The sequence below is a fragment of the Lutra lutra genome, chromosome 2 (genome assembly GCF_902655055.1).
Source record: "Lutra lutra chromosome 2, mLutLut1.2, whole genome shotgun sequence".
NCBI classification, from domain to species: domain Eukaryota; kingdom Metazoa; phylum Chordata; class Mammalia; order Carnivora; family Mustelidae; genus Lutra; species Lutra lutra.
In genome coordinates, this window is record NC_062279.1 from 28,099,605 (window position 1) to 28,387,962 (window position 288,358).

Consider the following 288,358-nt stretch of genomic DNA (forward strand, 5'->3'; position numbering starts at 1 on the left):
ATATTGAATAACAGTCATATTTTGTTTTTTGTTTAAATTCAGTTAGCCAACTTATAGTACATCATTAGTGTCAGGTGGAGTGTTCAGTAACTTATTAGTTCTGTATAACACCCAGTGCCCACGACATCATGTGCCCTCCATAATGCCCATCACCCAGTTACCCCATCCCCCATCCACCGTTCTTCCTGCAACCCTCAGTTTCTGTAGTTAATAGTCTTTCATGGTTTTTCTCCCTCTCTGATGACTTCCCATTCTGTTTTCCCTCACTTCCCCTACGGTCCTCCATGTTGTTGTTTTTTTTTTTATGTTCCACATAGTAATGAGACCATATAAACCATATAACAACTCTCTTTCTCTGGTTGACTTATTTAAATCAGCATAATATCCTCCAGTTCCATCCATATCAATGTAAATGGTAGGTATTCATCCTTTATGATGGCTGAGTAATATTCCACCGTATATATGGATCACATTTTCTTTATCCATTCATTTGTTGATGGACATCTAGGCTCTGTCCATAGTTTGGCTATTGTGAACATTGCTGCTATGAACATTGGGGTGCAGGTACCCCTTTGGTTTACTATATTTGTGTCTTTGGGGTAAATACCTAGTAGTGCAATTGCTGGATCATAGGATAGCTCTATTTTTAACTTCTTGAGGAACCTCCATGCTGTTTTCCAGAGTGGCTGCACCAGCTTGCATTCCCACCAATAGTGTAAGAGGGTTCCCCTTTCTCTGCATCCTCGCCAATATTTGTTATTTCCTGTCTTGTTAATTTTATCCATTCTGACTGGTGTGAGGTGGTATCATATTGTAGTTTTCATTTAACATTCATATTTTTAAATGAACCTTTGGCTAATTTTTACTACCCTTTCAGCTAATGTTTGGAATGTCTTTCTTAAATAGAAATATAAAGTTGCAGGGGGGCCTGGGTGGCTCAGCTGTTTATGTGCCTGACTTAATTTCAGCTCAGGTCATGATCTCGGGTTCTGGGATTGAGCCCCACATCAGGCTCTGCCCTCAGCAGGGAGTCTGCTTGGTGGGATTCTCCCTCTCTTTCTCCCTCTGCCCCTTCCCCCCGCTCACACGCTCTTACGCTCTCATGCTCTCTCTCTCTAAAATAGATAAATCTTAAAATATATACATATAAAGCTGAAGATGTTATAATCCAGTTGCCTTACTTCATAGAAGAAAAGGCAGAACTAGACCTCAGGGCTTCTTTCTTCCATTCCATAACTTAACACAGTAATAACTGCCTCAGGTTTTAAAACTTAGTTCTATATATTGTTATGTGATTTATGGTAACTAGACACAGAGCTTAAAATGTGTTTGAAAAAAAAATTGAAAGACAACATTTGCCAGTACCTAGACTATGTAAAATTATTGTAAATTCATTTCAAAATTTGCTTTTCCTTATTGCTTTCTTTTAAGTATTATCTATGGATAAAAATTAAGGTGAATATGAAATTATATGTGACTTAACTCTAGTAATAAAATAACTTTAAAATGATTTAAAATATAGGTTTTATATAATGCTTTCTTTGATTCTCTATGGACTTTTAAGTGTTTGACAAATTATAAATTCGTATTGAATAATGTATGATTTTTTATATCATACACTTTGGTATATTTTGTGATGGTAAATAAAACTGATAGAAACAATTCATTCAATCATTCAAAGATATTTATTGCCTTTCATGTGTAAGGCATAGTGGTATATAACAAAATAATCTTTTTATACTTTTTGATACCTTGGATAGTAGCCCCCTTCTACCTGTCATATTTAGGAGTTACTTTTCATATTTAAAAATAACATTCTTGGGGCACCTGGGTGGTGCAGGTGATTAAGTCTCCAGCTCTTGGTTTCAGCTCAGGTTATGATCTTAGGATCGTGAGATAGAGCCCCATGTTCAGCTCCAGGCTCAGTGAAGTCTCAAGTCGGCTTGAGATTCTATCTTTCCTGGTCCCTTTGCCCCTCCCACCTCATGCTCTCTAAATGAATAAATAAGTCTTTAAAAAAAGAAAATAACATTTCTTTATCCAGTCTTTATAAACTCATTCTACCTTTAGTCCTTTTCCATAACTAGCATTTGGCAAAACTACACATTGTGTCTATTCCATTGTACATTACACCCAACAGCTAGGTGGAGAAAAGATCTAATATCAGCTTAATGGGATGTTTGGGACTAAAAATCCCCATTTATCTTGGTTAGATGGTGAGATTTACCAAGTGATCTTCTAATAAAAACTGTAGAGAAAAATATATCCTCAACTCATTTTAAACCACAACTCAAAACCAAACTTTGTGATGCAGTCCTCAAACTCTGCTTTAGTCGTATTCAAACAATTATTTAGAAATTGGGAAAAGATATTAAAAACATCTCTTAATGTTGTAGCTTGAGACCCCATCCAGCCTTAAGCAGCATCATTTGTAAATCACACCCTGAAATGAGATGAGAACCACAAGACGAAACAGATCCAGTAGTCTCCTTTTCTTGGATTTTGACCCAAGTGGTGACTGTCTTCAGGGTAAACATAAAAGTTCTAAAGCCATGATGTATTAGAGGTGTAGTGAGGGTAGATGTTAGATAAAAGATAATGGTCAGGTAGAAACTTGACAGGTGATGACTCATCACCTAGTTGATGTGAAAAATCATCTGTCATATTCTTGAAAGCATTTCTAAAATCTGTTGCTAAGTGTGTTCCCTTTCAGAGAAATACGGACACAACAGATTGTGTCTATAGTAAGTTGCCAACTTTAAACTTCATAAATTGATAAACTTTCAAATATAAATATAAATTTGGGGATTAACATAGCATCACCAATCTTTAAAACTTTTGCCCAGTAAGAATTTTTTTTCCTTTCAAAAGGAAAAATCGAGGCACCTGGGTCCCTCAGTCGATTAAGCATTTGACTTTTGATTTCAGCTCATGTCATGATCTCAGGGTCATGAGATAGAGCCCCAGGTTGGGCTCCACATTGGACATAGACACTGCTTAAGATTTTCTCTATCCCTCCGCCCACCCCGAGCCCCCTGCATGCTCTCTCTTTCTCTCTCTCTCTCTCAAAAAAAAAAAAATCATTAGAACAGCAACCATATTTCAAAAGAATGTTCTAATATCAAAATAGCGGGAAGGGCACAATTTCAGAATAAAGAACAGTATTTCAAAAAGAAAAAATGATAACCTTATTTTAAATCTACCATATTATACTAATTCTTCTCACTTCAGAATGGATTGGTGATGTCTTTACCTCATTTAGTAATTAGGAGAGAGGAAGGGAGGGAAGACCAAAGAATTCAAGGAAAACTTAATAAGAGTACAAAAGTGGGCAAAGAATATCTTATTTTTAAAAAGGCTTATTCCCTAGAATTAAGAGTTAGTTTCTTATTTACATGTCTCTCCATTGCTCCAGGCTAGATAGCTAACACAGCCAACTCACTAAGCTTTCATAAAACCCTCACACTTAGCTTAAAGTTCAGAAGACTTGCAAAAATTTCTGAGCATATTGTAATATTTATTTTAGAATGTTGCTCATATTCTTGGCAAATAATAAAACAGACCTAATGTCTTTGGGGCTTAATAATGCTATAGCCTTCTTTGAGAGACTCCTAATAAAGATTTTTAAATGGCCTTTCTTAAATACATTCAGGAGGAAAAGTGCTGGTACTACATAATACTTGATTCTAGAACATCAATGATCTTGTTTTCAGGTGAACCCAAGTCTACCTACAGCTGATATTCTTTCAAAACCTACCATGTCACATGACAGCAAGGGCCAGGTCCTATGCATTGTGAATACCACGGTGAGTCCTGACCTACAATGACTTCAAACCAGTACTCACACTGAAACAATAGAGACTCAGAGCAATGTTTTAGAAAGAAAGAAGAAAGAAAGAAAGAAAGAAAGAAAGAAAGAAAGAAAGAAAGAAAATAAGACAAGACAAGAAAAGAAAAGAAAGGAAAAGAAAAGAAAAAGAAAAGCATGATTATGAATATCTTTAAACAACACTGCCAGGGAGTTCAGAAATTTTCCCTTAGCATTTAAGTCCAAAAACTACTTTAATATTGGTCATTGCTGCAATGTTTCTAAGCCATCATATTAGTTGATCATAAAAACAATTATTGGGAGGGTGCCTGGGTGGCTCAGTGAGTTCAAGCCTCTGCATTCGGCTCAGGTCATGCTCCCAGGGTCCTGAGATCAAGTCCCACATTGGGCTCTCTGCTCAGCAGGGATCCTGCTTCCCCTCTCTCTCTGCCTGCCTCTCTGCCTACTTGTGATCTCTCTGTCAAATAAATAAATAAAATCTTTTTTAAAAATTGAAAAAAAAATTATTACCCTATATGAACAACATGCCAAAAGGGAAAACAAAACAAAACATTGGTGGTATGATTGAAAAACATTGGGAATCTTATCAAACTCAACACCCAAAGAACAAATAATCCAATCAAGAAATGGGCAGAAGACATGAACAGACATTTCTACAAAGAAGACATCCAAATGGCCAACAGACATGTGAGAAAGTGCTTAACATCACTTGGCATCGGGGAAATACAAATCAAAACCATAGTGAGATACCACCTTGCACCAGTCAGAATGGCTAAAATTAACAAGTCAGGAAAGGACTGGTGTTGGTGAGGAGTGGAGAAAGGGGAACCCTCCTACACTGTTGGTGGGAATGCAAGCTGGTATAGCCACTCTAGAAAACAGTATGGGGATTCCTCAAAAAGTTGAAAATAGAGCTACCCTACGACCCAACAATTGCACTACTGGGTATTTACTCTAAAGATACAAATGTGGTGACCCAAAGGGGCACATGCACTACAATGTTTATAGCAGCAATGTCCGAAATAGCCAAACCATGAATAGAGCTTAGATGTCCACCAACAGATGAATGTATAAAGAAAATGCGGTGTATATATATACAATGGGATATTATGCAGCCATCAAGAAAATGAAATCTTGCCATTTAGATGTGGATTGAACTAGAGGGTATTAGGCTAAGCAAAATAAGTCAGTCAGAGAAAGACAATTATCATATGATCTCACTGATAAGAGGAATTTGAGAAACAAGACAAAGGATCATCGGGGAAGGGAAAGAAAAATGAAACAGGATGAAACCTGAGAGGGAGACAAAGCATCGGAGACTCTTAACCTCAGGAAACAAACTGAGGGTTGCTGAAGGGGAGGCAGGCCGGAGAAATGGGGTTGCAGAGTGATGGACATTGGGAAGGGTATGTGCTATGGTAAGTGCTGTGAATTCTCTAAGACTGATGAATCACAGACCTGTACCCCTGAAACCAATAATACGTTATATGTTAAATATACATATATGTATATGTATATGTATAAAATATGTATATGTATATATACACACACACATGTGGGGCTGTGTGGGTGGCACAGTTAGTTAAGCAACTGACTCAACTGACTCTTGGTTTCGGCTCAGAGCCTGATCTCAGGGTCATAAGATCAAGCCCCATCTTAGCTCCATGCTCAGGGCAGAGTCTGCTTAAGATTCTCTCTCCCTCTCCCTGTGCCCCTCCCCTGCTCTCTCTAAAATAAATAAATAAATCTTTTTTAAAAATGCAAAAAAAGAATGAGGAGAAAAACACTGGGAATCTATAGATAAGACTCTTCTTGCACTGGGTTTTCCTAATGTCTTTCATTATACCAGTATTGAGTAATAGACAGGATTAGAAAAGCAGTTCAGTCTGTATGGAGCCTTTCAAGATGTTAAAATAAGGACAGTGAGCATAGCCCAATGACCTCAAAGAAAAAGAGGACCAAAGAAACACTAAAAATTTACAAGTCATGTGCTCAAGGTCATGTATCACATATGAAAGAGAAAATCTAAAACGCTATTTTTATATTGTTAAACATTATTGTTTACTAACACTATTGTTTGTAAACTGTGGATATGGAATTCAATAAAGAATTCTGAATTTTGGAGAAGGAGCATGGTGTAAATGTTAAGTCTGTACTAGGAGAGGTCTACCTTCACATCAAAGCTCTTCTGAGTTAATGATCGTAGCTATTACATTCCATATATAATGTCAATGTCTCAAGAACACTTTGGCAGAAATAGTACCATTTAACTTAGCCCACTTTTTGTCCTTCACACATCCTCTGTTAAGAAATAAATTATTGTGCTAAAGAAAGAAGTTTGTGATATTAAATTAACAGATATAAGCTAAGCAGTTCGCCTGGAAATGCCACTGTTGGGGTTATAGCCTTTATAAATTGTTATTGGAAGTTCTGAAAAATCAATTTTAACCTTGTACAGGAACTAAAAGCAAAATAATCATGAAGTGTGTGGAGGCAGAAAGGAACCATAAGCCAAAGAATAGAAAAATGTGGACTTTAGGGGATAAAAACAATAAATCCTAGATCCATTGGTACAATTTCAATAGTAAATCGCTTTGGATTATTTTATACTCTGTACCTTTTTCTACCATTATTAAAACAATAAATAACATCTGAGAAACAAAATTGTGACTAAAAAAAAATCCAATTAAAAGGAAATAAAATCTTATGTTTTGAAAATGCAGGCAAGTATTTGGCCTAAATGAGAATATACGGTGTTTGATGTTTGGTGCTTGTAATTCACTTGGTCCTCAAAGGAGAATTTAGTTATTATATAAGACAAATTAGTGCCCCATTGGTCTTCCCTTATTTTCCTGCGACAGACACCTGTTGAAGTCAAATCTCAAGGTAAAGACTGAACCTAGTCAGGCAAATCTGTACTCACATCTTGAAACCTCAGTTTCTTCACCCAGTTCCTTAGGACAATGATCATCATCTTCTTCATAGGGATGATCAGAAGATTAAATGAGAAAAGTACTTGAATACTGTCAAACATTAAGCATTCAAAAGAATCAGTAGTAGTCACAGTAGGAAAAGTTGTAATATTAAAGTACATGAATCAGAACAAGGGAAAGTAACTGAATTAAATATTTCATGGCATTAGGCATGATAATCTGATTCATCATTCTTACAAGTAGGATGGTGTTGCCAATGGAATTCAAATAGTCTGTACAGAAGGACATTTTGCAACTTGTTCTATTAGGAATGTCCTTATGATTAGCATAGAAATAGTTGAAGTACTTTCTCCTTCTGAGAGTGGCCGTGGCTCTGCCATCATCTGCTTGTTCAACTTTCATTTTTCTAGGCTTCCCATCGTGCCCAGCCTCTCTTGGGTCATATCCTTGCTACTCTTCCCTTAGATATGCTAACACCCTTACCTAGTGACAGTCTTACAGACCCCAAAGTCACTGTCCCTTCTCCTATGATGCAAGATGATCAGTTAAGGAATTGATCTTACAGCTTAACTTTCTGGAGGGCAAACTTTACCTAAAATTTCAAGTTGAAGGGGACACCACCAGGAATAATCTAACAAGACTTTTTGCAAAATGTAGTCATTTTTATCTTAGTGCGTATGAAATCCAGTTTGAACCTGAGTTCTGTTAAACCTAATATTGGACATGTCCGGGCATATCTGGAAGACTAGTCAGGTCAACCTGGCAGGGCTCTATTTAAATAACAGGCAGGGAGATTCCTTGAAATATATTCATCTTTTTTTTTAAATTTTATTTATTTATTTGACAGAGATCACAAGTAGGCAGAGAGGCAGGCAGAGAGAGAGGGGGAAGCAGGCTCCCCACTGAGCAGAGAGCCCGATGCGGGGCTCAATCCCAGGACCCTGGAATCATGACCTGAGCTGAAGGCAGAGGCTTTAACCCACTGAGCCACCCAAGCGCTCTGAAATATATTCATCTTAAGGGGGACATTAGGATACACATGTTTAGTGAAAGAACAGCAGAGTGCATTGTAGAGGTGATTTTGAGCACAAGATGGTTTCTGTCTCTTACATGTTCTTGAGTACAGGGGTACCAGGCTTATATTCTAGGAAGAGGAGCTGCAAGAAAACTGAATGAAATCCACAAAAGCCATAAATTACAATCCCTTTAAGAACAAAATCACTACTAGACAATACTATTTTAATCATTTTTGTGAGTGTGGCTCATCTTAGAGTGATAGAATTGAGAACTCAGTGAACTGAAGGAGGCAGCTGGCCCCACCAGCGCCAGGAAATCCAGGAGAAGCTTTTTAGTCAGAGACCCTTAGAAAAGACCACTCAGGCATACCCCCTTAGCAGAATTAATCACAACAAAGAGGAAGAATCGTCCAGAAAAAAAAATTAGGGCAAATCATGGTATTTCACCAAAACATCCTCAAAGGAATCTCAAAACTATTTGGGGGTAGAATTTGAGCTGGTTGGGATTTCCATGGAGGAAGGCTAGGGTGTCAGTGAAACTCTATTTTGCTTCTACTGCGGTAACCTTGTTTTTACTTCTAGGCAACTGTGAAAGAGGAATTGTGTAAATAGATTATATTAACATATTATTTCAAACAGTTTCAGCTAACCAACTCAGCTTTTTTTTTTTAAACTTTATATTTTTATGTATTTGAGAGAGAGAGAGACAGAGTACAAGAGAGCAGGGGCTGGGTGGGGTGGGGTGGGGTGGACAGAGGGAGAGAGAGAAGCAAGCTCTCCACTAAGCAGGGAGCCCAATGTGGGACTCAATCCCAGGACCTTGGGATCATTACCTGAGCCAAAAGCAGATGCTTAATTGACTGAGCCACACAGGTGTCTGCCAACTCAGCTTTTTAAAATCATTATCTCTGGTCCTTCATGACAAGCCATACATTGGACATAGAGAAGGAATTTTGTCATTTGTTCTGATAAGGAGGAATATTTTACAGTCCACCCAACAAGCCAAATTAAAAGATTAGAATAGTTGTCCCTTCTTTCAAACTACCATTTTAATATACATCATTAAACCAGGCAATAGTTGTTAAGAGCATGGACAGTGGAAATAAATCGCATGAGTTCTAATGCCAGCTGAAACACTTACAGCTCTGTAACCCTGAACATGTTCTCTAAATTCATGGGTCACTCTGTCCTTATTTGTAAAATGAAGACAATAGTTGTAACTACCTCATGGTTTTGTTGTGAGAATTGGAAGAGTTAATATGTCTAAAGTACTTAGAACAATGCCAGGTACTTACTTAAGTTTAGCTGACTAAGACTTAGTTAATAAATGACTAAATACACATTCATCCTGCAAATATTTATTGAGTGCACATGAAAGCATAATGAGCACTTCTGACTGCAGATATGGGAAAGAACAAAACACACAAAATTACCTTCCTCAAGGAACTTCTATTCGAAGCATTCTCTAAACCATAAGCAAGAGCTAAGTACTCCAGGGTACCATATTAAAAATGTTTCGATGCCATCAGGAGGACATTCAGGCCTCATGATGTCTCATGTTCCATATAGAACTACTAAAAATCAAAATTTTCCCCACATTTTGAATAGAATGAATATCCCAAAGTAGAAATACTAGGTCAAAAGTTTTCAACCTTATATTTTAAAGAAGGTATGCCTGATTCTTCAGAATAATCGTGCTTAAACCACTTTGGAAATTAACTAAAATGGTGACTGCCAGCACTCTAATTCTGACTGTGTTAATAACAAATTTAGGCTTTGGAAAAAAATATAAATAACCTTAGACCTATGCCTAGATAATATACTTCTGTTGTATTGTCCCTAAGAATAGCTCTGCATGGTAAGGTCTTTTTTGGAGGGATTCCGTACAGAAGTTACAAGCTTGTTGTGATTAGAGAAAAGGCTGTGAATTTTCAACACTCAGGTACATCTAAAAGCTTTAAGAGTTAATATGTTTTGAAGCATGAATGGCCCATATTAAGATATAATTTTCAGTGTCTTACTCAATAACCAAGAAGAGCTTAGATTGTGAAATGCTATACGTTCATGCATCAGAAAACCGATAGTATTAAATCATGTAGAAATTGAGTCATTGGGATCATTATTTCCCACTTGCAGTAGCTTGTCACCCCATTTTCTCAAACTTTTAGAAGACAATTTTGACAAGTATGGTTTTATTAAAAAATGCATCTCTTTTGCATCACATATGAAAACTACTCCTTTGAAGATTTTTTGTTACAACACTGTTGCCTGAAGCTATCCTCCATTGTTTTATCTAGTATCCTTTGTTTTTACTTTTTTTTAATGATTCATTTATTTGACAGAGCATGAGTGTGCATGCACATGCAGGGGAGGGGCAGAGGGAGAGGGAGAGAGAAACTCCAGCAGACTCTAAGCACAGAGCCCCACACAGGGCTCGATCTGACAACTCGATCAGGGCCTGAGACAAAAACCAAGAGTAGGACCCTTAACCCACTGTGCCACCAAAGGACACTTATGTCATAGGCTTTATTTTAGAGCCAGAAAGCTTGCTCTCCAGAAAAACCTGTGTGCTTCCATTTGGGAAGGCCAATGGGAACTACAGAACATTTTATGTTTCCTTTGTCAAGAACTCAGCTAAATTTAGAACTTGGCTTCTATCATAACCCTACACCTACTATATTTATTTCCTCTTTTCCTTTAACTAAAATTAGTCCTTTTGTTTTCTTTTGAATTCTCCTATTTATTATGTACTCAAAAATTCAAAACACTATCAAATCCGTGTGGGGAGAAATTGAGCTCAGAAGTCATATGTAAATAGATTATAGTAAAACCAATCACCATTCTTCAATTAAAGTCACATAATCAGTGACAGGCACATCACCATCACTCCCAGTCCCACCATGGCACTTAGTTCAACTAAACATGGCCTCAAAAAGGGTCTGAGAACCATTTTACCACCAAGTATTTGAAGACTAGCATCTGGCCTTCTAGGGCAACTGCACAGTAGGAAATATGAGGGGGAGGAATTAGTCTCTGTATATGAGTATAACTTGAATTCTAGAACTACTATTAAAAAAAATAGTTCATTCCTTAAACCAGTAATTGTTCCCACTGAACTGGCAATTTAAATAGAAAAGTAATATCCAAAGCTGACTAGGGTATAGGAAATAGGAATTCTCATACACTTCTGGTGTGAGTGTCCATTAGCACAACCTTTCAAAAGGCAGCATTGCCTAATGGTGAGCAACAAGAGTTGTTGACTTAGGAAGACCTAAGTCCCAGTTCTGGTTTTCTTACTTCCTGCATATGTGAAATTGGCCAATTTTTTTAGTCCTTTAGGCCTCATTTTTTAAAAACCATCTTTAAAATGGATATGATGGTAAAATTAAATCTTAATGTCATAGTAAAGATTCAAACGCAGCACCTAGCACATTGTAAGCATTCATATGTTTGATTTCAGGATGATGATTACTTCTTCATATTCTGATCTGGCTATACATACAAAGCCTTTAGATTAAACATTTAAATTAAACATCTCTGATCCAGAAATTCCACTTTCAGGAACTCAGCCTCAGTAAATAATTAAGGGCACCTACTGCCGAGACGTTGTGGAATTTCAGAGACAGAATTCCGAACATCGCTTGTGTGTGTTGGGTTTGGAGCTAGAGCAAAAAGGCACAAACTGAATCTACAGAAACTTCAGGTCTCGCCTGTTGGTAATTAACCTTTCTAAAATTGTTTCAAAGTGAAATAAAGAACTTAAATGTTTGACTGTTCTATGAGAATAATACTCTCTGGGATGGTGGTCTTGAAATTTGGGGTCAAAACAATACTCAAGAAAATAATTGTCAATTTGCAATTTTCCCTGAAGCTTTAAGTTTGGGTTTTGTTTCTCATCTCTAGTGAAGAAATGTTTTTAGTTGACAATAACTAATTAATAACAAGCTTAGCCCTAGGGCAGTGTTTACTTGGTGGGATTCCCTAAACCCCCTGTATGAAAATTCACTGATTTGTTTGTTAAACATGCAGCTTCCTGTGTTCATCTCAGATCTGTGAAATCAGAATGCTGGACAGGGAGTCAGAAATCTGCACATTCTGAAAGCACCAGAGGTTCAACAGGCCGAAACTTTGGTTCTGGGCCCCATGGGAATGAAGAGAAGCAGCCTGTCCAGGAGAGAAGTTGCAGATCTCAGGTTGAGAGATTCAAGGTCAGGACCTGTCACGGCATTATTTGAAAAGACAAACATAGAAATAAATGACTTTTGAAAGGAAAATGGGAGAAGGTGGGGTGATTTTGCACCCTGCTGGCTTGTGAAGCTATATTAGGTCATAGGTCCTCCTCATCTGTTTCTACATACATATATTTATAGGATTCTACCAGTAGGTTTTTCCATAGGACTTTCTTCTGTAAAGATTGTACATAGAAGCTTTCCATTCCTTAAGGGGCACTTTCTTTAAACTCTAATATCCCTAACAAAAAAATAACAGCTGCCCAGCCTACCTCTGGCAAAGGGTTTCATTTTTCTCTCTCTACTCTCTTTGTTGGTGTAAGCCTGAAATTTATCATCACAGATGAATGCCGTTGAAAGACTGGCTTTCGGAAAAAGTAAAGGTGGTCCCCTCCATGGCCACCATTCTGTAGAAGAGAAGGAAATTCCTCTGCATTCCTTCTACATTGTCAATTATTTCTCATTTAGGTTGTTTGAGGTGACAACAAGGAATTTTATTATATTGGTTTTCAAGCAACTTTGTTTAAAAAAAAGTGAGAGCAGCATTTTAATAATGCAACTCTATGATTATGGACCTGTTACCAGGGTGTAGAATATTTGCTCTGGAGCCTTCCATATATAATGCCACAAAAGTCAGCTATTTAAAAATGATGTGGCTCAAGGAAATTGCTGATGAAATAAAGAGAAGGGGACAGCTGATACAGAATTTCTTAACTGGCCAAAGATGTATATATGCATGTGTATTCAATTCATATATGTCAAATATGCTTACATATCCTTGTCTATACAATAGGTTATGCCTTCTTCTTATACTATATAATTATTAGGCATAAAAAGGGTTCACATTAATGACAAAAATTAAAATTTAACATGAACCAGAGTTTTAGGCATTTCCCCCCATATTCCAATGTCTGAAATCTGAGTCTAATATGTAAAATCTGAAACCATGTATTTTTTTTATTTAGCTTGGTCAACCTGGCACCAGCCAGTCCCATTCACCCCATCCTAACTCCCATTTTCCCCACTCACACACATACACACACAAGTTATCCACATGTAAATAGGCAAAATCTTCCAATGTAATTTCTCAGTAACTGAAATTACAACTCTCTGCGTGGGGTGTCATATCTAAATGCCCCCCCCAACCCGGCTGAGATTCTTTGTGTTTTATAAAGGGCTATAAGTCCCCATCCAATGTCTCTCTCTCTGTCACACACAACTGACACACCCTCTGGGCAGTAGTCCAGTCTCCCAGCTTGGAGGGTGTGAAATCCTGGCCAATGGCCAGCAGGGTAGAAAGAGGAGAAGGACCCCAAGAGAATGGTCTCTTGGCATCAGGGAATCTTGAGGCAGAGGGATAGAGACAGGGTGGTAAGACCAGAGTGGAGAAGCAAGAAGGGAACAGTCTATAGTGATAGCTTAAAAATATAGCCAAGGCTGGCAGACATGTCCCAAGCCCTTAGCACTAAAACCCCAGGACCTGTATGCAGAGATCATACTCTTTAGGCAAGTGGGGAGACTGAGGAAGGGGAGGGAACATTTATCAAATGTTCTTACCTGATCGCCTGAGCATTCTTTGAAAGATGGTTTTCTAAGCTTCCACTGTCCCAATAATCTGAAGTTCTCATTTACAGATTTAAAATAAAATGGATCTTATTGTTCAATTAGAATTTAAGGGGTTTTTTTTAAGCCTAGAAAATAACATGTTGGCATAAACACACTTTCTACAAAGAGTAAATAACTGTAATTAGAGCCTGTCTTATTTTAATTGAGAGAAATTTCTGTAGCTAAACACAAAATAGGAGCTGGAAGGGGAGCAGGGAGGCCACCAGAGCTAAGGAAAGAGGAAGAGCAGACCAAAGGCATGAGACATGGTCTTTGCTCAAGTCCTTCATAGCTTCCCTGAGGACCCACCTCTCTCCTTAGTGATGGAACTTGGAGATATGTAAATGCACTTGCTGTCTTCAGTGTTCTACTTGGATGAGCACAAAGTGTGTTGGCCTGAATGCTGCCTGAGTTAGCCCTGGCGCGGCAGATTTCTCTACTTGGCTTGGTCCATAGTGCTGGCTGATTCCTGAAACTCCTGAAGCATCAGAACAAGATGCTGTTACATTATCCATTTGGAAACTCTCTCACACCTCTGTCCTCCTTTTGGAGTTGCCTTTTCAACTTACCATAGTCCCTCCCGCCACCTTCTTTAATGTTTCCTCCATCCAAACTCCAAGGAGTTCTGTCTTGAGCTTCTCACTCAACCCACTCTTCTAGAACAATCTCATCCGTTCCCATGGCTTCAGTTATAATCTTTATATTCAAAATATTCTAACCCGAGTTTGGAGCTCTGTCTTGAATTCTAGACTGTAACATCCATCTGTACATTAAAGAACTCCCCTTGAATACTCAGCGGATACCTCAAGCACCAGCGTTTAAGATGGAACTCATAGTTGTCTACTCTCCCCCAAAGGCTGCATTCCCCAGCTCAGCACACATCACCATCACTCTGTTGCTGGGTCAACAACCTAAGCATTGTCCTGGGCTCTTCATTCTTTCTCACAAGTCCCCTCTATCTGTTACATACCATACCAAAACAGTCACCAAGTCATATCATTCTAAAGGATTCTACCACTCTCCATTTCCCTGCTTCTAGCTTAGTCCAGGCTAACACCAGCTCTTTCCTCTGTTAAGGAAAACTGGTGCTTCATATTCCCTTCTGTCCTCATTAGTCACCATTGGAAAAATCCAAAGTGTTCTGAAAAATGCAAAACTCATGAAGCCAATTCTTCATTAAAGTACATTAGTACTTTCCAGGGCTCACAGATTCAACTCTAAAAGTTCTGATGCTGCTTAAAAGGAGACCTTTGTTTCTCCTACTAGTCTTCATAGAGAGTTATGCTCCTCTCTTGCCGCTAGCATTATTTTCAATGTGTTTTTCTTTACACTCTTTGAGGTACCAAGCTCCAAGCCATCCTAGTACTTAACCTTCATTCCATATTGTTCTTTCAGCTTGAACTTCACTCTTGCTTTGGTCTGGCCACTTCTTCATGTAGTATTTGTGATACTACTACTTGTAAGACCAGCCTTTCCAAGCTCTCAAGCTGGTTAGATTCCTGTGGTAACATGGCTACTTTCTTATGTGGATGGAATTCACTCTCCCCATATTTCATAACAATAGAAACTAGACGGTGTTCATGCAGCAAGGTGACTAGCCCAAATTCTCACCTTCTGTGCAGCAGAGGTCATGTGGTTTAGTTCTGGTCCTAAGAGGCCATTGAAAGTCTCCTAGGACTTGCAAAAATGATTTTTTAAAGAGAAAGACTCAATTGGCATGTACCTTTGCCTTTTGCCCTCTGCCTTTGTCTTTCCCTTTCCTTTCTCCTTGGACCCATGATGTCTGAATGGAAGACATCCCAACATTTTAGGATCATGAGGAAGAAACTCACATTGTGATGGTAGAACAGGAGGGTAAAAAGAGCTTGAGTTCTCAATGATACCTCTGGCCTCTGACATATGAGGGAGGAAAAAACCTCACTTTTTTGAGCTTATTGCCTTATTCATTGCTCTATAACTCATAAAGTACTAGACACAAAGTAGAAGCAAAAGCTCTGGGGTGAATAAATGTGAGTGAATAAGACTGCCACACTCTAGGCTGTGGCAGTCCCTAGAAACAGTAGGAAGGAGTTTCTTCCAATGCTGAATTACTTATTCCTTTTAAAGTTTTAAAGATCCTGCAAATACTTAAATAGGAATATCTAGATAAGTTTGTCTGATATTCTCTTATTGATCATTCCTCTGATTTGAAACCCTGAATCAAGGCAGATATTGTGGGGCACTTCGGGGCCTCAGTTGGTTAAGCATCATACTCTTGGTTTCCACTCAAGTGGTGACCGCAGGGTTATGAACTCAGAGTTGTGGGATTAAATCCAGGGTTGTGGGATTGAGCCCTGCATCAGGCTCCACGCTCAGCAGTGAATCTGCTTAAAGATTCTCTCTGCCCCTCCCTACAAATGCACACACGCTCTCTCTCTTTTTCTCTTGCTCTCAAATAAATAAATCTTTTTTCTTTAAGATTTCATTTATTTATTTGACAGAGAGAGATCACAAGCAGGCAGAGAGGCAGGCAGAGAGAGAAAGAGGGGGAAGCAGGCTCCCCGCTGAGCAGAGAACCTGACGTGGGGCTTGATCCCAGGACCCTGAGATCATGACCTGAGCCGATGGCAGACGCTTAACCTACTGAGCCACCCAAGGGCCCCTAAATCTTTTTTTTTTTAAAGGCAGACATTATATGGGAAACAAGCTGAGTCATTAATATTAACAATGAAGTTAGTTTATCAAGTAATCTAGTCATAATGTGCTTACATGGAGCTTCAGAGAATAGGACAGGACCCCAGACAAATATTCATGAGGAAGGGGAAGCAAACTGGAGATAATGAGAGAGAAGGGGGTGTCAAAATCCAGTCTGAAATGAGGAAGCATTCTATCCCAGAATCTGTGTTGACCATAAACAGAGCTATTTCCTTCCTTTCACACAAAACAGCTCTCTGAGGATCTTTAAATATAATTTTTCATCTCCTTTACCTTCAAAACATTTGCCATACTGGCACCGTCGGCGGAGGAGTGATATCATTTTTACTAACTGAAACACAGCTATGTAACTACATTGAAACCTGCTACCGGAAAGCAATTCAGAGTTGTGGCTGGAAGTGTTGGTGGAAATGGAAATACTCTCTTTGTGACAGTTGCTAACCTCTGGCAGCATCCATGGAAGTAATAGGAACTGACCTCCAACTAGCCGCTTTGTGTATCACCACATGTAATGTGTATCATAGTAAGTAGAAGGAGGAAAAGGTAAAAACAACACAATAGTGTCTCCTGCAGTTTGTTTCTTAGCAGGTTACTGTAATTACTATATCAAAACCTAATGATGTGCTGTATGGTGACTAACATAACACAATTTTAAAAATGCAGATAAAAAAAGACCAAAATTAATTATCATTACAGAGTTAATCCTGAGCATCTAAGAAAGGAAATTAAGTGCCCATTGAACTTCCTTTGAAACATGTCACTGAAACGGTGGACAGACAACAAAGTGATGGAATACAGAGAGGAAAGAAATGGATACAGAGTTTTCTAGTATTTTGATGCTAAGTCTACCTTGAAAATTTTCAAAATATGTAAGGAGTAAAAGATATTTTGAGCCAGGGGCACCTGGGTGGCTCAGTGGGTTAAGCCTCTGCCTTTGGCTCAGGTCATGATCTCAGGGTCCTGGGATCGAGCCCCACATCAGGCTCTCTGCTCAGTGGGGAGCCTGCTTCCTCCTTTCTCTCTGCCTGCCTCTCTTCCTACTTGTGATCTCTGTAAATAAATAAAATCTTTTAAAAAAAAAAGATATTTTGAGCCAATAACTAAAAAGCACCAAGACAATGCAAAATAGATCAGCAAGTTGACAGCCAACCCATTCTGACTTGAGATGTCATACATGAGCCTAAGGAAATCAAATACAGGTTCATGGAAACAACAGTTTTTTGAAAGGCCTTCTGTTTGGCTTTGGTAAGTGAACAATCTCTGTGTTCAGATAATTAAATGAAAATGATATGCTGTTCCTTTTTTATGTGCTCTTTTAATGAAAGGAATTTCACTAATGTTCTCCATTTCCTGCATAGCGACAGCAATGATCTTCCCGAGTTAAATACTGCGGTCTGTGACTCAAAAAAGACATGTAGGAACGCAAACCTCTTGTAACAATTGAGGTACTGTGAGCAGGAAGAGGGACAGGCTTCAACAAGACCAACAGGGAATGGCATTTCTCTTCTATTGGGGGGAAAATAAACAATTTGGAATGATCGAGGAAAGATTGAAAATGTATTGAATGACAAATGGAAGGCTAAAAAAAAGAAAAAAAAAGATAAACATTTGTCCTCTGTAGGGGAAAACAAACCTTTTAATCTTCCAGAGGGAAAAAAATCCCAGCAAGCTAGGAAAGGTGTTAAAATTGCCGAGAAGCAAACGCAAGAAAAATTCATCCCTGTGCTTTGCCCCGGAAATCACTTAAGAGAGTGAGTAAAAAGCCCTGGGGCCTGGCTAGCAGATGTGTGACCACATTCTGATCAGAAGGGAGACGAGAGAAGAGTCTTTCTAGAATTTGTTTGCAAAATGATATTTCCATCTTACCATCCGAAATATGGGTGGTTTATGCTAACATCAAAGGGGGATCTCTTCAGCAAAAGATAATACTGATGGATTGAATCCTTCAGGATTCACCAATGGATAGATTGCCTTTCGTGTGCATTGCAGTGTCTGAGGCCTCGTGTAAGGTATATCTGGATAGGCAGAATATTTTGAAAAGACTACTTCAGGAAACATCAGAGCCTAAGAAATGCTAAAACAACAACAACAACAACAAAAACAAAAAACAAACAAAAAGAAACCCAAAAAACCCAGAGACTCCCATAAAAGATGAATGATGCCTATTTGCAAGTTTCTAATTCCACCAAGAGGACAACCCACCTGTTGTCACTCTGAGGCAGTCACCTGAGAGAGACAGCAGACATGCAACCAAGTCCTAAAGGGAGTAATAAAGGATTTACCAGGTGAACGTTCTCTGCCTTCAAGGAACATGTTATCTTCTCTGCTTCCTCAGATGTTTCCCCAGGACAACCCTTGGCACATGGGGAGGGATCCAGGATCCCCACACTGAACCCTGGGCCTCATCTCCAACCACCTCCCCAGGCATAAAATTTCTCCTCTGTAGGACATGTCATCAGAAAGTTTACAAAAATAAGTCAGGGCTGCTGTCCTGGGGCAGAAAGATAGCTGAAATAATTTCTACTTCCTTCCCTTCATCATCTTCCCCAAGGAGAGCCACGAGCAAGTAAAAAGAATAGGTCATATAGTTTTAGATTTGGTATAAATCTTAAACAATGGTACAAAGTACAGCAGAAGCATCATAATTATGAGGCTAGTCTCTGAGGCATTTCCTGCTTCCTTGAGACACAGTCCCTGGTAATTATTGCCTCAGGACTTTATATCTACTTTATTGCAACACTTAATGAGTTGAGGTAAAATTAATTATTTACATGTCCATCTCTTTGCTCTCTTAAGTTCTGTTAAGTTATGAGTCCCCCACAGCACAGCTAATGTCTTATAGACCACGGCTTCTCACTCCAAGGCCAACCCCCTTGTCCCCAAACCTGCAAGGGTCTATTATTTGCCCCTTACTAGGCAGTAGAAAAACACACACTTGTTGAACAAAGAAATGAATGACTGACAGATCCGAGCCAGTACATTAAGTGGAGAAAAGTTTCCAAATGGGACATCAAAAATGACCCTGCCACATTTTTTTATCCCCCAAGTATTGCAATATATTAACTTCAAAGCCAGAAAATAAAGAAGCTTGTATTAAAATATATGAAATGTTTCAGGAGTCTGTGTGTACCTATGTATGCATTTTTCTCCAAGTAGAATGTTATTTTGAGTCTAAATGTGCCAAAAGCATTCTTCTGAATGACATGAAATACTGTATTTCTGTTTGTGAACGAAGTTTCCACCAAATATTGGAGCAGAGGCATAAACGACCAAATGAGTGTGTGACAGGAGGTCCGAACCCCGAGGCAGCCTTGCATGGGATCTGGGATAAGACGTGCACTAAGGGAGCTCACAACATCATCAAGCCAAAAAAGAAAGAAAGAAAGAAAAAGAAGTCTTCAAACAAGTCTAGGAAGGGAAAGGAGAAGGACACACTGGTTGTTTAAGGCCAAATCACGCTCACCAGCACAGCGTGTGCCCACTGAGCATTTAGGTTTGTCATTTGCTCGGAACCTGGAGAATTACATTCAGTATTGCTTAAGGAAACTGACACTTCTCACCTCAGCCCTTCCGAACATAAGGTATAGCCAGACATCAGAGGACTGGGCGCCTAGAGACACACGATAGAAAGGTAGAGTTGCTCAGAGAGCAAGTGAGAATCTAACAGCAGAGTAATGTGCACAGGTGGGGGAGTGAGCCCTCGCTGGCTCCCTCGTGCCCAGGGAGGGGTGGGTGAGATGCACCTACATTAGCAGTCTGCATATATAAAAAGATAACAATCAAAACTCCTTTCTATGCAGATTCCAGAGTCATGTTCACATTTTTTCTTCTAACCTCCTTTCACTGTATTTTGAACAATGGTTATGTCAGCGTATGTCAACATTTTGCCTTGAAAATCTGTTGCAGGGCACCTCTTTTGAAACCACTGGGGAAGGTCCAGCTGCTCTTTCTCTTCTGTGTTTTTGGTGCTGCTAATCTGGAGGATAAAATTAGAGAAACACCCAGGGGAATAATGCAGGGACCTTGTTAACAGCAGTTCACAGAAGCGATTCCAGAGAATTCCAAGCCTGGTACAGAACACCAGAAGAACGTTTAAGGAGTACAGGGGGCCCTGCACATTGGAGCAACCTCACCCAGACCCAAGGAGCAGGTGAGGTTTTCATAAACAACATTCCTGATGGGTGCACAAAGGGGAGTCTGTGGGTGTCTGCTTTGACCATCTTTTGTCCATCGGGGAAGGAAGACTGAGGGGTAGGGGTGAGCAAGAAGTGTGGGAGAATGCCAATCTTACCGCCATTTGAAAGACTTACGTATAAATCAATAGTCATCCATGTAGCCTCAGTTTCAAGTGTTAGACACAGTTCTTTTTGTTAGAAAAATATAGTGAAAGTTCTAAGTTGCTTATAATAATATATGCTCATGTGGACAAAAATATTTTTTTTCTCATTTGAGGATATATGAACCTATTCATTGTTTTCTTTGAAATAAATCTATTGGTAAGACAGTTATACACAAAGCACTCCATCTCCAATAAGATGGTTCTGGCTCTTAATTTGAAGCCCTTTAGCAGAGATCAGAATGCCTTGTTTCTTCTAGTTTGTCTAACTCTTTTTCATCCCCAGAGAATGCTAATGACTATGTTTTTATATGTTATGGGCCTCCTGCTGAAAATTATCTTCTAATCCTCTTTAAAAATTTTCTTTTTCTAATCAACCTCCAGAGGAATTTATTGTCTGAACAGAGATTTTCTTGTTTTGATTTATACAAATCACTGTGTGATATCAACAAATGCTTGCCTGATGATTTCACTTGCACGGATTTGCCTGCAAATAAATATGAATGCCATCCACTTAATATTCTAAAGAAATTGGCATGTTCATTTGTGGCATTTCTACCTACATTAAATCTTTGGGGGTTTTTTTTTGTGTTTGTTTTTTGTTTTGTTTTGTTTTGTTTAGAGATGAGGAAAATCATTCTAAAGTATTCAGGGGTATTTTAATATTTGAAAAATACACTTGTGTCTACTTATTTTCCTTATTCTGCAGCCTAATGTGTATAGTCCTTTTGAATCTTAAGCAATATAAATAACATGACTTGTCAAATAAAAAACTTTGTGTCATCACGATCAGGTGTAGAATTTTTATTATATAGGCAAACCATTTGAATGTTTTACATTAATTTCAGTTCTCCTTTTAATTCTAGGTTTGTTTTTATTGTTGTTGCTGTTCAACAAATAACCTATTAAGCAAATTCTATGTACAAGTTCACCCTGACAATTATATCAGGGGAGAAGAAAGAGGCGACACATTAATCCTATTTCTGAGAAGCTTAAAAATATTTGGAGAAGTTAGATTTTAATAATAGATAATCATAATATTAACAAGTAATGTTTATAAGGTTTTAATAATTTGCCGAATTCTATCCCATACATGGTCTAATATGATCCTCTGAGAAATCCTGAAGTAGAATAGATATTTTTATCTGCCTTTCATAGATGGGAAAATGGACTCGGGAAGTAAAATAACCTGCTCGCCCAGTGGATGAGCTGAAACTGAAGCTATTGTCACACTTCATTTATCCTCTTATTTCTCCTGCCCCAAATGACAAGAGCTCCACCAGCATCAAAGGGTGACATGAGAATGGTTTCCTATAGTGTTTAGACAAGGGTACTATTTCCTCTGTTGATAGAGGTAGCATTAAAGCTGAGCCTGAAGATGGAGTAAGAATTTGTCCAATGTAGACAAGGCCAGTAGCATTCCAGGAAAGAGAATTACATAAGGAAAGCCACAGAGGTGGGAAAGGGCAGGACATATCAGGGAGAGATCGAGAGATCAGTTTGTCTGGCTTATGGGTTACATCTTGGACAAAATAGGATTAGAAGGCGCCTTAAAATCAGAAGGCAAAGGATCTTGTAATGCAACAAAAATCTTCATTTAATAATACATTTAATATGTTAATTAAGTTGTTAAATAAAAAATAAGCAATGGGGAGCTAGTAGAGATTTTTTTTTATTGAGAAAAATGATATGCTGAGTTTTGCACACCAGAAAAATTACTGTGACAGTGGCATATGAATGAGACAGAAGGACAACAGGTTTAGAGATGAGGAGAATATTGCAAAAGCCTAGGAAAAATAAGAATTTGAACTTGTATTAGGGTATTACTGGGGGCAGGTCAACAAAAGAATGAACAGGAAGATTATTTCAAAAGTAGAAACAAAAAGACAAGACAAAAGACATAGCAGATAGCTAAATGTTGGGAATGGAAAGGGAAAGACTTGTTAAAAATGCATTGTGAAATTTCAAGACTGAGTATGGGATAGGCAATGTAACCATGAGCAGAAATGTAGACATCAGGAGTAAGAGGTGATCTGTGTGAGAGGAAGGTGATTACTCTTTGGGGAATGTTGAGCTTGAGTTGCTGGTAAGTCATCCACATAAATGTACAAAACCAATACATAATAGATGGAGGTTCACCCCCATAAGACAATCCATGCTGGTAGATGATAATCAAGAGGGAGAAAGAGAAGTTAAAGGACAGGTTTTGGGAGTTACAGACACTTGCTGAACCAGGTAGAGATGAGACAAAGTAGAAATTTCAGAGGAATGGTCAAAGAAGTAGAATAAAAAGATAATATCAGACAGTATTGTACGCGTCCTTAGAAAGAATAACATTAACAAAGAGAAAATTGGATTCATGTGTAGTGAGTAAAGAAAGAAGTTTTTGTATAAGAATGTAATGGAAAACTAGTCATATGAAACTGGGGCACAAAGGATTATATATTCCTTAAAGAATTTTGAGAAAGACTTAATGGGACAAAAGGAGAAAGTAGAGGAACAGAAAAAGATAAGGTGATAACTTGAAATAGAGTAACAACTAAAAGAAAATGCCTTATAGTATATGGAAGACCCAAGTAAATCTCAGTGCATAGAGGAAAAGACCAAAGGAAAAAAAATATGATAAAAAATATGATAACCAAGACAGAGGGAGAAAACCATATAAGCCAGTGCTTGAAGGGCATTAGATAAAGATTTTCAGTGAAAAGAATATCGAAAGAGGGCATATATAAAGAGAGACATCTTAAAAAAAAAAAAGATTTTATTTATTTACTTGACAGAGAAAGACACAGCGAGAGAGGGAACACAAGCAGGGGGAGTGAGAGAGGGAGAAGCAGGCCTCCCACGGAGCAAGGAGCCTGATGCGGGACTCGATCCCAGGAGCCCTGGATCATGACCCGAGCTGAAGGCAGACGCCCAATGACTGAGCCACCCAGGAGCTCCAAAAGAGAAATCTTGAAGTGGAGAGAATTTGAAGATGTATGAAGAATGGCTCCAAGGATGCTTGGGTGACTCAGTCAGTTAAGTGTTCGACTCCTGATCTCAGCTCAGGTCTTGATCTCGTGGTTGTGAGTTGAAGACCACCTTGGAGCCTATTAAAAAAAAAAAAAAAAAGAAGGGCTCCAATTTTTATTCTTGCCCCTCCCAAAACAATCGACACCAAACAGTGAAAATCACCAAGATCCAATTCTATTTCACGTGTTGCACAGAAGCAGAATTAGACTGATTAGAGCTTACAAAGTATAGCTAAGGATTAGAAAAAATTTAAAATCCATCTGATTCTGTTTAATTTCTTCAGCAGTGCATTAGCAAGGGGCTTAAGTGACAAAGAAGCTTGTTTCTCTTTCTCGTTAGTGTGAGGTGAGTGTTCTTTGTCAGAGAGAGTTTCCGCACAGTCGTTCAGGGACCCAAGGTGTCCACAGACTCACCATCTTTAACACATGGTTTCCAAGGTGGCATCAACAGCTGTCCAGGAACAAAAATTTCCTCTTTAGGAAATTAGTTGGTGGTAAAGACCTCACTTCCATTCACATTCCTTTGCTACATCCTATGGTCCCATGGACACACCTCATTGTTGGGGGCTTAGAAAATGATGTCCCTTACTGGGCAGTTACAAGCTAGCTATGATTCTATCTCTAAGGAAAAAGAAGAGCTCAGATGTTGGTGGCAAACAAAAATTCCTTGCCTCTTTTATGTTTAGAAAGAAACACTTAGTTGTAGCTTGTGCTTTAGAAAATGCTCTTCTAAACAAGATTATGGAAATGGCTTTGCTTCTGAGGAAATTTCTCCAAGTTGTAAAGAAATAAGCCTAGAGAAGAGAGTTAACTGATGAGTTTATTTCTTACTGGCTGCACTGTAGCTAACTTTCCCCTTTGGAAGGACAGATAAAAGCCCAATAGATCATAGATGCTTATTAATTATTGACATAAGTAACACTTACTATCCCACACTTATGTGATCTGAAAATTCTCTGGGTGAAATTAATTAGAAATGAGATCAAAGCTACATACTCCTTTTGATGTCCTATTTATATAATTTATTTCTGTCAGAAGAAAATAATCATAATGCCATGTACCGTGTGAATATAGGCAAGCTCTTTCTGACGTTGTTGTTTTGAATATCTTAGCTTTTTCTCACAAAGTTATGTTCTGTGATGTGACATCTTGTCTACTCTCACTGCTTCCTTTTATATATACAGACTTGGTGGTCTTTCTAACTATTTCAGTCTTCTAGCTTATTTTTACTTTATTGATGTAACTTTTTGGGGTTTCATGTTATTCACTTAAAGCTTCTGGACCTCAAGTCTTTTCTTAGGTAAACAACACAATTGAGGATACTGTGCTAATATTTGTTACTGTGCTTAAATTGTTATTCTAATGGTTATTACCTATATTCACTGCCTATGGAATTTTGATAAGATGGGGTTCCACATTTAAAAAGCTATTTGGAAACCAGCTATTTCTAATTCAAACAGTTACCGTTAATAACCTACCAAATATTCTGAAAATACCCAATTGTATGTTATCAACAAAACGGTGCTCTTTTAGTACATCTGCATAAAATTGGTTTTTGGATGGCTCTGCCGTGAGATACTTCTGTCCTTTGACTCAAGTCTCTTACGTTTTCTGTATTCCTATTCTATCCTCACTTGCCACGTGTTAATAACATCTTCCCAACCTGCCTTATCAGGTGATTAGAAATTAAAAAAAAAATCAAGATACTTTCAGAGGCAAAATTATAAGCATCATTATTTTAATTTCTCAAAATGACTTTAGTTTGCTGATAGTTCCAAAGAATAGCAAGAATGAACGAAAAGTTCAACAGCAAGTAATCATACCAATAATTGCTGGTAAAAGTTCTCATCTCATTCTAAGGATTAGGAAAATCATATTAAAGACTTTTTTTTTCCCTCTAAAGCTGAGAAAATAATGTCTCAGTATTAGCAAGAAACAGATTTTAATAGGGAAAGGATAAATTTTTCTAAAACTATCTCTCATTTTATTTGGGCCATTTTTTAAATTAAAGATCAGATGAAAATTAAAAATCCTTGTGAAATCAATTATAATTGGTTTTTAAATGGGATTTTGCACTTAGAAGAAAACAAGGAAAACTTTAGTTATTGAAGTATCAGCTGGATTGCTGTTACTCAGAGACCGCAAATGCAGTAATTTAACTAAGATAGTTTATCTCTTACACAAATAGCAATCCAGAGATGGGCCGATAGTCCAGGCTGGCAAGCCAACTGAGCTTACACATTCATTCAGGGATTCATATTTCTTCCATCTTGGTGCTCTGCCATTTCTTAGCACAACAATTCCCCAAATTTTTGTCCTCAGAATGCTTTACACTTTTGGAAAATTTCTGGGACTCCAAAGAACTTTTGTTTGTATGCATCATATCTATCAGTATTTAGCACCTGTGAAATGAAAACTAAGAAATGTTTTAAGTATTTATTTAATTCTTTGAAAAATAACATTATATTCTTTTCCTATTTCTGCTGTAACAAATTACGGCAAAGTAGGGACTTAAAACAGTACATTTACTTTCTTATAGTTCTAGAAGCCATGAGTGAAATGGACATCTTGGCTGGGCAGCATTACTTCTGGAAGCTTCCAAGGAGAATCCATCCCCTTGCCTTTTGCAGCATCAGAGGCTGCCTGCATCACGTGGATGATGGCTTTTCCTCCATTTACAAGGTACATCACTGCAATCTCCAATTCCTTCATTACGTCTCCTTTCCTTGCTCCTGGCCCTCCTGTCTCCCTCATGTAAGTACCCTAGTGATTATGTGGTGCCCATCCATATAACCACAGCCTCTCCCAATCTCAAGATCCTTAATTCAATCACATCTGTAAACTCAGCTCTATAAGGAACCTACGTACAGGTTCCAGCGATTACAGTGTAGCTATCTTCAGGCGGCCATTATTCAGCTTACCACAGACAATGAAATCATCATTTTTAACATAAATAAGATAGATTTTAATGAAAAATAAGTGTATTTTCCAAAACTCAAAGTAAAGTTGAGTGAGAAGAATAACATTATTTTACATTTTGCCAATCTCTTCGATGAGAGATCTGCTTAGCAGAAACCTATTGGATTCTCATATCTTCTTTGGCACTCTGTCTGTTGTAATGTGTTATGTTGGCTGAAGTCTGTGAAAAAAATCCATTTTCATAGTCCTATAACTGTAAAAAGGAGGAGCATTTTAAAAGACCTCTCAAATAATTATGGGTAGGTTTATTTAATACTACACCACAACTTGACAAGTGGTATTTTATTAAAGGTTGGCTGCCATGTGGAGCCCAAAACAGTATTAATGTAGTTTTCATACTCTTGTCACATGAGAATCCACTGTTCCAGCTTTCACTTCGATATTTTTCCACATGAATTATTTCATAACATCATAAATTCATCATTTGGTAAATATCAGTTCACTGAACTGTGTGTATCTTTTGACTATTAGAACACTTTATTACACAACATTAAACAACATTTATGAACATCACGACCAAATCTCATTAGAAAATTCTTTAAACATTAGGAAGCTATCACAGAGGCAGATATAACTTTTCCAATTCTCTCTCTTTTTTTTTTTTCCTTTAAAACTTGAATCTTATCTCTGGCAACAAACACTGTCAGTTGTTTTTTCTTGAAGCCATAGGCTTCCTTCATTCATTTTCAAGAAAATGTCTGCCAAGTACCCAAGTCTGAATAACCATGGTTTGTCTGCCAGTTGTTTTTCCAAGTAAAAATGGTGTGACATTAGAAAAAAAAGTGAATGGTTCGGTTCTTAACTCAACAGTTGCAGAAGATATTTGCTTCAAGACGATCCTACCCCAGCAAGCACAGGTGTGTTAGGCATACTTTTCATTTCCTCACACATACCATTAAACTTATGAACTCAAGGTCCTTGATTTAACAATATTCATTGCTATGTGTGACTGCTTCATCAAGGATGTTTTTTAGTGAAACTGTCATTTTTCTTCTGTGGATCAGTGGATAAGGCAAATAAAATCCTAGTATTATTACTGAAAGAGTTTTGGCAGTGTGGACCCACTGAAAATGTCTCAGGGATCCCTAGAGGTCTGAAGACAGCAGATTGAGAACAGCTGCCTCAGGGCATTACCTCGCCTGCCTTTGAATCAATGCCACACCCACAATCCAGCGTTCAGGAAAGAAGAAGAGCAGAAATGGAGGGCAAGTGATTCCTTTTTGGAGAAGGGATAGAGCAGTGGTCCATATGACTTCCACTCAAGTTCCATCAGTGAGAACTTAGTCACATGACCAAACCTAGTTGCCATGAGGACGTGACATGGGGCCTCCAGCTTCGCAACCCTGCATGTAGGAAAACTGGATTATTATTAAGGAGAGAACAAATGTTTAGGAAACGAGGAACTTTCTGCTACATGAATCCCATTAAACAGTATTGTTTAAGTTGCCATTTAACTAACTTCCCACCTACTTATTTTAGGGTGTGCACTTCTTTAAAAGGACCATAGGTTTTCCAAGTAGTTCATTTTAGGAGTCAGGTTCTGTGGACAAACATCCATTAAAATGGTACAAATCTGAGATTGAAAATAGTAATATTAACTCAACAGAGACATTGTTAGAGCTAGGATGAGCTCCAAGCCATGGCTCTGCAGTGGTAAGGAGGAACCTAATGCGGGTAGCAAAGCACATTGTCCTGTAGGTGGAACCAAACTGAAATAAGCAGTGGGATAATTTTAAAGAAAAAAACTAAATGTCTGTGGATCTCTTTCTTATGCTGTCCTCCCATTTCAAGACAGGAGTGTTTGCAGTAATGGAAGAAGCATGGCTTTATGCGAGACGAAGTTTAAGTTGTCTTCTCAGGTGCCACATTTGAAAACGGTGATAAATAATATCCATCTCATAATAATATTGGGATTGACTCAATGAGATAACCTATGTTAATACACTTCCCACAGGCTCCTTAACAAAAACAACAAAACCATGGTAGAAATCATGAGGCAATGAGTAATTTTTCTGGTTAGGGGCCGAAGCTAAAGGTATTGAATCATCTCTGGTTGTCTACTTTTAATCATGCCATTTAATGGTCAAAGTCAATTCACGGTAGGACTAGTCTTTAAAATATCCCAAAACAGGAGCACTGGGTGGTTCAGTCAGTTAATTGGCTGCCTTTGGCTCAGGTCATGATCCCGGATCCTGGGATCGAGCCCCACATCTGAGGGTCCTGAGATAGAGCCCCACATCTGGCTTCCCACGTAGGGGAGTAGTCTGCTTCAGCTCCTCCCCCTACTTGTGCACACATACTCTCTCTCTTTCTCTCAAATAATAAAATCTTAATAATAAAATATCCCCAAATAATTAGGTGAACAATAGGACAATTTCCAAGGTCAAAATTCCCTATATCACAGAGTGTACTACACCCTTGATTTTTCTGAATCCAGTGCTTTTATAGATATGTTTTAATAGCTTCTTCCCATCTAGATGAAAGGATCTATTTAGATCATATCAGTTAGTGCACTCCACAGTCTCTCCCCACAGGGGTGGGGGCAGGAATGAGAATCAAGATGGTAACCAGTTAAAAACAGATAAGGGATCTTAACCAAGAGCTCCTAACATGATCTGGTCCCTGAGAAGGTAAACGCTAGTATCCCCATCATTTACAGATCAAGGGTCTGTGTGCTTTCTGGCTTCTCTTCAGCCAGAGGGGGGGCCCGGGGTGGCCTTAACATATCCTTATCCTCTGCCATCCCCAACCCTAAGTAGGTGCTCTGCCTTTTGTTAGTGCGAGTGTCTACCACCTGTTCAGTAGTTTCCAAACACTGTGAACCTTTGAGAACAAAGACGAATTTTTTTTTCTCAATCGCTTGGTTGGTCTGTAGATTGATCAATGAGAGACTGAATGCCTTGCTTACATAAGAGAAACAAAGCTTTCAATGAACTTGAATGCAGGGATTTGAGGCCACTTCCCATTAGGACTCGGGTAGGGGCAAAGAGAGCGAGGGCACACAGAGGGCGCAAATGAAGGCCTGTCATTCCGCAGGGCGCAGGGACGCTGAGCGTGAAGGGAAGGAGTGCGGTCCTGAGCCTCACAGCCCGCGCCACAAGCACGCCCAAGTACATCAAAAAGAAGACGGAACAGGAGAGGACAAAGGGCCGACCAGACCGTGATGGTGCAGAAAACAAACATGATTAAGCTGAGTTAACCCTGACGGTTTCAGAATGAAAAAACAGGCCATGGAGTTCTGTCAATCATGTAGTGATTCATCCTAATCATTAGTAGCAGGATGAAATGACTGCATCTAATGTGCTACATTTTTTAGAACAAATCTGCTTCAGCTACATAAAAGCTCAAAAATAGTTTCTCCTTCTTAAAAGGAAAAAACAAAAAACAAACAAGCAAAAAAAAAAAAAAAACAAAACAAAACAAAACAAAAAAAAAAAACCCATACCAGAGAGTGGAAATGGCTAGCCATCTTAATTTATATGTGATGACATGGGCTGGAACTCAGATATGCATCAACACCACGCAGCACAACCCTCCTTCACAGACTTCTTTTCTGGAGGCCCCAACCCCACTCCTTGGGTGGGATGGAGGTTTGAGGCAAAGCTGCGGCCAGACCAGCTCCACACAAATTCACAGAGTTGACAGAGGCAACAATTACCACCAACCCCTGCTAAAAAGCCCTCAGGAATCCACACATGTTAGGAGCCGGGCATGCTCGGGGCTGTTAAAGTCCTAGGTAGTAACAGGATGCTTAACACTTCCAACTTTATCCCCTGAGCCTTTCTTAAAAATGTTGAAGCGTGCCCTGGTCACCAACAGAGAGCTTAGAAGAGTCTAAGTCACTTGTGCAATGATGATAGTGCTCATTATCCCATAATCCAGTAAATAAAAATAAACAGTATAAAATCAAATCTAAAAGCAGAGATGGAAAGTCAGAGCATATTAGGAGAGCATAAATAATTTAGAAGTATTTACTATTTCTTATATATTTTTCAGCAAAGTTTTAAGGGAAAGTCCTACTTCACAATAATTACATACTTAAGGGTTGATTTATGTTTTCTTAATATCACCCTCTCTACTTCTCCTTTATTTGGAGAATATATCCAGGTGGTTTTAAAACATTACAGCAAAACGAAGGATGCTTGCTTCCCCTCTGCCTGCGTTGAAAATTTTCCAACTTTTCTTTTTTTTCCATTGTTTGCTTTAAAAATAACACTTTTTATAGAAAATGGAAAATTAAAGGCCAGGAATTCTAAAGGAATTCTGTATCTACCAGACAAACACTGATTTGTAGCAATTTTTAGGTTGGTTTTTTTTCTTCCTCCTAAACAGTTACATTCTCTGGAAATGTGGATCCTACAACGACTTTCTATTCTTATTCTCCCAGGTGTTCATTTCTCTGATTAGAGATCAAAACGCTTATTCTGTTCAGCCCATTGCTGTCAAATTATTGGTACTCAAAAGCTTATTATTCACAAGTCATGCAGGGAGACCTACTTCATTTTTATCATACCTGAAATGGAAATCACGTAGTTTAAATGAAATTTTCATCAAGATTAGTGATTAAGTCAACATGTAATTATTTTGGATCTCAAAACTTTTTTCTTTTCTTCTGAAACACAGTACAATCTGTCCCTACCCTATGGAAATTGTGACACAGCTGAAATCACAGTTCAACACCTTGCTTCCTATAGATGGCCCCATTTCCGTGTCTCCCAGAGTCCTTGCAGGAAGGCTCCACCAAGTCCAGGTCTAGAGACTTTCCCACAGCTACACCCCCACTTGGAATGCAGTAAGCACCCAGTTAATGTTGGCCATTACTATTATAGTCATAATTATTAGGTTTAAAATGCTAACATGATCCCGTGTCTTTAAGGCCTAAAGCTATGAAGCCTGCTGTCTTAGTCAGCTCTGGATGCTATAACCAATTGCCATAGGCTGGGTGGCTTAAGCAATACTTCTTTCTCACAGCTCTGGAGACTGGGAAATGCAAGACCAATGTCCTGGCAGATGGTGGGGAGAAAATGATGGGAAGCAAGTCCCCTGATGTTTCTTCTTATCAGGGCTCCAATCTCATGACCTCATCTAAACTTCATTCCCTTCCAAATGTCCCATCTCCAAATACCATTACATTGGGAATTAGGGATTCAACACATGAATATGGGGGGGGGGGCACAATTCAGTGCCTAGAATTCAGCCCCTGCTCTTCCCAAATTCTTGTCCTCTCATGTGAAATGCACTCATTTCATCCCAAAAGCCCCGGAAGACTTAACTCATTCCCAGGAGCCCCTTTAAGCCTAGGATCCAAAGCCTCGTTTAAATATCATCTGAGTCACATATGGAGGGGACTTGTGATAGGATCCTTGAGGCAAAATTCCTCTCCACCTGTGAACCTGTGAAACCAGACAAATCACATGCCCCCAAAATGCAAAGATGGGGTAGGTATAGGACAGACATTCCCATTTCAAAGGGGGAAACAGAACCAAGGGAGATGGATCCCAAGCAAGGTAAATTCCATTAGATCTTAAGGCTCAGGAATAATCCTCTTTGGGTCAGTGCTTTGCCCTCTAGGCCCACGGAGTGACAGCACTACCTCACAGCGATGCTGAGACAGTGGGGTGAGATGCCCTGCCTCCGGGCTTCCTGCAGCGTGAGCCCAGCTTTCTCTGAGAGGTCCCTCCCCTGCAGCACTGGGTGCAGGGATCCCAACCGCTGATCTGACAGTCAGAATCCAGGCTGACGTATCAGTGGGTGCTTATCGGGATAGTATTTTGAGCCATATTCCTATTCTTTTCAAAGTGGGTTCTGATTTATCTCCATTGGCCTAAACTTGAACAGTGGGAATTTCAAGTTCACCTGCAAGGAAAAACTATACCAGATGTTGAGGAAAAATCAGAAAGGGCAAAGGTTGGTAACCCACCATCGTCTTTAGGTTTCATACAACATTTAGCAGCCCCTTGCTTGGCAGAGGAGTACAAATGCCTATCCCGAAGCATTGCTCAGTCTGTAAGAGACAATACTTTCATCCTTTGCTTTCCATAGCCTAGAACATAGGACTGCTACCTGTTTTGTCTTCTCTACCTGATAATAAATACACCCCATAGTAATATTTGTCTCTCAGCAGAATACAGCAAACATTTTTATTTTTTTTTTAATTTTTTAAGGATTTATTTATTAGTTGACAGAAAGAGAGCACAAGCAGGGGGAACAGCAGAGGGAGAGGGAGAAGCAGGCTCCCTGTTGAGTAAGAAGCCCAATGCGGGACTCAATCCCATGACCTTGAAATCATGACCTGAGCCAAACGCAGATGCTTAACTGACTGAGCCACCCAGGCACCCCTACATCAACCATTTTTAATCCCTTTCTTTGACATATACCATATACCTAATGAATAATTAAGTTATGATTCACAATTGGCCAGTTTTTCTTTGCTTTTCAGACTTCAAAGGTAGAAGGTGAGGCTGGTGGGAAATGTCAGCCTGAATTATCTTATCACTCATATGTGTTTTTGCTAAGAGAATTTCATTCTTCAGCTGTGATAAGAGAAGGCCCAATCTTCAGCTTCAAAGCTTTCAAGTCTTTAACAAATCCTTGCTCACTTCAACCCATAATTCCGAATTCCACCTGTACCTGCTCACTCATCTGAATTAGGCCAACATGCAGTGACTTCAGCCGCCACCAACCAAGGCTGCCCCCTCCTACTGAGCAAAGTTATGCAAGTGGAGGCCAGATTTCCCAAGGTCAAAACACAGACTTTCTATAGCAGTACAGGGTATGGGGAAATGGAGTGGGTCCAATTTATAATAAAATCTGTAGGACATGCTCTTTACTAAATATTTTGTTCCATAACTTGGTTTTTAATAGCAAGAGGCTAAGCAAAAACAATCATTAGAACACACATCAATTCCTCAACACATCAATTCCATTCTTTAAGGAAAAAGTTAAGTGAATCACTGAATTGAATCCAATTACAGTGGCTAGTAAAACAAAGCATACTTTAGAAATGTGTTGCAGACATTCATTTAGTATTAATTATGGACATATTTGGCCTTCAATAGGTCATGTTCAGTTTTTAATTATTTTGTGAGATGTTTGGATCTGATTTAACTTCCCTCGTTTAGTTCCTTTAATCCATTGTTCTTCGTAGGAAAAAAGATGTGTTCGGGGCCCATGAAGAGGATTAATTTAAATTGTCTGCAAATCCACGTTGGCCTCAGGCCTCTGGGTCACCCTCTGGTAGGGGATCCCTGTAGGGGATGGTGTTGGCACTTGTTTGCCAGGAAACTATTCCTGAGCTAGGCCAAAGGCACAACACATAAGCTGCCACCTCCTTAGACAAATGGACGATTGGCACAGGCCTCAGTGTTGTCCCTTAGGAGTAACGAACGAGTACCTTCCCATAGGATCGTCATGCAGAGTAAATGCATTTATTCACAGAAAGTGCTTAGAACAGTGCCTGGCACCTGGGAGGCCTTCAGCGAGCAGCAGTTTATTATTTAGTTAATACTGTTGCTACTTCTCTTATTGCCTCCTCCCATGAAAGGACAGTTAGGGAAGCAGCTCTTTATCTTGCTGGAACTGGCAAGGCCACACCCAAGGGGAATGAGCCTCAGTAGAACACTTGGTATTTTTACGATCGATTTCATGTGGAGATCTCAAAGAAAGCTCTTTCTTGGAACACCCAGTACGTGACTGAATAAAGGTAGCACATGCAGAGGTCACTGCATCAAACTCACACTTGATCTTAGCCAAAAGGCCGAGAAGCGATCACTGCATCAAACTCAGAACAAACTTTTCTCTGTACAACTAAGAAAAAAATATTTCAAGGCTGAAGTTTGGTTCTAAATGGAGGATTTTGAAGACCAGGAAAGATGGGGAGAAAGAAAACAGATGTAAATTTAGGGAAGGAGGAATGTACATCATCAGTGATGGTATCTTTTTGATAGAACAAGTCCGGGCATATTGCATGCCATTCATTCCCCATTCTAAATTTTCCCAGAAGATGATTCAGAAAGGCTAAGTTCAATTCCACTGTCTTCTCAAAATAATTGTGTTCATCAAACCATGCATCCCAATGTTTACTAAATCTGTGTTCAGTCACTTCATTAGTCAGGAGATCCCATTTTCTCACCCACTCTTTCCCACCACCCCAATATAAAAACCTTTCCATACAGCTTGCTAACGCCTAACATTCCATTAACAGAGGGGAGAGCCTTGCATTTCGCAAAAAGGCCCCGTGCATGGTATTCAAGCGCCTTTGATCCCAACTTTAAAATTCAAATTAAATTATGCACTGCTGAGCTCAGATTGTTTCTAGAAACTGGCAGTGGAGAACAGGTGCTCTGGGACTAAGGGGTGACAGAGGAGGAGAAATGCAACCCAGAGGGGGTAATGGGTGAGTAACAATTAATAATAAAGGCTGGGGGCCCAAAGACCAGTGTGTCTTCATTAAGGATGTTCAAGCATTAGACCTTGACAGCAGATTTGATGGAATAGGAATGAGAAGATGCTGAGGTATAAAGCCAAGGTTAAATTAGATTTGTGTGTAAGTTAAGAGAGTTGCATTTGGTTTTCCATCCTTTAGGGACAAAATGGGCACAAGAGGAGTGAGTTCAGTAATTCCACAGGGAGAGGGAACTGTGTCCGGAGAGCAGATCTTGCTGGTAATCAGTCCACAAGAGTCAACAGAAATGAGGCTTCTGAACCCTCTTCCTTAAACCAAGCCCCCAGAGTCAATCCCACAGACTCCCCTCATTGGGTGACTAATAGAAATTGATTCTCTCTCAACCCTACTCAAGTATAAACTTACTCTTGGAAAGAACAAATGGGGCTTGCTGCAGCTTGTTCTTTTAGAATCAGTAAGAACAAAGGATTTCCCTAATTCTTCTCCTCCCCCACCCCCACACTGTACTTCACCTCATTAACTAAAGCAAACTGCATTTGGCCTCCCACAAATGTTGAAACCACTTGGCAGGCAGTCCAGTATTGGTATGTCTGCCATGAGGGGTTCTTCCGTCAATATGTGTTAGAGTCCCAGTTAATATCCATGCAATGTTCAATTAATATTTTTAATACTTAATTTATTATTTAATTTTTAATTTATTTTTTATTTAATTTATTAATATTCCATACTAATCCCAAGAATATCTGTGGTTTTTAATGTTTTCAGACTTCTTTCATAGCTAGTTTTTTCATTCCATAAAAAATGTTTTAAATGTTTTTAGTTTAATTCCAGTATAGTCAACATAGTGTGTTTTAGCTGTACGATGGAGTGATTTACCACTTCCATACAATACCGAGTGCTCCTTAAGACAAGTGCACTCCTTAATCCCCATCACCTATTTCCCCCGTGTCCCCACCCACCTCCCCTCTGGCAACCATCAGTTTGTTCTCTAAGAGAGTTAAGAGTCTATTTCTTGATTTGTTTCTTTCTCTCTCTCTCTTTTTACTCATTTGTTTGTCTCTTAATTTCCACATATGAATGAAATCATGCAGTATCTGTGTTTCTCTGTTTGACTTTTTTTGCTTAGCATTATCCTTTCTAGCTCCATCCATATTGTTGCAAATGGCAAGATTTTGTTCTTTTTTATGGCTGAATAATATTCCATTATCCTCTTTATTCATTCATCTGTCACTGGATGCTTGGGCTGCTTCCATAATTTGGCTGTTGTAAATGATGCTGCTATAAATGTAGGGTTGCATATGTCCCTTCTAATTAGTCTTTTTATATCCTTTGGATCAATACCCAGTATTCAATTCCTGGATCATAGGCTAGTTCTATTTTTAACTTTTTGAGGAACCTCCGTATATTTTTCCACGTTGGCTATACCAGTTTGCATTCCCATCAGTAGGGACTGAGGGTTCCTTTTCCTCCATGTCCTCAACAACACTTGTTGTTTTATCCCTTCAGAATGTAATATCAGTGTGTTGGGCGAGCAAACATTATCTTCTTCTAAATAAGTAAAATTCATACCTTGGGTATTTGTCACTTCCTTCAAAATAGAAAATAAAAATAGATGGTCACATCCAAAACACCCCTCCAGTTCAGAAGAGCATACCATACCCCAGACTACAGAACCAGGGGTGAAAAAGAACAGGAAAATGACTGCATTTCTGGTCCAATGCCAAGGAAGAGGAGATGTGAAGCAGAAGTTGTGGTAAGGCCTTAGGGTCACACACTGGGCCTTTGAAAGACAGGGTGTGAACCTCTGGTGAACAAATTGAATCTTCATCAAGAAGAAGCCCCAGCTAATGAGCAATAATACCTTAAACTCAAATTTTCAAGCCCAGCAAGATCTGCCAGGGAGGTATGGTTTCTCCAGTGTTACATATGAATAAACCCCAGGGGTCAGGAGATGCAGTGATTCCCTTAAAGTCACAGGGCTGGTATGTGCCAGAACCCCGATCTGAGCTGAGGCCAGACTGGTTGAAAAGATGGGCTTTTCCCACCACACCATGTTGCTGAAGCAAAAACTTGGCTTCTCTGGCAATTCAGTTGGGCTTCCTTTAGGTGGCAGACATTCCGATTCTATATTCATCATCCCATATTTTGTGATATTCCTCAAGCTTAGTCAACTTGCACGTGGACTGCATGGAAATGTTTCTTCTACGAGGCTGTTGTAAATAAAAGGGTCAGCGGCGCTTATCTTGTTATTTGCTGGCGGACTATAAATAGATCCCCTTTGAGTTGCAAATGTAATGCCATGTTCTAGAAACAATGTGGAAATATGGTAATGCGTGGCGTTTCCACATTGTTGCCTTTATCCCCATTCCTAAGTGTTCCTCCAGACGAGCGCCAGGTGAGGGTGGGCTCATGGTAAAGAGCTGACCACGGGAATGTCTTCCATGACACAGTAATTGTGTTCGTTACGGCTTCTTAACCTTCTTCTCCCAGTGGCTCCAAGTAGGAAGCTGGGCTGGGGCAGGAAGGGCCCCAAAGAGCCAGTAGGTTCTTCACATGAGGAAGCAGCAGCTCTCTTTTCATGCAGTGAGCTAACAGAGCCTCGGTGACTGGATTAGAGAATTTAAACCTTAGCAACTCCGCCTTTTATTTCTTTAAAAACACTACACCCATCTGTTGGCCTCATGCACAGGCAGCTGCACTAGGGCCTGAGTATAGACATTCTTAATGTCAAGGGGTTGTAAAATTTTGCTTTTGTGACAAGAAGTCTTCAGGGCCATAATTAACAGAGTAGAGAATTTCAACCCAAATATTATAACTTCTTTAAAATTATGCCATCTGCTAGCCTTATGTCCTCAATTGAGCTTAAGTCCTTGAAAACAGCAGGAAAAAAAAATCACAAAACTTAATTTTTATTTCAGTAAAGTTGATCTGGGGAGGGGGGCATGCAGAATGGTGAGAAGGGAAGGGTGGGCATTGTTCACAATGTACAAAGGAAGTGAACAGAACTCTTATAGTTGGACTTGCATTCTGCTTTTTAAATTTTTCTCGCTAGAAGTAGGGTTATAGGTTTGGATTTACTATGATATGATTAACAAAGTTTATGCTTTTATTATTGCTGCTGTTTCCTTCTTCCCTTTCTCCCCCTTCACCTCATTTCTTTCCAGCCTTCCCCAGGTTTGCAAAGCAACCGTGTTTTCTGTGTGTCATGTGGTAATGTGCGTAAGCCTCACACTGACACTTCTTTTGGCCGAGGTGGGAGGAAGTTCCAATAAAATGTCAAAAGTATAGAGTCTGCATTGTTACATGGGTATCCTTCCAGTCTTTTTTTTTTTTTTCTGTTTATCTAGCTTTTTCCTTTCTTCCGGCATTGAGATCATACCAGAAGCATTTCTTAAGCCCCTATGCAGCAACTAAGTATATAAAGATGCATAAGACATAGTCTCAGCTTGAGTGATAAACCATATAATAGTTAAACAGATTATTTCAACCCAGGATGATAATGCTACAATTTAGGAGGCCTCAGAGTACAGTAAACCAAAGAGCCTCTGAGTCCAGGATAAGCAATTCAAGAAAGACTGTCCAGAAGAGGTGTCACCTGAACTAAAGGATTTGGAGTTGGTTTGGTGACAAAGGGTCAAGAGGACATTGCAGATCAAAGGAAGAAGTGGACCCTAGAGTCGCAGCGAATTGACAGCTGCTCAGATTTGTGAGAGCAGGAAAGGCCACGTCGGAAGCTCTGAGACAGCAGAGGCCAGGTCTAGAGAGCTGTGCAGAAGAGCTTCGATGTTATCCTTTAGAAAACAGAAGCATTTTAATTGGCCTTAAGTTGCCATTTAGAGAGATGACACCAGAGGCAGTGTGAAGCTTGAATTTGAGAGAGAATGCACCAGAGCCTGCAAGACCAGTCCGGAGAGACGAGAACAAATTCAAATGGGCAGCGAATAAGAGAAGAGAAGAAAATCCAGGCTGTTTGCTGGGTTTAGTGGACTTGGTGATTATCATTTGCAGGTAGGAGTTGTGAGAGAGAGAGTGTGTGTTATCTCTAAATCACCACCTGAGGGAGGCAATAATGACCTAATTAATTCATTTAAGCAAAGCAGGACATGGTGTTTGTATGGATACAGGGAAGGGAGGCAAAAGCTTAGGTCAGTTGTCTAGGTTTCACGCATAGGGTCTAATACGCACAAGGCCGGAAGAAATGCTGCTTACATTCAGAAAGAGGATGAGGCATAGAGGTACACATGTAGACTCTACCTGCGCGTCAGTGACAACCAGGACAGCGGGGAAAAGAACCCAGAGTGTACAGAGGGAGAAGAATTGCAGACAGCGCACCCCAACCTCACGCTCCAGAAGCCTCCCCAGTGTCAAATGCTGTGGTCGCCATGTTGAAGGGTCTCACTGAACACCTGTTTAGTCGTAAATCAAGATGTACCCTCGCTCAAAGCACAAGAGACAACTTATGGGTCGACCTTTCCTCTAAGGTTATTCCCACTGGTTTAACTACTTGCATGAGTCATCTGTCTGTTCATCAAATCTCTGTTAAGCACCATGAGGCAGGCAACAGTTCAAGACACTGTGGGTGATGGTGTGAATGTAACAGTTTTTAATATATTAAAATATTTCTGTACCAGTTGGCATAAAAAAACGGTGGTTTTCAGCTAGGGTGATTTTGCCTTCTGGGAGATGTTTGACAATATCCGGAGATATTTCTGGTTGCCACAGCTGAGGGTGAAGTGACAATGGAACCTAGTGGATAGAAACCAGAGACACAGTTACGCCTTCTACAATGCACAGAACAGCTCCCAAAAACAAAGAATCATTGGTCTCAAAATGTCAAACATTCAGACCCTTGGCGTGTAGTCGCTGTTACGAGCCCCCTTTACGAGTTTCCTCTCCCTCCTCTGCCTCTTGCTTGGCTCACCACTCCTCCCACCTTCTCAGGATCCCACAACCAAAGGGTTCACATCTGTCGCTAAAGGGCCCTGCTGAACTTTGTTCAGCTTTATGGCTCAGGTCTATTCTGATTGGTCAATATCCTAGACTTATCAGTGGTTAAATATTTGGAATATTTTATAAATATTTATAAAATATGGTCTTTCTTGTCAATAAGTTTACCTAAATCATCTTAGTGATGACACTGACTGGGGTTGCTTCCTTTAAGAAAGATCAAACCTTCTATTAAATAGTATGTATCACCAGAAAAAAGATTTGATGCACCCAGCAACTTGTGAAGGGTTGGGAACACATCAGTTAGGCAGACATGATGGCACAAGACAAAATAATAACATGTTTATTGCTAACTCAATAGAAAATCTGGAATAACTTTGAGAAATTTAGAAGGAAATGACCTGGGCCTATATAGTTTCTTCCAAAGCATATTAAAGTCTGAAGATCTAAACAATGTTCAAAAAGACATTCAGACTTTAATATGCTTTGGAAGAAACTGTATAGGAAGAAACTATCAATAGAGCAGATAACAGGAAAGAAATTTCCTTAAACAGTTGTTGAGTCAATAATTTTCCATCCTTAACCATTATATAAATTGCATTAAATATGTGGTACAAATACCATTGGGATAGGTAGAACATTTTTTTAAAGCTTTCATATAAACACTTTGAAAAATGAACTATCCCAAAGAAATGACATAGCGAAGGAAGTCTGTTTTGAATATGATGTTTCTTTCAGAACATCTTCCCATGGTGACATGGTTAGTTACTAAAGATAAACAAATTATTAATCAGCCACCTATAGTGTTACTTTCTGTTCTGTGTTACTGGGAGTTAAATAACTGAATTATGCTTATTAAAATGCACTGTAAATTAGAAAACTGGTTTTGTAAAGACTTATAATTTTCTTGGTCATACAACTTAAAACAGAGTAGCACGCCTGTCATTTTAATAGCCCTCAAAGTTCCCCTCCATTTTAACAGCCCTCAAAGGTCCCCTCCGGTTCACCAGGTTATCCAAGAGCTTAATAGGTGACATTAGCATGAAAGAAGTCTCCCCCACCAAGGATTTCAGGATTTTTTTTAGCCAACAATGTCAGTGTTGTAACTGTACACTGCTCACATAATGTGTAAGCCAGTGCCGCCTTCACTGTGTTCTTCTATTCCTTCTGTGACATTAATTCTCTGCAGGAAAATGATATCACAAAAAAAAAAAAATGAGGTTGGACCATCTTCCACATAAGATTTCAGCTGACGCTTGCCTGCAAGTGTCATTCAAGAATTGACATTAAGGGGACACCTGGGTGGCTCAGTTGGTTAAGTGTTTGCCTTCAGCCTGGGTCATGATCCCACAGTCCTGACATCAAGTCCCACATCAGGCTCCTTGCTCAGTGAGGAGCCTGCTTCTCCCTCTGCCTGCCAGTCCCCCTACTTGTGCTCTCTTTCTCTCTCTCTCTCTCAGTCTCTCTCTCTGACAAATAAATAAGTAAACAAAATCTTTAAAGAAAAAAGAACTGACATTAAAAATCAAAGGAGATAACAGAACCAAAGTGCTTTCACAAGCATGAAATAAAAAGTTGCAAAAATCGTCCTTTCATTGTGGCTCATCCACAGGGGACTGGATGCCAGTGAGGTGGTGACTTCCTCAAGGTTAGAGACACTATTTCTTTTACTCCAGGTACACCTGGTGCTAGCCACAGGGGCGACTGCGTGAAAGCTGCCTAGAAAGCCATCATCTCTTGTGCTGCCTGGGTGGCTCAGTGAGCTAAGCAGCTGCCTTTGGCTTAGTTCATGATCCCAGGGTCCTGGAATCGAGCTTTACTTTGGGCTTCCAGCTCAGTGGGGAGCCTGCTTCTCCCTTTTCCCCTCTGCCTGCCATTCCCCCTGTTTTCACTCTATCAAATAAATAAAACCTTAAAAAAAAGAGAGAGAGAAAGCAATCATCTCTAGAAATCAGCTCATGCAGCCAGTCACTGATACTTTCTTAAAAAAAATAGTCACAGTCGATGCTCAGCCATGATTGTTAACAGAAACCAAAAAAAAAAAAAAAAAGTGTATAAAGTGAGAAACAAGTATCTTTACTCTCACTGTCACTGAGGAAATCAAATCTTTAGAACAGTGCAGTTTTGGTTTGGCACAAGAAAAGCCACAAAGAACCAGATATGCATTGCCCTTATGCTAATAACATGATTTATATACTGCCATCTGAAATCCCACCTGCTAGAATGGCCTTTGATTTGGCCACTTTTTTCCTCAAGAAGCAAATCTTCATGCTATCTTTAATTCAGTGTTGACTCACGGCATACCTGTATTATGTGCAAGGTTCTGTGCTCTGTTCTAGAGCACAAATGGTCTGGCATTTCGAACTTTCTTGTGGATGCCGGGATGTGCCTCACAGGGCCAAAATGCATTGTGTGTGGTCTAAAGGACAATGAACCTGGACCCCAGGCTCTATCCCATGGCGCCTCCATGAGAGCTGACCCCACTCTTGTCCAGGTAGCTCTTGAGACATACTAAAGGTTCAGAGTCACTTAGAATAAAGAGGCCCATAGTAAACGCTTACTAAATACTTGTTACAAGAATGAGTTTCATCTTTTTAAATTTAGAGAACTTTCACTTATTTTTTAAGACATCTTAGACCTAATACATACTATTGATTCACTTGATTCCCCTGAAATTTTAAGACATTTACTTTTGTACACATGCGTGCACACAAATCCAGATGGAAAAGAATCTGTTTTGTGAAATGCTCTTATTGTGTCTTACAAATGAGGGTTCGTATTGAGATGCAAAATTTTTACAATGGTTAAAGAAATCCAATTTTTTTAATGTTTCAGAGCTTCAAAAGACTTCAAATGTCTAATCCTTTGAGTCTCAACTACTAAAAATGAACACTATCATGCATGAAAAGTAAATGACTGGATATTTCTGTGAGAATAAAAATTGGAGCACCCCTAAACTTTCATTGTTCAGCATCTATTGAGAATCTGTTTTATCAGATTTTTATTCTCTTTAATTCTATTTCTACATCTGTTGAGTACAAATAATAAAACTACTTGTGGTACAAGTTTGTTGTTAGGAGTAAATGAAACAGTGCATGCAAAGGAATGAGTACATTTTTTTAAGCTGGATTTTATTAGAATTTTTAATTGCTTTTAGAGGAAGAAAAACTTTTTCTTTTAAAGATTTTTTTTTTATTATTTGACAGCGAGAGAGAACACAAGTAGGCAGAGAGACAGGAAGAAAGAGAGGAGAAGCGGGCTCCCCGCTGAGCAGAAAGCCCAACGCAGGGTTTGATTCCAGGACCCTGAGATCATGATCTGAGCCAGAGGCAGAGGCTTAACCCACTGAGCCACCCAGGCGCCCCGGGAGAAAAACTTTTAAAATGATAATGGTAAGCATTGGTAATGATTTTGTGAAATCTCCTCTTTTTTACAGATTAGTAGTGAGAAGCTCTTGAAAATATTCACATACTTTTACCCAACAATTCCAGGATAAAATTATTTTCTAAGGAAACATCTAAGGTCTACATAAGAATGTTGAAATTGGTATTAGTTGTGAAAACAAACTGTAAATAATCTAAATTCCCAACCTTAAAGAAAACTTAATTCAATTATATGAGGAGTGAATATGAGAAATGAAACATTAGGGAAATTGGATTTCTCTAACCATTAAAAAAAATTTGCCCTCAATACAAATCATCATTGGTAAGACACAATAAGAGCATTTCTACAAAATAGATTCCTTGAGGAATGAGGAATTTATTCACAAATTGAACTTTAAAGCTTGGAAGGACCCCAGACCTCTTTGGTTTAGAAATGAGAAAATTGAGCCTCAGACGGAGTAAACTGAAGAAAGTCACAAGATTGTCAGGGCAAAATCCAGAATCAAAACTTGGGTCTCAAGACATCCAGTTCAGGGCTATTTCCATAGAATTATACTAGAGTATGAACAAACTCTGAAATAATAAATAGTAAATTTTGTGTCATAAAAACCCACCATAAACTTCTACCCTCAAGCTAAGCCATTCAACAACAACAACAAAATATATCTTATTTTGGATTGTAATGCCAGCCTCAACAGTGACTAATTTGATTTATTTTCCAGATTAGTTACCATAGACGCTTTTCCACAGGCTTTCTCATGGAAGTAGGAGCTAAATATGAACACTCATTAATCTTTTTCTTATATCTGAGAAGGAATTTTAATAGAACCACTAGCTCTCCCATCAAACATCTTGAATTCTTTTGCTCTGTCTTCTCATCACTGAGATTGTGAGTCCTTGAGAATGACCTGCTGCCCGACCCTGGGAGAGCTGTCACAGGAAGTGGGCAAGCACCTGGGGACAGTGGCGGGGGGAGAGGGGTGCTGTTTCAGCCTCTCTACACTTGCCTCTCTTTCCTTCCAAGGCCTTCTCTACCCAAATGATTCCCGAAGCTGGCTGGTTCATTGGAACCAACTGGGGAGTCTGAATGTTTGTTTAAACAGAACTTGTTCATGTATTTTAATTTTTTAGCCTTTTATTATAGACATTTACAAACGTGCACGAAAGGAGAGACTGCAATAGAATGAATGCCCTGTGTTCCCACCTTGGTTCAACAAGCCAGCCACATTTTGTCCATATTTTCTTATTTATCGTTCCCCATTTCTTTTTGCTCTCTTCTGGATTTTTTAAAAGCAAATTCCAGTCACCATATCCATTTCACCCACAGAGATAGTTACATATACCTAGCAGATAAGGACTTTCTAAAAAACAAACAAACAAACAAAAAAACATAATCATAGTTTCATGCTCACACTTGACGAATTATCAGCAAAGCCTTAATATCATCCAACACCCAGTTTGTGTTCGATTTTCCCAGATTTTTTTAAAGATGTATTTTAAAGTTGGTTTGTTGGGATCAAAGTCCAAATAAGATCCTAAGATGGTATTTGGTTGACATGTTTTCTAAGCCTCTTTAGATATGTACTGTCTTCCTGTTCCCACTCTCATTTTCTTTATGCCATTTGTTTGTTGAAAAATGGGTTTTTCTATCTTTGAAGATTTCCCTTATTCTCAATTTGGCAGATTTCATCCTCAAAGTATCAGTTTATATGTTCCTCTTTCCCTCGTGTTTCTTATAAATTGGTGGATCAAAATGCTTAATTAGATTCAGGTTCAATTTTTGAGACACAAATACTACATAGGAGATACTTAATATCTGGTTGTCTGTTCTGTTCCATTTTTAGTGATAAGACCGATCCGTGGGTTCAGATATTATCAGGCTGCTCCGTCCCTTATAAAGTTTTCCCTTTAAGTTTCTACCTAATGATTTCAGGAGCCTGTGTGTTTTACTGCCTAGATCCATTATTTTATTAAAGTTTGCAAAATGAACATTCTCAAATTCTATTATTTCTTCTGCATTTTATTTATTAGTTAATTCCCTTATTTATTTTCAGTTTTATTGAGACATAAGTGACATATCGCACCGAATAAATTTGAAATGTACAGCATAATGACTTGACAGGCTTGTATTGCAAAATGACATGCATTTATCGTAGTAACTCTCATCCAAACTCATTACCTCACATATTTACAAATTTTTTCTTCTTGCGATGAGAGCTTTTAGGATCTACCCTCTCAACAACTTTCAGCTGTATTACATAGCAGCATTAACTGTAGTCACATTATTCCTTATGTCCCCAATTCTTATTTATCTCACAACTGTGGTTTTACCTTTGACCAACCTCACCCACTCCACCACCCCCCACCCTTGCCTCTAGTAACCACAATTAATTTTTTTGGAGTATCACTATTAACTTAGGAATTTTTATTTTATATACTTGATGTGTTGCAATCCATTGCTCTTCTTTTTGCTGCTGAAACTATCATGTCTTTGGCCAACAGACTCTCTCCAGTTGGCCCCTGTGTCCTTTTGGCAAGACCTGGCTGTGGCAGCCTCCTTACTTTCTGACACAAGATGCCCCAGAATCATCTTCTCTGCTGCTGGCCCTGCAGATCTGGTGTAGCAGACCCCGCTTATGTACCTCCCTGGATTTGCTTGGCTGTGAGGTTTTGGCTCAGTGCTACTAAAGACGGTCCAAGAAGGCCAAGCCAGCGTTAAAGCGCAGAGAGACTCGGGTGAGGACAGGCGCAGTGAGTTTCATCACCAGCTGCGTGGTGGAGGCCCGTCGCTGCCCAGTTGGGCTCACTGCAGCAGCTGCTCCCAGTCCTCCAAGTCACTCGGGGCACCACCCCACAGCGCCTCACCTCATGCCTCAGACCTCACGCCTCTACCCTCCCACCTGGACTTTCTCCGTCATCACTCAAGTGCCCCTGCTCACTTAGCGGGCCTCGAGGCTGCCGGCTTCACACAGTGGTGCTGTAAATTGCACCTGCTCACGAGTTCGCCTTGTGTCCTGCGGCTCTGCTACCCAGGCTCCATGAATAGCCTTGGTAAGAGAACCAGGAACTCGGGGGAACTCTGACCAACCCAAGAAGGGAGAAGGGAAGGAGTTGGCAAATTCTTTATCCTTCCTCCTCATTGACATTGTTCCAAGATGCAATAGTTCCATATGACCTCTCAGAAGTCATCCCTCATGACCAGACAACCAGCTGTGTTTTCTAGTAGAACTGAGGCTAATTGGCGATATACTATCTTGTATTTACTTCCCTCCTTTTTCTGCTGCTTCTCTGTTTTATTTTTACGCTTGCTTCCCTGGGTTGCAACACTTACACACATCAAGTAAGAGTTAGCATAGAGGTTTGAAAGATAAAAACATATTAATATTTTAATAAATGCCAGCAAAGCATTGTCAGCTGAGAGCATAGAGATCTTGAAAAGAAAACCAGTAAAATGTTATCATTACAATATTTCAGTTTGAAAGATATCAGTTGCCAAAATAATGTTCTCCCTGACTTTGCATATACATATCCCCCACCTTGAGTCGGAGTTGTGGTACATACTTTGGGTAGAAGGCATTCACACCCAGGGAACACAAATACTCTTAGCACAGCTGTGAGAAAATCTTTCATACATGACAACTTGTAAATGAAACTCGAAATCCAAGGCTCAGTAGAGTAACTGTAACTGGGTTGCTCTCCTCCCTTATAAGTTTATAATACTTGTGCAAATCAATTTTTATATAATGTTATTACTTTTGTTAATACTTTTGCATTTCCTGGTTTGCTCTGTTTTTAACATCTGCTTACTGCTTTATACAACAGATAAAATGGATAGTATCCAGCAGTGAGGAGCAAATCCAGAAGAGAAACTCAGTTGGTAGAGACTTGGGGGATTGTGATCCCTTGAAAGTAACAGTAATTGTAGGAAGCTTTAAAAAAGAAAGAAAGAAAAAAATTAAAGATTCTCTGCCTTATATTTGGAAAATCCAGATTTGGTAGGATCTGAGGTGGGACCTGGAAAATTATGCTTCCCGGGAGCTCTCCGGATTATTTTGACATGCTGTTGGGTGGGTTTTGTTGTTGTTGTTGTTTTTAAAGATTTAATTTATTTATTTGACAGATAGAGATCACAAGTAAGCAGAGAGGCAGGGAAGTAGGCTCCCCGCTAAGCGGAGAGCCCAATGCAGGACTCGATCCCAGGACCCTGGGATCATGACCCAAGCCAAAGGCAGAGGCTTAACCCACTGAGCCACCCAGCCACCCATGCTGCAGGGTTTTGAAGGCAACGCTATACCCCCTTCCTCCTGAAGGGAAGGGAAGGAGTGGCTGAAGGAGTGGGTGAGAAATAATCACGCCCACCCCAGTAGTTCTCTTTTCTTGTCTTCACTTAAAACAAATGAGGGGAAATTGGGCTTCCAGTGCAATCTCTCAAAGCCTCGCCGAGCATTTCTACTGAATTCAAATCAAATCAAATTTTCCAACCAAGTAAGTGAAACGGCATTCAAGAAAAAGGAAATAACAGGTCCTGAATGCTTATTGACACTCCATGGCTTGGTATCTGTCCATGTTTAACATACAAGGCCCAACCTGCAAATAGTCTGAACTGCTTATTTCTATTGTGTCGGTTTTTTAATCTGAGAATCTCAAAATCCCAGCCTCACTCATCAACCACACGCCTAAAGCTGCTGGACCCAAGGAGCTGTCAATAAAACAGCACTAACAGAAGCACTGTTCTTTAAAGGATACTTTTTGTTGTGTGGAACAACTCCAATCATAAAGCAAAGCAGGTAGAACAGTGTATCTGCTATATTTGACATTTATTCTGCCTTTTTTTTTTTTTTGAGGAACAAAACTATAGATCTAGGAGAAGCTCTCTATTCTTTACCCCTCAATATCTTTCTATTCACTCTTCTCTGAGAAGTAACCAATTTTCTGAAATTGGAATTTATTATTCTAGTCACCTTACACTAGTTTCACTACAGATATATCTATAAGGAACATGGAATCCTATTTGGCATTTTCTAAAATTTCTATAAATTATATTATGCTATATGTAGCTTTGTGCAGGGTGGCTTTTTTTTTAAACCTTGTTTTTAAGATTTATATATTTGTAGAGAAGGCGATTGTTCATTCGATTTAAATTTTACTCCACTCTGAATATTCTACAATTTATTTATTCTTTTTAAAGAATCGTTAGACCATTTCCAAATGCCCCTGGTAAAACAACGCCACAACAAACGGGTACGCATTGGTCAGCTTTTGTTGGGATAACAACCTCCAAATCTCAGAGGCTCATAACACAAAACACTTATTTTTCTATCAGTGGACAGCGGTCTGGCTCCAGCTCCATTCTAAGACGGGGGCAAGAGAGCCCGCAGAAAAGGAAGAGAAGGGGGGCCTGGGCGCCTGGGTGGCTCAGTGGGTTAAAGCCTCTGCTCATGATCTCAGGGTCATAGGATCGAGCCCCACATCGGCCTCTCTGCTCAGCGGGGAGCCTGCTTCCCCGTCTCTCTGTGCCTGCTGCTCTGCCTAGTTGTGATCTCTGTGATCTCTGTCTGTGGAGGAAATAAATAAAATCTTAAAAAAAAAGAAGAAGAAGAAGAAGAAGAAGAAGAAGAAGAAGAAGAAGAAGAAGAAGAAGAAGAAAACAAGAGGCAGGGCTCGCTCCCCTCTCTGAGCATGCACATTCCCTTTCCTGCGCTCCCAGCCTGAGCGAGAGCAGCCTCCACACTCCCCCACAACCGGCTGGAAATGCAGATTCTCAGGCCCCGACCCCACCTACTGAATGGAAGATCTGCGGGTGCGATCTGGCAATCTGTGTTTCAATCAGCTCCTCCTGGCTCTGATGCCTGACAAAGTTTGAGAACCACCAGCACAGAACAATAAAGAATTACCAGTAATTAAATTCCTAGAGGAGTTTCTCTTTAATTTCCTTAGGGTAGGTGAATGAATGGGTGTTTATTAAACAATGGGATTCTCTTTCACATTATGGGTTACACTAACAAGTATTCAAATTGTATAAACTATGAAACATGAAGAGAAACCAAGAGATGGTACACTATCGACATATTTATAAAAAATCTTGATTGATGTCATAACGGAGTGTATTGCTGTTGATTTATAGGAAGGTTCTACTTTGATTTATGCTTTTGTTTTATTACAACTGACCTTTGTGTGATCCCATTTTGTGAGGAAGTTCTTTGGATCAGAGTACTACAATATTGGTCTCTAAATGAATACTTCTACCAGAGTTCATTTTCTGGCTAATTTGCATCCAAATGGCCTTATCTGAAATACTGATAACAGGGCTAAAGATAGTTTAAAGACCCAAATCTTTGGAAGAAAGCGTATTAGAGTTCAGCATAAAGAGTTGTATTATGCTGGGAGATAAAATTCCCTATATAACAATTTTCTAATCTATGCTTTTTAAAGATATAAAACAGACTTTTAGGTTATTGCTCAAATAAATAGAATTTGAATACATTTTACAACAGTTAATAGATAACAAATACATTTTAAAAGGGAGAAAGTGGAAACCTATATTTGAGGACATGCTGCGTTTCAGACTTTTTCAGGTACTTACACATGTTATTTCAATAATCTATTGGCTAAATATTATCATGTAAGTGTTTAGATAGGAAAACTAAGGCTCTGAGCCGTGAAATAACTTTTCTCACGTTACAAGCAGCAGCCTAAATCCCATGTTCTTTCCTCTGTATCACTTGTATACTTAAGCAAAAACAATTTTTCCATGAACTTTCAAAGAATAATGACCAGGTAGGTGCGTTAAAAAAGGAGTTTTCGCACATGGAAAGTGCAGCACGAGTTTAGCCAACCAAAGGGTCAAATCTGAGCCTAAAATAAAGGTAATTGGTAGGTAAGTTCATAAAATGTGTAAAAACATTCACCACTTTTTAAAGTTGAATGAAAAGCATTCAAATTAGCTCTCTACATTTGGCTATGGAATCTTGTCCAAGAGTGAATTAGGGCAGCATGCCAAGATAATGATCACAGTAGCATAATTTGCAATGAAAAAGCTGCTAAATGAAAGAAGCCAAGGATTCTTTGAGAGTGGCCACTCTCCTGGATGGTGTGTCTGCCTTGTCCTTTCTCAAGAAGTACCAACGATCAGAGTCACTGTGTCCTCTCCACGAGGCCTGTCTGGGACAGCACCGGGAAAGTGGATACTCAACGATCTAAATCCTGCTGTTATTAATAAGACTCTTGCTTCCCATGGCGAGTAGTGAAACTGAAGTTGGGCAGACTAAAGGGTTAAAATAAAATGCAATACCGAATAGAAGTTGCCTTTATAATGGAATTCAAAAACAAGCTTTTTGTCCATTTCCAAACAACATTATACTTACAAAGAAAGAGTTTCAGGGCATCCTGAAGATTTTCAGAAATGGGTTTACTTGAATTGGTAGACTAAAGTCTACCAAAAGGTTAGCACTCTTAACAGAAACACTTAGTATTTTTAAAATATGCACTAAAATAAAAACACGATTAAAAAATACTGTTAAAAAATCACTATTCAATAGGAAGTATCCGGACCTGAAGGTAATCCAGAATACATTCCCATAGCTAAACCTGTCCAAAATACATACACATAGTATAAAGGCAAATTATATACATTTTTACTTAAACAAGACATTTCAGAAGTAGAACATTTCTGGGGAAATGGGTATCTTTATAAATATATATACATAATATACAATACAATCTTTATATCATTGTGTAAGATATAACTTACATCTCTAAATAGATATAATACATAATTTTAAATATATAGTTAATATAGAATTATTATATATATTTTAATATATAATTTTTAATATATAACCGCATATATGATATGTAAATATCTTTTTATATATTATATATCTCTCCTTTATTCCAGACAAAATTTAGAAACCTATATCTTCGTTGTCTCTTCACAGGGAAAATAAACAGACCACAGATGACAAATGTACAAGCTCAAAAAAGAAAAATAAAAAAACAGAGGTAAGCCAGTTACTTTAGCTTCTGTAGTCAAAGTATTCATTTCCAGAACCTTTCATTTCATATCCAAGCAATATGATATCAGGGAGTCAGCGCCAAATGAAGCACAATGTAAACGCATTTTATGGCAGACTATTTAATCAAAATGCACTTTACCTCAGAGAGTCATTAAATGACATGATTAAGGAGGCTTTCCAAAAAAAAAAAAAGCAAGAAATGTTAAAAATGAATAACTTGTAACTTTCATCAAATTAAAGATTGAGCAATGAGGTTTTTGATAGGTTTTCTGCATAGGTGCTATGCGCTGTGCAGTAAACATTAAATATTGAACCCCTAAAAGATCATACTTCCTTGGAGCTGACCAGGTGGTACTGGTAGCAATCTTGGAATATTAGGCTATAAGTGATTTATGAGGTCATGACAAAACTACTTTTTCGTAGGATCATTTCTAGTTATTATCTAAGATGTATAGGACTTTAGAGAACCATTCCTTGAGCTCTCATAATGGTCTCCCAGACACAATGATGTCATCCACTCACACTGTTGGATTGTCGCTTCTCCATGATTTACTGAAATGTAGAAGGGGGAGCTGAGGTCCCTGGAAGGCCCCTCTCCAGTGGAAATCCTGCTGTAAGATAAGAGGCATTTTTCTCCCCACCATCACAGCTTTCTGTTTAGTAATAACCAGTTCATAAAATTAACATAGTAAATATCCAGGGCACCTGGGTGGCTCGGTTGGTTAAGGGTCTGCTTCAGTTCAGGTCATGATCACAGAGTCTTGGAATAGAGCCCTGCATCGGGCTCCCTGTTCAGTGGGAAGCCTGCTTCAGTCCCTTTTCCTCTGCTCCTCCTTCCACCCTCTCTTTCTCTATCTCAACTAAAGAAATAAAATCTTTAAAAAGTAAACATCCAATAAGCTAGCAAGTTCTTCCTTGAGCTGGAGCTACTAGACTCTGGCCTACCTCTTCCCTGTTATTGCAAGGAGAGTAATTATTACACAGTGAAATTGTTTTGTTTTGTTTTTCCCACTCACTATGAAATTTGGGGACGGTATGAGCTGTAGAATTAGAGGATGATCCCATTAACACAACTGTCTTCAAGAGGATCCTTCAGTTCATTAATCTCCAATAAAGTAATCTATTTAGGACATTGTTGGAATAGCCTTGAGTCACTGAACACGATGGAGTAATGATCCCCTGAGACTCATCCCACATTAAATTAATCTAGAGGGAATGTTTTTCTCCTGGTGTCTAAGCTTCCCTTCTAACCTCTTCTACCTCTGCAGTGTTGGAGAATTCCATAAATGTCGGTCGGCCAGACTCAGACTGTGCTGTTTCCTGACATGATGGCAGAAAATTGGGACAAGAACCCCGAACGCGTGTTGCCTGTCTCTGGTCCCATCATCTCACCGTCAACTTTCACTTGCAGTTAGGGCTGCTAAATAGGGGATGTGAGTTGGCAGGAACCTAATGTCTTTCACTTGCCCCTCTACCTGCTACCCTTCTACACTTGGCTCTCTGTCTTGGAGATTGGGCCTTGTGGATTATATCAATGGCCTTCCTTGCTCTTTGGTTTCCATCTGAGGAGCTCAGATGGAAATTAGGGGAGGGAGGCTATGAAGTCAGGGTGCTTGTCCCCTGTTTCCCTTCCTGTGTGGTTACCTTGAGTTGCCTGTGTCCTTCAAAGGCAAGTCACTTCTTTCTCAAGGTAGGCTAAACTTGACTCTTGTCTTCTGTTTTCTAGGAACACCCCTCTTCCCTCCTCCCTTCAGATTATATTATATTACAAATTAATAGTAATCAAAACACTATGGTACTTGCACAAAAACAGACCAATGGAACAGAATAGAAAGCCCAGAAATAAACCCAAGCACACAGTGTTAGCTCTTTTTTATTAATTTTATTTTTAAGCAATCTCCATAGCCAACATGGGGCGCGAGCCCACAGCCCTGAGATCAAGAGTTGCATGCTCGATTGACCCAGACAGGTGCCCCAGTGTTAACCAATTTTCAACATGGACATCTAAAATATACAGTGGGGTTTAAAAGAGAGTCTCTTCAGTAAATGGTGCTGAGAAAACTAAATATCTATAAGCAAAAGAATGAAATTAGATCTTATCTTATATCAAACACAAAAATGTACTCCAGATGGGTTGAACACTTAAACAAAAGACCCAGAATGGGTCAAACTCCTTGTAATATACGGGGGAAACTCCTTGACATTCTTATCTATGAATTTTTGGATATGACATGAAGAGTACAAGCAACAAAAGCAAAAGTAAACAGGGGCTACGTCAAACTAAAAAGCTTCTGCATGTCAAAGAAAACAACATAATGAAAAGGCAGCCTAAAGAATGGGAGAAGATATTTGCCAGCCATATATCTGCTAAGGGGTTAGTATCCAAAATATATAAGGAACTCATACAACTGAACAGCCAGAATAATAATGATAATAAGAATAAGTTGGTTAAAAAATGTGGACAGAAGACTTGAATAGACATTTTTTCAAAGAAGACATCCAGATGGCCAGCAGACACATGAAAAGATGTTCAACATCACTCATCACCAGGGAAATGCAAATCAAAACCACAATGAGAGATCACTTCCCACTTGTTAGGATGGTCGTTATCAAAAAGACAGAAGATAAATGAAGTGAGGATGTGGAGAAAAAGAGGAGCCCTTGGTCACTGTTGGTGGGAATGTAAATTGGTACAGCCACTATGGAAAACAGTATGGAGGTTTCTCTCCATAAAAATTAAAAGTAGAACCACCATATGATTCAGCAATCCCTCTTCTAGGCAGATAGCCAAAGGAAATTAAACCAATACCTCCAAGGGATATCTGCATGCCCAACATTATTTGCAACAGCCAAGGTATGGAACGGCTTTAGTCTCCATTGATAGGTAGATAAATGGATAAAGAAATGGTGGTTTACATATATAGGAATATTATTCAGCCTTTAAAAAGGAGATCCTGCCATTTGCAACAACACGGATGAACCTGGAAGATATTATGCTAAGTGAAATAAGCCAGACACAGAAAGAAAAATATTGTATGATCTCACTTAGGTGTGGAATCTACAAAAAGTCAAAATTATAGAAGCAGAGTAGAACAATAGTTAGCAGGGGTGGGGAGTTGAGGAAATGGGGAGATATTAGTCAAAGGGTACAAAGTTTAAGTTTGTGGGATGAATAAATTCTAGATATCTAATGTACACCAGGATGACTAGAGCTAATAATACTGTATTGTACAGCAGAGATCTGCTCAGAGAGTAGATCTCAGAAGGTGCTCTTAGCACGCACACACAAAAAAGGTAATTATGTGAGATCACTATTTTTTTTTTCTTTTTAAGATTTTATTTGAGAGAGACAGAGAGTGCAAAAGAGTGAGCTTGAGGTGGGCGGGGGGAGCAGAAGGAGAGGTAGAAGCAGACTCCCCATGGAGCAGGGGTCCACGCAGTGCTCCATCCCTGGACCCCAGGATCATGACCTGAGCCTAAGGCAGACACTTAAGCCGCTGAGCCACCCAGGAGCCCCGAGGAGCTGGGTATGTTGACTGGTTTGACTTTAGTAATCCTTTTTCTATGTGCGTGTATATCGAAGCATCATACTGTAGACATATACAGCTTTTATTTTAAAAATAGATGTTCAGTTGCTATTGGCTGCAGGATGCTGCTGTATCCGTTGTGATTCCCGTAGGTTCATGGTCCGCATGCTTTAACACATATTGGAATCACCTGAAAGGTTTATTAAAGCGGATTGCTTGGCCCACTACCAGAGGTCTGGACTCAGTAGGTCTTCGGTGCAGCCACACTTTGCATTTCTAACAAATTCCCAGGTAATGTTGGTGCTGCTGGTAGGAGACCACACTTTGAGAATCACCGCTCTATACCGACACCTTTGTTTACAAAGAATATAGGTACATTTGTATGGTAATAGCTGCCAGGAAACCACGCCCAGGGTTGCCAACAGCTGGTTTGAGAGAGAAAATTAATAGGCCTGCTTGTATCAGTTAGGGTCCCAACTGGAAACAGATGGCGCACTTCAAATAAGGTAATTCCCTACAGCCAATAAGTGAACGTGCAAAGCTTGTTAGGCGCTGAGGTTTTGTACCAACGACCGAAGCACACAGGTTAAAAAACTGAACTCTGCTCATCTTCACACACACTCATTAAAAAGAGCTGACACAAGGTCAAGTTACGAGGTTACATCTGTACTCTGGCTAGAAGACCAAGGTAGATATCCTAGCTGTATATTCTGCAACTTTGTTTGTTTTTTCCCTAAGAGTAACTGGTAGCTTTGGCCTCTTGATCCCACTAATTCATCTTTACTCAAAGCATGACTTTTAAGATTTTTAGCGTCTAGGAAAGCTTTTTGTGATGGGTCAGACTTTTATCTAGGTAGTCCTATCTCCCTTCTTCTAAGTTATGGCCCATTTCCCTACTACCTACTCTAACAGCCTCTTCTCACTTCAACACATGTGCACAGGGTCATTTTATTTCTCTCCATTTCTAAATTTGAGGTTATACTCATTCTTGTTAACCTTCCATTTCTCCAAATATCTGTCAAAAGGTATTCAACAGACATGCTGATGGCTTTGGGTTACAGATGCTCTCTATGTAGCACTGAATATTATAGCATTTTCCTTTGCTCATTTCATTTTGGTATTACGTATTTTTTTTAAAAGATTTTATTTATTTATTTGACAGACAAAGCTCACAAGTAGGGGGAGAGGCAGGCAGAGAGAGAGGAAGCAGGCTCCCTGCCGAGCAGAGAGCCTGACGCGGGGCTCAATCCCAGGACCCTGAGATCATGACCCGAGCTGAAGGCAGAGGCTTTAACCCACTGAACCACCCAGGTGCCCCGGTATTACGTATTTTTAATAGTAATATATTTTTAAGAAGAGCTTACATAGAATGTTTAAGTTAATAAACTCAGAACAAATATAATCATCTAGGAACTCATTCCTCCATTTCAGGACTGGAATATTCTGTACCAGAATATATCTCCCCATCTCATCCACCAGCCTTCTCTCAAGTAGCCATGAACATTTTTAAAAACAAATATGGTATCTTACACATGTTTTCCTAAGCAACATATTATTTAGCTTTGCTGGATTTTGAACAAATTTTCTGCGATTTCTATTTCTCCCTCCGTACGCCTTAAAAATCATTCATGTTATTACAATAAATATTGTTACATGTAACAATAGCACATTCATTTTTCCCTGTGAACATGCTGCAAATTATTTTTTCATTAGCATGTTGCATACTCTTGTTGTGTGTACGGTTTCCAGTTTTGTTTTTTTTTTTTTAAAGATTTTATTTATTTATTTGACAGACAGAGATGACAGGCAGGCAGAGAGGCAGGCAGAGAGAGGAAGGGAAGCAGGCTCCCTGCTGAGCAGAGAGCCTGATGTGGGGCTCGATCCCAGGACCCTGAGATCATGACCTGAGCCGAAGGCAGAGGCTTTAATCCGCTGAGCCACCCAGGCGCCCCCGGTTTCCAGTTTTTTGTCAGGATGAAAAAAACTGTTATAAATTTTGGGGTCACCTGGCAGGCTTATTTGATGGACCCTTTGACTCTTGATCTCAGGGTTGTGAGTTTGAGCCTCATGTGGGGTGTAGAGATTGTTTAAATATGAAATCTTTAAAAAAAAAAACTGAAATTTTTCCTATACGTATCTCTTGGGTGTGTGTTTTAGAGTGCCTTTGGGGTGTGTTAAACCTAGTGGTGGAATAGCTTAATTAGGAGGATATGTATAGATTCATCTTCACAAGGCAAGACCCAGTTGTTCTGCAACATACAGGCACCAATTTAGAATCCTACCAGTATCATACCAGAGTTCCTATTGAACCATAGCTTCATCACCTTGGATACGATCAGACGTCTTAATTTTTGCCGATATGGTTTGTCTATAAAGGTATTACACTGAGGACTTAACTTATATTTCTCTAATAACAAATGCAAGTTTCTCTTCTTATGCACCGTATTCGTTTCTGAGGGCTGTCTTTTACAAATTACCATTACTGGGTGACTTGAAACAACAAAAATGTATTCTCCCATGGTTCTGGAGGCCAGAAGTCCAAAATCAAGGTGTCGGTCGATTTGTGCTCCTTCTGATGACTCTCAGGAAGGATTCTTCTTTGCACGTTCCAGTTTCTGGTAGCACCAGGCATTCCTTGGTTTGTGGCTGCATGGACCCAATCTCTGCATTTGCCTTCCTGTGGTATTTAGCTCCATGTGTCTCTCACCTGAATGTCTTATAAATCCACTGGCCACTGGATTTAGGCTCACCTGAATAATCAAGGATGATTGAAAGGATCAAGATTCTTAATTTTATTATATCGGCAAAGACTGTTTTTCCAAAAAGGTCACATTCACAGGTTTTAGGGATTAGGACTTTTTTTTTTTTTTTAAGATTTTAGTTATTTATTTGACACAGAGAGAGAGTTCACAAGTAGGCAGAGAGGCAGGGGGAAGAGCCCGATGTGGGGCTTGATCCCAGGACCCTGAGATCATGACCTGAGCTGAAGGCAGAGGCTTAACCCACTGAGCCATCCAGGCACACCAGACACGGAAAGATATTTTGCAAGCCACAATTTACCCTCTACCTGTATAATCATTATTCATGGCTTCTTCCAAATTACAGGTTTGTGATCTTCCCCATTATTCTATTGAATCTATTCTATTTTTCTATTGAGTCTTTTTGTTTTTGATTTGTAGGACTTCTTTATAGTAAAAATGCTAATTTTTTTGTTAATTATATTTATTTAATGAATATCATTCCAACCCGTGGATTGCATTTACACTTTTTAAAATGATGTCTTTGGGGGGCACCTCAGTGACTCAGTTGGTTGAGCATCTGACTTCAACTCAGGTCATGATCTCCCGGTCTTGGGATAGAGCCACATGTGGGGTTCCCCGCTCAGCAGGAAGTCTGCTTGTCCCTCTCCTTCTTGCCCTCCCCCATTCATGCCCTCCCCAAATAAATCAATAAAATCCTTAAAAATAAATAAGTAGATAATAAAATTATGTCTTTTGGGGTGCCTGGGTGGTGTAGTCAGTTAAGCATCAGACTCGTGGTTCTGGCTCAGGTTATGATCTCAGGGTCATGAGATTAAGCCCAGAGTTGGGCTTTGTGCTCTGCATGGAGTCTGCTTGAGATTTTCTCTCCCTATCCTTGTGTCCCTCTCTCTCTAAAGTAAATACATAAATTTAAATAAATAGATAAATAAATAAAGTGGTGTCTTTTGATAAACAGAGGTTCTTAATTTTTATGAATTGAATTTTTCAATCTTTTCTTTCATGGTTAGAACATCATCTGTCTTATCTAGTAAATCCTTCCATAGTCCCAAATAATTTTTTTTTCTTATATTTTCTTCTAAATATTTTTAGTTGGCCTTAGAGCCTTACATTTTTAATTCACCAAGGGAAAACTTTTGTGCATAGTTTGAGCTAAGATTCTAATTTTACTTTTCTCCATGGAGGGGGATAACCACTCACCTTTATCCTGTCTCAGTGTCAGGAGTAGCAGTGGACTGTAAGCTTGAGGCTATAAGGCATGATCTGACATGAGAAGGGATTTTATGTTAAGGATACAGTCAACATTTAAATGACATCAGCTTTATTACAGAGCACAATTCAACATATGTCATTTAGAAAGAATAGAAAATCCAGATGAACATTCCTGACCTACTAACAACATTACATGCATGGCGTCCTACAAGCCTCAAATAATACGATCTTGTATACACTTAAGTCTATCTCTCGTTAGATTTAACTATCATTGCAAGTAACTTACAGTAGTTGTTTTGGCATTTGGAGTCTCATAATTACCAAACGACCTCACTAAATAAAGTGGTGCCAAGAAACACTCAGGTCGTTAACCCTTCCTCACCCATCAGGTGGATGAATCAGCAGTGCCCTGTGTAGTTAAAGTAACAGTGGGCCCATTTGGTTCATTGCATGCCTTTTCAATCAACCACGCAAATTAGCCAGTTGTGTGAGCCAGTCCATTGAATCGATACTTTCATGTTTAATAAATTGCATACATACACACAAAGGGAAATCTATCTGACGTCTCAAAAAACCCAGTTTTACAAAATGCATTATTTTCTTTTCCTGCAAGGAAGGAAATATTACTTAAACTCAACCCATAATTTCTGAACTTCATAAAAACACAAGTCTTTCTTTAGAAAGTCATAACTGGTAAAGATAGTATGCTTGTGATTTTTATATACTGGGTTCTTTTTGACTCTTTTTTAGAATAGTCATTTGTTGCTGGGGCACCTGGGTGGCTCAGTGGGTTAAAGCCTCTGCCTTCGGCTCAGATCATGATCCCAGGGTCCTGGGATTGAGCCCCGCATTGGGCTCTCTGCTCAGCAGGGAGCCTGCTTCCTCCTCTCTCTCTCTCTGCCTACTTATGATCTCTGTCTGTCTAACAAATAAATAAATAAAATCTCAAAAAAAAAAAAAAAAGAACAGTCATTTGTTGGATTAGAAACCTCTAGACCTGTTCTGTCCAAAATGGTAGCCATTAGCCAGCTATGACTATTTAAATTTAAATGATTCAAAGTAAATAAAATAAAAAATCCAATCCCTCATTTTGCACTAGCCATATGTCAAGTACTGAGCACATACAGAACGGCAGAGATTGAACATTCCTACCTGCACATAAAGTTCTTTTGGATAGTGGTGTTCTAGACATGTTCTCCCACTGTATTTGTATGGCTCTAACATTCACGTATACTTTAAGGTTTTCTCATCCATGATAATACTGAGAACTCACTGTGTTATTGGTAGGAAGCCGTTTTTCCAAATTTCTTTACCCATTGCTGAGCAACAAAGTCCCCCTAACACAGCACTTTAAAATAACAAACATTTATTATCTCACATAGTTTCTGTGGAGTAGGAGTCTGGGAGCAGCTTCATTGGGTGATCTAGCTCAGGGTCAGTCACGAGTCTGCAATCAAGCTATCTCCAGGGGCTGCACACCTCTGAAGGTTTGACTGGGGCTGGTGGATCAACCTCAGCTTTGGCGTTCCAAGTTGGTTGGTTCCAGGTTGGTTGGAATCGTGGTTGTTGGAAGAAGCCTTCAGTTCTTCACTATGGGGGTTTGGAGCTTGCCCCAGAGCAAATAATGAAAAAGAGAGACAAAGAGAACTCATTGTCTTTTATAACCTAATCTCAGAGGTGACATACCATCACGAAAGCTTTCTCTATGGTCACAGACCCTGGTTGGTAAGATGTGGGAGGAGATTACACGCACAAAAAAGTGAAAGTCAGAATGGAGATCGTGGGGGCCCATCTTGTAGTCCAGCAAATCACATGGCTATTTATGAAGCTCAGTATCTTGCCAGTAAATGTTAGAGGCAAAATTCTCCCTTATATCCTTTGACTTTTAACTCCTTTCTTCTCTAGTACTTTGCTTTCATACGTTTAGGCACTATCTCAACCTCTTCGAACAGTCTGGGATTTTTATAAACCAGTGACACAGACTAATAATGTTAACCTGCAAACATTACAGCTGAGATTCAGAAGGTCTTAGAGGCTCGATTACTAACAGTTGTTCCTCTCTTTTCTTTGCTTGATTCAGGAAAAATGATTACAGGAGAGTAGAAAGAACAGAAGGAGCCTGCTACTGACAAAGACTCTCCTGGGCCAAACTCTAGAAGGCTTCTTTAAGCCCTCTAGGCTTTGACGTTGATATCTGTCCTTGTCAGGCCAGCAACACTCAGTTGTAGCAAGAAATCTGTTAAGTTGGCTTAGTCAGAATCCCCCACCTTGGATATGTGATCAAATGTCGTCATCCCCATCTCCTCCCAGGTAATATTGGATCACATCTTGGCTGCCTTCAGCAAGAATCCTGCCCCATTCATTTGGCCAGATTCCTCTCTCACTCCCCTTACCTTACATAGATTGCTTTGTTATTTTCTACTTACAGAGAAGAGAAGAGGCTTTTTTACACATTGCTGCTTAGGAAAGGGGCAGAGGCAGACTATCTCCTTTCCTACACATATAAAACAATAAAGCTGATTTAAAGATCACCGTATCTTCAACTATAGCACATGTTAATTAAAAAAAATTCTTTTTTAAAATGATTCCATTTCAATAAAAGACAAAGTGTGGACAGAGTGGGCCATGGTAAATATAAACTGATTTCACTTTTGGGCTTGGCTTTGGGGTATTGGCAATCAGAGGAACAAATAGATACAAATTCCAAATGTCATGGATTTACTGCTAGTGGGCAATACAGCTGACTGTTTTATCCTCTGATAATTATTTGAGATCCTAGTTTGGTTAACATTCACTGTAGATTCTAAGAAATTACTTCTGGGTGTTCATTACCAAGATATTGGGAAATATGCTAAAAAGATTTTGGCACTTGCAAGGAGATAACAGTAGGAATGAAGGAAAAACTTTTAGTTGAATAGATAAAATTTCATATCCTTATATTAATCTTCCTCATGGTAGAAAAACGGACAGTGTGCAAGATTGAATCATTTTGTATCTAAAAGCTTCTTTCTCACCATTAAGGAAAAATCTCCAGATGTCCTTCCATCTTGTCATTAGAGTCAGGCTGAATTCTTATTGATCAATGAGTTGGGGAGGAACATCCACTTATTTTTTCCAAACAATTCCTACTATATTTTAAAGAGGATTATCTAGCTGTGGGAGATGATGTCGGGTGCAAGCACTCCAAATCCTGACACAATCCAGATTAAATAAGATGGAAATTTATGATCTCCCATTAAAGAACTCTTGAGTTAAGATGGCCTTCAAAGATGGTTGATTCAATGTCATTGAGAATTTTATTTGCCTTCCCTGGTTTAGGTCTCATTCTCAGCAAGTGGGATAATTATAATAGTCCCAGGCATGAATTTCTAATCTGACATTGTCCAAAGAAAGACATAATGTCTCTTATGGATCTTTCTTATGAAGAAAGCCTCCGGCAAACTTTCTCTAATATCTCATTGGCTGTGGTTGGTCCACATACCCATGACCAACGCTACAGAACTACCCCTTGGGCTTAGATAGATCATTTTTTAGAGAAAGGATTTTGGGGGACTATTACAATTCCCATTTCCCAAATGGGATTCTTTCAGTCTCATATTAGCTTTTATGACCAAAAAAATTCTCTCAGGAAAAGGTGATGGGATCATAATTGTCCACAAGTATCTGTAAATGGAATTTCCCACATTGTCATATAGGAAAGTAGAAAAGAAAGAAAGAAAGAAAGGACACACTTGTGGTTGCAGATCAGGAAAAGGAAAAGTGAAGTATAAACTGAAATGCTGATCAGGAAGTCCTGTGAGATAGTCCTTACCAGAATTCATTGAGAACCATTTGTGTGTATTTTTCTGCTGTTCAGACTAAACAAGTTAAGAGTCAGACAATGATTTTGAACCAAAATGTGTTTAAGAGTATGTATATCTATCTAGAAAATAGGAAAGCCAAACAGAGGAGAAGAGAAGAGGCTTTTTCACATTATTGCTTAGGAAAGCCAAGCAAATAATGGGTGTATTACATAGAGATACTCTTAAAGCCCATCAGTGATGCTCTCATTCTGTGATCTCACTTTTATTTTATTATTATTTTTAAAAGGTTTTATTTATTCATTTGAGAAAGATACAGAGAGAGAGAGAGAGAGAGTGCATGAGCACGGGGAGAGGGAGAAGCAGACTCCCTGCTGAGCTGGGAACCCCAGTGGGTCTCCATCCCAGGGCCTGGAGATCACTACAGGAGAAGACATTTAACCATCTGAGCCACCCAGGTGCCCCAAAGGACCCGCTTTTAAACAATTTCTTCTCCATACTCCATGTAGCTGCTACAAAGGAACATCTTCCTCCAGCTGTCATTTGGTAGATTTTTGTGCTTCTCTTAGGATGCTTCTCAAACCGTAACAACCACCTTGGTTCATAAAGGGCTCAAACGAGGTAAAGGGTATAGGAATTAGTGTATTAAATTGATAAAGAGTATTACCTAATCTACCTAAACTTTAGTTTCTCATCTGGAACAAGGTAGTAGGGTATTAATTACTAATACCATGTAGAATTTCCTAAGAATTACAGGAGATGATACATATAAAGAAGTCTTTATGGCTTCATAAAGACTTTATGAAACAGAGTCTGGGGCACAATTGGCTTCAAATCAAGGTTACTTTTTTTTTTTTTAAGATTTTATTTATTTATTTGACAGAGACAGAGAGAGGGCACAAGCAGGCAGAGGGAGAGAGAGAAGCAGGCTCCCCACCAAGCAAGGAGCCCGATGCGGGACTCAATCCCAGGACCCTGGGATCATGACCTGAGCTGAAGGCAGCCGCTTAACCAACTGAGCCACCCAGGCGTCCCAAATCAAGGTTACTTTTTACTACTGGGTCTAGAAAGCCTCATAGCTGGAATGAAGTGACAGGGTGAGAAATTTGAGGAGAATACTGATATTATAGTCATTATCAACACTGTTTATTGGTATCTCACAACTGTCAAGGGAGTCCCCCCCCCCCCCCCCCCCCGCCCCGGTGTTCTTAGAAATGCGCCTTTGTAAAGGAAAGTGAGACTCCCAAATTCAGTAATAACCAAGCATTAGATTTTATGGCAAAGACTAGACCCAAACCAGATCTACTGACCTTGAGTGCAGTGTTCTTTCCCTTACCTTTATGGAGAAAGTGTTTTAACATTTTCTGAAAAGATTCATTGCTTACTGTTCAAAAAGGTAGACTTGGGATCCTTCAGTCACTGAGCTGAGTAAACATCGTAAGAATTCTATTTATCCAGCAAGATCCCTTTCCAAACCACTTGGGGATGTTGATTTTATTTTTGTAGGGACAGAATGTTCACAAACCAGCCTATTCTACTATGTATTTATTCCTAAAATGAAGGTACACTTTTTTTTTAATAGCCATCCCATAAGTGATCTGTAATGTCTCCAAATATTTGCCCAACTGGCCATGGCATCTGGAATTTCACCATTAGAATAAAATTTTGCCATTAAGTTTTAACTTTAAGAAGGCCCTTGATACAAGGCACTTGGAAGGGACTAGGAGTATTAACATATTCACACCCCTAGTTAACCACTACTGATTCTTATCAGATCGAGTAGTTGTCCGTTCTAATGGACCCCTTGGAGAGTACAAGCAGATCCCAGAGGAGAGCTGTATTTGAATGCAAAGAGTAAAATAATTCCAAAGCTGGGGAAGCAGAGAGAGCGGAAGAGGGTGTTACCTCCAGGAAGTTTAGGCCGAAAGGGAGCTCAGGTAGATGGATGTGAGAGCAGGGACAAGAACAGAGAAGTCAGTCAGACTACTTAGAATTATTTAATCCGAGGACTAGACCTAAAAGTGTCTTAGAATTCTTTTCTGCTTTAAGTTTAGTGATTTTCTCTGGTTTTAGTGTTTGGCAATGGAAGCAAACAACTAAAAGTCCATGTTAGGCCGTGTTAATATTTCTTAATCACTAAACATATCTAACTCATTAAAATTCGAGTCCTTTATAATTTCTCATAGCATTTTGTTGGTATTTGATAAATATTTGCAGAATGAGCGAATCCTTCTATAATTCTGGTTGGGGTTTTTTTGTTTGTTTTTGTTTTTGTTTTACTTTGGAAGTGACTCAATATTGGGTCCATGAAAAACTATAATACTTGATGTAGCATTCCAAAAACAATAGCAAAGTCTATAATAATACTGTCCAATAGAATTCTCTATCATGACAAAAATATTCTTTCATTGGCCCTGAACAAAAGGTAGCCACTAGCCACAAGCTGACATCATATACTTGAAATGTAGCTAGTGAGACAAAAATAACTGAATTTTAAATTAATTTAAACAACCACTTGTGGCTTGTGTATCTACTTGTGTATCTACCTAGTAATACCTATGGTATTGGATGGAGCATGCAGGTCTGGAGGTTAAGAGTTTTCTGCCCCTCTCCCTTTGTTTTTAAAAATAGCTATTTTGATTGGTACCATCAATTCTAGATAAGTTCCTTTTGTTTGTGTTTTTTTCTTTTTTAAAAAAATGGAAATACTTTGATTTACCTATGGTGACTCTAAAGATCAAATTGACTGGCACAGCAGCATCATGGGAAAAATGTATGTACCTCATTAATAAGAACTTGTACTATGTGGTCAATTTCTAACTTCAACTATTAACATAAAAGGAGTGAGCCTGTGTACTTGAAATAGTGAAGCCTGAGAAGTGTGTCCTCTGCACTGACAGGCTGGCCTCCCAAACCAGTCTTTCTTTTGATTGCCCTCCCTCCCTCAGGAATCTTGCACCTTCCCTGTGGTCTGCAGAGGCCCCTAAAATCCTTTCCCCCAATTCTCTGTCTCCTAGCTCCTCACTGCCCTCTCCTCTCTTCTAAATCAAAACCTATCTTGAATTACTTGTGATAACTTCCCTTTTACTCTTCCAAATTTTAGAAATGAGAAAGCTGACCCCCTGCAAAGGATAGGAAGGGTAAGAAAAGGGCTACTGACTGACAGCTGGTGTGCTTGCTAGACATTTTAGATGGTGTTCAGTGAAAGTGTTGCCCACATGAATGAATGTTATCTCCCTGGCAAATACATGGCATTCAGTAATTTTTTTTGAATGGATAAATACACGAATGCATTTTTACCGTGTGAAATAAATACGATTCCTTATCACAGATGAGGAAACTGAAATTTAGAGAGGTTACACGACTTCCTCATACACACTACTCCAACATTTAATATTCCTTGTCTGGTAACTGTTTAACTCCTTGCCTTGTTTCCTGTGTCCTCAGGGTTTTGCTCTTTACCCAGCAAGGAGAACGACCAGCTCAACAGACCAGATTTACATCAATGGCTGCAAATGTCCTGATAGAACCCGCTCCCAGCGTCCTCACCCTTTCCAGGGTTCTCTGAATTTTAATGCCAGCCTTCTGTGAACAGTGTCAACTCACAGAAATGGCTCCCTGGGAATTTCACGCTGATCTCTCCTGATTTTATTTTGGTACTTTAGCGGCATTAAAACACACAGACACACACACACTCCACAGTAGATATTTTTCCTGGAGTCTGGACGCCTACATAAAAACGATGCGTTCATTTATAAATTGAGTTTCAGTAGTGTTTGCATTTGTCTTAGTCTACATTACGACTAGACGACTGATTTGTGTCTTGGCCCCTATCACTATGTATGATTTGTAAGACACATTAAAAATTGGCTCCTCCTCCATCTCTTCCCCACACCCCTCGGAACCTTCTACGTTTCGGAGTACCGTGTAAAAACGTAGGCGCGTTTGGAAAGCATTTGAAAATTAAAATATGGCTCTGTGATTTTCAACACAAAGACCACAAACAGCGCTAGAGCACAAGAATTATTTAAAATACATCACATCCAGAAGTTGGAGGGCTACAAAGTACAAGTCGTCCAGGCCAGTCTGCAGAGACTGTGCTTGCTTCCGCCCTGCAAAAACCCGGCAGGCGACACGTCGCGACGAATTTCAGCTGCAGAAGAGGAAGAGCATCACCTGCAGTTCGACGCGTGGGAAAACGCTGCGGGAGGGGGCCTACAAGAAAGAACACCAGAGAGGTGCGCGCCGCGGGGCTCCGGGGCCGCTCAGGTGTTGAGTGCGAGGAACGCCAGTGCTCGGTGGAGCGGGGGAGACGCCGCACGGTGGAGAGGGATACGCGCCTCTGGGTACACAGCTCTGCGGCAGGGCCGCTCCAGCCCCGTGCACGCTCGTAGCTACTGTCGGGGAGGCGGACCCCGCAGGAGAATCCCGTCCGCGCCGCGGGGCGGGGGGCTAGGCGGGGCGCTGACGTCACCTCCCCTCCCCCACCTTCTCCAAGAGGGAGGGAGTGGGGGAAAAGGCAGTGATCCGCCGCAGTTCTCGGCCGCAACTCCTAAACTCGGGCGGCTTGCTGCCTGGACATGTCCTGACAAACTTGGCTTCTCCTCGGCCCTATTCCGTAGCCCTCGCTCACTCTCATTTCGCCTCCTCTTAGTGCTCAACTTTCCACCCAGGACGGGAGCCTCCGGAGATGTGGCCACCTGGGTCCCGGCAGCGCGGGCGGATCGCACTCTCGTTAGGGACATGCTGAAGATCGGAGGGAGGCAAAGTTGGTACTTCAGATACGGCTTTTAACAAATACCCAAATTGCGTGGGGATTACGGAGCTGCCGAGGACTTTAAAGCCAGCACCCAAGGACTCGAGCGGCTGGACTGGTGAGTTCTTCGTTTAGTGTAAGCCTTTTGTATTTAAGTTTAAAACGTAAATGAAATTACGTGGGGGCGTTTGGCCCTGAGCTAGTGCACGGAAGCGTGTGCATCCTTCAGGCTCTCTTCCTAGCGAGCTGCACACCCCTCTGGTTGTAAATGGCTCGGGAATGGAAAGATCACACAGGTTTTGGAATTCATAAAATACATGCATAGCACTGTTCAAAAGAACTTGAAAAGCTATACTGTTTGTGCATTATTTTGAATGTAACTTATTATAGAAATGGTGCCCAGGGAGGGCGCAACTTGGGGCCGCGCTATCTGCAGTGGCGCAGCGCCCTCTAGTCCGGGCACCCGGCAAGGCGCGCGATCCCTGCTGGGCTCCGCGCGGACCGAGAACTTGGACCTGCCGGGCGCACCAGGGACGTGGGCGTGAGCCCCCAGCCTTCACTCACCACCCGCCCCGGCCCGTTCGCTATCTAATTTTCAAATACTAGCTTGGGTGGACTGGTTGGAGAGGCCGTACCGGAGGAAAGCGTTTTTTGTTTTTTTTTTCCTGGAACCGTCCCCTATTCCCCTAATTTCCAAAAGCCTTTGGGGACAGGGTTGGGGGGGGGGGGGGCAACGACCGAAAGGACAAACGTGGAGCTTGAACTACATTTTTCTTTCTTGTGAAGGTAATTCGATGGTGGCAAAGAGGCATCTCTATTTCGTTAGGGCTAAAAGAGCAGAAAAACGCGGCAGCGCCAGGGTCTGAAATCTCCATCTCTGGCTCTCGGCTGTTCCTGTGGCGAAAAAGTGCAACTTCTTCCAGGCAGTTAGGTTTCGCAGTGAGCCTGGAAAATCGGGATTCCCAAGCAGATGTTTTTAGCTCGAGTGAGGGTTTTTACTTACTAATGAATGGTAGTTTTTGTTTTTTTTTTTTCAGGAGTTCTTTTGTGCCATTTAAGACATCTTGTGATTTTATGTTACGGGATGATGTCTTTTTACTTACTATTCTTTCCCTTCCAATTCTACCTTCCTCCGCCAGCAAACTGTTGGCGTTCTTGTGTGACTGATGTGTTGAGAGTTAGAATTCAGCAAGGGGCGCAAGCCGGTAGAGCTTGGAGATCAGGTCACCTATTTTCTACGTGTTCGAAGTATAAAATTGACCTGTAACTCCAGGAGCACTTTGCGCATTTATGGCCATGGCCAAGGGTTTGGAGGATGGTGTTTTCTGGGTGTGTGGTTTTATGTGTATTCCAAATAATGCGCAGGGAATACGCCACACACTCTTAGTACTACGGCTCAGCACATTCATTCTGCAGGCATTATCTTTTCCCATTATCTTTCCCAGCCATAACCTGCTGGACACCTTTATTTTTACAAGTACATTCTTTGGGATGGTTTAAAAAGAGACTGCATTTAACTTTGAACCAAGGAATTTCTCTCTTTAACCCTAGACTCACCCGCCCGCATCTGCCTCGCAGCTCCCCCAGCAGTCCCCTCCACCGGTTCCGGGGAAATAAGATCTCTTTGTCTTCACAGTGTTAAATGTTCGAGTCCCAAAAACTTTCCGAGGTCATGTCCGCCCTCTTCTCTGGGCTGTTTTCCAATGCCCAGGGGCACCCCGGGCTTCGGCCGAGGCTCAGCTATGCGGAGCCTGCGTCTGGAGATTTGCCGGCGCTGAGTATGGGCCCACAGTCCCCGGACCCCGGACTGCTCGCTCGGGCGTGGGTTGGAGGGGGGCTTCCCCGAGTGGGGCGTCCAGCGCCCGGGGCTTCCCCTTCTCCCTAGGGAACTTGTAGTTCCACGTTAGACTGGGTTCACAGTTTGTGCGGCTGGGAAAGCGCACGAGGCGACACAGCAGCCTTTTGTCCCGCAGACGTGGGAGTCTGGGGTGTCTGCCGGAAGAAGCCGGCGTTGGGGTTCGTAACCCGGGTCGGGGAGGTTATTTAACTAGCTCTGCAACATGAAGTGGCGGAGGAAGCGCTTTCATTTTCCCTGGATCTTCGTGTAAACCGAAGAAGGAAGTAGATCCGATCCGACTGCATTCCTTTTGAGACCTTTTGGAAGATTTTATTCCACCGAGCAATTGTAGACCCAGAACAGAGGCTTTCAAATGCAGATTTAGGAATTCTCCGAAGGTTCTAGAGAATCTAAAGGGAGTCGGGGGAAGCCTTATTAGCCTTAGCTGCCCCCCCCCCCTTTTAAAGCTAAACTGTTTCCCCTTTCCTAGCAGGAAATATTCCATACTAATTCCCTGCACAAATCTGTGTACTAGCCGTAACTAACGGCCGCACTACAGCAAGCCCCACACCGTTCCTCGGAGTGTCGCAAGAGCACCCTGGGCACTCGCTTGTCTCCTCGGAGGAGTGAGCCGCTCTAGCGGCAGGGGATCACTGACCCGCGGCGGGGAGTCGCTGCCTGGGACCCGCTGCCCGGGACCCGCGAGCTCAGAGTCTGGCCGCCAGGGAAAGTCAGATCGAGTTTCCGCGCGGGAGAAACGAGCGCCGGCGCTCGCGGGCGTGGCTGCGGGCGGAGGGATATATTCCGCGCCGGGCGCGTGAGGCGCCGGTGCCGAGCAGGGCGGCCGCGCAGCGGCCTCGGAGCGGGGCGCGCGGGCAGCGAGGGAGGGCCGCCGCCACTATGCGGACCCGCCCGCTCAGTGAAGCCCCCGGAGGACCCGGCCCCCGCTCGGGGGCGCGCTGAGGCGACGAGGCGCGCGTCCCCGAGAGTGCCGCCGCCACTTGGGGCCAACTTTGCTGTAAGTTTGATAGAAACGAAGTTGGGGCTGGAGGGCCGGGTGAACGGGGGGCGCAGCGAGGCGCCAGGGCTGCCGGTGCGCGGCCGGGGCGGAGCCGTCTGCGCCCAGGAAGCATGCAACTTGGTGCTTCGGGGTGGCGGACTTTAGGCTCCCTGGGTGCTTTTCCCTAGCTGTCCAGCCCAGGACGGCGCTCGGGCCGGTGCTCTGGGAGGTGGGATGAAAGCAAGCTCCGCGGGAAGGTGGTACAGTGCCGCGGCGCCTGCCGGCTTGGAAAGTTCGGGACGGGCTCGGGATTCCGGCGGCGGGGAGGACGTGGGGGCGGAGGGGTGGGAGGGGGATAATTTGCAACGTGCGCCGAATGGTAATTACCTACCCAAGTGCCGCTGCGAGCCGGCTGCGGGCTGTGGCGGCGGCGGCCGGGGACTGCGTGGGTCTGGTGCTGGAGCCATTGCTGGAAATCAAAGCGGCGGCCGTGGCGCGGGGCTACCGGGCGGCGGGAGGGCGAGGACTTCCGCTGCGCCCTGGAGCTCGGAAACTTCTCCGTCGCGCCCCGCGCGCTCTCCCCGGTAACTCTCGTGCCTGCTCATGGCTTAACTGATCTCGCCCCTAGGTTAATTCTTCCAATTTCTGAGAGTCCCGGCGTAGGTGAGATGAAAGGAGAGGCCGGTAGCCAAAGAGATGGGATCTTTGAAATGGAGTCCTGGAGTTCTCTCAGATGTTTTGTGCCCCGAGGGATCGCTGCCCTGAGGGTTAAGTACTAACTGGTTAAATGTAGATAGAATAGGTGCGATTGGTAACTTGCGGGGGCTAAACCTTTGCAAAAGTGTGCTGCTTCTTAGGTTTTTTTTGTTTTGTTTTTGTTTTTGTTTTTCCTAGAAGAGAAACTTGTAAGGTTTGTTTTGTTTTAAGAAGGGATTCTCATTCTTCACTGCTTTCTCTTACTCGCAGTGCTTTCTTCTAGGAAGCTAACTTTCTGTGTCTCCGTGAGATTTTTTGTTCCCAGTGATGTGAGTTGCAGAGCTTTGAAAACAAGGACGCAATTGTATGCTTTAGGAAAGTAAACTCAAACATTTTTTATGCACTTAAGCTTTTTTTTTTTTTTGCGCATGTGTTTGAACTACGGTTTCATTAAGTGGCTTTTGTTAAACCACTCTGGTGCTTGGTAGAGTGGATTTTATTTTCCTTTTTTATTAGATATTTACAGTGAATATTAAAATGGGAAAAAATGTAAAAGGCAAATGATCTTCATTTGTTTATCTTTAATAAAGGCAACTTATTAAGGCTTGGTCCGTTCAGACATGGGTTCCATAGTTGGAGATATCTGCACGTGTTAAAACTAGGTTATGGTAGTATTTTTTCCAATTTTTAGAGTTGTGGTTGTTACCCATCCTGTCCAGTTGTTAACAGTTATTCATGAAAATGTGTTTCTGCAGTTGTATAGGTTAATATACATGAAATATATTTGGCTTTATCTTTGGGTTTTAAAAGAACGACTCTGGTTCCACAACTAGAATTATTATTCCTCTGTCCTTATTGTATTATCAAACCTTAAGATGGACTTAAAAATATTTAAAGTATTGCATAATTTTTAAAAAAAACAACAGTTGACATAACTCTAATTAAGCTAAACATGGCATTTAACAAGCTCAGAGTAAGGTTTGACTTGAATAAAGTATGCATTTGTGTACCCATTTCTATAAAAAGGAACATCTTAAATGAACCACATTCTTTTGTGACTCTGAGTGGAAGCAGGATTGTTAGAGAACTTAATAAAAGCATTCAGTCCACCTGTATATTCCTTGTATCTTTTAATTAGTCACTAGAAGTTCCCCCAGTGGGTTATCATCATGTTAATAGATCATTTAATCCATGTTGTGGACAGGTGCCAAAGGGGAATCTGAAAATTATGTGTAAACTAATACAGTCTTCCGTCCCCTGCTCCCCTGCCTCTCTTGTGTATCTCTGTAGACTTAGCTTTTGAGCCACCGCTGAAGCAGTTATTTCTTTGAATGTTAGAGGTGAAAGGGATCTTACTGGTCATTTAACCTCACTGTCAAGTCTACCACCACCTGTTTTCCACCCCAGTTTGGCTGATTTTACATAGACTCAGTAAACTGAATCAAATTAGTGCATTATTGTTGCATTAAATGTTGTCTCAGTGGCCTAATTTGTCGCCTAAAGGACCTGACTTAATAGCAGGAAGCCATAAGGCTAGGTGTCTGTTTAATCTTTATGAGTGGGAAATTGCAGTAGGTAAGCTTTCTTTTGACCAATTGTATAAATGATGAAGCCAAACTTTTTTTTTTTTTGTCTCACTTAATTGGTCAATTTGCAAGTGTTAGTTTATCCTTAGGCACTGAAAAGAAGTTTTTGAAATGAGTGATCCAGGCTATTCGTTTAAGATCTTTACATTGCTATTTTGTCTTCTGATTTCAAATGTAGTCCATCAGAGGAAGAATCTATATATTTCACATTTTAAACTTTAAGAAAAAAAAAAAAAACTTACCTTTCTTTAAGTTCCAGATTTAAATATATTCCCCAAATTCTTGTTTAATCCCAAAGGTTTATTTTATGTGTGGATATATATCTATAGTCCGATGTCTCTTTGTGAACTATTTAGGAAAATGAGGCAGAATTGAAGCCTTACCCTTCATAGACTATTCAAGCAGAGAGCTTCAGGATAAGCTCTGCATCGCAGAAACTGATCTGGCATCTGCTATAGCAGGTTTGGAAGCATTCTGAGGTGGGTGGTGACCTCTTTCTCAGCTGCTAGAAATCAGAGCCATCTCTAGGGCAGCCATCTGCACTGTTGTTACTGGCCTGGTGGTGGTTGCACCAGGATTTTCAGAAGGATGGATGTGCTTTTTCCCATGTTATCCCTCCTTCCCTTCCATCCCCTACTTGACCCCTGCCTTCCAGTCTCCATGCATTTCATGAACAGAGCAACTGCGGATCTCGTCTGTGCCAAACACTGGGCCAGACACAGGATACAGGGGGAACAGATCACATTTTCTGCCCTCACAGATCTTACAGTCCTTTGGGGGAGAAGGACAAATAAGCAGTTGGTTATATCCACTGTGATAAAAACACGGAAGTTCATCCGAGCATTTTGGTGAGCTGGGCAGGGACGGAGAGGTTGATATTAGGGTGAGTTCTGGGGGAAGAGTGAATCAGAAGGGAATAATGCAAGGACCCTAAATGACATGTGCAAAGCAGATCTTAGAAACCCTAGTTGTGACATGATTTGTTATTGTTAGGAAAAGGGTTGGTGGATTATAGATGTCTCTTCGATTCTGTTTTTATATGACTTATACTTTTTTTTTCTTTTTTTTTTTGGCACAAGGAGAAAATAGAAAATCCATGACTTGGGCTTACATTGTTTTATAGACAGGAGGGATAGTTTTTTTATGGGGCAGGCGTTAAAAGGGAAGGAAAGAAGTGTAGAAGACAGGTGACAATAACTAAATGTGAGGAGTAAAGGGCAGAAAAAAACAATGATTAGCTTATCTTTTATATAAGAAGGTGGGGTGGAGATTTTTTAAGTTTAGAACCCTCACCACCAGGTGGTGTCATGTGCTCTGGACAGCTTGGTTATTCCCAGCCTATGGGGAGTATGACTTTTGGTTTGAAATAGAAAGTAAGCTAATTAGAGATTCAATTACTAAAGTAGGTAGAAGTAAAATTATCAGAGGTCTTTAATACAAGTCTAAGAAGAATACACTTAATAAGCAGGCTAAGGGGAAACACTGAGTATTCGCCAACTAGGGACTAATGTCGCAAAGAAGTTTTTGTGAGTGTGTGGTTGATAGGCCAAGTAGTGCGGGGGCCAGAAAGTCGGAATACTGGGAAGCTAGGAAATGCTGTGCCTGAGCAAATACAAGAACTAGGAGGCAGCAGCAGGAAGAGGGAACAATTTTCAGAAATTGAGGGGGGGAAAGTCCAGTCTCGGTAACTTTAGATAGGAAGGTTTGGTAGTTAGAAATAAAAGGAGTGTGTGTGTGTGAGTGAGAGAGAGAGAAAGAGCGCACCTGAGCGAGACAGGGAAGTGGTGGGGGCAGGGTGGGGAGGAGAGAAGTGTCTCCCTGGAGGGAGGAGGCTGTAAAGATTTTAGTACAAACTCTAGCTTTGCGAATAAAGAAATGGAATCCAAGGATTAGGTAACTTCCTTCAACCCACAGAGTTGGTTAGGGACGAAGCCTGGGCAAGATCACAGTTTTTATGTCTGCCAGCCCGTTTTTTCTTACTTGATTTCTTACGTTGCAAGCCTGAGTGATCTGTGGTTTGGGAAGTGGTGAAACTCTTCGCTGGCGTAGAAACAGTGCAGTGGAATAAGAGAGTGCAATGGCTGGTGTTTTGCAATTGGGAGTGGGTGAAAGGCTGGGTCCCCGCAGGTCTGATGGTATCTCAGGAAGGTGTTTCCGCTCTTAAGGGAGGTAAGGCTGGAATGTGGGATTCCAAAGTGAGGGTAGTGGGTGAGGTCTTTGAGGAGGTTACCTTGTGCCAACAGTCGGAAGGACAAGTTTATAATGACAAACTTGAAGGCGAAAGAGTGTTGAAGAGAATCAGGACTACTTCGTGTCATTCATCGTTCACCTGTTGTGCTGTGGATTGCCATGTTTTAGGTTGTCTGTGACGCATAAAGGACACAGCGGTATTGGGGAGAGTGTGAGTAGTGTGACCTTGAGTCAGGGAGTGCTGAGAAAAGGGCATCTGATTTGCCATTGGCTTGTGACACCAGGAGAAGCTGTTTGTGAGGCCCTAGAGAGCGTTGAGGGGGAGAAATGGTCTTCTTTACAGGAGGCAGAAGTCAAGGTAGCCCAGAGCCCGTTCAGTTTTAGAACTTCCTCTGAACAAGAAAGTGAAACCTAAGGTGTGAGTTTGAAGGAGGGGAAGGTTTGAATGAAGTTTATTTTCCAGAAGGGACGAAGGGGTGTGTGTGTGTGTGTGTGTGTGTGTGTGTGTACACAAAGGGGCCTTCTGAGAACAGCACTTATTTGAGTGTGATGCTTGAGAGGGAGTGATAATTTAGAGAGGAGCTTCAGAAAAGGCAGAATGTTTTGGCCTCACAGGGTGTATTTATTTGTAGCTAGGGTGGATCCCATCTTTGCTAAGAGGTGGGAAAAAGGGAGAATAGGGGAGGAGAGCATTTTAAGGAGAAGAGGAGGGACTCTCCCCTGCAGACTTTGCATTTTCTTGCCATACAGGGAACTATTCACATTCTTGATCTATTTAGTGAAATACCTGTACATACATCTGAAAATAACTCTAATTATAATTTGGCCAGTAGTAAAACTTTACTAATTTGGGAGTAAAGGAAGTGGCCAGTGTTAATTACTGGCTACCCTGCCAACGTGACATTTAAGTGATTTCTGTTTGCAGAAAAAAATACATTAGGTGAAATGATCTTAAATCACAGGGGGTAAACTGTGTTTATGGAGCCTCTCTGAGCAACGTTTGCCCTGGAGCGTGGGTGAGGAGAAAGTGGTTGGAGGTGAGTAACAGGTAGTGGTCACGTCTTGTCTGTAAAAAGAGCAGAGAAGTGAAGAGCGAGGCATCTCTAGCGCAGCCAGGAATGTGTATGCCGCTGGCGTTCTCCTGACTTCTTTTATGTCACAGTAGCTAGGAACAGCCAGAGACCATCCTCTTGAGATACCGCAGACATGTCTTATAGGTCTTATAGATTCATATAGGAGGTAAATCACATAGCAGATTTTATATGGAGGCTATGCAGAATTACCAGAGGCGGTTAAGTGATACATACCGAACCTAAAGCTGCTCTTCTGTTCTGCATCATAGCTGGGCCCTCCACTCCCATTTTTACTGACAGATGCCTTAACAAGGCTTAAAAAAATCTGGTATGCACCTAGAAAATAAAGAGACCCACCCATTAATTTTTTCAGTGTAACAATAAAAACTTCTAAGAGTCCTGTTCATGGCTATTATAATTTATTAGGAAAATGATTTTTTTTCCTCTTGTCTATGTTATGAAGCTGCGAATTGGTCATAGCGGTATTAACAGATTTCCTTAGTAGGATACAGTCTTTTTTCTGACTTTTATTAAATGATTTTAGAGGCCATTAAACGTTTATGTAATATACTATATTTTTAAAAAACAAGAGTCACATTTCATGTTTTCTTTGACATCTTTGTGACATTTTTCTTTGAAAATGTAGGTATCTTCCCTGCAGTTTAGACATCTTCAAAAATACTTTTAAAAATGTGACACTATTCAAACTGAGCATTAAGCTCTGAATTTCCGTAATAAGTTCAACTCCAGTGACACTCTTACTGCTGCTGATACAAAATGGGAGTGTGTGGGAGAGAGCACGGGGAGGGAGAACACAGAGTTCTTCGTGTGAATATTTTTTGTATTTTTGTCACCACGCGTGGAATTGATACTGTCTCCCTATGGCTGGAAGACTAACAGGCTATTAAGAATTGGGACCTCTAAATAATAAATGTACAGCATTTTATAGGATTTATGCATGTGTAGTGCTGCATCCCACCTAATCCTGTCTCAGGAGCATACGAAACAGGCCTGAATCTTCAGCTTAGACCTAAGTATTTGAATTGGTGCAGTTATGTTCTCAGCGCCCGGGCTGTGTTCTGTTTTGTGAAGAATGTGCGGTCACAGTCATTGACTCAGAATACTTGACGTGAAGGTCTCCTGAATGAAGAAACATGAGCATGTTAATATCCGATTCCTACTAGAAAAATTATCTTTCTCTCATTTATGGATTTTCAGAAATCTCTGCTAAAGATTTTTCAGCTGTGGACCTGAGGTCCTTTTCTGTAAGGGCTGAACTGAGTAAACATGCTTGGTTTTCACTTTGGAAAATGCATAGCAGAACTAACTTACTGTGAGTTCAAGGAGTATGATCACCTTCCAAATACCAAAATATAGTTTTCAGCTAAAATCATTGTAGTTTTCATGAGCCTGAGCTCTAGGTAATGTGCTTTTCAGATGAAATGATACTAGTATCTTTATGGGTTTTTTTTCTTTTCCCCTTCAACCTTGTGATTTGTTTGGCACAGAGGAACGGCCACCATTTCTTGGGTAGTGGCATTTTATAGCAGAACCTGAGTTCACGGTTCTGGGTTATGTTATTAAAGGTTAACAGTAAGTAGGAGTACTTAAAAGTGGATTTTTTTCTTCTCCTGATCCAAAGGATTGCCTTTAACCATTGATTGTAATCACAGCGGCATTCTGTCAGCCAGGTCTGCAAGAGTCGGTTCCGGGGTGGAAAGGTTTCTGTGATGGGTGTGGTCCATCAGGTGTCCTCAGCTTTGAGGTGTCCCTGAGGAGAGCTGGTGGGTGGGTTGAGGAAGGTGGTCCAGCCTTGGAAAGGGGCTGTGAGAGTGGAGTGGTGCGGGCAGAGCCCGAGTGGCTGAGCTGCAGTGGAGGGAGGACAGAATCAGTGAAGTGATGTGTTGGGTCTCCCCTTGGGTGGGGGTTACCAGCTGAGAAGGCATCTGGGGTCAGGTAGCAGCGTGGGGCCAGCCAGTGTTTATGGGTCATTTCCAAGTTGTGATGTTGGGCTTCAGCTCTTCAGAGATTGTTGGACCTGTCCTGTCTTTACCATGCCACCGTTTCCTGCTTCTACATCAGTGACTGTGGCCCGTCTCCTGTGCTGGTTCTTCTCTTCCTCTGTCCTCCACATCTTGGGGAGCATCAGGGCTTGGTTTTCTTTGCTTCCCCATCTGTGCTCTCTCCCTGGGTGATCTGATTCAGTTTTTGGTTTTAAATAGCATCTTCTGTATTTTCAGGCAACTCTCAAATTTTTGTCTCCAGGCTGGACCTCTCCCACACATCTCCCTGCCCACTTGAAATCATTAGTTGGGTAACAGTGGGCATTTCCACTTTAACTTCCCAGGACTGAACTCCTGATTTTAATCACTAGATCCCGTTCCTCTCGGAGTGCCTGGCAGCTCCTTTCTGCATGTTCAGCACCCAGTCCTTGGAATCTTGGTACCTGTCTTCTTTGTCCCCTCTCTCCCCTCTTGCTCCCTCCACTCCCCCCCACCCTGCCCCTCCTATTCATCCAGAATTTAACTGCTGCTCCCCACCTCCAGTATTAGCATTTCTAGGCTAAGCCACCAAGGCCTGTCACTTTTTTAGTGCAGTAGTTTTCTAACTGGCTATTAGCAGTGTATCAGTACTAGTTCACTAGTTGTGACTAGTGTACCATAATAATGTGAGATGTTAACAATAGGGGAAACTATCTTCGTAAATTTTCTGCAAATCTAAAAATGCCTCTAAAATTAAAAATTTATAGAAAAAAAACTCCCTTACTGCCCAACCCCCAACCAGTGTGCCCCAGTCTCAGTGGTCTCTGCTGTTTCTCTAACTCCTGCTTCTCTGCTGGAGGTGATTTGGGGCCCCAAGGAACATTGGCAGTGTCTAGAAACTTTTTTCGGATGAGGGAGTGTGGAGTGAGATGGATGAGATCCAACAGGCTTTTAGTCGGGTAGAGACCAGGATAATGCTAAACATCCTAACATGCATCCTGGGCCTTTCAAATTTAGGGTTTTCTCTTCCCCTTCAGGTTCCTGACCGCAGTTGCTTGCCCTTCTTTGTTTTTCTGCTTACTGCCTCCTCATCAGCACGTGACACACTCTCCGTTTCGCACCAGGAAACGGCTCTTCCATGGGGCTTTGCGGCCAGTTGGCTCACTTTTGTATCCCCAGCATCTAGAACTACTAGCCCGTAGCCGGTGTTCATTACATAGTTGCTGAGTGAATCAAAGAATTGGGTGAGGGAGTGAATGATTAATACAGATACCATGGACCTGTGCTAAAAAAATTCAGATAGAAGAGTGAAAGTGGAGCATGAACATTCCCCCTCAGCTGCCCATTCTCCAGAAGTTACCACTGTTGACAGTTTATTTTTTATCCGTCCAGAATTTTTCTAATCATTTTCCAGCGCATTCATGTCTTACGCACACAGTTCATCTCCTGTCCCTTTTTACAAACATAAATGGGGTCAGTTTCATTTTGCCAGTTAGCATATCTGGATGGTCTCCACAGAGCAACATGTAGAGTGCTGTCTTATTCCTTTTAGTAGCTGTATAATATTTTATATGTAGAATATAGCAAAAATAATTGTTTAGAATCCTGGCATAATACCCTATTGTAAAATAGATAGCAGTAATAGATCTTGTATAACAAAAGACCGTGCTTGTTAAACATCAGCTTTTTAAGTGTTTTCAAAAGCATTTTCTATACATTTATTTATATACACATATATACATGCACACACGCACACACACATATTATTCCTAGTTTGTAAATGCCGCAGAATCAGGAAGTGACCTTTAGTTCCATGTACTTTACATGATAGCAGATTCCCAATACCTGTAGATTAAGTTGAAGTTTTCCCTTGTTTTGATAAAATCATTGGATCATTACATAATTAAAATTTCCCTGGATATTAGAACTGTTGACCAGTTGAAGAGATTGGAGAGAAAATCGTTTTCATACTTTGTTTAAATGATGATTGTTCTCCTGGAAGCCAAAAATCTATGTAATCTCCTGACTTTATTGGCCGAGGATATGGCAGGAGAGCTAAAGAACAAGGTGGGGTGCCCAGCCGCAGCGTAATTCCATATCCGTGAAGCTTCTTACTGCTTTGCGCGTATCAGGGCTTCTTTTTTTCCTCCTCCTAAAATGACTAATGGGGCAAAGTTGGCAGTGGTGCAGTTAAGATACTGTAAATTAATGGCGCTGTGCTAATTTCAGCTGGCCTTTAAACCCGCACTCCAGTCCGCTGCCGCTTTCACATTTGGGTGGGGCTCCCATTCGGTGAGTCTTCATCTGAGAGTTACTTCGCCAAGGTGCAGTCTTGCCCTCTGCTGAGTCCTGGGATGTTTTGTGAGGCTCCCTTGATTTGCAAGGTGAATTTGTTGGCATGTAGAGGAGCAGTCGGTCTGAAAATAATTGTTCTGCTCACCCAGTAGGCCAGCCCAGTGGCCTTCCTACCTTCCTGCATTAAAGGCAGTCCTGTCTCAAATGCCCCCTGCCTTCCATCCCACCCTCTGACCTTCCTACAGCGCCCCCTTCTTGCTGCCTTGATCGGGCTCTCTCCATGTGTTTTAGCTTAGATGCTTTAGCTGTGTGTGTATGTGCATGTCTTGTATTCAGTAGTGAACACGGGTCGTTGACAGCAGTGGTGAGAACACATTGACGTGGTTGGTGAAATTTGCTTTGCTGACTTAGGAAAAGTTCTCTTTGACATTAAGCTACTGGTTTCCCATTTGTAAGTGGACTCTTTTTGACTCATGTTGTTTTAGAAGTGACCTCAGTATCAAAATGATGTAATTATTTTATAATTATTTTAATACCCTTAAGTAGTTATGTAGTGCTAAGCAAGACAATAAACCCTTAAGTTTTGTAGGGAGTGAAGTTAATTACTCTTATAAAGAAATAATTTCAGGATAAATTTTGAAAGGAGATTACATTATGTCATTATGGGAGGTCATAGGAAACCACCTTTTAGAGTTTTTGTCCTAAATTAATTGTTCAAAGCTTCTTGAGCTTAGGGTACTATAGTGGCATTAAATTTGTGAGCTTTGGGGCATTAAATTTATTGTGTATGAGTAAACCTAAAAAATGTTTGATGTCTCCCTTTGTTAACAATTTGTCTTGAAGATTTAAATATCAGAATACAACTTAGTTGTTAATAGTTGGCAGTCTTTGACGTGCCTTATGATTCTTTAACTTGAGTCATCTAAGAATGAGAAAAGGATTCTCCTAAACCTAGTAATTCCAGACATGTTAGAGGTATTGATACCTGGAAAACAGGGAGAAACCTAACAAGTATTACATTTATTTATGTTTCATACAGATGTACAATACTTTATTAAGATGTAAGGTCCGAGACAAACTAACAGAACAAATTTACATTGTTTGTTTTCTTACTTCTTTGTTCTATTTTAGGTTCCTGAGGGTTAAGCAATGGGGAGACCCTTGGTCTTGCTTCCGCTTCTTCTCCTCCTCTTCCAGCATTTTGACGATGGTGACGGAAGCCAAACACTTGCCCAGATGCCTCTCCAGTTTACACATTTCCAGTACAACGTCACGGTGCACGAGAACTCTGCAGCGAAAACCTATGTGGGGCATCCTGTGAAGATGGGTATTTACCTTACAGATCCATCTTGGGAGCTACGGTACAAAATTGTCTCTGGAGACAGCGAAAACCTTTTCAAAGCTGAAGAGTACATTCTTGGGGACTTTTGCTTCTTAAGAATAAGGACCAAAGGAGGAAATACAGCTATTCTGAATAGAGAAGTGAAAGACCATTATACCCTGATAGTCAAAGCCATTGAAAAAAATACTAACGCTGAAGCCCGAGCAAAGGTCAGGGTACAAGTGCTGGATACAAATGACTTGAGACCTCTCTTCTCACCCACCTCGTACAGTGTTTCCTTGCCTGAAAACACAGCTATAAGGACCAGCATTGCAAGAGTCAGCGCCACGGATGCAGACATAGGAACCAATGGAGAGTTTTACTACAGTTTCAAAGACCGAACAGACATGTTTGCAATTCACCCAACCAGCGGTGTGGTAGTTTTAACTGGTAGACTCGATTATGCAGAGACCAGGCTTTATGAAATGGAGATTCTTGCTGTGGACCGTGGGATGAAACTGTACGGAAGCAGTGGTATCAGCAGCATGGCCAAGCTGACCGTCCACGTGGAGCAGGCCAACGGGTGTGCTCCTGTCATAACTGCGGTGACGCTGTCCCCGTCAGAGCTGGACAAGGACCCAACATATGCCATCGTAACCGTGGAGGACTGTGATCAGGGTCCCAACGGGGAAATAGCTTCCTTAAGCATTGTGGCCGGCGACCTCCTTCAACAGTTTAGAACAGTGAGGTCCTCCCCGGGGAGCAAAGAATATAAAGTCAAAGCAATGGGTGCCATCGACTGGGACAGTCATCCTTTTGGCTATAATCTGACACTGCAGGCTAAAGATAGAGGGACTCCTCCCCAGTTCTCTTCCGTAAAAGTCATTCGTGTTACTTCTCCGCAGTTCAAAGCTGGCCCGGTCAAGTTTGAAAAAGATGTTTATAGAGCGGAGATCAGTGAATTTGCTCCTTCCAATACACCTGTGGTCATGGTGAAAGTCACGCCTAGTTACTCTCATTTGAGGTATGTTTTTAAAAGTACACCCGGAAAAGCTAAATTCAGTTTAAATCACAACACTGGTCTCATTTCCATTTTAGAACCAATTAAAAGACAGCAGGCGTCCCATTTTGAACTTGAGGTAACAACAAGTGACAGAAGAGCCTCCACCAGAGTCTTGGTTAAAGTCTTAAGTGTGAATAGCAATCCCCCTGAATTTACCCAGACCGCTTACAAAGCCTCTTTTGATGAGAATGTGCCCATTGGGACAACGGTCTTGAGCGTGAGTGCGGTAGACCCTGACGAGGGTGAGAACGGGTATGTGACCTACAGCATTGCAAACTTAAATCACGTGCCGTTTGTCATTAACCATTTCACTGGTGCTGTGAGCACTTCAGAAGACTTGGACTATGAACTAATGCCTCGAGTATATACTCTGAGGATCCGAGCATCAGACTGGGGCTTGCCATACCGCCGGGAAGTTGAAGTCCTTGCCACGGTGACTCTGAATAACTTGAATGACAACACACCCTTGTTTGAGAAAATCAACTGTGAGGGGACGATTCCGAGGGATCTAGGTGTTGGGGAGCAGATAACCACCGTCTCCGCCATCGATGCCGACGAACTTCAGTTGGTCCAATACCAGATTGAAGCCGGAAATGAACTAGATCTTTTTAGCTTAAACCCCAACTCTGGGGTGTTGTCCCTGAAGCAGTCACTCCTGGATGGCGTAGGGACCAGGGTGTCCTTTCAGAGCCTGAGAATCACAGCTACAGATGGAGAAAATTTCGCCACCCCGTTATACATCAACCTAACCGTGGCTGCCAGGCGCAAGCCAGTGCACTTGCAGTGTGAAGAGACCGGCGTTGCCAAAATGCTGGCGGAGAAGCTCCTGCAGGCAAATAAGTTACACAGTCGGGGAGAGGTTGAGGATATTTTCTTCGATTCCCACTCGGTCAATGTGCATGCGCCTCAGTTCAGAAGTACCCTTCCAACTGGCATTGAAGTAAAAGAAAACCATCCGGTGGGTTCCAACGTAATTTTCATGAATGCTACTGACCTTGACACTGGCTTCAATGGAAAACTGGTCTATGCTATTTCTGGAGGAAATGAGGACAGTTGCTTCATTATTGACATGGAAACTGGAATGCTAAAAATTTTATCACCACTTGACCGTGAAACAACAGATAAGTACACCCTGAACATTACAGTCTCTGACCTTGGTATACCACAGAAGGCCGCTTGGCGTCTCCTAGACATCAGAGTTCTGGATGCCAATGATAATCCCCCAGAGTTTTTGCAGGAGAGCTATTTTGTTGAAGTGAGCGAAGACAAGGAGCTGAATAGTGAAATCATCCAGGTTGAAGCCACAGATAAAGATTTAGGGCCCAATGGACATGTGACCTACTCTATTCTTACAGACACAGATAAATTTTCCATTGACAGCATGACGGGAGTTGTTAAAATCGTGTACCCTTTGGATCGAGAAGTACAGCATGTACATTACTTAAAGATTGAGGCCAGGGATCAAGCCCGAGAAGAGCCCCAGTTGCTTTCCACTGTGCTTTTGAAGGTATCATTAGAGGATGTTAATGACAACCCACCTAGATTCATGCCCCCTAATTACCGTGTGAAAGTTCGAGAGGACCTTCCAGAAGGAACCATAATCATGTGGTTGGAGGCCTATGATCCTGACTTAGGCCAGTCTAGCCAAGTGAGATACAGTCTTCTGGACCATGGAGAAGGACACTTTGATGTGGATAAACTCAGCGGAGCAGTCAGAATTGTACACCATTTGGACTTTGAGAAGAAGCAAGTGTATAATCTCACCATGAGGGCCAAAGACAAAGGGAAGCCAGTTTCTCTGTCTTCCACTTGCTATGTTGAAGTGGAGGTCATTGATGTGAATGAGAACTTACACCCACCAGTGTTTTCCAGCTTCGTGGAGAAGGGTGTCGTGAAAGAAGATGTCCCTATTGGCTCCTCCATATTGACAGTATCTGCTCATGATGAGGACACAGGACGAGATGGGGAGATCCGCTATTCCATTAGAGATGGTTCTGGTGTTGGTGTTTTCAAAATAGATGAAGAAACAGGTAAATATGTTCTTACTACTCTGGTTTTCCTAAAGGAAATTTCTGCCCGGCGCTAGCTGCTTTATCGTTGACCTCTGTCAGGGTACACATTGCATGCTTTTTGTCCTTTTATAGGTGTCTCTCTGTGTAGTAAGCAATGAGTTTGGAATTAAGGAACCTGAATGACTTGGCATAAAATGAGTCAAACAAAAAAATGAAACAAAACAAAAAGAAACCAGGAGAAAAGTGTCCTCATCACCACTGATACTGATCTTTTAGTTTGTGCTCTGTATTATCAGAGGCCTGATTGTGGTTTTGCTGTAACTTTGAGAAACCCTTCCAGACTCTTTGCAGACTTAGAACAGCCCCTTGTACTACCCAGCACACCTCTCAGAGATTACTGTACCCCTAGGAGACAGCACAGTGCAAAGAGAACGCTCTGCTGAAACTTCCATGATGTGGGCTGCTATCCTTAGGAGGTCCTCCAGGTTTTTTTGAGGATCAGAAGCAGGGCAGGGCCGTGTTGCATGGAGGGAACTTGGCTCTTTTCAGGGTGATCTTGACAAGTTAGTTATCTTACTGAGACGGACGTCTTCTCTGAGATGGGCTCACTCAAAATGGCTGCAAGATGAGTGGGCGATAAAGTGAAATAACGTGTGAAGTCTGCCCAGCATATGTTAGAGAGTCTGTTCGTGTCTTAGAGATGGTAGGAATGCTTTGTTACGGGACTCTTCCACCTGGAGTAAGAGCCTAAAACCAGAATATCCAAGACAGCCAGTTTAGGCTAGAGTGTGTATTGTTTGGTACTTTGTGCAGATCTCTAATGTAGCTGCTTTTCACAGACACTAGAGTTATGGGTCTGTCTCCCTGATGGAGAGGGCTTGCCGTAGCAGAGTGCACAGATGGGGTGGCTTAAACCACAGACACTGGTGTTGTCACAGTTCGGGAGGCTAGAAGTCGGAGTTGGAGGTGTGGACATGGTTTTCTTGGAGTCTTTTCTCCTTGGCTTGTCTTCTCCCTCTGTCTTCACATTGTCTTCCCTGTGTGTGTCTGGGTCCTGATCTCATATAAGGACACCAGTCCTGTTGGATTAGGGACCACCCTGATGACCTCATTTTATTTCTCTCTTTTAAGTTCTTATCTCTAAATCACGTTCTGAGGTACTGGGAATTGGGACTTGAATGCATGAATTTTGGGGGACACAATCAGCCCCGTACCACCTTCCAGGAGAGGCTTTTAGCGCCTGTGTTTTCTGTCCTTAGCCCTAGCAAGAAGTACCAGGCATGTAGAAACTGCTCATTAAGTGTTAAACTGACATATGAGTAAATTAATGATTATTTTGGCTTTGAACGTCCTGCCCTCTGAGAATGATAGTGGAAATAGAAGGAAACTTGGTAGTAATCACAATGCTAGGTGAACTGCCCTAGATGGAGGTCAGTTTATTAATCTCCTTGATGTTTCCTTTGTGAACATATCCGTTCTAAAAAAGATGCTTTTCTTAATACATTGAAAATTTAAGTTTATATTCAGCAATACCACAAGTAAATTCTTTTCTTAACACCCACCCCAACAACCATGTGTACATCTAATATGTATAAAGTACAAGAACCATGTAATTATCCTAGAAATCAGTTATTTTGGAGGCTATTATATTTTAATGTACTTTTGTTTATTAAAGGGATTCTTTTTCTAATGAGTTATATACCACTCACCTGTGTTAGATGTATCTATGGATTATATGCCACTCATCTAAAATACCAGATTTTTATTTATTTTTCATTTTTTACTTATTCTTCTAGTTTCTAGAGATTTACTTTTTCTTTTTGGGGTTTTTTTTTTTTTTTTACTTTTTAATTTCAGTGTAATGTATACAATACCACATTTTTATTTTTTTTTACATTATACTGCCATTTATAATCTTTAATCAAATTTCATGAGATTGTCAGCTGTATGATGGGGCATGATTAGCTTTCTATAAACCACTTTGCTTTTATGTACAAATTAGTTTCCATGGCCTAAAAAATAAAACTGTATACTAGGCAAAGAATTTTATTAGCATTGTTTCAAACATTATTCCCAGCTTCTTCAGCATAATTAGCCGCAAAGAATGAATTGTGTCTAAGCAAAAATTGAAAAGAGGTGCAGTGTCCACGGGGCTTGGACTTTGGGGCTCTAGATTTTATTGGACCCCAGAACCACATTTTAAAAAGGAGTGCTCATACATGATAGCCTTTGTCAGTAACTTCTTCAGGTTCTGTCTTCTTTAGAAGTTGACTCCTTTCACTTTGCTTTGTTCTTAACTGGTACATGATCTGGAATGTCCCCGTTACCCTGGTCTCCAGCAGTAAGTGGGGCTTTGCCATCTGCAGGTTGTGTGGGCAGAGCGGCAGCCCGTCTTGGACTGGTCAGACCATCTGCACCTAGTTGCTTTGAGATGCCGGGTAGTGTTTCTGTCTTGGCTATGTCTCAGTGTGGTCACTGCGAGTGTTTTCTGCGGGGTAGGCCTGCATGGCAGCAGTGGCCAGCCGCATCCCTGCTCCTTGGTTTCTGAGCACAGTCACTCCTTTCATACTGGAAATTGTGTTTCCCTCTAACTTCTTCAAGCAAAATGGAAGTCTTTTTTTTTTATCATCTGCTGTAGCTGTTTTGTGAACTACCTTTTTTTGACGAGCATGTCTTCTCCCACCGATTTGCATTTGTGTTCACTGTTTGGCCAGCTTCTCCTGGTTCACCATCATGTCTCTCATCTTGTTGGAGCAGAGGTGGGACTGCAGGGGCAGGGTCGGGGGGATGACATAGGGACAGGGGAGTAGGGTTGGTGCTCAGCGTGAGTCTCCAGTGGCCCAGCTGAGATGAGGTGCTCACCCCTGGGGACAGAAGATGGCTGCTAGAGCCAGATTTTTAAATAATAGTTTAACTGACTGCTGTTGGTTATGCTGTTTTCTTTTAGTCACTCACCTAAAGAGAAATTTATATATATATATATATATATATAGTCATACTATCCGGTATTAATTTGAATTTTCAGGTACGTGCACGATATCCAAAATTTAAAGAACTGCAGCTGAAACAAAGACTGTTTGTGAATTTCCTAAAGACCATTATTCCTACCTTTTTTTTTCCCTTTTTTCCTTTTCGCTCTTGAAAGCCTAAAAAGAATTGGTACAAGTTAAAGTTGAGACAGAAAATAGAACCATAGTCTTACTTTACATTACCTGATGACTTAAATTATGTGAGCACTGCCTTTTGGGTTTTTCTTTCAAGGGGAAAGAGTATTTTTATTGTTGCTTTTTATGTGTGTATGTATTATTTTTTAAAGAGATCGAGAGCACATATGAACAGGGGCGAGGGAGAGAGAACCTCAAGCGGGTTCCATGCTCAGCACAGAGCCTGGTGTGGGGCTCCCCAAGCTGGAGTCAAGAGTTAGCCACTTAACCCACTGAGCTACCCAGGCACCACTTTTGTTGCTTTCTAAAGACTCATTTAGAAATGAGTATTTTTTTGCCTATAAATTTAAGAGATTGGGATATTCTTACTACCAGGAAAAAAGGGGAAACAGCCAACCAAACAGGTCCATGTTCTGAAATCTATAGTAGTTTTCAGAGCTGAATGGCGGTGTCAGAGCTTCCTGGTGGTACTTAGAGGGGGATGAGGGGAGGAAGTGAGACTGGGCAGTGGGGTTGGTGAGTATGTAAGAAACCGTTGTGTATCTCTATAAATACTGAGATTTGAAGGTGCAAAGTTGGAAATTCTTGGTCATCTGCTGTGTAGTCTTTGACTTTACAGAAAAATGTACTTAATAACACAGTAGATTAATGTTTATCTGTTTTTCTGTAATTGAATCAAAATTATTGAGTAGTATTTACACATTGGCCTGTTACACATTGTAAGATGTGTTTTTGGCAATAGAATTATCAGCCCAAGTTATTTTAGAGACTCTTGGCAAGACAGTTGGTGTCGTGGTACAGAATTCTTTCAGGAAAAGTCAATATGTTTGGTGCAGTAGAAATAGTAAAATTAGGTATGTTCTTTTTGGGGGGTTTGTCTAACGAATTCCTAGTGCAGGTCAAAGTGTGGAGAGGTACCCGTCAGATGAAGAAAAGTAGAAGTTCAGGAACACAGGCGGGGGGCCCATAGGACATGAAGTCAGCATGAGTTGAAGATGGCCTGGCTCAGGTCAGCTTTAATAGCAGCTTTCTAGAACTTCAGATGCTGTTTATTGCCTGTTTCTTTCATGCTGTTACTTTGTTTTCTAGTGTAACATGTTGTACTGGGCTAATTGCCAAGGAAGGGCCTGTGTAGGACCATGAACTTGCCCACTTAACTGTTTGCTTTTTGCCTTTGACTTAACTTTAAACAATAGTGTTGGTTGAGTAATATAAGTAAGTTTTCTGGGTATTGTACCTATTTCAGCATTGTCAAATAGGTGTATCATTTGCATTCTTTTCATAGAACAGAGAATATAATCAGCAATCTGAATTTAGTTCTTACTATTTTTATGGTCCTGTTCTTTAAAAAAAAAAAAAAAAAACTACTTAAATTTGAAACATCCCCTGAAAAGTAGTTTTTTAGTTTTTTTTTAAACTAGAAATTCTATGAACAACCTAAAATATGTAGGCAAATGTTACAGTCCTGTTAGCTCTGCATTTTGTACATATTTTGCTAATTGGCTTTGCAAGGAGGTAAATGGAATCCCTGCGTGGGGGTGATTGTCATTTGACTCCTCTGATAATCTCTCACTGTGTCACATGCTTTCCCTGGAGTGGCCTCTGGATGTTGGTGAACTGTCCTGACAAATCTGTGCCCACATGATGGCTCGTCTGTTTTGGGTTTGGAGGTTCGGTGAAAAACGATTTGGGAAATAGGTCTTGTTAGAGAGCCAGTCTCCAGGGCTCTTATTAAAATCACCCCCTCCCTTTTGTCTCCTGAAAAATCTACAGGGCTGGTCATAAAGCAGATTTAACAAATGTTAGTGGAAGATCTCTGAAGCATGTGTAATTTCACATTTAGATTTTTATTTGTCCGACTTTTTGCTTCCCAGCATTCACCCCCATTTTCAGTTCACGTATGTGCCCAGTTGCTTTGTTGTCAGCTTTAGAGTTGAGCAGAACAGAATCTGGAGGATCCCTCTTGCAGATTTCGGGAATGAATTCAGCTTAGTGTTCCTGGCCGATAGGTACACATCAAGTTAATTATTACTTGAGCATCAGTAAAAAGGTGCAGCTTCTTGTTAGCCTTTAACCTAAGGTAATGTCTAGAAACATGCTTGGCCAGAAGATTTCTTTTTTTTTTAATTGTTGGTAATTGGGGTCTAGTCCCCTGATGTATGTATTGTAATGAGATGCCTTAAGTATGTTTTCATTGGTCTAGAGTATTTTGGTACAGTTTTTGGCTGTTAGTATAATGCATCCCAGTAAGAGGGTTGCCCTTTTCCACTTATACTTCTCTACTTATTTGGGGAGACCATGTTTTTCATTAAGATAAGAGCAGTTTTCTAAACTTAGAAATTTCTAAACTTACTAATGCCGTGTTGCTCTTAGAATCCCAGTTGTGGTTTCAGAATTGAAATTTACATTTTGGTGAAAAGACTTGGGAAGAATTAATGTGGAAGTACAGCTGTTACAACAAGATAAATCACCATTCATGAAGTATGGGAGGGAAAATAGGCACAAGAGTCCATGGTTGCATTCACACCACGAGGGAGTGTTACTGCTCGGTTCCTGGATTACCCATCTGGGGACTGGCTCCTGGCTCTTCTTGGTTAGGGGATACAGAATGAACAGATTTGTATAGTGGGACCAGAAGGGAATTTCAATCCAGGCTAACTTTTTTTTTTTTTTTTTAAGATTTATTTATTTTTTTTGACAGAGAGATCACAAATAGGCAGAGAGGCAGGCAGAGAGAGAGAGAGAGGGAGAAGCAGGCCCCCCCACTGAGCAGAGAGCCCGATGCGGGGGCCCTGTCCCACGACCCTGAGATCATGACCTGAGCCCAAGGCAGAGGCTCAACCCAGTGAGCCACCCAGGCACCCCTCAATCCAGGCTAACCTTATTGTTGACCTCAGTGAGAGGGCAGATGTTTCCGGGGCTTCTTTCTGATCTGGCCGAAGTCTGAATATTTTAATTATCTTAATTACTCCAGTTAAAACAAAACAAAACAAAACACTTTCCCAACTTAAAGTAGGGTATCATGCATACAGCCGAGGACCTAGGTTTTTTTCCTAGGGCCTGCTGGCATGACAGGGCATAGAATGCAAAGAATGATATTAATGACCTCAAGTGTTGGGACCAAAAAGTCTTTAAGAGTGGCTAACAGCTGGGCGGTCCTGAGGAGTGTGGTGTCTGTGGAGGGACCTATTCCTGCTGCTGGAGCTGTGTCTAGAGTGTCTGGCAGCACGGACTGGAACAGGGACTGGGGGGAGGCCGCGTGAGGGAGTCCACAGATTTGTCGCTGCAGGGGCTTTGGTGTGGGCATCTCCTATCTCCTATGCAGTGGCTCCTGTCTTATTCTTTTTGTTCTCTTCCTCAAGAAGTTGAACAGAAAAGGAACCGACTTCTTAGCCACAGTGAGATTGAAAATCAGGGGTTGGCAGAAATTATGTGATGATAATGTGCTGTTGCTGGGTTTAGGAATAACAGTCTGTGCGGGTGTGTGTGTGTGTGTGTGTGTCCGTCCGTCCATCCAGGGAGGGAGGGCATGTCATTTCTGTCAGGGGTAGGTTAGGAGTAACAGTCTGCGCGGGTGTGTGTGTGTGTGTGTCTCCCCGTCCATCCAGGGAGGGAGGGCATGTCATTTCTGTCAGGGATAGGTTAGGAGTAACAGTCTGCGCGGGTGTGTGTGTGTGTGTGTGTGTCCCCGTCCGTCCAGGGAGGGAGGGCATGTCATTTCTGTCAGGGGTAGGTTCCTCCTCTGAAGCTGGAGGATGTTAAGGTGAAAATAGAATCTAATTGTGTGTGTGTGTCTGTCTGTCTGTCTGAGTCCAGGCAGGGAGGGCATGTCATTTCTGTCAGGGGCAGGTTCCTCCTCTGAAGCTGGAGTATGTTAAGGTGAAAATAGAATCTAATTAGGAATCCTAAAGAAGTTCATTTTGTTTTAAGAGAAAACAGGAACCACTTCTCTTTAGTTATTTGTATGATACTGAGCAAGTTGGTGCTTGAGGTCCTGATTGAGTACTGGTTGGGGGAGGAGTTGGGTTGTAAATCTCTCGGGGCTGAGATACAGGTGGTATTCTGCAGAATGGGGGGGGGGGGGAGCTCTGCATTGCCTTTATATAATCCTAAAGGATGTGTATGGGCCAGATCCAGGATGGAGTAGAAACAACTGAAAATATGCTCTGTGCTTTCGGTGATGATGATGATAAGGATGAAGGGCGTCCTAGAATAAACCACAGACACTGTCACCACCGGCGGCTGTTCCAAGCACTCTGTGTGTTTCCATTAATTCAGTTGTCACAACTACCAGATAGATAGCTATCCCGGTGTTATTGGTGAGGGGACATTCACAGAGAAGCGAAGTCGCTTGCTTAGGACCACTTGGGTACTAAGTGGCAGAACCAGCTGGCCCGCCAACCCTACACTTCACTGCCTCTCACCCTTTACAGAGTGATCTGAAGATGCCCTCAGGAAGCCCATTTGAAAACCACTAGTTGAAGATTTATTTATGAGAGCACAGTGGGAGGGGCATAGGAGAGGCAGGGAGCCTGATGTGGTGCTCGATCCCAGGACCCTGAGATCATGACCTGAGCTGAAGGCAGACACTTAATGGTGAGCCACCCGATTGCCCCCAAAAACTAGTGGGGTGGGATTCTGGGCTGAACTGGGTTGAGTGGAGCTGGCTGGAAACCTGAATCCTAGATTTGAGACTTGGTCTTGAAGGAGTATTGACTCTAACAGTCTTCTTCCACCATTTCTTCTCAAGGTAATGTATTGGTATTTAGCATTGAAGTGAACAGGATTTTAGAAATATGTAGGGTGGCATTTAAGCAATTTAAGATTATTCCAGTGAAGTGGTTAGTAGTGGGGGACTCGTGCTGAGTACAGACAGTGAGTTTTCCCTAGTGAAGACGGACTGGTTTGTAATTGTGAAGGTCCAGTCATCTCATAAATAAAAATGCTGCTGGTGTGAACTGTACAGGATGTTAATTGGAACTTTTTCTCATTGAAACAATGTTTTAAGATTTTTTTTTTATTTTATTTTTTTTTTATTTGACAGAGAGATCACAAGCAGGCAGAGAGGCAGGCAGAGAGAGAGGAGGAGGAGGAAGCAGGCTCCCCGAGAGAGCAGAGAGCCCGATGCGGGGCTCGATCCCAGGACTCCGAGATCATGACCTGAGCCGAAGGCAGCGGCTTAACCCACTGAGCCACCCAGGCACCCCTGAAACAATGTTTTAGATGGTTGTTAGGGTCCTGGCTAACCTTTAAAACTAATTTTAACCCACAGAATGAATAGCTGACGTTAACTTAACAGTCCCCCATTTCTCCACTGAATCACGGTCCTGATAGTCCTTGTTCTCTAGCCTTGTCCTCATTGCAGGTCTGGCCATCTGGTTTGTGCCAGTGAACTTGTTCTCCTTCTCAGCCCTCTTGGCAAGGGACAATTTTTATGTTCCAAGACTTGCTGAAGACTTGAGTGCTCATAACTTGATGAGTGGCCTCTGTGTGTAGACATCTAATGCTCGGCTAATATCTGGCCTGTTTTTTTTTGTTTTTGTTTTTGTTTTTGTTTTTCCTCCTATTGCATACCTTGCCCAATTATGAAAATTAAGTGGATCTTAAAACATTTTAGTGCTTTGTCCCTTGTTGGATTTTGGTTTTTAACCATTGAGTTCCTGTTGTTTTGATTTTGTGGGTTGTTTTTTTTTTTTAAGATTTTAAAAAATTTTTTATTTGTCAGAGAGCATAAGCAGGCAGAGTGGCAGGCAGAGGCAGAGAGAGAAGCAGGCTCCCTGCTGGACAGGGAGCCTGATGTGGGAGCCCAATGCAGGACTTGATCTCAGGACCCTGGGATCATGACCTGAGCCAAAGGCAGCGGCTTAACTGACCGAGCCACCCAGGTGTCCCAGTTTGTGGGTTATTTTCATTCGTAAGGCTGGATTTGTCAGGATTTTATTATCTGTTTGCTTGTATGTTGTACATTGTTGTTTTGCAATTACCTTCATGGCACTTTTTTTAAAAAGTCAAGCAATGTTGGTTATAAATAGTGTATCCTGCCCAAGACAGCATGCTGTGGAGCACAGTCTTTCATATCTTTGTTCCCGGGAATAAATGGGCTTGGAAAGCTTCCTCTTCACAGGCACATGCCTGTACTTGCTGAATTGGCAGGTCCCCGGTGTAACGGCAGTGACAGGAGGTCCAGGGAACTCTTCACACGTGCACACTGCACTGCTGCCCAGTGAAGTTGCCTTGCAGGTGACACGGTGGCCGCTCCGGAAAAACTGAGGAGGGTGTGGAACCTGCTGCATGGCGGGGCCTCTGCATGGCTGAGTGAGCTGACCTGTCTGAAGAGATTTGTCAGGATTGTCATCTTTTTAGTTTCAGCCTCAATGATTTTTTTTTCTTCTTTTTGAAAAAAGTTACCTAGCGGTTTCCGTAGTTTCTTAAGAATTATTTCTCATTTGTGGTTATTTAACCCATATTATCTTTTGATTGCTGATGAACTTTTTCTTTTTTTAAAGATTTATTTGAGAGAGAGAGAGAGCTTGAGAGGGAAGAGGGTCAAAGGGAGAAGCAGACTTCCCACTGAGTAGGGGGCCTGATGTGGTACTCAATCCCAGGACTCCAGGATCATGACCTGAGCCAAAGGCAGTGGCTTACCCGACTGAGCCACCCAGGTGCCCGAGCTTTTTCTGCCATCATCTGTATATAATGATAGGTCACATTAATTGGATGCTTGTTGTGAACCAGCACTGTTTTCAAGTTCTTTTACTAAGTTATCTCCCTAGATTGTCCCAATAATTTGTGAGTAAAATTAGACGGTAATATGCTGTGTTCATGTAGGGCCTGTATGAAATTCTAAAGATACGATGAGTGATGGGGATGATGGTACGTACTGACCTCGTGCCATTGAATTGTGCAGTCTTTGTGTGTGTGTGTGTGTGAAAAGTGGTATAATAAAGATTGATGTGGTTTGAAGTGGGCTTTGAGGGTATTGTGGTAATACAGACCTGATTCTTGAAACAAGGGCCTTCTGTCTCTCATCAGATCTTTTTTAAAACCGTTTGGTGTCTCCCTTACATAAAGCCCAAAGTTTTTAGTGAGGCTGACATGCCTCCCTCTGCCACTAGTCCGTTTTCTCTCCTTGGCTCCCATCCATCCCCTGTGCTTCAGCCAGATGGAGCCAGGCCCTCCCCGCCCTGCTCTGCCCCATTGTGTCCTGTCTCCCTGCCTTTGGGTGATACATTGACCACTAGATGGGCTCTTATTAACCCTGACTGCATAATAAATATCTCCTGACAAGCCTTCTCCTTCTTAGGGAGCTCATTTTTCTTCTTTTTTTGTATGTCTTTTTAAAAAATATATATTACTATAAGTATCACTCTTGTTTGAATATGTATTTGTCCTTTTTCCCCTAAATTGTGAGCTTCTTGTGTGTGTGGATGCTAAATCTTTAACCACTGGACTCACAAAAGAGGCACCCAGTAAACATCGGTTAGGTCGGCCTCTCAAGCCATTGTTGCCTTTCTTGGAACAGGTAGTCTGCTTTGTTCCAGGAGCACTTTCTGTATGTTCTTCTGTCACATGTCAGGGTGGTGTTTATCTCTTTCTTGTCTGTCTCCCAGAACTCAAGGACAGAGTAGTCTTGTCTCCTTTTCTAGCCTCTCCTAAGCACAGTGGCCGACAGGGCCAAGTGTAGCCCTTGTTTGCATAACAAACAAACCGATTGTACCATATTAATGATGGTACTCATAAGGTTGAGGGAAACCTTTCCTTTACCTCATGCCATGTCTAGACTTCCAGGCACTGGTTCTTAATAGTTTTGACATCATAGAAACCTCTGAAAATCTGTGGAAAACTGTATGTTCTATCTTCAGAGACTGCAATTAGGTTGTCGTAGCGGGAGGCTCGTGAAGAGCTGAATCTTCATGTCCCGGGATTTCTGGGTTTATCTCTCTCTGTTCTGGGAGTTCCAGGGCTGCCAGTCCTCATGAGTTCTCTTGAAGGAGAATCAGATAGCAAGGAGAATGGTGGTGGTGGTGGTGATGGTGGTGGTGATGGAGGTGCTGATGGTGGAGGTGATGATGGTGATGATGGTGGTGATGGTGGTGGTGATGGTAATGGTAATGACGACAGTGACTGTCGTAGTGACATGCATTTGAAAAAGGCTCAACAGCTGCACCTATTTGTATATACTTCATGGCTTTTAGTCTAACATGTGCGTATTCCACAGTGGGTGTCATTGCTGTTTTATAAATAAGGTAAAGCCAGTGTACGGTAGATGAGTAGCAGCCACTTTCCTGTATACTTGGTGTGTGCTTGAGATGATTCAGAACACTCTGTCGCCTCCAAGTGATGCGGTGGCCTGTAGTTCTTTACAAACCTGTGTCATCAGCCTGGGCTCCTGTGTAAGTGACAAGACAATTATAGTAAAATAATTGCAGTACACACAATACACAATATATCTTCTTTTTTTTTTTAACAATACATTTATTTTTAAGTGAAGCAGCCCTCTAGGCCAGGATCTGATCTCTTGTGTTGGCAGTTTACCATGGAAACCTCTGCTGCTCTGCTAGCATGCTTTTATTTATTAAGGTAGAATAATCTGTCAGACTTCTTTTTTTTTTTTTTTAAGATTTTATTTATTTATTTGACAGACAGAGATCACAAGTAGGCAGAGAAGCAGGCAGAGAGAGGAGGATGCGGGCTCCCTGCTGAGCAGAGAGCCTGATGCGGGGCTCGATCCCAGGACCCTGAGATCATGACCTGAGCCGAAGGCAGAGGCTTTAACCCACTGAGCCACCCAGGTGTCCCATCTGTCAGACTTCTAATCATAACGTTAACTTTCTTCTCAGACTGGATTTTATTTAAATGGGCTTAAAAAATCAGAGAATTTGGGAATTAATAAACCATTTTAGTTTTGTGTCAAGAGTCCCTTATTCCGTACAAAAGAAAAAAATGAAAGATAATGCCTGTTGTTAACAGGTGCTCTTCTTATAATGAAAAGGAGGTTTTCTCCTATTGTAAAAGGAGCAGTGAACAACTTTATAGTGACAGATGGAATAAATGTATATGTGGCAAAATGTTCTGATCTGCGAATTATACTCCTATCCCTTCAAGTCAGTATGTTTTTTGACCCATGGAGATGAGTCTTTGTAAACGGTTATTCTGGAATCTTTCAGGAAGTTATGTTTTCTTTTTCGTAAGTTGAAGACATTTGGTTAGTTGAAAGCAAGAACAGCTCTTTGGAAAATGACTTTAAAGTTGGATTAACTTTAAAGTGTTTTAAAGCAGTCCCACTGTAAATTCTTAGTTAAAAGTTCCTCTGAAATTCATTTGCTTTTAATTCTTAATATTTTTACTTGCACCTTTACTCTTTTTTTTCTTTTAAAGATTTATCTATTTATTTATTTGACAGACAGAGATCACAAGTAGGCAGAAAGAGAGTGAAGCAGGCTCCCTGCTGAGCAGAGAACCTGATGCGGGACTCGATCCCAGGACCCTGAGATCATGACCTGAGCCGAAGGAAGCGGCTTAACCCACTGAGCCACGCAGGCACCCTGCACATTTACTCTTAAAGCTGTTTGACATCAGGCAGTCCCAGACATCTTTCTTTGTCTTCTGACAGTGCTAGGCACAAAGCTGGTATTTAGTAAATACTTACTCAGTGATGTTCATCTTTTGATAAACCCAGGAAAAATTTGTCACATAATGTTGTTCTTTTGATCTTTTGCTCAGCTGAAGGTGTTTACATTTTTAATGGAAAAAAGATGAATTTTCTGTGTAATACTGAGTTAATTTGTTGGGTGAAGCATCAGAATAGAACTCAGTTTCTTTTAAAGGCTTGATCTAAATACTTTTTTTTTTCTTTTTCAGAAGTATCTTTTTTTGATAGTGTGTGAGCCTCATATAGAAGATGAAAGCTGATTGATTAGGAAAGCATGAACATGAATAATACCCATGTTTGGTTTTAATTAGCTTAGTGCTGTTGATTTTTAAAATAAGTCAAACTAAGGATCATCACATCTACAGAATATAAAGTTTTATAAATTAAGGCTCATAATTTTTTCAGTGGTGTTTTACATGTAGTGTATGTCAAGAGTGATTTTAGCATATTAAAAATCTGCTTTGGTCATTTTCTTCCACAATCTAAGCCTTATGAGCATAGGTAGGGACTTTGTTTTGTTTTGCTCTAGATTGCTGGTGCCTGGATTCCTGGCACGTGTGTGGGAGGCCCCCAGCTAGCACTTGACGAATGGGTCCAATTTGAACGTGAGTTCGATTATTCCAGAATATTAAAAGGAAACCCATAAGTAACTATTACTGGGAAAGACGTTTTAAATTTGTTCTCTACTCCCAATTAGAATTTCCTTTCTGTATCCAGTGGAAGTGTCGTACGTGCCTGAGGACTCCTGTTCTTTCAGTGCGGTTAAAACTGCTCTTCCCTTTCAAATGCCCTCTCGTTCTGTACCTCTGAAGTAGCTAAAAACAAGAAAATTACAACAACATCCATAACACTTCAGTAGCAGTGCAGTTTCCTTTTGTTTATATTTCATTCTGTGAGGAAACAATATGTCAGATTGAGTACCAAAGCCTAGAGTTAGAAATCTTAAAATCTGTGATGTTTCAGGTGCATAATAGTGGGTGAGGCCTTGCTGTTTTCTTAGGCTGTGGAGTGGGCTATTGCCTCTAGCATCCCCTGGAATGGAAAATACTACTTCCTTTTTTTTTTTTTTTTTTTTTTTTTTTTTTAAGATTTTATTTATCCACTTAGAGCACTCACAGGTGCTCTGGTGGGAGCATGCAGGGAGGGGAAGGGAGGGTCCCTTGCTGATAAGCTTGTTGTCGTCTGCATAAGGTGATTCAGCAGTAAAGGAAATACAAGAAGCAGACTCCTGGCTGAGCAGAGAGCCCGAGGTGGGACTCAGTCCCAGAACCCTGGGATCATGACCTGAGCCAAAGGCAGCTGCCCAACCACCTGAGTCACCCAGTCGTCCCTACTTCTAAGTATAATAGATGAATATCCATTTACATTATACATTATATGGCAAAATTTTCAACTTTTGAAAGACTCTCAGATTAGTAGGATCTATTTTTGTTATTATCACTATTGGTGAATTTCCTAAAGCTTCAAAGAAGTAATTACCTCTAGAGATTCAGAGTCTTTGAAACTGTCCATTTCCTGGATTAAATTGAGCGGTATAAATGTAACCTTTTAAAAAGCTATTTGTGTTTATTTTAAGTCTTTTGTTGTTTCTGATGATGGGGTGCTATTTACAGATAAGCAGACCCTTCTTTTAAAGCCTAGTTGAATTAAGGGAAATCCAGTGATGAGGCTGTTTGAAGGAGAATAAAGTATGCGAAAACAAAGAATATTTTTCTCACATAAAGGAATGCATCTGAACAGCAAATTTTTAAAAAATCTTCTGCTTGGCCTTCGTCTGCCTTCGTTACCCTGGTCTCTAATTCTGTGACCCTTTCATCCATGTGAATAGACAGCAGTAGCTTCTTAGGTTAATTCTGTTTTTCTAATTTATAAAGAATTCCTTGGATGACTAAAGGAAGGTCTGAACCTTTGTGGAAGTTCTCTCTGCATATTTGGGTAGAGATCTGTTTGAGGAGGCACATTGGACACCTGAGAACAGGTGAGAATTACACAAATGGGGAGATGATGGCTAGGTTCAAGATTAGATGAGGGAGATTAGAAAACGTGGTGGGTCAAGTGCAGAGATGTCCAAAGCTCAGTTGTAACTTTTACTCTATATGGGCTGATAATAAGCACCGTGGAGGAAATTATAGAGAGAATTGTATTATTTAGCCTCTTTTGGGAAATAAACTGCCCTAAAATGTAGCAGCTTTAAACAGCCACCATTTATTTGGGTTACAGTTCATTTGGTTGGCAATTTGGGCTGGACCCGCGCTGGGTTTGTCCTTTGCTAGTTTCAGCTGTATTTGTTCCCATAAGGTCTCTTGCTGATAAACTTGGTGGCTTGGCTTCTGGGAGTTGGCTGGATGTTGGCTGTAGGCAGGGGCTCCTGGGGACTGTGTCTGTCATTGTTCAGCTGCCTAGCCTGGATGTCAGGCTTCCAAGAGCTGGACAAGAGAAGTAGCTAGATCTCATGGCCTAGGTTCAGAACTCCTACATACTCCTTTCCCCCATCCTGTCGTCTGCATGAGGTGATTCAGCAGGTAAGAAAATAGGCTGCCCGTCTTGACGGGAGGAGTTGCAAAGTTTGGGGTTCATTTTTTAGTCTACTGTAGAGATACTTTATCTGATTTTTTTTCCCCTTTGATGAGGACGATCCTTTTGGATATAAAATGTGCACAATAATATAAAGGCTTTTGAAAATGGGGAAAATATCTGTGGTATCTTAAAAAATTTACACCTTACTCAGCTATATATTCAGATTCTTAATGCTGTTAAAACATTTACTAGTATTAAAGTACTTTTTCAAGTTATTTTTAATACGTTTCTACTTAAGCTAGACCTTTAAGAGATACCAGGAGGATTGCATGAGGTCTGGCGATATCTAGATAGTAGCCCTCTCTTCCTTCTCTATCTCAGTTTCTATCACAAAAAGTTCTTAAGTTTCTTGCCCCTGGGAGGATCCCAGTTCTTGAACTGCATTTTAATGCGGAAGGAAGAGGTGGGTTAAGGAGTAGAGGCAGCAGGGAGTTCTCCACCATGGCTTTCTGCTTCCGGATCCTATTTTTGCTCATTAGTACCACCTTTCTTGCTAATTAATTTGTCACAAATTATTTCACTCATTTATTGCTTTTTCTTAGAAGAGGAAAGATGTGGGGGAAATGGCATGAGAAGGAGGTGGAAGATTTGGGGAACGTGAAGGTGAAGATAGAAACAGGAATAGAGGGGAGAACACCAGTGTTGCTTTGGTGTCTTTGGGCTTCATACACATCCCTGTTGTCTGCTGAGTTTCAGCTTCAATGACAATGTATTAAAAATAAAGATGCATTTTGTAGTGCTGCTTACTGTTATGTGAAATTTGGCTTGTATGAGATTTGTTAGGGGACATATTTGCAACAGAATAAATAGGAAATAAGGCTCTGTGATGAGTTGAAATAGAAATCACAGGATTTGAAACAGAAATTCCTAATTATACTGATGCACTAAATATTCTAATGTTTCTGTCTGGGAATTTTGGAAGAGTTAATGTCTTTGAACACATTGACTTGTATGTGGAAAAGGAAACTTGTATCTTTCACAGGGTTCATTTAGAGAAGATATAAGGAAACCCCAGTTAGTATTTTTTTTTTTTACCTCAAAGACATTAGAAAAGCAAGTAAAAATCACTGTTAAAGATGAGAAAAACAAGCGACCTCAGTAAAGCCTAAGTGTTTGCCGTTGTTTACTGCTTAAGAGAGTTCAGTGATCATTATTGAAATGGTCAAGTTTCTAATAAACTCTCTCATGAGGGGTTGCCTGGGTGGCTCAGTCAGTTAAGTGACCAGCTCTTGGTTTCTGCTCAGGTCATGATGTCAGGATCCTGACTGAGCTCTGCCTGGGGCTTAGGAGTCTGCTTAAAGATTCTCTCCCTCCCTGCTGTGTGCGCATGCTCTCCCAAATAAATCTTAAAAAAGTAAAATTCTTTCATGGGATGAAATAGAGATTCTATAACAGAAATATAGGTTTCATGAGAAACCTAATCTAGAGGTGCTGACCTAAAATTTGATACTTTAATAAATAGTGAATCTTGAATATAGACTACAGAAGACCAGTGATCTTAGAGAGTGACAGTCATAAATTCTGTTTTGGAATTAGAGATGATCCTAAATTATAGGTACCTAAACTGTACAACCTGTATACATGAAAAACAATAAAACACTTCCTGTCCCAGAATGTACCATAAAAACGTTTATTGGAAGTATTCCATTGTTTAGATTCTGTTAGTTAGATACGAGTATCCATGTGAAAACGTGAGCTGATTTTCAGTTTATATTAGCACAATTGTATAAATTCTGCCAGTGTTTACTTTTGCTTTTTATTTTTCAAATCTCCAAAGGAGTTGTGCTAACAGGTTAAAGCAGCACTGCTCAGTAATACCGTCCCCATATGTAATTTTAAATATTGTAGTCGCCACTCTAAAGAGGAAACAGATGAGGTTAATTTTATTAATAAATTTTATATAATCCAGCAGATGGAAGAGGGTCATTTCAATCTGAAATCAACATAGAAAAGTACTAATGAGATCTTTTACATTCTTGTATTCACGTGACATCTTTAAATCAGCGTGTATCATGCATTTAGGAACACCTCTCAATTTGGACTAGCCCCATTTCCAGTGTCCATTACCACAGCAGAGGTTTAGAGATCTGTGTAGAATTCAGCCACTTTAAAGAGTATTTGTGGATGAAAAGCGAGGTTCAGTCACCTGGGTGAGGTGGTGGCCCCCTTGGTCTGTCCCTTCTGGCAAGACTGGCTGGCGTGCCCTTGCGAGATGGGGAGGTGGAAAGGGTTAAGTGATTTTGCATGTTGCGTTCAGTGCTGGTGGGAGGCAGATACCCTCTTCTAATGGCATTCACTGAGGATGTTAGAAACGCATTATGCTGGTGTTGCAGAAAATTTCTTTGTCAAAGATGCTGATGATCCTGGCATGGCATTTAAAATATTACAGTAAAGCAATTCTTGTGATGTTAAACTAGTGTCAGAGGCAGATGGAAACTCATTTTGCAATCATTTGACTCGGGCTCTCTCTTGCTTTGTGTTAATGGATGTCAGAAAACAACCTAACAGTTAATTTCAAATTAAAATTTTGTTTTCAATTTAAAAATTGTCCAGTGATAGGTTTTATAAAATTCTGAGTGAATCAGGTGCCTTTTTTGTTTTCCAGGATATACATCTGTTATTTAATTTGCCCATTCATATTGCTTTTTTTGCAGGCATATTTGGGGTTGGTGGAAAATCTAATTTGATTTGACCTATGAGATATAAATCTTTTTCTGAAAGTATCATGTCTCAAGATAAATTTGCAGTTATTTTCCAAAAGAATTGATTAGATGCAGTCTGCCATTTCCAAGTGAAAGCAGCCTTCAGTCATTAACAAATAAGTTCTTGTGGGTTTACAGAATTGTTAACCTGTATAAGAAATTCAAAGCCCTTATTTTTTATACTTCTCTTTGGAAATATGGGCAGTCAAGAGAAGTCCCTCTTACATAAACTTTTTCTTTGTGTTGTTTTGATGTTGTCCTTTTCTGAGTTAAAAAGTCATATTTTTAGATTTTGGAATTTTCTGTGTAAATTTTGGGACGTGCACACCGAGATGACTTTTGCAATCATATTTATTCTAGTCATGACCATTTTTATTGGCATTTTAATGGACACAGACTCTTAAAATCTACTGTGTTCTCTCACTCCTGCCCTTGGAGATCACAGATCTACCTGTTTCCATTTGGGCTTCCACAGTTTCACATCAAAAGTTGTGAATGAAGCTTAAGTAAATATGTTTATTTTGTGCTGCTGGCCAGAAGTCTGCTGAAACGCCTGGAGGTTATTTCTTTTTTTTCTTTTCTTCTTCCTTTTTTTTCCCCCCTTAAACCCCTGTCGGGTGAACCATCACTGTGACAGGTAAATAGCATTCCTCTGTAAAGCCTGAACTCTTTCCCGTCCCTGTTCGTTTCTTCAGAACTGTTGAATGTAGGGATTGTCTTGCTGGGACCCCATTGATTAGGTCACAGCCTGGTCTTCGGAAAACAGAGATGCCCTGGGGCCGCCTCACTGCAGGGGTTTTGCTAAAGCCCGTGTGAAAGGGCCCCGTGGGGGTCGCAACTATTACCTTGTGAACAGGAATCCTTTCGGGCAGCAGAGCACCGTATTAAGGACCTATTAACTTCCTCAGGCTTCTCCTGGAATTGAAAAGCACTTGGGAGCGAAGGAATAATAAAAGGAAATTGTTGCCAAAGCCACTGACAGCGTGCCCTGCCCTGTCTCTGTGGGAGCATCCCTTCCGCTGCAGCTTTATTTCCTGCTGGGGAGTCTGTTAGCTTTAGAAGTCCCATTAAAGGTCATGGAAGGGGAGTTTGAAAATGATTATATAATGTTGACTTTTTTTCTTTGAAGAGTTGATTTTCTGTTCAGGAATTTGGGCAAAATGGGCAGAGACCTAACCCACATTCTAAAATGAGCTTTATTTTCCAATAAAACAATATATCACCACTGTAGAAGTCTGGGAAAATGTAGACTATTATATAAAGAAGGAAGAAACTTCTTAAAATTCTACTGTCCAGAGCACCCTAGAAGTTTTGTTAAATTGTGTGTACTGTACACACACACACACACACACACCCCTCTACATCTCCAGATACTAGATTTAAAAAAAAAAAAAGTAAGTACATGGTGCACATATAATGTTGACATCCTTTTAACATATCCACAGCTTTTTAGGATTCTTAAGTATTCTTACGGAACGTGATTCTTGATTATATGGAATGTCATCAGAGAGAGAAAAACTTTATTATCTAGAATAACACCCGATTTAGAACATTTAAATTGTTTCCTTGTTGGTGTGTTTCTGTTTTGCCCTCACATAAATTTCAGGAAGCAGAATTACCGGGTCAGAGAAAATAAAAATTTAAAAAAGCTTTTTCTGATACAAAACAAACTGCTGCATTTTTATCCAGAAACAAAAGTCCCATTAGCAGTTTGAGAATATTCATCCCTCTGCATTCTTGCTGACACTAACTGTTTAGATTTAAGATTAAGAAACCAGAAAGGGGCCAGTGTTTTTGGTGAAAAAACTTGCTTCGTTCAGGGAACTGTCATAATTGAAATGGTGGTTGTTAGTTATGTGTCTGGTTGTGTGTTTGAAAATTCTTATTTTTTATAAACCAGCTTTTTGAGACTATATTCTGATTTGCCTAGCTTTTTTTTGATTTTTGTCCCCAGTGACCTCGTAAGGCTTCTTTCTTTTTTTTTTTTTTTTTTAAAGATTTTATTTATTTATTTGACAGACAGAGATCACAGGCAGGCAGAGAGGCAGGCAGAGAGAGAGAGAGGAGGAAGCAGGCTCCCCGCTGAGCAGAGAGCCCGATGAGGGGCTCCATCCCAGGACTCTGGGATCATGACCTGAGCCGAAGGCAGAGGCTTTAACCCACTGAGCCACCCAGGCGCCCCCGTAAGGCTTATTTCTTTAACTTGTCTTTTTTTTTTTAAAAAAAAAATAGGTGTCTCCTGTGTGCCAGAGAAAGGTCCTTTGGGGAAGACCTGTAAAAATGGAGGCTTTTTATTTCACTCGGTTAGCTACTGTTCATAAAAGCCTCTGTTTAGTATGAATTTCTAATTTGAGCTGCTGTGAGGGTTTCCAAATAATAAATGGGATTAAAAATGAGGTAAAGAGGTACACATGTCCAGTTATAAAATTAGTCCTGGAGATGAAAAGCACAGCATAAGGAATATAGTCAAGTGATACTGTAACAATGTTGAATGGTGACAGTGACTGCACTTAGTGTGGTAAGCAGAGAAATGGTCAAGTCACTATTGTACATGTGAAACTAAAATATAATGAGCGTGTCAACTAGAGTAAAGTAATTAAAAAAAAGTAATTTTTACTGTTACAACCAAGAATACAATTTATTCTCTTTTTCTTCCCTAAGTGGTCCTTGTGAATTGATATGACCCAAGTTCCATAGCTAATATATGTACTCAGCAGCACAGTGATTGAATTGAGACAAATTATCTTATTCATGGGATGATTTCAGAACAAATTATCAAAGATCTTTTATCGGGCAGTAAGCGGTTCTTGACAGCTATTAAGGGAAGGACCCAGGAAAGAGTATGAAGCAGGTAGAACACACAGGTTTCTATTCAAAACGTAATTGGGCCAATAACAGCTTTAAAAAAAAAAAAAAAAAAAAAAAAAAGCTTTGATGATTTAGGCAATGAATCTAAGAGTTAAATATTAAAATTATAATATAGGCCCAGATATTATGAGGTTAATACATTGATTTCAATATACTGAGGTAATTTTATTGAGCCCTTGGGAAAAAAGAATCCTCATTGAGAAATCCAGTAATATTTTATTTTTGTTTGCTTCATATTGCATACTTACAATTGCAGTAACTTACAAAAACTGATATTTTAGAGTCCAGTTTACTGGTAAAATGATGAAGATGGGAGGAGGTATGGAGACAAAAAAATCTCTACATGGTTTCTTCCAAATTTGGGTAGGGAAGAAGATTCACAAATAATTATGGTACACAAACTTTCTGCCTTACTTGCCTTGGGGGACTCATTCTAAAGGCGCCGTACTGAATGGATGCATCTTTAATCATCTGGAAGTAAGAAATCCATTATTTTTCTAAACCAGACAGTGGTTGTCTGTTTTAATGGAACAGTTGGTTGATTACAGCTCTTTAGGGCTTTTTTTCCCCAATGCTTCCAGTGCTTACTTCCTGTACATATTTGAATTCAAGCTTTAGGGATTGTTAAAAGTGAGTCAGAGTCAAAGAATTTAGAGTAGGGATTTGATTAATTTTGGTTTTTTGTGACATTACAATTAGACTGTTTAACTAAGGGAAATAGATTTCCTTATAGCAGCAGATTCCTCCAGCCTGGTTGCTTAGAAATGGACCCCTGTCTACAAATACATACAGTGAACTTGGATGTGTTGATGGTGCAGCCTACCTACCAGACAGAACAGGGTCTGCCATTGTGTTCTTTTTTAGGAGAGAGCGCCATGCTTCTTACCTAAGTTGGAGGGAGTAAAGTAGTTTCTTGCAGAAGTTAACAAAGTTTTCCCTGATTTTTAAAGTAACCAAATGTAGGTTGGCTTTATGGAAATCAGAGATCTGTGTTAATTACAGAATCCCATATATAGAAAGCATTATTCAGGTTGGAAATGACTGGCTAACTCCTTCAGGAAGTTAAAAGAACCTCTGAGATGTATTCAAAGGCAAAGTTAACTGAAGTTAAAAACATTTTTTTTTTTTAAATATATAGTCCTTACCTGAGGAATAACTAGACGCTCTCAAGCAACCCCAGATCTCTGTTTGTTGGTTGTCAATCTGTGATTTTAAGAACATCTCAATGAAGAGTTTTCAATTGAAGTAAAATTCTAGGTCTTCATATAATCTATTTTCTAACTAAAACATAGGGAAGTTTGGCTTTCCTATTAGTTTTCTCATCGTCGTGGTCATTTAACGCTCTCTGATTGCCATCCCACGCGCCATCAACTATTTGAAATTTTATTTAAGGACAGACAGAAATGCTTCATTACAGCTTATTCATTCATGAAATGTAAGACTTGTTCTTGCTGTCCCTGTGAAAAGTGCTTCATGTGAATGCCCGTGCCTTTTTGGAATGCTTTGTTTCATCTAAGGGTGATGCCCTAGGAAAGCCCTTCAGGACTGAAAGAAAGGTGAGGTAAATCACAGGCCAGATGAGAAGGGTGCATGCTTCTTGGTTCCTTCTCAGTCATTTTGGTTTTGAGACTTTGGCTGTCTATATTTTTTTCCCAAGGGATTAGGACACTGGTTGATTTTTCTTCTTTTTAGATACAGTGTTTTATGCACAGATGGGGCTTTGCTTACTGAATTCCTGAAATTCATGACTTGATTTTTAGAATAAAGAAAGTTGCCAAAAACAATAAGAGATTAACATTTTCAGTTAGTCCAACTGAACACAGAATGGTAAATGAAAACCCACACCTCTTATATTTACTATGTTACACTATCTGGAGGGTTACCCTGTAAGTTTAGATTTGCTACATTTTTGTTTTGTTACCGTATTTAAATTATGTATCCGAAAGTGTCACCTGCTGCAGTTAATACTGGTGGGGTGAAGGGATTAATAGTGGTGGGGTAAAGGGACCTGTGTTATTTATTTATTTTTCCCCTTGCTAACCCCAAACTGATGATTAACGTACAGTCATTGACTTGTGAAAAGAAATATTGATTGCTCTGGAAAATACATGGTAATTATTTAAAGTTTCCTAAGAAGTTTCGTAGTTATTTCATCCTGTTGGAAAGAGGCCAAGTGTCAGTTCTACGTTCTGTGCGTTGGAATGTTCAGGTATGGAGGGCAGGCACATTTTTCTCGGGACAAAGCACAGTTAACAGTAGTCAGTGAGTCTTGTATGAGCATCAGCAGAAAATTTGCAAAAACACTCTGGCCTTTCTATAGACTCATTCCGTGTCCAGCACAAAGCACTGAAAACGCTGTGTGGTGGAACCTCCCATCTGGGGTGGGGAGAGTGTAATTGGAGAGGGGGTTCAGTCCAGCTCGCAGACTTTAAAAAAAAAAAAAAAGTAATTAAAAACATCTTTTAAAAATACTTTTTTTTTTTTTAAAGGAGATGATCTAGTTTATTATTGTCAAATTCCCATGGTTCTAATGACCTGAGTGGAGTAGATAAGGCTCTACGGAATGAAGAATTTCTTATAGATTTAATGCATTCATTTTTTTTTCCTTAAGGATTTTATTTGAAAGCAAGAAAAAAACATGCACAAGAAAGGCCACAGGTGCAGAGGGTGGGGGGAGGTTGGAAGGGGCAGAGGGAGAAGCAGACTCTAGGCTGAACAGGAAGCAGCCCTACACAGGGCTCAACTCTAGGATCATGACCTATTAGCTGACTGAGCCTCCCGGGCACTCTTAGATTTAATACATTTTTAAATAAAAATAAACATGATTAATTTTAGCTTATTTTCTTAAGTAGGTAAGTATATATCAGTATTTTACTAAACTATTAATTTGCTTATTCAATTATTTGCTTAAGTGAATTACGGAATGCGTGTGTGTTAGCTTAGTGGAATTAATTAAATAGTCATTTTACTGTGCTGTAACTCTTGAAAACAACAGGAAAATACAGTTTTATTAAATTCTATATGCAATATTTTGTTAAGTTGTATTTAGATTATATTAAAATTTTTTTCAGTGAAGATTTTGGGTGTTACTGCGGGAATATGACCATCTTCAGAGGGACTCTGATTGCTAGCAGGATTAATAACTCTAAAGGGTGAGCAGAGAGAATGAGGAACCAGGTAACAAGCCCTCATGATCTTTCGTGGATCTGTGATCTTGTTAGGGAGAAGAACCAGTTTATTGGACTCTCCTAGAAGCCTGGCAGGAGGTTGTGGGGATGGAGAACAGGAGAGGGAGGACCGTCTTTGTGGCCCGAGAGTCTGTGTGCCAGCACTCTCAGATCCTGCTTGGCTCCCCAAAGGATGAGGACTTTCGGGAAGTCACCAGTGGCCTTTGCAAGTGAAGCTTTGGGAGAATTTCACAGAAGCAAGATTTCAGACAGTGAAAAAAGGCCTTGATGAATTCCTTCGTTCATTCACTTGTTGACAACCATTTCTTTATTTATGTTTATTTTTTATTGTTTTGCCAGTGACCATTTAGCGACTGCCTTCCATACACTGGCGTGTGGGTGCTGGGGTTTCTGCACCATACAAGGTACACACATAATCGTGTGGACTCCGTGGGGCAGGCTTTCTAGAGAAAGGAGACCGCTGATTAAATACATGCGGAAGAAGATGCAGACACACACATTCAGCTTAGAAGTGCCATGGAGAACATTAAACAGGGCAGCATGATGGTGGTTTTCTGTAGGCTGCTGATGAGACCTTCTTTGAACCGGTCTTTTCCGAGAAGGACTTCTAAGGAGGCAGTGTAAGCTGGGACTTGAATGACAGAGTGGAGAGTCTCCGGAGAGCCAGCCTTTTAGGGCAATTTTTGATCCTAGGAAGAGCAGCCCCCAAAATATGAACAGGCCTGTGTGGCTAGAAGCTGAGATGAGGTAGGTGAGAAAGGCAAGAGCCCAGTCATGCGGAGGCCCGTGGTCTGCAGCTGAAGGTGAATGTCGGGGGGGTGGGGGGGTGTCCAGGGCAGTCAGTCCCAGGGAAGGAAGTAGCCCTGCCTTACAGGGGAGGGGTACCAGCAGCTTGTCTCCCTCCAATTTTGTGGTAGATGCTGCTCTTCCCCACCCCCCACCGCTGATGTCTTACTGTCCTGCAAGCCCTCTTGCTCATTTTATTTCCCAGTCCAGGCTTTACACTTGGCTCCTTGAGGACCCCTGTGATAGCAGGTAATCATTCTAGTAACAAGCAGAAAGCAAGGAAAAGTCTTTCTTTTTCTTTCCACGCCTGTCAGTTCTGATGGTTTGCCAAACCAATTTTCCCCTTTGGTAATAGACTTTTTTTTTTCCTTTTGGATAAAAACCCTTGGATGAGAGTGCTGTTTTTAACTATGTATAAAGGAAATCATTAAAAGCCAGTTCTTTTCTCTCAGAAGCATATTTTTTTTATTTTAAAAAAAAAGTCTTTGAACATATAGGTTATAAAACACTTCGAGTTAGAAACACTTAAGACTTTTTGAGAGAAATCTTGGGAAGTATATGATTCATATTCTTGTACCTGAGTGGGGTCTTGGGTTTTTCTTCCCAGGTCTTAGTTAAGGGGGCACTCAGATGTGTCTCATCTCCATGTGATGCTAATAATTTCCCACATATGGTCACTAAGGGTTAACTGTATATAGATAAAAGGTTTATGCTTCAAATAAAATTATTTTAGTGATCACAGTACATTCTAGCAGTGACTTCTGTTGAACTTGGTTAGTTTTAACTCATAAATCTGTAACGACCACTGGAACCTTCCTGAAATTTGATTAGAATTTGATGAAAATAAGTGGGGAAGGAGATAGTATATGGGGCAAAGACAGGCATGTACTTTCTTTGCTCCAGACATTTCTAATTTGATTTTTCCTGGTTTTGACTATCATGCCATATTTGAAATTGGGACTTAATAGCGTCTCATAAAAGTCATTCTGTACTTTACTGGGGCTTAGGGGAGAGTTAATAACAGATCTCAAAAACTGCTTCAGGAAATGCATTAATGCATGGTGTTCACACATAACGTATTTTTTATGCCATCAGTGGAAATTATTTATGTCTGTTGGAAGTGTTGCCACAGTGGTCTAAATTTCTTTGGTTCTGCAGGATTCAGTTCAGAACACTTAGGAGTATTTTGGTCACCTGGTTCTTAAGTGATTCTCATAGTTCTGTTCCAGATACTACTTTGTCATAATGTAGTTTCTGTTAGCCAGTTTACTCCCTGGACTGATAGTAGCATCCTTGTAGGACAGAGGTAGAGGTTAGGAATTACACTTCTGATAAGAGTGGTCTTCAATCTTGACTTTGTTTGAGTTTCTCAAGCATCACAATAGGTTACTAGTACTAATTACCTTTATTTCTCTGCTACTGCCTTGGTCCTTATACTACATCTTATAATACATCTTGTTTTCCTCATTTTTATATATGAGGAAATTGAGGCATAACGTGAGTTTCTGAGTTCTTACAGGTACTGGGTTTGGCAGCAGAGTGAATACTTAAAGTTAATATTGCCTCTAAATTGCACCTCTTAAATTTGTAGAATAATTTGGATTTTTAAAATTTAAAAACTGCTTTGGAGTTAAAATAGAATTTAATACAGAACTTTTTTTCTTTTTTTTTATCGAAAGTGAGGGGAAATGTGACTTTAGAATGGATAGGAAAGGGAGGGGAGGTTTGTATTTGCTTCAGCTGGTGTTCAGTTCCTGTGAAACGTACCTCCCTTTGGGCAGAGCTCAACCACGTGGGTCTTAGGTTTTATTTTAAGAAAAAGAAATAGGTGCAGTTTTCTGTGTTTAGAATCTGTTTTATAGGAAGCCTAAACAAACGTTAAAAAAAGGAAAACTTGCTCTCTACCAGCCTGGTGCATTCTAGGACTTGGGAGACAACTGTCTCTTTTGGAAAGAGCTGTGTTTATACAGTGGCCCGAGTAATCCTCGATGGTAGCAGCGGGAGCTCATTCCTTTCCTTCTTTAGCCAGGGAGTGCTGGAAGGAGTTTGGCATGAGGCTTCGTCATTGCAACTGACATTTTAATCGTTGAATAGCGCCTTGTCTTCTTCAAGCTAAAACATACTTTGCAGTACAAATGTTGTGGGCAGTTGTTCCACTGGCTTAGGAAACCTGTCCATCACTCTTCACTCTGAAAGGTTGCTTTTGCGTTGCTGACATTTCTTAAGTTCTGTTGAGGACACTTTGGATTCATCCTTTATACATGCAGGTTTAAAAAAATGTAGGAACTCTGTTTGTTGAATGAATTAAAGACAGTGTCAGTCAGTAATGCCAATTTCAACATTAATGTCTGGGAAGATCTAGACCACTATAAACAACATAAAAGTCCTTTCTAATGAAGAGGGTATTATAAGATACAGTTCTTTAAAAAATTTGTTACTTACATTTTGGGATAGATTAAAAAGCCACTGAGATTTCTTTTCCGAAGAGGGGTATTTCTTAAAATACCAGTTTTTATCTGATACCAAACTTACATAGATGGCTTAACCTTTAGCATTTTGGATCTCCCGCCCACCACTCAGTATTTTAAAGTTATTAACTGCATTCACAGTTCAATTATGATCTCACAGTGATCTTCAGTATTATATAACGCTTTGTATACCACCTATTAGATTTCATGTAATATAAATCCAGTCTGAATTTTTATGTTGGCAGGATGATAGGAAGAACACACTTCACCCCCGAACAATGTGGGGCTTAGGAGTGCTGCCATCCCCAGCCTCCTGACAGTTGAAAATTGAATATAACCTGCTTCCCCCAGAGCTTAACTACTAATAGTCTACTGTTGACCAGAAGCTTTACCAGTAACATAATCCATTTAACACATACTTTGTGTGCTACACGTATTATATATGGCTTTCTTATAGTAAAGTAACCTAGAGAAAAGAAAATGTTAAGAAAATCATAAGGAGGAGAACATAGATTTACAGCACTAGAGCGCATTTGTTGAGAAAGAACCACTTGTAAGTGGGGAGCTGTGCGTTTCAAACCCGTGTTGTTCAGAGGTCAACTGTATAGTAACTTTCTGAATCTGGAACAGTGTTGAATGCTATTTCATGTCTTTTTTCCCTTTTTATCCTAAACGTAGTCAGATGAGATTCTTAGACTTTGTGTAGGGATCTGTTTGGCCCACATTTAGTTGGGTTTATACTTTAAGTCCTGTACTTCCTTCTTCCATGGGCAAATGCTGGTAAACTTCTGTTATGTGTTAATTTTTCTTCTCGTTGATAGCGGTGGATTAATGAAGATCACCTACACAGGCTTACAAGAAAATAGCCAAGCTTGAGAGTCAGACCTTCCTGTTGAGTCACAGCTCTGCTACCCCATAGGAATAAGGAAAGTTGAGGAAAGCTCCCTGGTGCTTAGGAGTTTGGCCTCTGGAGCTAGTAGGCCACAGTTTGGATTCTTTCTTCTCTGCAGCTAGTTGGGTAATTTAAGGCAATTTAACTTTTGAGGCTTAAACAAGTTATTGAATATAAGTGCTGTGATAAGATAGGTAACTGGTAAGGGAATTCACTAATTAATTCATTGATTAATGTATTCCTGTTATGTGGTGAATAAATGACTTTGAACGCGTGACTTTTCAGCTCAAAACTCCTGCATCTGGAACATGAGGAAAGACCACCAAGCTTACAGAGTAATTTTGAGGATTAAATAATACGGTTAGGGGCACCTGTATGGCTCAGTAGGTTAAGAGTCCAACTCTTGATTTCAGCTCAGGTCATGATCTCAGGGTCCTGGGAAAGAGCCCCAAGTTGGGTTCCATGCTCAGTACAAAGGCTGCTTGGGATTTTCTCTCTCTCTGTCTCTCTGCCTTTCCCCCTACTCCTCCCCCCACAAATAAATAAAATCTTAAATAATATGGCATATAGCATTTGCTCAATGTGCATCCAGTAAATATAATGTGGAAAAAATAATCAACATTGACAACATCTAACATACACAGCAAACCACTAGAAACATTGCCATAAGTTTGTGAAATATATCCTGTGAATTTTAATGCCTCCAGAGGCTGTTTTATGTATGTAGTTTTATCCAGTTAATGTGTATTCAGATGTTATTTTTGATATCTAAGGATGATCCTCTTAAAGAGAGCTTATCCATGAAAGCCCTCATTAACAATATTAATGATTCTGACTTGGAAATCAGAACTTGGAATCATTTCTCAACAAGGCATGAAAACATGGTTTAGCAGAGCTTGCCATGGGAATGACTCTCTGCAAAGCTGAAGAAATCCCTGGACTTGAAACATGATGCTTAAAATCTGATTATGAACTTAATTAATATGTTTTAGTAAGTTTGCAAGTCAGAAAGCTTCCTCAGCTAATTTTAAAGTTATTGCAACAATCTTAATTGAAAGAGTTGCTAGATCTACATTTTAATTAAGATGATTTAAATAGGCAGTTTAAATAATGAAAAAACAGATTGGCAGTTACAGCATAAAAAACTTTCCCTTTAATCATTAATTTATGACCTAACTCTGGGCAGTATAACTATAGAATTTCCTAGACCTTAAACTTGTAATGCAGTCGTTTCACATATAAATACTTTAGAATTTTAGTTGTTGCTGCTGTCACATTGTCCATCGTTACACATCTGTTTATATTAAATGGAACAGATAAATACTTGGAAAGAAAGTGTATATCTAAAAATAGAAAAGGAAAATAAAATGCGAAGGTTATACTAGCAAAACTTTTAAAGGACTGCTGGTACTTAACGGTTTGTCTTTTTATCATGTGCATTTTATTTTTTTTTTTTTAAGATTTTTTATTTATTTATTTGACAGAGAGATCACAAGTAGGCAGAGAGGCAGGCAGAGAGAGAGGAAAGGAAGCAGGCTTCCTGCTGAGCAGCAAGCCCGATGCGGGACTCGATCCCAGGACTCTGGGATCATGACCTGAGCCGAAGGCAGCGGCTTAACCCACTGAGCCACCCAGGCGCCCCTATCATGTGCATTTTAAATAGGGCTTAAAATTCATTGTTAAAGAAATTTAAGGATTAAAAAAATTGGTTCATGGGTTGATTTTCTTAATTGTCCCTCCATCATCTTGTTTATTTGTATGCCTCCCCACCCCCGCACATGTAATTATGTGTTTGTGTGGTTTTTATTTTTAGAACAGAACTAAACAAAACCAAAGTAATACTTTATATTACTGACATTTTTCTATGTAATGAATATACACAACTTTTTTTTTTTTTTTTTTTAAGATTTTATTTATTTGAGAGAGAGTAAGCACAAGTAGTGGGGAGAGGGAGAAGCAGGCTCTCAGCTGAGCAGGGACCCTGATGTGGGCCTTAATCCCAGGACTCCCGGATCATGACCTGAGCTGAAAGTAGACGCTTAACCGACTGAGGCACCCAAGGGACCCCATACATACCGTTTTGTTTTGTTTTTAAAGCTTTTACATATATATACTATTACGTATTAAAATGGTTTCCTTTTTCTCCTGAAACTATGAAATGTGCTTAATGTCTTAATGGCACAGAACAACAAGGTTTCTGTAACATCAGATACTTTACCTAGATCCCCAAATGCCATGAAGACAGCAAAAACAATTTTTTCCATCTGGTCATTACATTTTTTACATTCCACTGTAGCCAGGAGTTTTTCTCTGGAAACTGCAGGTTGTGTTCAGTTGCTTTCATGCTTCTCTCTAATTAGAGGACACAGCCAGAGACTGGGAGGTGCTATGGCATGATTCTCTGAAGCCCTTCTTTGGGATTGAATCCCAGTTCCATCAAGAACAAACGGTGACTTTGGGCAAGTTGTTGACACTTTTTCCTCTCTTATGAAATATGGTTGGTCATATTACCTCACTTCTTAGAGTTGATGGAAAGATTAAATTAATTCCTATATGAGAAGTGTTTAGTATTTGGCATATCATGAGCTCTAGATATGTATTTTGGTAATAATAGTATCAGCAGCATCAGTAACATTTCATGGAACTTGCTGTGTTTCCGCTTACGAGTGGCTTCCCATCAAATGACACAGCAAGTCATTGGTTTTGAAAGATTAAGTCATGGTAATAGTCAGTACCATGTCTTGAGTTAAACTGGAGAAAGAAGTTTACAACATGACTTACTCGGTCTTTAGCTGTAAGAGGGCAAAGAGCTATCTGTTGAACTGAGTAGTGTGCCCATATACTGCCCAGCAGTTTGCTTGGCCCATGAGGGGTGCTGTGTAGTTGATTCATCTTACTTATTTTGACCTTTCTTTTTATTATCAAAAGCATGGAGTAGAGCTTGTAACTCTTAATCTCGGGGTCGTGAGTTCAGGCCCCATGTTGGGTATAGAGCTTACTAAAAAAACATATATATATATTATATATTATATATAATATATATATATATAATATATATAAAAATTTAAAAATTGTAAAATACAGTTTATAATTTTATGTATATAAAATTTAGTACTTAATGAAAATCAGATAAAAACAAATTCAGAACAATTTTATCATTTAAAGAAGGAAACAAATAGGTTAACAGGAAAATTGAATGGATAGTACAGAGTTCCTATAGTGCCCCTATGTCACATATAGTTCACCCTCGTACCATCATACATTAGTATGTATGTTTGTTATAATTAATGAACACACATTGATATATTCTTATCAGTACTTCATTGAGCGCATAGTTCATTCAGATTTCCTTAGCTTTTTCCTAATGTTCTTTTTCTGGTTCAGGATCTTACGCAGCCTGCTCCATTACATTGAGTCCTGCTTCCTGGACTCCTCTTGGCTGTGACTGTTTCTCAGAATTACCTGGTTGGTGATGGACATCCTTTTATCAACAACACATGCTTAACAAGCTCCCACAGTTACCATGCCCTAAACAAAACATGTCGGCCCTTGAGGGTTTGCATTTTAAGAGGGAGCTTATAGTCTACTTTTTAAAATTTATTTCATAACACATTAATATGGAATGTGACAACTGTGGGACTTCTGTTTTTTTGCTAATTAGCAAGAAAAAATTGAGTAACTATGGATTAATTATAGACAGATACTGCATCTCTAGTGTGTAGAAGGTATCTATTCTTTTAAAGTGTATATTGTTGAAAAAAAATTTTTTAGATTAAGTGTTATTTTTATATTTGGGAAGACATTTAACTCCAGAAAAGTTATTCTATGTGTGAGACTACAGAATTGGAGGAAGGAGTAGTCAGTTGTTTCTTCCCTATAGGAAAAATATTATACAAAGTTATTTTTCATGTTTAAGTTTTTCTCGTGATTGACTGAAGAGGCGGTCCTAAGTTTGGTTCCAGGAAAGTTTAAAAACAAATAAATAAATTCATGTGGCATGATTACCAGAAAGGAGAGTAAAGTTTGCAAATTTATGTTGCCAGGCCACTGCTGGTAAGTATTTTTGAGCTGGAGTTGCTGAAGAATCTGAAATAGCAGCAAGGTTTTGTTGAAACCTCTGGCACTGGGGCTTGATAAGGGGCCAAGACCTGTCGAACAAAGAAAATAGGAAAATTCCAGAAAGAAAGATGTTCTGTGGCCATGGAAATTTGAGTTAGTTAAAATACTTTTGGCAGTATAGTGGCTACGTATAATTTTACTTTTGCCTTAAAAATGAGTGTGTTGAAAGCATTCTGATCCACCTGTGTCAGCTGGAGGACATGTTGGCCTTTGCTATTCAAGGACGATATTCGGGTTAACATCATTAGCCATCAGTGGTGGATAGTAGGAATTACTTATTCTTGGAAACCTTTCTCTACTTTTGGGTCATTTACTTGAGCAACTGATACTGTACCCTGTGACCTTGGAATAATCAGGCTATGGAAAGACAGCATCAGTGTCTAATTATTATTTATGGTCAGGCGTGAATCTTCCAGAAAGACCTTTTGCTGTGAGCTCCATTTTCAGCCACACTGGTCAAGCTCTTTGAACAATTACATTGTATTTATTTCCCCTTTCAGTCTAGCTGTTCCACTGTATGCACATTTAAAGTCAGTTTCATTGTGACATCTGGTGGTGGCTTTGAAATCCTGGAGAGTATGTTTGGAATGATAAATATTTTTACTTCAATAGCTCCAGATTTCCGGCTTCTTTCTAATTTTTCAGCTTATTAACAACCTTTCTTGAAAATGTCTTCATTGTACTCTTGAGGTTGGAAGCCAAGTCATTTATTGCCTCCGTCATGTTTCATTAAAGCAAAGGAATGATTCCTTGTAACGTTGCTGAGTGTTGCATATAACAGGTTTGTCTAAACTTGTCTCCGTGCTCAAAATATACATCCCAGAATCCCAAAGCGGCACCCCTACTTCACCTACTGCTCGTGTACCAGAACCTCATGACTAGTAGAAAGGTGTCGCTCTCATGTTGCCTTTCTCACTGTTACTTTCTCTTGGAGCACTGGTCATTCCTCCTCTGGCTGGAGGGACTGCTGGGAGAGGTCTGGGCTCCCACCTCTCACTCTAACAGCCTGGGTTTACATCTAGTTGCGTGCCATTGTTGCTCTCTCAGGAAGTGAAAGCGGAATCAAAAAATAGGAGGAGAGATGGCAGAGAAAGAAGCGAAGAAGTGTGAAGACATGAGAAAGACCACAGGGAAGAGTTTGTGCGCCGGTATCTGTATGTGCCCATCAGTACGGTATTTTATTGTGGTATGTGTTAATGAGAAGTACCTTAAACACTGGAGTTTGAATATTTGTAATTGTTGATGGTTCCTTAGCAAATTGTTTCAGGAAAAGGGAATTTATAACGTAGTGTGGAATCAGTGGTTATTGGAAGTGGTTATGGGAAGCGGGGTCATGGGAGAAGGAGGAGTGAGGTGGTTTTGAGAATAAACTGTAGATTCATTTCCTCAGCTGGCTGGGAACCTAGTTGCTGCTTACCAGTGTCAAAGGAACTAACTAGAAGTCCCCGTATGGAATTTTGAAGATTTCTGTTTTGTGAATGAATGTAGGTTGCAAAAGACATCTGTGTGTCCATACTGATTGTGTTCCCGGAAGGACTGGGAACATGGGCAGGACGGTGGACACCGTGATTGGAAGAGTGGACCCTGCTTGTGGTCAGGCTTCCCGACAGTGGGTCTGAGGGTCATCTCAGAGGCCAGGAGATGTAAAGAGACCCTGTAAAGAATGATCAGTTCTGATGAGCTGTTGTCCGAGGCAGTGCCTCATTCTGGATTCTAAACTCTTTTTACCTGCTCAGCTTCCTGCCTGTGGCAAATCCTTCCACCTTTCTGTAAAAACAAGGGAGTTGCACTGTTGAATCGCTGAGGGGTTGCTGGTCTACCGTTGTTGATTTTTGAGGTTGCCAAGGCTAGATCTGCTGCTCCGTCTTTCTTGCTGTATTACGTAGATGGCTTCTAGCCGGTCCTGGACCAGTGCGGTCTGTTCTTCCTAGGTTCCCGGTGGAACTCATTGTGGTGCTTTATGCCTGCTCCACAAGTTCCTGCCTGGGAGACTTCTGTGGATGCATCTCGCAACCGAGCAGACGGATGAAGAAGCAGAACATAAAATAGCTTTGCGTACATGTAGTCTTTTCCCACCTACTTTCTGCTTTTAAAATAGTGCTTAGAATTCGAATCAGCAGTTAGAATAGTACTTGGGCACTGCCCCTGAAAGTTTGTTGACCAAGCGGAGTCCTTGAATCTTCTCTCTTTGAATATCCTTTAAGTGTGGGGAGGACCCTTACTTAAGCAATTGGAAACTTGTAGCCTCTCCTGGTGGCCACCAGTGTCCTTGGTGCTGTGGGGTTGTGACCGTGACACTGGGCCTGATCGTGACAGTATAGCCTGCGGTGAAGACCCTGAGTTCTGCAGTCAGATCATCTCAGATCTCACTTCTACCTCGTAACCCTTGACCGGGGCTGTTTCTTTTCTTTCTTTTTAAAAATATTCCGTTTGTTTATTTGACAGAGAGTGATTGAGCACAACCAGGGGGAAGGGGGAGAGGGAGAATCAGGCTCCTAGCTGAGCAGGGAGCCTGGTACAGGGCTCGATCCCAGGACCCCAAGATCATGACCTGAGGGGAAGGCAGATGCTTCACTAACTGAGCCACCCAGGCCCCCTTCTCTCTAACTTTTAATGTTTAGTAATATCTGGAAGTTACCTGTTTAGTAATATCTGGAAATTTCCCCCTCCTAATTGTGGCTAGGAGGTCATGCAAAGAAGGGGATCATTGGTCCTCTAGTTGCCAGGCAAGAGGGGAGAGAAGGGTAGCTCCCAGCAGAAGGCATCTTGGAACACTACAGTCTGGGTGCTCACAGACTAGGCTCAAAGCAGAACCTGATGGAAAAGAAATATCTACTTTTGTCTGTGATTTAAACCTTGTATTTGCATTTTATATTATATACTTATTTATAAAATGCAAATATATTTTTTCTTTGTTTTCCTTCTACCTCAAAACTGGAGAAAGCTATTATATGTGAATGGACATTTAATAGAGTTCTTCTGAACCCTGATGTGTAAAAAAATGAGTAAGAGGTTTCACTTTTGTCTTTTTAGAGTTTTCATATTAAATTTTGTTTACTACACTTTGTCAAACTACCACAGACTGATGGCACTGACGTTAGAGATTCGTGGAGTTTGAACTCTGGCTCTGACATTTATTAGGACTCTGGGAAAGGTCCTCATCTCTTAATCTGAGGTTTTCATCTGTGGTATGGGCATAATAAGGCCACATGTGTAGTCAGGTTGGCTATAATGGCTCAATAAGGTGGTATGTGTGGGACCATTATCATAGGGCCTAGCATATAGTAAGCACTGAGCAGACTTGTTTCTGTAATTATCATTGTCATTAAATGCGTACAGATCGCATTTAGAGAGACCCAATTTTAAAAAGTCAGTAGCAGCATGAATGATTTGAGTATTAGAACCAGAAAGAAGTGAATACAAGCACCATGTAGCTGTCTTCCTGAGATTTGCTAACACTTCTCCTGTCAAATGAATTATGTTCCATTTTAATGGCAGAACACAGAGGAACATACGCACACTCATTTATTAATATGCAATCCTAGTAGAGAGAGCGTTCTGTTATTCCCTGACTTCTGTGTATCCGTTGATGGGGCTGCTGAAAGGAGAAACTGGAGATTATTTTTCCTTGGTCACTAAGGACGCTCTTCTTTCAGGCTAAAGACAAGTAGAACTTTACTAGTTTAGTGAACAGATTGGGTATGCGTAGACGATGTTTGGAACAGACAAAAAGGAAAACATGTTGAGCTTTTCTGACCATTACCTCTGTTGCACAGGGAAACCAGTTAGCTCCTTTTTATTTAAGAGTTGTGAGGCTTTGTTCATTATTTCTAAGAGTATTACAGATCATTTTGAGCATTTGCTAAGACTTAACGAAACAGTCGTAACTATGCTTTCTGAATAGTAGTACTCATTTCAGGATCATTTATCTCATATTTTAATAGTTAAGTTTGGTATTTATAACTTATAAACCTTTGGGAAGTATTTCATATAATATGACATTCAAAACAAATGAGTTTTTGAGATGTTAATTACTTCACATAAGCAAAGATTTACATTTATGCAGTGATCAAAAAGTAAGAAATACAGATTTATGTTTGGTTGAGATACTGTTTCATTTCTCAGTGCAGATTAAATTGACATTTGTTCTTTTTCCTGTACTATTTTGCATTAACTGGGAAACCTGTAATGCTAGAGTTGTAGGATTTCCAAAGTCCAACCTGGACCATAGTGTTGAAACCCCAAAAGTAGCATTCATTCAGAATGATTAATGCACAAGGAAAAAAAATACAGCGACACATTTTGGGAAAGCCAAAGGACAGGATAACACTATTGAATAAAAAGGTGGGATTTGCCTAAGAGTAATGGATATTTTTCATTTTATCATCACCCTGAGAAGTGATTAATCCTGGGATGAAGTAAGGTTTTGACTGGTTTTAGTGGCTGGGCCAGAACATGACAGACACGTTAACCCACTTCTTCATAATCCCATAATTTACCTTTTACTGGTTAATTTAGTAGGAAATGTGTTGTAGTTTGGGTCCCAGTGGAGGGACTTTCTGTACCAACTTCAGTTAAGGCATCTGTTCATGTTTGTTCATTTAATATTATTGGCCCTGGGTCAGGTGCTATCCTGGTACTCAAGAAGGATGTGGCCTCTGCCCTTGGGGATCTTACTTTGTCCTGGGAGACTTTATTTAGCACACTGGTTGTCTTGCCATTAGCCTAAGGGGATTAAAGGGTTTCATTCTGTGCACAAGAGACTTGAGCAAACCTTTATTCTGGACTTTGAGGTACCGTGCTCTGCAGGGTGTGTATACCAGACTGCCATGTGTGGAGCAGCATCGCTGCAGCCTCCGTATCTAAACTCTAGCGGTGGTCATGGGAATGCAGTGTGGGAAGCGGGGGCTGCTAGGCCGTGGGGACTCTGATCTGGGCCATGGCTTTTTGATTTGGAGGTCCCTGAAGGACCTCCAGGAAAACCTGCAAATCTCAAGTGGTCATACATTTCATCTTCAGAAGCACAGAGTATCGGGCCATTAGCTGATCTCTTAGTGCTCATCTCCCTGCTTTGTTTCGAGACTTAAATGACACATTCTTTGTAGAGTGTTCTGCATAGCACCTGACCCCTAACGCTAATAACGATGAACACTTTTACAGCCGATACTATGTGCCGAGCGCTCTTCTGATTGTTAATGTGTCTATTTGCTCATTTAATCAACCTGTGAGCATACGTTCCATCTTATAGGAAGAAACAGAGGCACAGTGATGTTAGGCAACTTGTCCAAGGTGTCTCAGCTGTAAGTGACACATAAGCCCTTGAGAAATGAAAGTTGTTATTTGGGTTGACCCTGGGTCCATTGTTGTTGACGTGTCATCTTCTTTCTTCACAGGTGTCATAGAGACTTCAGAGCGACTGGACCGGGAGTCCACCTCCCACTACTGGCTCACTGTCTATGCAGCGGATCAGGGTGTCGTGCCTCTCTCATCGTTTATCGAGATCTACATAGAGGTTGAGGATGTCAATGACAACGCACCACAGACGTCAGAGCCTGTTTATTATCCAGAAGTAATAGAAAATTCTCCCAAGGATGTATCTGTGGTTCAAATAGAGGCATTTGATCCAGATTCTAGCTCTGATGACAAGCTGATGTACAAAATTACGAGTGGAAATCCACAAGGATTTTTTTCAATACATCCTAAAACAGGTATGTGGTAATGGTATTGTGTGAAATGTTCATGCTTACACTTCTTGATACGGGGAGGTTAAGAATTTTCTAAATTTACCACTTTTCTTTATTTTGATAAATCATTTCCCTCTTGGGTTATTCAGAACAAGGCTTTATTTTCAGACGAGAATTAAGTCCAAAAGTTTTTCTTTACCCCCCTTTGAAGTTGTCTTTATAGAGCTTACTTTATGGCTTTGCTCATTAGTAGAATTTCACTTAAGGTGAAAAAAAACAAATACAGTATTTCAATAATAGCTCCTAAATTAGTGATCTGTCTTAAACTCCCTGCAAATTCTATTGCTGCTAAGTATTCCAATTTTCTGAAGTCTGCTTTTTATAAAGAATTATCAAAGGAATTTATTTCGCAATTCATAATATTTTTCTGTGTGGTTTTAGCATTTTTTCATAAAGCAGTGCTGTGACTCTACAGCCTGGAGGGGATCAAGATTAAACAGTTTTCAAATTGGGAGCAGTTACTTCCTTGAACTGACACATCAAGTTTTCCTTGTTTCCCCAGGGTCTGACCCCCTGCTTGTAAGTGGATAGATAGTTCCTTGACTCCAAAATCCTCATCAACTTTTAATCTTTGTTCTTTTACATTTGACAGCACCTCTGATTTTTTTCCTCCGATCTTGCTTCATTTCTCTCTCTCTCTCACACCACCACCACCCCCCCCCCCCCCACACAGCTTCCATGTAACTACCATTTGTATCATACTCTCTGATTTCTTGATCACAGTTAAGGCAGAATCGCTGTATGACATTGAGAGGACAGTTTATTTGTAGGAAAGAAAATTTACCAGATAGATCACTGGCCTATGAACATAGAGATGTTTCAGTGATGTGGTACTTTTCAGTAGAATCTGGTTAACAGAAAATTCTGAAGAAGGAGATTGACTGAAATGCACGTACATTCCCCGGTCATGTCTTTGCTAATTCTGTCTTTTTCCTAATTCTAGGGGAGTTGGCCTGTTTAGTTACTGGGTTGTCTATTTCATACATTAAGGAAGTAATATACAAAAATCAGAATTAAGGAGGTATTCTCTACTTCCTTACCAGTCTTTGCTGCCCCCCCTTTTGCTTTTTAATGTTCTTTGTCGAACTCAAAGCAATTTTTGAGGTAGAAAGAAGCTTGAAGTTAGTATCTCTGTACCAAAGCTATTGTACAAAGATACCAGGTAGAAATCAGTGTGTATGTTTTTTCTCTTTAAAAAAAAAGTTAAAATATTGATTTTTTTAAACCCCTTGTCATTCGTAGAGTCTGTCCTGATTGTTGAAAGTAAACTTAAGTACAAGATTTATCTTGAATGTATGAGATTTACTTTTGCATGGAGTCTGCTTGAGATTCTCTTTCTGCCCCTCCCCACTATGCACGCATGCACACTCTTTCTAAAAAATTTTAAAAAATTATTTAAGAATGATTGAGCTGACAAAGTACAACATCTGTTCATAATAAAAATCATGCAAAGTTAAAAAAAAAACAAACAAACCAAAGTTTTGAGGGAACATCCCTCAACATAATAAAGGCCTTATATGAAAGCTTATATCATTCTTAATGGTGAAAAAGTAAGAGCTTTTCCCCTACTAAGGTCAGGAACAAGACAGGGATGTCCACTCTCACCATGTCTATTCAACATAGTACTGAAAGTCCTAGCCATAGCAATCAGATAACAAAAAAGAATAATACAAGGCATCTAGATTGGTACGAAAAAGTAAAACTCTCGTATTTGCTGATGACATATACAGAAAAACCTAAAGATTCCACCTGAAAACTGCTAGAACTAGTAAATGAATTTAGCAAAGTCACAAGGTACAAAATCAATGTACAGAAATCTGATGCATTTCTATACACCAATAAGGAAGCAGCAGAAAGAAAAAAAATAAGAAAACAATCCTATTTACAATGGCACTCAAAATAATAGGATACCTAGGGATAAACCTAATCAAAGAGGTATAAGACCTATACTCTGAAAACTATAAAAAACTAATGAAAGAAATTGAAGATGACACAAAGAAATAGAAAGACATTCTATGATCATGAATGGGAAGAACAAATATTGTTAAAATGTCTATATTACCCAAACCAGTCTGCACATTTAATGCAGTCCCTTTCAAAGTACCAATAGCATTTATCATAGAAGTAGTACAAACAATCCTAAAATTTGTATGGAAACATAGATGACCCTGAATAGGAAAAGCAATCTTGAAAAAGAAAAGGAAAGCTGGAGGCATCACAATTCCCAACTTCAGTTCTATTACAAAGCTCTAGTCATCAAAATAGTATGGTACTGGCACAAAAACAGGCACATGCATCAATGGAACAGAGTAGAAAACCTAGAGATAAACCCACAACTGTATGATCAATTAATCTTTGACAAAGCAGGAAAGAACACCCAGTGGAGAAAAGACAGTCTCTTCAAAAAATGGGGTCGGGAAATGGACAGCCACATGCAGAAGAATGAAACTGGACCACTTGCTTACAGCACAGACAAAAATAAATTAAAAATGGATGAAAGACCTAAATGTGAGACCTGAAACCATAAAAATCCTAGAGGAGAACACCAGCAGTAACCTCTTTGACATTGGCCATAGCAACTTTTTTCTAGATAGGTCTCCCGAGGCAAGGGAAATAAAAGCAAAATTAATCTGTTGGGACTGCATCAAATAGACAGCATTTGCACAGCAAAGGAAACCAAACGAAAAGGCAACCTACAGAATAGGAGGAGATCTCTACGAATGATATATCTGATAAAGGGCTAGTATCCAAAATCCCCAAAATAAGTAATCCAGTTTAAAAATGAGCAGAAGACATGAACAGACAGTTCTCCAAAGAAGACATCCAGATGGCCAACAGACCCATGAAAAGATAGATGGTCAACCTCACTCCTCATGAGGGAGATACAGTTCAAAACTACAATGAGACCTCACCTCACACCTGTTAGATTGGCTAAACAGGAAACAACAGGTGTTGTCGAGGATGTGGAGAAAAAGGAAGCCTCCCGCACTGTTGATGGGAATACAAACTGTGCAGCCACTCTAGAAAACAGTATGGAGGTTCCTCAGAAAGTTAAAAAACAACAAAAAAAAAAAACAGGGACACCTGGGTGGCTCAGTCAGTTGGGCATCTGCCTTCCACTCAGGTCATGATTCCAGAGTCCTGGGATCAGTGTTGCTCAGGCTTCCTTGCTCAGCAGGGAGCCTGCCTTACCCTCTTCTTGCCCCCACCCCCAAACCCACTTGTGTGCTCTTTTTCTCTCTCAGAAAATAAAATCTTTAAAAATAAAAGTTAAAAAAAATAGAACTGTCCTATGACCCAGCGATTGCACTACTGGGTGTTACCCAAAAAATACAAAAACACTAATTCAGAGGGAAACCTGCATCCCGGTGTTTACAGCAGCATTATTTACAATAGCTGAACAACAGAATCCACTCAGTTGTTCATCCATAGGCAAGCGGATGAAGAAGTGATGTGTACACACACACACACACACATACACAGGAATATTATTCAACTATTAAAAAAAATGAAATCTTGCCATATGGAACAACATGGATGGAGCTAGAGAGTATGTATAGTAAGTCTGACAGATAAAGACAAATACTGTACTATCTCATATGAGGAACTTAAGGGGAAAAAACAAATGAGCAAAGAAAAAATAAAAGAGCAAGAGAAAGATAAACCAAGGACAGACTTTTAATTATAGAGAACAAACGGATGGTTCCTCAAGGGCAGGCGGGGTGTGTGTGTCGGGGGTGGGGAATGTGTGAAACAGGTGACAGGGATTAAAGAGTACACTTACCATGATGAAACAGAATAAAGACCGAAAAATAAATTGAAAAGAATAATTGAGCCGTCTACGAATTTAATTACAGAAGAGAGAAGGGGGATCTGAGAGTTGTTTGGAGGCGCTGGGAGGAGGGTGCAGGAGCCCGAGCCCAGGAGAAGGGCTGGAATAAGAGATTATACAGGGACGTGGAGACTGGAATTCACATCTGTAAATGATTCACCAGAGGCTTGTTGAAGCGGCCTAGTTGCGGACTGGTTTTTACCTCGTAAGTGGTAACCAAGTTCAGCTTCATTTTGGTGAAGTAAAATGAAAGAAAATGAAGCCAAAAAATTAGAAGGCGCTATGAAACATCAAAGAAAAAAGTTTATAAAAATTTAACAGGATTTTGGAGTCAAACTGGGAGACAAGAAATCTAGAAGTTAAACCCTTGAGGCGATGATTCAGGAATAGAACTACCCCTGATTTTATAATTGTTCGATGAATTCGACTTTAAAATGCTTTCCTTTTTGTCTTCTTTCTCTCTTAGATTAGGGTGAGTCCTCTGGGCAGAGACAGGCAAACAAACGAGCAGTAAATGTCTTTGTGAATCTCTGAGCCAGGACTCTGGGTCTGGGCATAGTGTGTAATTAAGGAGAAGGAAGAAAGACGCTGAAAGAGCTGGTGTCAGTTAGAGCTGCCGTGGGGCAGCCTCGAAACCTTGCTTCTCTCTGGGCCTGTGAAATGACCACCCCACTGCTCTGCGGGTGTGTCTCGCGGAAATGTGATTAATGTGGCATTTCGGCTTCCTCTTAGGGCTCTCATTCCTGACAGCTCTTAGGCGGGCTGTCTGTAGAGACTTCTTGATCTTCAGGGAGAATAGACCCCTTCCAGGAGTCCACGGCTTGCTCCGGAGCCCGTGGGTGGGAAGCCGTGCATCCCGCTGTCAGCACGGCAGGAGCAAATTCAGGATTACAAGGAGATTTTATTTCTTTATGAGTTGAAGATAGATAATAGTGGGGAATAACTGTAGTTAGAACACAAGAATGTTTTTTTTTTTTCCCCCAAAGATTTTATTTATTTATTCGACAGAGAGAGATCACAAGTAGGCAGAGAGGCAGGCAGAGATAGGAGGAAGCAGGCTCCCCACCAAGGAGAGACACCGATGCGGGGCTCGATCCCATGACCCGGAGATCATGACTTGAGCCGAAGGCAGAGGCTTTAACCCTCTGAGCCACCCAGGCGCCCCCACAAGAATGTTTTTGTTGTGAAATATATTACAAACTGGTTAGTAAAAGAGTCTAACCATTTCACAAGTTGAGTAAAGCCTCTAAAGATCAGGAAATAAGTGTATTTTAGCTCGGACATTACTAAAGGTTAAATATAACTTTACAAGGCCTGTCTCCAGATGATTCTGTTCTCCCAACTCAGCAGAAACTTTGAGCCTGATCCTCAGGGCCCAAACTGCAATGCTTCAAAGTATACATCTTGCTCAAAACATTCAGAGCAGACCTGTTTTTAGTGGGTAGATCGGTATTATTGGAGGCCAGATTGTGGAAGCTGATGAAAGAGTCTATCTAGTAGGATGAAGTTCCCATGATTTATCGACCGTAACACCACCTGGAGACCCTAAATCATGTTCCTTAATAATTAATGGCTGAGTGAGAAAATCACTGGGCTGGGAATCCAGAGATCTGGGCAGCAGTGAGGCTCTCACCTCTGGGATCGTGGGGAAAACTGGCTTCCAGGTCCGTCCGTCTTGTGATTAGTGATGAGGTTTTGCACGCCTGTTGAGGGACGTCTACACACAGTGCAGACCACTCAGAATCATTCATGGGAGAGAGAGAGGTCTCCGCCCCTTCCATTTGTACGGGCTACATTTGCCCTGTTCACTGTGCATAAGATAATCAAGGTTTTGGTAGGTTGATCCAGGATAAACACACTTGATGGAATAAAATGAATCTACTTGCTCCTTAGTGGTAAACATAAGTTTAGGACCCTGGTGATGTATCAGAATATGCAACAGACTAGAGAAAGCCTAAATTCATTGTCATTCGAGTCATTTGTTTTTCCATTGAGTGCTTCCTGAGCCTCTCTTCTGTATACAGCACGTTAAGAGATGCTTTGAAAGTTCATCTGCATGAGTGAAATGGCAAAGGGGAACCTGTGGGGTACCGGATAGCGTGGCCCGGCGCTTAGATGGACACCTCCGGAGGAGGTGAGAAACAGACTGATGGGGTGAGTGTAGTTAAGAGGATGAGACCCCTTGAATAGGTTACTGCACTGGTTTTGAAGGTGGGGAAGTGGGTGGCTGGAGAAGAGGTACGGGGTGCTTGTCCTGGTGGGGGGCACTTTGATGGTGATAATGATTAGCAGCCACACGATGAAGTTAGAGCAGTGTGTGGGAGAATGGCTGCCTGTGCTGGAAAACCTCCCAAACCAGAAGAACGGCTGAAAGATAATATGTATGGTTTTTTTTTTTTTTTTTAATTTCTTTTAAGATTTTATTTATTTATTTGTTAGAATGAGAGAGTACCGGCAGGGGGAACCGCAGTCAGAGGGAGAAGCAGACACCCTGATGAGCAGAGAGCCCAATGCAGGACTCAATCCCAGGACCCTGGTGTCATGACCTGAGCCAAAAGCAGATGCTTAACCAACTGGGCCACCCAGGCATCCCAGTATTTATGCTATTTTTATAAATAATGACCTATTTTTAAGAATGTGGCTGTAATTCTTTGGAACTTTTGATAACATCTGAATCAGATGACCTCACCAACTCATTTTGGGGAGGAAGGAAATGTGTCCGCAGTGCTTTTTTTCTCCTTTTGTCAGAGTAGGACAAAATATTTTTTTGAAAAGCAAAACACAAAAAAACCCTTCCTAGGACTGGATTTGATACTCTGAATTTTAGGTTCAAACAGCACGTTTGAATGAACATTTTAAAAATTTTTTTTTTTTAACCTTCCAAAGTTGTTGGTTGGTTGGTTGTTTTTTTTTCGTTTGTGTGTGTGTGCGCGCGCTCTTGATTATGGTGCCAGGAACTGTCTTCTGCATCTCGGATGTTTTGTTTTTTGTTTTTTGGTTTTTTTTTTTTTTAAAGACTTTATATATTTATTTATTTGTCAGAGAGAGAGAGAGAGAGAGAGAAAGCACAAGCAGGCAGTGGCAGAGAGAGAAGCAGGCTCCCTGCTGAGCAAGGAGCCCCACATGGGACTTGATCCCAGGATCCTGGGATCATGACCTGAGCCGAAGGCAGCGACTTAACCGACTGAGCCACCCAGGCATCCCATCTCGGATGGTTCCTATGTTAAATAGGAGGGCAGAGCTTTTCTTTCCCAGGGTGGATAAGCAGAAGAGACTTGCTCTATTTTCCTTTTCTGACACACACACACTTCTTTGCCACCTGAATTTTTGTAACATGTTTTGTTTGAGTATGTCCAATTTCAGGGTAAATTCACTTTTTTGTCCCCCTACCCCCAAACTGACCCCCACCTTTCCTCTAGCAACTATCAGTTCTCTATCTTCAAGAGTCTTTGTTAAATTTGCTTCTTGTAACATAAATCCTGCCGTTGCTTGTGGGAGACAGATAAGAGCAGAGAATGTTAGATTGTCTGAGCCTCAGCAGCCCTAGCTCCTGCAGACCCCTCACAGCTTCTTGTCAAGGACAATGAAGAAGGGGGTCCTGAACAAAAGGAACTAGTGTGCACCTCACAGGTTTCATGATTTACGAGTAGCCTCAGGAAACTGAAACCACCCGAGCAAAATGTCTATGTTCATTGTTAACAATTTTACTGCTACTTTCATAATCGGCAGATAATTTTGAAGTGTTACTTTTGTGCATGGGCGTGCTTTAGAAAAGACCAGAGTTATCTTCTCTCATCTGTGTATTTGGTATTTTCAGGTTTTGGATGCGAAGCAAGAAGTGCTCTTATTTTTAAAAAGTTATACTGAAGTCTAACTGACACACGTTTAAAGTCAACCATTCGATAAGTTTTGGCATAGCAATACAACTGTGAAACCATTCCCACACGCAAGCAGTGAATGCGTCTGACTCTTCCAGAAGATTCCCTGATCTCCTTGTATCTTTCTATAACCCCCGCCCCAACCTCGCCCCCATCCCTGTGCAACCGCTCATCTGCTTTGGGTCACTGTGTATGAGTGTGCATTTCCTAAAACTTTAGGTAAATAGACCCAGACAATGTAGACTCTTTTTTCTTGGTAAAGTGTCTTGCATTTAGCATATTTGAGATTCATGCATGTGGGAGTGAGTACCAAAAGTACGTTCCTTTTTATTGCTGAATATCCTTTGCAGAGATACACTATAATTTATCCAGTCACCTGTTGATGGGCATTTGTGTTGTGCTTTATGGCTGCTACAAATAAAGCTACCCGGAACATTTGAGAATAGTCTTCCTGCGGACCTGTACGTCCCTTTCACCTGGGAGTGGACAGTCATCTAGAAACTGTCTTGAGGCTGTAAGCTGGAACGTTTGTAGGTCTTGCCTTGTTTGTTTCCCATCTCAGGGATGGCTTGCTGTCTTTGTTTGATACCTGGTGTTCCTATAAACCTTTACTTCATTTATTTTGTCTGTTTTGTTTGTATATTTCCTGGTGGAGGGTAAATCTGATCCCCTGGCTGGAAGCTGAAGTTCAACTATTGCTTTTTAATTGGGGGGAAAAATGGCTTACCTAATTTAGAACTGCCATAAATATGTCTGTACCTTTAAATTAAATCTCATGTAATAAGTAGTATGAGTCTTCTTAGCCTTGTGTGTGTATGTGTTTTAAGGAGTGAAAATTGAGTTTCTAGATTTATCTTAAGCAGAAACTTAGCAACATTTGGGGTATGTTTCTAGAGTTTGTAGAGATACAGATCACTGTACACTTCGGTCCACAAAATTGCATCACAGTATTGTATCTAATGCCCAGAATGGTGATTCTCAAGTTCTGGCTGGTACCAGTCGTTCTCACTGTGTTCTGTTTACTAAGAATGGAAAGCAGATGTGTGTTCGAGTGTCCGTGCTTGCATGCATGCCTGTGTGTGTATAACCTACTTCCTAAATTACTGGTTAGAAATGGGTAATGCATTCAGAGTACAAAATTCAGAAGGTACCAAAAAAAAAATCCAGTGAAAATTTTTGTTCCTTTTAAATTCCGTAGACATTCTGTTAACTATGTGGTATTTTCTATATCCTTGATGCTCTCATGTCTAGGGGCCCCTGACCCGGGCAGAGACTCCCTCATGGACTAGCCAGCTTTAGAGAAAGCAGAGGATCCACTTTTCATATGCACAGTAGCCCATCCAGAACCCTACTTGGAATCACTTCTTCACAGAGCTGCTATGCATCCGAGCCCTTTTCTCTACACCTGCCTTCATCTCCTAGGCTCAGGTACCAGGCAGCCCTCTCTGCTCCAGAGCCCACTGAAATAATTGAAACTAGCCAGTTGACTTGCTTGTGCTGCTTTGTTTATTTTGTGGAACCCACAACAGAATCTCTTGCCCACGCTGAAACTCCTTTCTTCTTCCTCCTGGCCCATGTGGTGGGTTCCTGGGTGCCCGCCCTGTGGTATGGTGTGGCCTAGTGTGTCCCCTCTCTGGGAATTGTAACAGATGACCTCTTCAGTGACCGTGGTCTCTTGACTTGTTGGCCTCATCATACTTGAATGATAAAATCTACATTTTGAAACACCTAGAGGAAACTAGTGTTTGCAGTTTCTTTCCTTCCTATACAAGCAAGAAGTCCTATTATTTTTTTCTCCTTTTTCTAAACAGGTACCAGCATAAGACACATAGTGATATTCATCTTGGGTTTTTCTCTTTTCTGTAGTAGGTGATGTTTTGCTTTAGGAAAGTGGTTTTATTTATGGATGGACTTTGCCACATTGTTACAGGAATGTATGTGCATATCCACATCAATTTCAACACACATTTTGCTGAGCCAGTGGTTCTGTGCTGTCTAGTAAATATGTTTTTTAGATCTTCTCATCTGCTGATGTGCGTCTTCCTGTTGGGAACAAATAAACTGAAAACAATTTTTATGGTTAAAAATAAATGCATCAGAAATGTTTGTTAAGTAAAACTAGAGGCATTATTTTTTAATATGCATGTGAGCTTATGTGATTTCTGTGTGTCTACATGTGCATAATAAAAGGGTTTAGGCTCTTTGACAGGTGTTGGATCCGTTTGGAATTTTAAATGGTTTAAAAAAGAGTTTGAGGCTTTTGGCTATTTTCTTAGCGTTTCCTTTATCAATTTTGGAGAGCTAAAATCTCAGGTCTTTTGGAGGCTGATCTCGTCTCATTATTGGATCTGGAGCACGTACCACAGTTTGAATCTTGGAAGTCCTGCTGCTTCTCTCTCTTTGGGCTGATTTCCATCAGGCTCTCTCATGCCTGTTGCCTTTTAGCTTTGAGCTTGAAAAAGACCACCAAAAAGAAACCAGCAAACCATGGCTTTCCTTCTTTTGCCCCCTTCTGTGCTGTTCTCTGATCTTTCCTGGACCCCTCTTCCACCCTGCCACCATCCCTTGACCTCACTTTTAGATCAAGCTGGGACAAAACTTTCGTTAGAAGTCACAGGGGCCAGTGACAAGTGTAGCTCATTATGTATTAGGTGCCTTGTGCTTTAGAGGTTACAGGGAGCCTCACATACTTCTTGAGAAGGAGCCCTGTGAGACGGCCAGAGAGTGCAGACAGTACCAAGAGCCGGCTGCCTTTCCCATTTGTGTTTTTCCCATTTCATACATCGTCCCATGACTTCAGAGAGGTAAAGACACCTGGGGGTTGACACCAGAAAGGCACATCTCCCCTAACTGCTGCTTCTGGAAGCACCGTCCCTCCCATGTTCACTTGTTCACTTGCTGTGGCCTGGGGTTTGGGATGTAAATGTGCTTTGGAGCCAGTTTTTCTGTACCTTCTCTGTTCTTTGTATTGAGGAATTCCTGCATGACATACTGGTTGGTTTTGAGGCTGATCTTACTTCTGTAATATTTTTAGACTGAAAGGAATGAAGTTTCTAAATAACACTAGATGTTTAAACTTAGTTTCGTTAACCATGTATTGCAGGGGATGTTAAACTTTTTCTGTAAAGGGCGAGGGAGTAAATATTTTAGGCTTTGTAGACCATCCAGTCTGTCACTGAGTGAAAGCAACCATAGACAGAATGGAAATGAATGGGCACAGCTGTGTTCCAATAAAACTTTATTTATGGACATTGAAATTAGAGTTTCATGTATTTTTCATGTGTCTCAATATATTCTTCTTGTGGGTTCTTTTTCTTCCCCCAACCCTCTAAGAATGGTAGAAGCCATTCTTAGCTTGCAAGCTGAACAAAAACCGGTTGAGGTAGTTTTCTGGCTCCTGATACGTTGATGTATTTACTAGTTGCACTAGTTAAGTTGTTGATTTGTTTCTCAGGGGTAGACTATTTGATCAAGTAAAACTTGAGAATCTTTCCCATTGCTAAGCAGTGAATACTTACAAAACGGAATCTGTGTTTTTCTTCTCTGTGTTATTAAAATTATTCTTCAAAGAATAGTAGTTAGGATATTTGTTATCACGGTCAAAGTCTCAGGTAAGATTTAGCAAGTTGATGACAGATTATGAGATCTCTTCTGTGGAAAAAAAAAAAACCTATTTCTCATTAGAAAATATTTCCAAGTTTTGAGATTTTCACACTTTTTTTTTTTTTTTTTGATGCTGGTGTGTCCTGTTAGAAATACTTCAGAGCTTGAAATTCTAGCTCTCACCATTGACTGTTATGTTTACATATCAAATCTTGACTACTTCCTCCGTTTTTGTTCCCTTTCCCTCATTCTGAGTTAAGATATTCATGGCCCCATGTACTAGATGACGGCTTGTGCTTTGTAGAGGACAGCTTTATACAGGGCCCTGTTTTTCATTCATTTATTTATATGTAGGATGGACTATTTAACATAGAATTATTTTAAATTTAGGATGAGACCTATTTATTTGATTACAGATAGATTTGGTGCTGTTTATATAAGTTAGGTACATATATATGCCTGTGTGCGTGTATAGTTTATGTGTAGTGATCCCTAACATGTGGTAAAGACTTGAAATTCTGTGACTCCCAGGTTTGCCGGTAAGCTGGGTACTCATCTGTGTTCTAGTCCAGTAGCACACGGCCACTGTTTTGTTTTGTTTTTTTCTTCTTCTTCTCAAAGCCAATGGTGTTTTATTGTGGCTGGAACAGGAGGCCGAACAAAGTGCAATAGGAAGTAGCTACAGCTGCAAACAACTTCCAAGGGTTTCCGGTACCATTTGATAGCCACAAAGGAAGGAAATAAAGGGCCAGTCACTTTACAGAAGCAGGAATTCATTTAAGGAGGGGGAAAAAGTTTACCTATTTGTAGTCTTTTGCCAAAGGAGCAGATATTTTAAAGAAGAATCTTTAGATTTTTTCTTACCTGTTCCTCCAGATTATTTTTTTATTTTACAGTGAAATGAAAAACGAGACTGAAGTAAAGTTGTATTCAGTGCCTTTTTTGCACACGTTGAAGTAGATACGCTTTTCCTCCTAAAATCTGTTAATCTTAGGGTAAGTTTATTTTTTATTTTTTAATTTTTTATAGTTTTTATTTATTTATTTGACAGATCACAAGTAGGCAGAGAGGCAGGCGGGGGGTGGGGGGAAGCAGGCTCCCCACTGAGCAGAGAGCCCGATTCAGGCTCGATCCCAGGACCCTGGGATCATGACCTGAGCCGAAGGCAGAGGCTTAACCCACTGAGCCACCCAGGCGCCCCATTAGGATAAGTTTTATTAAGGGGTATTCTGGTTTGTTTGTTTGTTTGATTTTTCTCCATGTGTTGCAGACGAGTATTTTAAGATTTTCCATTTACGTGACTTTTTTTGTCAACGTGATGTGAGCCTTATGAAATGGACTTCTTTCCCTCTCTACCTCTGCTGTATCTGACATTCACAGGAACGTCAAGGGCAATTCCCAATGAATAGCATTGGGCTTTTGATCTTGTGTTTACCTTGGGTTTTAATACCATGAGGTTTCAACGAGAGAAACAGCCAGTAAAAGCATTAAAGCCAGCAGAGACGTCTTGGAGACATCAGGGTATAAATTCCCAGCCAGCCACTGCCTGTGTGTGACTTTAGATTGGTCGTTTGATTCATTTTATAAGGGTTTTCCCTGGGACTCTGAAAACTTGAGTGAGCACCAAGGGCCTTTGCAGCCTTGACAGCCTATGAATAGAATTCCATTTCTGGCTCTGAGCCTAATCCTGCCGGCACCAGGACCTCAGTGATGAACAGTAGCCGCTCAGATGGCCACAGCTGCCGGAGGGGCTCTCGACAGGCTGCGTGCGGTTACACATGTTCTTCGAACACCACCTAAATAAAGACGGCGGGGTCCTTCAGAGTGCCTCTGAGCTCATAGTCTGATGCTCCAAGGGGATGGATGTTGAGTGATAAGTCTAGGAAAAATGGAAAGTTCTCTCTTGGCCTGGGAGGTGATCTGTATTTTTAGAATGGAGCTGGGGTAGCGATGCCCAGCTTCCTTGCCTGTCTTTCTAAGTCCTCTCTGCCTTGTCAGCATGAGTGCTTGTCTTCCTGTTTTGGGTGGGCATTCAGTCTTGGCTTAGGGCTTGAGGGTCATGACCAACCCATATTCATTTCCTATATCCAGTCCTAGAACCACACATGGTACCTATGGTTCCTGCTTAAGATTCACTTTACAGTTGACAAAGATTTAAAAAATGGTGGAATTCATACGATTTTCATTTCACCTTGGAAGGGGAGTCTTTAAAGTTTTGAACAGAGAAATGCTGTCTTTGGTCTAGGTTCCCTCCCTCTGTCTACCGCATGGTAGTCCTCAGGAACCTTTGTAAATTGCAGTCATCAGCCTTGACCTGAGAACATTTTCATTTTCTTTTTTTCTTTTTCTTTTTTTTTAAATTTTATTAGACACAGCACAAGCAGGAGGGAGAGAGAGAAGCAGACTCACCTGAGCACAGAGCCCAGTGCAGGACTCAATCCCAGGACCCTGGGATCATGATCTGAGCCAAAGGCAGATGCTTAACTCACTGAGCCACCCAGGCACCCACATTTCTCTTTTCCTAAAACTGGTCAGGAACAGATCTGTCAGATACAGTACCCCATGGGAAACAGTTTACTGAGTGACAGGCGTGTGCTACATGGCATTATACGGTTACTGTCTTCTGCTTCCCTGTCTCACTGTTTGCCTGGCTTTAATACTTCATTTTAAAAATGAAAGTAAGCACTAATTGTGTTTCCTCCCTGATGCTCCATACATGTGATTAGTCCTTATAGTTCTTTAGTAGCTTAATGAACTTAGAGCAGGCTGTAGTGCATCATGGATGTTTAAGAAAGGAAAAAAAAATCATTCAGGAGCCCAGAATTTAAAATACATACCCCATAAAGTTCTGAAATGCTTTTGTTTAACTTCTGACCTCTCATATCTTCTCTATTTATTTGTAGAGTTAATGTTAATTTTTCCTGGTAGTAGGCATTTTACTGTTTTGTTTTGTTTTTTTCTTAACCTATAATATATGTCAGAGGAATGAGAGGTCATTATGGCTAAACTGGAAAGGATCATTATGGCAAATGTAAGGAAAGCACAGGTAAATTTTTTTCTGATAAAGAATATTTTACTGGGTAAATGGTTTTTGAAACATTTTTTTATTATTATTCTCATGGTACCCTGAGGCTTGTGGTGCTTATTTAATGAACTCTTAAAAGAGCAGCGAGGAAGATTTAAAAAGGTGAGAAGGGTAGAATGCAGCAAGAAATTGTTTCAGTTTATTCAGAATAAAAGGTTTTCTTCTGTCTTGGTTTTTAGTTGAAACAACTTTCTAATTAGGACTTTACATTTTATAGGCATTAAGGTAATTATTAATAGGGTTACTGAAAAATATTTAGGCATCTTTGTATTTCTCTGTTTTACTATGGAGGAGGAAAGAATACGAAAAATAATATATTAAAGATACAACTGATCCACAGTATTATATTGCATATTTTATATATTAATTAAAAAGAAGACTTAGCTCACGTGTGGCTCTCAGAGTGGTTTAGGAGATTCCTGCCAGAACTGAGAGCCTGCTTCCTGTTCCTTTTAAAACACTCTTGGGCTCTAGCAAGCTTAGTTTTTACAGTAAGAGTACATTTTAGAACATGTGACATACTTCATTAAATTTTTGTTAGAAAATGTTAGAGGGGCACGTTGGCACAGTGGCTTGAGCCTCCGACTCTATTTTGGCTCAGATCATGCTATCATGAGTCACGGGATTGAGCCGGATGCATCAGGCTCCTCACTGGGTGTGGAGGCTGCTGGAGATTATCTCTGTCCCTCTACCCTCTGGCCTCTCCCCTCTCTGTATGAAAAGAAGTATTGAAAAAATGGTAAAAGATATACTACTATCATATTTCCAAGTCTTAATTTTTTATTATAGATGTGGCTAGAGACTCCAGATTTAAAAAGAAAATCCTTTATTTAAGTCCTTCCAGCCTAAGATTAGTTTTCAACCAATAAACACTTTAGTCTTTTCACACTGATTTTTAAACTATTTTCATGTTTAAGTTTCTTTAAACAATGTACTTGTTAAAAATAAAAGATTTCCAATAAAGAACTGTATTAAGTAAAACATGAAAGTACCTTTTCTTTTCTTCTTTCTTTGGATCTCTCGTTCCATTTCTCAGAGGTCACCCACTAGTAATTTGAGGTTTAGCCTTTTATGAAGGTGTGTACACATACTACATGTCATAGATACTTATATTACCCTTTTAGTTTTTGTAACATTTGTCTGACACTTGCTTGAGCGGTGTTGTTTTTATTGCCTACTCACTGGGGTATTATGGTTTTATTGTAATTGTCCTTACTGTTGCTGATTATTAAAGCACACTGAATGTCCTGGGAGCAATCCTTGCTAAGGTAGGGATTGAAAGTAGAAAGGTAGCAATCCCACTTCCAGATCATAATAACTCCATGAGAAATCACCTTGTCCTCACTGAAGATGCCTAAGTCTTAAATACTTGTTTTACCACCAAATATGCCACAATTAAAGTTCTTAAACTTAGTAAAGAACAGAATATATATTAAAGTGTTTCAGCAAAATCAGTGGAGAAAACGGTTGAAAATAATAGACCTAAATTGCATGCCTACAGTCAGGGGCTACTCACAATAGAACCGTGATTAGTAAAGCATTGTGGAAAGGCTACGGAGTCTTGAGGACATCCACTAGACTGGCTGCTTAGAGGTAACCCTAGATAATGTAGGAAACTCCTGTGTGTTCACTGAATAATTTTGTGGTTGGGTCATTACACATATTAAATATGTAATTATGATCTACACATTCGAGAGTTATTTGTGTGAGCTAAGAGTTTGGGCTCTGGGGTCATATGGACTTAGGGTCACATCTTTGCTTTGCCCGCTTACTAGTCTTGTGACTTTACCCCCTCAAAAGCCTCAAATACCTTAAGATAGTCTGTTAGTAGCTCCCCTGTGGGGTTGCTGTGATTTTTCACCTCTATAAAATGCTTAGCCCAGAGTGGAATCCTCAAAAGCACACCATTAGCATTGCCTAAAAAGTGAGCTATGAGACCATAGTGTTTTGTTTTGTTTTTTAAGATTTTATTTATTTATTTATTCACAAGTAGGCAGAGAGGCAGGCAGAGAGGGAGAGAGGAGGAAGCAGGCTTGCCGCTGAGCAGAGAGCCCAATGCAGGGCTCGATCCCAGGACCCTGAGATCATGACCTGAGCTGAAAACAGAGGCTTTAACCCACTGAGCCACCCAGGCGCCCCGAGACCATAGTTTAATAGTTGTCTATACCTTTTAGGTCTGAGAGCTATTTCCTTAAATGAATTGCACACCTTTGGCACGTGGGCCTTGTCCTAGGCTTTTACATGTGTGTCTCAGAGTGCCATGTTGGAGGACAACGTTCTGAAAAAATAGGTTGAATAACTTAAAATGGACTGAATAAGTGGGTGACTTTCAGTTCATAAGCCTATGACAACGTCATCACTGTTCATGAACACACATGTCCTTGGTTAATTTTTAGTTTTTAGAAATCATCAGAAACCAAAAATAGAGGTTGGTAGAATATTGATTTTTTTTTCCCCTCCCCAAAGCCTTTAATCACAGAGGCTCTTGATTTTTAGGTGTTTAAGTGAGGCTGTAAACTACCAGCAAGGACCAGGTTTCTTCGTCCCCACCTGAGCCCAGTGAGAAAAGAGACTGGGGGGAAGGGACGATGTAGGGAAGGGAGCATTGTGGAGCCAGCAGCATGTCCAAATCTTGGACATGTTTGATTTTCACTCTTTCAGACAGATATTTACAGAACGTAGATTTTGATAGCAAATATATATGCCATTGAAAGACTGCTTCAGATTCTAACCACAGAAAAAGATTTTTAGTATGTAGGTGTCATTTTTTGGTTTTGACAGGGATCCTTTGAAAATTGGATCTTCCCTAAAAGAGCAGAAATGACTTGTGACTATTTAAATGATTTAAGTTAACTTAAAAATTCAGCCACATTTCTAGTGCTTAATGGCCACATATGCTGGGGGGCTGTCATAGTGGACAGTACACACTGAAGCATTTATCACAGAAAGTTCTGCTGGACACGTGTTTTTCTACAATGTATGTTGCTGTAGTTCCTGCACTATTATAAAATGAGCAAAAGGATGCAAAAGCCAAAATAGTTACAGGGGTTAGAGGAAAACAATCAGAGTAATGGGAAATGTGAATTAGGTGAGTAGACTTTCTCCCCCTTCCTTGATCTTTCCCCTTCCTCTGCTTATTCTCAAGTAGAGTAATTGGAAAATGGTTCAAAGTAAGTTTCCTGCCAAGCAAGGTGAACTCAAGGCCATACTTTTTTGCCTCTGAAACCAAGACTCTTCCCTCCCACCACCCCATTTTGTTTCTCTAAAAACTCCTATTACTGATCACCAGTATTTGCTCTCTCATTGTGGTTGGACCTTAATCCTATTCAGAAATTTTTTTCCCCTCCTTCTCTGGCTGTTGTCTAGTTAAATCCGCAGCCCTGACGTTTCAGACCATTTTTTTAATAGACCCAGATCTTTCAGTCCCTCCCCACATTTCTCTCATTCTTACTGTAGACTTCAGACTCTGATGCCCTGGGAGTATTGAACTCCCAACTCCCCACCTTGTTGAAAGACCTTGAGTAAGCAGTTTCATCTCTCTGAGCCTGTAAAAATGTTAGAATTTACTTTTTATGATACAGGTACCACCATTTATATACATCAGGATTAAATGAGGTAATGGACTTAAATCTCCAGCACAATACCTTGGCGTGTAGTAAGTCAGATAGCAATTAGAGATGAGGTCATTGGATGCATGGTTTGGCTCTTGTTGTGTAGCAAACTCTCCCAGAATTTAGTGGCTTGAAAACAAGCACATTGAGTGGAGGATTCTGCTGGCCGGTTCTGGTTTCTCCAGGCTTCACGGATCTTTCATGCAGTGGCGGTCCCCTGGCTGCCTGGCTCTGAGGCTGGCGGGTCCTGCATGGCGTCACTTGCATGTTGGGCAATGCGCTGGTCGTCTGCTGGAACAGTAGATGGCTAGATGATAGGTGTCTCATCATCCTGCCAAGTTCAAGCTTTCTTGGAATACAGAGCTCTCACCCTGTGTTCTGTATGAACCCTACACTCTAGTCTAACTTCCATGTTGTTTCCTGAATGTGGCCTTTGCCTTCACCCTTGTTTCTTGGAAACAAGACTCTGTCTCAATCATGTCTGCGTTCTTAGTGCAGTGCGCAGAACACTTGACGGGATACCGAAACACAGCTCCGCCGTTGCGGACTGTCTCACGAGATCCTCGCCTGCTGATCCTCTGATGCTCGCTTTTCTGTGCTACCTGCTTTGCGAAGTCCATTTGATCTCTTTGGGAAGTTTGGAGGTGGTTTTTGGTATTGATGTAAAGAAATGTCAAAGAGTAAAGTTCTATAGTGAAACAGTTAATCTAACGTTCTTTTCTTAAATGGATTCTCCTCTAAATTCTAATACGGCCTTGGAAAGCTATGAAGAGTTTTTGTGTGTGTGTGTGTGTTTTTAAGATTTTATTTATTTATTTGACAGACAGAAATCACAAGTAGGCAGAGAGAGAGGAGGAAGAAGCAAGCTCCCCACTGAGCAGAGCCCAATGTGGGGCTCAATTCCAGGACCGTGAGATCATGACCTGAGCTGAAGGCAGAGGCTTTAACCCACTGAGGCACCCAGGTGCCCCTATGAAGAGTTTTTTTAATGATCCTCAAACACAGGAAATGTTGGTTTCTTAGTTTTACCTACATATGTGGGGTAAATTGGTAGCTGCTACTGGGTGAGAATGTAATGTAGTTGTTATCTCAGTTCACCTTTATTTATAATAGTATTGGTCTGCATAGTGAGATGTTTTTCTACGCCAAGGAGAGAAACTTCTTTTCATTTCCATTTTTAATTTAATAGTGCTGTGCAGAAAAGATAAGGCATAGAATTACAAAAGGCAAGCACCCTACATACACTTTTTCTTGCTTTTGTCCACTCTGTTTTACTTTCTCACTTGCTTTTTTGACCTACTAAATGAATAATGATTAACTCTTGCTGGTGTGTGTGTGGGGGGGGTGTGGGTGTGGTGTTAAACTGTATGTAAGTCACAGTTAAGAGGTTTGGGAGACTTGAAATACCAAAGTGCAGGAAATTATGCAGCGTAGGGTGATGGGGAGGAAAAGAAATCCCAAACACTCTCATCTGGGCCTCAAGAAAACTAAGCTCTAATCCCAACTCTGATAATGACTTGCTGGTGGCCTTGAGACAGTTTCACTTCTCTGTGGCTCAGGCAGCTGAGCTCGATAATCTTGAAGGTTTCTCTCTAGCTCTGAGGTATCCTGCTGTTTCTATAATCGTGCTGTTTCTGTTAAATATATGTCCTCCTGGGATTTTGTAATAAACATTACAGATGAGCACAACTGTTTAAAATGAAAGAAATGGATATACTTATTAGGCTATTTAATACCTACAGGGTTAATAACACGTCCTCGGTATGGAGGAAAAGTACACTTTGGGTCCATCTTTTGACACCGGCGTTTGTCAAGTAGGCCAGGCAGAGGGATTGGCAGGACTGAGAGGTACAGGATTCCGGGGGCAGTGAGCGTAATGAGATGCATAAGGAATTCCCCCACCGAGTCAGTGTGGTCAGTCCGCGGTGTATTTGGGTAGCTCCGGGTTTTGTCCACTGCTCTAAGATAAAGGGTACCTCCCGGGACTATCTGCAGTTTTCCTCACCTTGTCCTGCTTCATTAGGAAACTGTTTTCTGGTCAGGGTTCATCTTGTGTGCAAATTCCACAAGAAGCGTGAATTTTCCCCTTGTCTTAGGGGGCGCAGCGCCTCTTGCCGCCATCCCTCTCCCCCAAGCACAGCCCCCCACCGCACCCCGGGTGGGTGGTATTAGGAAAAGAAAGCACTGAGGCGCTTTTGGTAGGATTTCTTTCGGCAGGAGTGCTGTGAATCTAGAAAGAAAGGTCATCTTGTCAGTCTGAAATGTCTCGTTTTCATGAGCTACTTTATATGGAACTTAACTTCCAGTTGCCGCGCAAGGCCAGTGGCTCCCGGACTGGTTAGCTCGGGTCTAGATCTTCATCTTCCCTCCTGTTTTGTGCTCACTCAGAACATCGCTCCATGTGAGGACAGTCTCCTCTTCCTAAAAGAAACCCTTCCCTGGTCTCCTTCCTTCCTGCCTCCCTGACTCTTGTTGCAGCTTCTCTCTTAAGCCTCTCGGGTGTACCTGGAGAAGGGACTTCCTCAAATCCTCTGCCTCGGGCGTCTGGGACACATGGTTTTCTTTGAGCCAAACACTTTCTCGTCTTCTTCATGGCTTCTGAACATGGCCGGCCCCTGTAAGATTGCCCCCCCCCCGCCCCCGTTCTCTTTTTCTCTTCCCACCCTCTTGTGGTGTAACCTGAATCTATCCGCCTCCGGCCGCTCCCCTGCACTTGGGACCTGTGTCTCTGCGTGTCCGCCACTGTCACAGGGCCTGCCTGGCACACACCCTGTCTCCAGATGCATGTTATGTGGTCTTCTGCTGGCGCACGTATAAGCCATAAATGTGTGTCATTATTTCCACGTGTAGTTTAGGCATCTGTGTCACTCAGATACCTGTTTTTAATGCCGCTGTTTTATGGGTTTAAGGAATTCTTGTGTTCACACATTTATGTATATTTTTTTAGGCCAGTGGAAGTAGAGCAGGATAACCAAGATGTACAAGGAAGGCAGAGTCTTCTATCCTCTTGAAGACCGTGAGATGAGTGCCTGTAGTCCTGGGGGGTGTGTTATGGTGGAGCAAACCTCAGAGCCCTGAGCTCCGCAGCAGGACCCCAGGCTGTACCTGTCAGGGCAGGCGTCAGAATTGGTGTCCAAGCTAAGAGGCTAAGGACTGGCTAGCAGTGACCAGGCTAAGAAAATGTGTAGAAGGAACATTAGAATTCATTGTACTTGAATGAAATTAATGTTCCATTTGCTTTAACAAAGGAGAATTCATTTGAAACCTGTGGAGAGCGCAAGTAACAAACCTAGGTTTGCTTTTTGTCTTTGTTGAATTAGTAGCTGGGAGGCAGGCACATCCTTTGTGAGCTGTCTGGTGTGCTGTAAGGAAACTGGACAGTAGCGAATGTTATTTGCTAACGGAGCTATTCATTTGCTATGGAAGCTTATTTGCTAACAGGTATTCGTGCGAGGAATGATTATGCTCTACGGAAGCGGAGCACTCACTCTTCTGCTGTGACCATGCTAAGGTGTTGTCCTTGCAATGTCACCACTGATGACAACTTTCTGAAGGGCCCACTAGGACAATTAGATGGGACTAATCACGGCAATTTCCTGTCCTTCTTGAACTATGTAAAATTACAATCAGAAACTGTAGACTTTTGATAGGAAAAAAGAGGGATTAATTTTAAAAGGTTTTTACTAATGAAAATCAAACCCATGCCACATTAAGCAGCGTTTTCACACCATTAAGCACTGTAAAGCATTTCTTGGAACCCCTTTTAATTTAGAAGTATGGTTTGGGAAAAACCCCCTGATTCTAGTCTACAGTATAGTCTTTTGTTCTTATTAACAAGAGCGCATTGCTTCGTTGAATTGTGGGGAAGATAATGTTGATTGAGATCCTTCCTAATTATTTGAGAAAAAAAAAAAACCACTTCAAATTACATGAAATTTACAAATCTTAAAAATTTTAGAGAAGCATTTTGAATAGCCTTTAATTGGTAGTTGTGTGAAATTAGTTAGGTTAATAGGGGAAAATCAATTATAGCAATAAAGTCTGTTCTTAAATATAAATTATTTGAAGTATTTCCCTGTGGTGGCCGGGGGACACAAAAAGCTGGGCAGGAGAAGGGTCCTTGGCAGTTGTCTTGCTACGTACGGTTCCACCTGAGCTTCAGCTCGACATCAGAGTCATTCAACACAGGCTGTAGCAGATATTTTAGCGGTTGGGAATTTTGTGTTTTTTGAAGTACAGAATATATTTAATCAGTTTTAATGGTCTTCCACGATCCAATGTGTGTTGACAGTTCAGCCAACTTTGATTAAAGTTCTAGAGAGAGATTGAAACTATAGATTTTCTAGTTTGATAGAACGATCAAAGAAACAAAGAATATAGGGTTTCTTTGAGGGTCACGTATGTTTTTCCTTTCACTGGAAATTGATACTTGAACAGTATTTCCTAGAAAATTACATTACTTTTATAACCGTTCTTCACTTCTGAGGGTAAATGATTTAAAGGTAATAAATTGTAGTCAACATTAGATTTTCCAGTGTTCCTATTTAATACAGTTATGGAAGATTTTTCTGTTCTTAATCATCACTGCAGCAGTTAGAGGAGTTTGAAATCCTGGATAACTTCATCTTAGTTTTTAAAAATCTCTACTGACAAAATGTTTATTCAAACCACTGAACAAACAAAAGAAATGTAACTGATTTCAATTTTGCCATTTTCTTCATCCTTCTGTCATTTATCCACTGTTGAAGAATCATTAAAATGAGAAACTGTGTTATTTGTAAATAAAATAATTGAACCTGAATTAATCATTTTTTTTCCCTTTGGAATCCAAAGATTTGCTCAGACTTTTACACTCAGTGTGGTTTCAATGACAGTATTTTGTAATTGGTTTTATCTGTAAGGATTAATTAACTATTTTCATTTTATAGGTCTTATCACAACGACATCAAGGAAACTAGACCGAGAGCAACAAGATGAACATATATTAGAAGTAAGCATTTCTTTAATTATTTAAGAGATTTGGAAATATGGGAAAGCATTCTTGTTCACATTAATATTCATAAGTATTATGATTTTGTTATATTAGCTTCTGGTCATTACTAAAAAGAAAAGTAAAGGGGAAAGGAAACATTTTTTAATGTAGTTCATGTCCCCTTAAATCCCTCTCTCCCCAAAACAAGATCACTGTGTAAGTTCTTTTCTAATTTTTGTGTGCACATACAGAGCAAACAAACTGGAAGCAATAGTATTTACATTGCCTTTTCATTTACATAAGACATACTTTTTCTTTATGCCTTCTACATCCTTTTCCTTAGTATTTTGTTTTCATGATATTTTTATGATACTAATTGATCTCATTCAACTGTGGTTAGTTTCTGGTTTTTGTGTTGTTCTCAAATAATTGCATTTTTTTGCATTTTAAACTGAACTGGAGAAAGTTTGTGATTTTTAAACATTTCTGAAATAAAAGATTAAAGACTGATGTGTGCTTTTCTAAAATGATCTCTTCTGACAGGCATCTTGTTTTCATGGGTAATTTAAAATGTCTAGTCCCTGAAAGAAACGCGGCTTATCCTACACTGGTGTGCTGGTGGATGGTAGGCCCCTTGCAGGAGCAGGGATAGGAGGGGGAAGGTAGAGGGTCATGTGGAGGTTAGGCCACAGGCGATTGCTGGGTGCCAGGCCCTCCAGGTCAGGAAGAGGCTGAGAAGAGGCAGTTGGGAGAGTTTCCCTTGGAGAGGGAAACTGAAAGCTATAGAAAGGTTTCTACCACACGTAGAGGTTTCGTATGGTAACCACTACCACACGTTAAAGCCAATGTTGGTCTTTGGAGCTGGAGAAGACCGAGTGCTTGTTGACCTGTGAGATACCCACACGAGTCCTCCATTTTTCCAGTGCGGGTGCTTGGGAAAGTCCTGAACAGTGGTTGATTGTTTTTATTAATACTTAGCTCTCCCATTTTATATTATCGCTATTCATAATGCTGCCTGCTTAATTTCATTTCATCCTTGGCCAAATTTCTTTGTCAGGAAAATACTTTTTATAGCTCTGTAGTGTGTGTGTGTGTGTGTGCTTGTGAATATCCTGTCTAGAAAAGGTGGTTTCGCAGCCACCATTACAGATAGTAATTATTATTATTTTTTTTTAAGATTTTAAAAATTTATTTTGAGAGCAAGAGCGGGAGAGACAGAGAGAGCATGTGAGCAGTGGGAGGGGTGGAGGGAGAATCTTCAAGCAGACTCCCTGCTGAGCCCAGAGCCCCACATGGAACTCAATCCCAGGACCCCCAGATCGCGACCGGAGCTGAAATCAGGAGTCGGATGCTTAACTGACTGCGCCCCCCAGGTGCCCCTATAGTTCGTAAATCTCTTCATGTGTTACATCTGAGTGTTAGTCTTAGGTCGTAGAGTTCCCTTAAATTCGTTTTCCTTCTGTTAGAGCAGAGTTCAGAATTTTGATTTGGTCCCTACAGTGTTTGACAGAAGGAGACTATGGTTCCCTAAGAAAGGAAGCAGGTGGCCTGCTTTCCAGGGTGGCAGGTCCCAGGCACTCACATCTTGCTACGGCCACACCCTGGTTAGAGCTGCAGTGGACACCTGTCCGTCGTGTGCCTCCCTCCAAAAGCCACCTTTTTATAGTAAAGCCCAAGGCTGGATGGGAGCAAGTATAAGATACTTAGGACTTTGTAGATAATATGAAGATGATGATGGGAAATAAGCCTTTGTAATGGTATGTGACCTACATACCTTGTATGTTTTCTGTAATCCTTTTTGGTGGTGGATTTGAGGGCCAACACTGGCATTGATTTGACTCTCTTAAAGAAGAGGGTTTTTTTGGGGGTGCCTGGGTGGCTCAGTGGGTTAAGCCGCTGCCTTCGGCTCAGGTCATGATCTCAGGGTCCTGGGATCGAGTCCCGCATCAGGCTCTCTGCTCAGCAAGAAGCCTGCTTCCCTCTCTCTCTCTCTCTGCCTGCCTCTCCGTCTACTTGTGATCTCTCTCTGTCAAATAAATAAATAAATAAAATAATAAAAAAAATCTAGAAGAGGTTTCTTTTTCCCAATCCCATGTTAAAAACTGTGTTACTGGCTTTTGATTATTGAACCCAGCCTTAACATTTTGGTATGATTACCACAAACAGAGTGCCCACTTCTGTTTCTCTTTGATTTTTTTCTTATCCCTTAAGACCATATGAGAACTGATCAAAAGGGAGTGTTTTGAGAGATTAAAATTAATAGTAAGTGTACATTTTGTTTTATTTTTAGAGTGTGGGATCGTAAATCATATACTTTAAGCAACTCCTTAAATATTCTTGGCAAGTACCATTAGGATATATTCACGCTTCTATAAACAACAGGATTTATATTCACCAAGCTTTTTAAAAAACATAACAAAACAGTTCCGCAGAAAACTTCAGTATACTTTAATATTTTTAGTATTTCAACCATTATTTTTGGAGGATGTGGTGAGAGAAAAATAGCTATTCCTAAGGTCATTGCTTTTAATGTCCACACCAAAGTAAAAGTGGACATTTGATTCGGGAGGAAAAGACTCTGATTTTTTATTCCTCAGCTGAATACATGAATAATGAGAATGACCATTACTTCACATTTCTCTTACTGAAAATCTTACTTAATAAGTGGGTCTGAATGGAAATTTTTATATTTGCTGTCCTAAACGTGGAGGACTTCTGAACAAGAAAAGAGTCAAACCGAACAAAATGATGACAGCTAGTATTAAAAGGCGTGCTCCTTCACATTTATTTTAAATTGAAGGTTTAGCTTGTTTTAAAGTTGAGGCCTAAAAATGAAGGTTTTTATTGCAGTATGTGGAGATTTGATTTTTAAGTGCATAGAGTGTATGTTATTTGTCACCGGACTCTATTTAAAAGCAAAATCTTCATGTATCTCTTCTTGGCTTAAAAATAAGTTGTTTAAAAAAAAAAATAAGCTGTTTTTGATAGTTTACCATTTTGGCAACATTCATGTTATAGGTACAGTAGTGCAGGGAGAGGTGGTGTGGGGAGGGAAGACCCTATTTCTGGGCCCTTGTCGCTCCCCCTGTCCCTGTTTGGAACAGGACACATCATCTTGCCTTCTCATAGGGCTCTTGTCAAAGGAGAGAACATGGTGTGCGTCATAGTGTGTGTGAACTCTGCAGGTCTGTGCAAATGTGGCTTATCATTAATTAGGAAGAGAGTCACTTTTTATATACTTATATTTTAAAAACATCTGTTGATCTGTTACCTTTCAAAAACAGGTTACTGTGACTGACAACGGTACTCCCCCCAAATCCACCATTGCAAGAGTGATTGTGAAAATCCTTGATGAAAATGACAACAAACCTCAGTTCCTGCAGAAGTTCTACAAAATCAGGCTTCCAGAGCGGGAAAGACCAGAGCGGGAAAGAAACGCCAAGCGGGAGCCCATCTATCGTGTTATAGCGACAGACAAAGATGAAGGTCCCAATGCAGAAATCTCTTACAGCATTGAAGATGGAAACGAACATGGCAAATTTTTTATTGAGCCCAAAACCGGAGTGGTTTCATCCAAGAAGTTTTCTGGAGCTGGAGAATATGATATTCTTTCAGTGAGTTAGGATCTCGTCTTTGAATTTCTCACGTACTTTCGTTCATCTGGTCTTAATGTCACTTCTTTGAAAACTTTCTCTCTCTTCAAGAAGGGGCCTCAGTGTGTGTGTCCTGTCGGGAAATGTTGCTTCAGGTTTCCCTTCTCAGCCATCACTCCAGTTACTATGTGTGTTGAGTGTGGCATGAAGAGGTCGCTCTTTTTAATCAAGGCTTATACACGGGGAATATGCAAATACAGAAACGAAGTGTTTTAAATTGGCTCAGTTTGAGACCAAACCAGTCTGTGCTTCGGTTGTGGGATGTAACTTCTAATTTGCTCCCTTCGTCCCCTCTGCTTATATTTTATAGATTAAGGCAGTTGATAATGGTCGCCCCCAAAAGTCGTCAACCACTCGACTCCATATTGAATGGATCTCCAAACCCAAGCCATCAGTGGAGCCAATTTCATTTGAAGAACCATTTTTTTCCTTCACTGTCATGGAAAGCGATCCAGTGGCTCACATGATTGGCGTGATCTCTGTGGAGCCTCCTGGCACGCCTCTTTGGTTTGACATCATTGGTGAGTCTTCTCAGAGTTTTATTGTCCTTGCATAGGTTACCCTGAGGAGAACCTATCTTTGGTTTTCTGATTTTTGTATGTATCTCTGGATTTAAAATTATTAAGTGAGACTTAGAAGTGGAAAATTAGTCTTAAATTGCAGTATTTTGATCGGAAAAGGTTTTATAACACCTAGCCATGTACTGAACTTATTTAAAATTGCTGCCGTGCATGTACCATACCCTTAATGTTAAAATAAGGTTTTCAGAAGTGCATGAAGGAGTTAGAAACCTGAATGTTGTGGTCCAAAAGCACAACTTTTTAATTTTCCTTCTTGTTACATAACATATGGCACATCGCTATTTTTAGCGAATATGGTTTGAATGCTTAAAATAACTGTGACTGTCACATGTCAGTATTTTATAGGGAATAATGTTACAAATTTAATTGTATAACTTAAAAATGAGAGTGCCATCTGTGGCCTTCTGTGTTTTATTTACCACATTTTGGGGAATGTGGGAAGCAGGGTTCAGGAGGTTCATTGACCCTGTAATATAGATGATATGCCTACATGAGTTTTTTGTTTTTCATTTAATTGAGTTTAGACATAGAACATATTCCCTTACTCTCTCGTACGTAGAAAAGAAATTCACCTTAAACTTTGACATCTTTGTTTTTTCAATGGTATTTCCTCATGTTATGTTAATCATCAGGATCTTTAAAAGCATAAGTATGGGTTGTGACTCCTCTCTAGTTGGTCCCGTGGATCCCTGCTTCCCTCTTTCAGCCCATAGCCACCCTCCCACGAAATGTCGAGTCAGCATGTGAGGCGGCTGCGACGTGGGCGGCGTGGGCTTCACCTCTTCATTTCCCCCAGCACGCGGTTTGGCTGCGTCCCCAGCTCCGGGCATTGTATGAAATCGTTGAGGTCATCCACACCTCCGAAACCCTCACTTTTAGTTTTAAAGAAGAGACATGATTTTCACAGTGAACTACAATCAGAGTCATTTGTTGGCTCCCTGTTAACTCCTGTCAAACTTCCAGATGAGCCAGGCCCCTGCTGGGCTGTGTATAACGCTGACCGCCGTTGGAACTGGTCTGATTGACGCTCTTCCTTGTTCTGTGCTTGCCTTCCATGCTTGCTTGCTTCTTTGTGGCTGTGCCAGGAGACACACTCGCTAGAGAAGTGTTTTCCATCTTTCAGATGACTTGTGACCCGAACTGTACAGCAGAAGGTATCTGCTGAGATCCCATAATTTGCCTTAGATTATGGGATCTAAAAGAAAAGCATCAGTTTTTAAAGCCTTTTTTATTTCTAGTGACTGTTTTCCATTGCCCCTTGTTTTCATGGCACGCCCATGGTCACCCATTCCAGTTGCACACATCATGCTGACTTCTAAGACATCCCAAAATCATCCTTAGTTTTAGATTTCACTGAAGTTTTTTGGTTTGTTTTAATGTGTGTGTCATTTTACTTTTTGGTAAGATTTAGTAGTAGAACCTCATCATGGCATTAAGACTTTATTTTCATATTTCCATATCACTTCATTGATAAGAGTATTTCCGGTTCAGTGGATGTGGGAAGAGTTCTACCTAGAACATAACTGGGAATGCATTTGATGTCAGCAGCACAGAAACTTTTGATTCATTAAGCTTTGTGTTTGGCAACAATGGGGAAAATGTCTTTTTAAGTATATAAGAGGCAGAACTAATTGATGTTAACTGCTACGATTTTTCTCAGAGCTAACATTTGTTTTTAATAGTTAACTTTTTAGGGCAGTATGCTACAGGTGTCACGAATCTTTTTTGAGTAATTAAGCATTTGAATGGCTGAGTCTGTTTAGTAAAGGATGTTTGATATATAGCTACTGGGATATATAAATTAAAGACCTATCCAGAACCCCCAAAAAAGCGAATGGAAAGTAACTCATTGGCAATATTAGCAGTGTTTTTCCGCCTTCAGAGTTGCTTTCTTGCTTTCCTCTCAGTAGCTTCCCTTGACAGGGCTCAAGTTTGCGTTAGTAGGCACCGTCTTTCTAATTGGCCCTTCTTTTCTTGTCTTCCAAAATGAAAGCTCCTTGGGATCACCTTGAGCAGTATATCAGAAGTAGGTTTTTTTTTCCCTCTGTCATGAAGAATTAGAAAGCCACAAAAGAAGTGAGAGGTTTTCATACTTTTCTGTATGTCCTAACTTAAACTAGGTGGCAACTACAACAGCCACTTTGATGTGGACAAGGGCACTGGGACCATCATTGTTGCCAAACCTCTTGATGCGGAACAGAAATCAAGCTATAACCTCACAGTTGAAGCTACAGATGGAACCACCGCTATCCTCACACAGGTAAGTGAATCACTGATGATGCGTTTGTCAGAGGTGGACTGATAACGACCTTCTGATTTTACGGTGCGCAGGCAACATGATTCTGCCCTCTAAGGCTCCCAGGCACAGCTGTATTGTTGATAGGGCTTACATAGATGCACACCAAGGATTTGTATTTAGGGAAAGAAAATGTAGGTTTGGCGTGTAATTAACCAGTTTTTGGAAATTCTGAAAGAAGACTTAGAAACAACCACCCACTTTTGATTATCAAGATCTTTCAATTTTATACTAACTTTGAACAGCATTAGTATAAATTGTATTGCTCTTGAGGATGAATGTGTCCAAGTCCTTTTCGTTAAAGCTCATTAAAGTGATTAATCATGTTTTAAATCACTTTTTAAATTCTTTCCCCTTTTGGCTATTTTAACTGAGGGTTGTATAAAATGGTTGATAGAATTGTTCTTGTAATCCCTTTAACATCTTTATTTGTTCCTACGTGGTGATTTAAGAGATGGCCAGATTACTGGGATTTCAAATTTAAATGTTAAAATCCTATACCTTAAATTCTCTTTGATTCTTAGTGTGGGCTCTGTGAGAATTTGTTGAACATTTGTTGTGGCAGGTACTGTTCAAGAAACTGAATACTGGGAAACAGTCCTACCCTCATTGAGCTCGCCTTAGGATGGTGGAAGCTAAGATTTACATGTATATCTGCTGTGTCCTAAAAGACAAAGGAAGAAATTAAATATTAGGAGAGAAAATGCTTCCGAATTCCAGTTTTTTTTATCTTTAGATGATACTAATTTAAATCTCAAATGAGAGAGATCATCTGTTAAATCATTTAGTTGCGCTGAAGATTAAGAGTCTGTGATGTATTTTTAATTAATAAATGAGTAGATGATTCAGAGCCAGTTATGAAAAAGACCTTCTTCATGTGGTTGTGATTTTTAGTGTATTTAAAATTGACATATGTACCATGCTTTGGGGTCATTTTGAGATTGTCATGTAAAAGTTTTAGTACAGTATTAAAATTTCATTTCTGTCAGTAACCGTTCTTATTATAGAAATTAGACTTTAGAGCATGAAAATGAGAATAAAAACATGGAGTTGTAATAAATTTAACAGGATGAATTTTGAAAGGTTTAAAGAGTATAGGGGCGCCTGGGTGGCTCAGTGGGTTAAAGCCTCTGCCTTCAGCTCAGGTCATGATCCCAGGGTCCTGGGATCGAGCCCCACATCGGGCTCTCTGCTCCGCAGGGGAGCCTGCTTACCTCCTCTCTCTCTCTCTGCCTGCCTCTCTGCCTACTTGTGATCTCTGTCAAATAAATAAATAAAATCTTTAAAAAAAAAAAAAGTATAACTGTACGTGGACCAGTTCAAATAATCTACTAAGCGGAAATCCAGCAAAAGGATCTTAAGAAGCAGTAGCAGTGGCCGTCCGTGCCAACCATTCTCATTAATGAAGACGATCTATTTACCTGTAGCATTTATTGCATATGACATAAAAGAATGAGTAGCAGTATGCCCCTTCCCAAATAATTGCAGTCTTTAGCGAGTACCATTAAAAACTTCATATGAAATGTGAAGTCGATTGACTAAAATTTCCTGTAAAACCCAGGAAATAAATTGCAGTCTTCCCAGGGACACAAATATCTTAAGTTGTAGTGCTGCTTTTATACCTTATAACTTCTTTTGAGTTATTTTCAGGGGGTCTTGATAATATCCTCATGATTTGCTGGCAGGGAAGGGGAGTCAGAGTCTCAAAGATGTGGTCCCAGAGCCCAGACTCCCCTGTGAAGGTATAAGACAAAGGGGACAGTCAGTAATTAGGTTTCAGTTTCCACATGGGCCATAGGACAGGGCGATACAAACAGGGATGAGAACGGAGCAGCAAACGCATGTGAAGGGCAGCACGGAGATAAGAACTGGATTGCTAAGGAATGGGAGGACAGGGTAGATTTGGGCTTGTAGGTAAAACTCGGGAAGCACCAGGGCAGACGTCGCTGCATGCAGGTCGGAGGTTTGGGGAGGCTGTCGCGTGAGCCTCGGTGCATCATCAGCAGAGGGGGAGGTGGGAGGGGGAGTCCCTGTGTTCTGTTGAAAAAGCACTGCTCCTTGTGTTCCTGTCCTGCCGTTTGCTGCTTGGGATCTGACCAGTATCAATTCAAGTCGCTTCACTCTACCCCTATCTCAAGATCACTTACCAGTTACGTAACTTACCAGTTACGGCTTTTTTTTTTCTTCTTTGAAACAGCTTTGCTTTCATGTTTCCTTCTGGTTTCTCTCGAGCATCAGCATTATGCTCAGGTCTTTTTGTTTGAATGTTGGCTCTGCCTCTTACCCTGTCCCTGGGCAAGTGGCTGTAACCCTCTTGGCTTCCATTTGTCACCGGGAAAGGGGCATAGTGATTTTGTCCTCACAAGTCCCTCTGAGGGGTAAGTGAGGTCGCAGCCGCACTGGTGTGCACTTGCTGCTGGACAGCTCAGTTCCCTCCCTGTCTCCATTCTCTGTCCCTGTGGTTCACCTGGCTGTGCCTACTACCACAGGGGTCTGCCCGGTTGGGAAGAGGCGGTACAGGTGAATTTCCTCTGATCAGCTAGTTAGGGCGTACGCGAGCTGTAGCTCTCCAGCCTCTGCCTGCGAGTCCAGGCTCTGCGCACTGGACGCTACCTTCTCCCCGCTCTTACTATCCCTTAGTTCCAAGTCCTTCTCTCTAGTCTCGAGGAGATAGGGTGTTTGATGCCACTTCTTGCCTTCCTGTCTCTGACCAAGGTCTCCCCCACTACCCCCATCCTAGTAAATATTGATTACCAACCTAAGACCTACGCAAGCAAAGCCTTACCTTCTCCTTAAAAGTTTTCAGAACGTCCCTTGCCATCTCGGCACTCCTAAAGGCTTCCTTGATAACTCACTTGGTAATATGTGCAGCCTCATCGTGCTCGGTGTGTGTAAGACCTCACCGGCCGAGCCTGAGAGTTTCCCGAGGGCAGGGACTGCTGTACGTTCATTGTACTTGCTCCCCAGTAACGTGGGGGAGCGTGCTGCGCGGATAAGGGCTCTGTGAGTGTGCTTCCTTTGAATCGCTGTATCAGAATTGGTGGTTTTTACCTTCCTTGTTCCTACTGAGTTGTGACTAATTGACTTGAGAGCAGGAATCAACTACCTCTACCCAACACTCCATTAGAAAAGTACTATGTAAATGTACAGTGGAAATGAATATATAATGATTGAACTTAGAGAAATTATAAAACCATTGCTTGTGGATCATCGTCGACCTTTAAAAACGGTCGGTGGTTTTAAATGTTTATGTAACTTCCACATAAAACCTTTCTTTGGTTTAGCAAATGCATTTAATATGTATATAAAGTTTAATGTTACAAATCCATCACTGATGTTGTAGTGTTTTCTGAGAACACTGGTATAATCGTCATGGAAAGACCTGCAGCTCGTATGCCTGCACCGGGGTGGATAATAGCTTCACCTGTGCATTCCTGACACTGCAGCTTCCTGGGCCATTAGGACTAGTGAACCTCTTTATTCCACACATGCCAACGAAGCTCAGATTTCTTGTTCGTAACCATAAACCATCTTTGTAGTCAGTAGTGATTTCCACTATGCCTTATCGCCACACACGTCTTTTCAGTCTGGAAATTAATCCTCTTAGCATTAAAGTAAAAAAATATATATATATATTTTTTTAAATTCATCTAAGTTTTTTCAATATTGGCTTTTTCCCCCTTTAAGGTTGTTATTCTATGTTGAGGTATTTAAGAGAGTTTATCTTTAGTGTATTTAAAGTGCTTTTAGGAAATAAATGGGTTTACTATTTATATGTAGGCTTTGTGATTGTAAAAATGTAAAGATTTTTAAAGCACATTTCTAATTTATTGGTAGGAATTTGGAGTCTCAACAATTAGAACAAGAAATTTAAATACGGTATTTATCTAGTACCATAGTCACCTCGTTTGCTTGGTAGTTGCAGATTCAGATCTGATAGAGGAAATGATCTTCTGTAAATCCTGCTGAAGTAAATTCTCTGTTATCCTGACATGAGTGCTCTAGAAATCTCTCTCCTGTGGAGACCTGAGAGAAATGAAGTGTGCAGTCAGAAAGAAGTGTGTGAAAGATGTTACATTTGCCCTTCAAAGTTAGTTTCAAGAAATTAGAAAGGTCTTCATTATCTTACTGATCTGGGTAATATATCAATGGAAAATTTTAAAGATTTTTTTTATTCTAGATTTTTGTCTCTTTTATTTCTCATTGTTTCATTTTGCTAAAAAAATGGTTTTTTTTCAATGTGCATCTCATGTTTCCCCTTGATTCTGTAAATAATAAAATATCACAGTTAAGGATATTACTGTAATGTGAGTCTTTATGTCCTTAATAGGTATTCATCAAAGTAATAGATACAAATGACCACCGTCCTCAGTTTTCTACATCAAAGTATGAAGTTGTTATTCCTGAAGACACAGTGCCAGAAACAGAAATTTTGCAAATCAGTGCGATGGATAAGGATGAGAAAAACAAGCTGATCTATACTCTGCAGAGCAGCATTGATCCACTGAGTCTCAAGAAATTTCGTCTTGACCCTGCAACGGGCTCTCTCTCAACTTCTGAAACACTTGATCATGAAGCCATCCACCAGCACGTTCTTACAGTCATGGTATGGCTTTCTGCTCATCCGTTGGCCACCGTTTGTTTTCTGAAGGGTTTCACGTCTTTCCGAGTGATCTTTAATCAATGACCGGGAAACCTCCGACAGCGCTGATAACCTATTGATTCTTTCAGGTGCGGGATCAAGATGTCCCTGTAAAGCGAAACTTTGCACGGATTGTTGTGAACGTCAGCGACACAAACGACCACGCCCCCTGGTTCACGAGTTCCTCCTATGAAGGGCGGGTTTATGAATCAGCGGCTGTCGGCTCAGTTGTGTTGCAGGTTACAGCTCTGGACAAGGACAAAGGGAAGAATGCTGAAGTGTTGTATTCGATCGAATCAGGTATTTTTGGAGCACTCAGTAGATTAAAAAGTACATTTATTTTCTAAAACTAGTTCTATGTGTAGAAACATTTGTGTATTGCTGTAAAAGTTGCTTAAATTAATCTTTAGCTACCATTTTTCATGTTAGGAGAAAGAATACCTTTTTTTAAGCTTTTAACTCAAGAGAAAGCAAAAAGTCTTATGTTAAATAAAAAGGTTCACATTATTAGCATAGTTCAAGGCTCTGAGAAGTTCCAGAGTGAAGAAAACTGTATTTGATTCAATTCAATATTTCCACAATTTTTTTTAACCATACAACATTTTCCTTCATAATACTTGTTAACTGTGAAACACTCTTAAGAAACCACTGGCTTCAGTGATTTCACTTTTAGTCAGAGCATTTTCTCTTGGGGATAGTAGGAATTTCCACGGCAGAGTGCTGGGTGTCGTGCCTCCACTGCCCCTGCCAGGTTTAGCTTTTCTGCCCCTTTCACCCTCTGAATCTTTAACAGTTTAGTTTCGTTCATGGAATTGGGTTGTTATGTAGGCCCCCAAGGTTGAGATGTTGAAAAGCCCAACGAGTCTTCTGGAGACCTGGGCAAGGAAGGCCTTGAACATTTCTTCTTCATATGATCGGGCAAGAGATCCAGAGTTGCTGGTAGATACAAAGAGGATCAAAGTAAAATGTTTTGTTCTCTCTTATCTTTTATGATGCTATTCATAGTCTTTCCTCTACTCATTCCATGTACTGATGAAGCCTGTTTTCTGTGTCAAGTGCCATGCTAGGAGTGGGATGTAGGTAGAGGCCATCATTGGTCCCCAGTTGTATATGTTCATGCAAAAAGGAAGCTTCTGATTGAAATAGGGATCTGCTTTAGAGCATATGATTTGTACAGTCAGAATTCAGTTTGTTTGGGGACCTTCCCTATTTGTGCCACATGCTGTGAGTATGTGATGAAGGATCAAGAAGCCTGCTTCCATTTTTCCATGTTTCTCAAGGTAATCGTTAGTACAAAGAATATAGTCTCTCTCATTCTTTTGTCTTTACAATGATTTTAGAATATCATGCACTTAACTTGATTTGCGTAAGTCCATTTCTCTGCATATTTAAAAATTGTGCCTTTCCCAGCCATTAGAATTGGTAGAGGCATCAATTCTAGGTCATATAGTCAAAACCTGAGCATGGAGAGTAATTAAAAAAAAAAACAATCGATGTTTTATGTGACTAAACTATTTTTATTTCTTAATACATTTGAAGCCTCATTTGTTTCACTGAAAACAACCAAATTTAGTCAATTACAAAATAAGATTTTCTGTACTCCCCTGGCGTTCAGGATTCAAATGTAGTATAGTTAGCGCCTTAAACAAATATGCAGGTTTTTCCACTGCTTTAGAAATTTAGCTGTTAAAAAAAACAGTGCATTCCATTTGTGCATGCCTGAGCCGTTCAGCAAAATAATTTTCTCGCAGACAAACTGCCTGGGTTTGTGTAGGAGAAAATGTTAAACTTTCCCCTTAGCTTTCACATAATTTTCAACAACTGGTGGTTAAAATATGATTGTTGGTGCCTGACTGAAGGCATGTGCATTCTTGAAATGCTTGTAATGACTGACGGGATTAGTAATTTGGTATTCCAAGAATGGAACTCTATCTCCCCTCAAAGAATAGATGATACCAAGGACCTATTTCAATACAGAATTTGGACTCCTAAGAAGATAATCTTTATAGATTTGGTAATACAAAAAGCATTTGTAGGCAGCAGCTAGGTACCATTAAAATGCAGAAGCGTGTGTATGTGAATCTGTTGGAATATTAGGAAATGTAAAATGGTCGTACCTCCTTTCATTTACGTTACTTATATTCACCTGCTTCTCATTTATGTCAGATTACATTTCGTAAAGTTCAAAAAACTAGTTATAGATTCAGGCTGTAGCACTGCATGTTTAATTAGCAGCAATTTATTGAGCAAAGAATTTGGTCTGATTAGGAGTCTTTAGGGAAAAGAATTAATTAAAGGATATTTTCCGTAACAATTGACTTGTGAGTTTAGAGACAATCAGGGCCATACTCTGGATTGTTTGGTGTTTTGTTTTTTTTTTTAAAGTAGATTATTGTAACTTCAAAACTGTCACAATGCCTGGAAATAAAAGACAGTAATTGAACTTAATAACTAGAATTGATTTCCTTCCCCAAACTTAGGTTAAATATAATTGCAACAGAAACTGGAGGTTTCCCACTCGAGGCCGCCAGTGGTCAGGCAGGGAGCACTTTACTGAACATCCGCCGCGTGTGCCCAGCGGGGAGAAATGGACTTCTGCGCACAGCTCTGACATGCCCTTTGGGGTGTATGTGTGTAATACAGTCCTTGCTAATGAGTACAGATTCACATGTTTGGATAATCGCCATCTTCAAACAGAACAATCTAGGCTATTTAGAAATCACCAGTATCTCCAGCTAAAGTGAACGCCTAAGCCCCCAAGCTGGTACAGACTCTGCTGCTTGCACTGTGAGTTCCCTCACAAATACTGCATGTATGTCTCGGTATCTGATGTGTGTAGCTGTTACTAGGTCAGACAGGGGTATGCGTAAGCCACTCAGCAGCCCATCGTGTTCTGCCACAGGAACATGTTGCTTGCCCATCCGCAAACCCGAGGAGTTCTGCCACAGTGGAGATGTATGTAGGAGCTGTCTGCTAATTGACTGCCTGGGTTCCTGTTTAGCCTCTTGTTAAGATAATACTCCAGGTAGTAATGTTCCTGAATTTTACATGCTGGTAAAAATTTCTCAGGAATTTCTGATTAGTAGACATTTCTTTTGTTAATACTTTCAACTGTAGTGCTTAATCTAACAAGTGGTTGCTGGTGATGATAGAAGTAAAACGCAGAAAAACAAAATCAGATAAAAATAGTGCCTTATTATCTTTCCATACAACAAATTCAACACTTACCGAGTGTCTCCTATGTGTCAGGCATTTTTCTAAGCACAGATGATAAATAGTGAGTAAAACAAGCCATGCTTAAATGGGGACTTATGTTCTAGAGGGAGAATGGATAAGAAGGTTGCTATATGTGCTATAAAGAAAAGAAGAGGGTATGGGGGCAGAAACAGCCGTTCTGATTATGGAGGAAACAGGAGGCTTCACCATCGCATTCTCTAAGCAGAGGAACATTTGGGTAAAACTTGAATAAATGAATGAATGAAGAGGCAATGAGAATAGGTAGGGAAGACAGTTCCAGAAAGGACCCCCAAATACAGTCATGCTGCAATGAGCACGTGTTTTCCCGGTTGAGGAGTGAGGAGCCAGCAAGGCTGGAGGGCAGCGAGCACTTTGTGCGGAAGGTGGCGAGTTCTAACGCCGCCGGCTTGCTTTCTGCTCTGGAGGGCCTTGCGTGTTTGAAGCTTTAAGGTTTCACTGTATAAAATAAGAGAAAGGGATGAGATGATTAAATGTAAACTGTGGTAGGTTGGCTGCTATTAGTACAGATATAGGATAGCCTGAGGGGTGCGGGTGAAAACCGTCATCCACAGGTTTTCATGGTGACCCTTCCAGTCCCAGGCAACCGGTCATGGTTTTGAAAGACGGGGTGATGCCCACATAGGAGGAAAGAGGTCCTTGGAGTTTCGATGACTGGCTAAAGCACAATGTGAGAATCTGGGATTGTTGATTCATAAATGCAGACAGGAAGTAATTAGGGGTCTGCGAGGCGTGGTAGAGGCAGTGTGACCCCATTTGTGCATGAGGGTTCAGCTTGGAACTTGGGGGCCTGGAGACAGCCCGGGCCTCTGCTGTGTTGCAGACTGTGGTGCCTAGACGCGGAGCCAGGCAGGCTTAATGAAAACCAGACTGGATCTGGCCTCAGAAAAAATGGTATCATAGATTTTTGTAAAACATGTTAAAAGAAGGAAATGAAGGCTATAGAGGAAGTGTTGACTAGCAGTGATGTGGGGAAAGGGGTGCTCGGTCAATCTCCTGGTTTGCACATCACTCGGTAAGTCGTTCTGGCCTCTGAAATGTACCCCACACAGTTGCAAACCTAGAGGAAAACAGAACTTAAAAAGGCAGTTAAGGGGCAAGTCAGCTTTGTTGTGGGGAAGTGTAATAGTTCATCTGGGTAAAATAAATGCAGTTCTGTGGCTAGGATAATGGATTCTGGACTCTGGTGTGAAACAGAAAAGGGATGAAGTGTGGGTGGATGGATCAATCTGAGGACCCCACAGCACTGCCTGAATCTATCCAGAGATGTAAACTACTAAACTTCAGTAAACTGCTGGTGTCTCCAGAAAGATTTCAGTGATGATACAAAACCGGGAACTGTTATGGAATTGCATTTGAAGCTAAATATATGTATACAGTATAGCTGGAAAAGGTCCAAAGAGAAGCAAGGAACACAGTCTGTTTTGCCCGGGGCGGGGGTGGGGGGGTTCGTTCTCTTAGCACTACTGATACTTGGGAGTAAAAAATCCTTTCTTATGGGAGCTGTCCATGCCTTGTAGGATGTTTAACAGCATCCCTGGTCTCTACTCAGCGGGTGTTAGCAGCACACTCTAGGTAGTGATAACCGAAAATGTGTCTAGACATGGCTGCCTGTCCATCTAGGCGAGATCGCCCCCAGTAGAGAGAACCAGGGACACAGAGGGCAGATTCACCTGAATAAGATTAAAAAGGGAGTATGACTGAAATCTTTGAAGCTTGCCTAGTGGGGCAGATTATACACAAGGTAATTCATCAATTCCCTGAATATTTAAAATAAGGGACAACTCTCTTGAAGCTTGTTAAAGTTTCTTAGTGAATTGATGTCTTCCCTTTCATAATGAATAAGAATCTTGAGAACTTAAAGGCGATAAAAGCTGAAACCAGAAGTATGTTCCAAAGGGTTTTTTCGGGACTGGTGGAAAATTCTTACCTTACCTTACAAAAGGACAACCATATGTTCCACAACTAGTATCTGGCTCAACCAATAACAAGTGAGTTCTGGCTTTAGGTTATAGAGTAATCTTTCTTCTGTTTCTTGCTTTTCATGCTTATGGACAAAACTCGGAAAAATCTACTGTATTATAGGTGGCTAAAAATGAATGAGTTCCATTCAAATGTTGATAACCCCTGAATTTCTGTTTCATTTTAGAATATCACTTCTGAGGATAGCTTTATCTCTGTATCTCCAACTGTGACTTGTATTGGTCCTTATATTTTTCTCTAACGTGTTTTTTTTTCACCCCGCCCCCCCAGGAAATATTGGAAATTCTTTCACAATTGATCCCATCTTGGGCTCTATAAAAACTGCCAAAGAGTTAGATCGAAACAGCCAAGTGGAATATGACTTAATGGTAAAAGCTACAGATCAAGGCAATCCACCTATGAGTGAAATAACTTCTGTGCATATCTTTGTCACAATTGCGGACAATGCCCCTCCTAAGTTTACATCAAAAGACTATTCTGTGGAAATCAGTGAAACTGTCAGCCTTGGGAGTTTCGTTGGGATGGTCACAGCCCACAGTCAGTCATCGGTGGTGTATGAAATAAAAGATGGAAATGTAGCCGATGCTTTTGATATTAATCCACATTCTGGAAGTATCATCACTCAGAAAGCCCTGGATTTTGAAACTTTGCCCATTTACACATTGATCATCCAAGGAACTAACATGGCTGGTTTGTCTACTAACACAACTGTTCGGGTGCACCTGCAAGATGAAAATGACAACTTGCCCATCTTTATTCAGGCAGAGTATACGGGACTCGTTAGTGAATCAGCTTCAATCAACAGTGTGGTGCTAACTGACAAGAACATCCCGTTAGTGATTCGAGCAACCGATGCTGATAAAGAATCCAATGCTTTGCTTGTTTATCACATTGTTGAACCGTCTGTACACAAATACTTTGCTATTGATTCTAGCACCGGTGCTATTCATACCATGCTGAGTTTGGACTATGAAGAAACAAGTACTTTCCACTTTACCGTACAAGTGCACGACATGGGTACACCGCGTTTATTTGCTGCGTATGCGGCTAACGTGACCATCCGTGTAATCGACATTAATGATTGCCCTCCTGTGTTCTCCAAATCACTATATGAAGCATCTGTCTTGCTGCCAACATACAGAGGAGTCAGAGTCATCACAGTAAATGCCACAGATGCCGATTCGAGTGCGTTCTCACAGTTGATGTACTCCATCACTGAAGGCAACATTGGGGAGAAGTTTTCTATGGACCACCAGACAGGGACTATAACTGTACAGAACACAACTCAGTTAAGGAGCCGGTACGAGTTAACCGTGAGAGCTTCTGATGGCAGATTTGTAAGCTTTACCTCTGTGAAAATTAACGTGAAAGAAAGCAAAGAAAGCCAACTAAAGTTTACCCAGGATTTCTACTCCGCAGTAGTGAAAGAGAATTCCACTGAAGCCAGAACGTTAGCTGTCATTACTGCCATTGGGAACCCAATCAATGAGCCCTTGTTTTATCAGATCCTCAACCCAGACCGCAGATTCAAGATAAGCCGGACTTCAGGTGTGCTGTCAACCACAGGCATACCATTCGATCGCGAGCAGCAGGAGGCATTTGATGTGGTGGTAGAAGTGACCCAAGAACAGAAGCCTTTGGTAGTGGCCCACGTCGTCGTCAAGGTCACCATAGAAGATCAGAACGACAATGCACCAGTGTTTGTGAACCTCCCTTACTATGCCGTTGTCAAAGTGGACACCGTGGTGGGCCACGTGATTCGCTACGTTACCGCCGTGGACCGAGACAGCGGCAGAAATGGGGAGGTGAATTACTACCTGAAGGAGCACCATGAACATTTTCAGATTGGAGCCTCAGGCGAAATTTCACTGAAAAAGCAATTTGAACCTGACACTTTAAATAAAGAATACCTCATCACAGTGGTCGCAAAAGATGGAGGGAGCCCAGCCTTTTCCGCTGAAGTGATCGTGCCCATCACTGTTATGAATAAAGCCATGCCTGTGTTTGAGAAACCCTTCTACAGCGCCGAGGTGCCAGAGAACATCCAGCTGCACAGTCCGGTCGTCCACGTACAAGCCAACAGTCCTGAAGGCTTGAAAGTGTTCTACAGCATCGCTGATGGAGATCCCTTCAGCCAGTTTACCATTAATTTCAACACCGGGGTCCTAAATGTTGTAGCTCCTCTGGATTTTGAGTCACACCCAGCGTATAAGCTGAGCATCCGAGCGACTGACTCCCTGACCGGCGCCCATGCCGAGGTGTTTGTCGACATCATCGTGGAAGACGTCAATGATAACGCTCCTGTCTTTAGTCAGCAGGCTTACGCCACAGCACTGTCGGAGGCATCCGTCATCGGCACGTCTGTCGTTCAAGTCAGAGCGACCGATTCAGATTCCGAACCCAACAGAGGAATTTCCTACCACATGTTTGGGAATCACAGCAGAAGCCATGATCATTTCCACATCGACAGCAGCACTGGCCTCATTTCACTTGTCAGGACTTTGGATTATGAGCAGTTCCAGCAGCACAGGATTTTTGTGAGGGCTGTGGATAGTGGCATGCCCCCCCTGAGCAGTGATGTGATCGTCACCGTGGAGGTCACAGACCTCAACGATAATCCACCGCTGTTTGACCAGCAGATTTATGAAGCCAGAATTAGCGAGCATGCCAGCCACGGGCATTTCGTGGCCTGTGTCAAAGCCTATGACGCAGACAGTTCAGACGTAGACAAGTTGGACTATTCCATTCTGTCTGGCAACGACCAGAAGAATTTTGTCATGGACAGTGAGACAGGGATCATCACACTCTCAAACCTGCGCCGGCACACCTTGAAGCCATTTTACAGTCTTAACGTTTCTGTTTCCGATGGAGTTTTTAGGGGTTCAGCTCAGGTTCACGTAACTGTAATTGGAGGCAATCTGCACAGCCCTGTTTTCCTTCAGAGTGAATATGAAGTGGAGTTAGCTGAAAATGCTCCCTTACACACCCTGGTGATTGAGGTCAAAGCAACTGATGAGGATTCTGGTATTTACGGTCACATTACTTACCATATTGTCAATGACTTTGCCAAAGACAGATTTTACACCAATGAGAGAGGACAGATATTTACTCTGGAGAAACTCGATCGAGAAACCCCAGCGGAGAAAGTGATCTCGGTTCGTTTAATGGCTAAGGATTCTGGAGGAAAGGTTGCCTTCTGCACCATTAACGTCATCCTTACAGATGACAATGACAATGCACCTCAGTTTCGAGCAACCAGGTATGAAGTGGACATTGGCTCCAGTGCTCCCAAAGGGACATCAGTCATTAAAGTTCTTGCAAGTGATGCTGATGAGGGATCCAATGCTGATGTCACCTATGCCATCGAAGCAGATTCTGAAAGTGTCAAAGAGAATTTGGAAATTAACAAACTGTCTGGTGTAATAACTACAAAAGAAAGCTTAATTGGCTTGGAAAATGAGTTCTTCACTTTCTTCGTAAGAGCTGTGGATAGTGGGTCTCCATCCAGAGAATCTGTTGTCCCCGTCTATGTGAAAATACTTCCACCAGAAATACAACTTCCAAAATTTTCAGAGCCATTTTATACCTACACGGTTTCAGAAGACATGCCTATTGGGACAGAGATCGATCTCATCCGAGCAGAACATAGTGGGACCATTCTTTACAGCCTAATCAAAGGGAATACTCCCGAAAGTAACAGGGATGAGTTCTTTGTGATCGACAGGCAGAGTGGCAGACTGAAACTGGAGAAGAGTCTTGATCATGAGACAACTAAGTGGTACCAGTTTTCTGTACTTGCCAAGTGCACTCATGAGGACTACGAAGTGGTGGCTTCTGTGGATATCAGCATCCAAGTGAAAGATGCCAATGATAACAGCCCTGTGTTAGAGTCAAACCCGTATGAGGCATTTATTGTTGAAAACCTGCCAGGGGGAAGTAGAGTCATCCAGATCCGGGCATCCGATCTTGATTCGGGAACCAACGGCCAAGTCATGTACAGTCTAGATCAGTCACAAAGTGTGGAAGTCATCGAATCTTTTGCCATTAATGTGGACACAGGCTGGATTACGACCCTGAAGGAACTTGACCATGAGAAGAGAGGCAATTACCAGATTCAAGTGGTTGCCTCAGATCATGGTGAGAAGGTTCAGCTGTCCTCCACAGCCATTGTGGATGTTACAGTCACTGACGTCAATGACAGCCCCCCGCGGTTCACAGCAGAGATTTATAAGGGGACTGTGAGTGAAGATGATCCCCCAGGCGGTGTCATTGCCATCTTAAGTACCATGGATGCTGATTCTGAGGAGATTAACAGACAAGTTACATATTACATCACAGGTAAAATATTTAAATGCGAGGGTGTAAGTTAAAAATAAATTGTGCTAGAGGTATACATTTTGAAGTGCATGTTTTGGGAAAATGGGGGAGTTAAGAGGATGATTTTAGTAACGTTATATCTGAAATAAGTAGAAATAACATCTGTTAAGCTACATTTCAAGTTCTCTGCCTGAGGAAAGTGAATACTTGTTCCATTTGACTGTTTTTGATTTTTATGATTCATTCTGTTGAATTAGCATATGACAAATACATTATAATTAACTATAGTTTCAACATAGGCTGAAGTATTGTTTAGTAGGCTTTACATTTTACTTAGCTCTATACTGTGTTTCAGTACACATTTTAATGCCTTGATTTGGGGAGGGGGTGGTAAGTCAGAAACAATATACCAAATTTAAATGTAATAGTTTGGGTTTTTTTTAAAGTAATTCTTGTAACAATGTAAAAATTCTTGTTATAATGTATAACATTATATATGTTTTGAGCAGTTTATTTCTCCTGTTAATTAGATCTTTCCTTATTTCAATAAACTTGACTGTCCTTTTCTTCCATTGATTTAATAGGAGGAGATCCTTTGGGACAGTTTGCTATTGAAAACATACAGAATGAATGGAAGGTCTATGTGAAGAAACCTCTAGACAGGGAAAAAAGGGACAATTATCTTCTGACCATCACAGCAACTGATGGGACGTTCTCATCCAAAGCCATAGTTGAAGTGAAAGTTCTTGATGCAAATGACAACAGTCCAGTCTGTGAAAAGGTGGGCTGTTCTTTCTATATTATGAATTTCTATATTATGATTCCTTGTTCACTCTCTGAGTAGGACTGTCATGGGATGCTGGGGGTGATTCAGATGCGTTTCATATTATAACCTCTTACTGTTTAAGCGGAGGTGAGTGTTCAGTGAAGCAGGAGTTGGAGTGGCTCTGGAACTCTTTGGGGGAATGCTAAGTCGTTTAAAAATCTCATTCAAAAACACTGTAAATCATGGGCAGGATCACAGTTTAACTCTAAACAAGCTCTGAGAAATTTTCATTCCCTTTCTTGCGGGATGCGATTATTCTGGGGAGACACCCGAGCAGTAGTTCATCTGCAAAGCTCCATCTTGCTTTCACAAGTTGGTTTTGGGCGGCACCTGCTCTCACACACACCTGAGAAAACGAAGAGGCAAATGAGGGTTTTCCTACAGCAGTAGAGCCCATTGACTTAGCAGAACAAATACACCAGAGAGGAGCTGCTCCCGTCCGGGACCATGGGGGAGGCCTGGAGCGGCCATGCTCCCTGTAGCTGGGGAAGGAGCAGCCCCTCAGGCTTGGGGACGTGGTGCTCAGATAAGCAAGGGGATCGGGACTCAGCCCCCGTTTGTACTTGGAAGGTGGCAAGGACGTGAAGGAAGAGTTCCTTAAAGACGATGAGTTTTTTGGGATCAGGTGCACGTAGTTGATGGGTGGGAGGGTAGGAAGAGGGGGCCGAGGGAGAGAAAGGACAAGCCGGTGTCCTTGGTGCTGCCCGGGTGGGACAGCAGAGCAGATGTGTCGGATCAGGATTGACTCTGCTATTTGCTACAAGAAGAGGGAGAAAGACCAAAGATACAGCATAGGGTGGCATTGGTCTAAGAGGAAGCGTGTTGTGTCCAGGTCAGACTTGGTGTGAGGTAACGGGACACTCTGGAATAGGTTTTGTAGACGCTGAGAGAGACGGCAAGACTGAAGATGGGGACTCGGGACAGATGTAAACTTGGCAGTTTCTACCATGAACTAACGTTGGAATCCACTGGAGAAGATAATAACAAAAAGGGACAGAGAGTCCGCAGGGGTATTTCCTGGGGAGAGGGGAGGAGGAAGCAGAGGCGAGTGGAGGGGACCATACCAGGGCAGTGTTACTGAGAGCGCAGGCGGGGAGGATTTTTAGGAGGCAGGACAGCGAATGGAGGTTTGGTGGCCAAGCAGATGAGGGAGATGTGGAACGGGACTTTGGGACTCAGAGATTGGCTTGGAGACCATGGGCTCTGTATCCTAATGTGGATGGATGCCAGACTACAGAGAGGGTGTGTGTGAACACACACACACGGATTTGGCCAGCGAAGAAAGAGGGGAGTCTGAGGAAGGATGAAGAGTGGTAGATAAAGGGAAGGCTGGGGGAGTGAGGGACAGTGGTCTTGAAGAGGGACAGAAGAGCTGGGGCAGTGTCGCAGCAGTGGAAGGGGACGGAGCCATTCTCCAGAAAGTACAGTGCCGTCAGGAGGGAAGGGAGCTCCAGAGGAATGAAGAGTTCAATCCACATGCAGACTTTCTGGCAGCAGCGTTTTGCGTGGGTTGGTGGCGGAGGAGTGGAGGATGTCTGTGTGTCTTACAGAAAATAAATGTGTTTTGCTTGCTTGTCTCTCTTTTTTTTTTTTTTTAAATATTTGGCATATTATTTGGATACAATGCCTTGTCATCTTTGGGAATAATAAAATTAGGACATTAGATCATTTGAAATCATCAGTATTGCAAAATATCCTGTTTCATGAGCCATAAAATGTCGTTTACCTAAAACTGAGCTCACAGTAAGAGAGAAAAGTCCAAAAAATCTTAACCTGTTTGTCTTATGTTTTGGTTTATGGCAGAAGTTTCTGATTAATTGGAAGAGGAACTAACCGTTGATTATGTTAGAGTTCGGTCAGCTGGGAAGGGAGGGGGTGGAGGAGAAGAGCCCCAGACCCCCCGCCCCCCCACCCCCAGGACCTTGGGGATTCTCTGTTTTCTCTCGAGACATGGGGATCACTGGTGTCTCAACTGCAATTATAGCTGGTCATGTGTTGGGAACGATTGCAACTAATGAATTTCCTGTATTGAAAAGTAGACATGATGTAACAGGCACTTACTCTACAGTTTTTGGATAAATATGGAATACTACTTGTTTTCTTACAAGAACTTAAGTTGAACACGAACCCAACTCAGAGATGTCAAGTATTCAGATTTCTGTGCGTAAATGTCGGGTTAGAGTCTCTCAGTGAGAGAGAGGAGTTACTTGTTACACGACTCTGTTTTGTTTTAAAAGAAAAATAGTTTTCAAAGCTCCTTGGATTTTAAATTCCGTCATGTCCCATGTTTTCTGTGACCAAAGTTAAATGATTTTTTTTTCCGTTATTCCCTTGGCAGTCATATTAACCCTTCATGTTTTATGTTCACGACATTACTTAAAATTGTTGTAGACTTTATACTCGGACACGATTCCGGAAGACGCCTTTCCTGGGAAGCTGATCCTGCAGGTGTCTGCTACAGATGCGGACATCCGCTCCAATGCGGAAATGACTTACACGTTGTTTGGTCCAGGCGCAGAAAAATTCAAACTAAATCCAGACACAGGTAAAGACGGGGCTTTGCAAAATTAACTATGTTCCAGTAAAGTCATCTCATATATGTGGGTGGTTTTAGGTCCCATGTAAAATTTGAAATTACATTCTGTTCCTATAAAATGTACTCTGATACTACAAAATTGGCATCTTTTAGAAATCTACACAGCAATGTGCTGTGTAAAATTTGAGATAAAAAATTTAAAAAAGATTAAAAAAAATTAACAACATCACCTACTTGAACCAAGGATTTAAAATTGAGATTAGTATCAACTTCTTTTTTTAAAAAATAGTTCAAAAATTTAAGTATCTCTCAAACTTTCTGCTTTATTTTGTTGTATATAGTTTGTTTTCTGCAATTCGTGGGCATAAATTATTTAGCATACTCCTTAAAATGATTAGTAGTATTCTATTTGTATTTAAATCTTTAAAACTGTTTACCCTCTTATAATTTGTATTTTGTTAAAATTACAGTTTTCTGGCAGCTTCCCCCGCCCCAGAACTAATTGTAAACATATGAAGCTATGAGTCAGTTTAAAAATATTTTAGATTTGGTAAATTAAGTAGTGCTTTTTTTTCTTCTTCTTCTGTTTTTGTGATATTATGTATAATCTGAGAGGCACTGGCCTCAAAATCTTTGTGCGTTGAAGAGCTGGCAGCTGGCAGGGTCTGGAAACCTAGCTCTCCCTGGGCTCCTGCAGTTGTTGACTCCTGTCACTGATACCACTGTGCCTCCCCAGTTCTGTCATCGTACGAGAAAAGGGGGAGAAATGGTAAGATGTGCATTTGCAGTTCACATCTTAGCATTTCAAATGAGTCCATTTACTTCTGTTTGTTTTTAGGTGAACTGAAAACATTAGCCCCTCTTGATCGTGAGGAGCAAGCAATTTATAACCTCCTGGTCAAGGCCACAGACGGAGGGGGCCGATTCTGTCAGGCTAATCTTGTGCTCACATTAGAAGACGTGAACGATAATGCCCCCGAGTTCTCCGCCGACCCATACGCCATCACCGTGTTTGAGAACACAGAACCCAGGACGCTGCTGACCAGGGTGCAGGCCACGGATGCGGACGCAGGTACTGTCTAGGTGATGCTTTTTGTCTTTAAGATGTGCTCGAGGATTACAGGGACCTCTGTCCAAAACACATCCCAAATTCAGCCTCTTTGACTTAACCTTACCTTAGGCATATCGAATAACTTGTATTATTTAATTTCTCAGCTTTAAAAGTGGAATGGAATCTTTAGAATAATGAATTCTTTTTTTTTTTTTTAAGATTTTATTTATTAGAGAGATCACAAGCAGGCAGAGAGGCAGGCAGAGAGAGAGGAGGAAGCAGGCTCCTCGCCGAGCAGAGGGCCCGATGTGGGGCTTGATCCCAGGACTGTGGGATCACAACCTGAGCTGAAGACAGAGGCTTAACTCACTGAGCCACTCAGGTGCCCCATGAATTCATTTTTTAATGAATATTTGAAGTCCCCAAATTGTGCCCCATGTACTTAACTATTATAGGACATCTGTGGTGTCCCTAAAATTATGGTTAGTGACTATATTAACTGATCTTCGTATCCATTTGAATTAATGAAGTGAGGTGTTATGTTGTGAATAAACCATTAGTACCACAGAGAGTTAATGTGGAAACAGAGCAGAAGCAAGTGTTACATTGGTATAGTTTAACAGACCTTTCATAATTTTATGGAGAGTACAATCCTCTAGGACACATGTTTATAACATTTGCATAGCAGAGAATAAAAATAATTTCTTAAGTCGTACTAGTACTGAAGAATTAGAGCAATAACAAAAATGTTGCTTCTCAGATCTTTGACTTCATTTAAAAAGCGCTGCTGGGTATTCTAGCACACATTCCTGTAGAGCATGGTCTTAAAAAGCCAGGTGACTATGAAATCATCTTTAAGTTAGTAAATTGGTTTTTTTTTTTTTTTTTTTTTAAGATTTATTTATTTATTTACTTGACAGAGATCACAAGTAGGCAGAGAGGCAGGCAGAGAGAGAGAGTAGGAAGCAGGCTCCCTGCAGAACAGAGAGTTCGATGCGGGGCTCGATCCCAGGACCCCGGGACCATGACCTGAGCTGAAGGCAGAGGCTTTAACCTACTGAGCCACCCAGGCGCCCCTAAGTTAGTAAATTGTTAATGAAAACGTTTGCTTTTTAAAGGTGATAGTCATAAGAATGTCTAAGTAATGTGTATTAGCGTTTTCCCTTTTAAAAATATGCTACATGTTTTCTCAAAAAATTTAAATTTCTCAAAATAAAAGTCTTACATATGGTCCTGTATCACCAGGACTGAATCAGAAGATCTCCTACTCACTGATCGACTCGGCTGATGGTCAGTTCTCCATTAGTGAATTATCTGGAATCATTCAGTTAGAAAAGCCCTTGGATAGAGAACAGCAGGCCGTGTACACCCTGATTTTGAAAGCCACGGATCAAGGTTTGCCAAGGAGGTTGACTGCAACGGGCACTGTCGTTGTGTCGGTTTTGGACATAAATGACAATCCACCTGTGTTCGAATACCGTGAATACGGTGCCACCGTGTCTGAGGACATTCTCATTGGAGTAGAAGTTCTTCAAGTGTATGCGGCCAGCCGGGATATTGAAGCAAATGCAGAAATCACTTACTCGATAATAAGTGGAAATGAACATGGAAAATTCAGCATAGATTCTAAAACAGGTAACCTACCCTCTGAACGAGAGGAGGCCCTTTATTCTGCCCCAAAGGGTAGCTCGCCCAGCACTTTACCTGCTACAAAGAGATCAGAAATCGGCTGTGGCTACTCTGAAAAGATAAAACTTGAGTTTTCTTTGTGGTGTTACTTTAAGTGGGATTCAGAGTGGTTTAGACCTTTAAGTGGAAAATTAAAGAATCACACTCTAGTGATTTAGTCAAGGTGGCATAAAGATAAAGAGTAGAAGATAGAAGAGGACCTTGCGTAATAGTCCCTTGCTCTCTCCCAAAGCGAGCCCATGTGAAAGTAGCTTCTTATGCAAAACAGTGGTTTCGACCTCTTTGATCTTAGTTTCCACAGGGGGCATCTGATAATTCATTAAAATTGACGTTTTCATTATGCTAGTTATATAGAATAGCCGAAGTCCTTTGAATCAAACTGAGTGGCGCCTCTCGCCAAGGTCAAGAGTCCAAGCAGCTAGTGACTCTTGCTGCGTAAACACTTTTGTTGTTTTGTTAACCGTGTGGTCTGCATCCGCTCTAAGTCTTCAAACCTTGTAAAAAGTCACTCCTTTCAAACCGCATTTAATTGTGTGTGACTGTTTGAGATGAAGAGTAGGAGTGTGATGATGCTGTTTAAAAACTTTTTTTTTAAAGATTTTATTTATTTATTTGACAGAGATCACAGGTAGGCAGAGAGGCAGGCAGAGACAGAGGGGAAGCAGGCTCCCCGCTGTGCAGAGCCCAATATGGGGCTCAATCCCACGACCCTGAGATCATGACCTGAGCAAAGGCAAAGGCTTAACCCATTGAGCCACCCAGGCACCCTAAAAACGTTTTTTAATGCATATCATAGAATTACTGTTTTTAGGGCTCCTTCCTAGGATGGACTATAAAGAAGGGTGTTGTTTTCTGTTTTGTTTTTTTTTAACGATTTTTATTTACTTATTTGAGAGCATGAGAGGGGAGAAGGTCAGAGGGAGAAGTAGACTCCCCGTGGAGCTAGGAGCCTGATGTGGAACTCATTCCCAGGACTCCGGGATCATGACCTGAGCTAAAGGCTGCCACTTAACCGACTGAGCCACCCAGGCGCCCTAAAGAATCAAAAAGTGATTTTTTTTTTTTTTTTTAGTGACAAGATGTGAATAGTTATTCTGAAGATTAAAAAAAAAGATGTACATTTCTTTAAAAGAAAAACATCTATGAGAAGGAAAAGGAAAATAAAAGCCAAAGAGTTTTTCCTTTTTATGTTATTAGAGGGATGTCTGTAGTAAAGTATGTTTTGGAAGAGAGAAGAAATATAATCACTTTCTAGTGGGATGTGGGTAGTGTTGACTAGGGAAGCAGTTTAAATATCACAGAGAAATAAATGAGCATCCCTGAGTGGGCAGATTCATAATTTGTAATTGCTAAGTTAAAATACTAGAAAACCTGCATAAATGATAAGCAAACTTTTGGGGCAGAAATGGTTTGTGTAGAAGTGTGTTCCCGTCACGGTGGGAGGAAGTGGTAGCACTTAAAAGTCCTGAAAGTCATTTTGTTTTCCGTCTAGGGGCCATATTTATCATTGAGAATCTGGATTATGAAAGCTCTCATGAATATTACCTGACTGTCGAGGCCACTGACGGAGGCACGCCTTCCTTAAGTGATGTTGCAACCGTGAACATTAATGTAACCGATATCAATGACAACTCCCCTATGTTCAGCCAAGACACCTACACGGCAGTCATCAGTGAGGACGCCCTTCTCGAGCAGTCTGTCATCACGGTGTGTCTCTTCTCTACCATGTTCTTCTTCTGGATCTTTGCAGGAAATTTCGGAGGATCAGTGGTATTTTTGTTGTGGCCTTACTCGAAAATAATTGGAAGATGTGGAAATGTCTTTTGTTATCCCAGTCAATTACTAAGTCTGTTGTAAATTACTGCTTTATAACAGCTAGCTATTGATATCAGAAATGGGCTTAGTAGACTCCTGCCCCTTCCTTAGCTGTCTCCTAAGCAGGAGTCTAATGTTTTCTAGGTTATGGCTGATGACGCCGATGGACCTTCAAACAGCCATATCCGCTATTCGATTATAGATGGTAACCAAGGAAGTCCGTTTACGATTGACCCTACCAGGGGAGAAGTGAAAGTGACCAAGCTTCTGGACCGGGAAACGGTATGTGCAAAAGTTTGGTTTAAATTGTTTACAAATCACCAAATCTGTACATACAAGTTCCTTGTGCTCATGTCTGTCACATGATGGGAAGTATGGGAAGGGTAGAACCAGTCTTGTTCAGGCACTGACAAGCAAGGTACAAACACTTGAAAAGCAGTTCCAGTAGGGAAATCTCAAGAGTGTAAGAGATGTGTTTCATATGGATAGAAGTTTAAATAATAAAGGTTTATCTTCAGGAAGAAACTACTCTTGGCTCTATTGTTTGGAGACACTTCATGGAGCCAGTCACTAGGTTTTCAATAATGGCAGAGACTCAGAAAACCATGGTCGTTGAGAGAAGGAGAGGCCCTGTGAGGAACTTCGTCAACAGAGGCATGGGGACAGGAGGATGTGTGTAGTATTCAGGTGACTGTATTGGGCTGTATTGGAGTAGAGGAATCCTACCAAGAAGTGAGGGACACAGTAGAATGGTGTGCGAGGAACACATCCGAGGCTCAGACTGGATGCTGCAAGTGCGGGGGTTAGTGAGCAGTTATGAGCCCGGGTGTAACTCTCGAAGGAGACCGGTGGGAAGGTGAGTGCCATGGTAGGTGTGAGTGGTGGTCAGCCTGTGAGGCTCCAGCAAGGCAGGCAGACCAGCCCGCATTACTGTACCATGAGGCAACAGGAGCCCGGTTGGCAGTTGCCGTGACGAGCGAGTGAGAAGGCAAATGTGGAGACTCCGTGAGGGAGAAATCTGAATCTGCACAGCTCAGATAAGGCCCTGCGTGGGAAGTAGCCGCGTCCGAGATGGTGGTTGTCATCTGCCACCTGGGCCTGGGGACTGCCCTCCCAGAGCCAGTCGTGAGGCCGTTGACTCTGCCCTGGGAGGAGAGGCAGTGGCCTATGGGGTTTGATGTGTTGAGTTTTGGAGGAGAGTGGCTTATGTAAGGAGAAATTTTCAGCCAGTATTTGGAGATTTTACTCAAACTTAAGAAATGTGAAAGCTGGAAATACAGATATGGCTCAGGCCTCTGGAGAGGATGATAGAGGCAGCTTGAGGTAGTGAGTTAGTATGAGCAACTGGGGAGAGGAAAACCATGCTGTACCTCCGTCCCTCTGTCCCTCCACTCTCACGCTCAGGGAGCTGCCTGGAGAGGTCACAAAGTCCAGAAGTGAATTAAAAGGACATTGGTGACTGTGGAGTATAGTTTTAGAACACTAGCGGGTAGAGCTAAGATGAAAGGGATCTGGGAATACAGTGATGAGCTACCTCATTCAAGTCTCAGTTCTTCCATTCCTTTTGCAACCTGTTACTGTTGAGCAGGGACTTTGCAAGAGCTTAGGAAGCCCGACTGTTAGGCTTACGGTTGCCGTGCTGCTAGCTGAACAGATTTGAGTGTTTGTGACTGACATGCCTGTCCGCTCCTTTAATGCACTGATGTTCAGGACAATGGCGTGTGGTATGTCCCAGGCCGTTTGCCCTTTTCTGTTGGGGCACCCTGCAGGACTCCTATTCTGCAGAACATACTCTGGGGTTTAGCCCACTTTCTGGCATCTCCCACCTCTCCCTCTGGAAGAGAGCTTCACAGGGGCCTGCCCTCGAATGGAATCCACCTCACTTGATGTAGTTTCCCTTGTAGGGAGGGGGTCACGAAGAACTCACCCTAAGGGATTTGGACAGGGGACTGTAATCTGAATGTAAAAGGGATGGGGGAGAGTGCTCTGGAGTGTCCTGAGGTGTTGAAGATGAGGAAACCCTCGGGGCCAGAAGATGGCTTCCCTCGGCTTCCGGCAGACAGTCCCATTTGGGCCTTAGAGAAAGCTGCCGTCCCTCTTACTACGAGTGCAACAGCCTTCCAGATCTGTTAGTTTTTCTCATTGTATTACTTCTCTGTTACAAGTTCCATTAATCTGTTATTTATTAAAGTGGGAATGCTTTCATGGAATGAGGAGGTCTAGAGTGCATCAGAAACTCTAACCACCAGTGGTCGCTTCTGTTGAGCGCACACATTCCGATGTGTAGGTATTTGCAGCGTGTCTGTCATCATTCGGAGAATTGCCCGCATACAAGACACGGCACGTGAGGACGGTTACTCAGGTCTGCCCTTCCAGGCTGCCGGTCCGCATCTGATGAAACCCTGTGTTTGGGCCTTGTGAAGTGGACATGTGTTCTCTTTGTCTTGCCTCTGAACAGATTTCAGGTTACACACTGACGGTTCAGGCATCTGACAATGGCAGTCCGCCCCGGGTCAACACGACCACCGTGAACATCGACGTTTCGGATGTCAACGACAATGCCCCGGTCTTCTCCAAGGAAAACTACAGCGTCATCATCCAGGTAATCTCGGGGATGCTAGAGAGCTCATCGAACACCTGCCTTTGGAAATGAGCTCTTCTTCCGGCCTCAGTCTGTTGGAAATAGCTTTCTTTCCCAAAAACTACTTTTTAGAAAAACAGGGAGAGTAAAATCCGTCTGTCAGTACTACAAAATGAGCGTTTTCAAGATAAAGCTAAGCTTTTCTCTCTTCTTTTTGTGCTTTGCTTTTTAAGACATTCTCACTGCCTTGATCCTTTATCTTATTTTCTGCTGTCCTATATTGGAGAGGCGTCAGAGACTCTCATCCAGGTCTTCCCTTTTCCTCCTCCCCGACTCCATCCCCCTCGCACTCCTCCCCATGCATCCTTTCCTCTCAGGCTTGCCCTCCCCAAGCCCCCACCGCTCCCTTCGCCCCTCCCCCTCCACATCACTGCCCCACCTGCACCCCGTCTTCTCTGTCCTGTGCTGTGGGACACAGCAACGCTTTGTGTTCTGTTTACTTCACGTTACAGAAAACCTGCCTGTGTCTCATACCACATAGATTCGGTCTTGTTGAAAGTCGTGTGTCTTTTGGTCCTTGTATCCTGCAGGAAAATAAGCCGGTGGGTTTCAGCGTGCTGCAGCTGGTTGTGACCGACAGGGACTCCTCGCATAATGGCCCGCCCTTCTTCTTTACTGTCGTGAGTGGGAATGAGGACCAGTCCTTCGAAGTAAACCAGCAAGGGGTCCTGCTGACATCAGCTGCCATAAAGAGGAAGGAGAAAGATCGTTATCTCCTGCACGTTAAGGTATGAAAGTCTCTCTGATTTTGTTGTGGATTCCTAGAGTAGCGCTCCTTTGGAAGCTGTCTCCTTGTGTGTGAACAGCTTACGTTTCATGAGAAAACAAAATGAGTAGAATTGTGGGGGTTTTTTGTTTGTTTTGGGGCTTCTTTGCCATACCTTTGTTTTGATCCCAGTGCGCACTGAGGGGGCCTCATTTATTCATTTGGTTACTTCATAGACCTTGACGGAGCTAAGCTTCCTTACGAGTTAGCAAAAAGGCTGTGAAGAAATATTCCTAGATAGGCTTCTTATATAGAGAAATAAGTATCTAGTCATTGGTAATTTTTTGAAACATGAATAGTGTAAATATATTTTAGTAAGAAATTGTAAACAAAGACAAAGGTGTTTTTGGTTTTGTTTTAATTTTCTCACAGGTGGCAGATAATGGAAAGCCTCCGTTGTCATCTTTGACGTATGTTGACATCCGGGTCATTGAGGAGAGCGTCTATCCACCTGCGATCTTGCCACTAGAGATTTTCATTACGGCTTTTGGAGAGGAATACTCAGGTGGCGTCATTGGGAAGATTCACGCCACAGACCAAGATGTGTATGACACTTTAACCTACAGTCTGGATCCCCAAATGGACAAGCTCTTCTCTGTTTCCAGCACCGGCGGTAAGCTGATAGCCCACAAAAAGCTGGACGTGGGGCAGTACCTCCTCAACGTCAGCGTCACCGACGGGAGATTTACGACGGTGGCGGACATCACTGTGCACATCCGGCAGGTGACACAGGAGATGCTGAACCACAGCATCACACTCCGCTTCGCCAATCTCACTCCGGAGGAGTTTGTTGGGGATTACTGGCGCAACTTCCAGCGGGCTTTGCGGAACATCTTGGGGGTGAGGAGGAACGACGTACAGATGGTCAGTTTGCAGCCCTCTGAGCCTCCTCCACATCTGGATGTCCTGCTTTTCGTGGAGAAATCGGGTAGCGCCCCCATTTCAACCAAGCAGCTCCTGCACAAGATTAATTCTTCTGTGACGGATATTGAGGAAATCATTGGTGTCAGAATACTGGACGTATTCCAGAAGCTCTGTGCAGGACTGGATTGCCCACGGAAATTCTGTGACGAGAAGGTGACCGTGGATGAAAACATCATGTCAACACATAGCACGGCTAGACTGAGTTTTGTGACCCCGCGCCACCACCGAACAGCCATGTGTCTCTGCACAGGTAACACATACAAGTCCCTGACAGCAGGGGGTACAGATCATTCCATGGGCAACCTTTGAAGTCTACACAGTAACGACCGTTTTCCTGAAATTCCTGTTAATGAGTTTCCCCTCCCCCTCTGTTTTTTAAACAAAGAGGGAAAATGCCCACTTGTCCATCGTGGATGTGAAGACAGTCCGTGCCCTGGGGGATCTGAGTGTGTCCCGGATCCAGGAGACAACAGATACTCCTGCGCCTGCCCGGGTGGCAAGTTTGGTCCGTGCCCGGGTAAGAGTTCAGTGATGAAGCATGCTTCTTTTATAGAGGTCACTTTTTCTTGCCATCGTTCTCTTTATTGGAGTTGACAGATGTAAAGCGCTTGATTATAACAAGTCAGGCTTACAGATGAATCGAGAGCAGTAGTCACTTCTCCATTCTCTACGTGTAACAGCTCACTGCTGAGTTACTAGTGACGCTCTTCCTTCTCTCTGATTGTGCTCGTGCCAACATTAACAGTCCCACGTGTACATACTCAGAGTGGTTTTCCCCACATTCTCTTTACTAAAAAAAAAAAAGAAAAACTGGACTCACCACCTCTCACAGTCTCCTGCTTGGTTTTCTGTGGCTTAACATCTGTTGTGGGTATCTTCCCAAGTCCGTGCCCATAAACCTAATGCTTCTGAGGGGCTGGATCGTTTTTTGTCAGCTTTGTCCTTAATTATAAATGAGCTTGAGGTTGTGAAGATGTTTTCTCGTTTTAAAAACGAATCCTTTTCTACACTTAATCATGGTGACGCACTGAGGAATGGACAGAATTATTGAGTCATTCCGTTGTAGTTCTGAAACTAATACAACATTGTATGTTAACTGTACTTTAATTTTTTTAAAAAGTACTTTATACATAGAGCCTTTATTGGTGCTTTCTAAAACTAGGATTTACTACGTCAAAGATTAACTACACTTTTAATTTTTAAATATTTCTATTATGTTAGTTTCCCAGAAAGTCACACCAGTTCCTTACTTACAGTCCTTTGTGACCGTCTGACTGCCCATTCTCTTGTCAGTATAAGGTTTTCAATTAAAAAACAAATTCCCCCATCCAGTAGACATGAAATGATAGCTAATTATTTTAGTTTGCATTGCTCCAGCTTCCTGTGAAAGTTTTATTTATTCATTTCCTCTCTTGGACTGGCCTGTTCCTATTCTTTACTTGCCTGTCAGGATTATTTGTGTCTTGTTTTCAGTGTGTAGAACATTCCGTGTGCTGTGAGCATGAACGTTACCTCCATCCCACTATTACTGGTGTTTTGATTTGTTTACAGTGTCTCTTGTCATTTTGAAATTTAATTTTTGTCAGTTCTGTGTAATTTTACATAACCATTTCTACCTCTGCAGAGTGATATTCATCATTTTTGGAGACTGGGGATTATACTTTGCTTGAAAAGTTTCCCCAGACCACCATGGCTGTGTGAATATTTTCCTCAATTGTCTTCTAATAATTTTGTATTGAACCTTTTTATATTTAGATCTTTCATTGTTTTAGAATTCATTTCTCTCTGACATAGTAGTCCAGTCCTCTTCCAAAAGAAATCCAGTTATGCTATGCTCTTTATTAAAGCAAATAAGCATTTTCCATTGAATTGAATTTTATAATGTTGTAACCTTAGCTAAAAACTTGGATCACTGTTGGGGGGAAATCTCACTTTTATAAATATGCTTCAACTTGGTTCTGATTCATGTTTTCCTCTTCATGATTCAGGGAGTTCATCGGTCACATTTACTGGAAACAGCTTTGTGAAGTACCGTTTAATGGAAAATGAAAACAGACTGGAGATGAAGCTAACCATGAGACTCAGAACGTACTCCGCTCACGCGGTTGTGATGTACGCCCGCGGGACTGACTACAGCATCTTAGAGGTACGTTTTTGTACCTGAAGACTTTCAAAACACGAAATTCTGTTTTATGTTCATGTTGTCCATTTTTGGGAAAAAAATTAAGGGACATGGTTTTATTCCACACTTAAATAGTTCCTTGATACCTCTCTAAGTTTTCAACTTTGGGGCTAAAAAGCTCTTTTTGCTCTGCCATAATACAGAAATTGACTTCTGTTTCTCACAGCATCTTTAGGTCACATGACAGTTAACATTCACACTCTCAGTGGTATTACATCTTACTAATGTTATAGTTTATAGAGAGCATTCGTAACTGCCTAAAGTGCTAATCATTTTTTTTTTTTTAATGCATGATTCACTTTTGATTTTACCTGATGCTATTTTTGGTTGTTATTCGGTTAACAGCTAATTGTGGGTGATTTCCATGATGCTTTTCGGAGGTGCACTTGGCACTTGAACTTGTGTTAGGTTCATTTTTACTCTCCGGGCACTGATGAGACGAGCGTGTGTTCTGCAGTGCTTAAAGGCAGTCTCACTCACTTTTCCCTTCAGTTGCTAAACGTACCTCTCCTTTGGATGTTTGATCAGAGTTCCTCGTGGACGATCCTGCAAGAGTAATGTGAATGGTAATTGTCTTTGTCACAGATTCATAATGGAAGGCTGCAGTACAAGTTTGACTGTGGAAGTGGTCCTGGCATCGTGTCTGTTCAGAGCATTCAAGTCAACGATGGGCTGTGGCATGCCGTGTCTCTAGAAGTGAATGGAAACTATGCTAGGTTGGTTCTAGACCAAGTTCATACTGCATCAGGCACAGCCCCCGGGACCCTGAAAACCCTAAACCTGGATAATCATGTGTTTTTCGGTGGCCACATCCGTCAGCAAGGCACCAGGCATGGGAGAAGCCCCCAAGTTGGGAACGGTTTCCGGGGCTGTATGGACTCCATCTATTTGAACGGGCAGGAGCTCCCTCTGAATAACAAACCGAGAAGCTATGCACACATTGAAGAATGGGTGGACGTCTCTCCTGGGTGCTTACTAACAGCTACCGAAGACTGCTCCAGCAACCCTTGCCAGAACGGGGGCGTTTGCCACCCATCTCCTGCTGGAGGTAGGCCACGCGCGCTAGTCATCTTCAGAGCGCTACACGTGGAGACACTTGGGATGAGCCTCGGGTCTTTCTCTTTCCCCTTCCCATGCGAACGATGGTGTCAGATCCTGCAGTCAGTGTTGGAACTGAGGGAAACCAGAGCAGGGCTGGACTCAGGATTGTTCCCCCCACAGTCAGGCTTCAGAACCTCCTCCTTGTTCGGCACCAGGAACCACTGGTGAACCACAGCTGACTCTGCCCTCTTCTTCCCTGTGGTGTTTATTTTGCACAGTCTTCTTCCAGTCACATCGGGACTGAGAACTGTGCACTCTGTCCTTCCAAAGGGCCCCCTTAGGTCTGATGGCTCAGCATCTAGGGACTGTTAGTCTTGCTACAGATGGGGTTTGGTTTTCCAGAATGCCTCGAACCCTCTTGGAGTGTAACTAGTCCTGTCCCGAAGCCTCAGAGTAGTAGAGTACGCCGTGGCGTTTGTTAACCTGGCCCCTTTTTGTTCCCTCTCCAGTAATAGATGCTGTGAAAGGACAGGACAGTCACGGTGCCTGATCAGTAGAGCTGTGTGTGATGAATGGAGCAAAAATGAGAATGGCGCTTCAGTGGGATTTCAGAGGATTTGGCTTTGTGTTATTCTGGGGGCATGTTTGTGCATACCCTACGCATGCAAAGAACAGGCCAGGTTATCCCCACAAAAGGACGCCGCATGAAGGTTTATCCTGTGTTCATGTTCCATGTCCACATCAGGTCAGCAGGGACACCGTCCTCGTTGACTCAGGGATGGGACTGAGAGAAGCATTTTCTTGAAACGGCTTACTGTGATTCCTATAGCAGCAGGAGGATGAGAGCGAGGTGCCACACACAGGCTCATAAAGCTTCTGGCTCAGAGTATCGCGTCTTTGGCTAGAGAAGCTCTCACAGCCCTGCCCACCTTCAGAGGCAGCGGGGCAGTGCAGTCCTGCCCCAAGGACAGTTGGAAAAAGTCTATCACATGAGCTGTCCCATGTCACAGTCTTTGCAAGAAATCTGACATTCTTTATGCTCGTTTGGACACATGACAGTCCCCTTCCCCGATGGTAGTTCATAGTCTCCCGAGTGCTTTCACGTTACTATCACAGCCTTTAAAAGTTTGGGAGCTGCGAATAAACGGGGATGTGTTCAGTCGTAAGTGCTCTCAGTCCGCACGGTCACTCAAAGAAGGGACTTTTTCTTTGCTGTCTGTGCTTGGCCCGCAAGTTCTGATTAACTGAAGCTAATTATGGGTTCCCTCTGCAGCTCTTCTAGTTTGGTTTTACCAACAGTGGAAGTGAGATATTGTTGATACTGTACCCAGAGAGAATGGGAATTGTACGGACTTCTGCGGGTCTCACGGTTGTTAACAAGGGCATCTCTTAAAAGTAAAAACCAGGGACGCCTGCGTGGCTCAGTTGGTTAAGCAGCTGCCTTCGGCTCAGGTCATGATCCCAGCGTCCTGGGATCGAGTCCCACATCGGGCTCCTTGCTCAGCAGGAGCCTGCTTCTCCCTCTGCCTCTGCCTGCCATTCTGTCTGCCTGTGCTTGCTCTCTCTCCCTCTCTCTCTCTCTGACAAATAAATAAATAAAATCTTTAAAAAAAAAAAAAAGTAAAAACCAGTATTATACTAAGATAGATTTTTTGAGTTATTGAATGAGCTTCTCCCTCTCGCACCTACAGGTTATTACTGCAAGTGCAGCGCCCTGTACGTTGGGGTCTCCTGTGAGCTGAGCGTTAACCCATGCTCCTCCAACCCGTGCCTTTATGGCGGCACATGCATCGTGGACAACGGGGACTTTGTGTGTCAATGCAGAGGCTTATACACCGGTCAGAGGTCAGTGTAGCTCTCGGGGTGAAAGTCCTGGAAATGCCTCCTTTTGTTCCCTATTGTGTTGTCCTTTGCAGTACAAGTGTGACACTGATGCTTCTGTCCCTCTCCTCCTGCAGGTGCCAGCTTAGCCCCTACTGCAAGGACGAGCCCTGCAAAAACGGGGGCACATGCTTTGACAGTTTGGATGGTGCTGTCTGCCAGTGTGATTCGGGTTTTAGGGGAGAAAGGTAACTGGCTTCTTCTGGCACCTGTTTTGCACCTCTCCATCTTGTCACATCCATTCGCAGACGTAGCAGAGCTCTGTTCATGTGGGGCAACACTGCTTTAGAATCTCACGTTCTACACCCTTAGGTCTTTGCAGCTGTTATCCTTTCACTCTTTAAAATACGGAGCAGGTAACTGCAAGGTCGTGCTTGAAAATGCCTACTTCCGTATGTGAGAGATCTTTACGAACAAGGTGCTCGCAGGCAGGACGCGGTGGGGAGCGGTAGTTCTGTTACGGCAGATGCACCTGGAGTTGTTACCTGTCTTTTCAGTGGGACAACAATGACCCCTCTTCAGAATATGTCATAACTCACGTTTATCTAGTATCTAGCAGCTGTTTTCTGCGGGAGGAAAATGGGGCACAGAGGGGCTCGTGGTACACCTTGAAAGAGGCAGGCGTTTCAGTGTTGCCCTTTCACTGTTCGGTTTACCAAGTAACTGCACGTTGACTGTCAGTGCCTCCTGCCTCCCTGAGGTGTGCCCTGTCCGTCCTGTGGGCAGGCTGTGCGGGCGAGCTGCCAGTGGGTGTCTGCCGACGCTTCTGCTTCAGCGGTGGTTGGAGTAGTGAGTTTTGCCATCAGTCACATGGTCTTAGTTCCTTTTTAAGATTTTATTTGACTGAGAGAGGGAACACAAGAATGGGGAGCGGGAGAGGGAGAAGCAGGCTTCCCCCTGAGCAGGGAGCCTGATGCGGGGCTTGATCCTGGGACCCTGGGATCATGACCCTGAGCTGAAGACAGACACTTAATGACAGCCACCCAGGCACCCTGTGGTCTTAGTTCTTAAACTGACTTTCCTAATTCAAGTCAGCTGATGATATATTTGACAAAAATGTCTCAACTGTTGACTGGCAGTTGACTACAGGGAAGGGCGGCAGATATATTTTATAAAACTGGGGGGGAGGCTTTGAGAAGAGTCGGGCACATCTGCACAGGCCCCATTTGGAAAGGCAGAGTGGGTGGAGCGGCCTGGGAATGTTGGGTCAGGTGAGGGGATGTGGGAGGTTTTCAGCAGGAGAAATGTTTTAAAATGGAAAATTTCTAACCTTTCGCATGTTTTATGCAACCATCCTATTTCTGAACAGGAAGATTTTCTTAGAGATCTAAGCTAGCCTTTTAGAACAGCTTCCAGCATGCCATTTATCCATTGTGCATTCTGAACAAAGAGAATGAGACACAGACTGAATGCTTAGCCGGTGGGTTTGGTTTAACCGTCTGTGGCATCCTAAAAAAAAAAAAAAGGCACTTAAATACAGCGTGATGTCATGCATCTCTCCCCGAGGTACCCAGTGTAGACTCACGTGACTAATTACTCCATGAGGGTTTTTTTTTCGTTGTAATAACTTGCTGGTAGCGTTTTTTGGGTGGTTACTCACGCTGTTGTGTTTGTGTTTAGTCCCTGGGCTCTGGGAACTAGGGGGGCTGGCCTGTTGAGACGTGTGTGGCAAGTGTCTGTCCTCGTTCTTGGCAGGTGTCAGAGTGACATTGACGAGTGTGCCGCCAGCCCCTGTCACAACGGGGCGCTGTGTGAGAACACACACGGCTCCTACCACTGCAACTGCAGCCGTGAGTACCGGGGCCGACACTGTGAGGACGCCACGCCCAATCAGTACGTGTCCACTCCGTGGAACATCGGCCTGGCCGAGGGGATAGGCATTCTCGTCTTTATAACGGGGATCTTCCTGCTGGTGGGGCTGTTTGTCCTCTGCCGCAAGATAGTCAGTCGGAAGAAGAAGCACCAGGCCGAACCCGAAGACAAGCAGCTGGGCCCCAGCGCCGCTTTCTTGCAAAGACCGTATTTTGATGCCAAGCTCAATAAGAACATTTACTCAGACATACCACCCCAGGTGCCTGTCCGTCCTATCTCCTACACTCCAAGCATTCCAAGCGACTCTAGGAACAACCTGGACCGCAATTCCTTTGAAGGATCTGCCATCCCGGAGCATCCGGAGTTCAGCACCTTTAACCCCGAGGCTGTGCACGGACACCGGAAAGCTGTGGCTGTCTGCAGCGTGGCTCCAAACTTGCCGCCCCCGCCGCCCTCAAACTCCCCGTCGGACAGTGACTCCATACAGAAGCCCAGCTGGGACTTCGACTACGACAGTAAGCGTGGCCCTTTGCACCTGCATCAAATGTCACTGAGCTGAACCGTGACCTTGTACCTTCTGCCAGAGCAGCCGGTGGGCCCGGTCTTGTGGTGGAGCCCATGGCAGGGATCAGTGCGCTGGGGCTCCCAGACCTGGGGGTGTGATGTGAGGTGCTTGTCGTGGCCGAGAGCCATGGTGGTGATGGTCTGTCAATCAAGGACCTCACACTAATATTCAGGACAAAGCATCTCTTTCTTGGATGGATATGGGCTCTCAGGATTTGGGGGGCTTATTAGGACAAATTAGGAAGAGTATTGTATGATGGATTTTTTTTTTTAAGATTTTTATTTTTTATTTGACAGACAGAGACCACAAGCAGAGAGGCAGGCAGAGAGAGAGAAAGGGAAGCAGGCTCCATGCTGAGCAGAAAGCCCAACGCAGAATTCGATCCCAAGATCCTGGGATCATGACCTGAGCCAAAGGCAGAGGCTTTAACCCACTGAGCCGCCCAGGCGCCCCTGTATGGTGGATGTTTTAAAAAGGGAAGCATAGTATTTGTAACCGCAGTCTGTATCGTTTGATGCTTTAAAAATGGCTTTTTAAGAGGAGGTTTTAATTCCCCATACTGTCTCATGATCTCCGCAGGTGGGTTTATGGAGACTTTTTCTGTTCTGGGAATCTGCGAGAATACTTGCAGGTTTGAAGGTTTTCGGTTTTTCATTCGCTTCCCCCATTTTCTTTCGGTTGCTCCTGTAGGCCAGCGGCTCAGGCAGTGTTCGGGTGTGCTTGCCTGTGTGAGGACACAGCAGCGAGCCAGGCAGAGGCCTCACCCTCCTGGAGCTGACCATTGTCCTCTCCTCTTCCATTTAGCTAAAGTCGTGGACCTCGATCCCTGTCTGTCCAAGAAACCCCTGGAGGAAAAGCCTTCGCATCCATACAGCGCTCGGGAAAGCCTGTCAGAGGTGCAGTCCCTCAGCTCCTTCCAGTCTGAGTCCTGCGATGACAATGGTGAGTAAAGAGTCGGAAGCGCCACGCAGGCTTGCTTGCCACGCTGTGGGCATGGCGTTGCGCTTGTGGAGGCTCCGACTGTTCACGTCCCACTCGGGACCACCAGTCACAGCCCCTTGTACAACTTGCATGAGCGTCTGCAGCGGGGAGAATATTTCAGACGTTCCTAATGGGGTAGGTCTTTGAACTGCAGCAACCGGTCGGAAATAGGGAAGAAAACATACTTAACGGAGAGATTTTTTCTGATTGGGGTTTTTTTTTTTTTCCACAATAGTAAATGTTCTAGAGGTTGTGTGGGGTTTTAAAAAAATGCTTGCAGCAGCTTTCTTGACCACAGCCCCCCACCCACCCTCCTCCTGCTGCACCCCTGGGAGGCGATGTGGTAGTCGGAATGTTCAGCTCCAGGAGCTCCTTCACTATTACAAGGTTTTATTTGTCTCTTCCCCCAACTCCCCTGCGGCCCCAGCTCCCATTTGGATCAGAGCATACTGACTGAGAGCACAGTTTAAGAGACTGCTAGTAAGTCTGATTATATTTCTAATGAAGAAAGTTTGACATGGGATCTTTGATGCCAGTTCTGTTGATCTGATTTCTCTAGGTAAACTGCATCAGTAACCAGCTTTGTCATCATAACACAGAGCAGTAGAGAAAATGGTCAATATTCAGTAATAAAATAGTTGTTAGTAGAAATTTTTGCAGCTCAGAATTAGTAAGTTTGACTATTTTTTTTTTTTTTTTTGCATAAAAAATGTAATGTATTTAGCCATTTCAAATATTTGGTGGAAAGAATTAACCCATTATTATTAATTTCTAAACCCAGAGTAATAGTTCATAATATATTTCAGTCTTTTCCCAAAGTAAAGATGGCCACAAGTTTACTCCATTCATTTCTGATTTCAAGCATCTTATGTGTCAGATCAGAGTTCACCTGTGTTTATTACTTATTACCTTGTGACGGAGTCTATGAGCATAGCTTTGCTTATTAAACCAACAGAACGAATTCTTTCTTCCATTAGGTTTAATTTAAAACATTAGTGTTGCCAGTTTATGTAATTTATATTTTGGTTCCTCAAATGCTCTTCATAAATAAATTTCAGAATCTTGTCAGTGTTTTCCTCAGAACATCATTCTTCTTAATACTGCTAACGGCTTTTAATAAACTGTGGCCCATCAGTTACAAAAGTTAATTGCTGGAAAATTTAGCATGAGAGAGAAAACATATCCAGGAGTGTTTGTATTTTATCAGTCAGAAAGTCCGGATAAAGAACGTGGACTTAAATTATATTTTTAGTTTTCTGAGGCTTTCATAACAGATCCCCACAAAGGTGGTGGCTAAACACAAGGTAAATTTATCATCTTACAGTTCTGTAGTTTAGAAATCCCACCGTAGGTCAGTGGGCTCACATGGAAGTGTTGGCAGGGCCGCTGTGTTTCTGCCCCCTCTAGAGGAGAACCTGCTCCCTGACCTTTCCCAGCTTCTAGAAGCTGGTCTCCTTGCAAAGACAGCATTGCCTCTCTCCATGGCCATTCTTCTGTAGTCCTCACTCCCTCCACCCACTACAGACCATTTAGGAAAATCTCCCCATCTCCAGACCTTTAATCATACCAGCAAAGTCAGTCCCTTTGCCAGGGATGGTAACATATTCACCGTCTCCCAGGATTAGATGTGGACATCTTGGAGGGCCATTGTTCAGCTTACCACATGCACACATGTTTATCTTGGCGTAGATACTTTAAAACAATCTGATCTATAAATAAAAGGGAATTTACCTAGGAAACAGCCAGGCAGACAGTCTGCATTTCTCTGCTGGTATGTTAGCTCCCCAGCTGTTAGCCCATCTGCAAAAAAAAGATAAGAAATTTGTAGTTGGGAGTACATAGAACGGAATTAAAGCCAGTTTTGTATTTATATTACATATTTTATCTTATTATGTAATACTAAATTTTTCTTGGAAGGTACAAATTCATTAAATAAACCCAGAAAATTGGCTTAACAAGCACTTTACTGTTTAAATGTGAAGTCTTTTGCCCATGAGATGTTTAAATAAGGATTGTTTTGTCATGACTAGATCTGTGAGAAAACTTAGAGCTAAAATAGGTCTTAAATTTTAGTATAGTGTGCTTACTTTAGCCCTTTGATTAATAATGACTGCGTATAGCTTGATTAGAAAAATATCTAAGATACATAATAGCAAGACTATAGGGGTCATGCATAATTAATTACGTGTTAAAGTTTTCACATTTTTAAATTAGGAGGTAGAAATTATATAAAATCCTATTTCATGCACTATTTTCTAACTGAAGATTTTCCTAATTTACTTCTTTTGTACCTTTTTACAAGCTTCCATAGTGACTGTAATCCACCTTGTCAACGCTGTCGTTGACACGGTGAATGAAGAAGGTATAGTCACAATACGTGTGCTGTGTGTTTGTGTTTATAGTCCCTGCCACACAGAATCCTGTGCTTTCGCCTGTTGTAGTGTATAAAAACAAAAGTGTGTGGTTTTGAGGGGGTTGAGTACTTCTGTGCATGGTGTGTATGTATACTCGTAATCCAGATATGTTGCAAAAATGTCCTTACGTAATGTTACATCTTTGTCACTCTTTGCCACTCGTTGTGAATTTATATAGACATCAGAAGTGACCTGTGGAATCTTGACAGCTTGGCTTTACATGACATGGTATTAAGAAGCTTAGTAGTTACATTCTAGCTGAACATTTCTTTTTTTCAATCTTCTTCATAGGAATAACACTAGCACACAGCTTTTATAATTATCTGAGTGTGATTAAGGATAATGATAGAACATGGCAGAAAGTAATTATTTTCATTATATGGTGTAGTGAAAATTAATATGAAGCTTTATCTCTGTTTAAAATTCTCTGAAAGGGCATTGATCAGCACCTAAAGTTACTTTAAATTAAATAAGCCCTTTATTAATGCACTGAAGTAGGAGTAATCACATGTAAATTGCACAGCCTAGTAGCTTTTAAATTGTAAATCCCATCTCCGGGAGGGCTTAGAATTTACCTTTCTCTACACAATCAAGAGTGCATTACCCTTAGGGGATCGTCTTTGGGAAGACAGGTGTGTGTTTAAGATTGAGTTGAGAGGATGGTTTCAGGATAGGGCAGCCCAGGCAGAAGGTTGTAACTCCCCAAGAACAAGTACTGTGTCTTGGGCAATGGTAAGGTGATCTGTATTTTGTCTAGTGGATTTTAGTTATAAATATTGATGGAATTTTAGAAAGCAGAACTTAAAACCATTCTTTCATGGGCTCTCCTTCACTGAAAAGTAACAGAAACTGTATTTAAAGTTGACCGCTTGCTTGAATTTTAAGAATCTAGTGCCTCTGGAGTAACAGGTGGTCCTCTCTTCAAGAAACTACATTTTTGTAGACTTTAGAAACAATTCTGTAGTTACACATTGACTAAATACTGGCTTATTTTGTAGCGTCCCCATGGTCGGTTCACTTTTAGCTTTAAATTCCTAGAAGAGAACCACCAGTCTGGTCCTCTTTGCTCCAGATTTCTTTCTTTATTACATGGGTTTTCCGGAACAATTGTACAATGCATGGAAAGCATTGGTTTTGTTCAGAAAAGCTCTGAAATGACTATTTCTACTGTGATTACTACTTTCCAAGAATAAGAATCATGACAATAGCTAAGAGTTTGGGCTGGACCTACATTATCTGATTTAATCCTTCTAGTAAAGGGATTTCCACTCCCCTTTCAAAGATAAGAACCTGAAGCTTAGCCAGGGTAAGCAACCTGCCCAGGGCAGTGGCCCTAACTAAAGTGGGATTTACATCTCCTTTTGTGGCCTGCAGCCTCAGTGCTGGAGTTCTGTGTATGAAACGGGAGTGTGAAGGAGCTAGTGGCTTTGCAGTTCTGGGGGTGCGGGCAGGAGTCTGCACAGCCCATGCTCTCTCCTGGGAGAAGGGAACAATGGGAATATCAAGTCACGTTCAGAATGGGCAGGGTTTGTAGAGAGTTTCTTCTGTCCATTCATGAGTCCCTACAATAGTGAATTTGTCTGAATGTAACGTACATTTGAGGGCTATACTGTGCTGTGAAGTGTGTCTTAGGTAACTTTGGATGTATTTGGATTGTGTCATCATACTGTTCAGTATCACGAAGGTGTCCTTTAAGTTCCCTCTCAATTTACGTGTTATTGGAGCTTATAGACTGTTCCTAACCAAATTGGGTGCGTCCAGGTTCAGATAGCCAGAAAAAAGAAAAAGAAAGTAAACTCATGTTGAGTTCCCTGGCAGAGTTCATCATCCCAATCTTTTCCTCTCCTTCCCTGTCCCATTTCATTTGTGCCGCGTGCATTTCTCAGCCATTTGGACCTTCCGGGGAGCACGGCTCCAAGGCTGGTCCATGGCTGGCTGGGCCTTGATAAACAGTGGGCATTGTATTATGTACTGATTGTGATTGCCTTTCCAGCCATCTTTCTGTTTTAATTATAAATATTTTCTTTTCTCTCTACTCTGCCACCAAAAGAGTCTTTGGCTGCTCCTGACCTCAGCAAATCAAGAGGTGACTTATGCATGCCAGTTGTTCATTGATACTCACTAAAAAAAATTGGTAAAGGTTTGCCCCCACGGCTGACTTGCTTCACTTGTCCGCTCCGTGGATGCTGCAGTAACTGAGTCCAGAGCTGTCTGTGCTGCATTCTAAACCCGTCGCCTCGCCTGCGTGTCCGAGGAGTTCCGTAATCTCCGGGGCGGGGGGAGCATCCCCATATCGGGGGGTTTCTAAAAAAAAAAAAATATAGTCCAAAATGATTCTTTGTCCTTGTAAAAGTAACAAAAACTGGGTGTTGTAATCGATCCAAACTTGGGCTGTTTTTCAGTTTGGGTTGCATTTTGCTTGACTTGGAAGCATGCTTTGTTACGTACCTTTATTAATGTCTGTAAAGGAATTTTATTTTATAATGTTAGCATGTCACTGTGTCCTGAGCCTGAACTGATCCCCCTTCGGATAGAGCAGTGGGTCCTGAAGGGCTGATGGGAAGCGCTTGTTGGAAAGTACCTGTCCTTCAGATGCCGGCACACTGCTTCTGTTCAGACTTGTTTGCTTTCCTTGAAAGTTAGGCATCTACGTGAAACTGTAGGTCCCCTTTTTGGAACTAGAGCCTAGTTCAGAGAGGTGGTCAAAACTCCGTCAGGGTGAGGGGGGCAGCGGGAGGCCCTCAAAGCATTGAGCAGAGGTTTCCGCAGGGAGGAACCCGTGGGAAGCCTTTGCGCTTGTTCTACACTGAGCTCTTTATGCACTGGCACAGACAGCGGGGAGGAAAGGCACTGAAATCTGTTCTCTCTCCTACCAAGGCTATCACTGGGATACGTCGGATTGGATGCCGAGCGTTCCTCTGCCAGATATACAAGAATTTCCCAATTACGAGGTCATTGACGAGCAGACCCCACTCTACTCAGCAGATCCGAATGCCATCGACACAGACTATTACCCCGGAGGCTACGACATCGAGAGCGATTTCCCACCGCCACCAGAAGACTTCCCCGCGCCTGACGAACTGCCGCCCTTGCCTCCGGAATTCAGCGACCAGTTCGAGTCCATACACCCTCCCAGAGACATGCCCGCCGCGGGCAGTCTGGGCTCCTCCTCGCGAAACCGGCAGAGGTTCCACTTGAATCAGTATCTGCCCAATTTCTACCCCGTCGATATGTCTGAACCTCAAAAACCAGGCGCCGGCGAGAACAGTCCGTGCAGAGAACCCTATGCCCCCTTCCCTCCAGGGTACCCCAGAAACTTTGACGCCCCGCCCACAGAAACCATGCCCCTGTCCGTGTACGCCTCCACGGCCTCCTGCTCTGACGTGTCGGCGTGCTGTGACGTGGAGTCGGAGGTCATGATGAGTGACTACGAGAGCGGGGAGGACGGTCACTTCGAGGAGGTGACGGTGCCCCCGCTGGATGCGCAGCAACACACGCAGGTGTGACGCTCAGCCTCCCCCCAAAGTGCCTGGACCTGAACGAACCTGGAGCTGGTTCTGTACGTGATCTTCCGCATCGTTCTCCGCAGCAGTGCTTCAGCGCTTTTCTTTCCTTTTCTTCTTTTTGGGTGAGCTACGATGGGCATGGCTGCACTGAGTCACGCACCTCTGGACAAGTTCGCCCTTTCTGGTGTCCGAACCTACTGTAACGGGAGGAGGTTTCCCTTGGCCGTGCCATTTCCGAACCTCTGTCTGCATTTACATGTGTCTGTTAAAATAATGAAACAAAAAATCAGTCCTATCACCTTGTTAGCATGATTCATGTATTTATATAGATTTGATTATTTTAATTTTCTTTTTTTGTAAATTTTATGTACAGATTTGATTTCTCATAGTTTTAACTAGGTTTTTCAATATATTTGGTACATTTGTTTTTGACCGAAATTTGGTGGTGTTAGCGTCATTACCTAGCACCCTGATTTTTTAATATAACCAGGGTTTCATTATATGTCCTCTTCCACTGAAGTATGACATTTCATTAAGACATTTCAATATAGTCTTTGATTTCTAGCTGTACATAGGAGGAGGAAAGATCTTCCACATGGACATGTCTTAAATGAGTTACTGTATTTTAGAATTATAAACATTTTTCATTACTGGAAAGAGTAATGGGGACCTTCATTACAAAACCATCACGACACAACCAAAACCATCATGACACAGTTTTTATAGTGTCTGTATATTTGTGATGCAACAGTCATGTAAAGGTTTTTACTGAAAACTACCATTAGCCAGTCTTTCTTACTGACAATAAATTATTAATAAAATACTTTAGCGTTACTGCCTGTTTTTCCTGTGTTTAGAACCTTGTTTAGGATTTAAAGAGGAGTTGACAGAGAACGCCGGACGGTGTAGAGAACTTAGGGTTTTGGGGCCTTCGATGTGAAGGGCCCAGATGCCAAACCAGGTGGTACTTACAGATGTAGCCACTAGGTGGCAGTACATGGCCGCTTGAGCCTGCTCAGAGTTCCAGGTGTAAGCCCAAGACCCTGCTCTTTTCTGCGTTTTCCAACTAAAACTTCAAGAAAACTTTCCTTTATACATTTTCTCAGTATTTGTTGGGTATCGTTTAAAGGCTTCTATGGTCTTCACCTCTGACTTTATCAAAGTATAAAGCATTTTATCTTCTGTAATCGAGGAACACCTACTTGTGTATGATTTAGTCTGAAACCAAGAAGCTATTTGCCATGTGGATACAATGAAATTGGTACTTAGTACCTGCCCTGTGTCCTATGACATGCAGGATAGATTCAGGCGCTCTCAGAACTTCAGAAAGCTACTTTCTTCAAGTAAATGAAGTAAATGCCTTCTTTGCTTTACCAGAGGAGAGCAGGTGCATAGTCTGAACATCAGACTGGCTCTGATAACAGAGAAACGGCACCCTCATACCTTCTGCTGTATCGAGGTGCAACTCGGAGCAGTTTCCTGTTTCCCTGTTCATATGTTTATGTTAGGCTTCTGGGGTCACTAATTTTTTTTAGGAATTGCGTATTAATGCAGCATGATGTTCAAGGAAGACCTTGTAACTGTTAACCCACCTCCATGTAGTTAAACCCTGACTTTTGGATTAATGCACATACAGGGTTCACACTGTTTTGGTGGTGGTAACACTGCTGCACTAAGTGTAGAACATGATGTTTATTTCCATTTACCTTGCTACTTTCCCTTTTTCTGAAACAGTTGCCTTAATTTTTCTTTTACTTTTCAAAATCTGAAGCTATTTCATTAATTTATCCAAAAGAATTTTTTGGTCACCTACTGTATGTGATTGTTCACAAAAGGACAAAAACCCCTACCTTGTCTGCTCCCTGTCAGGGCATATACACAGTGGTGTGCGGGGTAGGGGAGGCTGCTAAAAACCACAGGTGGGCTCTGCGCTGCGTGGGGTGAGGCCCAGGCTCCTCCCTGCCGCCCCGAGGGCTGTGCGGTCAGAGTCTGGATGCGAGGAAGCTTTGGTAGAACTCTGGGAAATCCTGCTCTGTCTCCTCCTCCTGTGAGTTGGTTTCTGTGAAATATAAAGTGGTCAGGAACTGGATCATCTTCGCAAAATTAGCTTGAATTCCTATTGAGTTTTCAGTGACTTCATAGACATCTAGCGGTTAGGTTTATAATCTGTCAGACCTGGAAAACTACCCCAGCGCCCATCCACCACCCCCAGCCTTGCTCCAGTTCCGGGTTCCCTTCCACTGGCCACCTCCACCTTCTCCCAGCTCACTGACTCCGCTCTGTAACCTTCTGAAGGTCAACGTGGGCTGCTCGTTCTGTTTTGCAGACTGGCGTGGACTTTCTGATCACTGTTCATCAGAAGCATTAGGTTCAGTTTCAATTAGTGCACCAGCTGAGAGCAAGTTATTTGTCAGAATTTCATTTCCTCACGGCAATTCACTGCCTCTTCTGCAAACAGAATGAGCCACTTGGAAAGAATGACAAGTATTTTTTTTTCCCCCAAGAAAACCTCTGCTTATGTGAACCCTTAGGGAATGAATATACTTGTCCCCGTGCTGTCAGAAAGTGTGGCCCTAGAAGAGGCTAGGTTTTCAAAGGATGCTAGACACAAAATGTGTAATGTTTGAATGCAGATGTCATTGGACCTAATAGATCTAATAGATCTCATAGATCTAATCTCTATCTCTAATCTCTAATCTCATAGATGTAATCTCTAATAGATCTAATAGATCTCACAAAGAGCTACAAGTGCAGGGTCTCTAGGAGACATGACAGATAGCTCAGTGGCTCTAAACCAGAGCCGTTATCCAGTTGTCTCAAGAAGTAAAGAGAAATTCTCAATGTCTAACGATGGTTGCTTCAATTAATTGTAATGTTTGTAAGTACCACCTAACAGTTTAGGATACGGGAAGAATACAGGAGGAGGAACAAACCCTCATCTACCCCGGTGCTGTGTCAGCCTCTTCAGGCCTGTCAGAGACTGAGAAGCACAGCCCCACCTCCTTGCCAGATACGGAATATTAACCCCTGCCAATGAGGATGGCAAACACTTTTCAATGATGTTCTTGTGATTTGTGTTTTTAGGTAATTACCTTAATTGAGTCTTTCCCTTCTTTCAAGGGTAAGTATACTTTTAGTAGAGGCTTTAAGATAGGGTGTAGACCTCACTAAAATTTCTTTAAACCGAATGTGTAAAATGCACAAAGCTTCTCCAACTAAAAAGCTCTTACTGGATTGAGATTTTTTCTAATAATCTCAAATGCTAAGTTTTTACTTCTAATGGGGAATTTCACAAGATTTAAAACGTTTTGAAAAAGATTTAAAAATACACTCTGGTCATTGGAAACTGTGGTCTGACCTTTAATTTCTGTGCCATAGTTTTGAGTCACACTGGGGTTCTGGAGCTACCCTCCCGATGAGTGTCAGAGCTCGGTTTCTTCTTTACTGGATTAAGAGCAGCAGCGAACACCTGTGTCTGCACCATGCTTTAAGAGCTGTGGCTACATAACCCTTACAACCCCCATGTGGGGGGATGGGGGAGGATCTCATCTCTTGTCATCGTTTACAGTTTATGTAAGAGAAACAGACATTTGTCTGCCGCGAAGCTGGCAAGCGGTAAAGGCCCATTCAGCCTGGGGGGTCTGAGGGCAGAGCCCACCCTCCTCACCAAGACCTGCTACCCCACCCGGCAGGTGCTCTGCTTCCCCGAATGCCCTGCCTCGGGGAAGCAGGGCATTCCAGGACAGGTTCAGACCGCAGTCCACACCCCTGCTTAGGTAGCTCTGCATATCTCGGGTTCGGTTTAGCTCCGTTCGCGGGAGGGCTCCTTTTTAAAACTGGTTTCTCGGGGTACACTTGAAAACTCCCATGCCTTCCGGCATCAGCAGTTGGATACTGCTGGCTTTTGAGCCACAGACCTCAAAGTTCAAAGCTGCGTCCTGCCGCTCATTGGCTGTATGATGAAGAACAAACTTGTATTTAGGTGCTTCCTTTGAAAAGGAGGTGTGAGCCGTCAGTGCCACACAGGAGCTCCGCAGAATCAAACCAGCGATCTAAATGAGGGTCCTTAGGAGACCTGCTTACATTCCATTCTGCAATTAGTAACTCTTTGAATCTATCCAGTGGCCCCCCTCCCCTTTAGCATTCCCACTTTCCAGATCAGGAAACCCCAACACGAGATAATTTTCTGAAGGTCACTCCACAGGTCAGTGTTGGGACTGAAATCCAGAGCCCTGACTTGGTCTCAAAGCTCCATCCCCAGCCTTCCCTCTGAAGCATCACTGAAGCGAACCGGCCTGCATGCGCAGAGCTCCTCACCAGCATTCTGGCACAAAGTAGATGTTCACCAAACGCTTTTGCTGCTGTTACTCTTTCCTCCCTCACTGCCACCCCAGTCTTCAAACAGGTATTTTAATAGTTTATTTTTAAGATGTATCAGATGGAAGTTTCATATCTGGGGGGTGGGCAGAAGGAGAGGAGGAGAAAGAATCCATGCCCAGTGCAGAGCCTCACGCGGCTCAAGCTCACAACCCTGAGAACTTGAGCCAAAATCAAGATGCTTAACTAACTGAGCCACCCAGGCATCCCTGAAAGTTTCGTTGACTTAGTGCCTTTATAGAACATGCTCTAATTCAAAGAAGCTTCCTAACCCAGTTTAGATTTGATTAATAACCTCGAATCCAAGAGAGTTTGGGCCATTTGCATCTTCGTTGTTTTCTACGAAGTCAGTGCATTCCACGCTAGAGACCGGACGACGTGGGGTCAGGTAAAGTCTCAAGATGCCAGTTTTGGGTGCCTGGGTGGCTCAGTGGGTTAAGCCTCTGCCTCCAGCTCAGGTCATGATCTCAGGGTCCTGGGATTGAGTCCCACATTGGGCTCTCTGCTCAGCGGGGAGCCTGCTTCCCCTTCCCCTCTCTGCTTGCCTCTCTGCCTACTTGTGATCTCTGTCAAATAAATAAATAAAATCTTAAAAAAAAAAAAAAAGATGCCAGTTTTGCTGCTCATTCATCCAGAAGTTGTTTCTGAGTATCTTCTCTAGTCAGTGAAGGCCAGAAGCATCGTGTTTGCCATTCGGTGAAGGATGGGCAAGACTAAGTCCCCAGTCTTAGTAATGAGATGAGTGTTTGGGGTCACGTTTACAGCTTGCTCCCCTGTGTCTTATTTTTCTACCTGCTTCATTTAACAAAATAAAAGTATCCTCTCCGTTCACCTGGGATTCAAACTGTAGTGCTCCTGAGGCTCAGGTGCCCGTCCTCACACTCTGTCTCTTGTCTCCATCCGTACATCCATCCTTCCTTCCTTCCATCCATCCTTCCTTCCTTCCATCCATCCATCCTTCCTTCCTTCCATCCATCCTTCCTTCCTTCCATCCATCCATCCTTCCTTCCATTCATCCTTCCTCTGTCCATCCTTCTTTCCTTCCATCCTTCCTTCCATATATTCATTCATTCATTCATTCATTAGTTCAAATTATCTTCTGCGTTGCCTTAACAAACACTGGTCTAGCCTACCCTTTGCTATACCCTACCCGCATAAAAGTGGACAAAACTTGCTAATGAGCAGTCGTGTAGCCTTTGAGGAAAAACAAATTTCAGTGTGGTCAAGGGCTGTGTTCCATGCAGCAACATATATTGACCAAAAACTGAACTACAAAGTTGAAGCCTCTTTCTCCCAACTCCTAAAGCATTCTAGACTATGTCAACGCTGAAATAGCAGCATTTTTAGCATTTTAGTTCACTGAAGCGAACCGGCCTGCATCATCCCTCTAGCCGGTTCATCCTTCCTACTGGAAATGTTATAATACACACTTTGGAATTTGATCACGAATTGACTGGCATTTTTCTGCCTTCTCAGCGTGCCTCCTAAAGACCCAAGAAACATAAAGGTATGGTGCCTCAGACCATAGCTACCTCTGGGGTCCACACATGGGGTCCCTGAGTCAAGAGGGAAGTCTCAGGACTTTCTGGCCAAACCAGCCCCTCACTCGCCAATTCCAATTCCAGGTGGTCTGTTCTCATACAAGCACGTAACTGTCCCTTTACTTCACTGATTTCCAGCCAAAATCATGGGCACATATATTTTATAACCCCTGCCACGGTACATGTAGTTATGATTCTGTAGTGTATTTTTACATATATCACCAGGAAAATGTCAACTATTCTTAATATTCCTCGAACTATTTTCTTCTGCAAGCAATATTTCTCATCTTAGTATGAAATGAAACTTTGTAAATTATATAAAGTAATGGTAAAAAAAAAAAGTATTTCTTTAATGGTATATTTAGCTCTTGAAATTAGGATACATTTACATTTAGTGAAAATATATATACTCTAAATAAAATTTAAATTCTTGTGTTGTTTTACAAACTTCTAGAGTACCTAACTAAAATGTTCTTCTTAAAGTAGGCCAGCAAATAAAATCCATATTAACTCCTCTATTATAATGCAACATAAAAATTCTTTGAAAAAATATACTGCTCCTTGTTATTAATGGGAGAAACATAGAGAAAATGTCTCATGTCTTGAGGGTGACAAATGCATTAAAAATCCATTAGTCTGACAAATAGCAATGTTTTTAGTGATAAATTAGAAGTTTCCAAATATGATGAAAGACATAATTTCATGGAAATTACATCAGCTTAAAGCCAGCAGGCAATAATGGAATCATTTATTCTTTCATTTTATTCAACAAAAAATTGTTGGTGTCTACTGTAGCCCAGATGCTATGCTCAGTCCTGGGGATACAACTGAGAACAAGCCCCCAGCCCAGCTTCCCAGCCTTGCTGTGGGACTCCAGCAAGAAAACAGGTACGGTGTTGGCTTGTAAGTATTAGGATAAAGGGCATACTATGATCTGCAGGAGCACGAAGGAGGAAAGGATAAGCAAGATGTGGGGCCTGACTTCATGGGGAAAGCAAAGCGATTCCAGAGAAGAGTGTGGAAGGAGCATTCCATGCAGAAGGAACGTATGGAAAACAGGAAGTGGATAATAGGATGTTTGAGGAAAGAGAGAAAGTTCATGGGTTGGAGGCTGAGGGAAAGAATGGTTAGGAAGGTCAAGGCTGGAAAGGCCAAGGTCAAGGAGGTCAAGGAGCAAAGGGCATCGTTGAAGGGTGGCCACTCCAGTCTGAGTTAGCCCTTGTCTGTAGGACTGCTTTGAGTGTACTCCTTATATGTGTGGGTTTAGATACCACTCACTTTCTGACAGGGGCAGTCGGAGTCTGGGGAATCCCCCCTCTGGCTCTTTCCTCTTGGGGAATTTCCCATTCTTTGCCTATTCATGGTTTTCCTGTTGCCTTTCCTCATTCCCAGCCAGAAAGACTGTGGGGTTTTCCATAGGCACACTCCCCCACCCCACCGCCACCTCAGTGGGAGGCAGCCATCTGTGCCGCTCTATTCACCTATTGATTATATTGATTTATCAAAACCCCAATTATAGGAGGTTTAGGTTTTAAATCTTACAAACAATGCTGTGAGGAACAACCATGTGTCCATACACTATTTTCTACCAGCGGAATTATTGGGTCAAATGAATATGCAGTTTCAAGACTTTTATGTAGTGCCCAGGAATGTTTTTTCTCAGATTTTAATATGTATATTTTTTTTTTTATCACACTTGGACCTACCATTCCTCTTAATGTTTTCAAAAGTGATAGCTGGTAACTATAATGGTAATTTCTCAAACATTGGATTTTTGTTTTCTCAGAGAGAAAATGCATATAGGTTTTTAGTTTTTAATTCTCTAATTATGCCCTTTAAATATATTTCTATCATTTTTCTTATTTGAAAAAAATCCTCTACATAATGAAGGGCATTGATATTTTATATGATAGGATGCAAATCATTTCCCTGGTCTAACTGGCTTTTACTCGTTGATGGCACTTTAAAAAAAAAAAGAAGAAGAAGAATTTTTAATTTTCGTGCAGTCAAATCTATCCTGGCTGAGAAACACCACCTCTCAGGAGCCGGAGGGGCCACAGTGCAAATCCTGCCTCTATGTCTTACCTGCTGTGGCCCTTTGGTGCACCACATGACCTTCTAGAGCCACCAGTCTCTCCATAAAATATTCCCAGCCATACCCAACCTTTTAGGACCACTAGCAGATTGTGTGGGAGAATGCATGGAGAATACTTATCCCAGAACTGGGACGTGTTAAGTGTGCAGCATACAGTAGCTACTACTATTCCTTCGATGGTTATGAGTGCTTTCTGTCCTCTCTTCTTTTTCATGCCAGAGTTCTTTTCACACCAAAGTTACATAAGTATTTACCTACATTTTATTTTATTTTTTAACCTATATATATATTTTGTTTTTACCTACATTTTCTTTAAATGAATCTTTGTTTTTATAATGTAACCCTCCCTCACTGATGGGAAATGTTAACTTTATCAAAACTTTATCTTGTATTATGTTCAATTGTTGATATTGTTCACATGATTTCAGTTATTGTAATTTTTTAAAAGATTTTATTTATTTATTTGACAGAGAGATCACAAGTAGGCAGAGAGAGGGAGAAGCTGGCACCCTGCTGAGCAGAGAGCCCAATGCAGGGCACGATCCCAGGACCCTGAGATGATGACTTGAGCCTAAGACAGAGGCTTAGCCTACTATGCCCCCCGGGCACCCCACAGTTATTATAACTTTTAATGGATGGTTTAATATTGGCAACTAATACCCTCTCCCCCTCATTTATTCAAATCCTTTTTTCTACACATGCTTTCAAGGAACTTCATGATTTTTTTTTTTATTGCTATTGGTACTTTTTTGTTGGGCTGGCAAAAAGTATTTGGGAAATTAATTTTCAAGCTTTCAATCCAGGAACATGGTTTGTCTCTCCCTTTGTGTTTTCTTTCAAGATACTCAGTGAAGTTCTGAGGTATTTTTAAAGAAAATTTCTTTACACATCGCCCTGCACATTGCTGATGAAGCCAGTTTCTAGTAATTCTACACTGATTGCTATTACATATCAGACCTTCCCATTAGGTGCTCTCATTTTTCCTGGAATTTAAGAAAGTACATATACTCCTTTCTGCAAATATGGATTTTTACATTTTTCTCTTTTAATATCATTTCATTATCAGAAACACCTAGCACAATGCTAAGTAGGTGTGATGTTAGCAGGCATTACTTCTTCCCGACTTAAAGGAAAATAACTCTTGCATTTCTCTTTTAAGTTTAAGATAGACATTATTTTGAAATATTCTTTATAGTATTCACTCTGTTCTTACTAAAGTTATAGAAACTTTTAAAAATTGGGAATGGATAGGGAATTCTAAAATATCATTTTAGGGCACCTGGGTGGCTCAAAGTGGCTACCTTCGGCTCAGGTCATGATCCCGGAGTCCTGAGATGGAGTCCTGCATGGGGCTCCCTGCTCAGCAGGAGCCTGCCCCTCCCTCTACCTGCTTCTCCCTCTGCCTCTGCTCCCTCTGCTTGTACTTCCTTTCTGTCAAATAAATACATAAAATCTTTAAAACATAACAAGAAAATAAAATAAAATACCATTTTAACATGTATAAATATGACCATGTGGTTTATATCCTTTGATCTATACATACAGTAACTTATATTAATATATTTTATGCTCTACAAACCCTTGGTTTCTGGAATTAACCCCATTTGACCATAATAAACTATTTTTGTAAATACTTATTTATTCCTGGCATATAAGGACCTTAGAAGTCACCACTCCATTCTAACTGCAAGTTAAAAATCTAAACAAGATGAGAAATCAGCAACTCTTCCTAGAGCCATAAGAGAAGTGAGGGCACAGGCACACTAATGCCCCCAAAACTGAAGAGAGAGACATTAGATACAGAGAATCACAACTCAGCAGAGCAGAAACCCACCAGCTGTGACAGGAAAATCTGAACTGTAACTGAATTAGTAGAAGCTCACTGTGGACAAGTCTGAGAGTTAAAAACTCTAGAAGGACTCAATTAGAGAGGGCCCTCACATTTCTGTGAGTTTACCATGAGAAACCCTTCTAGGCCCTCACACAGAGTATCACAGAAAAATGCTCTACTGCTTTCAGCAGGCAGAGGGGAAAAAACATTTTGAAAGAGGCCAGAGCATTCTATTCTTCTTAACAAGATCTGCCCTTAGGAGAAACTGTTTACCCAGATTCTAAGCTGCTGGGGGTTTATCAAAGCCTAACCTAACTGGGATGGGGGAGAGAAATACCCTACTCCAGTCAGCTCCAGACTTCTATGTGGGGGAAAGGAAATACAAGTCCTCAATCCTTTCCAGCCATCCTGTCCCACAAAAGAGGGGGTGGGGGGAGACAGAAACATTAGTGAAGTTCACAGTTCAGGGGCACAGGCTCCATAACAGCCTTAATCAGAGGCCTATGATTCTCTCCCCGCCACACCTTCCTGCTGTTTTACTAAAGGCATATTTACCACAGTTCCTTTTCTCTATTGGATAAAAATAGATCATGTGTGCCTTAGAACAAAAAATTACAAGGCATACTAACAGGCAAATCCAGCTTGAAGAGAAGATGCATCAGAAACAGAGTCAGTAACAGTAGGAATGCCGGAATTATCAGATCAGAATATTTTAAAACTCTGATTAATATGAGGCCTTTAATGGATAAAGGAGGCAACATGTAAGAACAGATGGATAATGTAGGCAGAGTGATGGAAATTCTAAGAAAGAATAGAGAAGAAATGCTGTCAAAAACACTGTAATAGAAGAGGAGAATGTCCATGATGGGGTCATTAGTAGACTAGACATGGCTAAAGAAAGTTTCTCTGAGTTTGAGGATATGATAAGAGAAAATTCTAAAATGGAAAAGCAAAGAGAAAAAATCCTGAAAAAACCCGGAATGTCCAAGAATGGTAAGATACCTGCAAAAGGCATAACATACATGTAATGAGAATATCAGAAAGAAAAGAAAGACAGAAAGGAACAGAAACAATACCTGGAGCAATAATGACTGAGAATTAACCCAAATTAAAGTCAAACACAAAACTACAGATCCAGGAAACCTGGAGAACAGCAAGCAGGATAAGAGCAACACCCGCCCCGCAAACCCCACTCCCCTACCCCCAGCAACAAACAAGTAAACAATAACAACAACTGACCTGCCCAAAATATCTAGGCATATTATATTCAGACTGCAGAAAATTAAAGATAAAAAGAAGGAAAAAAATGCCTTGCCTATAGAGGAGCGAATACAACAATTACATCTGACTTTTCAGAAACCATGTAAGCAGAGAGTACAGGGAAATATTAGAAGTGTTGAGAGGAAAAAACCACCAACCTAGAATTCTGTACCCTGAGGTATTATTCTGAAAAGGCAAAGGCAAAACAAAGACTTTATCAGACAAACAAAGATTGTGGGAATTTATTGCCAATAGACTTGCCTTATAAGAAAAGTTGAAAGGGGCGCCTGGATGGCTCAGTGGGTTAAAGCCTCTGCCTTCTGCTCAGGTCACAATCTCAGGGTCCTGGGATCGAGCCCCATATCGGGCTCTCTGCTCAGTGGGGAGCCTGCTTTCCCCTCTCTCTCTCTGCCTGCCTGTCTGCCTACTTGTGATCTCTGTCTGTAAATAAATAAATAAAATATTTAAAAAAAAAAAGTTGAAAGACATTCTTTAGAGAGAAGGATAATATAGAAACTTGGATCTACCCAAAGAAAAGAAGAGTATCCAAGAATGAATAAAGGTAAAATAACAACCTCTTTTTCTTCTCCTTAATTCATCTAACACATTACAGTTTGCTCAAAATAATAAGAGCAACAATGTATTTGATTATGCATGCTTATGTACACATATATACTTGTGTATGGCTATATCTAAATGAAATGAATGACAGCAATGTTACAAAGGATGGGAGAGAGAAATTAGAAATATTTTCTTATTATAAAGTACTTATACTACCCAGAAGTGGTATTGTGTTATTTGAAAGTGTACTTGGATTAGTTACTTTTCTTAAAGATTTTATTTTTTTATTTGAGACAGAGACAGAGTGAAAAAGCACAAGAGGTAGAGGGAGAAGAAGCAGCAGACTCCACTGAGCAGGGAGCTGGACATGGGACTGAATCTCAGGACCCTGAGATCATGACCTGAGCTGAAGGCAGATGCTTAACCTACTGAGCCACCCAGGCACCCCAAGGATTAGTTATAAATGTACATTGCGAACTCTTGGAAAACCACAAAAAAGTAAAAATAAATAAATAAAGAAAGAAAGAAAGAAAGAAAGCAGTAGCAGCAACAGCAGCAGCATTGATACTAAGAAAGGAGAAAATGAAATCATATAAAATGTTCAACTAAAACAAAAGACAAAAAAAGAGCAAATGACAAAGTAGGAACAAAGGACAAATGCAAAAGAAAAAAAATAGACCATAAGAATGGGGAGCTATTAATCCAACTGTATCAATAGTTACCTTGAACACATACGGTCTGAATATACCACTTAAAAGAGATTGTCAGAGAGGATCCAAAAAAAGCCCACATTAAATATAAGGACATATATAGATCAAAATTAAAGGGTTAAAGATATATCATGCTAAAACTAATTAAAAGGAAACAGGAGTAGCTATATTAATTTTAGAGCTGACTTCAGAGTTTTGAGGGATAAGGAGGGGCATTATGTAATGATAAAGGGTTCAACTGCCCAGAGGAAATAACAATGCTTAACATGTATGCACCCAACAACAGAGTCTCAAAATACATGAGGCATAAACTGACGAAACTAGAGAAATAGATGAATCTACTATTAGAGTTGGAGACATTAACATTTTTTCGATCAGAAATGGACAGATCCAGCATGCAGAAAATCAGTGAGGACATCATTGAACTTAAGAGCACAATTAATCAACTAGATATCGCTGACATCTGCAGACGACATCATCCAACAAGAGCACATTACACATTCTTCTCAGGTACATGGGGAAAGTTTACTAAGTTAAACCAAGGTCATAAAACAGACCTTAACAAACTTAAAAGAATAGAAATCATACATTATCTGCTCTCAGACCACAGTGAAATTAAACCAGATGTTAAGAACTGAAAGATAGGTGGAAAATCTCCAAATGCTTGGAGATTAAGCAGTACATTTCTAAATAACACATAGGTCAAAGAAGAAATCCTAAGTGCAATTAAAAATAATTGTAAATGAAAAGGAAAACATCAAAATTTGTGAAATATGCTGAAAGGAGTGCTTAAAGGGTAATTTATAGCATATATATGTAATAAATCCCAGGTATACTAGCCTAATTCAATATCTGAAAATCAATTAATTAGTCTACCACATCGATAAACTAAAAAAAAATACTAATCATATCAATAGATGCAGAAAAAGAATCTGACAAAATCGGATACCTATTAATGATAAAAAGTCTCAGTAAATTATGAATAGAGGGAACTTTCTGTACTTGATAAAGAACATTTACAAAAAAAACTATAGCTAACATCATACTTAGTGGTAAGAAGCCTGAAGTTTTCCACTATGATCAGGAACAATGCAAGGATGTGACCTCTTACCACTGCTTTTCAACATCATACTGGAAATTATAACTAATTCAGTAAAATAAAAAAAGGAGGGGCGCCTGGGTGGCTCAGTGGGTTAAGCCTCTGCCTTCAGCTCAGGTTATGGTCTCAGGGTCCTGGGATCGAGCCCCACATCGGGCTCTCTGCTCAGCAGGGAGCCTGCTTCCTCCTCTCTCTCTCTGCCTGCCTCTCTGCCTACTTGTAATCTCTATCAAATAAATAAATAAATAAATAAATAAATAAATAAATCTTTAGAAAAGGAAATAAGAGGTATATGAATTGGGAAGGAAGACATAAAACTGTCTTTTTCACAGATGATATGATCGCCTAGGTAGAAAACTCAAAAGAATACACACACACAGAAAAAATGCCTGGAACTAATAAGTGGTTATAACAAGGCTACAGACTCCAAGGTTAGACTGCTTTCCCACAACCAGTAATGAACAAGCAAAATTTGAAATAAAAAAATACTTTACCATTTTCATTAGTTCCCTTAAAAAAAGAAATCCTTAGGTACAATTCAAAAAAAAAATGTACATCTATATGAGAAAGATTATAAAATTCTGCTGAGAGGTATCCAAGGAGAACGTAAAAAAAATGATGGAGACATGGTTTGTGTTTGTACATTAGAAAACAGTATTGTTAAAAGATGTCAGTTTCCCACCTTTATCTATAGATTCAATGCAATGTGAATCAAAATCCCAGTAAGTTCTTTTGTGTCTGTGGACACATCAATTCTAACATTTATATGGAGAGGCAAAAGATAGAAAGCCAACTGAGTATTAGCTGAGAAGAATGAAGTCAGAGGAATGGTACTCACTTACCTGAATTCAAGACTTACCAGAGAGCTAGAGTAATCAGGGTAGGGTGGTATTTGTGAAAGAATAAACAAGTACATCAGTGGAAGAGAACACTGATCCCAGAAAAAGACCCACACATACACTCAACCGATCTTTGAGAAGGAACAAAAGAGAGATACAGTGGAACAAAGATAGTCTTTCCACCTGCAAATACACAGACTTCATGCCTTTCACAAAATCAGCTCAAATGGTTTACAGATCTGAGTGTAAAATGCAAAATGCTAAAACTTCCGGTAGATAATGTGGGAGAACACCTCAGCGGCCTTGGGTGTGGAGATGACTTATTGGATACACCAAAGACATAATCCATGAAAGAAATAATTGATAAGGTACATGTTATTAAAATAAAAAAATCTCTGCTCTGTGAACAACTTCATGAAGAGAATGAGAAGACAAGCCACAGACTGGAAGAAAATATTTGCAAAAGACTCATCTGATCAAGGGTTGTTGCCTAAAATATACAAAGAATACTGAAAACAGTGAGAAAACCAATAATGTGTTATAAAAAATGGGCAAAAGACCAGAATAGACACCTCATCAAAGACACACAGATGATAGGTCAACATATGAAAATATTTTCAACATCATATATCACTGGAGAACTGCAAATTAAAACAACGTAAGATACTGCTACTGCTAGAATGGTCCAAATCTGGAACAGTGACAATGCCAAATGCTGATGGAGATGTGGATTTATCACTTGGGGGTGAAGTGGGGGGGTTGTAAAAATAGTAGAGCCAGTTTGGAAGACAGTTTGGTGGTTTCTTACAAAACTAAACATACTCTTCACATACACTCTGGCAATGGTGCACCTTGGTATTTACCCAAAGGAGCTGAAAACTTATAGCCACACAACAATGGATACTTAGAGCGGCTTCATTCTTCATTGCCAAAACTTGGAAGCAATGAAGATGGTCTCCACTAGGTGAACAGATAAATAAACTATGGTACATCCAGACAATGGCATATTTTTTAGGACTAAAAAGGAGGAGCTACTAAGCCATGCAAAGGCACTGAGGAAACTCAAAAGTAGATTACTAAGTGAAAGAAGCCAAACTAACAAGGCCCGATACTGTGTGATACCAATCAGAGGACATTCAGGAAATGCCAAAAACTATGGAGACACTAAAAAGGTCATTGGTTCTGAGGGATGAGGAGAGGGCGGGAAGAACAGGCAGAACACAGAGGATTCTTAGTCAGTGGACGTATTATGATGGTGGATACATGTCATCGACACACCTGTCCAAACCCACAGAATGTAGAACACCCGCAATGAACCCTGATGTGAACTAAGACTTCGGACAACAATGATGAATCGTGTGGGTTCACAGATTGTAACAGATGCACCACCGTGGTGTGGGATCTTGTTAGCAGGGGAGACTGTGCAGGTGTGGGGATGGGCATATATGGGAACTCCTCGTAATTTCTCTCAATTTTGCTGTAAGCCTAAAATTGTTCTAAAAAGTAAAGTTTATTAATTAAAAACCCTCTTGTTCAATCATTTAATGTATGTATTCATTTCTAAATTCCTTCCTCCATGCTCTCCTTTTTTGTGGACTCTGCATTTCATTTCTGCCTCTCACATCCGCACCCTCAACCCACGCCGCCATTTGGAAGGTAAGGACTATGTTTTGAGCATAGAGCCACGTGTGTAAAGAATTTCCTGAACAAGTACATTCACGAATGCAAGGGAATTGATTTTACCCGGGACTTTCCTGCTGAGGCATGTATACAGGAGAGATTTAAAAGGGAAAGTGGAAGCTGGAGTACCCTCAGATAGGTGGGGATTTATTTATTTCCTTGGTACATATCCCACCAGTCTTTGGCTGCTTTACTGAAAAGTTCCAGACTGTACTCGGCTTGCCACACTTCAAAATCTTTCGGAATGATTTCCAGCACCTGGTGGCTGGTGGTTACATACTGAGGTTACAGATTTCCTAGACACCTTCACGGATCAAGTGAAACTTTTTAAGAGCTATAGGGTGACAACACAGGGCTGGAACTTACAGCCTCAGAATCAAGAGTCACGTGCTCTGCTGACTGAGGCAGCCAGGTACCCCCAATCTCACAAAGTTAATATTGAACAGAAGAGGGGCGCCTGGGTGGCTCGGTGGGTTAAGCCGCTGCCTTCGGCTCAGGTCATGATCTCGGGGTCGTGAGATCAAGTCACGCATCGGGTTCTCTGCTCGGCAGAGATCCTGCTTCCCTCTCTCTCTCTCTGCCTGCCTCTCCATCTACTTGTGATCTCTCTCTGTCAAATAAATAAATAAAATCTTTTAAAAAAAATATTGAACAGAAGAAGTTGGACATAAAAGCAAGCATTTATCTATGTACGGACCCATCATATAAAGTTCATAAGACAGCAAAACTAACATTCGATGTAGAAGAAGTAGAAAGAACCCAAATGTCCCTCATCTGATGGATAAACGAATGTGTCGTATCCATACAATGGAATTTTCACATGACGATAAACAAGAGGGCGTACCAACAGACGCTTCACGGTCCACAAACCTTGAAAACATCTTGCTAAGCGAAAGATGCTTGTCCCAAAGTACCTCATATTTTGCAGGGTTCCATTTATATACAGTGTCCAGAATAGGCAAATCTGTTGAGACAGAAAATGGTTTTCTAGGGCAGGGAGGGCTGGGGAGTAATAGCCAATAGAGACTGAATTTGGCCAAGGGAAAGGGAAGGTAATGAAAATGTTCTAAAACGGATTATGATGACAGTCACATACTCTGAATTCTACAACTCTGAATTGTATGGCATGTGAAATGTAGCTCTATAAAGCTATTATTAAAAAAAAAAATAGAGGGGCGCCTGGGTGGCTCAGTGGGTTAAAGCCTCTGCCTTTGGCTCGGGTCATGGTCCCAGAGTCCTGGGATCGAGTCCCACATCGGGCTCTCTGCTCAGCGGGGAGCCTGCTTCCCCTTCTCTCTCTGACTGCCTCTCTGCCTACTTGTGATCTACCTCTCTGTCAAATAAATAAATAAAATCTTTAAAAAAAAAAAAGAGACCGCATTGTAAATGAAAAGTAAAATAAACTTCAGTTCCAGAGTGGGACTCTAAAAAAACAGATCTTCCACTCACAAATGCCAAAGTCAAAGAGCGTCATTTATATCAAATTTGCATATAGAAGTACTAGTTTTTTAATTGATCTTATGGGGTCTTTTATTTATCTGAATATATGCATTGGATTAACATGTACAGTGTTACAAACAGATGAATGTGTTGGTGTTCATATGAAAAATATCTTCAGTTCATAAAAAAATCAGAGGGGAAGAAGAGGAGGAGGAAGAGAAACTAGAGGGTGAGTACGGGCCCCACATAAGCCTAGATGTCTACAGGGAGAGCGAGCAGGGTGTGGTGGCTAAAGGTGTCTGGGATCTGTACTGCTCCTGGAAGAAATCTGCCAGAGAGTAGCCGCCTGTGTTGGGTGTGAAGCAAGACTGTGGCTACTTTGAAACTATTCAATCCACCGACATTTGAAATTGAAATGAAAAAGTTTAGAGATGCTTTGAATCACAGCTTCCCAGTGGAACATTCTGTCATTTCAAGCCGACATTTCAAGTGTCCTCGTTCTCCTTCTGATTACCTGGGTCAGCAACCAGAGGCATGCACAGAGGTGGAGGACAAGAACTTGGAATTTTTAAATTGGAAAATTTATTTTTAATTGAAATATAGTTGGTACACTAAAATTTTAAGGACCGTGTTCAGGAAGTATCAAAAGAAAAGTAGCTTTTGGGGGAAAAATATGAAAATTCTAGCTGGCCTCCTCACTCTGTGGGTTGGGAGCGGGGAGAGAGGGAAGCGATTTCTGTTCCAGGAATGGTGGGATACCTCGCTGAGAAAGTTCCTTGGTTTCTTCCCACTCTAGCTCCGGCGCGGTGCAGGCCCGCCGCACGGGGGCGCTGTTTGCACAGGCTGCGGGAATGGCACCGGGAGCCCCGGGGCCAAGGAGACTCCTGCGGTTGCCAGGTGTCACGGGGCGGGGCTGGAGGTGCAAGTGCGGAGTCCCACTGCAGGGAGCTGGGGGAGCCAAGGGGCGGTGGGGAAGTGGCACTTGCGATGGGGAGTGGCACCGGGAGGAGCCATTAGCCGTGATGGAGTGGGTGGCCCTGCACTCCGAGGGTGCGATGGCCGGGTTGTGGGGCGCGCCGGGCGGGACCCTGAAGGGCAATGGCAGCACGCTGCTCAATGACTCTCAGCGGGCGCCCGGAGGCGGGGAGGGCGCAGACCCGCGACCCTCATGGGTGGCCTGCACCCTTGCCTTCATCCTCATCTTCACCATCGTAGTGGACGTCCTGGGCAACCTCCTGGTCATCCTGTCCGTGTATCGGAACAAGAAGCTGAGGAATGCAGGTAGGGGCTCCCGGGGCCGGGCAGCCTCCTACGTCCACCCGGCAGCCGCCTCTCCCCTTTCTGGCCACGTTGCAGAACACAGCCCCCTCCTTAGCGGTCAATTAGCTTTTTCTAAAAAAGGTGACTTGAGTTCTTTTTCCCACAGGAGAGAGAAGCCCATCAATTTACTTTTCCTTTAACCTGCCTGTGTAAGTTTTTGGGTTTTTTTTTATTTGTTTTGTTTTTTCCTTTCTCTCCCTCCTCCCCACCCCTCACAATGAAACAAGGAATCTTAAGTCCCTAAGGGGTAGAACACTTTGCCAAAGTCAGGTTCTCTTTACTTTAGGGGAAAGCCCCACTGCACAGTGATCAATTTTTGAGGTTTACTGGATTGAGAGGCATCAGATACAGGATGCAGAAAGTTCCTCCTGAAGTCCTGCTGAATCAGATCAATGAACTTGTCAATTGCTTAGTTTTTTCAGATAATTTCCTCACAACTTTGTTAAAATAGGAGAAAATAATAAGCCTGTGAAATGAGAAGCTTTAGTTTTGTTGTCTGGAGTAGTTTTCAGTTTTTAGCATGCAATTTTAAAAGACTTCCAAGGTTCCTACACATGATTCCTATTCCTCCAAGTTAAACAAGTTTCCATTTTAAAACAGGAAATGTTACAGTAAAGAGTATACTTACATATAATATGCTACTCAAGCAAATTTTGTGTTTGAGTTAATTAATCTTGCTTTATCCTCCAAGCAATGAAATGAAGCTTTCTCTTGGGAAAATCATCAGGGATGATTTTCCAGAGGACACTGGATGTTCAGATCTTTAGATTAAGTGCCTACTTCTTTATTTAGAAGCTGACATTTTGGAGGTGGGCGGGGGAGGGGAAGGAAAAATGCTCTAATAGAGTAGTTGGTCAATGCTGTGATTTTCTTTAGCTCTCTCCAGGGAGGGACCCCTTTTCATTTTAATGCCTGGGACAGTGAGTAGTTTAAGAAGTAACTTGATTATCACCTGATACCATGAACTGAATTTGAGTTAGTCCATTGAATAACCTCATTTCATATATGATTGGCTTAAACTAGAGGAATTCTGCCTTCAAAAAGAGGCTCTTTGAAGAACCACAGGCAGTAAGCTCCTTGACACAGTCTACATGATGTGTTTTTGAATCTGACACCAAAAGCCAAAGCAACAAAAGCAAAAATAAAGAAGTGGAAACCACACCAAAGTAAAAAGTTTCTGTACAGGAAAGGAAATCATCAACAAAATGAAAAGGCAAACTGCTGAATGGGAGGAAATATTTGCAAATCACATTTGATAAGGGGCTAATATTTAAAATATATACAAAAGTCAAACATCTCAGTAGTGAAAAAAACATCTGATTTAAAAATGGGCAGAAGATCTGAATGAGACTTTTTTTGTTTTAGAGAAAGAGTGAGCAAGTGAGCTTGAATGGGGGAGGGGTGCAGCAGCAGAGGGAGAGAGAATCTTCGAGCAGACTCTGTGCCTGAGTGCAGAGGACTCGGGGGCTCAGTCCCAGGACTCTGAGATCAGGACCTGAGCCAAAATCAGGATTTGGCCACTCAACAAACTGAGCTACCCAATGCACCTGAATAGACAATTTTTTTTTTTCTTAAACAAGACATCTGAATAGCCAACATGTACATAACAACCTCACTTATCATCAGGGAAATAAAAATCAAACCATAAGATATCACCTCACACCCACCAGACTGCTACCATCAAAAAAGAGAAATAACATGTTGGCGAGGATGTGGAGAGAAAATGGAACCCTGTGCACTGTGGTAAATTGTTGGAATGCAGACTGGGGCAGCCACTGTGGAACAGTATGGAAGTTCCTCAAAAAATTAAAAACCATGTATTCCAGCAACTCCACTTCTAGGTATTTACTAAAAGAGAACGAGAACACCAACTAAAAAAGGTATCTGCACCTCCATGTTCATTGTAGCATTATTTACAGTAGCCAAGATACAGAAATAGCCTAAGTGTCCAACAACAGAGGAATGGATAAAGAAAATGTTGCACACACACACACAAACACATATGAATACACATATAAAGAAGTTAAACATATATTTATTTATATGTATGAATGAAATCTTGCCATTTGTGACAACATGGATAAACCTTTAGGGTATAACGCTAAGTGAATTAAGTCAGAGAAAGACCAATACCATATGATCTCTCTTAGATGTGAGATCTTAAATAAGTAAATAAATAAATAAACAAGCTCATAGATATAGACTGATGGTTGCCAGAGGGTGGGGGGGATAGGAGGATGAGAAAAATGGGTGAGTCATTTTTGCTTTTGGTTTAATTTAAATAAATTGGGTGGGGAATAAAGGAGGGTATGAGAGAATACAGTGCTAGAAGCATGGAGGAAGAATTATCTGTCTTGGGGGGGGCATGTGACTGGCTCAGTGGATGGAACAGGAGACTCTTGATCTTGGGGTTGTGGGTTCAAGCCCCATGCTGAGTGTAAAGACTACTCAAAAATAAAATTTAAAAAAAAAGAAGAAGAAGAATTATCTCTCTCATCCCCAGGAGAGAAGCTGTGGGGGAAGGCTGCTTTCTCATCGTGGCTGATTTCTTGCCAGTCTCCACTGTCCCTTCTATCTCTGGGGTCCGGGAAAGAGGACTCTGTTATGACAGGTTAATCTGTTTTGTAATCTCTGTGTTGCATTACTGATTATTTTGATTCCTTGGATAAGGGTTTGATAATAGGACTTTTGCTTTGACCTGTCTATTGCATTCCTTTGTTCCCTTGTGAAAACAAACAAAAAAGAGTCTCTCTCCCTTCTGGCACTAAAAGCAGCTGTCGGTGGGCCAGACACAGCTCTGAAGGCTATGTGAACTGAGTTCTCGGGGAAGCCCTGTGGTGAGAGATGCCACTGTTAGCCTCTTCTACAAAGGAGGAACTGAAGGCATCCTTTAAGTGGTGGAGTGGGGCATAAAATTCACTCATTCTGCTTTGTTAGTAGCAACAAGTGCAACACTTGGCAAGTTTGAAGCTTGCAGGAACTTTCCTCTAAAAAAATATTCACAGGCCCGAAATAATTCTACTTCTGCTGTTTTATGAAAACGAGTTAGAAGAAATGCACCTTCCATGCAACTTTGTATTTTGTATTCTGTTCAGGTGCTAAGCAATTTTTCAGCAGGACAGTCTATAAAACACCTTTCTGTAGCTAACGGGGAGTCTTGGAGTGAGTTTTAGTTTGTGAAGCTTTTTTTTTTTTTAAAGATTTTATTTATTTATTTGACAGAGATCACAAGTAGGCAGAGAGGCAGGCAGAGAGAGAGAGGAAGGGAAGCAGGCTCCCTGCTGAGCAGAGAGCCCAATGGGGGACTCGATCCCAGGACCCTGAAGGCAGCGGCTGAAGGCAGCGGCTTAACCCACTGAGCCACCCCGGCACCCCAAGTTTGTGAAGCTTTTGAACTTTCATGTTTATGTAATTGGGACTCTTTATTCAGATGTACCACTGTTCCAGTTCAAACCATGTGAGGCTTTCTAGAATGGGTGGTAATTTGAAACAGGGAAGAGAAATAGCTGACTTTCACTGAGTTTTGGGATGTTTATCCAAAGTTCTTACAATTGCTCAATCCTTCCCTTTCAGTTACATTATTGTGTTGGCATTAAGGATAAAAGATGCAAAGAAGAGAAGAAATGAGACAAGGAAGTAAGAATGCTAAGGCATCTCAAGCTTTGAGCTCTCTTTTGGATATCTGGTGTAATGGCAGGGTCACCTATGCCCACCCTCCCTCCCCACCACTGCCGAGAGAGCACGTTGACATTCGACTTCCCAGAGAAGAAATTCATGATGTTTAACAGCTGTATGTCAGGGACCCTGGTCTGTCAGAGCAGACACAGGCTTCAAACGTCCACCACGCTCTTAGGCGCTGGCAGAATGTCTGCTCCCTCCTGCCCAAATTTTGATACTAGAATTGATAATACCTTATTTGCTCCTTCTGAGTAAATTTCATTGCAATAATAATGGGCAGATTCCTGCACTGGCACACTAGGATTACTATCCTTGCTCTCTACTCTGTGATCTGAGCAATCAGTTATCCAACCTCTATTTTACACATATGTTAAATACAGAAAATATCTATTTCTTAGCCTCACATATATGGGAAAGGATATTTTGCATATGGAAAATGAGGCATACTTTGAAAAGGACAAAGTAGGTAATGTTATGTGCTCTTTTTTCTAGTATATCTAACAAAGCTATGTTAAAAACAACTTTATTTTTTTTAAGATTTTATTTATTTATCAGAGAGAGAGAGAACACAAGAAGGGGGAGAAGAAGGCAGAGGGAGAAGCAGGCTCCCTGCTGAGAAAGGACCCTGGGATCATGACATAAGCTGAAGGCAAATGCTTAACCGACTGAGCCACACAGGTGTCCCAAAAACAACTTTAGAGAGCCAGAGTGCGTTTGCGTGTGGGTAGGAGGAGGGCAGAGGGAGAGGGAAAGAGAGAATCTCAAGCAGATTCCCCACTGAGCATGGAGCCTGAAGTCAGGCTGGGCCTTGGCCTCAATATTAGGACTCTGAGATCATGACCTGAACCAAAATCAAGAGTCAGATGCTTAACTGACCGAGCCACCCAGACATTCCCAAAGAACCTTTTCTCTGGTTGAAATCTGTTAAAAACAACTGAACTGTAGACTTATGATTTGTGTACTTTTCTCGATATACATCATGCTTAACTAAAACGTTTATTAAAAAAATTAAAGCAAGAGTATGATCATAACTTGTATTTTCAAAATTCAATTATTTGGCAATCAAACCTATCTAGAATATAGCCAATAAATAAAAATAACCAAAAATAACAGGCTTTCTCTCAGAGCTGATTTGTTTTTAGAGTACCCTACAGAGAGAGGCTAGTGTCCAGACTATGTCATAAATTAGGAGGATGACTGATACATTTAAAGGAACAGTACACGCGGCAAACCGCTTGGGGTGAAATAATAAAAGCTGGTCTGAAAAACTAAACAAGCACAGGGGCGCCTGGGTGGCTCAGTGAGTTGAAGCCTCTGCCTTCGGCTCAGGTCATGATCCCAGGGTCCTGAGATTGAGCCCCACATCGGACTCTCTGCTCAGCAGGGTGCCTGCTTCCCCCTCTCTCTCTCTCTGCCTGCCTCTCTGCCTACTTGTGATTTCCATCTGTCAAATAAATAAATAAAATCTTAAAAAAAAAAAAAAGAAAGAAAAACTAAACAAGCACAATCTTTGGGAGGCAAGTCATAAAGCAAATAACTGCTCACCGTTAACTGCTCCTGAAAACATATATTCCAATAATGTATTTATTAATCATGATCCTGAGCATTCAAGGAAAGGTCCAGTCACATCCACTGTGTTCTGTTTAAGAACACAGGGCCATAAGATTTTAGGAAGATACCTACCTAAAGGAGTTTATTATTATTTTTAAACCAGGAAGTTCCCCAGAATGGCTATAAGACTGGAGCATCAGCTCTGCACACGGGCTTGAGTGTAACTCGTTGGCTGCAAGAACGCTTGCACTTGTTTTTTTCAGGCCGACACGGACTGTTCTCTCTCTCCACTCTGCATTACTACTCAGAGAAGCTGCAAAGAGACATGGACTTAGGGCTCAGAGATCGGAGTTTCAACCTGGGATGCCCCAGGCCTGTTTTTAAGATGCTTAAACAGTCTCAGGCGTGCATGCCTACTGAAAAAAGACTGTTTTTAAATCGAGGCAAAAGACACACAATCGAGTGCGTAAAACAAAGACCCTGCCTGATGTATTTTTCCTTATGTACATACATGTGACCATCACTTCAGAGAAATGAAATGAGGCTGTTGATAGATGGTAGTATTATTATTATTATTCACCACTTGAACTAGAACTTATGCCTAGTCTAAGTACGGAAGACCACCAATGTCCATTTTCCTCCTTTACTCTCCACAAGCAGATGGTTGTCTGTACTGAACTTGGCTCTTTCTCTCTCTGTAGTCCTTGCTCAGATACTGAAGGCTGAGGCTCACTGCCTTCTCCGTGACCTGTGGCCACTCTCACCATCAGTCCACCAGTACTCCAGGCTGGGTCCCAGTGAAGGGGACCCAGCTACCTTGACTGAGCCCTTGGCCATTCTGTTCACTGTCTCCTGGCTTTCATTTTCTCTTTGCTCTCTTTCTTTCTCTTCCTTTGCCTTCTCTTTTTTTCTTCCCCATTATTTCTTACTCCCTGTTCTTCAGTACCCTTTAATCACCATCATTAGGTTTGATCCCTTAGTAGAGGTCACATGTGTATCTGTTTCCTGGGTCTGTTGTGCATCAGCAAAAAAGACAGTCCTGAACTTAACAAACATATTCCAGAAGTTCACTTATAAATGTCTTAAAAGAATATATGATACGACTTCTGGCTTCAGGGCTGGCCCACAAAATCACTCAGACCAACACCACGGCTGAAATAGTCCTCCGAACTGCTGGGTCATCTGACATTCACGAATTCCTGAAAGCAAGTTCTAAGTTCTGACCCTCTTGGGATCCTGCGGGAATGGGGAAGAGTGGTGTGGGAGGGGCAGATGGAAGTTTCCTTTCCTAACTTAAAAATGTCGGGACAGAGCTCAGGGGCAAGTCATGACGACAGTGGTAGGTTTAGCATTAGAGATGGGGTGGAAACAAGTGTAAGTACATGCATGCACACACAGTCGAGGGCTCCTGGGCTGGGGACAAATGTATTAGATCCCACAGGGGAGCCCAGCAGGAGCTTGCAAAGAGAATAGATCCAGGAATTGAACTCTAGGTCTTCTTTACAGAATGGATTTACAGTTGTAGCTAAATCATCCCCCAATTTCCCTGTACTGTTTTCACAACAGTAAAATGATGGGGCTACACAAAATCTGTGAGTCCTTTTTGATTCTGGTATCCTTGTGTTTACAAGGTTATTAAACTCCTTATGAAGTATATGAACCATGGGTACAATGACAGACACATGCAGTGATTTCGGACACCACAGAGCTAGGAAATGGTGTCCTCATGAAAGTGTGCCTCACTTGTCCTAAACTACCTGGGTCACTTGTCGTACATCTACTAGAGAAAAAGACTTCTGTATGACATCTGGTTTCCCTGTTTTATTTCCTAAGACATGTACACAAGTTTTAGAAATTTCCCATATAGATTTCTCCCTTCTTGGAAGAGAATGAAGTAACCAACTACACAGAAACCATAGGTTGGTCCTCTGGGACTTAGGCAGGTTCTTGCGAGTTTGGGTGGGATGAGCCGGGGACACGCATGGTGAGCTAACGTGTGGTGTGTGCGAGTGAAGAGTCCCCCTCAGGGAGCGTTCCTGGGGTCAGGTTCTTCTAGGTCTGTTGGCAGTGACCCCTTCAAAATGTAACCACTTAGGAGGAACAACCTAAATTGGCAGCCAGCTTGGCCATTCCATTTGTGATAACACATATCTAAAGAACAGGGGGGTTCACACGAGTGAGCACATCACTCTCACATGTTCAAAAGTGGATGGAAGATAAGCCCTTCACCACATTGTAAATTAAAGAATCAGACAATGTCTCCTGCAAAATCAACTCATGATGTCTCTATCCAGGTCCTAAAGGTGGCTAGTTACATGATTTACTAATGATTTAAAACCAGTGTTCTGTGGGATCATTACATCTGAAAACATAAAACAAAACAAAATATCTGTATATGCACCAATAGCCCAAGTCTCAAAGAAAAAGAAAATGCATTTTGGACAATCCTACTGAGGCAGTTTATCTTTTCAGAAATCTTTCTCCATAAAGGTTCATTTTGCATCCCACAGTCTCTTCTTACTTAAAGTGATGCTTTCCTGTGATTCACTTAATATCCATGGACATCAGCTATAAGGTAAATAGAATTGTAACAAAGGTCTAACTTCTGGGACATGGGCAATTGAAACAGACAATATTCCCCCAACAATCCACTCTGCTGTAATGATTGAAAATCTTAAAACTTTTTTTGATAAAACTTAAGTCTTTTTTTTTATTGTTCTGGTCTGTCCATAACTGATTTTACAAAAGCTGGTCATCCTTTGGTGAACATTTCCAGTTGAAATTATGAGTATTTTTAGCATCCTTATCAACCTAACCCTAATAATTAAAGGAATTTAGTTTTTCAACCCTGTGTTTTTATTTAAAAAATTTATTGATTTGTGTCTGAAACATTCTCAAGCTTGAGAAAACTAAAGTAGGAAATTGGTGAAATTGTAGTCTGTGGTTTACTTTTCACAGATAGCTATTTTGATCTGATTACTGTAGATGAAGCAGAAAAATAACTTCCTGTTTGGAATGTCTGGTGCTTTGTGTTTATGCACATAGGGCAATTCTCAGTATTCAAAGCACTTTCCCACATTTTGTTTTATTTGTCCTTAAAAAACCTCCTCAGGTATATAAAAAAACTAAAACCCCAAATTCACAGATAAATGATCAGTACTTCTTATTCCAGGGACCCACCCAGTGTGACAGTGGAAGGAGCACTGGAATTAAAATCAGACCCAGGCTGAGTCTTTCATGTCTGTAATACTTTTATTTGTGCTATGTGTGGGGTCTAGTTACTCAATCTCTCCAAGCCTTAGTTTCTCCATCTGTCCAGTGGAGTACCCATCTCACAGGGTTGCTAGGAGGATAGATTAAGATTTTGCCCATCCATCCACCTGTCCTTCAACCAATCACTTTGAAGTGGTAAAATACCACAGAAATAATGGCATTATAATGTTATTATTAATATATTCTATAATTAGTAGTTTTATGTAATTTTTAAATTTTTTTAAGTAAATGGACAATATTAACAGTAAGAAGTGAAATCAGTCAGAAACTAAAGATTTAGGATCTAAATTTCTTTTGCAGCATTATGGAAATTACACAAATTCTCTGATGTCACAATTTTCCCTTTCAAAACAAACATTTTCTCTCCACAGCAAGTAGGACTGTGACTCAAGACTGTTTTAATATCCAACCTTTGAGAGGCTGATCATTTCAATATCCAAGCTGTTCTCTAATTTAAAATGAATCAGCTCTGGAAGCTACAAGAAATTTCTCAGACAAGTATGTTGACATTCAAAAAGTTATGACCTGACTCTATGTACAGACTTGGAAAATGATTTCAAGCTAACAAAATCAATGTTTAATATAATCCTCAATCTGACAGAGTTCTTGTCAGTGCTATTGACATTTTCCTCCTGTAGCTCTTTCTGAGATTTGAAATTATTGATTCAGGCAATTTTTTATTTTTAAAGACATTTTATTTACTTTTCCCCCTTGCATTCTTAGTCACTGTTTAAAGTTTCATGACCTTTTTTTCTGGTCTGTGTAGTATATTATTAACAAACTCTAAATTTTAGCCAAATTTGCCAAAGCAATCCTCAGAATTGCTTAGAAACCTCATGACAGTGTATTAAGACTCCTAAATACATCACTGATTTGGAGGGCTACATGATTAAATTTGGATCTGATTTTTGGATCCTCCAGGATTCATCTCATAAGAAAGTAGCAATTTTTCAGGGTGCCTGGGTGGCTCAGTCATTAAGCGTCTACCTTCAGCTCAGGTCATGATCCCAGGGTCATGAGATCAAGCCCCGCATAAGGCTCCCTGCTCAGCGGGAAGCCTGCTTCCTCTTCTCCTATTCCCCCTGTTTGTGTTCCCTCTCTCACTGTGGCTCTGTCAAATAAATAAATAAAAATCTTTAAAAAAAGAAAAAGGAAAAAAAGTAGCAGTTTCTAGCATTAAATTAATCACAGATAAGATGGGGCTTATCACAATCATTTTCCTCTTGTCAAATCTGAAAGTTAACCAAAGGTAAAATGTCCTAAATTAAACCTCCTGCATTTAGTTCTTACTAACATCTGATGGCTTTTTAAAAAAATATCTCAATTGAAAACAAGTCTAGTTATAATTACACCAAAAAGAATAAATACTTAGTTATAAACTTAATTGAGATGAAAGAGATGCACTTCAAAAACTGTAAAATATTGGAGGAGTCAAGATGGCGGAGAAGTAGCAGGCTGAGACTACTTCAGGTAGCAGGAGATCAGCTAAATAGCTTATCTAAAGATTGCAAACACCTACAAATCCAACGGGAGATTGAAGAGAAGAAGAACAGCAATTCTAGAAACAGAAAATCAACCACTATCTGAAACGTAGGACTGGCGGAGAAGTGAATCCAAAGCGACGGGAAGATAGACCGCGGGGGGAGGGGCCGGCTCCTGGCGAGCGGCGGAGCAACGGAGCAAAATCAGGACTTTTAAAAGTCTGTTCCGCTGAGGGACATCGCTCCAGAGGCTTAACCGGGATGAAGCCCAGGCGGGGTCAGTGCGGCCTCAGGTCCCGCAGGTCGCAGAAGGATTGGGGGTGTCTGAGTGTCGCAGAGCTTACCGGTATTAGAACAGGGAAGCCGGCTACAGAGACGGAGCCGGGGAGTAGCTCTCAGCTCGGGGTTGCCTTGAACCGGTCACAGGCTCGGTCAGCTCAGAGCGCGGCCGGAGGCCAGGGTGACGGGAGTCATTGGGCGCTGTTCTCTGAGGGCGCACTGAGGAGTGGGGCCCCGGGCTCTCGGCTCCTCCGGGCCGGAGACCGGGAGGCCGCCATCTTCATTCCCATCCTCCGGAACTCTACGGAAAGCGTTCAGGGAACAAAAGCTCCCGAAAGCAAACCCAAGCGGATTACTCAGCGCGGCCCCGGGTAAGGGCGGTGCAACTCCGCCTGGGGCAAAGACGCTTGAGAATCACTACAACAGGCCCCTCCCCCAGAAGATCAACGGGAAACCCAGCCAGGACCAAGTTCACCTACCAAGGAGTGCAGTTTCAATACCAAGGAGAGCGGCGGAATTCCAGAGGAGAAGAAAGCAAAGCACGGAACTCATGGCTTTCTCCCCATGATTTTTTAGCCTTGCAGTTAATTTAATTTTTTTTCTTTTTCAATTTTTTTTCTTTTTCTCTTCTTCTGCTAAATTTTTTTAACTTTTACCGTTTTCTTTTTTAACGTTTTTTAAATAGTTTATCTAATATATATATATTTTTTCCTCTTTTTATATTTTTTCTTTATCGGCTTTCTTTTTTTTAATAGTTTCTTTTTTTTTTTTCTTTCTGAACCCCTTTTTATCCCCTTTCTCCCCCCTCACAATTTGGGATCTCTTCTGATTTGGCTAAAGCATATTTTCCTGGGGTTGTTGCCACCCTTTTAGTATTTTACTTGCTCCTTCATAAACTCTTATCTGGACAAAATGACAAGGGCGGAAAAATTCACAACAAAAAAAAGAACAAGAGGCAGTACCAAAGGCTAGGGACCTAATCAATACAGACATTGGTAATATGTCAGATATAGAGTTCAGAATGACGATTCTCAAGGTTCTAGCCGGGCTTGAAAAAGGCATGGAAGATATTAAAGCAACCCTCTCGGGAGATATAAAAGCCCTTTCTGGAGAAATAAAGGAACTAAAATTGAACCAAGTTGAAATAAAAAAAGCTATTAATGAGGTGCAATCAAAAATGGAGGCTCTCACTGCTAGGATAAATGAGGCAGAAGAAAGAATTAGCGATATAGAAGACCAAATGACAGAGAATAAAGAAGCTGAGCAAAAGAGGGACAAACAGCTACTGGACCACGAGGAGAGAATTTAAGAGATAAGTGACACCATAAGACGAAACAACATTAGAATAATTGGGATTCCAGAAGAAGAGGAAACAGAGAGGGGAGCAGAAGGTATATTGGAGAGAATTATTGGAGAGAATTTCCCCAATATGGCAAAGGGAACAAGCATCAAAATCCAGGAGGTGCAGAGAACCCACCTCAAAATCAATAAGAATAGGTCCACACCCCGTCACCTAATAGTAAAATTTACAAGTCTTAGTGAACAAAGAAAAGATCCTGAAAGCAGCCCGGGAAAAGAAGTCTGTAACGTACAATGGTAAAAATATTAGATTGGCAGCAGACTTATCCACAGAGACCTGGCAGGCCAGAAAGAGCTGGCATGATATATTCAGAGTACTAAATGAGAAAAACATGCAGCCAAGAATACTATATCCAGCTAGGCTATCATTGAAAATAGAAGGAGAGATTAAAAGCTTCCAGGACAAACAAAAACTGAAAGAATTTGCAAATACCAAACCAGCTCTACAGGAAATATTGAAAGGGGTCCTCTAAGCAAAGAGAGACCCTAAAAGTAGTAGATCAGAAAGAAAGAGAGACAATATACAATAACAGTCCCCTTACAGGCAATACAATGGCACTAAATTCATATCTCTGAATACTTACCCTGAATGTTAATGGGCTAAATGCCCCAATCAAAAGACACAGGGTATCAGAATGGATAAAAAAACAAAACCCATCTATATGTTGCCTACAAGAAACTCATCTTAAACCCGAAGACACCTCCAGGTTTAAAGTGAGGGGGTGGAAAAGAATTTACCATGCTAATGGACATCAGAAGAAAGCAGGAGTGGCAATCCTTATATCAGATCAATTAGATTTTAAGGCAAAGACTATAATAAGAGATGAGGAAGGACACTATATCATACTCAAAGGAACTGTCCAACAAGAAGATCTAACAATTTTAAATATCTATGCCCCTAACGTGGGAGCAGCCAACTATATAAACCAATTAATAACAAAATCAAAGAAACACATCGACAAGAATACAATCATAGTAGGGGATTTTAACACTCCCCTCACTGAAATGGACAGATCATCCAAGCAAAAGATCAACAAGGAAATCAAGGCCTTAAATGACACACTGGACCAGATGGACCTCACAGATATATTCAGAACATTTCATCCCAAAGCAACAGAATACACATTCTTCTCTAGTGCACATGGAACATTCTCCAGAATAGATCACATTCTTGGTCCTAAATCAAGTCTCAACCGGTATCAAAAGATTGGGATCATTCCCTGAATATTTTCAGACCACAATGCTCTAAAGCTAGAACTCGATAACAAGAGGAAATTTGGAAAGAACCCAAATACATGGAGACTAAACAGAATCCTTCTAAAGAATGAATGGGTCAACCAGGAAATTAAAGAAGAACTGAAAAAATTCATGGAAACAAATGATAATGAAAACACAACGGTTCAGAATCTGTGGGACACAACAAAGGCAGTCCTGAGAGGAAAATATATAGCGGTACAAGCCTTTCTCAAGAAACAAGAAAGGTCTCAGGTACACAACCTAACCCTACACCTAAAGGAGCTGGAGAAAGAACAAGAAAGAAACCCTAAACCCAGCAGGAGAAGAGAAATCATAAAGATCAGAGCAGAAATCAATGAAATAGAAACCAAAAAAAAAAACAATAGAACAAATCAACGAAACTAGGAGCTGGTTCTTTGAAAGAATTAATAAGATTGATAAACCCCTGGCCAGACTTATCAAAAAGAAAAGAGAGAGGACCCAAATAAATAAAATCATGAATGAAAGAGGAGAGATCACAACGAACACCAAAGAAATACAGACAATTATAAGAACATACTATGAGCAACTCTACGCCAACAAATTTGACAATCTGGAAGAAATGGATGCATTCCTAGAGACATATAAACTACCACAACTGAACCAGGAAGAAATAGAAAGCCTCAACAGACCCATAACCAGTAAGGAGATTGAAACAGTCATCAAAAATCTCCAAACAAACAAAAGCCCAGGGCCAGACGGCTTCCCGGGGGACTTCTACCAAACATTTAAAGAAGAACTAATTCCTATTCTCTTGAAACTGTTCCAAAAAATAGAAATAGAAGGAAAACTTCCAAACTCATTTTATGAGGCCAGCATCACCTTGATCCCAAAACCAGACAAGGATCCCAACAAAAAAGAGAACTACAGACCAATATCCTTGATGAACACAGATGCAAAAATTCTCGCCAAAATACTAGCCAATAGGATTCAACAGTACATTAAAAGGATTATTCACCACGACCAAGTGGGATTTATTCCAGGGCTGCAAGGTTGGTTCAACATCCGCAAATCAATCAATGTGATACAACACATTAATAAAAGAAAGAACAAGAACCATATGATACTCTCCATAGATGCTGAAAAAGCATTTGACAAAGTACAGCATCCCTTCCTGATCAAAACTCTTCAAAGTGTAGGGATAGACGGCACATACCTCAATATTATCAAAGCTCTATGAAAAACCCACCGCAAATATCATTCTCAATGGAGGAAAACTGAAAGCTTTTCCGCTAAGGTCAGGAACACGGCAGGGATGTCCGTTATCACCACTGCTATTCAACATAGTACTAGAAGTCCTAGCCTCAGCAATCAGACAACAAAAGGAAATTAAAGGCATCCAAATCGGCAAAGAAGAAGTCAAACTATCACTCTTTGCAGATGATATGATACTATATGTGGAAAACCCAAAAGACTCCACTCCAAAACTGCTAGAACTTGTACAGGAATTCAGTAAAGTTTTCAGGATATAAAATCAATGCACAGAAATCAGTTGCATTTCTCTACACCAACAACAAGACAGAAGAAAGAGAAATTAAGGAGTCCATCCCATTTACAATTGCACCCAAAACTATAAGATACCTAGGAATAAACCTAACCAAAGAGACTAAGAATCTATACTCAGAAAACCATAAAGTACTTATGAAAGAAATTGAGGAAGACACAAAGAAATGGAAAAATGTTCCATGCTCCTGGATTGGAAGAATAAATATTGTGAAAATGTCTATGCTACCTAAAGCAATCTACACATTTAATGCAATTCCTATCAAGTACCATCCATTTTTTTCAAAGAAATGGAACAAATAATCCTAAAATTTATATGGAACCAGAAAAGACCTCGAATAGCCAAAGGAATATTGAAGAAGAAAGCCAAAGTTGGTGGCATCACAATTCCGGACTTCAAGCTCTATTACAAAGCTGTCATCATCAAGACAGCATGGTACTGGCACAAAAACAGACACATAGCTCAATGGAACAGAATAGAGAGCCCAGAAATGGACCCTCAACTCTATGGTCAACTCATCTTCGACAAAGCAGGAAAGAATGTCCAATGGAAAAAAGACAGCCTCTTCAATAAATGGTGTTGGGAAAATTGGACAGCCACATGCAGAAAAATGAAATTGGATCATTTCCTTATACCACACACGAAAATAGACTCAAAATGGATGAAGGATCTCAATGTGAGAAAGGAATCCATCCAAATCCTTGAGGAGAACACAGGCAGCAACCTCTTCGACCTCAGCCGCAGCAACATCTTCCTAGGAACATCACCAAAGGCAAGGGAAGCAAGGGCAGAAATGAACTTTTGGGATTTTATCAAGATCAAAAGCTTTTGCACAGCAAAGGAAACAGTTGAAAAAACCAAAAGACAACTGACAGAATGGGAGAAGATATTTGCAAATGACATATCAGATAAAGGGCTAGTGTCCAAAATCTATAAAGAACTTAGCAAACTCAACACCCAAAGAACAAAGAATCCAATCAAGAAATGGGCAGAGGACATGAACAGACATTTCTGCAAAGAAGACATCCAGATGGCCAACAGACACATGAAAAAGTGCTCCATATCACTCGGCATCAGGGAAATACAAATCAAAACCACCATGAGATATCACCTCCCACCAGTCAGAATGGCTAAAATGAACAAGTCAGGAAATGACAGATGCTGGCGAGGATGCGGAGAAAGGGGAACCCTCCTACACTGTTGGTGGGAATGCAAGCTGGTGCAACCACTCTGGAAAACAGCATGGAGGTTCCTCAAAATGTTGAAAATAGAACTACCCTATGACCCTGCAATTGCACTGCTGGGTATTTACCCTAAAGATACAAACGTAGTGATCCGAAGGGGCACGTGCACCCGAATGTTTATAGCAGCAATGTCTACAATAGCCAAACTATGGAAAGAACCTAGATGTCCATCTACAGACGAATGGATAAAGAAGATGTGGTATAGATACACAATGGAATACTACGCAGCCATCAAAAGAAATGAAATCTTGCCATTTGCGACGACGTGGATGGAACTAGAGGGTATCATGCTTAGCGAAATAAGTCAATCGGAGAAAGACAACTATCATATGATCTCCCTGATATGAGGGAGAGGAGATGCAACATGGGGGGTTGAGGGGGTAGGAGAAGAGTAAATGAAACAAGATGGGATTGGGAGGGAGACAAACCATAAGTGACTCTTAATCTCACAAAACAAACTGAGGGTTGATGGGGGGAGGGGGTTGGGAGAGGGGGGTGGGGTTATGGATATTGGGGAGGGTATGTGCTATGGTGAGTGCTGTGAAGTGTGTAAACCTGGCGAATCGCAGACCTGTACCCCTGGGGATAAAAATATATGTTTATAAATCTGTAAAAAAAAAAAAAAAAAAAGAAAGGATGAACACCCAAGTTTTGTAGCAACATGGACGGGACTGGAAGAGAGTATGCTGAGTTAACTAAGTCAAGCAGAGAGGGTCAGTTATCATATGGTTTCACTTATTTGTGGAGCATAACAAATAGCATGGAGGACAAGGGGAGATGGAGAGGAGAAGGGAGTTGAGGGAAATTGTAAAGGGAGGTGAACCATGAGAGACTATGGACTCTGAAAAACGATCTGAGAATTTTGAAGGGGTGGGGGGTGGGAGGTTGGGGGCACCAGGTGGTGGGTATTGTAGAGGGCACGGATTGCATGGAGCACTGGGTGTGGTGCAAAAATAATGAATACTGTTATGCTGAAAAAATAAAAAATTAAAAAAATTAAAGATGAAAAAAAAAACTGTAAAATATTGATTAAAGAAATTGAAGGTGACACAAATGGAAAGATATTCCATGCTCATGATTCATATTGCTAAGCTGTCCATACTACCCAAAGTAATCTACAGATTCAATGCACTCCTTAGCAAAACACCATAGTATTTTTCACAAGATAAAAATAAATAATCCTGAAATGTGTATGGAACCGCAAAAGGTCCCGAAAGCCAAAGCAATCTTTAGAAAGAAGATCAAAGCTAGAGGTATCACAATCCCAGATTTCAAGATATAATACATAGCTGTAATAATCAGAAAAGTATAGACACATAAATCAATGGAACAGAATAGAGAGTTCAGAAATAAACCCACACTTATATGATCAATTAATATATGATGAAGGAGGCAAGAATATACAGTGGAGAAAAGGTAGTCTCTTCAATAAATGGTACTGGGAAACTGGAGAGCTACATGCAAAAGAACGAAACTGGACCATTTTCTTAGACCATATACAAAAATAAACTCAAAATGGACTAGAGACCTATATGTGAGACCTGAAACCATAAAAATCCTAGAAGAGGACACAGGCAGTCATTTCTCTAATATTTGCCATTTGGTAACATTTTCTAGGACTGTCTCCTCAGGCAAAGGAAACAAAAGCAAAAATGAAACATTGAGACTATATCAAAATAAGAAAGTTTTGCACATGAAAGGAAACCATCAACAAATCTAAAAGTCAACCTACCAAATGCAAGAAGTTGTTTGCAGATGATACATCCGAAAAGGAGTTAATATCCAAAAAATATAAAGAACTTATACAACTCAACATAAAAAAACAATCTGAATAAGAAATGGCAGAAGATCTGACTGAATACACATTTTTCCAAAGAAGACATCCAGATGGCCAAAAGACACATGAAACGATGCTCAACATCGCTCATCATCAGGAAAATGCAAATCAAAACCACAACAAGCTATCACCTCACACCTGTTACGATGGCTATTATCAAAAAGAAGAAATAACAAGTATTGGCAAGGATGTGGAGAAAAGGGAACCCTTGTGCACTGTTGGTGGGAATGTAAACTGGTGTAGCCACTGTGGAAAACAGTGTGGAGTTTCCTCAGAAACTTTAAAATAGAACTACCATAAGATCCAGCAATTCCACTTCTGGAATATTTAACCAAAGGAAACAAAAAACACCAAGCTGAAAAGATATATGCCCTTATATTCACTGCAACATTATTTACAACAGCTGAGATGTGGAAACAACCTAAGTGTCCATTGACAAATGCATGGATAAAGAATATGTAGTGTATCTGGATACACACACACACACACACACACACACACACACATACACGCACACACAAACATAAACACAATGCAATATTAGTCATAAAAAAGAATGAGATCTTGTCACTTGTGACAACACAGGTGGACCTAGGGGATATTATGCTAAGTGAAATAAGTTAAAGACAAATACCATATGATTTCACTTGTATGTGGAATCTAAACAAAACAAAACAGAAAAGACCCATAAATACAGAGAACTGGTGGTTGTCAGAGAGGACGGGGATGGGGGATGGGCAAAATGGCTAACAGGGAGTGAGAGGTACAGGAGTCCAGTTATGGAATGAATAGATTATGGGAATGAAAGGTACAGCATAGGGAGTGTAGTCAATGGTACTGTAACAGTGTATGGGGAGAAATGGGAGCTACACTTGTGGTGAACACAGCATCGCTTACGCAGCTGCCGAATCACTATATTGTACACTAGAAACTAATGTAACATTGTGTGTCAGCTACACTTTCCATTGAAAAAAAAATACCTCTTTTGAAAAATATCTATAGTCTCTGGACCTTGTTCTGCTCATTCTTTATTAGCAGCCTTAAAAAAAAGGATAATTGGAATATTTGAGGTAAATACTAAGGTCTTTATAAGGTAGCTTGACCTTCCTTCCTTTTCCTAAGGAGTTTTAAGTTGCCTAGCTTGCAGAAATGCCCTATTTTCTAAAATTGAAATACACACACTCTCAGGATTTTCTAAGCTACTAGAGGCAATTAACTGATTTTTTTAAAAGATTTATTTATTTAGATAAAAGGAGGGAGAGAGCATGCGTGAGCAGGCAGGGGGAGGGACGAGGGGAGAGAGAATCTCAAGTAGACTCCCCACTGAGTGTGGAGCCTGACACAGGGCTCGATCCCAGGACCCTGAGGTCATGACCTGAGCCAAAATCAAGAGTCCAATTCTCAACTGACTCAGCCACCCAGGTGCCCCAATTAATTGCTTTTCAGGAGGCACTTGCTCATGCTCAGAAATGGTATTACCAGTATCATCCATTCTCCTATCATCCACTTTAGACTCTCCTAAGGAGTCTAAAGATACTTCCTTAATCAGCATCCTAAGTTTCTCACCTTTCAAACAGGTTGCCTAACCAAGTTGATCTGACACGTGACAGCTCTATGTGACATCTCAAGAAATTTCAGTGAAATTCAATGATGCTACAATTGGGGAATAAAATTCTGGATTTTCTGGTTGAGGTGCTCTAAGATTTATTCTTCTACAGAGCTATCCGCTTTGGCAATCACATTGAAGGCAGTCTCAGAAAAAGTGAAAAGAAAAAGAAAAACAAATAAATCTTCATGCTGAATATTTTTTCAGGCTACTTAAGTTGAATTTGAGTTGTGGAGCTTCTGGCTTAAAAGGACGCTTACCTGCTCTGATCTTGGAGTGCTTTGGGAGCTTACTGGATTGAATATTTATTTAAATAAATATTTATTGTATACCTACAGTATAAGATGGAATATAAGTTGTCAGCAAATTATTGTTGGTTTGTCAAAATATAAGACAATGTACTAAGCTTGTGTAAAACATGGATCCTACTTTCAAAGAGATTACTTTCAATCACGGCACTTAAAATTCTTTTCTTTTCAAATAAAAATAAGACATGGCATACAAAGGCTTAAGACTACAAACATGCTTATTTAGCAGAAAAATTTTTCAAGATATATTTGAAAACTTGGTTGGTAGATGAAGTACTCATGAGTTGTTTTAAAAGACACTGCCTGACAGATGGTAACTACACTTACCCTGGTGAGTGTTTTGTGATGTATGTGAAAGCTGAATACTGTGCACCTGAAACTAATACTGTATGTCAACTATACTTCAACTAAAAATGAAAAAAATTAAAATAATTTTAAAAGTTTCTGCACAACAAAGGAAACAGTCAACAAAACAAAGAGGCAACCCACGGAATGGGAGAAGATATTTGCAAATGATGCTACAGACAAAGGGCTGATAAAATCTATAAAGAACTTCTCAAACTCAACACCCAAAAAAACAAATAAGTCAAAATGTGGGCAGAAGAAGTGAAGACACTTCTTCTCCAAAGAAGACATACAAATGGCTAACAGACACATGGAAAAATGTTCATCCTCATTAGCCATCAGGGACATTCACATCAAAACCACACTGAGATTACCACCTTATACCAGTTAGAATGGCAAAAATGGACAAGGCTAGAAACAACAAATGTTGGAGAGGATGTGGAGAAAGGGGAACCCTTTTACACTGTTGGTGGGAATGCAAGTTGGTGCAGCCACTTTGGAAAATATGGAGATTCCTTAAGAAGTTAAAAAGAGAGCTATCCTATGGCCCTGCAATTGCACTACTGGGTATTTACCCCAAAGATATAGAGTAGTGAAAAGAAGGGCTAAATTCACCCCAAGGTTCATAGCAGCAATGTCCACAATAGCCATACTGTGGAAAGAACAGAGATACCCTTCAGCAGATGAATGGATAAAGAAGATGTGGTCCATATATACAATGGAATATTACTCAGTCATCAGAAAGGATGAATACCCAGCATTTGTATCAACATGGATGGAACTGGAAGAGATTATACTGAGTGAAATAAGTCAAGCAGAGAGTCAATTATCATATGGTTTCACTTACTAATGGAACAGAAGGAATAGCGAGGAGGACATTAAGAGAATGAAGGGAAAAATGAAGGGGGAGAAATCAGAGGAGGAAATGAACCATGAGAGACTATGGACTCTGGGAAACAAACTGAGGGTTTTAGAAGGGAGGGGGGTGGGGGGAGATTGGTTAGCCCAGTGATGGGTATTAAAGAGGGCACATATTGCATGGAGCACTGGGTGTTATACGCAGACAATGAATCTTGGAATACTACATCAAAAACTATGGTGACTAACATAACAATTTTAAAATAAGTTATTTGTAGTGTAGCTAAAATTCAAATTTAAATATATGAATAGGGGTACCTGGGTGGCTCAGTCAGTTGAGCATCTGCCTTTGGCTCAGGTGATGATCTCAGGGTCCTGGGATCAAGCTCCGCATGAGGCTCTCTGCTCAGCAGGGAACCTGCTCCCCCCACCCAGCGCCTTCCTCTCTACTTGTCATCTTTCTCTGTGTGTTAAATAAATAAATAGAATCTTTTAAAAAATAAAAATACATAAATAAAATGTTAGTATTAACATCAGGTGAAAGAATAGGTAAAAAAAATAGGGAAATATGAAAACTACTTCACACATGGGGCAGAATCAAGGAGAGAACTTCAAAAAAATTGTCAATAATGGAGACAAAGCATAGCTATTGGCAAATAATACACTGGCTTTGTATCTTATGAAGGAAGTAATACAGCCTGGAAAAATACCACTTGGAGGTTTGACAACCAGGCTGCTAACTTCAATTTTAAAACATTTTCTCACATAGTTATTAAATGGAAGATGATAAATATCTTTTATAATTTTCTTAACACACTTTAAAATATAAAACTCTTTCCTTATGTGATCTTGAAAAGGATAATGTTCTTTTATCATTCATGCATTAATTCTTTTCTTTTTTTTTAAATGTCTGTTGGATATCTCCTCTGTGCCAGGTCTAGTATGATTTTGGAGCCTGAGACAGAGTTCTGTGGCAAGACAAACACTATTCCAGCTAATTCATTCTTATTTTAAGATTTGGCTTAAATTTTAATTTTTACTTTTAAGAGTTTTATTTTCCAATTAAAAAATAATTTTAAGGGGCGCCTGGGTGGTTCAGTGGGTTAAGCCTCTGCCTTCGGCTCAGGTCATGATCTCAGCGTCCTGGGATGGAGGCCTGCATTGGGCTCTCTGCTCAGCAGGGAGCCTGCTTCCCCCCACCCCCCCTGCCTGCCTCTCTGCCTACTTGTGATCTCTCTCTGTGTGTCAAATAAATAAATAAAATCTTTAAAAAATAATTTAAATTTCATGTATACCTTTGTTATTTAATTCATCCTATTAGTTTACCTTTAATTATTTCCTATATTTGTGTTTGGAATACCTTGAGCTATTTTCATTTTGGGCCATTTGTATAGGTATTATATTCTTTTACAACACAAACCATTTTTTTTTTAAGATTTATTTATTTATTTTGGGGGGAGGCAGGGGGAGAGAGAAATTTAAGCAGACTTCCCTCTGAGAGTGGAGCCCAACACAGGGCTTGATCTCACAACCCTGAGATCATGACCTGAGCCAAAATCAAGAGTTGGTTGCTTAAACGACTGAGCCACACAGGTGCCCCTTACCATGTAAGTGTTTTTTTAAAAGCCTATTTACAAAACAGGTTATGTTTTATATTGGTTATAAAATACAATACATATAAATACAATACATATACAAAGTTATTTATATACAACACTTTATATATAAAACATTCCTATCTGTAGAAAATAAGTTCTATTACAGACTCAATTTTGGGGGCAATATGTTCCCTTTGAATAATGTGGGTTCTGGGACCAATGGACCTGGTATAAAATTCTGGCTCTGTCATCCAATGGGTGTGACCTTGGGCAAATTACTCGCTTAATTTCCTCACTTTTGAATTTAGGACACTACTAATACTGTAAGGATTACAGGACTGCTAAACTTAAAGTTCATTGTGCTTTAAATATAATGTTCTGGGAAAGTCTATTCTTTGTTATTTAGTATTTGGGTAGAATTAAGATGGGTGAATATATTTTTATTTCTAAAGCAGAGTATCATGTCATCTGGAAATAGTGAATGTTTTACTTCTTCTTTACCAATCTGGATTCCTTTTATTTCTTTTTGTTGTCTGATTTCTGTGGCTAAGACTTCTGGTACCATGTTGAACAAAAGTGGTGAGAGTGGACATCCTTGTCTTGCTCCTGACTTTAGGGGGAAAGCTCCCACTTTTTCCCCATTAAGGATGATGTTAACTGTGGGTTTTTCATAGATAGACTATCATCTTGTGGTGTATTCTCTCTAAACCTATTTCATTGAGTTTTTTTTTTTTATCATGAATTTCAGATGTTGAACTTTCTCATGTGATTTTTCTGCATCTAATGAAATGCTCGTATGGTTCTTACTCTTTTATCTGTTGATGGGATGTATAACGTTGTTTGATTTGTGAATGTTGAACCACCTTGCAATCCAAGAAGAAATTCTACTTCATTGTGGTGGATGATTTTTTAAAATGTATTACTGAATTCAGTTTACTAGTATTTTATGGAGAATTTTTACACCTATGTTCATTATGGATACTGACCTATATAGTTCTCTTTTTAAGTAGTGTCTTTATCTAGTTTTGGTATCAAAGTAATGCTGGTCCCATAGAAAGAAGTTGGAAGTTTTCCTTCCTTTTCTCTTTTTTTGGAATAGTATAGGAATAGGTATGAACTGTTCTTTAAATGTTTGGTAGAATGTGCCTATGAAGCCATCTGGTCCTGGACTTTTGTTTTTTGGGGGAGTTTTTGATTACTGACTCAATTTCTTTGCTGGTTATCAGTCTGTTTAATTTTCTATTCTCTCCTGTTTCAGCTTTGGGAGTTCCAATGTTTCTAGGAATTTATCCATTTCTTGCAGGTTGTCCAATTTGTTGGCATATAGTTTTTAATAATATTCTCTTATGATTGTCTTTCTGTCATGTTGGTTGTTATTTCTCTTCTCTCATTTGTGATTTTATTTCTTTGAGTCCTCTCGCTATTTTTCTTGGTAAGTCTGGCTAGAAGTACATCAATTTTATTGATTTCTCAATGAACCATCTTTTAGTTTCATCTTTTCTGTGTTTTCTTTTGTTTTTATATCTTTGATTTCTGCTCTAATTTTTATTATTTCATTCTTTCTGCTGGCTTTAGGTTTTGTTTGCTCTTTTCTAGTTCCTTAGGTTGTTTATTGGTGATTTTTCTTGCTTCTTGTGCTGGACTTGTATTGCTATCAACTTCCCTCATAGAACCACATATGCTCCATCCCAGAGGTTTTGGATCATTGTGTTTTCATTTTTATTTGTTTCCATGTATTTTCTTATTTCTTCTTTTATTTCCAGGTTACCCATTCATTGTTTAGTAGCATGTTATTTAACCTCTATGCATTTGTGGTCTATCCGGATTTTTTCTGGTGGTTGACTTCTAGTTCCATTGCATTGTGGTCAGTCAGAAAAGATGCATGGTATGACTTGGATCTTCTTGAATTTGGTGAGGCTACTTTTGTGGTCTAATATGTGATCCATTCTGGAGAATGTTCCATATGCACTTGAAAAGAATGTGTATTCTACTGTTTTATAACAAATAACCAGCACAGGTGCTGTCTTGGCATTAACTGTATGACTTCATCCAGATTAACTCTGTATTTCTGTTTTCTTCACATCTAAAAAGTGGGAATTATCCTGTGTGATCACTCATATTCCTAATATTTCTCTCCATCTTAACATCCTAGGAGTCCATAATTGCTCTGCAGTAAGGAGTGGAAGTGAATCCAACAGAAAAGCAATTTGCTAGCCATTAACAGGAATTATTTTAAGTTTCAGAATGCATTGCTATGCTGGTTGTAGGGAGTATCGGGTGTCTGTAAAAAGGATAGATCACTGTCTCTCTGGAGGTACGTAGAGCTGAGATGGAAGAGATGATCTTATAATGTGTACAATCAGGATGATGTTATTTAATTACTGTTATCACTCCTCTTCCTCCCCATCTCTCTCTCACACACACATACACACACACACACACACACACCCCTAGCAGATATGACAAAGCTTCCAGTTGAGCTACCTGATAGCCACATCTGCGTACATTCTATGGCTTAATTTTTCTTTCTCCAGACACTTGTGAAAGGGGATTAGTTCAAAGAAAACTAAACTAATGATTTAATTAATGTAATGACTTGAACAAAAAGAAGCATAATTGCTATAAACTAAATGGAGCAGAGGAGTAAAGCTATGAAAGAAGTCTAGGACATTGTTTATTATCTTATACTTAAGCTCTTTAAAAATAACTCTATTTATGTCAGTTTGTCATCGTGATGCTGTGGATAAAAATGGGCTGCTCTGATGGTAATTTGTAGCTGAATTTCATATATTATACATATTTTTAAAGTATTATGCATTTTGAGTTAAAAATTCATTAAAACAAGCCCACTTTGGAATTCAAATATTTCAGTGGTGATTGAAATTGTTCTTTGGGGAAAAATAAATTTGTTTTTACTGCTTTAATTTGGCCTCAGGTAACCAGTTTTCAAAGAAATTGTTTTTACAGCAATTTATCTGAAATTCCTACCTCTATGACAAAACCTTCCCTTTTTTTAGCCATGACTGTTCTTTTACTTCACTTCTTTGCAATTTTTGGAGGGATAGGGAGTAAAATTAATTAAATAGGAACCTCAAATACAAAGGTTGTTTTATTTCAGATACTGGGAGGTCACATTTTAGTATCTGTCATCAAGCAGTTGAGCAAAAGTCTCGACTGGGAACTACTATTCAAGATCCTGTTACAGGGAGGACACACTCTTAGGGCAGAAATAAAGGAAACTTAACTTTACAAATAAATATAATAAAAGGCAAAATATATAGTTACTCCACCTGGAATGTTCTTCCCTTCTTCTTCCTAGCTCACTCCATTTCTTGCTGCCTCTTTTTCTACACATACGCTTATACTTCTTTCTCTCTCTTTTAATTTTGTTTTTCTAAGTTTGAGGATCATAGGATCCCTGGCTGTTCCTTCCTGTTTAGCCAGTACCTATTAAATGCAGTTAATAAGGTTTTATTGAATGTAATTTATTACAACTTAATCTCAACTAAATGTGATAAAATAAAGTGATTTAAAAGCCTACAAAGGAGGAAGGTCTTCCTGTAGTTGGGCAAATAAATAAAGGCTTGGAGCATTTCCATTTAAGATGGATTTGGGGAAATGGGTAGCATTTTAAAAATTAGAGAGAAGAGCCATTGAAGGCAGAAGGAATAGTAAGAAACAAAGGCAAATGAGCTGCAAAAGCAAAGAACATACTTGCAGAGATCTTAGAAAATTTGACTAGAGTTCCTTGTTTTATACTTTCAAATGTGTTATCATATTAACACAGAAAATATTTAGGGTTAATTTTTATACTTTAGGTTCTTTATGAAATCTAGAAGCATTTCTACCTTTTCCTTTAGATTGAGGTGAGAGTGTTATTGAACACCAACAACCTTCATTGAACACTTATACGACAGACACTGCTCAGTATTTGATGTGGAATGCCTCAACTTGGCCTCATGGAGGCCTTATGGAGAGGGTACTATCATTATCCCCATCTTACAGAAGAGGAAACTGACATTTGTGAGATAATATAACTTGCCACAGTTAGACAGCTAGGAGAGGGTGAAGCCAATATTCTAACCCATACAGTTGATGAAAAAAACCTTTTTTTCTTAACTATTATACCAAGGGTCAAGGGTTCACTGCTGTCCAAGAACAGCAACCAAATAGTTTGAAAAATAACAGTTTTGAACATGAAATATGCCTTGTCTTAGGAAAGTGGGAATTTGCAAACAGTGGAATGGACTTGACAAGGGCAACAGTGGGCTTGCTTCCTGATGAAAATGGTCTCCATTTCAGTTATAATATGGCAGTCACTGTGATGCCAGGTTAATAGGGTTGCAGAAACAGCTCTTTAAAAAAATAAGAACTGTGGAAGAAAACCAATGCAATGCATATAAAACAGGGGGTAACCTGTACTTTCTAAACCTTTCTCTTTTAGGAAATATATTTGTGGTGAGCCTTGCAGTTGCAGACCTGGTGGTAGCTGTTTACCCCTACCCCTTGGTGCTGACATCTATATTTAACAATGGATGGAACCTGGGCTACATGCACTGCCAAATCAGTGGTTTCCTGATGGGCCTCAGTGTCATTGGCTCCGTCTTCAATATCACTGGAATTGCCATTAACCGTTACTGCTACATCTGCCACAGTCTCAAGTACGACAAGCTGTACAGTAACAAGAATTCCCTCTGCTACGTGTTCCTGATATGGACGCTGACGCTTGTGGCGGTCATGCCCAACCTGCGTACTGGAACCCTGCAGTATGACCCAAGGGTCTACTCCTGCACCTTTGCACAGTCTATCAGTTCAGCATACACTATAGCTGTGGTGGTTTTCCATTTCATAGTTCCCATGACAATAGTCATCTTCTGTTACCTAAGAATATGGATCCTGGTTCTTCAGGTCAGACAGAGGGTGAAACCCAACAATAAACCCAAAATGAAACCACAGGACTTCAGCAATTTTGTCACCATGTTTGTGGTTTTTGTCCTTTTTGCCATTTGCTGGGCTCCTCTCAACTTCATTGGTCTTGCTGTGGCTTCAGACCCTGCCAGCATGGGGCCCCGGATACCAGAGTGGCTCTTTGTGGCCAGTTACTACATGGCATATTTCAACAGCAGCCTCAATGCAATCATATATGGGCTACTGAACCCAAATTTCAGAAAGGAATACAGAAGGATTATAGTCGCACTGTGTACAGCCAGAATATTCTTTGTGGATATTTCAAATGATGCAGCACGTAGGGTTAAGTGCAAACCCTCTCCATTAATGACCAAAAATAACCTAATAAAAGTGGACTCTGTTTAAAAGACAAAGCACTGCTGGCAAAATGTACAGACTACCCAAGGTCTTACTCATTTTCATGTTTGCTTCCTTCTTGACAGATGCCTAGAAACACAGCATAGTTGAGAAAACACACACCTCTAAGAGGTTGCCTCTAGTTTATGAGCTCATATGCTATCAGCCTTTTGAATAAGTCTCTAATTCTGCTTATGAAAAGAAATTTAGAACGTACAGAGAGCTACACATTCATTCGAGAATGTGGTTCAGGGATAAGGGTGGGGTGGTAATTTTAATTAAAACTGCTAAACGTATTCAAGTAGAGAAAGAGTGTGCAGACTTTTATTGCAAATGAATATCACAAAGGAATTGCTTTTTCCTCCACTTTTTGAGGATTTCTCAAAATTGGAAAACAAATGATGTATCATAGTTATAAACAAGCAAATGGGACAAAAAGAGAAAAGTAGGATGATTGATTCATTACACAGTGAAAGGCTGAAAATAAATCAGGGAACACCTTGACATAATAGCAACAACCTCAACAAAGTTTTCAGTTGGGAGTTGGTAGCATTGGGTAACTATAGTCAGGATCATGAATGTGGTCTCTTTCTACTAATACTAAAAGTTGCACATTCAACTAGATAAAAAGCTAAGTATATGATAGTACTCTTGTTTGGATGTCAATAACCATAGTATTTGAAAACAATAGCGAAACATAAACCTCTACTTGACTTTATTAGACATTGGCTTTATTATTTTGTCACTGAAGATCATTATTATTCATGTTACTGACAAACTGTTTTGAACTGATCTGTTAATTTATGAAGTCATCTAATCAGTTTGGTTAAAACTGATAAAGGATCAAAGAGCTGTAGATCCTTATATACAATGCTGAATGTGTCCCAGATTGATAATCTAGTGGGGCAAGTAAATATTTAACCCAGATACTTTTTCTTTTATAGATATTTTGAAGGAATACTCTTTAATAATTCATTTCAGTATTTGATTGCCCTAATAATCCTAAAAGTCTAGGAGAAGAAAAAATGCACACATAAACTATGGTTTCAGAAATTGTGGCTCTGGTTTACTCCAAAAAGCTATTTAGGACCACTGTCAAGTTTGTTACTAGAATGCTTTGCAGGAAATTAGAGCCATGTTTTCTTGTGTTTTCAAGTTCTTCAACAGAACTATTACATAGTAGAAAGAGTTGGTGATTTGCAGAGGTATATATACAAGGTAAAAAGTGAGCTGGATATATTTGTGAATATCTCTATATCTAGATGATCCGAATCTCCTTGGAAAGTTCTACCATATGTTTTACAAAGTTCCTCTGATAACTGTTTTCATCAAGCGTATTTGGGAAACACTAAATTATGGTTTGTGGTTGGGAGGAAGGTCTGCATGCGTGTGCGTGCGTGTATGTGTGTATATGTAAGTTATCTCTAAAACTTTGCCCATCAAGTCATTTATGTGTAAATGTTCTAGTCAGAACCAACACTAAACAGTATAGATAATTTTTAAAACTATGTTCCAAATTTCAGATAACTGAACCTTAAAAAATTTGCCATGTTAACCTAAACTTTTTAAAATGCAGGATACTTCTATCTTGATGCTGGGGGTAAACTACTATGTTGCTAACTGTATATTCCTTTGCTCTTTATAGAATTTTGTTTAATTTATACAATAGCAAAAATACTTAATAGAAACTCTGCCCTTTAAAAATTGTCTGCCAAGTAGAGTATCTCACCTTAAAATCAGATATGTAACAAAGTCCTGAAATGTTGTTCTTCCCTACATCAGAATACTATCTAGTTAAAATATTGACAATGAAAAAGCAACTCATGAAGACCAAAGTCAAACTCTCAGATTTCCTCTAATGGAATCTCACTGTAGAAGTTTTATAAACATTTAACATATTATCGCTGGCTTCCTCACTATAATATTAATAAGCAGGAAGTCCTTAGCTAAATATGTTTTTTTCCCTCCCAAAATTCAAATATGTAATCAGTTGTACCTGGTTTTCCAGTGGACAAACTGTTTTGTACCGTGGAATATTAACTCTTTCAAGACTATGAGATTACTATTTGTCAAATGACTGTTGCTTAGTACAAATTGGTACGTGGGTAGCATGGTCGAATATGTGCTGCCTTATTCAAGGAAACATTCAATGACATTTGCTGTGTTGTGTTAATCAGCTATAAACCTCTGTTAAATTAAACTTCTTTAATCTATCAGAGTTATTTACTTACCAATGTAATCATTTTTTAGCCTTCCCTCTGTCTATCAGAGTTCTAGTGGTGATGTGAGGGTTAGAAATGAGAAGAAATAGAGGCACCTGGGTTGCTCAGTGGGTTAAAGCCTCTGCCTTTGGCTCAGGTCATGATCCCAGGGTCCTGGGATCAAGCCCAACATTAGGCTCTCCTTAGCAGGGAGCCTGCTTCCCCCCTCCCCACTCTGCCTGCTGTTCTGCATGCTTGTGATCTCTGTGAAATAAATAAATACAATCTTAAAGAAATGAAAAGAAATAACATTTTGAGTGGCACATTTACAAATTTTATGAACATCTGTACTTGCCTGTATCTTAGATTTCACTGCATAGGCTGGAGGATTTGTAAGGCTGCAAACAGTATCTATGATAACATCAGGGGGAAACGCCTTTCTTTCCAAAGCACTCAGTGGAATCTGAAATTCTGGATAGGCAAAATCTATGCAAGACTATTTGATTTGGAATAAGAATAGCAAAATATCTATCATTGTCTTTTCCAAAATCAATTGCTAGAATTATGTGCAATTGTTAGCATTATGCAATTTAAGTCCCTACGCTAATATCCAGTTGAAGTGGAGAGATCAAAGAATTTGACCATCCTAATTTAAGTAAAACATTTGAATATTACCACTGGAAGGACTGCCTCAATCGTATTCTTTAAAAATAAATTTAAATCATGTAGGATTTTTTTTTTTTGCCACCAGATAATGTCACTTTTAAATATATGTTATTTTATTTTTTATACCTGTTGGAACAGATTAGTTTGGAACATACTGCTTATACTTTATTATGTAATCTACATAATCACATAAAATGTGATTTTATTTGTTTAAAACTAATAATGGATTGGGGGAGGAATAATTTTAGTTTGTCTACTCTATTGTATATTTCCTTTCCAAATGTTTATGTTTGAATCATTTCCATGTACAAATATGACTTTTTGTCTCACAAAGCAGAACTACCCAATTTTAAATATTCTGGCAAGTAATAGGAGAGAATAACCAATCTTGGATATTAAATCCATAATTGCTCATTGAGTAAACAAATTCAGCCTCAATGTTATTTAATGAATAGTAATTTTGACCATTTTTTGGACTGTCTCTGATGCATCATCAAATATTTCACTGTGGATAAGAAAAGATATTTGGAATAAAATAGGTATATTTCTAGTCAGTTTAAATTACTAAATTATTATATTTAAGAATTGCCTGAACATAAGCAGCATTTTCTTTTTAAAAATAATTTCTATAATTTACCTTTCCCCACTTTTTACTTTTCCCTAATTTGACACTTAGAAAATAATCTCCATTAAAAAAATTATCTTGTATAGTACAAAAAGTGTTATGTTCTCCACAATGGCATATATTGATCACAACTTCTGTAAATCTCCTAAAACTGTGTGTTGGTGAAAATCTAGAGAAGAAAAGAAAGTGATTTTAATCATATTCAATATTTATGTTGCTGATAAGTGAGTTATTTTAGCTGAGGTCTTTGGGACACCAAACTCTGAATGTAAACTCAATTTGTAAGATATAGGAAAAGGCCAAAATGTTGGGACATTTAACCAAAATCTTAGTGTACATATAATGTAACAATAACAAACAGGGTAAAAATTCAGTAACATACTAAATGGGTACCAGGAGATTGTCCGATAATTATAATGTTTAGAGAAGTATGATCTTAGCTGTGCCAAATTCTTAAAGGATGGGGACATAGTCTTTTTTTTTTAAGATTTTTTTTATTTGATAGAGAGAGACACAGCAAGAGAGGGAACACAAGCAGGAAGAGGGGGAGAGGGAGAAGCAGGCTTCCTACCCAGCAGGAAGCTCAATGAGAGGCTTGATCCCAGAACCCTCAGATCATGACCTAAGCCAAAGGCAGACACTTAATGAATGAGCTATCCAGGTGCCCCATTGGAACATGTTCTAATTGGATATGGGGTCAACTCATGCTTGTCTCCACCAAAAGATAATAGAGTCACGTGTGCATCATCTTGTTTTAAAGTGGCAGAGAGAAATTTAAATTCAACTATGGGACATCACTCATAAAGGAACATACAATGATGTTAGAATCATAAGCCTTAATCATGTTTATAATATTTACCTTCTCTAGAATAGAAACATCTTAAATTAATAAAAGCAATTACTTAGCAGTATTTTTTGCCATTAGAGAGTTTAACTTGGGAGGACACTTTCATGTATGGATGTCTGTGTGTACCTGTGCATATTGTGTGTTTTGGCCAATAGGCTGTTTTTAGTGTTATCTTTAATGTTGATGATTTTTAAGAGTATGAACAGCATACACAGCTTTAAAGAATAAAAGATCATTTAGATGTTGTGCTACATTGTTAGTAATAATGCTCTGACCCTAGGGAGCAGTTTATTACAAGGTGACATTTCTGTGTTTTGGTGACAGAAAGTCTATGATTAACATGCCCATTTTAAAACCAATTGATTATTGTTGCTTTTACATATTAGATACCAATCCTCCCTTTTCTTGTGCTCATTAGGTGCTCTAATTTCTGATAGAACTGTGACTTTCTATGAGTGATGCAAATGTATCTGGTTTCTTAACATAGGGTGGAAAAATAGTTTTGTTTGGAACAGAAAAATGAATTGAACTTTCTGTTTCCAAAATGAGTTCAACCAATCTCTAAGGACTCTTGAGTATTGGTGCCAAGAAGCTATAATATCCTCACTGACTCTGTGACCACTGAGCTAGAGAATAAATGTTTAGATAATTCAAAACAGTTAAATATGAGCCAAACCATCATATCATGCTCAGCTGCATGCCCCTGGCTGCACTGGCACACAACCACCAGCCACCAGGAACCTGGCATAGGGATAATGGCCCAGCAGCATTTTGCTGACACCAACTGCCCTGCTCCCAAGTTCCCCACTATCATGCCCCCCAAAAGCTCATCTGCTTGGGTCCCCTAATGGAGAGCAAACACAGCCCACGATAGGCAGAGAGTCAGTGCAGACAACTGCACAGAAAGGAAAAGTGACTCAGACACAATAGCACGACGTAAAGAACATACACAGAATATGTTCTTAAAGGGCCAGAGTCTGGTGAACGGGGAACACTTCACTTCAGGGCACACTAGGACCTCTCTTCATAAAGTGACCACTTTCAAGAGCAGAAGACACAGCTGACTTTTTTAACACAGAGAAACAGACCGAGAGAGGCAGACAAAATGAGGAGATAGAGAAGTTTATCCTAAATGAACAGGACAAGGACATGGCCAGAGATCTAAGCAGAACAGATATAAGGACATGCCTGATATATAAAGACATTAAAACAATGATCATGAAGATACTCACTGGACTTGAGGAAAGAGTGGCAGACATGAGTGAGACCTTTGAAACAGATAATTAGTAACATAGTAGAGACAACGGATACACTAAGTGAAATGAGAAACACAACTTGATAGAATGGACAGAAGGATGGAAGAAGCTGAGGAACTAATTAGTGACTTAGAAGACAGAGTAATGAAAAGTAATTAGTGGAACAAAAAGAGGAGAATTATGTAAAATGAGAATAGACTTAGGAAACTCAATGACCCCATCAAATGTAGTAACTTACATTGTATAGGAGTCCCAGGAGAAGAGAGAGAAGAGAGAGACAGAAAACTTATTCAAAGAAAGAAATAACTAAAAACTTACCTACTCTGTGGAAGGAAACAGACATCCAGATCCAGGAAGAACAGAGACCAATCAACAAATACAATAAAAGCAGACAGACACCAAAACATATTGTAATTAAATTTATAAATACAGTGAAAAAGAAAAAAATTTAAAAGCAGCAAAATAATTCCTTAACTTATAAGGGAAAGAAGTCCTTAACTTACAAGGGAAAGAAGTCCTTAACTTACAAGGGAAAACCCATAAGGGTAGCAGGAGATTTTTCAACAGGAATTAGGCAAGCCAGAAGACAGTGCTGTGATATATTAAAAATGTTGAGTGGATGGGGTGCCTGGGTGGCTCAGTGGGTTAAAGCCTCTGCCTTCAGCTCGGGTCATGATCCCAGTGTGCTGGGATCGAGCCCCACATCGGGCTCTCTGCTCAGCAGGGAGCCTGCTTCCTCCCCTCTCTCTCTGCCTGCCTCTCTGCCTACTTGTGATCTCTGTCTGTCAAATAAATTTTTTAAAAAAATTTAAAAAAAAATGTTGAGTGGGAGGACTCGATAGCCAAGAATACTCTATCCAGGAAGGCAATTATTCAGAATAGAAGGAGAGAGCATTTCCCAGACAAACAAAAGATAAAGGAGTTTGTGGGCACTAAACCAACTCTGCAAGAAATATTAAATAGGACTCTGAATGGAAAGGAGAGACAAAAGTGACAGTATAAATATAGGAAACACAAAAGAAGTAAAAATGAATATTTCTGTAAAAGTTAGTCAAGGAACTCATAAAAAAGGATATAAAATATGATGACATATACCTAAAGTATGAGGAGGAGAGAAGGGAGGAATGGGCTCAAACTTGAATCACCATCAACTTACTATAGACTGTTATATGCAGAAGAGATTATACATTAACAGATGGTAAGCATCTTTCAAACCCACTAATAAATTTATGTAGAATAAAGAGAAAGAAATCCAGATATATAAATCAAGAAAAGCAACAAAACATGAAAGAGAGGACAAGAAAGGATCAGAGAAAATCTTCGGAAACAACCACAAACAAGTAAGAAAATGGCAATAAGTACATATTTATCAATAGTTACTTTGAATGTAAAGGGATGAAACACTCCCATCAAAATACATAAGGTTGAAGAATGATCATAAAGCAAGACCTATCTATATGCTGCATATAAAAGACACATTTTAGACCTGAAGACAACTACAGATTGAAAGTGAAAGGATGGAGAAACATCTGTCATGCAAATGATGTCAAAAGAAAGCCAGAGTAGCAATATTTATATTGGACAAAATACACCTTGAAACAAATACTGTAAGAAGAGACAAAGAACACTATACAATAATAAAGGGGACAATCTAACAAAATATATAATGATTATAAATATTTACATACCCAACATAGTAGCACCCAGATGCATAAAATGGTTAATAAAAACCCAAAGGAACTAATTGATAATACCACAGTAAGAGTAGGGAACTTTAACACTCCCACTTATATTGTCTACATCATTACATCAACAAACAGTAGATAGATCATCCAAACAGAACATCAACCAGGAAATGATGGCTTTGAATGGCATACTGAAATGGATGGATTTAACAGATACATTCAGAGCATTCCATCCTAAAACAGCACAATGTGCATTCTTTCCAAAAGCACATAGAACATTCTCCAGAATAGGTCACATATTAGCCCAAAAACAAAGGTCAACGAATGCAAGAATTCTTGATCAAGTGATACAGTGCATCCTTTCTGACCACAACACTATGAAATAAGAAGTCATTCACAGGAAAATATTCTGTAGAGACCACAAATACATGGGTTAAATAACGTGATACTAAACAATGAATGGGTCAATGAGGAAATCAAAGAAGAAATAAAAAAGTATATGGAAAAAAAGCGAAAATGAAAACACAACGTTTCAAAACCTCTGGGATGCAGTAAAAGTGGTTTTAATAGGCAAGTATATACTAGTAATACAGGCCTATCTCGAGAAGCAAGAAAAGTCTCAAATAAACAACGTAACCTTGCACCTAAAGGAGCTAGAAAAAGAAAAACAAACAAACCTAAGGCCAGCAGAAGGAAAGAAATTAGTAAAGATTAGAGTAGAAATAAATGGCAGAGAGAAACAAAAAAAGCAATAGAATACATCAGTGAAACTGTTAATTCATATGTGTTCAGAGATCATGTATTTGTATATTCTTACCCACCACAGAAGGGATTAATTTAATTGAATGTTATTTGGCCCAGCTTGATAGATGCAAAAAACAAATTATATTCTATTCCAAATTTGTTGCACTACTTAGCAAATGCACTCCTGTAAAAAGCTTTTTTTTTAACAAGAGAAAACCAGAAAAACAGTATTTCTTAGTATGTGTGCATGGGCTGGGTTCCTTTATTTCTTCTTACAACCTTTGGTGGTAGCAAGGTAGTTTATATTCTTGACCATTTCATATAATTATTGAAGGAAATTCAGAGGCCAGGTTTAAATCAATCCTTTCATTTCATAGACAATGAAAATGAGATTAAAAATTAACTGTCTTGGGGGCGCCTGGGTGGCTCAGTGGGTTAAGCCGCTGCCTTCGGCTCAGGTCATGATCTCAGGGTCCTGGGATCAAGTCCCACATCGGGCTCTCTGCTCAGCAAGAAGCCTGCTTCCCTCTCTCTCTCTCTCTGCCTGCCTCTCTGTCTACTTGTGATCTCTCTCTGTCAAATAAATAAATAAAATCTTTAAAAAAAAAATTAACTGTCTTGCCAATGATCTACAAAGAGTTAGAGCTGAACAGAACTGTGAGTTCCTAGATTCACTAAACATTTAGGAAATATTGGCCACCTATTATTTTTTTTTATTTTTTATTTTTTTCAGCATAACAGTATTCATTATTTTTGCACCACACCGAGTGCTCCACACAATCCGTGCCCTCCACAATACCCACCACCTGGTGCCCCCAACCTCCCACCCCCCACCCCTTCAAAATTCTCAGATCGTTTTTCAGAATCCACAGTCTCTCATGGTTCACCTCCCCTTCCAATTTCCCTCAACTCCCTTCTCCTCTCCATCTCCACCTTGTCCTCCATGCTATTTGTTATGCTCCACAAATAAGTGAAACCATATGATAACTGACTCTCTCTGCTTAACTTAGTTCACTCAGCATAATCTCTTCCAGTCCCATCCATGTTGCTACAAAACTTGGGTATTCATCCTTTCTTTTTTTTTTTTTTTTTTTTTTTTTACAGCTTTATAAACATATATTTTTATCCCCGGGGGTACAGGTCTGCGAATTGCCAGGTTTACACACTTCACAGCACTCACCATAGCACATACCCTCCCCAATATCCATAACCCCACCCCCCTCTCCCAACCCCCTCCCCCCATCAACCCTCAGTTTGTTTTGTGAGATTAAGAGTCACTTATGGTTTGTCTCCCTCCCAATCCCATCTTGTTTCATTTACTCTTCTCCTACCCCCTCAACCCCCCATGTTGCATCTCCTCTCCCTCATATCAGGGAGATCATATGATAGTTGTCTTTCTCCGATTGACTTATTTCGCTAAGCATGATACCCTCTAGTTCCATCCACGTCGTCACAAATGGCAAGATTTCATTTCTTTTGATGGCTGCATAGTATTCCATTGGTATATATACCACATCTTCTTTATCCATTCGTCTGTTGATGGACATCTAGGTTCTTTCCATAGTTTGGCTATTGTAGACATTGCTGCTATAAACATTCGGGTGCACGTGCCCCTTCGGATCACTACGTTTGTATCTTTAGGGTAAATACCCAGCAGTGCAATTGCAGGGTCATAGGGTAGTTCTATTTTCAACATTTTGAGGAACCTCCATGCTGTTTTCCAGAGTGGTTGCACCAGCTTGCATTCCCACCAACAGTGTAGGAGGGTTCCCCTTTCTCCGCATCCTCGCCAGCATCTGTCATTTCCTGACTTGTTCATTTTAGCCATTCTGACTGGTGTGAGGTGATATCTCATGGTGGTTTTGATTTGTATTTCCCTGATGCCGAGTGATATGGAGCACTTTTTCATGTGTCTGTTGGCAAATGGAAAAATGTTCCATGCTCCTGGATTGGAAGAATAAATATTGTGAAAATGTCTATGCTACCTAAAGCAATCTACACATTTAATGCAATTCCTATCAAAGTACCATCCATTTTTTTCAAAGAAATGGAACAAATAATCCTAAAATTTATATGGAACCAGAAAAGACCTCGAATAGCCAAAGGAATATTGAAAAAGAAAGCCAAAGTTGGTGGCATCACAATTCCGGACTTCAAGCTCTATTACAAAGCTGTCATCATCAAGACAGCATGATACTGGCACAAAAACAGACACATAGATCAATGGAACAGAATAGAGAGCCCAGAAATGGACCCTCAACTCTATGGTCAACTCATCTTCGACAAAGCAGGAAAGAATGTCCAATGGAAAAAAGACAGCCTCTTCAATAAATGGCGTTGGGAAAATTGGACAGCCACATGCAGAAAAATGAAACTGGATCATTTCCTTACACCACACACAAAAATAGACTCAAAATGGATGAAGGATCTCAATGTGAGAAAGGAATCCATCCAAATCCTTGAGGAGAACACAGGCAGCAACCTCTTCGACCTCAGCCGCAGCAACATCTTCCTAGGAACATCACCAAAGGCAAGGGAAGCAAGGGCAAAAATGAACTTTTGGGATTTTATCAAGATCAAAAGCTTTTGCACAGCAAAGGAAACAGTGAACAAAACCAAAAGACAACTGACAGAATGGGAGAAGATATTTGCAAATGACATATCAGATAAAGGGCTAGTGTCCAAAATCTATAAAGAACTTAGCAAACTCAACACCCAAAGAACAAATAATCCAATCAAGAAATGGGCAGAGGACATGAACAGACATTTCTGCAAAGAAGCCACCTATTATATTTGAGAAACCATGCTAGGTAGTAGGGGTAAAGTGATGAATACTACTGTATTTGCTCTCCGAAGGGCTCACCATGTCATGGGAAGGGCATGGTAACACATAATTAGTAGGTAGTACAGCAGCTAACATCATAAAGAGACAATTAAATAAAGTACACAATATCACCTATGAAGTAGTCTTGTCTTCCAAAACTCAAAAGTGGTTCTGATGTAACTAGAAATTATCAGGAAATATAGGGAACAGGTGTACATATTAACATCACAGGAGGCAATCAGCAAAATTCAAACTACACTAAAATTTACCGAAGAAAATACCATTTCTAGCAAGTAACTGAAAGAAAAAAAAAGGTATGGGGGAACCTAAATATTAAGAGAGACTTAAGAGATTTATCAACCACTTGTAACAAATGGGTTTAAAATGACCTGAGGTATTGGCCAATCTATACATCAAAAGAAATTAAAGATGGATGAAGGGGAGCTGCCTCAACAAAAAGCCATGTTCAATTTCCACACTACGATGCGCAGATTCTGAACCCACTAACTAAAGGAGAGTCTAAATTCTCGGGAGGAGCAAATATGAAACACCTCAGCAGGTACATATGGTGATGATTCTGCCACTCTTTTCCCAGAGGGATCTGTAATTATTTACTTCATCAGTGGTGCAATGGGGAAAAGGAAATATACAGACATTTGGAGAACTGGATACAGGGTCCTAGCTGACATTTATATGTGTCAACAGAGGGTTGTAAGTGCTCCATCTTAGAGTGAACATATGGGGGGGGGCACCAAGTGGTCATTTCTTTCTGTTCTGCTCATACACCTGGAATGGATAGACTCTGTAATTGCCAGAAACCCAACACTGGTCCCTTGGTCAGTGAGAAGAGCTATCATAGTGTGAAAAGAACAACAGAAGACTCTGAAGCAGTCCATGACCCTCCTCTCCTAGCCAAAGTACTAATTCAAAACAATACAGATCCTTCTCAACTTACAATGGGGTTACATCCAAAAAAAATCCATAAGTTGAAAAAATAGCAAGTCCAAAATGCATTTACTATACCTACTACTGAACATGTGATCTGTGATGTCAGTAGGTCGGGCATAGTAAGTGCAGAGCCAACTTCAGCGTGCTCAGAACATTTACATTAGCCTACTGTCAGGCAAAATTATCTCACAAAAGTCTATTTATAATCAAGTATTGAATAACTCATGTAATTTATTGAATACTGTACTGAAAGTAAAAAAATAGAATGATTGAGTGGTGTAGAATGGTTGTAGGGACATCAGTTGTTGACTCTCGTGACTGGGTGGCTGACTGGGAGCCACAGCTCACAGCAGCAGTTCAGCATCATGAGTGAAGATTGTACTGCATGTTGGGAGCCTGGGTAAAGATCAAAAGATTAAAGTACAGTTTCTACTGAATATTTTAACCCCCCCTGTAAAGTCAAGAAATCTTAGGTTGAATCCTCTTAAGTCAGGAACTCTCTGGAGAAAATAGAAATTAGAGCCAGCCTTAAAAACCTAAAGGATGCAGGAAATGCACAATATATCCCTAAACTCACCGGCCAGACCCTTCAAGAAGCCAGCCGGGTTCAAGGAGATGACAATGGACTACTACAAACTCTAGTTGTAGTTCACTGAACCAGCTGTGCTCATGTTGGAACAGTGTGACATGGCTCAGGTACCTGGTCAGTCGCCACTAATCTAATCAATGCAATCTTCCCCATTCCTACTATAAAAAAGAATCAGAAACAGTTTGCATTAACTGTTTTACAGGTTGCATTAACCAGGGATCATCTCCCCTCCCTCCCATAATATAGTCTAGGTGGTTGGGATCACTTGACATCCTACAGAACATCGCATCTGTCTACTAAATCTTCTCTGTTGATGTATTACGTTAATTGGACCAAGTAAGCACAAAACGGCAAGCACACTGGGTGATGGGACAAGAGCCACACACTCCAGAGGACCACAGAAGGGAAGGTTTTAGCGGTCCAGTGGTCCGATACATGCTGGGACATCCCCTCAATAATACAAGCCACATTTACACTTTGCAATTCTCACCACTAAGAAGAAAACACAACTCCAACTTCTGGAGACAGCTCACTTTATACTTGGGAACTCTATTCTACCCCACGCACAAGCTGATAAACAAGCCTGCCAGCTCCGTGTGGTTTCCAGAGCAGAAAATGGCTCTCCAGCAAGTCCAGGCTGGGAGGGTCATACAACTTGGCAGACACCACGGCAGAAGTACTGCAGGTGTGGAAAAAACAGCTGTGTGTGTGTGTGTGTGTGTGTGTGTGTGTGTGTGTGTGTGTAGTTTATGGCAGCCCCAGGAGAATAATTACAATTTAGACCCCTGGGGTCTAGAGCATATCCATGCTAACTCCAGGGCAAAACTATATACTTTTTGCAAAAGAGCTCCTGGCATGTTGCTAATCCCCAGTAACAATGGAGCCTGCCCATGGAACTTCCAGAGGCAAGGCCCCCAGAACTGCTCATCGAGAACTGAGACTCACTGAGTCCTAAGGTCAGGTAGGCCCAGCAGCCTTGCCATCAGGAGACTGCAGGGTAGCAACCAACACTTCTCAGCTGATTTTCTCTGGGCCCATGCCATAGACCAAGGAGAGGAGCCTCACCTGTCATTATGCTTTCTTCCAGAAGAACAACCCACGTCCTATGACTGCTGGAGTACAGAGGCTGGGTCCCTTAGGCCAACTTGAGACAATTCAAAAGACCTGTACCGGATCCAACCCCCATCCGTGGGGTTGTCTGAGACCTTTGTTGTGATGTCACTGCAATTTAATTCAGTGCACATTACTGCTTCTTTCATTTACCCAGAGGTATTAATTCTAACTGTACTTCTTTAAGATTTCCTGCACACCAATCTCCATCTCCCAGGAAACCTACTCATGTATAATCTCCCAGTGTAGCAAACAGGCACCTTTGCTGTTCCACTCATCTGCATGAGAATCTTAGCGTTCTTGGAAGCCACGTACTATGTTTTGTTTTGTTTTTAAATAGGATTTGCTTCAATGACTGTGCCCCCTAAAGACATGATTGCTTAAGTCTTATATAATTTATTTAATTATTCCTCTAGAATATTTTAGAGATCATAGAATTATTCAAAAAATTGTGCATATAATATGTACATACATATACTTTTTATTAACTCTACTTTCACTGACAGTCTTACTTGGAAATTTTCCAATGGAAAACAGGATGGTGGTTCCTCAAAAAATTAAAAATAGAATTACCATGTGATCTAGCAATTCCACTTTGGGGTAGGTGTCCTAAATAATTAAATGCCCATGTGCACAGCAGCATTATTCACAGTAGCCAAAAGGTGGAAGCAACCCAGTATTCACTTGAATGGATAAACAAAATGTGGTCTATACCTACAATAGAACGGCATTCAACCTTAAGAAGGAAGGAGATTCTGACTCATGTTATAACATGGGTGAATCTTGAGAACACTAAGCTAAGTGAAATGAGCCAGACATAAAAGTATTGGGGCGCCTGGGTGGCTCAGTGGGTTAAAGCCTCTGTCTTTGGCTCAGGTCATGATCCCAGGGTCCTGGGATCGAGCCCCACATCGGGCTCTCTGCTCAGCAGGGAGCCTGCTTCCTCCTCCCTCGCTCTCTGCCTGCCTCTCTGCCTACTTGTGATCTCTGTCAAATAAGTCAATAAAATCTTAAAAAAAAAAAAGACAAGTATTGTAGGATTCCAGTTATACAACTACCTACAGTAGTCAAATTCATAGAGACAGAAAGCAGAAGGGTAGTTGGCAGTGGGTGAGGGAGGAGCAGTATGGAGTTGCTGGATGGGTACAGAGTTTCAGTTTTGCCAGACAGAAAGTCCTGGAGAATAATGGCACGACAAGGTGAACGTATTTAACACTCAACTGTATACTTAAAAATGGTTCAGAAGGAAAATTTTATATTTTTCCACAATAAAAAATAAAACATTAAAAATTTTAAAAAAAATTTGTGAGGAAAAAAGTCGAATTCCTTCCTAGATATGCTTAAAATACCAGACAAATCATAGAGCAAGGAGAAATGGTATAGACCCCCTATTTCTTGATTTTAAAAAATATGCTAACTAAATTAATGGCTGTTTCAAAGAGTGGATTCTTTGATTACTCACTGTGAAACTTCTTTTGGTGCTTGTAAAGACATTCTGCCTGGAGGTTAGAGGTCACTGTGCTGTGTTAAGACAGCAGATTAAACCCCTTTGTTTTAATAGTGTTACTTTGGCATACAACTGTGAAAAATGTCTTATTTTGGAGACAAAACCGGATCAAAACCCCTTGACCCATTTCTACCAAAATTGTTAATAGAGTGTACTGATTTCTACAAATGTATGGAGAGAGGGATAACCCCAACAAACAAACTAACAAACAAACAAAAAAACAAACGCTCTTAGAAATGGAGCTATGTCAATATTTAAAAAGAACTATATCCAAATTTGTTTAAACCAGGCTAAGTACTTGATCTTAAGGGAGTGAAGTACAGGATCCCTCACCCTGAGTCTATAGCTTCTCATCATGCCCATGCCATCTCCTGACTAGTCCCCTGCCCACCTGCTCTTTCTAATACACACTGTTACAGCTGGAAGAAAATAAAGGGCTAAGATTAAAAATAATCACAGGAAAGTCATCAATCTTCAAAAGGTCATCAGACCCCTCCTGTGGGGGGGGGTCCTCAGCTTAGACATTATTCCTTGTGAAATCGTCCTTGATTTCCATAACAGCCTGTACACTTCGGGTTGTTAACCAAGCTCCAATGTCAATAACACCAATTTCTTATTCTATTTCTGTCTTCTTTCTAAAATCCTGCAAATTCCAGGAAGGGAAAGAGAGTATCTTATTTGCTTCTATATCTCTAGCATCTAGGTTGGTTATGCACGATTCATGTTTCGGCTGGTTTTGCTGAATTTGTGGTTTTGAACTCAATATGATTATTATGTTTATTTTAAAAGTCAGCTTAAAAACATTAAATGACATAAAAAGTTTGAGTACACACATCTCTGGACATATTCAGAAAGGCTCCATTAGTTGCAAAGATGAAGAGGTTTCCAAAAGATAATTTTTTTTCTAAACCACATCACACATTTTTGCACTTCCTAATTTAAAAGCGAAGATGCTCTTAAATATATCGATAATTCTTTTTTTTTTTAAGATTTTATTTATTTGTCAGAGAGAGAGAGGGAGAGAGAGCAAGCACAGGCAGACAGAATGGCAGGCAGAGGCAGAGGGAGAAGCAGGCTCCCTGATGAGCAAGGAGCCCGATGTGGGACTCGATCCCAGGACGCTGGGATCATGACCTGAGCCGAAGGCAGCTGCTTAACCAACTGAGCCACCCAGGCGTCCCTATCGATAATTCTTTTTTTTTTTTTTTAAGATTTTATTTGTATTGGACAGAGAGAGATCACAAGTAGGCAGAGAGCAGGCAGAGAGAGAGAGGAGGAAGCAGGCTCCCCACCAAGGAAAGAGCCCGATGTGGGGCTCGATCCCAGGACTCTGAGATCATGACCTGAGCCGAAGGCAGAGGCTTTAACCCTCTGAGCCACCCAGGCACCCCCCTATCGATAATTCTTCTTTTTTTTTTTTTAAGATTTTATTTATTTATTTGACAGAGAGAGATCACAAGTAGACGGAGAGGCAGGCAGAGAGAGAGAGAGAGAGAGGGAAGCAGGCTTCTTGCTGAGCAGAGAACCCGATGCGGGACTCGATCCCAGGACCCTGAGATCATGACCTGAGCCGAAGGCAGCAGCTTAACCCACTGAGCTACCCAGGCGCCCTCGATAATTCTTAAAAAGGAAAATTTTCTTGTCTTGCATTCTTCCTAGCTTGTTATTCATCTGTGTTTTTTTTCCCCACCAATATGAGTGCACATGGCTTTTAAAGTCTTGTATTATCTGAAAAGACTCTGTTGAGATGACTCTTCATAAAGAGTCACCCCCCCATCCCCCAGAGCACAAAGCAGCCCATCATGATTTCTTACTTTGCAACTCGAGCAATCACTGATAATATTCATAATGTTCTTTAATGACCTTATAATTTCCATGGACAATTGGAGTAGGGTAGATGTTTCTAACGATATGATTGTCACTAGAAGCCCGTGTTTTTTCAAGGTGGGAGGAAACCATGTAATGGAAGGTGTTTCTTTCAAGACCTTCTGAAGAGCCCTTTCTCGTCTGTGTGCCAGTAGACTACTTACATATTGGGTTCTTAGGATCTCAACCTTTGAGGGGAGTGATGCCATTAATGAGATTTTTCTTGATCTTACTCCATTTTTTCTCTCACTTGAGTATGATTTATTGGAAAGAGCACTGGATCAGGAGTCAGAGGACCTGGGATATAATTCTCTGTAAACTTAAGCTAGAGTTGTGTCATCTGCAAAATGTCAAGAGCGATGGCTGCCTTGTCTGTGTAAGGAGTGTTCAATGTTAATTTGGGCAACTATGAAAAAACATCTTGAAACTATAAAGGGTTCATATAAGAAGGATCATTATTATTGTTTTTAGCACTTAAATCATGTTTTCTTCTGGACTGAAAATATATAAGCATTTTTTTTCTGCTAGGAAATGTTGAGTAAATTTTTCTCTTTATAAAAACTATTTCTTAAAAAATTTTAAATCTAAATGAACTTATGTTGTATGAAATTATTTTAATTTCATTATTACTTTTTAATTTTATTAAATTAATTTTTATTAATTTAATTTAATTTAATTATTATTTTAATTAAATAGGCCATACTTAAGTATTCAGTTAGCACTGGTTGGCCCTTCCAAGGTCACAGGTTCTAAAGCTCCTTTTCTTTTCAGTGTGTTTTAAAAATTTGAATATAGTTGACATACAATGTTATATGAGTTTCAGACGTAAAACAGCATACAATTTAGTGATTCAATAACTCTGTGTGTTACGCTATGCTCTCTACAAGTGTAGCTACCATCTGTTACCATATGATGCTACTACAGTATCATCAGCTATATTCTCTATGCCCTGCCTTTTATTCCTGTAACTTATTCCTCTAAGTTATTCCTATAACCATATATTCCTATAACTATATTCCTATATCTCCTACTCCCTGTCACCCTTTTTGTACATCTCACCCCCACAGACCAGCAACCATCGGTTTGTGCTCTATTTTTATAGGACTGATTCTGCTTTTTGTTTGTTTATTCATTTGTTTTTTTTTTAGATCCACATTTAAGTGAAATCATAGTCTTTATCTTTCTCTGACTGATTTCACTTAGCATAATGCCTTCTAGATCCATACATATTGTCACAAGTGGCAAGATCTCATCCTTTTTATGGCTGTGTAATATTCCACTCACACACACACACACACACACACACACACACACACACACACACACACAGATACCCCACAATGAAGCTCCTTTAAAAAAAGTAAGGATTGGGAAGCCTGGGTGGCTCAATTGGTTAAGCGGCTGCCTTCGGCTCAGGTCATGATCCCAGCATCCTGGGATGGAGTCCCACATCAGACTCCCTGCTCAGCAGGGAGCCTGCTTCTACCTCTGCCTCTGCCTGCCACTCTGTCTGCCTGTGCTCACTCTCTCTGACAAATAAATAAATAAAATCTTTTTTAAAAAAAAGTAAGGATAAATACCTTTAGAGATTTGACATAAAATGGTGACTCTGCTCTACCTTAAAAATCATCCAGATAGGAGTATCTTGGCAGGTTAATATAGAAGAAGTGTTAAAATATAGGTGTAAGACCCCAGGCCTAAGTCTGGGAGAATCAAAAGCAAGAGAAATGTCTTAAAGAGACCCCTGGCAATTCCTGGACTTTGAAGCAAACTTCCCTGCTCTTATCTTATCCTATCTCCCACCCCTCACACCACCTTCCTATCCTAGAAGGCTTCCTAGGCTTCATAACAAGACAACCATGAAGATAAGAAGGAAAAGGAGCAGGATAGGAAACAAGGATACTGAATGAGGAAATTAGAACTTGTAGAGTGGGTGTCCAACTTAATTTATGGTCTCAAGAGCTGATTCTGGGGAAGAAAGAGTGTTAGGGCTTCTTTGGGCATGGAACAAGGAGGAACTGATGGCTAAAGTCTTAAGGCTTGGGTATACATAGATTATCATCTATGTAAAAGGTCTCTGACAAAACAGCCAATCACTCAAAACAATTGGTATGACTTGCTGAGTACCAGACATTTTAAATAATCACCTTATAAATAAAGTGGTGTCTCTGTCCCATCTACTGCCACTTAATTCTCACAGCAAATCTAAGAGGCACTGATGGCTATTTTTATCCTCATTTTACATGTGAAAAAGTTGAGAGCCAGAAAGTGTAAGTAATTTTACCAGAGGCATACAACTAGTAAGTGATGGGGGCAGGGATGGAAACCAAGCAGTCACACTCCTGAGTCCCTGACCTTATTCTACTATTCTGCATAAAAATCAGAGTATCTACAAGATCCACAGGAAGGCATTCTTCTACACACTTTGAGAGAAGGACCCGTAGGTGACAAGGTGGTGTATAAAGGCACTGAGCTTTTCTTGGAATATTAATAAAATATTTAGTGGCGTTAGTAGTAAATATAATATGAAATTGAAAGAAGTATATTTTATTAGATAGAATGGGACCTCAATCTAAGATTATCTAGAAATATGTCCAAGTAACTAAAAGGAAAGTGTTCTGTATTTTAAATAATTCAGCAACTGATTAAGCAGTTGAGTTGCTCTGCCCTAGAATGCAGTCTACCATTAATCAATTATTTTTACTGATCCACTGACCCTTTTCAGAGTCCCATCATTCCACTGTGTTCATTTGACCATGAGTAAGACTGTTCTTGCTCTTGAATTTCATAATCTGCTAAGGGCTGCAGATTTTAAATAAACTACAATCCACACAGAGGTGCACTAAAGGTTTTGGATGACTGAAGAATGAATAGGAATTTGTCAGATGGAAAAATGGGACCAAGAGAGTGGTAAGAACACCTACCACCAAATTTTCTTAGCTCCTGACCTATTTAAGTGGCCCTCATCACCCAAACCCTACAAGATAAGCCACAGAATATTGTTAAGGTTTTGCTTAAAGTCTCCCGGCCTGTTTCCAACAGAAATAAACTATAGAAAAACAATAAAAATAAACATTTAAAGCTTTACCTTAAAAAAGACCTCCCTTTAGATCTTGGAATTCCATTCTAAGAAATTAACTTGGCTGTCTTTAGTAGCTTCTTTAGATACTTTTGGGAATATGAGAGGATAAAATTAAATGAGAACATAATTACTGGTGAGTCTGATTTCACTACCAAAAAATATACCCATTCTAATAGTTCTTTACTCTATGAGTGCACTGTCCTCTTTCATTCCTGCATCCTCCAGATAAAGCTCGGGCCACCTCCCCACCTCCCCCCCCCCACCATTCTATGATTCTCACCCACAGAGTCAGTAACGGTCTAAAGGGGGCAACATTAATACAGAAGAAGAGTATCACCAAAGCTGACAAGTATTTGAAAGAATAATGGGGAACTAGCCAAAACTCCAACCATTCTTTCCAAAAACACTGATGTCCATTTCTTTTCTTTTTTTTTTTTAATATTTTATTTATTTGACAGAAATCACAAGTAGGCAGAGAGGCAGGCAGAGAGAGAGAGGAGGAAGCAGGCTCCCTGCCAAGCAGAGAGCCCGATGCGGGGCTCGATCTCAGGGCCCTGAGATCATGACCTGAGCCGAAGGCAGAGCCTTAACCCACGGAGCCACCCAGGCGCCCAACTGATGTCCATTTCTTACTGCAAAGTGCTGGCAAGGGTAAAATGAAACAAATGTTTGATATTAGTCCTTCAAGCTTTGCATCTTCTTAAGGATCATACAGAAAACAAACATTTAGGAGCCACACAAAACAGCAAGGTAAAAAGGCAAGGTGTAGTAAAGAACTGTTATGGGCTGAATTGTGTCTCCCCTAATTCATTATGTTGAAGCCCTAACCCCTGATATCTCAGAATGCAACTTTATTTGGAGATAGTGCCTTTAAAGAGATAATTAAGGTAAAAGAGGGTTGTTGGGGGAGGGAGACCCAATCCAATATGGTTAGGTGTGCTTAAGAAAAGGAGATTAACACAGAGACATACACACAGTGGGAAGGCTGAATGGAGACACGGTGAGAAGGTGACCATCTGCAAGCCAGTGAGAGAGGCTTCAGAATAGTATCAACCATGCCGACACTTAGCTCTTAGACTTCCAGCTTCCAGAGCTGTGAGAAAATAAATTTCTGTTGTGTAAGCCACTCAGCTTGTGGTATTTGTTAGGCAAGCCCTAGCAAATTCATACAAATGCAAAATGAGTACGCTTGCCAACTGTCCCTTATTGTTAGAAAGCCTGAGTGGTCTGGAAAAACTCATATAGGAGATAGGCTTTTACTAGTCCTTGAAGAATAAGCTGGACTGGGAGAGAATTCAGAAGGAAAAGAGAGCCTGATGAGCCTTAGTGATATGCTGATGGGAGAGTGGGTCAGCAAAAAGCCTGGAACAGGTCACATGGGGAATTAGAAGAAAAGATGAGGTGGATGGATTACAGGTTGATAGAGGTCTGCACGGAGTTCTCAAAAGGAAATGTTAAAAGTTTATCAACTTATAGCCATATATTCTTTCCTCATTTCTCTCTTTCTTTCTGTGGAATTCAACTTATGCCTTTCTCTAAAAGAACATAACACAGTAATGTCAGCCTGGCTCTCTCTGGGATATATATCAAACAGGATATTTTACCATAATATTCAAAATGGTTTACTTCCCAAGTGCTTTCAAAGTCAGTCTTTTATCATAATACCCAGCTGCAGTTATTTCTACAGCCTAAATTTCAAGAGGCAGTCTGGGCCCTTTATGAAATAAAGTAAATTGACCATAAATCATCTAACTGAAAAAAGAAAATTAGATACCTTTGAAAAAAGAAAGCTACCTAAATGGTCTTTTGTTGTTAAACCCTAAACATGAAGCCCAGGAGACAGGTAAGGTTATTTTAGGTAAACAATGTTAAAATTATTAACACTCCAGTATCTGAGCTTGTCCTGACATGCCTTTGACTTACCCTGTTTCTTTTCTTCCCTACAATTTGTGTATTTTTATTATATTCCTTCTTGGAGCATGATATATTCTTTATGTGAATTAGAAAGAAGGCAAAAAGGAAAAACTCCTGCAATCTTGTAATTCAGAGACTGTGAGACTGGCTACAAAAATTATGATGACCATCTGTGTTTCTTACCTGTCCCAAGACTTTAAAAAAATCATCTCATTCTCATAATAGTCTTCAGAAATTGGTTGTGTTTTCCCCCTTACGTGTACATATAATCTGGTTTTCAGGGATGGCATTTCTTCTTAAAATCCAAATGACAATAAACACAGTGATGATGTTATGAGTTGTCAACAGGCTGTTCCACTGCCAGCCAGGGCACCTTTCGAATGTAATTCCTGTGAATTCTGAAGACTGTGTATGGGGTGTAGAAACCCAGCCTCCTGACTGTATTTCCTGTCAACACTATCGCTGCTCAACACAGCTCAGGAACCTCTGCTGGTCCCCATAGACCTTACTTGACAGATGGCATGGCTTCTGCAGGAATGTTCCAAGCAGGGTGATCATGTTTGTTTCCACTCCCCAAACCCCTTTCTAGCTAATTTGGATTAATTCAATTTTCATTACTTCTCCTGTTATTGTTGTATTATGATGCTGTGTTGTTTGTCCAGTAGTCACTCTTATATTTTCTAACATATAGTTTAATGTTATTTTCCCATAAGTATCTGAATTAGTGTTAAAACAATCAAGGAAAACTCTAACATGTTTACATTAAAATCATCTGGAATTTTAGTTGCAGATTATTGGTTTTAACAATTATTTAGACATTAATGTACATTTACTGTTTTTTTTTAAACTTACCTTCCCCCCTCTTTTAAATGTCCAACTTTGGGTGCCTGGGTGGCTCAGTGGGTTAAGCCTCTGCCTTCAGCTCAGGTCCTGGGATCGAGCCCCACATCGGGCTCTCTGCTCAGCAGGGAGCCTGCTTCTCCTTCTCTCTCTGCCTGCCTCTCTGCCTACTTGTGATCTCTCTCTCTCTGTCAAATAAATAAATAAATAAAAATATTTTTTAAAAAAAGTCCAACTTCTTTTTCCTTAGACCTAATTCATGTATTTTGCTATGAATGATTTTTTGAAATTATGTTTTAGAGAATAGCTATTTGTGGTAAACTTTCAAAATTCCTGCATGTCCCCAAATGTCTTTATCTATCCTCTTGGTTAGTGGATTTTATAGAAGGTTGCATTTTCCAAAAAAAAAAATCACAGCAAGAATTCAAGTCCTACATGTTCTTTCATAATTTTTTCATTCCTATTAAGAGGCAGAACCTACTACATCAAACTAAAAGCTTCTGCACAGTGAAGAAAACAACCAACCAAAAAAAAAAAAAAAAAAAGAAAGAAAGAAAGAAAAGGAAAGAAAAAGAAGCAAAAAGGCAATCCACTAAATGAGAGAAGATATTTGCAAATGATATATCTTATAAGGGGTTAATACCCAAAATGTATGAAGAATTCATACAACTCAACACCAATAACAATAATCTGATTTAAAAATGGGCAGAGGACCTGAATAGTTATTTTTCCAAAGAAGACATACAGATAATCAAAGGAGATGAAAAGATGCTCAATATCCCTATCATTAGGGAAATGCAAATCAAAACCACGAGCTATTACCTTACAGTGATTAGAATAGCTAACCGTTAAAAAGATAAGAAATAATAATTGTTGGTGAGGATGTGGAGAAGGGGAACCCTCGTGGGCTGTTGGTAGGATACCATTTGGTGTAGCCTATGGAAAACAATATGGGGCTTCTTTTAAAAATTAAAAATAGAAATACCATATAACCCAGTAATTCCCCAACTGGCTAGTTACCCAAAGAAAATGAAGACGCTAATTCAAAAAGATACATGTCCATGTATATTGCTGCATTGTTTACAATGGCGAAGATCTGGAAGCAGCCCAAGCGTCCACTGATAGAAGAATAGTTAAAGATGTGATATACATATACAATGGAATGTTATCCCTAAAAGAATGAGATCATGCCATTCGCAACAACATTAATGGACCTAGAGGGCATTTTGGTAAGTGTAGTAAGTCAGGCAGAGAACGACAAATTTCAAATGATTTCACTTATATGTGCAATCTAAAAACCAAACCAAAACAAACAAATAGAAATAGACTCATAAATACTGAGAAAAAGGAACTGGTGATTACCGGGGATTTGGGGAGGGGGTGGATAGGTGAAGGGAAGTTAAAGAAAAAGAAACAGTCTATTTTCCTTCCTCTGGCCAAGATTTTGCAACTGTTTTGACAAATTATGGCAAAAGTAATGATACCATCTTTCTCTCACACTCTCTCAACTTGATCTTCAGAATCCAACTACCATGTTGTGATGAAATCCAAACTAGACTGTGTGGAGAGATCATCTGGAAAGTCTCAAGTAGAGCCCAACTGAGGCCCCCAGCATCAATCTCCAGACATGTGAATAAAGAGCCTTTGGAAGTTTCTAGCCCTCAGCCTGTGTGTCTTCCAGATGAACCTACAAACACTGTGGAACAAAGACAAGCCTTTCTAGCTTTGTCCTCTCTAAAAATCTGACCTAAATTCCTGTTGTCATATTTTACCATTTGAGTATTCATATAATTTGTTACAAGGCCATAATAACTGGAATACATTTTTTTAACCAGCAGAGAAAAAGACAAAATTCAAGTTCTTTTATATCTTTTTACAAGGGCATGAATCCCATTTCTGAGGGCTCCACCTCATAACCTAATCACCTGCCAAGGCCCCCCACCTCTTCATATCATCACCTTGGGGACTTGGATTTCAACACATGAATTTCTAGGGGACATAAATTCCGTCAATAGCAGAGTTCATATAGAAACTTTCTAAGGTGATGTAAATTTGACTGCTTTTATTAATTCTATTTTCTAGAAACTTGGATCCATTGCTACATATACTTCAGTTTTAGAAGACAAAAACCTTTCAGCTTTTCAAAGTGGCCCATTTCTTATGGAGTGAACCTCTCTATATGATGTGCTAAATTCTGACTTGGATTCTTCTCAATTCAGTTTCATCTTTTTTTCATGATTATTGTTAACATGTTGCTCGATCAAACATTAGGATGCCTGCTTTGTGTTGTGATTTTCAACCTTTCTCCCTGATTTTTTTGGCATTTTAGTTAGAAGTTAAAGAAAAAAGGATTTGAGAATGTTAGCTGGATGCCATTTTGAACAAGAACTTTCAATTACATTAAGAAAGCAGCTGATTCCAATGATAGACTTCAGTCTGTGATGGCTCTATTGGAATTACTTAAAGAGATGGGAAGGCATGTGGAGAAAATGTGAAAATAGTGATTTTTACCATATTTGGATGCTAAATCTTTACAGGCACACAGATAGATATTCTAATTTCCTGATAAGAATTTCCAGTGTAGAAAAGCCCAGGGTGATGGATAAGAAAGTGTTGAAGGACCAAATTATTGAGTTTGGAGAAGAATATACCTGATTAGAATGGTAATGAAATTCTTTGGAAAAAATTGAAGTCTAGGCGGACAAGGTTTATATGATGTGGCTTCAGGTGCTAATGAATAAGATGTCATAAAAAGCAGATTTCAACCTTTGATACCTAATTGCACTTTTTTAAAAAAGGTAAAAAATGTGTGCTGTGATAGTTAATTTTATGTGTCAACCTCATTATATCATGGTACCCAGATATGAAGTCAATCATTATTCTAGCTATTTGTGTGAAAGTATTTTTAAAGTAAGATTAACATTTAAATCAGTAGACCTAATAGAGCTGATAGCCATCATAATGTGGGGTAAGCCTTAACTGATCTGTGGAAGGCTTTAATAAAAAACTGACTGTCCCAAGAAGAAAGAATTCTGCGAGCAGACTGCCTTTGGACTTGAACTGCAGATAAACCCTTTCCTGGGTCTGTAGGTTATTGACCTATCCTTCAGATTTTGGACGTGACGGCCTCTTTGATTGAATGAGCCAATTCTTCAAAATCAATCACACTCTCTCTCGCATTGTGTTAGTCAGTGTTCTTCAGAGAAACTGAAGAGAAACTCTGAAGAACCCTGACTTATAAAGTAGGTGGGAAGGGAGTAATATATTGATCATAAGGAATAGGCTCATGTGATTATGGAAGGTGGAAAGCCCCAAATCTGCAGGGTCAGCAGGCAGGCTGGAAGCCATGGAAGAGCTGATCTGCAGTTCAAGTCCCAAAGCTTTCTGCAGTAAAGCTGCAGAATTCCTTCTTCTTCAGGAAACCTCCGTCTTTGTTCTTAAGGCCTTCAACTGATCGGATGAGGCCCACCCACATTATGGAGGGTCATCTGCTTCCTTCAAAGTCTACTGATCTGAATATTAGTCTCATGCAAACATGATGCTTTCACAGGAACATTGAGGTCAAATATCTGGGCACCTTGGCCCACTCAAGTTGAAACACAATTAATCATCCTATACATCCTATTTCTCTGTAGTCCCCTGTCTAATATACTAACTGACAGCTTTCTTCCTGGCACTGTGCATGAGAGGTTGAATAATAAAATCACCCATCAAAATGTGGTTTTTAAGTTTATAAATTTAGAGTAGATATAATTAATATAAAATTATGGGACAGAGGATTAAGTATATTCTCTATCTTTTTATATTTAAAGACACTGGGCATGGAAGCTCCAATTCTGTCTGCACCATTACCTGTACTCACATCATAGACTATTTATGGACTTTTAACATTCACCAGGCACTGGGGTTACAGCAGAGAACAATGTAAAACCCTGCTTCATGGAGTTTACATTCTTCCTTCTCTTGTGGTTTTACCCATTAAAACGGATATCTGTTCTTTCAAATGTGACATGATTTCAACCTCTTTGAAAAATATCATTCTTTCAAAGAACTCTTGCACTACTCAGCATATAAAAAAAGCTGTTAGTTGACTAACTGACCATTTATCAGAGTGGACTGCTTATCTGTCTTTTGGAAAATCTGTAGGTTGCAGTCAGGAGATAGAAGACTTCTTTTGCTTCCTAAGGACTGAAAGGCTTCTAGATATTAACCTTGAATAAGTCATATTACCTTTCTAAACATAGTTCAGTGACATGTCCCTCAAAATGTTTCAACAGCAAGTATATGGTTCTCACAGGAAGAGTGATTGCTCATGGAAATAGAGATGAGCCAAAGAGATATCCTTGCTCTCAGTACTTAAGAGTGAAAGAATGTACTTCTCTATTAAATGAGAACTCTCTTCCTTTCCTTGTTTGATGCTTCTTGTTCTTTGTCTTTTCCTCCTTGGAAGAATTCTGGGATAAAATACATTTCTGAATATGTAAAAATGAATAAGGTGGAAGCCCCGTTTTAGAGATGAAAGCCTCTCACTATAAATCAAAAGCTAGAAATGTCTAAGCTTAGTGAGAAAGTTATGTCAAAGCTGAGACAGGCAGAAAGCAAGGCCTCTTGTGCTAAATAGCCAATCTTTGATTTTTGTTATATATTCTCTCTGCTATTTAATTGCATTCTAGAGTACAAACATACAGCATATGTAATATTAAATGTAATTAAACCCGTAATTATTTGCTCCTTTGAATAGAAACACCCAGGAAAAGAACAGTTGACTTAAATAGGAGTTTTTTTAATAACTTAAATAAACTACCTAAACTGTTTTCCAAAATTATTGTATTATTTTACATTCCAATGGGTTTCACATAAGTCACAGAGAGTTTTCTTACATTTTCTTCCAAAGGTTATAATTTTAGGTGCTATATTTAGATCTATTATTCATTTTGAGTTACATTTTGGATATGGCACGAAATAAGGACTATATCAATTTTAGATCGGTTTGCTATTTTCTACCCCAAAAAAACCTACTGACATTTTGACTGGATTTGCAATTCAACTTATGGATCGACGTGAGAACTAGAAGTTTAACAATATTGAGTCCTCTTATTCATAACATAATATTACTCTTCATTTATTTATATATACTTTATTTTCAACCAAAAGTGTTTTATAATGGTGAAACTAAGGCAGGATGGCAGAGTGGGAGTATCCTGAGCTTACCTTGTCCCACAGACACATGGAGAAAAGAGCTCCATCTATACAACTAATTCTGAAAAAGATCTGAAGACTGGCAGAATAGACCTTCCAGAGCTCATCATAGATTAGGCCACAATGAAAGGGGTAAGATCAGTAGAGGTAGTTGGGAACCAAAACCCCAGAGTGACTAACCATAAATGGGAGGGATACCATAAGCATGGAGAAGAGGATCAGGCCCCCGGCTATATACTCCTAGAACTGGTGACCTGTACCAGAGTCTTCATCATGTCTGGCTTTGAAAAACAGTGAGACTTAGCTCTGGGAGAACAACGGGGTAATGGGAAATTGAGTCCCCATCCTTAAAAAGCCAGAATACTAAATAACTCAGCCTGAGAAACAGCACAAAATTACAGTGAAAGAGCTAAATGAAATAGATATAAGCATTGTGCCTAATACAGAATTCAAAGTAATGATCATCAAGATATTCACTGGGCTTGAGAAAAGAGCGGATGGACACAGTGAGAATTTCAACAAAGAGATAGAAAATATAAAAAAGAACTAGAGTTGAGGAATTTAAAAAACTGAAATGAAAAATACACTAGAGGAAATCAATAGCAGATTAGAAAATAAAGAAGAATGAATTGGCAATCTGGAAGACAGGGTAATGGAAAGCAGTCAAGCTGAAGAGCTAAACAAACAAATACTAATAAAAAAAGAAAAGAGGTTAGAGAAACTCTGTGACATCAGCAAGCATAATATTCAACTTACAGGAGTCTCAATAAGAGAACAGACAGAGAGGGGCCAGAAAAGTTATTTGAAGAGACAATAGTTAAAAAATTCCCTAACATAGGGAAAGAAACAGACAGCCATGTCCAGGAAACACAAAGAATTACTTAACAAGATGAATGCTAAGAGGTCCACATCAAGACATATAATAACTAAAATGGCAGAATGTCTTGATAAGAAGTTAATTTTAGGGGCACCTGGGTGGCTCAGTGGGTTAAAGCCTCTGCTTTCAGCTCAGGTCATGATCCCAGGGTCCTGGGATCGAGCCCCACATCGGGCTCTCTGTTCCTCAGGGAGCCTGCTTCCTCCTTTCTCTCTGCCTGCCTCTCTGCCTACTTGTGGTTTCTGTCAAATAAATAAAATCTTAAAAAAAAAAGAGAGAACTTAATTTTAAAATCAGGAAGGAAAAAAAAGAAAACAGTTACATAAAGGGAAAACTTCGTAAGACTATCAAATGATTTTTCAACAGAAACTGCAAATGAGAAGGAATGGTATGAAATATTCAAAGTGCTGAAAGGAAAACCTTCAAATAACAATACACTCTACCTGGCAAGATTATCATTCATAATAGAATGGAGAGTTAAAGAAATTTTCAGACAAACAAAAGTTAAAGGAGTTCATCATCACAAAACCACCCTTATAATACATGTTAAATACTTTACATGCAAAGAAAACAACTGAAAGTATGAAAGGAAAAAATTTCCCAGATAAAAGCAAACATATAGCAAAGATAGTAGATTAATTACTTATAAAGTCAGTATGGAGGTTAAAACACAAAGGTAGTAAAATCTATTATATTGATAAAAATTAGTCAAGGGATACACAAAATAAAAAGATTTAAAACATGACATCATGTACAACATAATATGTGTTGGGGGGGAGTAAAAACTTAGTACTTTCATACTGTGTTTGAACTTACGGAACCATCAACTTACTATAGACTACTATACACATAAGATGTTATATACAAATCCAATGGTGACTACAAGTCAAAAATCTGTAATAGATACACAAAGGAATCCGAGCACTAAAGAAAAACATCAAACCATAAGGAATAAGAGCAAGAGAACAAGGAAGGAACAGAGAAGAATTACAAAACAACCATAAAACAAGTAACAACATGGCAGTAAGCACATACCTCTATCAACAATTACTTTAAATGTAAATGAACTAATTGCTCCAATCAAAAGTCACAGGGTGATGAAATAGGTTTAAAAAACAACAACCACCACAAGACCCATTGATATGCTGCCTACAAGATACTCAATCCAGACCTAAAAAGACGGACTGATAGTGAAGGGATGGAAAAATGTTTACCATGCAAAAGGAGGTGAAAAGAAAAAAGCTAGGGTAGCAATACTTTTATTACACAAAATAGACTTTAAAACAAAGAATGTCACAAGAGATAAAAAATGGCACTATATAATGACAAAGGGAACAATCCAACAAGAAGATATGACAACTTGAAGTATCTATGCACGCAACATAAGAATACCTAAATACATTGAATAAATATTAACAGATAAAGGGATAAAAAGGGAGAGACTGATAGTAATACAATAATAGTAGGGGACTTTAACACCCTATTTCCATCATTAGGTAGATCATCCAGGCATAAAATCAATAAGGAAACAGTGGTTTTGTACAACACATTAGACCAGATGGACTTAGTATATTTTCAGAACATTCCATCTAAAAGAGCTGAACTCACATTCTTTTCAAGTGGACATGGAACATTCTCCAGGTTAGAACTCATGTTAGGCCACAAAAGAAATCTCTATAAATTAAAGAAGATTGAAATTATATCGAACAAGCATCTTTTCTTATAAAGATTTTATTTATTTACTTGACAGACAGAGATTACAAACAGGCAGAGAGACAGGCAGAGAGAGGGGAGGGAAGCAGGCTCCCTGCTGAGTGGAGAGCCCAATGCAGGACTCGATCCCAGGACCCTGGGATCATGACCTGAGCCAAAGGAAGAGGCTTTAACGCACTGAGCCACCCAGGCGCCCCTCAAGCATCTTTTCCAACAATAATATAAAACTAGATATCAATTATATGAAAAAAATTGGAAAAAAACCCACAAATGTATGGGGACTAATTAACATGCTACTAAACAATCAATGTACCAACAAAATAATCAAATAGGAAATTAAAAAATACATAGGAAAAAAATACATGGAGACAAATTAAATGAAAATGCCTTGGTCTAAACTTTTGGGGACAGAGCAAAGACAGTTCTAAGAAGGAAGTTTGTAGGGATATAGGCCTACACCAAAACCCAAAAATCTCAAATAAACCACGCAACCATACCCCTAAAGGAGCTAGAAAAAGAAGAACAAACAAAGCTCAAAACTAGAAGAAAATAATGATTAGAGTGGATAGAAATAAAATAGACTAAACAAAACAAAACAGTAGACAAGATCAATGGAACCGGGAGCTAGTTCTTTGAAAAGATAACCAAAATCAATAAATCTTTAGCCAGCCTCATCATGAAGAAAAAAAAAGAAAAGAAAAGAAAAGAAAGAGAGAACTCAAATAAAATCAGAAATGAAGGAGGAGAAATAACGACCAACACCACAGAAATACAAGGGATTATAAGAGAACACTATGAAAAATATAGGCCCAAGAAATGGGATAACTTAGAAGAAATGGACAAATTCCTAGAAACAATCTTCCAAAAGAAAACGTGGAAGAAATAGAAAATTGAGCAGACTGATTAATACTAATGAAATTAAACTTGTAATCCAAAAACTCCCAAAAAACAAAAGTCCAGGACCAGATGGCCTCTACCAAATGACCAGACAAATTCTACCGAACATTTAAAGAAGAGTTAATACCTATTTTCAAACTTTCCAAAAAATAGAAGAAGAAAAACTTTCAAATTCATTCTACAAGACCAGCACTACCCTGATACCAAAACCAGATGAAAACTACAAAAAAGAAAACTACAGGCCAATATTACTGAAGAATATGAATTCAAAAAATGTCCATAAAGTATTAACAAACTGAGTTCAATACATTAAAAGTATCATTCACCACAAACAAGTTGTATTTATTTCAGGGATGCAGGGAGGATTCAATATTTGCACATCAATTAACATGATATATCACATTAATAAGAGGAAGGATAAAAACCTTGATCATCTCAATAGATATAGAAAAAGCACCTGACAAAATTCAAAATTTGTTCATGACAAGAACGCTCAACAAAGAAAATGTAGAGGGAACATACCTCAAACTAACAAAGATCATGTATGAAAATGCACAGCTAACAAGATACTCAATGGTGAAAAACTCAAAAGTTTTCCCTCTAAGACCAGTTGTACAATAAGGATGTCCTCTTTCACCACTTTCATTCTACTTGATAATGCAAATCCTAGCTGCAGCAATTAGAAAACACAAAGAAATAAAATGCATCCAAATTGGTAAGGAAGAAGTAAAACTGTCATTATTTGCAGATAACCTGATACTATATATAGAAAAAAAGACTCTACCAAAAAACTGTTAAAACTAACAAATAAATTCAGCAAAACTGTAGGTTACAAAATTAAGGGACACCTGGGTGCCTCAGTGGGTTAAAGCCTCTGCCTTCAGCTCAGGTCATGATCTCAGGGTCCTGGGATCAAGCCCCACATCAGACTCTCTGCTCAGCAGGGAGCCTGCTTCCTCCTCTCTGCCTACTTGTGATCTCTGTCTGTCAAATAAATAAATAAATAAAATCTTTAAAAAAAATTAATATACAGAAATCTGTTGCATTTCTATACCCTATTAATGAAGTAGCAAAAGAATTAAGAGAATAATCTTATTTATAATTGCACCAAAAAAAAAGTACCTAGGAATAAATTTAAACAAGGAGGTGAAAGGCCTATACTCTGAAAAAGAGGACATTGATGAAAAAAACTGAAGATAACACAAATAGAAAGATATTCCATGCTCATTAACTTGAAGAATTAATATCATTAAAATGTCTGCTCTGGTCAAAATATCCACAGAGTTAATGAAATCCTTATCAAAATGTCAATAGCATTTTTCACAGGAGTAGAAAAAATAATCCTAAAATTTGTGTGAAACAGCCAAAGACCTTGAATGGCCAAAGCTGTCTTGAGAAAGAACAACAAAGTTGGAGGTATCAGATGCCCATATTTCAAGATTACTAGAAAGCTATAATAATCAAAACAGTATGGTACTGGCACAAAAACAGACATATAAATCAATTGAACAGGATAGACAGTCCAGAAACAAGTCCACACTTATATGGTTGATTAATCTACAACAAAGGAGGCAAGAATATGCAATTGGGAAAAGACAGTCTCTTCAACAAGTGATACAGGAAAAACAGAACAGCTACATTTAAAAGAATAAAACTGGACCACTTTCTACACCATGCACAGCATAAACTCAAAATGGGTTAAAGAGCTAAATGTAAAACCTCAATCATAAAACTCCTTAAAGAAAACTAGGGCAGTAATCTCTTAGACAATGACCTTAGCAACATATTTGTGGATATGTCTCCTCAATCAAGAGAAACAATAAAAAAATAAAACTAGTAACTCTACACGAAAACAGAAGGCAACCACTGGAATGGGAGAAAATATTTTCAAGTGATATATCCAATAATGGATTAAAGATCCAAAATATAAAAGGAACTTACACAAATCAACACCAAAGGAACAATCTGATTAAAATGGGCAGAGGACCTGAATAGACATTTTTCCAAGAAAGACATGGAAACGGCCAACACACGTATGAGAAGATACTTTACATCACTCATCACCAGGGAAATGCAAATCAAGAGCACAATGAGATATCACTTCATACCTGTCAGAATGGCTAATATAAAAAAGACAAGACAAGAAATAACAAGTGTTGGCAGGGATGTGGAGAAAGGGGGAATCCTCATGCACTGTTGGTAGGAATGTAAACTGGTAAAACTCTTGTGGAAAACAGTATAGAAGTTTCTCAAAAAATTAAAATAAAAATACCATATGAACTGGTAATTTCACTACTGGGTACTTCCCCCCCAAAAACCCCAAACCATTCATTTGAAAAGATATAAACAGCATTTATTGTTGCACTATTTACAATAGCCAAGGTATGGAAGCAACCTAAGTGTCCACCAATAGATAAATGGATAAAAAAGCAATGTTATATATATCAACACAACAGAATATTGTTCATCCATAAAACAGAGTAAGATCTTGCCATTTGCAACAACATGGATGGACCTAAAGGGTATTACACTAAGTGAAATAAGTCAGAGAAAGAAAAACTATATATTTCACCTCTATGTGGAATCTAAAAACAAAACAAAACAAAACAAAAAAAATGAAGAACAGCTAAACAGACTCTTAAACACAGAGAACAAACCGGTGGTTTCCAGAGGGGAGGTTGGTGGGGTAGATGGGTTGAATAGATAAAGGGTATTAAGAGGTAAAAACTCCAGTTATAAAATGAATAAGTTACATAGATAAAAAGTACAGCATAGGAAATATAGTTAATAACACCGTAATAATGTTATATGATGATAGATGTTGACCACACTTATCATGGTGACGTTGGATAATGTATAGAATTATGGAATTGATACATAGTGCACTTGTAACTAATATACCATTGTATGTCAACTATACTTCAATAATAAAAAACATTTTATATCTTTAGTGTCAATTTTGCACTTATTTTGTTAGATTTATACATTACACTTATTTTTAGTATAAGTATAGATGGTATTTTTTTATTTGAATTTTTAGTTATTCACTGTCAGAAAGACTTTTGATTTATATTGACCTTGATTGTGCAAGTTTACTAAACTCCCTTATTTCAATAGCATTTAAAGATTATTTGGAATATTAATGTAAACAATCATAATAAACATAGGTTTGTATTTTTTCAAATCTGAATGCCCTTTCTTTTTTTTTTTTTTTTTCTCTTTCTTGCCCTTTTTGCTGTTTAGGACTTTAAATACACCATGAACTAGAGTGAGGGAGTTGACCTTCCTGTTCTTGGAGGGAAAGCATTCAAGCTTTCACTATTAAAGAGAAAGGGGGAAGCTCTTCATGAATGACTTTTTCTTAGGTCGGCAGTTCCCTTCCATTCTAACTTACTGACAGTTTTCATTATAAATGGATTTGAATTGTGTCAAATTATTTCTGTGCATCTGTTTAGATCATGTGATTTATCTTTTCTTAGGATGATGTGCCAAACTACGTTCATCACGTAAAGGCTGAACCAATCATGTTGTCCTAGAATAAACCATAGCTGGCAATAACATGTTATCTTTGTTTTGTACAAGGATGTCTGTACATAGCAGTGCTTTGGATTTAAAAAAACATATATTTTCTTTAATCTTAGTTGTGCTGTAAATTCAAAGCAACTTTTAGAAGCAAGTTGTCCAAATCACCACCCACTGAGAGCCCAGAGCCCCTCTAGAGATCCTGAGCATACACTGCCTGTGTCCTGTGGACACTCTCTTTGTTCTGGATACCATGCTCCTGTTCAATCAATTTTCGACCCTATGCTCTCTCTGTTCACTCAATCCAGCTAAAGCTAACTTTCCTGAAGGAAGGCAATGCTGAAAACAGAATTTCTCTTTGGTCTGAGGTATGGGAAGGTTGTTTATGGTTTTGGCAAAAACTAACACTTTGTGTCTCATTTGCTTTCTTTGTAGTTGACCCTCCACCCCCACTTGCTAAAAGGTCTTGAGCAGTTCCCTGACTTTCCTTATATTCTTTATTTCATTTGAAAAGGGGAGAGGTGCAAAATTAATATATCAATGTCCTCTTTTATTCTATTTTAGAGTAGAAAACTGGTGGGAAATCAAAGAAATCCTGATTTCTTGCTTTTACTTAGAAAGCATGTGAATCTTTGCTTTTCTCACCTCCCATAGCCCGCTGGAAGCCTCTCCTGGCCATTTCCAATTTGCATGTAGGTCCCAGGCTACCTGGGTGAACCCTATGCCCTTGCTGGATTTTACTAGACTGGCAGAAATCCCAGTTGCTGGAGGGGACTGGAGTCCTGTTGTTCCCACTGTGAGGTGTGATTGACAAAGGGGCCAGCACACGTGGACCCCCTGCTGGTCATGTTGCTCACCTCCTCTGTGAAGGTGACCATTGATCTGCAAGGCTGAGGGGTTCTAAATGTGATTTTGTCTATATAATGCTGCTTCCTGGTGACTTGTCTCTACATGGCGCTGCATTCAAAGCATTATCAGTGTGACTCCAGAAGCCTGGAGGAATAATGGAGAGCAGCATGTGGTTCTCACAGAGGAACACAGAAAACCCTTCATAACAGCTTCCATAAATCGCATTCCCTTTCCTCAAGATTTTCTGCTCAAGAAAGTTGTCACAATTCTGTCACTCTTTTCTTTCATCCCTCTCTGGCAACGCAATTTTTCAGACACGGGTAACACTGATGTTTTAACTCCAAAGGTAAGTCACTTCCTCAGATGAATGCTTTCTGGGAGTTCAGCATAGCCTTAGAGCTGGCGGGGGAGCCACAAAACCATTCTAGGAAGTGACAGTAAACTTGGCTCCTGTTAAAATAAAGGTACCCTATGACCAAGCAATTGCACTACTGGGTATTTACCCCAAAGATACAGATGTAGTGAAAAGAAGGGCCATATGTACCCCAATGTTCGTAGCAGCAATGGCCACAGTCGCCAAACTGTGGAAAGAGCCAAGATACCCTTCAACAGACAAATGAATAAAGAGGATATGGTCCATATATACAATGGAATACTATGCCTCCATCAGAAAAGATGAAAACTGAACTTTCGTATTGACATGGACAGGACTGGAAGAGATTATGCTGAGTGAAATAAGTCAAGCAGAGAAAGTCAATTATCATAAGGTTTCATTTACTTGTGGAGCATAAGGAATAACATGAAGGACATTAGGAGAAAGAAAGGAAAAGTGAACTGGAGTAAATTGGAGGGGGAGACAAAGCATGAGAGACTGTGGACTCTGAGAAACAAACTGAGGGTTTTGGAGGGGAGGGGATTGGGGGGGTGGGAGAGCCTGGTGGTGGGTATTAAGGAGGGTACAGATTGAATAGAGCACTGGGTGTGGTGCATAAACAATGAATCTTGGAACACTGAAAAAATAAAATTAAATTAAAAAAAAAAGAAAGAAAAAAAGAATCCTGCTCAGGCTTAGCTCAGGTTGCAGGAACAGATGGAGGACATTTTGAGAAAGCCCATAGCTATGCTTTGTTCCCTCTCGTTATCTCTCTCACCCCTACTTCTCACACATTCACCTCCTGCCAGCTCTGCCTCCCTCAGTCTTTTTGGAAAATCTCTTGCTGGTAGGATGCCTCTGTCAAGTCAGTTGGGAAGATTGTTTATTTAATCCCTGATGTTAGAAAAGTCACTGTCAGGAGATAAAAGAATGATAATAGGGATAATTATATCCTAATACAGAGGGTGGTGCTTAGCTTTCCACAAAATATGGAAGAAATGCATACAGGAGTGGATTCTGTACGATCTACTGAGCCCTCCTGTGACTTGATGGAGCAATGTTGGCTCAGTGTCAGCTAGGGAGGGAAGAGCCACTCAGGTGCCTATGGGGTGCTTACTAGGTCTCTGCTCTTCTCCCTCATCCTGTTACCTTTCTTTGCCACTCCTAATGGAGGAACAGGCTTGCATGGACCTACAGAGGAAGCAGTTTCTCAGAGGTTTAACCTAACCCTAAGGGTGACCAGCATGGTTGCTCTCCATTGTGTGTGCTCTCTTTAAAATATCTGGCTTTCTTTAAAAAAAAAATCTTTTAGCCCCTGGTGGAAACAAATTTCTAGATTCAAGATGGAGCTGCTCCTATTGGCAGGGTGCCATGTGAGCAAACTGAAATTTTGTGTTTCTGTAAAAACTCCACTCAGCAACATTCTATCTGGTCAGTCAATTCCCAAACTCCAAGCCAATGCTGAGCTCTATATTCACTTCCCTGTTCCTTGATCTTTCTAAATAAGGTCAGATATGCAACTCCAGCCATCACGCCCGGTTTCTTCATTCCCATTTCTAAAGCTTCTACTAAAGCTTCTCTTCTCCAAAATCCCTTGGAAAGAGTGCTCTCTTTCCATGGATTGTGTTCCCATGGAATAAAAGACATCAGAACTTGGGTGCCTGGGTGGCTCAGTCAGTTAAGCTTCCAATTCCTGACTTTTGGCTCAGGTCATGAGACCGAGCCCCATGTCAGTCAGGTTCTGCACTCAGCGAGGAATCTGCTCATCCCTCTCCCTCTGCTCCTGTTCCCACTCTCTCTCAAGTAAATAAATAAAATCTTTTAAAAAATGATATCAAAACTCATGACCAAACTGTTTTAATTTTCTCATTTGACACTAGCTAAGAACTAGCCTAAAGCTAAGAACTAGCCTACAGTGGTGCTTCCCAACCATTTTTCACATCTCTACTCTCTCGTAGACTAGATGTAGCTATTATGTGGCTTTTACTGGTGCACTGGGGTCTACTGGATTCCAGGAACTCTAAAGTGAAGCTTACAGTACAACTCTTGCCTTCCTTCCCTCAGGCTTTCTTACCAAGAAAACCATGTCTATGAAAAAATTAGCAGGAGAGAATTTAAGTATAATTCATTTATTTTTGAGCTAGTACCTAATAACTACCAAAGTATGGATCAGAATACCCAGCATGGGACAAAAACCATCTTGAGAAAGAACAAATCTGGAGACATCACACTTCCTGATTTCAAACCATCAAATGCTATTATAAAGCTACAGTAATCAAAATGGTATGTTATCAGCATAAAAACAGAGAGATCAGTGGATCTAGAAATAAACCAACACTTATGTGATCAATTAATGTATGACCGAATTGTCAAGAACATAGAATGGAAGAGCCCAGTCTCTTCAACAAATGGTGCTGGGAAAACTGGACAGCCACACGCAAAAGAATGAAATGGACCACTTTCTCACACCATACATAAAAATAAACTCAAAATGGATTAGAATACCCAGCACAGGCTTGGAGGCTAAAATAGCACTTCTTATTCCTGTGAGCACCAGAAAAAGGAGAGGAAATAGAAATGAGAATGAACACAAAGCAGGTCTGTCCGCCCAGTTCAGGTATAGAAATTGTGGAAAGACAGACAGAGTTAGAGATACGGATAAATAGTCCTGCGCCCAAGGAGCTTGTCAGGTTTTGCTTTTGCTTAGTGTAAGGTGTGAAGTAAAACTATAAGTATTAAAAAATGAAGGAGTTGGAATTTTAATCTCTCAACCCTAGTAATCAAGAGACTTTCTGGGCTGCTTTTCTTTCTTTCTTTCTTTCTTTCTTTCATCTTTCTTCCTTTCTCTCTCTCTCTTTCTTTCCTTTCTTCTGATATTCTTCCTTTGCTACAATTTTCTCAGGTAGCCCTGTGAATATGACTTTTTTTTTTTTAACCTCCAGTAGTAAAATATCAATTTGTCCTCTTTCCCTCTCTCTACTCTAGATTTTGGGGGAGACTCCAAATTTCAAACAGTATTCTAATCTACAGGCAAAATGCCCACCATTGCTCAATAAGCCAGGCCATTTTTAGGACTCAAGCAGGATATCAGAAATCCATCGAGTGAAAGAGAATTATAATTCAATTAAGTAGAAGATAAACATTCTGCTATTATCAAAGAATGTTTAGTTCTGTTTGGTTTAAAGGTGTTCTTTAGGTTTAGCACAGATTACTGATAATGATGTTAATTGTTCTTGAACTGAATTAAGACAACTTTGCTTCTGGTAGTGTTTATGTAGGACTGTGTTCATATTAGCATCGAACTAACATTTCAGTTTCAGAAAATCATTGAGATTCATTCTCAGAAAATTAGTAAAATCCAAAATACATTTCAAAATGTACGTTTTAAAATAAATAAATAATAAAGCATTTTATTTTTTAAAGATTTTATTTATCTATTTGAGAGAGAGTGTGTGTGCATGAGCAGGGGAAAGGACAGAGGGAGAGAGACTCCCCGCTGAGCAGGGAGCCTGACACAGGGCCTGATCCCAGGACCCTGAGGTCATGACCTGACTTGCAGGCAGACGCTTAACCAACTGAGCCACCCAGCTGCCCCAATAATAAAGTATTTTAAATGGATTTCATGTTCTACATGGAAATGCGAACTTTTTTTGAAATATGAACATTTTTTAGGAAAGATTTATTTATTTGAGGAACAGATGGAGTAAGAGCAAGGGAGAGCAAGCAGGGGGAGAGCAAGCAGAGAAAAGGGAGAGAATCTCAAGCAGACTTCCTGGTGAGTGCAGAGCCCATGCAGATCTCCATCTCACAGCCCAAAATCGACTTAACTGATTAAGCCACCCAGATGCCCCAGAAATACTAATTAAATTAAATGTGAATTTAATTTAACATTGATTTATAGTCTATTTTGGTATTATCATTTCTTATGTGTTCAAATTAAACATGTATAATAATTATTCCATGAATATTTTATTGTTTTTGAAAGACCCAAAGAGAAAGTTTGTCTCCCTTTAGCTATTAATTTGGCTTTTGTTAACATTCACATTTAGGGGTTGCTGGGGTGGCTCAGTGGGTTAAGCCTCTGCCTTCAGCTCAGGTCATGATCTCAGGATCTTGGGATTGAGCCCCGGATCAGGCTCTCTGCTCAGCAGGGAGCCTGCTTCCCCCCCACCCCTCTCTGCCTGCCTCTCTGCCTACTTGTGATCTCTGTCTGTCAAATAAATAAAATCTTTTTAAAAATACATTTATAAAAAAAATTCACACTTAGCTGCTCAGTATATTAATGTGGTCAATTAACGTTAGAAACATTAACATTCCCCTATTTGGGAATTTGCCATCAATTATTTCATCATAGCTAGATACAAAATCATCTTAAATGAGTGGGAAGTGTTTGAAGTTTTCTTGTTTTGAGAGGAAAAATAACAGATACGTTCCATTTTTAAAGAATGTTTTATCTATTTAGTGTGTACATTAAGAGGATAGTGAATTTATTCAGACAGTGCTTCAGGAACTATTAACACACACCTTAGTTTTGACATACAATCACACCACTAATGTCTACACTTTTCATCGTGGGGAAAATGGTTCATTGACAGCCTAAACATGAAGTAATATCATACAACTGGCCTGAGCAGTAGTTGCCATAACAGGAAAGCAGTTCCATGAATGGAAGGGTTGGATATTAGCTTTTTTAAAAATTTTTTAAATGATTTTATTTATTTGAGAGAGAGAGAGAGAGAGAGAGCGAGCATGAGAGGAGAGAGATCAGCGGGAGAAGCAGACTCCCTGCTGAGCAGGGAGTCTGATGTGGGACTCGATCCCAGGACTCCAGGATCATGACCTGAGCCGAAGGCAGTCGCTTAATGAACTGAGCCACCCAGGTGCCCCTGGATATTAGCTTTTAATTGATGATTAGATCTACATTTTGTTTCAGGGTCAGAAATTTTACCACCATTCTTACTATTTGGCCCCAAAATGTGCTTAGACAAGCACCTCCCGTGTATTTAATAAGGTGAGTTGGATCCTTTAAATATTTAAAAATTTTTCATGAAGAAGCATTTTCAGATAATCTTACATGGTTTAGAAAAAAAGTACGATTAAAAAAAAGAAAAAAGTATGATTAAATATAAAGTGCAGACTGGACAGAAATATCTGCCTCTATATTTATGATTAAAAAATTATCTCAGTGAGCTGAAAAGGTTTCTGTAATTATTTTCCTTCACTTTGCACATTTAATCAGAAACACAAAAATTGGTCTAACAGCATATTGCAAATGTAGGAAAGGTATAGCACATACTGGTAGGCAAATAGCAACGTTTCCTTATAATCAATTCCCTGGCATGGCCTTGTTTGATCATTACACGTACAGAACACACTAAAATAGAAAAGAAAAAGCCCGTCTTTGAGACTACTACATCAACTTTATTTATAAGAAACTAAGATTGACTTTCTGAAACATTTCAAATGACTACTGCACAGGCTAAGAAGGAAATATTGTATTCATTCAAAGGATAAGACTTAGTTGTAGTGAAAGTTAGCTTTGGCCTGGAAGCCAGGAGATTTAAATTCTTCATCTGGTCCCACTCCTAACCAGCCATGTAACTGCTACAAATTTGCTTCACCTGTACGATCTCAGATTAATTTATAAAATTACATCATTTAAATTCCTGTTTAATTCTATCATTCTCTGATTTTCTTTTTGGGATTTGAACTGTTATAGGTGAATTTTTACTCCCTCTACTGGTGGATAACAGTACAACAATAAAAAACACCATAAAAAATGCTTTCATTAGCATCTTAGGTTAGAAAAACACAGTAAGAAAATGATTTTAAATATTATCCTAGGTTAGAAAAGAATGTATTTAAATATTAATTATATTCAATTTCTAAATTTCCTTAAATGTTTGTCAGATACGTAGATTCTAAAACTGTATTTTTATATGTGATTTCAATTATTTAATTCACTATAACTAAAACTTTTAGTTTGCTTTAGTTAACCTCTTACTGTAGAGGTTTTAAAAACTATTCATCATGGAATTTTGAAGAAAGAATATTCTTATGTACTCCCACATACCCACCAACCAGCTTCAACAGTTACCATCCTGAGATCACCCTTTCATCTATTTCTTCCTTACTCCTCCTCCACCCCTGAATTATTAAAGAGGAAATTCTAGATATGTTATTATTTATTAACAAATATGCCAGTGTATATTCCTAAAACACAAGGATTAATGTGAATGTCATTTTATTACTATACCTAAAATCAATAATAATGTTAATATAATCAAATACCTGGTTAGGGTTCACATTTTTTCAGTTCTTATAAATGTTTGCTTTATATCTGGTTTATCTGCATCAAGGTCTAAACAAGATCCACATATCACATGTGCATGATACATATCAAGTCCCTTTAATCTGTAACAGTTTTTAAAAAACTATAATAATATGAACTGAATAAAAAAAAGCTATAATCTGTAAGAGTTTTCCTTCCCTCTTTTTTCTTACCATTTGTTGAAGAAACCCAGTGATTTATTCTGTAGCATTCCTCAGTTCTAGATTTTATTGATTATATTCCTCTGTGGTCATTTTCTTCTACCATCAGTAACTAGATCTAGGACCTTGGTCAGATTCAAATTCTATTCTACACCTCTCTCTCTTAACTTTTTTTCCTTCTACTCCTTTTCTTTTTCTTTCTTTTTTTCCCTTCTTTCTTTCTGCAATTATACTTCGTAGGTGGTACTGTCTTTCTGGGATATTAAGGCTGCTCAATGGTTCTGGTTCCAATCACTGTTTAACACATGGTCAAGTTGTTCTTCACTAAGCTTAACCTACAGTATGCAGTAAAAAAGTTCATTTCCAACTCTCACTGTATTACATTAAAGGTAATCAGATATTCAAGAAGAATCTCTAAAATTGCCTTTTTATTTGGATTCTATTTTTTCATAGATTATAATTCAGTTAATATGGCCAAATATCAAGTAATTTTCTTAACCTTCCAGTTGGAAATATTTCATTATTAGTATTTTTCTATTGCCTAGAAAGTTACATATGTTTTTCTCAAATATCTTGTTATTTTCTATACTAAGTTCTCATTTTTCCCAGTGGTTAGTCATAATTTTGTATTATTATTATGGTTCATGGTATGTAGAAAAGCTATTTATTCAATATACTGTTTCTAGACCTTATGAGACCAGTAATGTTTGCTGTTAAATGAAGTTAGCTTTGGAAAGATGAAATGGTAGGAACAGTAATATTATCTATTCTTCTAACATTAATATTGATATGTACTCAACATTTATGCATATGAGACACATATAAAAGGCAACTTGGAAATACTTGGCCTTGAGGAAAAAGAACACATACCTTAGTCAAATGAACATCTGGAGACCATTAAGGAGAAGAGAGTAATGAGGAAGAGAGCAAGACACATGAGGCCATGAAAATAACACCTGGTGTTAGCACAGTGTTTTTCCAGATCCTAATTAATTAATGAGGACCCGTTACATGTTGTACATGGAAAATGAAATCGCAAGGAGAAAATGGATGCATACTCTAAGGACAATTACAAAATCATTTTCAGGTTTATCACCTTAGTCTCAGTTATTTGAAAGATGCTTCAGTTTAGCAATGTACTGCTTTCACTAATTTTTATACTTAGTAGTTTGGACTCAAATACAAAACAGATTCTTTGGAAAGACAGATATCTGGGTACAGGAAGTTTACTGGGGGATGCTCTTGAGATTAATACCCTCAGGCAACTGAAGGTGACCCAAATGGACCTGTCAGCCTCCTTAGCCACCGTGGGAATTGGTGCTTAGTGTAAGTGGTGAATCTGAGAGATTCTTCTACAGTTTGCTACTTTTTAAAGGGAATAGGTTGAGCTTCACTAGTTTAAAATATAGCGATATAATAAAAAATAAATACTTGGTCTTCATCCCCAGCTCCTGGCACAAAGCACCTAAAACCCTTAGAATTTCCGAAGTGGTAGGTGTGAGAAGAGTATCTTTTGTTATTTCTAACAACCTTTTCAATGAGACCTGAGTTTATACTAATGAGGTGACATTGATGGGCCCCTAGATAGCTTCAGAATGGAGCTGGTTGCCAGAAGAACCAAGAGTGTGATTAAAGGATTAAAAATTTCAGCCCCAGCCTCCAACCAATGGTCAATGACTTAATCATTGAAATGAAATTTCAATTGTAATAAAACTTCCATAAAAAACATTCAATAGGTGAAGAGTCAAGATGGCGGAGAAGTAGCAGGCTGAGACTACTTCGGGTAGAGGAGATCAGCTAAATAGCTTATCTAAAGATTGCAAACACCTACAAATCCAATGGGAGACTGAAGAGAAGAAGAACAGCAATTCTAGAAACAGAAAATCAACCACTATCTGAAAGGTAGGACTGGCGGAGAAGTGAATCCAAAGCAACTGGAAGATAGACCGCGGGGGGGAGGGGCCGGCTCCCGGCGAGCGGCGGAGCAACAGAGCAAAATCAGGACTTTTAAAAGTCTGTTCCACTGAGGGACATCGCTCCAGAGGCTTAACTGGAAGCCCAGGCAGGTTCAGCGCGGCCTCAGGTCCTGCAGGGTCGCAGAAGGATCGGGGGTGTCTGAGTGTCGCAGAGCTTACCGGTATTAGAACGGGGAAGCCGGCTACAGAGACAGAGCTGAGGAGTGACATTCAGCTCGGGGTTGCCTTGAACCGGTCGCAGGCTCGGTCAGCTCGGAGCGCGGCCGGAGGCCAGGGTGACGGGAGTCATTGGGCGCTGTTCTCTGAGGGCGCACTGAGGAGTGGGGCCCCGGGCTCTCGGCTCCTCCGGGCCGGAGACCGGGAGGCCGCCATCTTCATTCCCATCCTCCGGAACTCTACGGAAAGCGCTCAGGGAACAAAAGCTCCCGAAAGCAAACCCGAGCGGATTACTCAGCGCGGCCCCGGGTAAGGGCGGTGCAACTCCGCCTGGGGCAAAGACGCTTGAGAATCACTACAACAGGCCCCTCCCCCAGAAGATCAATGGGAAACCCAGCCAGGACCAAGTTCACCTACCGAGGAGTGCTGTTTCAATACCAAGAAGAGCGGCGGAATTCCAAGGAGAAGAAAGCAAAGCACGGAACTCATGGCTTTCTCCCCATGATTTTTTACCCTTGCAGTTAACTTTTTTTTCTTTTTCAATTTTTTTTTCTTTTTCTCTTATTCTGCTAAATTTTTTTTAACTTTTACCGTTTTCTTTTTTAACGTTTTTTAAATAGTTTATCTAATATATATATATTTTTTCCTCTTTTTATATTTTTTCATTATCGGCTTTCTTTTTTTAAATAGTTTTTTTTTTTCTTTTTGAACCCCTTTTTATCCCCTTTCTCCCCCCTCATGATTTGGGATCTCTTCTGATTTGGCTAAAGCATATTTTCCTGGGGTTGTTGCCACCCTTTTAGTATTTTACTTGCTCCTTCATATACTCTTATCTGGACAAAATGACAAGGCGGAAAAATTCACAACAAAAAAAAGAACAAGAGGCAGTACCAAAGGCTAGGGACCTAATCAATACAGACATTGGTAATATGTCAGATAGAGAGTTCAGAATGACGATTCTCAAGGTTCTAGCCGGGCTTGAAAAAGGCATGGAAGATATTAAAGCAACCCTCTCGGGAGATATAAAAGCCCTTTCTGGAGAAATAAAAGAACTAAAATCGAACCAAGTTGAAATCAAAAAAGCTATTAATGAGGTGCAATCAAAAATGGAGGCTCTCACTGCTAGGATAAATGAGGCAGAAGAAAGAATTAGCGATATAGAAGACCAAATGACAGAGAATAAAGAAGCTGAGCAAAAGAGGGACAAACAGCTACTGGACCATGAGGGGAGAATTCGAGAGATAAGTGACACCATAAGACGAAACAACATTAGAATAATTGGGATTCCAGAAGAAGAGGAAACAGAGAGGGGAGCAGAAGGTATATTGGAGAGAATTATTGGAGAGAATTTCTCCAATATGGCAAAGGGAACAAGCATCAAAATTCAAGAGGTTCAGAGAACCCCCCTCAAAATCAATAAGAATAGGTCCACACCCCATCACCTAATAGTACAATTTACAAGTCTTAGTGACAAAGAGAAGATCCTGAAAGCAGCCCGGGAAAAGAAGTCTGTAACGTACAATGGTAAAAATATTACATTGGCAGCAGACTTATCCACAGAGACCTGGCAGGCCAGAAAGAGCTGGCATGATATATTCAGAGTACTAAATGAGAAAAACATGCAGCCAAGAATACTATATCCAGCTAGGCTATCATTGAAAATAGAAGGAGAGATTAAAAGCTTCCAGGACAAACAAAAACTGAAAGAATTTGCAAATACCAAACCAGCTCTACAGGAAATATTGAAAGGGGTCCTCTAAGCAAAGAGAGACCCTAAAAGTAGTAGATCAGAAAGAAAGAGAGACAATAGACAATAACAGTCACCTTATAGGCAATACAATGGCACTAAATTCATATCTCTCAATAGTTACCCTGAATGTTAATGGGCTAAATGCCCCAATCAAAAGACACAGGGTATCAGAATGGATAAAAAAACAAAACCCATCTATATGTTGCCTACAAGAAACTCATCTTAAACCCGAAGACACCTCCAGGTTTAAAGTGAGGGGGTGGAAAAGAATTTACCATGCTAATGGACATCAGAAGAAAGCAGGAGTGGCAATCCTTATATCAGATCAATTAGATTTTAAGGCAAAGACTATAATAAGAGATGAGGAAGGACACTATATCATACTCAAAGGAACTGTCCAACAAGAAGATCTAACAATTTTAAATATCTATGCCCCTAACGTGGGAGCAGCCAACTATATAAACCAATTAATAACAAAATCAAAGAAACACATCGACAAGAATACAATCATAGTAGGGGATTTTAACACTCCCCTCACTGAAATGGACAGATCATCCAAGCAAAAGATCAACAAGGAAATCAAGGCCTTAAATGACACACTGGACCAGATGGACCTCACAGATATATTCAGAACATTTCATCCCAAAGCAACAGAATACACATTCTTCTCTAGTGCACATGGAACATTCTCCAGAATAGATCACATTCTTGGTCCTAAATCAAGTCTCAACCGGTATCAAAAGATTGGGATCATTCCCTGAATATTTTCAGACCACAATGCTCTAAAGCTAGAACTCGATAACAAGAGGAAATTTGGAAAGAACCCAAATACATGGAGACTAAACAGAATCCTTCTAAAGAATGAATGGGTCAACCAGGAAATTAAAGAAGAACTGAAAAAATTCATGGAAACAAATGATAATGAAAACACAACGGTTCAGAATCTGTGGGACACAACAAAGGCAGTCCTGAGAGGAAAATATATAGCGGTACAAGCCTTTCTCAAGAAACAAGAAAGGTCTCAGGTACACAACCTAACCCTACACCTAAAGGAGCTGGAGAAAGAACAAGAAAGAAACCCTAACCCCAGCAGGAGAAGAGAAATCATAAAGATCAGAGCAGAAATCAATGAAATATAAACCAAAAAAACAACAGAACAAATCAACGAAACTAGGAGCTGGTTCTTTGAAAGAATTAATAAGATTGATAAACCCCTGGCCAGACTTATCAAAAAGAAAAGAGAGAGGACCCAAATAAATAAAATCATGAATGAAAGAGGAGAGATCACAACGAACACCAAAGAAATACAGACAATTATAAGAACATACTATGAGCAACTCTACGCCAACAAATTTGACAATCTGGAAGAAATGGATGCATTCCTAGAGACATATAAACTACCACAACTGAACCAGGAAGAAATAGAAAGCCTGAACAGACCCATAACCAGTAAGGAGATTGAAACAGTCATCAAAAATCTCCAAACAAACAAAAGCCCAGGGCCAGACGGCTTCCCGGGGGAATTCTACCAAACATTTAAAGAAGAACTAATTCCTATTCTCCTGAAACTGTTCCAAAAAATAGAAATAGAAGGAAAACTTCCAAACTCATTTTATGAGGCCAGCATCACCTTGATCCCAAAACCAGACAAGGATCCCAACAAAAAAGAGAACTACAGACCAATATCCTTGATGAACACAGATGCAAAAATTCTCGCCAAAATACTAGCCAATAGGATTCAACAGTACATTAAAAGGATTATTCACCACGACCAAGTGGGATTTATTCCAGGGCTGCAAGGTTGGTTCAACATCCGCAAATCAATCAATGTGATACAACACATTAATAAAAGAAAGAACAAGAACCATATGATACTCTCCATAGATGCTGAAAAAGCATTTGACAAAATACAGCATCCCTTCCTGATCAAAACTCTTCAAAGTGTAGGGATAGACGGCACATACCTCAATATTATCAAAGCTCTATGAAAAACCCACCGCAAATATCATTCTCAATGGAGGAAAACTGAAAGCTTTTCCGCTAAGGTCAGGAACACGGCAGGGATGTCCGTTATCACCACTGCTATTCAACATAGTACTAGAAGTCCTAGCCTCAGCAATCAGACAACAAAAGGAAATTCAAGGCATCCAAATCGCAAAGAAGAAGTCAAACTATCACTCTTTGCAGATGATATGATACTATATGTGGAAAACCCAAAAGACTCCACTCCAAAACTGCTAGAACTTGTACAGGAATTCAGTAAAGTGTCAGGATATAAAATCAATGCACAGAAATCAGTTGCATTTCTCTACACCAACAACAAGACAGAAGAAAGAGAAATTAAGGAGTCCATCCCATTTACAATTGCACCCAAAACTATAAGATACCTAGGAATAAACCTAACCAAAGAGACTAAGAATCTATACTCAGAAAACTATAAAGTACTCATGAAAGAAATTGAGGAAGACACAAAGAAATGGAAAAATGTTCCATGCTCCTGGATTGGAAGAATAAATATTGTGAAAATGTCTATGCTACCTAAAGCAATCTACACATTTAATGCAATTCCTATCAAAGTACCATCCATTTTTTTCAAAGAAATGGAA

At 40.4% G+C, this 288,358-nt stretch overlaps 2 protein-coding genes and 1 long non-coding RNA gene across 5 annotated transcripts; 2 read left to right on the forward strand and 1 right to left on the reverse strand.

Moving 5' to 3' along the window:
• The first annotated feature begins 67,232 nt into the window (after positions 1 to 67,232).
• Positions 67,233 to 193,814, forward strand: FAT1 (FAT atypical cadherin 1). Of its 3 annotated transcripts, none has more exons than XM_047716675.1 (28): positions 67,233 to 67,556; positions 81,229 to 84,511; positions 122,303 to 122,617; positions 145,591 to 145,652; positions 148,919 to 149,248; positions 149,598 to 149,808; positions 151,989 to 152,128; positions 156,495 to 156,770; positions 156,896 to 157,106; positions 162,315 to 166,382; positions 166,946 to 167,142; positions 169,579 to 169,732; positions 170,562 to 170,795; positions 172,020 to 172,409; positions 173,956 to 174,170; positions 174,423 to 174,560; positions 176,737 to 176,880; positions 177,450 to 177,647; positions 178,058 to 178,859; positions 178,995 to 179,126; positions 180,598 to 180,755; positions 181,377 to 181,839; positions 183,524 to 183,677; positions 183,791 to 183,901; positions 185,409 to 186,040; positions 186,895 to 187,032; positions 191,536 to 191,571; positions 192,363 to 193,814. In XM_047716675.1, exons 2-28 carry the CDS (start codon positions 81,247 to 81,249, stop codon positions 192,989 to 192,991), a joined length of 13,803 nt encoding a protein of 4,600 aa, XP_047572631.1. In that variant the 5' UTR covers positions 67,233 to 67,556; positions 81,229 to 81,246; the 3' UTR covers positions 192,992 to 193,814. The 3 variants fall into 3 exon arrangements, with proteins under 3 accessions (XP_047572631.1, XP_047572646.1, XP_047572640.1); XM_047716684.1 differs by lacking the exon at positions 67,233 to 67,556 and adding an exon at positions 70,106 to 70,293; XM_047716690.1 differs by lacking the exon at positions 191,536 to 191,571 and having other exon boundaries at positions 67,234 to 67,556.
• Positions 68,874 to 70,809, reverse strand: LOC125092299 (uncharacterized). The gene is made up of 2 exons (XR_007124866.1): positions 70,667 to 70,809; positions 68,874 to 69,685 (listed from the first exon to the last, which is right to left on the reverse strand). It is a non-coding gene; the product is annotated as an uncharacterized LOC125092299 (long non-coding RNA).
• An 11,947-nt stretch (positions 193,815 to 205,761) lies between the features above and the next one.
• On the forward strand, positions 205,762 to 239,253 carry MTNR1A (melatonin receptor 1A). The gene is made up of 4 exons (XM_047719798.1): positions 205,762 to 205,876; positions 210,603 to 210,732; positions 211,221 to 211,705; positions 238,385 to 239,253. Exons 1-4 carry the CDS (start codon positions 205,762 to 205,764, stop codon positions 239,251 to 239,253), a joined length of 1,599 nt encoding a protein of 532 aa, XP_047575754.1.
• The last annotated feature ends 49,105 nt before the right edge of the window (positions 239,254 to 288,358 follow it).

Coding starts and splice junctions, on each gene's coding strand:
- MTNR1A (XM_047719798.1), top strand. CDS start 205,762: ATGCAGAAAATCAGTGAGGACATCATTGAACTTAAGAGCACAATTAAT. Junction 205,877..210,602: donor ACATTACACATTCTTCTCAG/GTACATGGGGAA, acceptor AAATATCTTCAG/TTCATAAAAAAATCAGAGGG. Junction 211,706..238,384: donor CAAGAAGCTGAGGAATGCAG/GTAGGGGCTCCC, acceptor TTTCTCTTTTAG/GAAATATATTTGTGGTGAGC.
- FAT1 (XM_047716675.1), top strand. CDS start 81,247: ATGGGGAGACCCTTGGTCTTGCTTCCGCTTCTTCTCCTCCTCTTCCAG. Junction 122,618..145,590: donor TTCAATACATCCTAAAACAG/GTATGTGGTAAT, acceptor TTCATTTTATAG/GTCTTATCACAACGACATCA. Junction 157,107..162,314: donor GTTGTATTCGATCGAATCAG/GTATTTTTGGAG, acceptor CCGCCCCCCCAG/GAAATATTGGAAATTCTTTC.